Here is a 237382-nt window from a genome sequence, read left to right on the forward strand (position 1 = left end):
ATAATCATGCCATTACCAGAGAGAGGGCAAAGTCAGGGCAGAAGTTGGGGGGGGGCAGATGGTGAGGAGGTTGGGCTACGAATTAAGAGCCACTCAGCGTCTGTGTCCCTTTCTCCTTTTTATTACTCTGTCTTGTCTTAATGGTTATCCTTCTGAACCATCCCCTTTGTTTTCAAGTTAATCACTGTTTTTGACTCTCCAGGAGCCATGCGCCAGCCCAGGCTGTGGTGAAGCAGCCTGACCGTGGAGGCCCTGGCAGGACCACCATCGCAGCGATCGTCCAGACTGGGGGAGACTGGAGCACTGGCCTCTTCAGTGTCTGCCGAGACAGGAGAATCTGTATGTGTTCCCTCTTCACTCAAGTCCTTGAGTATTTTCTTTCCCAAGTCATCCCTGGGTGCAGGAGCTACGTCAGGCACAAGGACAGAAATATAATGGCTTTAGAATAAGCGGACCAATCTTCTAGTGGCTCACGTGCACTCCTTGGCAGGAAAAAATCTTGCTTTTCAGGGATGCGGATGCTTTTATAGATTAAGTGGTAACTTCAAAGATTTTTTAAATGACGAACTCCACTGTTGGCAAAGATGCATAAAATGGGCTCCCCCATCTGCTGCTGGTGGGAGGAGACGTTGGTATAACCTTCCTGCCGGATGGCTTAGCGATACATATGACAAGAACCTCAAGTGTTATATAGCTTTGACCCAGTCTTTACATTTTTAGGCATTTTAGTCTAAGGAAGTAAATCACATGCAAAGATTTAGCAATGTTAAAATCTGCAGCGTTGGTTATTGTGGCAACAATCTGGAATGACCTGAAACGTTTGATGGGGCATGCACACAATGAGTTATTATACAGCCATGAAAAGTCATGTTGTAGAATAACAGTCAACGGGATGAAAGATGTTTTGGTACATTTTTAAGTTAAAGAAGCAGACTGTAAAACTAAGCACATTAGACACCATTTTGGGGGGGGAATATTTTTAAAAAATATCTGGAAGGATACAAATGTTTATGACATACTCCAGATGGTAAGCTAATGAGTAATTTTATTTTCTTTTTTGCTTATCTCCTTCTAGTATTTCTAGGAGGAATATGCAGTACTCTGATAAGAACAGGAATAAACACAAAAAGCCCCCTATGTTGACTGAAATATTTTCAGATACTATTTTAGCTCTAGAGAGGTACCAATAACACTCCCCTAGCTGTATAATTGTCCCCTGGGAATGGAGTTCAAGGTACATCGATTCCATTTTTATCTTAGGATATTCTGACTCATCTCTGGTACCATGTCAGCATCCCTTTCCGGATCCTGCCTTTGCCCTAGGATGCAGCTCGGCCAAAGATTTTCTGGGGGATGCTGTGTGGCTGGGGGGGAGGTCTCTGTTAGATATGCATTTGTCACTAACATTCAAAATCCAGCAGACTCTGGGTCTATTATTTTTGAAGAATATGGCTTTCTCTGCCCTTTGCTGGTTTTTGGAAAGATCTGGATTCATTCCTAAAGCCTCATAGTATTGATCAGAGACCCATCTGAGCCGTTATATGGTCCTAGTCCCTACTCAGCTGACAGTCTTGCTGAGGCTAAAGCTCTCCCACCAAGTTTTGGTGTTCTGGTCCTCTACGCTTGAGCCCCTCACTGTTTGCCTGGGCCCCATAGAGAAGAGATTGTCTCATAGAAAACCTTACCCTCCATCCCTTTCCGTCTGCCCATCTGACGCAGAGCTCAACAGGTTTCTTCCTGCCGCTGCTACCCATGTGGACTTCTGATCAGATAATGATGGCAACCATTCTCTGATTCTCTCAGCTTCTTCCTCGTTCTCTTCCAGATACTTTGACTTTGGTTGTCCCCCGTACTGAGGTCCAGAGAAGGCAGAATAGCCATGTGGAGATCTAGCATCAAATTAGGAAGTAGACATTTTCCTTTCGTAGTTTGTAGTTGGGGGTTGAAGAGTCATCAGTACATTTTCAAGTATGGCAAAGCTTAGAATATAGTGTAGTGGTGAGGAGAACATGTTTGTATCAGATGAGACCTTGCCTTGTATCATAGCTTGTCTCTTACTGGCTATTTGACCTCGAATAAATTCTCTGGGTCTTCACTTTGCCCCCTCTAAGGGGAGGATAATAAAAGTGCTCACCTCAGGGGTTGTTGTTAGGATTAAAATGTAATACCTAGAGACAAACCATAAGAGACTCATAATCTCACTAAACAAACAGGGTGGCCAGGGGTAGGGGGTTAGGGAGAGGGTGGTTGGGTTATGGACAGTGGGGAGGGTATGTGCTGTGGTGAGTGCTGTGAATTGTATAAGCCTGACGATTCACAGACCTGTACCCCTGGGGCTAATAATACATTATATGTTAATTTAAAAAAAGAATACAAAAAAACAAAACAAAAACGTAATACCTAGAACCCATTCTTAACACTGGCTTGGAACTTAACTGGATCAATTTTTTTGGTTGCATGCTCTACTGGATTGAATAGTCCTTTCAAAGTTCATGTCCACCTGTACGTTCTGAATGTGACCTTATTTGGAAATAGGGTTTCTGCTGTGTAGTCAAGTTAAAAAAGAGGTTCTACTACATTAGGGTAGATCCTAATCCAATGGCTGGTGTTTCTCATAAGAAACAGAAAATTTAAGTACAAACACTAAGAAGAGAAGCCATGGGCAGACAGAGGCAGAGATTAGAATAACGCCTCCATAAGCCAAAGAATGCTAAGGATTGCCAGCATCCACCAAAAGCTTGGAGAGAGGCATGGAATAGACTTTTCCTCAGAACTTCTGGAAGGAATGAACCCTGCTAACTTCTTAAGTTCATACTTCTAGCCTCCAGAATTCTGCATTGAGAGAATATCTTTTCTTTTTTAAGATTTTATTTAAATTCGTTACCACCATATATTGGAATATTAGTTTCAGGTGTACAATTTGGTGATTTAACACGTCCATACAACACATGGTGCTCATCACAACGTGTATCCTCCTTAATCCCCATCACCTGTTTCACCCATTTCCCCCCCCCCCCCCCGGTAATTGTCAGTTTGTGAGAAAATAATTTCCATCACGTAAAGATGCACAGTTTGTGGTATTTGCTATGGCAGCTCTAGGAAACTAATACACAAATAAACATTGGATTTCATTTGGAGGCGTTGGGGTAGCTCAGAGAATCAAAAAATCAACTAAAAACTAAGCTCAGAAGGGACAAGCTGTATTTTTATACCGTATTTATTTAAAGATTTTATTTATTTATTTGACAGAGAAAGAGATCACAAGTAGGCAGAGAGGCAGGCAGAGAGAGAGGGGAAAGCAGGCTCCCCACTGAGCAGAGCACCCAAAACAGGACTCAATCCCAGGACCCAGAGATCATGACCTGAGCCGAAGGCAGAGGCTCAACCCACTGAGCCACCCAGGGGCCCCTGGGACAAGCTGTATTATCAGGAGCTAGTTGATACCCTGATCAGCTGCAAACATTTTTGTCATTTTGTTTTTCCTTCTGAGTTGATGGAGCAGATGGAGTCCATTTTGCCGGGCTTAGGTCATTCCGAAGGACAGTCCTATCAGCATTGCCCCCAGTGGTGAAGAGATATTTTTCCCAAATTACTGTTGGGGTGTTGATATCAGGAAAAGCCCAATAAATACAGAATAATGCCCTTAGTGAATCTGAGATATATTATTGTTACTATAAGTTGTTAAGAGCCAAGAGTAGAGTCAGGAGGCATAGACGTGCTGCTGCACAGTGATTTCTACTCCTTCCCAAGGGCACTGAAAAAGTTGGCTAAAGAAACAACCATCCTCACCACGCCCCTACCTTAAATGCTGCTTCACCACTTAGCTTTGTCCCCCAGCACCATCAATGTGAAGACCGACCGTACTCGGCCTTCTAAGGATTCCATGTTGGTCCATTTGAGAGCCCATTCTGGGGACAAGGTGAGAAGGGAGGATGAGTGGAGAAATAGAACATTCTTTTTTTTTTTTTTTAAGATTTTATTTATTTATTTGACAGACAGAGATCACAAGTAGGCAGAGAGGCAGGCACACAGAGAGGAGGAAGCAGGCTTCCTGCAGAGCAGAGGCTCGATCCCAGGACCCTGGGATCATGACCTGAGCCGAAGGCAGAGGTTTTAACCCACTGAGCCACCCAGGCACCCCGAAATAGAACATTCTTTACATTTTGGCATGATCCGTGGAGAAGGAGCCATGGATACACAGTACAAGATGATCTGGAATGTTCTCTGTTCCGGTTGTTATTTCCTGGATGTACCTCCATTTTATGACTGCTCATAGTGTCTCGATGCTGACTGTCTCAGAAGAAAATTTCGAGGAGATATGCTTTAAACGCTCATTCTCTGCACTGTCATCAACCCAGTAATGCTATGGAGCCTGGGCTTCTTTCCTTATTTAAAAGGCTACTTTATCCACAGAATTTCTATTCAAGCCGACCACTGTGTAAATAGTTGTGACAAACTTGGGAACAAAAAAGGAGAGCCGCTTTCTATGACTTTTTCCAAGCCAGAGTCCCATCATGGGACAGCTTTCCATTCCATGTTGAGAATTACTGCTATAATTTGTCATCCATTAAACAAAGGGTATGTCAGGAACAGCAGTGATTTCCATTTCTTTTTGACATTTTGCTTTGTCATTTTATTGCAATTGCATTTTACATTTATTTTTATTTATTTTAAAGATTTTATTTATCTGAGAGGGAGCGAGTGAGAGAGAGCACAAACAGTGAGGCGGCAGAGGGAGAAGCAGGCTCCCCGCTGAGCAGGAAGCCCAGTGTGGGGCTCAGTTCCAGAGCCATGAGATCATGACCTGAGCCTGCCTCCCTCTTCCCACCTGGGCACTTTTATCTGCATTCACTGTGTGCTTGGGTTGGCAAATGGATATTTCTGAGTCCTTTGGAGATGGGGTTGCTGCAAGCTCAGGTGTGAAAATAAAGCCACAGGGAAATGAGTGGCTGCTAAATGTTGTCGAGGGTGAGAGGCGAGATAGCCCGGCTTCGGGAATGTTTGTGATGTTGCCCCAGAGAAGGTTTATATGGCAGGTTTAATGCACATTGGTTTGTAATTCAGTATTTACTGAGTTCCTATGCATGTGCCGACAGGTGATGGGTGTTACAGTCGCAGTAGTGAGTAAGACAGAGAAGGTTTCATAGAGGAGGTAGACATTAAGCAAATGAATCCATAAACAATAATAGCAGTTGTGGAAAGTGCCCTGAAGGAAAGAAAGAGGGTGTTATGGAAGGAAACTATAGGGGAGTGGCGTCAGAGATGGCTTTGAGAAACCGACTAAGAGCTGATACTGAAAGCTGGGAGGAAACGACGCTCAGACCACCTGCCTCCGTGTGGAGGGCGCCGTAAGCATGTGGGGGTGAAGAGCTTGGTGGGACTAGTACTTACCAGATGCCCAAGATGTGTTGAATGAGGCGGGCCAGGATTCTCTTTGGTTTTCTGGAAGAGGAAGGCTTGAAAAGGCCTCCGATTGAGGTCTGTGTCCCTGAACTCTATCTTGGGTAAAGTGTACCTCTCTAGAAGCAGGCAGCGCTGCTTCTTGCTCACCCAGCAGGGTGCCTGGCCCGCAGGAGGCACTGAAAAACATTTGCTGAACAACCCATCAGTGAATGAATTTGAACCTATATTCTCACTGGATTCTTTCTTTCTTGCCCTTCATTGAAAGAATCATAAATCTTCTGAGTTGGAAGGGGTACTGGGGTCGCTGGTCTGGCCCCTCACCTGCTTGTCAAAATCTCCTCTGCACTGCGCCTGGCAAGAACCTGACAGCCTTGGCTTTCTGAGCATTTCTAGGAAGGAGGGCTTTTCTCCTTGGGAGCCAGTCTGTGCGTTAAAAAAAAAAAAAAAAGAAAGAAAGAAAGAAAGAAAGAAAAAGAAAAAGAAAAAAAGTGTCCCTGGGTGGCTCAGTCAGTTAAGCGTCTGCCTTTGGCTCAGGTCATAATCCTGGGTATGGAGCCCGGCAATGGGCTCCCTGCTCAGTGGGGAGTGTTTTTCTCCTTCTCCTCTGCTGCTCTCCCTGCTTGTGCAAGCTCCCTGTCAAATAAATAAATAAAATCTTTTTAAAAAAGAGATTTTGTAGGGGCACCTGGGTGGCTCAGTGGGTTAAAGCCTCTGCCTTTGGCTCAGGTCATGATCCCAGGGTCCTGGGATCGAGCCCCACATCGGGCTCTCTGCTCTGCATGGAACCTACTTCCTCCTCTCTCTCTGCCTGCCTCTCTGCCTAGTTGTGATTTCTCTCTGTCAAATAAATAAAGTATTAAAAAAATTAAAAAAAATAAAAAGATTTTGTAAAGTTTAGCATGCACACGATGCAAAATTAAAAATTACCTACCCCTTCGATACATTTGCCGTCTGTCCACCCAGTTTCCCCAGAGACGACAGCTCTTACCTGAGTCCACATACAGTCTGTATGCTTGTGAAGGTGTAAAATAATTTTAAAACAAAGGAGATTATTCTTTCTATTATAACATTATTGTGGAATCATCATAAAAAAGAAAAATACGGAGACTTATGAAAAAACAAAAACCAGTATCCTGTAATCCCAGTTGTTGGAGATAATCATTGTTGATATTCTAGTACCTCTCCTTCCAGATTTTTTGCTGTATGTGTATTTATGCAATTTCCACAAATAGTAGAACTATAAACACACGCTGTTCTGCACCAAATATCTTACATTGCTGCATAGATTCCATTTTATGAGTGTACCATAATTTATTTATCCAGAAATCCATTGGGGACCTTAATGTGGTTTCCAGACTTCTTGCTGTTCAAACTCACACTCCCTGAATGTCTTCGTACAGACGGCACTTTGCATGTGTGTGAGTTTACCTGTCAGACAATGGCTGAGGAAAAAATGTATTGGTCAAATAGTAGGTACCATTTTAAATCTTGATAGATGCTGCCAACTGGATCTCTGTTTGGAAGTTGTACTAACTTACACGCCCACCCACAATGTATGGGGGTGCCCCATTTCTTTCTTGACCATCTCTTACTGTTCAACGGTTCTGCCTTTTTGTAATAATTGATCTAAACTGTGCCTCACTGCGGTTTCCACCCACCCATCCTACTTCTGCTCTCTGGGGCTTCACCCTCTGGTTCTGTGTAGGCTTTTTCTTTCTCAACTCCCCTGTGAGTGAGAAGGATGAATAATAAATCACTTCCATGCATGAGGGTGGAGCCCATCTCAGAGGACAGGCCAGGAACACTGAGGGAGTGGGTGCTTATATAACCACCAGGCCTATGGGTGCCGTGTAAGAGGAAGAGGCTGAATTTTTGGCTCAAATCCCTTTTGAGCCTGAGGCCCTAAAAACAAACAAATAAAATATAATAATATATATTTGCATATATGTATATATACAAATAACACATGTATATGTTCACCTTGTAAGAAATGAAACATTACAGAAAAGGAAATCATGAATGTTTTTTATTAAATCAGTTTGGGGTGTTTCCTTCCAGATCTGTTTTTCCGTGTTTATATATGTAGCCACTAGAAATATATGCTATTCTTTTGTAACACTTTAAAAAAATGATAAATAGTATTATGCTGTATGTATCATTATGCAATTTGATTTTTTTAAGGATTTAAAAGAAAAAGATTTATTTATTTGAGAGAGTGAGAGCAGGAGTGGGAGGGGCAGAGGAACAGGGAAAGAGAATCTCCAGCGGACTCCTTGCTGAGCATAGAACCTGATGTGGGGCTCGATCTCATGACCCTGAGATCACAACCTGAGTAGAAACCAAGAGTTGGCCATCCAACTGACTTTGCCACCCAGGTGCCCCTTAAGGTTTTATTTATTTATTTATTTGAGAAATGGGGGCAGGACCAGGGGAGGGGCTGAGGGAGAGAAGCTCCAGCAGACTCTGTGTTGAGTGTGGAGCCCAATGCGGGGCTTGATCTCATGACCCTGAAGTCATGACCTGAGCCACAATCAAGAGTCAGAAACTTTATTGACTGAGTCACCTAAGTGCCCTTGCAATCTGATTTTTTTTTTTTAACTCAAAATATGTCTTAGAGATTTAATTCTCTTGGTACTTAATCTTTCACTGCATTCTTCTTCTTCTTCTTCTTCTTTTAGATTTTATTTATTTGACAGAAAGAGAGCAGAAGCAGGAGTAGCAGCAGGCAGAGGGAGGGGGAGAAGCAGGATCTCCACTAAGCAGAGAGCCTGATGAGGGGCTTGAACCCATGACGCTGGGATTGTGCCCTGAGCTGAGACCTTTTTTTTTTTAATTAACATATATTATTTGCTTCAGGGGTACAGGTCTGTGAATCGTCAGTCTTGTACCATTCACAGCACTCACCATAGCACATACCCTCCCCAGTGTCCATCACCCAGCCACTCTTTCCCTCACCCCCCACCCCCCAGCAGCCCTCAGTTTGTTTCCTGAGATTAAGAGTCTCTTATGCTTTGTATCCTTCCCCAGTTCCATTTTGTTTCATTTTTCCCTCCCTGCCCCCCACCACCCCCCACTCGGACTCTCAAATTCCTCATATCGGAGAGATCATATGATGATTGTCTTTCTCTGATTGACTTATTTCGCTTAGCATAATACCCTCTAGTTCCATCCATGTCATTGCAAATGTGAGCTGAGATGTTTAACCAACAGAGCCACCCAGGTGCCCCTCTTTCACTGCATTCTTAATTATTCCACAGTAGGATTTATACCATCATGGCTTATTTATGCTTTCATCTATTAGTGCGCACTGAAGTTTTAAATTTCAAGCTACAAATAATTCTACAGTGGACATCCCTGTACTGCTTCTTACTCTAGGGTAGATGCTCACACGTGGAGTTACTAGATCCTAGTGTACTTAAAGTTTTACTAGATTCACCCAAGTTGCTTTCAAAAGGATTGTGGAGCTATTTCTCTCTGGTTTCCCCACAATGTAAATATTGAAAAACTTGGCATGCTTATGGCATTTCTGAAGGTCTCAATTGCATTTCCCTGATTACTAATGACTGGCTTTTCACGGTTGCTATTGGCCATTTGTGTTTCCTTTTTGCTAAATTACCTGTTCATGTCCTATCCCCATTTTCTTCTTTCGCTTTATCCTTTATATATTGATTTGTAGGAGTTAGCAACTATGCTGTAAAAATTTCTCCTAGAGACTCTTTAAGAGAGCGTGCCATGGTCCCACTCTTGCCCATTCCTTTTGAGGTATGAGCCAGGAATTTTTATCTCACTCACTCCACCGTGTAGAGCTGTAATATCTGACAAAAAGGAACTTTCCTAAAGTTGCATGATGTGAGAACGTCACACAGGAATAAATACAAATTAGTGGTAGTAAGGATACTGTCTTGGAACACACAGGTCCACAGCCATTGTAACATAAATACATAAAACATGAGAACATACAGGATTGTGTGTAGTAGTTCAGACTTTGGGTTTGGGGCCAGACTACCTGAGTTCAAATCTGGCCTCTTCTCCTTCCTAATAAACGTATCCCTTATCATCCATTAAAATGGACACAATAAGAATATCTGTATTATAGGATTGTTGTAAGAATTAAGTGAGCTAATGAATACAATATATTTTTAGCAGGGATTGGTACACGGTGAACTCTAATGTTAGCTATTACATTAATAAGAATTCGACTTTCATGTGATTTTTTGAAAAATCCAATCTGACTTCTGTCCCAAGGTAACTGAAGGTGTGTTTTGGTGTGTTGCCTTCAGCATCTAGTAACTACATCCTAATGAATGCTTAGATAACATGGTTATCTGATGGAAAGGATTAAAAATAAAAATAACAGCATGTGTTTTTTAAAAAGACATACCAGCCGTAAAGCTGAGATGCAGGAGTTCCAATGCACAAAGCAACATTTTTACAGTATACTTATGAGGATGGTGGGCATTTCTCCTTGCCAGTGATAGTGGTGCAGCTCAGGCAATTGTGTAAACACAATTTATTATTTACTTAGCTTGTCAGCTTTATAATTATGCAATTTTTTTAAAGATTTTATTTATTTATTTGACAGAGAGAGAGAGATCACAAGTATGCAGAGCAGCAGGCAGAGAGAGGAGGAAGCAGGCTCCCCGCTGAGCAGAGAGCCCAATGCAGGGCTCGATCCCAGGACCCTGAGATCATGACCCGAGCCAAAGGCAGAGGCTCAACCCACTGAGCCACCCAGGTGCCCCTAATTATGCAATTTTTGATTAATTTTTTATTTGCAGGCATTTGCACTATTTCATAATCCATGCCTTAAATGAGAGTTGATTGGTTGTTTTCTCCTGTGCCATGATTTCCACATCTAATTCAGGGTTGCCTGAATTGACCCTGTCAACTCATTGACCCTGTAAACTTGCAGGAAGTTGACTGGGCCATGTGTCCTCTGAGCTGTTCATCCCAGTGGTCGGTGCAGGGTGGGACCTTCTGATCCGGCTGGGAGTAATGATTTTTTTTTTTTTTAAGTGTGGGGCAAAACATCTCAGATTCACTCAAGGCTGAATTCAGAATTTGCTTTGGGGCAAGGGATGCCTACAGTATGTGATTTAGTGGATTATCTCACGACTCCCGAACGGATGGAATAGATGTTCTGGTCTTCAAAGATAGGCTGCTGCTTGTCCTCCTCCCCTCAGAGTCCTCACTCTCTGTATGCACGTGTGCCACCTCAGCCCCTCAGAGCCAGGGTGAAGTCCACAATCCTGGAACACCTTTCGGAGCTTCTAAGATATAACAGCATTCCTCGCATTTTGCTTGTCATTGAATCTGGGAGTGGGACTTTGCACACCCCACTGTTTGGGGAGGGAGGGAAGGACAGGTAACAGAGACAGGCTCTTGACAGGAAGTTCTCATGCTAGTGACGCTGGTATGTGAGCCTTTTTGTCAGGTGCACTTAAAAGGCTGGGATCATAACCACTCCAAACTCACTAAAATGGCTAACGTCAGAAGGAACGACAGTAGCCAATGCTGGTGAGGACGAGGAATAACTAGAACTCTCATCTGTTGCTGGTGGGATTGTTCAATGGTGCAAATAATTTGGAGAACTGTTTATATCTTGTCAAGTTCAACATAAATCTACCTCATGACCTAGCAATTCCACTTCCAGGAATCCACCTATAGGGAATGAAAATGTATGTCCGCATGAAGGTCTGTCCAGGAGTGTTCGCAGTACGTATTCACAATAGCAGAGGATGGACTAGCCAGCGAGAGTCTGGAGAAGTGGTCTGTGCAACAGTCCTGTGTTGGATACTGCTCAGGGCCAATGAAGAACGTACTACAGAGTCACATAACATCAAAGGTGAACCTCAGGAAACATGATGTTGAATAAAAGAAGGTGGATATAACAATAAAAATGGTTCCCTGTATATGAAGTCCAAGAGGAGGCAAAACTTATCAATGGGAAGAGAAATCAGAGCAGTGGTTGCCTCTGGAGCGGGGATGGTAGGACTGGGATTATCTGGGAAGGGGCACAACGGAACTCTGAGGCCAGTGTTCTACTTGTTACTTGGATGAGAATGTGATTATCACAAGTCACCCAACATAACATTTATGGTCTGTTCATTTTCTTGTATATAAATTACGTCTGAATACCATTTATTGCATACGTGCATTTAAGGTCACGGTTAGCTTTTTGGTATTTATTTAATTTTTTTGCTGTTTTAAAGTCCTAATTATTTGTGTTCTCCAAGGTCATCCTCATTTGCGATGCTATATGACATAACATCTTAACTGTATATGAGGAAGTCTTAATCTGCCGTCTGTTGATAGCTTTCAGTGGATCCTTGGACCCCACAAAATTGAACGCAAAATTTTGCCTGTCTTTTTCTTTTCCCTTGAGGAGTGACCTCATAGCTATCACCATATCCTCAAAAGGGTCTGCGACCCAAAACATATTTAAAACAGAACTTCTGCGTTAGATGGTTCATGCAGAATGTGTAGGAAACAGTATCTGGAGTTAAAGATCAATGAATAAATAAATGACACACTGTTTCCAGTTGATGTTCAAGGAACCAAGCCTCTAATAGTTTACAGATTAAAACTGGCAGATGTCAGTGGCTCCATGAAACTAGCAAAAATGAGAGTAACCTTCTGGCCAGGGAAATAGAATACAGTCCTGATGAGAATAGCAGGCAGAATCAGTGCACTATAAAAGAGCTTTCAATCACATTTACAGAGAAAGATGCCTGCTATTCACAAATATCATATACTGGGTCTATTTTAAATATCAAAAATAGATGAACATCATAGAAGCAACAGCCACGATTCAACTGTAAAGGATTATTTAATGTTCTTCTCTTGACAGGAAAAAACAATTACCATAGTGAACGCTAACAGGATTGTATCAGGTGCAGCTTTGCCAGTGTTTAACAAAAGAAGACAATTTTGATGTGGCTCAGTTATGGCAATTTTCATCCACTGAGTTTTGACAATTGGTTATTCATTCTCAGTCCCTGATTGCAGGGAGACAGTGCAGCATTCAATGGATGGCATCAGGTTGTAAATGCTCTTTGAGACGTGAAGTTGTTCTGAGCACATCTAAGAACAGTGGCTTTATTTTATGTGGTTATTGACAGGTTTCTGTGGTCTGTTTTGTCCAATGTGCCTTGAGTGTGACATCGCCAGGCATCATGGAGAGTGCCTTTGTTGGCCATTGTTACCCGGGTCCACCTTTGCACTGAGAATTGGCACCAGAGAGAGACATAAAATACGGGTAAGTGTGTTTGAACTGGTATGTGAACTTGGATCTATATAAGAACCTAAATGTCTTTCAAAGCTGTGGTTTAAAAAAAAAAAAAAAGTCTGAGTGAGAATGCTTAAAAAACACCACACTTAGCAGAAGAGTTTGGGAAAGGAAAGGGAGGAAATTTCTGACTTCATTCATATGGACCAAAATGGTCAGGATGAAGGGCATCTCCAAGGGGGTACCTATTATAATGCTGATGATAGGTCAATGGGCCGCTTCTGTTTCTCTCTGTCTACAAGAGAAGATGACAGGTAGAGTGGCACCAAATTTGGAGGATTTACTTGGGATGGTCTAAGTGAAAAGGAAGAATATGGGGCATACGCAGAATCCACTTTGAGGGTTCCCTGGGGATGCCTCAAAGAGCCAGTGTCACTTTCCAGGGCAGCTGAGCCTAGGTACAACGAGAGACGGAGCACAGACAAGTCATACACATCAGGATGTGGACAGTTAAAAATAAAAAAGACATCTCCTTATATACTCTTATGGAATGGTCCCTAAAATATATTTCAAGTGAATAAAAGGTAAAAGACACAGAAGTACGCAACTGTTTACATGTAAGGACTATATACGTACCTGTGCAGACACAGAATTTATCTGGAAGTGTACATAAAAACCTGCCAACAACAGCTGCCCCCAGATAAGGGGGCGGCTGGGGACAGCCGTGGAAGAGGGATGTACTTTGTACTTCCTGTGCCGCCTTACTGCGAGAATGTTGGACCACAGGCCTTTATTACCCACTCCAAGGAAAGAAATAAATTAATTCCAAGTATTAAGTCCTTTTAATTAGTATTAAATCCTATTAATTAAATATTAAGTATTAAGGAAAAAAAAAAGATGCTGACAGAGAAACCAGTGGTTTCAAGTGTGAAGTCTGTGTCAGAAGCCCTAAGTGAGGCCAGGTCTCTGAGCTGCAAGGATTGATAAGCGGTTGAGCTGCTTGGCCCTTGGGGGTCCTGGTGGAGCCGTGTTGCCGGGTGTCCCTGTAGGGCATTGACTTGGTGGAACTCTGAAGCAGTGGACGGGATAGGCTCCTGGGGGATGGCACGGAGCCTGCGTGACCGCTCCAGGACAGAGGCGTGGGTCTCACCCTAGGGTACACTGTGTGAGGACTGGCTCGCCGTGCACTGCTGTTGGCCCTTCTCCATCTGCCAGGTGGCCCGGGAGCTCAAGATGAGGGCCTCCCGACTCTACGAAATCTACACGGCTCCTTCAACCAAGGACAACCTTATCTGACAGAGCGAGGAAAGTCCTCCTTACCCGCTCCCCAAGCCCCTCCTAGAAGAGAGATTGTTCTTAAGTTTTCATGGAAATAGTACGAAAATAAATGATTTCTCCGCTATTGTCTTTACTCTCATTCGTTCTTCACACACACCTCCGATGAAGTCTCTCTGGCATTCCAGCCTTGCCACATAAGGCAGGTTCTAGAAATGAGCTTGTGCCTTCCACACCTGCCTAGAGTTGGAGAAGGTTGCATTTCCCCCATCTTCCTACCACCATCCTTCCCTGGGAAGCTTTCTTCCCTACCCCCTTTTGCCCACAGAGCCAGTAGTGGGGCAGGAGATGGTTGATCTTAGTTAGCACCTGGACTGGACACGAAGCAGCACTAAATCAGAGAGGTATTGTCCTTCCCTTGTGCTGACTCCTTCAGTCTGCGCCACATGAAGGAGACGGTCCCGGGTGGCTGCAGATCTTGAACACCTCTGGACACTGGCGGATCTCGGCCCCGAGCTTGAAGCCCTATAGGTGGGCAGCTGAATTGCGTCTGACCCCCGCCTGCACCGAAGCGATACCCTCAAGTCCTAACTCCTGGCATCTGCGAATGTGGCCTTATGTGGAAACAGGGTCTTGCAGATGTAATTAAGACGAAGTCATTAGGGTGGGCCCTAATCCAGTGTGCCTGCTGTCCCCACGAAAAGGGGAGAAGAGACACAAAGATAGACACACAGAGGGAAGACAGCCGTGTGAAGACGGGGATCGGAGAGATGCAGCCACAAACCGAGGCATGCCTGGGGTGACCAGAAGCTGGAAGAGGCAAGGGAGGAACCTCCTCTGGAGGTCTTAGAGGGAGTCTCGCCCTGCCTACATCTTGATTTTGGATTTGGAGCCTCCAGAACCGCGAGAGATTGAGTTTCAATTGCTATGAGCCAGCCAGTTTGCGGCACTCAGTTACCACTGTCCTGGGAAGCGGGTCCAGCCGCCGTCAGCCCTGGGAATGCAACACTCTTGATTTTGTTCGGGCGGCAGCACAGAACAGGGCTGAGGAGCCTGGGTCCTGAAGCCGGACCACCTCTCGCCTTTGCTGAGTGTATAACGGTGGGCGAATGTTCTGATGCCTCTGTGCCTCTGTTCCTTCATCTGTAAAAGGATGATGCTGACCTCAGAGAGCTGTGAGGATTCTCAGAAGTCAAGACTCTTAGCCCACTGCCTGGCAAGTAGCAAGGACTCAGTAAACAGGAGTTATTATGACTCTTTAACTGCTTCTTTATGTTCACAGCGAATTATGTTAGTTTCCCATTTATACCTGGGATGTAAAGTTTTCAGTGAAATTTTAGATGAAAATGGAGTCCATTCAAATAATGTTAAGTAAACAACAGTATGGGTGGTTGGTGGTTGGTCAGGGTGACAAACACTGTGAAGGCGGGGAAACCCATTTTAGTGGCTACCCGTGTGTGCCAGCCACTGTCCGAAGTGCTCTACTTCGTGTTTTGACATCTACTCCTTTCACCCCTCAAGGAGATGCTATTACGGCTCCTTTTTCCAGAAAAGGACCCGAGCCACAGAGTAGCTAAGTGGTTTGGCCATGGCCGCATAGCTGTTAGGTGACAGGCAGTTAGGTGCTTGAGGCTGTGCTCTTTACCGTCTGCACTAATAAGCAAGCGGAGAAGGCTTCTGGCCAAGAGGTCTTCCTGGGCCCGCGGGGTTGTCCCAGCTGGAAGTTTGCTCTCCAGAGATGAACCCAGCCTGCGGAACTCTGAGAGGTTGTGGCAGCCATCCCCACAGATACTCAGCCATTCCCGTCTGACAAAATGATTCCTCTCCTCCTGGCCCTCCTTGTTGGAGGACAGTCCTGAGCAGCTGCCAGGAACCAACATCCTCTGGGAAAATCAAGTGCTCAATGTTGATATTTAATCTGTGATAACATGTTCCCCCTCCAAGCCAGCTACTGAAAAAACCAGGCCCGACGGACAACTAAACCGGTTTTATTGTTCCATGCTAAAACACACATCGGGCTTCACAGGCTTCCAGCTGGGAACAGTACGAAGTTCTGACAAAGGGGACTTGGGTAATGTCCCCACTTTGGCATGATGGGCCCCTCCCTGTGGAGAGCAGACAGTACTGCGGGCCCTGGTCTCTGGCGTGGGCCTCCTGTGCTGGTGGGAGCTGCAGGAGGACCTGTCCAGCAAGGGGACCCCTGTTTCCCTTGACTTCTTCTCTTTAGTCTGGCTGGTAAAAAGCAAACTCATTGGGCTCCAAAAAGCAGTGGTTCTACCACGGAATCATGGAACAGAAAACAGAAATATGATGTGGACAGTTCTTTGAAAGCTGATGGTGGAGAGTGGTCCCAAAGCAAGGCAACTTAAGGCCCTGACTTCTGGTTTCCTCCACTTGTCAGGTGGAGGAAAAAGGGACCCAGAATACATGCTTTCTTCCCAGAAGAAAAGTGAACCAACACCCAATACTGACGTGAGAGACGACGACTCTGGTATAAAACTTCCCTTTCCTCAGACCTGCAAAGAGCTGTCAGTGGTACAGATCCAAGGGTTTCCCAACACTGAAGTCATGTCCTATGTATTTTTCTTTTCACTAGAAAATTTCTTTTGGTTTTCCAAGATGCAAAGTGTGGAACAAATTTCTGATGTCTCCCTGTGGGCAAACAACATGAACACACAAGCAACAGACATTTCAAAGTAGTCCATACAGATTGTTATAAATTATAAAACTAGAAAACACATAAAACCCCACCAAACTCCTTGCCTTTACAGTGGAATATACTAAGGAAATAAGCTGCCAGCCTTGGAACTTTCTAGTTTTTGAAACAAAGATATGAAAACTTTCAAAGTCCTTAAGTGTCCCCTGCTCTATAAAATAACTTTTTATAAGTTTCTATATTTTATATACCTAAGCTTTATTTATACAACAGTCCATAATGATTAAGATTTTACATCTTATTTTATAAACATCACTTACATACATATTACCTCAGCAAGATTCTCTTTTGGTCTACTAAAAACACTGTACTTAAAAAAACAGGACACAACAGTCTATAGGTTCTCTGCTTGCATTTCTGGGGGGGGGGGTGAATTTTTCTCCCCTTCCATTTTGTCTTTCCGCCTTTTCCCCTAAACGACACCTTCTCCCCGAGCCCCATGGAATAAGCAGCAGCAACAATTCCAGAGGATGAAACCCAGACTCTGTGGTTAGCAACTATCCTTGGGTACTCTAGGGTAAATTTCTGGGCCGACCTCATCCTGGCCATTCTAATTTATCCTCACCCACTTCCCCGCTCTCCCACCACTTTCTGGCCCATGTCTTCTTGGAATCTCTATGGTGGTCTATATGGTGGAACCGACAGTCCAAAGATGGATCAGAAAACTTTAGGAAACAGGGAGAGTGGGGTGCTTTTCTCAAGCCTCTGTTCGGCTGGCAACAAATCAGATTCTTCATTTAATGTTTTAAAAAAATATTTTGGTCTATTGCCTAAGCAGATTCTAAATCTCCACGAAACCCTCCACTTGATAAGGCATGGAAAATTCCTGGAGACTTAAAAAACAGCAAGTGTACAAATTAGGAGTGGTGATTTCCTGTTGCTGTGAACAAGAGAGAAGAAGAAAGAAAATGTGAGAAGAAGCAAAGGGGAATGAGAGGCCCTTGAACACAAGGCTGTAATTAGCCCATGTGGTCTGATGGGTTCTGGGGACTTGAAGTTGTTGTGGTCCACCCACCACCCCATTTCATACAACTTGCTTTTGTGTGGGCAGCCTGCCTGTCCCTCACCTTTCCAAGCATCATCTGTAAAAGTAAAATTCCTTCCACCTCTGACATTTGAATGGCTTTTCTCTGGAAAATGAAGTCACCAAAACCTATTTATAGGTGTGCTCTAAGGCCTCACGGTAGTAACAAGGAGATCCGGAATCTGAAGGCAGCATCTCTGAATCCTTTGCTGCTGGGGCAAAAGAGGAGCCAACCAAACCTGAACTCATCCCAGAGGAAAGGGAACAAACACTGAATCAGAGTAGTTAAGAGAGAAGGGATGACAGACAACTGGCAACGCATCCCTGACCATGTGTGAGAGGCACTGTCATCCCTGAATTATCCTTTCTGTGGTCTCTCCATACCTCTTAGCTTCTCACTCACCACCTGGCAGATAAAGCCAATACGCTTGGGTCGTTGTTGCTTATTATCACTTTCCCCTGGGGTTAACTGAGAGGAGGTTGTGGCTAAAAAGCCCCAGTTATTCATTTAACCAAGAGATGGGGCTAGTCTGAGTCCTGCACATGGCAGCTTCACCTAGAAGAAAGCATTCCTGCAAACACAAAATACAGTCCTCACTCGGCTCATGGTCTGGCTCCTGCTTGCTCCTGCTTACAAGGCTTACAAGACTGCGTGAAAGGCTGAGGAGGTTTCAGTGCAAAATTATAATCCTGAACTTTAAAACAACCAATGCCTCCAAATACTGCTGTGTTCTTGTCCATTGTCTTTAATAATCAGGGCAGCGAGTGCTTTTAAAGATGAAATTCTCACTGATGTCTCAAGATGGGGAGAAGATGAGAATATATTGGCTCGAAGAGTCTCAGGGTACTTCTGAATTGCATTTATCAGTACTGTGGCTCTCTCTAGTTGACACAGGTAATTTAAAATTTGTATTTTAGGGTAGGGGTGCCGGCTGGCTCAGTCGGGAGAGCACGTGACTCTTGATCTTGGGGTTGTGAGTTTGAGCCCCACGCTGAGTGTAAAATTTGTATTTTAGAGTTTTAAAAACCAGGCATAGAAGATCATCCAATGACTTGCTCTTTAAAATGACTTGTTTCTGAACAAAAGAAGAATACAATAGCCTCTCTGTGGTCTGTGGTAGCTCTCTTATTACATCATGGATTTTTCTTTTTCTTTTTCTTTTTTCTTCTGAAATCCTTTATGTACCAAGTCCTCATTTCTTTAATCAGTATGTTGTAACAGAAACCCTCTCAATCAGACAATTTCGGGGGAAAGATAGCATGGAATCGGAATGGAAAAGAACACAGATGTGGTGGGAGGACTCAGGATGCTTGGGTGGGAGTCAGGAGATGGGGTGAAAGCTAGGGGCTTTGTGAAGAGGCACTGGCCTCTCTGGCTTGAATATCCAAGAGGAGAGTATCAGGCCGCCACTGCTCCAAAGGTGAGCTGCGCAGACTGGCCAGTCACAGAGCTGGAAGGAATGTGATGTCTGGTCTTTTCATTTGTCAGTTAGGTGCCAAGGTGTGAGAAACTGGCAAGATAAAGTTTGGCTCTGGCAAAAGGACAGAATAACAGGAGGGGTGGGAATTTGCTGGAACCTGGAACAGCCCGTGAGTCACCAGTTCCCTGGGTCACCACCCATGTATGCTCTAGTTGAGGACAGACGTGTTCCTTCTCCTATTGCCCTTCTGTCCCAGAGCCGGGCCTGGTGGTATTCCAGTACCATCCCTGATGTCTGAGGACTATCACATGGTCCACACACTCCCCATTGAGCAGTTTCCATCCAAGCAGATCATGTGTTCTCTTCCATATCCCAGTTGTCCTAGCTCCTTCTGGGAAGATGACCAAGGCAGGGTCTGCGAAGGTGAAAAAGATTTCAGATTCTATTCTGTGTGAGCACACCCTGGAAAGAACTATAGTTCTTTAAAATTATCAAGCCTTTTGGACAGAAGCCTTTCTTCTCATTTCACAGAAGAGGTGTTCATCCTATTGGGAGGTACACGGCCTCTAGCTCCCTGCTCCTGGTGATGCTAACTGTGGTCTTTTGGTGAAGGTGGTTCTCTACTGGGCTTCTCTGCTCTCAAGTTGCTCTTTTCCCCTTTGTGATTAATCAGTGTCATGAGAGGAAATACTCTGAGCCCTTCAAGCTTTCATCCACTAATTTTAATATCTACTGATGATTCTTGTATGAACCAAGTATGAGCCTAGTGGCCACCAAATGGTAATTTTTAAAAATTCTATAATTCCTTCTACATTTAGTAGTTGGCACTCTACTATAAGGAAAAGCTTTTCCTTATATTTATATAGCATGGACTTGGGGACTTCTATCTGATGCTAAAGATTATTATCTGTTACTGCCAAAAATGAGTGGGCTGAGTCCAATGATGGAGAAATATCAGACAAACCCCAGTGGAGAGAGAGTCTACAAAATAAAAGGCCTATATTCTTCAAAATGTGAAGGTCACGGAAGACAGTGAATCTTGAGGAACTGCTCCAGATTGAAAGAAATTAAAGAGAGATGGTAATTAAATGCATTATTTGGTCCTGGATGGGATCCTAGATAACACATTACATTTTTTTGTTTCCTGTGAAGGAAAAAGAGTAGACAACAGAAAACATAGCAGGGTAATTCAATCAGACTAGTTAACAGTTCTTTATCAGTGTTACCTTCCTGGCTTTGGTCGTTGTGTTGTGGTTATATAAGAGCACATCTTGCTTAGGGGACAGGCTGAAACGTTTAGTGACAGATGGGCATTTGATTTTCAGCTTATTCTCAAATGGTTCAGAAAAATTATATATATATAAAATTTACATTAAATACTTAGGTAATGTTAACATATATTATATAAGATCATACATGAGGAAAAAAACAAACTTGGTAAGATGTTAGTATCTAGGGTATCTTGCTTTGAAGGGTATTTAGGAATTCTTTTGTACTATTTCAGCAGTATTTTTGTAAGTCTGAAATCCTTTCAAAAACAAAGTTAAAATCCATGAGCCCCCAGAATTTCTCCAAGGCCTCAAATACTCTACTTGGATGACCAAACTCAACGTGTATCCCCACCATCCCCACGTATATAACCAGAGTTGTCCTTGCCCTGTCCAGCCTGCAGTCCCTTTTTTCTCCCTGAGGCTGAGAATGTTCAGAAGGGCGGGCAGCAACAACTCGGGCTGCCCCTGACCAGGTGAGGGCAGGCCGTCTGAACACAAACCCCCAGAGCTGGCTGCTCCCAGGACTTTGCTGCTTGGCTCCGGGCCCTCCTCAGTGCAAGTGAAATCCCAGCTGCTCATGCTGAAGGGGGACAGAAGGATGCCTAAAGGCTGATGGGAAACTGGTCCAGGAGTGCTTAGCAAGACTTGCCTTCTCAAAGTCTCAGCCCCAGAGCCTGTCCATGAGCAAGTTCCCATGCAAACCCAGTAAAACCAGAAGTGAGCAGAGAGGGAGCTGGCCATCTGTTGCCCAACTGCTTTCACCTGAGCCTGATTTCTTTGCCCTCCGAGCACTCCTGGCTGATTTAACAGATCAGTTTTCTCTTTGGGGAAACTTCAGTGATGTTCACAGTCTCATTCTTTCCAGGATGGCATGGGAACCCATCTTGCCAGCAATTTATGGGAAACACTGGGGCTCCCCCAAACCCCCACTCTCCAAAGGCAGAGTCAATCCTGAAGAAGCCTTGAGTTTTCCAGCAGGCAGCTGCGTTTGGACTCAAAACTGAGCTTTCCTGAGCTCGCGGGGCCTGCAAATGCAGTGCAGCGTTTACTCATTTGCGGACGTGCTCCATTCCGCGCAATAGCAAGGAAGAGCGGTCCGAGTCTCCAGGTGGCTGTTTACGTTCAGCGGGCGAAGCAGGCATGAATACAACGTCTGAGATTACTGCGACGCATTCTGCGTCCCGCCGTGTCAGTAAGTTAGGATTTGCAATTACGCTCTCTTCCCTGTATACGCCCCAACATGGGCTGGAGTTCTATGCTGCTGTTCATGACTTTTAGCCCTTAAAAGGGAAGCCACCGGTGTTGGATATACCCCGCTTCTCTTCCGTCTACCGAAACTGGTATTCGTGCTGGTCCTGGGCACACGCCTTTGGAGCTGGGTTCATACCACTTGGGCCCAGAAAATGGCTGCTTTTATCTGCAGATTGGGCCTGGTGTCAGCAGCTGGGAGCATGTCCCTCTGAGAGCAGAAGCAAGGCGATCTGAGATGATGGTGTCTGGATCTCAAGGAAATGGTGCTGCTTTGTTTGCTCTTTGAACTGCATTTATTGTGATGTAGCATTTCTGAGAGGGAGTGCAGGGGCAGGAAAGTAGTAAGTGACTGCTAAGGGAAATCTGGCCTTCTGGGTTGTGCTAAATGATGTAGAAAGAACTTCAACTCCAAAATCGACTGACATTTCAATAGGCACCCGAAAATCCCATCCGTGATGGGAGGTGTGAATTTACCTATGGCTGGCTGGCTGTAGTTGGGGGACGCAGCCCTTGTGAGTGCTAGGGCTACAGGCCAGGGGTTTTGGGATGAGGCAGGTAGTAACTCTTTGTTTACTGGCTGCTCAGAAGACAAGTCTATCTGAAGTAGAAAAACCTGATGTTGGCAGGAAAGCTTTCGTGTTTCATTGTAGATGAGGTGGTCAGCAGTCAGCAGCCTAGACTGGAGTCAGATTGCCCGGGTTTATTTCCGAACTCCACCAGTTCCCAGCTGTATGGCCCTGCAGAAGTTATTTACTTGCTCTAGGTCCGAGTTTCTTTATCCGTAAAAGGGGGATAGTAATAGTACTTACTTTGTATGGTTGTGGTGAGAAGTTTAAATAAGTAAACATAAGACATAGGACAGTGTCTGGCACATAGAAGGGATCTGTAATTGTTGGCACAAAAGTATCATGATAAATTGAGAGATGTCTTTAAGACTGTTTCTGTGATCCTGCTTCTTGATTATCTCCAAGAATGGAAAACGCTACAGGTGGAGACAGATCATTAAATGGGCTTATTGTCACACTCACTGCTGCAGCTTCCTTTGCCTTAAAGACCTAAATCTCTGTTCCGTTGAGTTCTGACAATTTCACACACTAATCTGAAAATAAGGATCATCATAACTCTAGGGGCAGCTGGGTGGCTCAGATGGTTAAGTGTCTGCCTTTAGCTCGGATCATGATCCTGGGGTTCTGGGATTGAGCCCCTTGTTGGGCTTCCTGATCAGTGGGGAGCCTCCTTCTCCCTCTCCCTCTGCTGCTCCCCCTGCTTGTGCTTACTCTGTCAAATAAATAAAATCTTAAAAAATTAAAAAAAAAAAAAACTTTAGATGGTTGCTGTGAGATGGTCTCTTTTATTCACCCCATTATGTGGATGAGAAAATTGAGACTCAGAGAAGTGAAGTGATTTGCTCAAAGTCACATAGTGAGTCACCCCTGGGCTACAAGTGTTTCAGTTCTGTAGCCTGGACTTGACTCTACTCTGCCAGAGAAAGCTTGGGGCTGGAGGTGGGGAGGAGAGAGGGAGGAGGCAGGAGACCCCCAAGCAACAGTGTTATCAGAGTGAGTGAGTGAGCGCACATGGAAATGCAATACATATATCCTAATGATAATTAAGCAGATGACATGCCTTGACTACACAATTCCAAACAGCCATCCTGACTGCTTTTTAAAAATGACCGATTGCTTTTTGCTTGTTGCACAGTCTTTGCTCAAAGAGCTGTGCGGGCCAGTCCCCTTGTTTTCCAGAGAGGGAGTGGGGCTGGAGAAAGGGCAGCCACTTGCCTCTATGCATGTGGCATCTCCCCAGATCTCCTCCTACCTGTGCGAGGGTCCTTCTTGGCAGGAACAAAGAGGATGAACCTATTCTTCAATTGTTGGTTCAACACATATTTATTTATGATTAAAAATGTTGGATAAATGAATGAATCTCCTTGACATTTGAGCTTGTTTGCCTGCGACACTGCCTGACTGGTTCCTTCTCGGTCTTCAGTCTCAGTGCACACGCCACCATCTTGGAGAAACCATTCCTGCTCACTCTCCCTAATGTGGCTCGTCCCGCTCAGCCATTCTTTGTCTGGTCGCTTTGCTTCCTTCCTAACTCCTGTCATATAGAAGCTGTCCTGTGTGTGTGTTGATCATTTACTTCCCTTTACGAAGGCAGGAACTGTCCTTGCACAGTTCACTGCTGTGTCCCAGGTCTATGGGACAAAAGGTTTTGTCACACGCTTGGTGCTCAAGCAGTTTGTTGGGTGGAAACAGACAAATGAGTGGTCTACCCAGGAGGAAAATATTCTGTGACTTTAAATGGGAGCAGGGCAAGAGCTAGGACGCTGGCCTGAAGCCCCTTGGTCATCAGGACGTGTCCAGCAGGAGAGGGACTCATCGGCACATGCATTTTCTGAATTACAAAGTGTGCCAGGGGCATGTAATTCTATTACCTGGCGCCTAGGAGGAGGGATTTTCATTGAAATCTCGGCCAGCTGGAAGTCTGTGTCTGTCAGACCCATCTGCAAGGCAGAATGGACATGTCGTCAGCACCGTCAGCCTTGAGAAGTTGCAAGTCCCCAAAGACGCTGCACCCGTGTGCTCAGCAGCTGGGCTCCGGCGCACCGACAAGCCTGCACTTCACACCTCCAACAGGTGAGGGAGGGGACGAGGTGGGGGCAATCAGAAGAGGAAAGACTCATGGGCATTAGGATAACCGATACGTTGGAAATAACTGTCATTAGTACCTCAGCTGTGGGCCGTTTCCCAGCTTATGTGACGAGTGAAGAGAACAAAAATCTGAGATTTCTAGTCTTACAGAGCCAGCCCCGCTGCTTGCTTACCGTGACCTTAGATGAGTGATGTGTCCTGTGAGCCTCAGTTGTTTGATCTAGTAACTAGGGGCTCCTAACACTTAACTCATGGAATTGTTGTGAGGATTCACTGGGAAACATGCCTGTGAGTAATCATGGTAGCTGATGCCACAGAGCGTTTTCTATGTGCCGGGCACGGTGCTCATGACTTTACGTTCATTCCCTCGTTTCCTCCCCACCACACCACTCCAAGAACAACGACTACTACCTGCATCTTACAAGCCAGGGGACTAAAAGGCTGGGGAGATAAATGACTTGCCCAGAGGGGCACAGGGAAGAAACACAGAACCTGGATTTGAACTTGGGCTATCTGGCTGGCTGTGCTCTTCCCTCCCTGTAAGTTAGCGCAGTATCTGCATGGAGCAAACGGCTAACGAATGGCAGCTAGTAAGAGTCTGTTCTACTCAGTGTCTCCGCAGCTCACCTGCCTTAGGGCCTCTGTCACTCCCGCAGACTCCTCCGGCAGCTATCACTTCTAGACTCCTTGTGCACACCAGCATCTGGCCTCCCTGCTCCCTTCACGTTCCCTCTGACCCTATGAAGGACTGAGTTGTTGTTGCCACTCTTCAGAGTCAAGAAAGTCTCAGAGAGGGTAGTTGGTCCAAGGTCAGAGAGCCAAGAAGACCAGGATTTGAACCCAGGGACTTGTGATTCCAGAGCCCAGGTGCTCTCTCTCCACATGGCTAACAACGTTTTTCCATGTTAACGTCTTTCGGAACATGTTTCTCCTCCCTGAAGCCCCCTGACAACTGAAACACTCCCTCACTGCTCTCTCCCCTTCTTATTTCTGTTTGTATGACAGAACTGCGTTTTTACAGTACTCTCTGATTTTGAATTGTGCCTCCATATCCGTTTACTGGTAATAACTACCATTTATTGAACCCTTTAATGTACCCATACAACAATCAGAGCTGAACAAGCATGATTTCACTTAATCCTACCGAGAGCCCAATGAGGTAGAGGTTCTGATACCCATTTTACTGAGGGGAAAACGTTTAGGCAGGTGTTGTAACTTATCCAAGTTTGTTATTTGCCAAGGGAAACATAACTAGGGAGTGACAAAGCTGGGACAGAAACCCAGATGACTTGGTTCCAAAACCCTTTATTATTATATTCCTCCTCTGTATCTTATAATGTTCTAGTGGATGGCTACCTAGCTGGTGTAGCTATCCCCAAATCCTTGCTGACCAGAACTTTAAAGTCTAGTCCTTTGGTGGAGGTCTCCATGATGAGGACGCCTTAGGCTCTCAGAATTGCCAACATCTAAAAAGAGCTTAAGCTTAAAAAAGAATTGAGCTCATAAATAGAATGTGCAGAATGGGATATTTGGAAACATGGTTCTGATATCTAAAATTCCCTTCCAACCGGTGTTGCTATCTCACTAGAGCTATGACTGACATGTCCTCTTCAGAGAGTGAAGTCTTTTCCAGCTCTCTCTTTGACAGAGCTGTAAAACTATCTTCCCAAAGAACTGGGAGCGGGGAAGGGGTGGGTACCACCCTTGGACGACGCTATTGACTTGAATTCCTCCTTAGTCCTCCAGGGGTTTTGTTGCCTCCTTACTTTCAGATGTCAACTTGCTTTTGCTTTCTTTGTGACAGTCTGCTGAATGCCACCAGCTCTCACGGTCCTCTTGGGTGGTCCAGGGGTCGCTGTATTCATTGTGGAGGGCATCAGGATGGCTCTGGCCTCCGGAATACATGTGACCTACAGCAGTCAAACTCTGATGTCACAAATGCCCTTCATCCGGTCTGTCGGTCACGCTAGCACTGATTCTAATACATTAACTGAAGATTCACAAAATGGCTTTTGTAGATGCGTTTTGCCTTTCTCCTCAGGTCTTGGCTAGCATCCTTTTTAGTCTTTAGTAGCTCTTGTCCATCCAGCAGTGACCCTATCTGCATAATTAGCTTGCATCTGTGGGTGTGTGTTTACCCCTGAAAGCAGTCGCCTTTGAACTTCGGATAAATACCAGCATGGAAGGCTGGAAGATGTTCTTGCTCTGAGTCCTCCTGTTCCCACAGAGAAGATGAAGTGGAGGGTCATTTTGGAAATCATACCCCCCATCTTCTGGGTCTCTGTTCTGTATCATTTAGAGTGAGGACAGGCAAAACCAGAAATAAACTCATGAAGAGGGAGAGATCTAGGGAATGCAAAATAATTATCGTGCTTTGATGTCAATGATCCAGAACCACACCACAAGCTTTGGTTCTTTTTCAAGTTGCTTGGTTGTGTCTGGCTGCCCTTGGAGCCGGGGTACCTTTGCTTTTTGGATATCTCGGTAGAGAACACTCTCGGTGACCTTCCTTCCCACCACTACTTCTTGATGACAGTTTTAATCTGGGTGGGCTGGCCCCTCGGAATTAAACCATCCTCTGACCCTGCCCCCACCCGCATCCCTGTGATTTCAGAAGCACATACTCAATTTGTGTATCCTCTCCAGCCTCAACCATGTTCTGTGTTGACAGTCGCAACAGAGGGACCCGGTGATTTAAGATTAAGGTCTGGGCTTACAGTTCTGGATTCTAGTCCTTGTTGCCTTGGGCTGGTCATTTGACCTCTGAGCCTTAACTGTAATCTCTAAAATAGGATAATGCAAAACCTCTCCTCATAGGGTTGGATAGGATTAGATGGCATAATGCAAGTGAAGTTCTTGGTACATAGTAGGTGCTTAATAAATGGTGACAATTACTGCTGGATGGTGAGTTAGGGACAAATTTTTTTTTTTTTTTTTTTTTTTTTTGTATTCTCCCTACCATCTCAAACTGGTTGTGAAACCTTAAATAAGGCATTGACACATTCTGAGTCTCAGTTTCCTGATCTGTAGTCAGGGGACAAGAACACCTTTTGCCTGCAGACTTCACAAGGTTCTTGGGGAACTTTCTAGCAGTGGCAGCCAGATCTGTTTTGGTTTCAGAGTCTAAGGAGCTGCTTCTGGTTTCTGTAGTTGGCTCCCCAAGGTGGGCAGGCAAGGCCCAGAGGAGAGCTGCCTGGAAAGCCGTGTACTCAAAAGGTTCGGGCACAGCCGCAAACCGTATCTTACCTATTTGGGAGCAGCAAGGTCTCTCTAAGCAGCGATACTGGGAAGGATGCATACAAAAATCCCTCTAAACTAGAACTTCTTAAAACAAGATATGCTGTACATCAAAACCTCAATTCCCAGCAATGACTCAAAGCCTTAGAATCCCAGTGACAGAGGCCAGATGGGAGTTCAAATATTCAGCGGGTTTCTGTGGCCTCAGGTTGCGATAGCTGCTTTGACTGGTGTTTATTGAGCAGATCTATGGGCCGCACTGAAAATTCCATATGGTACATGTGCGGAAAACGTACAGGGGAATGGTAAGCATGGAGTTCACGATAGTGGTTGTGAGGGAAGGTGGGGAGGGAAACAAAGAGATTGGATGAAGCACATGGCAGGCTTCAATGGGATGGATACTGATGACTTTTTAAAAAGCTAGATAGTGGGGGCACCTGGGTGGCTCAGTAGGTTAAAGCCTCTGCCTCTGGCTCAGGTCATGATCCCAGGGTCCTGGGATCGAGCCCCGCATCAGGCTCTCTGCTCAGCGGGGAGCCTGCTTCCCCCCCACCCCGCCTGGTTCTCTGCCTACTTGTGATCTCTGTCAAATAAATAAATTTTTTAAAAAATCTTAAAAAAAAAAGCTAGATGGTAGGTATATGGTTGTTTTGTGATCATATATATATATATATATGTGATATAATTTAATTTAAATAAGGGAGGAAGGCAGAAAGGAGCTCCCAGGTCCAGTAGAATTCCTAAGAAACACCACTCTGAGAGGCCCATATGTGTTTTCTCTCTCCTGTGAACCACTGAGCCCCCACAGTCTCTCATGGAGCCTGATCCAGAGTGGGTGAGGTATAACTGGTATTGAATGGATGGATGAATGGATGGATGGATGGATGGATGTGGAAGGCTCCTCCATGCCCCCTGCCCCATCACCTTTGATCCCAGCTTGGCTGCATTCTGTTTGTTGAAGTGACGGTCAGCAGGCAGAAGGGCTTCCAAAGAACATTTTGTTTCTGCTCTGGTCTAGGACACAACACTATGGCCTGGCAAACAGATGGCTTGATCATTTAACATCGTTCTATTTCAAGCAATATGTCCTTGCAAGATTTATTCGCAGGGACACTGAGCTGCTGCTGCAAGGATCTTTGGAGTTAACTCTTCTAGTCTGGACTTGCCTGCCCAACACACTCCCCGAGTGACTGTCATTCATGGTCACCTGAGAGGTTGCTGGAAGTGCTCACACTCCCTATGCTCAGCCCAGGGCAGACCTGGGGTCTTTACCGTCCAGACGCAAACAAGAGAAGCACCCGTGGTAGCAGCTGCTGGCCCCAGCTTAGCCGAGCTCGCTCAGCACTTGCTGCCAGCAGACAGCCTTGATAGGACGTCCCTCTGCCGCTGGTCCCAGTGGTGTGCATCCCAGGAAGGATGTCCAGGGGCTGGGAGGCTGGTCTGTGTGGGCAGAGGCGGGTGAGGGGGCGAGGATCATGCCTGCTCATCTTACTGAAAGAAGCAACTTCCATACCTGCTTACTTGATGCTAAAGATCTGGGAAGCTAAGGGCATTGCGTGAACCTGTGAAAATGTTTGCTAAAAAACCACAGAGACCAGTGAGCAAGGAACTGCCCACCCTCTAAGTCCTCTCCTTTCCTAAGCCAAGGGCCCGATGGAAGTGATTATCAAGGGCTGGACAGTGGCTGGGATATGGGCTGGGAGAGTGCTGGGCTTGACAGCAAAGCTCTTCATCTCTGAGGGACCTCTCTGGGCCTCATTCTCTATTACAGGGTAACAGTCAAGATATTCAGCCACTGCCATGGTGCAGGCACTAGCCAGTGAGAACAAAGGAGAGCTTTACCGCTGAAGGTCTCAGCTGCACCGGGCCTGAGCTCTCAGGCTGCTGGAGGGTAGAGTGATGGGGAGAATGTGGAGAAAGGGCCAGGGGGTGGGAGTGGGAGCTCTGAGCACTCACTGTTCGCCTATCACTACAGGCATTGTTCATATATCGGCACCCAGCGTGGCTACGTTCCCGGCCTATTGTACGAGACGAGAAAGTTAGATTTGTTCTTAGACATCAGAATCACTTGGGGAGTATGCTGGCAACACAAGATGCCTAGACCCCACCTCAAGACTGTTGACTGACACCCTGTTAGGCCCAGACTAAGCTTGCTATACTCGTGAGACCTGAGTGCCTGGACGAGCTGATCTCTCAGGGTCTAGCTCTAACTTTCAAGGCATCCCTGGAGACAGAAATGATGTCCAGCACACAGACTCCAGAAGATGCTTCATTCACATGGTGGTTATATGAGTGAGCAAAGCAGGCTTGGGGGGGATGGTGTGGCAAATGGAAGAACGCATGTCCACCTAACCACAGCTTGCCCCTGACCCAGCCCTGCTGGATCGCTGCTGTTCTGAAACGGCAGGCCTGGGATGGACGGACCTTCTGCATTTTCACCGGAAGTTGGAAGTCAGGGAGCCCTGCATTTACTGGGTCAGTCCTGCATCTCACCAACTGCAGGCGGGGCACTGCTTTAAACTCTTGCTGCTCCAAAAGCCCTGTCTGTGGGTGGTGGAGGGCAAAGGAGGTGGTGCTGGTCCCACGCGAGAAAGGAAGCTCTAGGTGAGGGTCCTGATGCTGCTTAAAGAGACCATTTCCTTCAAGTAGGCCGTAGCCTGGGTGCCTGGGTGGCTTGGTTGGCTAAGCATCTGCTTTCGGCTCAGGTCATGATCCCAGGGTCCTGGGATCGAGCCCCACATTGGACTCCCTGCTCAGCAGGGAGCCTGCTTCAACCTCTCCCTATGCCCCCCTGCTGCCTATGTTCTCTCTCACTCTCAAATAAATAAAATCTTTAAAAAAACAACAGAAATGTATGGCCCATGCTGTGCCCCTCCACCACCTCTCAGATGTCCCCCTGACCCCAGCCCCAATCAGAGCCTGCCCTCAGCACCTTTCGTAGTGCTCAGATGCCAGGGTCTGATCACAAGGTGAAGGGGGCACCTTCCTAATGACTCTGAGTCTTGGCTGAGGGATGGTGTTCTCGCAGCTTGACTTGTCTTCAAACATGAGGTACTCAGTCTACCTGGGATCCCTTGAATGCTCCACAAAGGAGTGGATTCCTCTACATATAGGAGAACTTGGCTTGATTACTGCAAGTGCTAAGTGCTGCTTTCTTTGCTTGGAATGCCTCCCCCCACCCCTTTTTCTCTCTGACTCCTATTTCATCCTTCAGGACTCAGCCTACCCTGTGCTCTGACCTCTATGACAGGGCCATACTCAGTTCACTTTAGCACCGCCACCCCGGACATGGCCTTGCTTGCTTTAGACTTCCTCACCCAGAATTTCAGTGACCTGCTCCCTTAAAATCATTCAAGTCTGACATGTGTGAGGTGTGTACTATGTCACTTGATAATACTGTGACAGTTAATCCTCACGCTAGCCCAATGAGACTGGCACTAGTATCACTCCGCTGCTATCAGTGAGACTGGCTCAGAGAGGTTAAGTAACTTGTCCAACACCACACGGCTAGCACGCAGTAAATGGGGATCTGAACTCAGTCCGCGTGTGGCCGAGGCTGCATCGGCATCCATTTCACTATTCCTTGCGGTTGGGAACCAGTGGCCTAGGTCAAGGTTGCTCTCTTCATTCATAAAGCACAGTCCCATGTTGGGCTTTGAAGTCAGAGAGCTTGAACTTGGGGTGTGGGCAGCTGTCAAACCCACTCTGCTACCATCTGCAGCTACCCTTTGCGCCTCAGTTTCCCTGGCTTTGTTCTGGGGACAATTACAGTTGCCTTAGGATGTAATAGCAGACATTATAGGAGAGGACGCATCTGTTGTCCTCATCGTGGTGCCCAGCACATGGGGACTGTCCGAAACATGGTGGTGGAAGCAATGACTGGAAGGGCCAGTGAGTTCAGAAATAACACTCTCTTCTCCTTTCCAAGCCTCATACGGCTCCGCAGAGATGGGCTTTGGTTTGGGAAGGAGTATGTGTGATGCTGGGCATTAGTGAAGAGTCTGGAATGGGGGTGGCAAGCCTGTCGGATTGTTGACACTTCTCAGAAAGGTTACGCTATAAAGACAGTGGACAACTGGAAGACTATTCCGTTCCACGTGGAAGGCAAGGACTGTGTCTCCATTACTCCCTCCATAACCTATTTGTCAGCCGCAATACTTAGCACTAACTGGACCCGCTGCTACTGGGTGGGAGCTACTGAGGTGGGAGCTGTGCTGGTTTCCCTGGGACTCGACTCCTGCTGTTTCTCAACACTGAGGCAGAGTCTAAATATTTGCATGGCTGGTGGTATCATGTATCTGCACTCTGGGGGGTAGAGCAGAATGACTAAACTCGTGGCTAAACTCACCGAGGGTGTTCTTCTGACAAATCGAGGATGCCTTCCTCTCGGGGGTGCCCCTGGAACCCTATTCACGAGACGCTTACTTCGGCAGCACCTCGGTGGGGTCACCTGGTTTTGCAGGCTCCATCCTTCAGTCCCCACTTGTCAGGAGTGTCAAAGCCACCCTCCCTTTCTTCTTCTTCCCTGACATTCTCCTCTGCCTCCCCCATCTTGGTCCTTCTCTCTCACACCCACTCCCCACTTTCTCTATACCTCCCTCTTCTCCTCCTCCTTCCTTCCCTCTCCATCCTTCTTTGCCCCATCTCTGTCCTAGCAGCTGTCCTCCATGAAGTGTCCCCACTGCAGCCTTGCACCAGCATCTTCTTCCTGACCTTGCTGCCTTATACCATGACCCAGTGAAACAGCTAGAGTGCCCCAAATGAAGAGAAATCAGAGAAAGTAAAGAAGGCTGTAATGCAAATGCAATATATGTCTAACATCAACCCCCTTACACAGCTGTCCTGAAGCATGCTGTGTTTCCAGGGGACATCAGACTGGAGCCAGGATGAATGAAATAGCCAGAATTCCATGCAGGACCCTATCCACAGCCCTGTGCTTCCTGCTCAGCTATCGTGTAGGAATGTAGGTGGGAAAACAGATTCAGAAGTTTAAAGTATGATCAATGCTTTCTCTCTGACCTTCTCGTTTGGACCAAGTCTAGTAAGCTGACTCCCTTTGGTTTTCGAGGATTCTCAGAATGATCAAAGTATCCATTGCACACCTTCCCCAAATTCCCCCTTCACAGTCCGGATTATGACCCAGTGGAGGGAACAATATGGCAGCCACTAGCGGCCAGTGTCCAGGCCCCAGAAGCTGTTCCGATGCTTGTTGAGAACACGGTGATGAGGTCAAAGAAACAATGCCAACATTCCCCCCACTGTGACACTCCTGGCTGAAGTCCCTTTTAGGGCACCGTAGAAATTCTACACAGAACACGGGATGAGGCTACCCACTCCATTCAGGGAAGAGGGTGGGCAGGTCTGTCTCCCACTCCTTGGTCTGAGTAGTGGCCTTGCTGTCTCAAATTGTTATGTTTGCAAGGCCACATGCTTCATCTGCCCTCCCAGGGCAGGACTCCCTGTGCCCACCTTTCCTTTCCCAGAGGTAACATGGGCAGAACAAGGACCCAGGCTTGAGTAGCCAAAGAATGGCAGGGCGCTATCAGTGGAGGCAGACTGTATTTAAATGCAATTCACCTCTCTGGGGTCTGGGAAAAGCCACCCGTAGATTCATTTGCTGGGAAACACGGTCTGTGTGGCCGAAGTGGCGGACACCGGGGTCAGGGTCTTGCCCAAACTGGACTTCCTTCGGAGGTCTGTCTGCTGTCCGGAATGGCAGCCGCTTCGGTGGGCGAATAGGATGTTCATCTCCGGGCCCGAGGGGGCTGCTTCTGGCTGGGAACCCTTCAGGGTGGTGGGCTGTTCAGGCTTTCCTGCGGTGGGATGGGAGGTGTACTGTTTGGCGGGAGGAGGGCTGTAGTTCTGAAATCTCACGGTTTTGACTTGCTGCAAGAGAAAGCAGAGCGAAGGGAGCCCGGTGAGGTGGGAGCTGTGTTGGTTTCCCTGGGACTCGACTCCTGCTGTTTCTCAACACTTGTCCCTCCTTAAAATGCCTCATTCCTGTGCTCATTCAGTAAATACTTGTGTCCGCTATGAGGGTCTACTCTGCGTCATGCTGTGGTGGTTAGATGCTAGGTGACAGATGCTAGGGGAGGTATGGAGCCCTCTCGCACTGCAGCTGGGATGGGGTGGCCACGGAAGGCTTCCTGGAGGCAGAGCTGTTTAAACTGAGAGCTGAAGAATGATGAGAAATTACCTAAGGGAAACAGGAGAGGCAACCCCTTGAGCAAAGGGCTGAGGCAAGAAGCTGTGGTCCCTTCCAGAAAGCACAAGAGGTTCACTTTTCCTCTGTCCTCTCCAGCTGCCAATAATGCCTTTCTCAGGCCACCCCCCTTCTTTGGGGCACCCCCCATGCCCCCACCGACTCCAACTCCTAAGTTTCATAAGGGCCTTATATCCATGGAGCAAAGTTCGCAACCTGGACACCTGCTGGCTGACTTTTGTCTGCAGAATGTCTGAGAGTTTGATTTAGGGGCCAACACATAAAAATGGGGTGATGGTATTTAAAAATTTAAATTTCATATGTCTCTTAAAAAAATCAAAGATCTGGTGCACTGAGGCCTGTCTCCTATTCTGACAGTAGCTGCCTGGAGCTGATTAGCAGGCCCCATATCCATGGGAGCCCCGGTCTCCTGTCACCCAAGCCCCTTCTCTCCCTCTCTGGTTCACCTCTCCATGCCTGTTCTGTCTCCACCTTGTACCCACAGGTATTTGCTCCAGCACATCCCTGATTTAAGGCTTCTCAGTGTTCTCTGCTACTGCTTAGGAATAAGTTGTTTTCCATGAAATTGGGCCTAGTGTCCCCCATGAGAATGCCAGTTTCTTCATACTTTTGACCCTCACCACATCTTGCAGAGGTCTGAGCACTTCTTAAATGCTGATAGTCTGAGGGCCGTATCAAACAGCCTGGGGTAAAGGGCAACTGGGGCCTGCAAAATGGAATTATCTGAATAGTAAAATTCTGAAAAGGAGCTCCCAACATTCGCATCCGTCAACACTAACGTTTTCCAAATGCCTTTCCTTACAGGCTGATAGCTTAGCATGAAGAGCTTGAGTTTTTCTATGAGATCTGGAATCTACCCCAGACACCCCCATGTGTCAGCTGTGTGCCTTTGGGTAACGTCCTCTAACTCCTTAACCCTCCGTGTCTTCATTTTAAAATGAGGATGACGATAATAATACCTACTACAGAGCGTTGTTGAGAATAATATCTACTGCAGAGGGCTACTGTCGGGATTAAAGGAGATGAGACACGTCAAGTCCTCAGCACAGGGCCTACTAGGTTGTTAGCATTCAGTAAACGCTTAACAAAGAGAAGGAGACCAAATCCTCTTTCCTCTTGGAGGGGAATGGGGAGTGGTGCTGGTGTTGACGGTGACGGTGAGGACAGTGGTGACGGCCACTAAACTAAAAGGTAACAATCACCTAATTTTCTCACCGTCACCTCCTGTATCTCACTGTTCCTCCCGACTCAAGGATATTCTATTGAGAACAGAATACAAAAACTCACGTCTCTAGTGGGAAAAGCCCTCGACCAGAAGTTAAAAGATCTGACCCTCTGTCATAGAGGTCACAGTCAAAGTTAGTTGTTGGGAGTCATGATCATTTGCTGTGACCTTGATAAATCACTTGAATTCTCCTGTGTCTCCGTTGCCTCTTCCATACCATGAACGCCTGTGTAAGCACTTAACCCGTCTCCTCTCGTCTCATCTCCACACCAATCCTATGAGGTTGTTCCTATTCTCAACTGCTATTTCACAGATTAGGTAAAGAGAGTCTCGGAAAGGTGCCGTGTTTTGGCTAAGTCACCAGATAGCAAGCAGCTGACCTGGAATTCAAATCAAGATGTGTCTGATGCCAAAGTCGTGTTTTTTCCAACTCATTTGTGGGCCTCGAAAGGACTATGGAAGAAATATTCGGGAAACATAAAGGAGATCCAGTAGGACATCTGCAGAGGGTCCAAGTGGGCTGAGGGGGTGTGCCTGTGTGTGTGGGGGGGTTACTGTGTGAAGATTGTTCTGAAGCTGCGATTTTGATTCCTTGTCCACTAAAACAAAATTCAGGAGCTGGGACACCTATATATCCCTATATATAGGTTATATAAGTCCCCCCCGCCCCCCATGTCACTTCACTCCTACCTTTTCAGTGCCATTTCTTGGGTTTTCTGGTTTCACCAGGATCGATGGTGGCGCAGACGCAGGTGGTTTAGGTAGAGGCTCACTCTTGATGGGGATTTCCTTGCCTTCCATGATGAGGGAACTGGCTGCGGAGCGGATCCTGGTGTCACTACCCCTGCTGACGCATGTGAGGGCAGGCTCCCCAGTGGGAGTGGGCTTAGGTCCCACTTCTGCCACCACTGTCGAGGGGGAGGAGGGGACCCCCTGCGGCTGGTAGAACTGGAACTGCTGAGGCCGTACAACCATGGTGGGATTGCGTCTGAGGGAGCCCACCACGAGGGCGGGGATCCCTGACTGGACGGGTCTCTGCAGGGATCCATCTGAGGAATGATATGACACAGATATCAGCATCAGGGGCCGCTGACAGCAGGTTGGGTTGGGGTTGTGTAAGCCATGTGTCCTGATATCCCAGAATAGTTAAGTGCTTTCCCCGTTTGAGTGTGCTCACATTCTCTCAGGGTCTTTCAAAGGTGACCTTATTCTTTTTTTAGTGCTGTTGGCTGATGCTGGCAGGAAGTAACTGGCTAGCCCAATGTTGGGCGGTGGGGGGGGGCACCGTCAGAAGGTACATTACTTCCATTTGCCTCCTCTCTCCCTCACACACACGCACACACATGCACTCCCACTCTCTCGCTTCAGGCCTAGCAGTTGGAAAGTGAAGAAGACAAACCTAAAGAGACAGCTTCACAGTGAGAAGCAACAGAGGCATGCAAACCAAAGAGGAAAGGGAAGACAGAGACACCAAAAAAGGGACAGAAAGAGTCAGTCAATTGGGAGGGATGTGAGGGAGGGAGACAGGGAAGCAGAGAGGATGGGAGGGGTCTCTGACTAGCTACTTGAAGAAGCTGTAGGCATGTGGTGGTGGAATGGCTTCTGTTGGGGTGGGGGTGGGGGTGCAGGGAGGAAGGGTAAGTAGAATTCAAGGAGGGTGTGTGCAGGCAAATGTTGACACCACACAGAAGCAAATTCGGAAAGGTTCGGGCTGTGTGTGGATGAGCTTTACAAAGTGCCACGACAAGACGTTCTAGAATCAGACTTACTCCCAGGAAGCCTGGGACACCTCAGGTGTAAACCGGAGGTGACAGCAGGGTCTCATGGGGCTGCGGGGAGGCTTACATCATGTGATGTGTGCAGAGTGTTACCACAGTGCCTGGAACATAATTAATGCCTCATGTTTGTTAGCTTTCGTTATTGTTGGGTAAACGATAGCAAACCCTAAAAATGCAAAGTCCAGGAGTGTGATTTTATCCCTTCCTTGAGCTTTATTTTGTTTTGTTTCATGAACTGAGATGATCCTCCCTCAGAGGAAGTCATTCCTTTATGCTCTGGAAGACCAGAGACCTCCATCCCTTGGGCTTATGTCCTGTATGTGACCAGGGAACAATCAGGACTTCAGTGCACCCCGGGGGTTGGGGGACAGGAGACACACCCCTGAGTAGCATTGCCGTCCACTTCTCCATAAGGGTCTCCCAGCATTTAGTGTGCCATAGGGGACATCCAGTCAGAGATCTGAGTCCTTTGTGATAGCCTGTGGACATGTGTATGAATCAGAGTCATCTGTGTCTAGCACAGAGGGCCTGAGCCAAGGCCATGTTCTGCATTGTGACTCTTTGTCAGGCAGGATGTGAACATGAAAAGCAGAACGCTCACTCAAAACAGCCAGTGCTCTCAGCTGCGGTGAGCAGGCCGGGCGCCATTTACACAAGTTTGCCCTTTCAATGCAGACATTTATTTTTCCACTGACAGCCCTATGAGGCACAGTCAATTCTCCTGTCATTTCTCTTTGCTGTGGGGAGACTGATAGCTTGACCAGCCTCACCTTGGGAAAGGGGAGACAGAAAGCCTCCCGGACCTGAGAAAGTCAAAGCAGCCCTTGGGCAGACATGTCCTTAGGCTCCTGGAAATGTGTGAAAAATGGGGTTTATGCCTCATCTATTTATCTTGTTGGCTCCTGATTTCCAAGAGATTCAGTGCTTTCTTATCACATGTGCATACAAGGCAAGCAGTCAAAACTCCAAGCCAGTCAAGATCTCTGCCAAGGCAGAGGAGGAGTGTCTGAAGGGAAATGTGAGCAACTGCCAGCAGGACACAATTCCTGTGTCCACCTCCTAAGTGGTCTGGACTGAGTGTGAACACATCAACACTGTGTCAGTTCACACAATGGATGGACCAAAGTTGACCTGTGTCGTCGTAGTAGCAATAATGGTACTGAGAAGATGACCATCTTATACAAACAGATTTCCTGAGACTCACTATGTGACAGGGACCGTGCCATCAGTCTTACATGAATTATTTGATTAAATCTGCACGATAACCCTGATGAGGTAGGTACTATTTTTATTTCCATTTGACAAATGGGAGAACTGAAGACTGAAGAGGTCCAGTCACTTGCCCAAGGCTTCTGTGGCGGGATTCTTGAGTATGGGTTTGTGTGGGGGAGGGGAGATGCTGGAGGAAGGGGGAGGAAGGAGGTACGTGGTAGAGGTGGCAGAGTGGGAGCGGTGGTCAAGCAGGTGGCCAGGTGAAAGCACTGGGAGAGGGCGGGGGCTGAGACATTTGTTTGAATTTTCCCGGCACGTTCTCCTGGGTGGCGTACTGTTCCACACGTTACCTTCTTGCTCTGACTCGTCATCCTGCACTTTCATATTTAATCATCTTTGTCTTTTAAGATAGCCAGAGATTGCAGAGCCCAGTTTAAATCAGAGGCCGCAGAATAAATCCAATTTACTCTGTGTGGCTCGTGATCTTCCAGCAAGATATGCAAATTACAGAACCTTCATGTTTTGTAGAACAATGGGTTTCAAACACTTTTTAAAATCCCTGAAAATGAAGTCTTCTGCAGAAGTTCAAAATGTTGGGAGATAAAAGTATTGCCATGTGAGCAACGTGCATGTTATACAGCGAAAATCAAAAGCGCAGAACGGCGCAGCAGGTATGAGTAGAAGCTACTATTTATGTACATGCAAGAGCACTTGGGACAGGGGTGAAGGATAGGAAGGCTTATTTTTATACAATATATATATTTTTAAACCTTGTATATATATTAGTTAAATAAGAAAGCAAGATTTAGGGGCTTTGAGAACTGCCTCCTTCATCCTCTTTGCCTCCCCCCCACCTCTTCCATGTTTCCCTTTTGGCACCCCAAGGGGTTCCCTGGAACATCATTTGAGAAGCTTGATCCAGCAAGTATTTTGCTTGTTCTGTCTTAACTAGAGCCAGCCTCCACCTTGGCCGTGTTCTAGTTCTATGTTGGCACTCAGGGTCGCTATCATCCCAGCCATTCAGTACATAGGTGTGGAGTGACCCAGGGCAGTGACCTTAAGTCGGTCTGGCTTCATCCAGGAACACCAGTCACTATTTGGGAATGAAAAGCACCCTTTACAGAGGCCCGTTTTATAGCCAAGATCTTGTTTTTGCAAAAGGCGCTCTGCCTACCCCAGAGTCCAGTACGCCCCGTCACTTAGCTCTAGACACGTACCTCTCTGCCACCACTTACTCTTTCTCATGCTGCTCCGCCCGGATTTCCGAAGAGAGCCCTGTCCCACAGTCCCCGGGCTGGCCGTGCTCCTCACAGGGCTGACTATGGCGGTGGGCACAAAGACGGACTTGAAGGGCCGGTTCTGCCGGGGATCACCTTCTGAAATGCTGCCTTGGGAGGACACAGAGGAGTTGGATAATGTCCATGTGGTGTAGAGACCAGGACTCCGAGAATCTGGAAAACTAGATGTCTTTCTGGTTGGTGCAAGCATTTCAAAAAGAAGAAATAAAGAAAATGCTCAGTCAAGGGTCCTATTTCAAAAACCTCTCAGCTCTCAACCATAGACTAAATGTGGCCTCTCTCCACCCTCTTCTGACCCATAAATACTCCCTTTATCAACCACATAGGCCTAACTACGTTAGGCCTCACCTCCTACAGCTGGGGTCCCCATGTGGGAGTGCTGAGGCCAGGGACAGGGTCTCACATTGAGGCCCTGATGGAACAGGAAGACTTGAATTTTGTCCTCCTCCACTCCAGCTCTGATCACTCCTGACCCCATGAGTTCAGAGCACAAGATCTAGTATGTGTTCAACTTTGTAGTTCTGATTTCTGATTTATTTACTTGACAGCTGGGGGGGGGGGCGGCTGGAGAGCAGAGGGAGAGGGGTTGCCCTGAGTGAAGAACCCAACATGGGGTTCGATCCCAGGATCCTGAGATTATGACCCGAGCAGAAACCAAGAGTTGGATGCTTAACCAACTGAGCTACTCAGGTGCCCCACAGTTCTGGTTTCTTATTCGTTCAGTGACTTTCCCACTGGGTGCTAAACTCCTTGAAGGCAGAGATTTTATAGGAATTATTTTATGTCCTCTGTGTTCTGCATACATTGCTTATTAACAAATGTTTGTTGAATGGCTTCCATGATGCTTTCGGCACTGATGCCAGTCATTTGGGCTGACACATGTTGAGCACTTACTGTACGCTGGGCATTGGGCAGTGCTTTGCCCACATTAGCCCATGGTTCTTCACAACAGCCATCTGAGGTAGGTACTATTAGTGCCACTACGTTCTAGGTGGGAAAACAGAGACTTCTAGTTACTTGGCCAAGCAGCTACTAGACCCGAGATCCGAACCCACTGGCCCTCTGCTCTACCACTGAACTGTACCACTGTCTACCACTGAGCATGCCCCGTCCTGGCTGGTTGGAGCCTTCATTGTTTAGGTAGCAAGGGGGTACCTCATACTTTAGAACCCTGGCTCTTTTAGGGTTAACCCTGACCTTAACCAAGGGGGCTGGCGGCAGTGAGAAGCATCACCGCAAACAGAGAAACAAAGGTGGGGGGAAAGCCTTACACGTACACAGAGCCAAGGAGCAGAAAGGGGCCTTGTCCATGCAGTTCAACCCCTTAGTCCTAACACAACCTGCCAAAAGTAGTGGAGACTAAGTTGACAAAGGACAACATCATTCAGCCCTGAGAGGCAGAAGGAGCTAAACCTACCACAATGGAAAGGATGGTCACAGACAAGGATGAGCCGCTTCTAGGTAGACAAATTGGGCGTATGTCACCCACGTCTAAGATCAGTGATGACGGGACCTTTCTTTGCATCAGGGAGCCGTCAAAGAGAACTTCACTCCAGAAAGCACTGATCCTCTGTCACCTAAGAGCCCTCCAGAGAATATACTCTGACTGGGACTTGCTCTTCTTAGAAATGCTGGTTCCCTAGAAGCAAACACCCCCTTCCATGTAAGTAGCACCTCTGTACACACATGTTCAGGATTCTATGAACTCGAGATGGGAGACAGACTCAATGGCAACCTATGGCTGACATTTCATCCACTGTCTGACATGCCGCCGCCATCTTGGAGCGGGCGAGTCTAGATGCTCAAGACTTGCCTAAGGACACAATATATGTACTTAGGAGAAAAGCCAAGGAGGAAGGAAAGGGAAGCTGGAGTCTTGGAATCCACTGGAATGGAATTCTACATGCATTCTAGTTACGGTAACTATTTGTTCAGCTTCTCCTAGGATAGTCTCAGTCTACACCTGCTCTCCTGGTGTATTAAAAGTGTGTCTCTTTTTTTTCTTAAATGTGTCCTAGTTTGGGTGACAAATTATATGGTCACTGTGATTCTAAAGGATTTTTTTTCCAGTAGAATTACCAGGACTTTGGGCTAAGGCCTGACGCATAAGCAAACCCCCTAGTAGTAGACATGGTCCCTACAGAATTCATGTCGTGGAGGAAACAGTCATAAGTTAGGGTGGGTATCCTCCTTGCTCTTCATTGGCTCCTCTAGACCACTCCCCACTCCCACCCTGCCAGCTTTGCCTGGTAGTATCAGACTCTATCACCTGCTACTCTACCTTGTCACCCTTTCCTCTCTCAACCTCTCCCCTCATTTCACGAAGATTTTAGTTTCTGGCTCACCATCATTCTCTCCAATGCAACTGATCCTACCATGATGATTTCATCTAGTCCCAGGGCTTTAAATACTATCTCAGGCCCGGATCTTCTTCCTTAAAATGCTGGGCTTATGTACTCAACCATTTGCCAACACCTCTACTGGGATTACTAACAGGAATCTAAGACTTAATCTGCTGCCGGCTGAGCTTCTGCTGCCCACCCCCACCTCTCAGAACCAGTTCCTCTCAGTTTTCCGGAATATCGCAATAAAAAGCAACTCCATTTTCCAGTTACTCAGGACAAAAAAACGAGGACTCACGTTGACTCCTCTATTCTTTCACACCCAGTATTTCATTTGTCAGAAAATCCTGCTGTGACTACCTTCAAAGTGTACCCAGAATTTAACCACTTCTCCCTGCCTCCATGGCTGACACCTTGGTTCAATTCACCCTCACCTTTCCCCCACATTATAATAATATCCTTTTAATTAGTCTCTGTGCTTCCATGTTTCCTTTCTACAGTTTACTCTCAAGCCTGCAACCAGAGGGATTCTGGTTAGAATGCAAGTTAGATCATGTCACTTTCATGCTCAAAACCCTGTGATAGCATGAAAGCCAAATTCCTCATTATGACTTTGGACATTCTAGATGATCTGGCCCAACTGTTACCATTCTGACCTCATCTACTACTAATGTCCCCCTTACTTGTTCTGATCTAGTCCTACTGGCCTTCAGATCAGGCATACTCCTACTTCGGAGCAATTGTCCTTGCTATTCCCGTGGTGTGGAATATACCTGCCTCATTTTCTTCTTCTTCCTTCTCAGTAAGGCCATTCCTGACCAACATATTAAAATTTTAATCACTGCCCCCATCCCCACCACAAATTCCATCCTGCTTTTCTGATTTTTCTTCTTAGCCCTTACTGTTAACACACTGTATATGTTACATTTATATCTTATTTATTGTCTGTCTGTCCCACTAGAATGTAAGCTCCAGTGGGCAGAGATTTTGTGTATTTTGTTCACTGGTGTTTCTCCAGTGCCTAGAAAGGTGCCTGACATATCGTTTGTTCTCATTAATATTTGAATGAATGAACTAAAGCATCAGTTAAAGACACACTTAGTTTGCCAATGGAGATTTTGTAACTTTCTAAAAAATTCCAAGAACCTTCCATTGAAGGAAATGACTTCTCCTCCAACCTTCTGCTATGTGAAGAAATCATTTTATATAAACCTGGATCTAAGGAAACCCAGAGTTTCCCCATGTTCTTCCTTGAAAGGGTCTCCCACCTCACCAGCCAACCTTATCGAAAAAAATCTACGCCTTAGAAAGTGTAGCGTTTTACGGAACCGAAACCTTCTAAGTTGCATCCACTGGTTCACTGCCCCCTCAGGAAACAGATTTCCTATCTACACAGCCTGTTATGGTCCCTCTGACCCTTGTCTTCTACAGCTTAACCCTAGTTTCTCTATCAGTTTCTCCTGTGGTGTACTTTTCTATCTCCTCACCATCCTTGTTGCCCTCCTCCGGACACCGGGCCCCACCTACATGAAGTTCCCCCAAACTGGATATATGACTCCAGGTCTGACCGCCAGAGAGTACAATGGGTTATCACTTTGCTCGGAGGTATGTCATAAAGCCAGCATTTGGTGTGTGGTGATGGCCTCACTGCCTTGTGACACGCTGTGCCTGGACTGGTGTGGGGTGGAGGGAGGAGGAACCATGGGCAGTGCTGGGACCGGGTGCATCTGTAGTCGTGGTCCGAGCAGCTAGACAAAGCAGAAGTGTCAGGTGTGCCGAGAATGGAAAAGGTCGGGAAGACTGTGAGGGACTCAGACCTCGAGGGTAACCCGCCTGTGGCCTGGGGTGTGGATGGACAGGTGTTGGACCGAGTCACAGAAACTTGCCTACTGGCCTAGTGTCCTAGCAAGTTTCCCGAGATGCTCTGAGGGTCTTCTGATGGTTGCAGGTTCCCATTATTCGATTAGATGTGAGTATCAGGGGGTGGGATGTGAATGGGATTTGGGGGGTTTGTACAGTAGAAAACCTGAAATCCTGTTCTTGAGCTTAACTATGTATATTGCTTTCCTCATCTGGAAAATACTATCTACCTTATGGGAAGGACTCTTAGGCACAGGCAATGAGGTAAATGTTGAGAAAGTGCTTGTAAAATGTGAAGAGCTATAAAAAAGATAACTTGTTACTATTAAAGAAAATAAAGTGTTAGGGGGTTTCTAGGGCTACTTCTTGGCCCACACTCTGAAGGAGCACTGCGCCCTTCAGCGATGCAGCCCACAGATGGCCCCTGGCCTTGGTGACCCGACCTGTGTTGCCTGAGAATAGAGGGGACGCACCTGAAAATGGGGATGACATAGTTGTTGGGGAAGATGCCGACCCTGCCAGTGACCAAGGAGACGCCCCTGAGCCAGCCGTCTGGGTACTTGCCCAGGACCCTGATGCCTTCTCCCTTCTGCAGGTCCAGCTCGTCCGGGCCGTGGGCTGAGTAGGAGTGCAGGGCTACAAACCTGGGAAGACAAAGGAACTGGTGAGGAAGACGAGCATGCCTGGCAGAGGGCCACGGAACCAGGAGAGGGCAAAGGGAAACGGAACCTCAGGGACCCCGTCCCCTGCATCAGTGATAACAAACTTCTTCTCCGGGACAGAAACATGGTGGGGAAGCAGCCATGGAAGCAGCACCACCAGGCCCACGTCCCTGCCCTCCCCGACTCCCGCGTCCTCCACAGAGTGCCACACGGCTGGGAATCACTAAGCTAGGCTACCGAAGCATTTTGACTATGGGAGGCCAGCCTAAGAAAGAGATAGGAGTTGGTGACCAGCAATTAGTGGCAGAGCCGGGTCTGCCTAGAAGTGATGGCTCTGCTCAGCGTACTTTTTCATACCGCTCAGAGTTACCATCCAAGAAAATGACTGCAGCCACAAATTAAGGGAAAGGAGAGGGCACAAGCCTCTCTGATCCACTCCTTCTCCTAAGAGTGAGAACATGTTGGGCCCCCAGGAATGGCCCAAGGAGCTAGCTTAATGGAGACAGGGACGTGGATGGACATTGGGAATTAGAAGGTAGGAGGTGATTTTGTTTGTGAGCACACGGTGGAATCCTGACTGCATGGTGGGCTGGAGAGGAAAGGGCTAAGGATATTGCAAGATGTCCCCAGGATAGAGCAGTGACTTTCACTCTACAGTCTGCACAGGAGTCAGGCAGCTAAATAACGCCCAGGTATGAGTTGGGAGGTGAAGACACCAGCGAGGCTGTGAAAGTGAGAGTATCTGCCGAGTAAAAGCATTAAAAAGAAGCCGTATTGGCTTGCCAGATTCAGGTTACTAGAGTATGGCCTCAAGCTGGACATCAAGAATTCCTTCTAGACTCCAAGGGGTATGAGACACTGGAAGGTTTTATCAAAGGTGCTGGGGGCGTGTTCTCATCCTCAAGATTGTCCCCCTCTAAAATGCTGTATTTTCCGCTGATCCTAAAGCAATATCTAATTATGACCCAACATTCCGAGTCTAAAGGAAGTCAGTAGAAATTGTTCACTATCCAACCTCCCAGCAGTGTTTTTGTGTATGCGCTTCTGGTATCTTTCTACTCTTATAAAATAATGAGCTAGGTAGACGGAGTTTGCCAGTTTGGGTTTTTCAGCATTATTCCCATTGAAGGATATGAAGGAAGGGGAACTCTTGTCTCTCTGGATGGGCTGGTTTGGGAGTGGTTATGCTTGGCGGCACGGGGATGGTCAAGAGGCCCCCTCCGGCCAGGACCTGGAGGTGGAGGGCTGAGCTCGTTACTCACATGTTCGCTGAGAGGTGTTGCTGGGAGCCAGGCACACTGACGATGGCTGTGGAATGTCCCGGGGAGGCAGGTACAGGGTGGTAAGTGCTGACCTACATAGACAGAAAAGACAGCCAAGCAGAACCAGTGAATGCCACAAGCCAGGCCCACAGCAGAGCTGCTGCCGAAAGGCCTGACACAGCTGAAAACCAACAGCCATGCCCAGCGCCGCCCAGAGCGCATCTTCGTTGTGGTTTGGGGCTGTGGGCAGAGCGGGGTGGGGCTAGACTGGTTTATGGCCTGCCGGGCTGGCACGCCAGGGCTGCTTTCCAAAAGACTGCTTAGATATGGCAGAAGATGAAGACTCATCCAACTTCCAGTCAATGGGGCACTGCCAGGCTCCTTGATCTCCCCCCTCCCACCACCACCACCCCACGCCCCCGCTTCTTCCCACCCCTTCCCAGTACACTCAGCCACTCTACGGAAACGTACTCTCAGAAGTCATGATGGCTGCTAATGAGAACGTAACTCTGGCCAGGCACTTTTAAGTGCTTTACAAGTACCAGCTAATTTAATCCTTACTGAAGGTACTGTTATCATCCCTAATTTTGGATGAGAAAGTGAGGGAAAGATCACCCAATTAGTAAGAAATCAAATTTTACACCAGGGTAATCTAGGTCCTGAGTCCACACTCTTACTAGTGCTAGTATTAACACACACACAGACACACCAGTTTATCCAGTGATTTACGGAAGGTGAATCCGAATAGTGTTCACTTGGTCAGGATGAAAGAGGGAGCGACAGTGCTAGACACACCCAGAAACTACCCTCTTGGCACCCTGCCTGTGTGACCTATGTCCTTGCTTGCTTCCTTCTTGGCACCTCTCACAGAGGTGACTGCCCCCGCCACCAGACTGTAAGTTCCACGAAGGCAGGGACTTGATCTCTTTCATCCTTGTCTTTTCTATGTGTTCAGTATGTACTTGTAGTTAAAGTACAACTAAATGAATGAGAAGGTTTTCTTACCCAGTAAACCAAGGACTGATGTAATCTCAACCATCTCCACGTCACCCAGAGTAAATACATTCAGTCTACCTTTGGTTAGCCCCCCTGAGTGAGGGTAACTATGTATGTGTGCCTTTTTGAGACCATGCTTTTCAGGTACAACTCTTGTTTGTGTATGTGTGTTTGGGCAAGAGGGAAAGCATTATTGAGTGCATGTGTCTCTGGTTCTGCGTGGATGTTTGTTCACAACCCATGACAACTGTACGTACTTGCGCGACAGCACTGGTCTGTTGCGTGTCTGACTGTGTTCACACATGTGAGCCTGTGGGTGGATATGCACGTGTACTATGTGTGGCGATACAGGAGCCTGCGATTGTAAATGTCGTGTGGAGGTCTATGTGTATGTGCATGAGCTCCAGAGGTATGCACCAGTACGCACGACTTGGTAGTTTGATGTGTGTTCTTTGTTGACGATTGTCTAAATATATGTGTGCTATGTATGTATGTTTGACAGTTTGAGGATATAGTTATAGGATCAGAAAAACATTCCAGTCAGATAAGAACAAGGGTTGGAGAGAACATCTCATATAGTTGTTGGTGGGAAGGAATGTAATATGGTCTTGCTCCTTTAGAAAATAGTCCAGTGGTTCCTCAAATGATTAAACATAATTAGCATTAGACCCAGAAAGTCCACACCTAGTACATACCCAGGAGACATGAAACTGTACCATATAAAAACTTATACATTAATGTTCAGAGCAGCATCACTCACAGTAACCAAAAGGTGGAAATAACCCAAATGTCCACCGACCAATGAACGGATATGGTGTATCTGCACGATGGAATATTATTCAGCCATAAAAGGAATGAAGTATTGATACATGTTAGGAACATGGATAAACCTCAAAAACTTTATGCTAAGGGGAAAAATCCAGATACCAAAGATCATATTATATAATTCTACTTACATATAATATCCAGCATAGACAAAATCTATAGAGACAGAGAGTAGATGAGGGCTGGGGACAAGAAGGGTTGTGAGAGTGGTAGTTAATGAGTACACGGTTTCTCTGGAGGTGATGAAGTGTTGTAAAGTTGTAATGGTTGTACGTATCCACGAATATATTAAAAAAACACTAAATTGTACACTTTAAAATGGGTGAATTGTATGGCAGGTGAAGTATATCTAAGTAAGCTCTTAAAAGAAAAATTCCATAGTCACTCCTATCCAGTGCTAATACTGCGTAAAGTGCTCTGAGCTTTGCAATCAAATACTGTCACACCAGTTCTCTTAAACAGAGAAGACAAGTTGCCAGCTTTGGGCTAGGCTGCTCCTTCCCTGTGACAAGGCAAGATAAATCCCTGCTGGGCTTGGGAGATGTGCCAAGGGAGAGCCTTGTTATGCGAACAATTAATCTTATGTTCTTGGAGATGGCTGGACCACTGATTAATAAGCAGGATGCACTTCACTTCACACCCGTGACTTTCCAGTGTTGTGTTTGAGTAAAAAGCCCTTCTATCTGTAAACATGATTAATCATTTAGGGAGGAGGAAGATGCCAGAATCCAAAACCATCCCTCCATGACTTTTTACTTCCCTAAGTCTTCATCTGGGGGGGGGGGTGGTTCTTCCCCCTTTTTGGAACTCTAAACTGAGATCAGAACTGAGATCAGCGGACTTGGTGATGGAATGCTTTCTGATATGGAATGGGAACTGAGGCCAGATTCTCAGGTTTTGAGGTGTCCTGGCGGAGAAGGGAGAACATGTGCGGACGAGGAGGAAAGAGGCAAAGGAGGAGGGAGGGAGGGAAGGGGAGCTCATGGACAACTCTGGGGGCAGGGGTGTGTTTCTCAGGAACTGGGACAGGGACCCAGTGGGAGAAAGAAGTAGAGCCAGAAGGCTAGAGGAAGAAAGGAAGGAAGAAGAAAAGGCAGATGAAAAAATATCAGAAAAACTCTTACAACACATTAAGACAGCAAACAACCCAATCTAAAAATGTGTAAAGACACCACAAAAGAAGATATATGGAGTGGCCAAGAAGGACTTGAAAAGATGCTCAACATCAGCAATTATGAGGAAAATGTGAGGTAAAACTACCATGAGATACCACTATACACCTATGAGAATGTCTAGAATTAAAAAGACTGACTATACCAAGGGTTGGTGAGAATGTGGAGAGCTTTAACTCATATACTGCTGGTGGGAATGTAAAATGGCGCCACCGCATTGGAAAACAAGTTAGCCATTTGTTTTAAAGTTAAATATACATTTATCACACTGCTCAGCAATCCTACTCACAAGTAGTTATCAAAGTAAAATGAAAACATATGTTTGTACAAAGACTTGTACTTGAATGTTCTCAGTGACTTTATTCATTTTAGCCCCAGACTGGAAACAACCCAAATGCCAATCAACTGGTAAACAAAAGAACGAACTGTGTTACAATCACAATGGAATATGCCTGGGCCACACATGCAATGGCGTGGGTAAATCTTAATATCATCTTAAGTAAAAGAAGCAGGACACATAAGACTACATATTGACATTCTTAAAAATGCCCAAATTATAGTCATGGAAAATGGAGCGTTGCCAGTGGTCGGGGTGAGGGGAGAGGACTGACTGCAAAAGGAAACAAGAAAACTTTCCGGGGTGATCGAACTGTTTTGTATTTTGATTTTGGTAATCATCACATGCCTTTATACCTTTGCCCAAAGTCACTGAACTGTATCCTTAAAATAGTTGAACTTTATTGTATGTGACTATAGCTTGATAAAGCTGATAAAACATAAGAAATATTGTCTAGCTGGCAGGAAAATCCAAGTAGCCTGAGCTTGATCCAGCCTAAGCCCTGGGGCTGGTCAGAGAAGGGGACAGGGATGCTCAGCTTATTGATGAACCGTTAGCAAGTGACCCTCATGGCAGAGGGCCACCTGAATAGGGGAGAAATCTAGAATGGAAACCTAGGGATCAGATACATTCTCAATAAATAAGGGCCACAGAAAAATGAATGAATGAATGAACGAATGAACAAACGAATGAACGAACAAATGAAGTGACAGGAAAAGAGAGCAACATAGAAACAGAGAAGAGAGAAACTGGCTAGGAAGGAGAATGGAGAGAATAAGAAATGAAGGTCCCACCAGGTAAATCGTGACAACCAGGCAGATGGCCAACCACTAAGGAGGCAAGTGTGTTCCTGTCACAAGACTGAGTGAACGGGCCTCTGTGGGGTGGTTGCCTGGGGTCAGTTGTGACCTCAGGTCCCTATGCCACAGGGGACCTGAGGCCGGACGCAAGGTCTTCCAGCAACTGGGGCTTCCTGGCATAGTGTTTGTGGGCTTGAGCAGGGTCAGACAGAGGGTGCATATTTGAGGGTGTGGTGGATATTTCTGCTACAATCTAAAAACATTTTTTCCTTTTTTTTTCTTTTTTGAAGGAAATGACTCATTTAGAAGAAGCCTTTATCAGTAGCAGAAGAATGCATAGCTGTGTGCTTCTGGCTTTGCTGGGTCTTGAGGTTTTACATGAGGGAGGAAGCAGGCACGGAGTCTGGCACAGAGTTCCCGCAACATTTTGTGGGCCTGGTGCCTGCACCAGCGGCCACACAAGGTGCGCAGAATGTGGCTCCATCTCAGGAGTCTGGAGCGCGGGTCTAGCTTAGTATTCAGGCATGTGATTCTAGCATTTGCCAGGGTTTGTGATTGGGGCAAGTGACGCAATTCTGTGGGTCATCCATGTCCTCATCTGTAAAATGGGAGCAATAATGGCAGTTGTCTCAGAGTTGTTATGAGGATTAACAAAAGTAATCCTATAAATTATTGAGCACACTGTAAGAGCTCAATAAATGCCACTTATTTCAATCAGGAAGGAGATTAGCTGCGGCGGGGGTGGGGATCGGATGGGTGGAGCATTGATCTCCTTTTATGTGACAGCTCTGCCAGGTTTGAACTGAAAGCAGGACCCAGGCATGTGGTGGGGGGATGGGAAGAAGCAACCCTATTCCTCTGGAGGAGAATGTCCCCATTCTCCAAAATGTCTGTTTGCTGTCCTCCTCCAACCCACACTGTGGTGCTCAGCTATTTCCTGCAGGGCTCATGCCTTTCGGTAACTTAGTGGGCATGGGGTGACTGTCTACCTCAAGAGCAGGACTACTCTGGAGCCCGTTGTGTCCTGCATCTCTGTATGCCTAGGAGCTAACTAGGGCTTCAAACCCACGGAGTTCACTCAGGGTTAGGAGAAGGCTGCATTTTAGAGACAGAAAATTAGGTATTATATGACAGTGTCTGTACCCACCACTATGGATGATCTGGAGTCGACTATCCAACTTTATGAAGTTAAAAACCCATTCCCTTGTATAGATTAAAAAAGTCTTAAGAACTGCATTCAGCAATTGCAACGTTTGGACCTTATTTGGTCCTAGCACTGGGGTTAATGCAGCAAACAAGGCAGTGAAATCCATAATTATATGAGCATGAGGTGTGCTGGGGTTGGGGTGGAGCTTCAAGGGAGGTCTGGGTGCTGCCAGGAGAACCTTGCTTTGAGCTCCAAAGGTATCTCACTCTCATGCTGTGAAATTCCAGTGCTAACTTCTACACCATCCTCATGGTCATTCTCCCCATTTGTACCAATGAGAAACAGAGATAAGAAGTTTACATGATTCTGCGGTCAGATTGGTGGTCAGGTGGGGACACTGGAAGCAAGAACCCCAGGGTCAGAGCCCTTTCTGTAGGACACCAATGTTAATATATATATTTTTTAAGATTTATTTATGTAGTTTAGAGAGAGAGAGAGAGAGTGAGACAGACCATGAGTGGGAGGGAGAGAAAATCTCAAGCAGACTCTGTACTGAGTGTGGTGCCCAAGGTGGGGCTTGATCTCATGACTCTGAGATCATGACCTGAGCTGAAACCAAGAGTCAGACACTTCACCAACTGCGTCACTCAGGTGCCCCAACATTACCATTTCTATATTTCAATATGGCTAAAGGCGTCCTATATAGGTGGTAGGGAAAAACCATCCTGCCATAATCAGCATTCTGTTTCTATGCCCACAGATATGTTACATTCATGATGACTACCATCCGGTCCAGTGCCGCAGGTAATGTGGAACAGATCTGAAGGCCGGCAGAATAGCGTTATTTTTTATTTTTCCTCTTCCTTCTCTGGCAGAACCAAGGTCCCAACAGAATCAGGGCCCCTTCTGCCAAACTGCTGTTCCTTTCCATCTCGGTCTCTGTCAGAGCCAGCTCAGCCTGATGAGCAAGGAGTGGGCTCCCAGTGCTGTTTATTTGTCCTGTGAGTAAAAACACTGTCTGAGAAAGAGAACTCATTTATGAGTTGGCAGCAGGTCCCTTTAGGTGTACCTCAAAAAAACCCCCAAAAAACCCAACTTCTCAAGTACAGATAGGTCAGCAAAGTACCTGTGAAGACTACTGAGTTTATGTCTCCCAGGTAGTCATCAAAGCCTCGAATATTCCCTGGGATCGGGCTCCTGCTTCACCTTCCTATGTTCCCTCTCACTTCCTCACCTCCTTCAGCCTTGGGTCTTTTCTCAGCTCTCTGAGCAGGTCACACTCACTTTCTGCCTCCCCTGATCTTTGCAGACCCCCCCAGCCTCAATCTCTGCTCTGCTATTTTCCTTTGTTAGGGAAATTTTAAATGATAAATGTATTCTGCATATAAATAAGTGTATATAATTTTATGTATCACTGAAAGAATAATAAAACTAACACCTGTATACATACCATCCAACGTAAGAGACAATAAAAATAGAAATTGAATATTGTACTGAGAGGCCTCCTGCATATTTCTCCATAATCAGATCCCTGCCCCCCGCCCCCCATAACTACAGTGCTGAAATGGGTGTTCATCATTCCAGGGCTTTTCTATGTCATTTTACCACCGTGGTGTACGTCCCTAAACAACACGTTGTTTGAATTTGCCTGTTTTTGAACATGGTATGAATGAGATTCACGCTGAGCATATTCTGAGAGTTGCACCTTTGGCTCAATACTACGTGTTTTTCACTGCCTGTGCGTATTTCACTGCACGCGTATACCAGCATTTAGCCATCCTATCTTTTATGTGTCATTTGGGTGATTTTCAGTTTGCGGCTGTTATGAACTAAGTTGTTATGAACAATCTTGTCTATTTCCCTTGTGCCCCGCCCCCCATGCAAGAGCTCCTCCACGATACAAACTGATAAGTAGAATTGATGGGCCACAGGGCACGAGCCTGCTCAGTTTTATTAGGTAATAACAAATTGTTTCCCAGTGTGGCTGTAACAATTTACACTTCCACCAGCAGCTAATGGCAATTCCTCTTACCCCATAATCTCGCCAGCATGTGGTAATGCCCAGCCTTTTAATACCTGTCTATAGTGGGTGTGAAAAGGTATCTCATTGTGGTTTCAAATTAATTTCTCTGAGTACTAATGAGCTTGAGTTTCTTTTCAGATGTGTATGGGCCATTCTTGTGTCTTGTATGAAATGCCTGTTCATGCCCTTTGTCTATTTTTTCTCCTCAGGTTATTTATCATTTTTTTTTCAAGATTTTATTTATTTATTTGACAGAGAGAAATCACAAGAGAGGCAGGCAGAGAGAGAGGAAGGGAAGCAAGCAGGCTCTCCGCTGAGCAGAGAGCCCGATGTGGGACTCGATCCCAGGACCCTGAGATCATGACCTGAGCTGAAGGCAGAGGCTTTAACCCACTGAGCCACCCAGGTGCCCCGGGTTATTTATCATTTTCTTAAGTTATGGAGTTCTAATATTTTGGACACGAATATTTTGTAATTTACATGTTAATGGTGTCTTAGGATAAACTGAAGTTCTTATTTTTAACACAGTCAAATTTGTAACATATTTCCTTGTGGATTATATTTTTTAAAAATCTGGAATATGATTTTTTTTATCCCAAGGTCATAAAGATGTACTTCTCTATAATCTTCTAAAAGTTTTATAGTTTTGCCTTTCATATTTAAGTCTTTAGTCCACCTGGAATTGATTTTTGACAAGGGAGGAATCCAATTTCATCTTTTTCCACATGGATACCCAATTAGCCCAATGCCATAGTTCATCCTTCCCTTCTCATCTGCAAAGCCTTCTCTGCCATAAATCAAGTCTCCATGCTATGTCTATTTCTGGGCTCTCCAGTGTGTTCCATTGGTTTAATAGAATGCCTATGCTAAATCCATGCCATCTTAATAACTACACCTTTGAAATAAAATTTGATATCTGACAGGGTAGTTCCTCACCTCAACCAGATTCCATCTTCTTCTTTAGAAATATCTTGGCTATTGTCTTTTCTTCCATTACAATTTTAGAATCACCTCTCGAGTTCCAAACAAATAATCTACTGGGATTTGAATTTATAAAATCAGAGGGGAATTGTGTTTAAGATTATTGAATCTTCCTATTCAAGAGCATGGAAAAAGTCTTCATTTATTTTAGGTGTAATGTCTTTCATTAAAGTATTACAAATTCTTTCCCAAAAGGGCTTGCATATCTTTTGTTGGATTTACTCCTAGACATCTAAGAAATCTAGTTGCTTCTGTAAATGGTGTCTTTTTTTTTTTTAATAAAGAGTCTATTTATTTATTTGAGAGAGAGATAGGGAGAGGGAAGAGCAGAGGGAGAGTTCAGACAAGTGGACTCCTCACTGAGCACGGAGCCTGACAAATGGCTCAGTCCCACCACCGTGAGATCATGACCTGAGCAGATCAAGAGTTGGATGCTTAACCAACTGAGCCACCCAAGCACCCCTATAAATGTTATCTTTTTAAGAAAATATTTTCTATTTGTTTTCTTTTTAGAGTACAGATGTAATTAACTTTCTTGTATTGATTTGTTACCAGGACTGTTGCTAAAGTCCTATTTATTCCTAATATATTTTTTTCAGGTTGTTCTGACTTTTCTGTATAGACAATAATATCATCCATAATGACGGTTACATTTCTTCCTTTCAAATACTTAATGTTTTACTTCTTTCTCTTGCCTTACTATACTGGACAGGTACTCTGGGAGGGACAGTGTTGAGCAGAAACGTACTAAGCATTCATTCTGTTCTTTTTCCTAAGCTTAAGGGGAATGCCTTTAACACTGAACCATTAGGTATGATGTTTGCTGTAGATTTTTATACATTCCGTTTATCCTGTTAAGAAAGTTCCCTTTTATTCCTAGTTTCTTAAATTTTTTAAAAATATATGTATAGTGAATGGATATAGATTTTTTTCAAACTTTTTTTCCTATAGGTATAGAAAAGGTCACATGGTTTTTCTCCTTTAATCTGTTAATATGATAAATCACATCAATTAATTTTGGAAGGTTAAACCAACCTTTCAGTCTTGAGAAAAACCTACATTAATCATGATGTATCCTATTTTCATATGTTCCTGGGTTTGGTTTGCTAATATGCATCTATGTTTAAGAGTGAGGTACAGTTCAGATTTTCCTTTCTTATATCGTTTTCTGGTTTTGATATTAGGGATATCTTAGCTCATGAAATGAGTTGGGGGATGTCTTCTTTTCTTCCTTTCTTTGGAAGAGTTTGCAAAGGGTGAAAGAATTCACCTGTAAACCTGTCAGGATCTGGGTTTTCTTTGTGGGAAGATTTTTTAAGAAGATTTATTTATTTATTTATGAGAGAGAGAGAGAGAGAGAGGTGCGCACAAGGATGGAGGAACAGAGAGGGAGAGAGAGAGAGAGAAAGAATCTTCAGCAGACTCCATGCTGAGCATGGAGCCCAACATGGGGCTGGATCCCAGGACCCTGAGATCGTGACCTGAGCTGAAACCAAGAATCAGATACTTAACTGACTGGGCCACCTTGGTGCCCCTCTTTGTGGGAAGATTTTAATTTTTTTTAATGGTTATAATACTATTGTAAAGGGTTGCCAATAGTAGTTTACCAGATGTAAAGTGTTTTCATTAATCCTGTTTGCTGAAAACACATTCCTGATTAATTTATTTTCCTGATTGCTTCTGTTGGGAGAAATGGTGATGCTTGGAATATCTGCATAGAAGCTTGGAAATCCCAGCAAACATGATGCCGTAATGTCAGTTCAAGCCCTTAGTCTCCGGAGTCCGACTCCCTTAGTCTGGAAGAGCCCTATGAGACAGTCACTGGATTTCTGTAACTCCATGAGACTCTGTGCAGCCACGGCTAACCGGATGAACTTGCAGACTGTTTGAAGTGAGTTTGAATTTTGGCATTGTGACCTATTGGCTGTGTGAAGCTTAGATTTAATTCTTCTGAGTCATAGTTTCCTTATCTCTAAAAGGGGGCTGTAGTCAGTCATGGCTACCTCCTAGAATTCAATCAGAACATGCATGCAAAGTACTTCGCACAATATCTGGCTGATACAAAGTTCCCAGTAAACCCTACCGTCGTAACTATGATGAGATGGGAGACATACAGGACAGATTTATGACAAGAGGATGGTGACGAGCCTTTCTCTGGGAACTGGATTTAAGAAGGAAATATTCATTCTCTAGGACACAAGGGGCCCCCACAATAGTGCAGATTCCTTTTGAGGAAGACTCAGTAATGGGAGACTGACCATGTGTATGGGATGGTAACTCAGGAGTCTGTTTCCTGACACTGGATAGTGCTAATCTCATGCATCCTAAGGCTTCTAGAGAAGGGTAAGGTCTAGCACCTCTCTGTAGCTGTGCTCTGCATTGGCTTCTTGGGACAAAGATGAAAATGCAACTGTGCCTCAGACTACAGACAAAAATCCTCTTCTTTAAGCTGGGTCCCTTGGCTGGGCACAGTAACCCTGGCCCCACCACTCCCCTTCCATTTTCTTCCTCATGCTTTCCTGAGCCTAGCAGCCTGCTGCCTTGCAGGCAAGTTTTATTTATTTATTAATTTATTTATTTTTAGAGATTCTATTTATTTTATTTGAAAGACAGTGACAGAGATAGCAGAGAGGGAGAGAGCACAAGGGGAAGCAGAGGGAGAAGCAGCCTCCTCCTGAGCAGAGATCCTGATGTGGGGCTCGAACCTAGGACCCTGAGATCATGACCCAAGCTGAAGGCAGACGCTTAACCCACTGAGCCACCCAGGCACCCCGCAGGCAGGTTTTCGTACTAAAGCAGAATCTGATGGGGTGCATACTATTAGGGCTTGTTTAAAGGCCAGGGTTTACCCAAACCTTAATTATAACCCTTGTCCTCCTAGTCGTAACAGTCCACTTGAGAAGTAAGTGCATGGCAATAATTATAATTAAATCCTCTCACTGGGCTTCATTAAAGGCCATAAAAATTTGAACAAGTCCCTCCTAAGTTTTCTGTGGGTCCTCTCATGGCATTTATTCACAGAAGATGCTTTGTTTTGCATCTACTACAGCACCAAGTGCCAGGCTAGGTCTTAAGGCTTGGTGACCAAGGCCAGTGCTCACCCACGATGATGTAGACTGTATGTATAAGAAATCTGTCTGTCCGGGGTGCCTGGGTGGCTCAGTGGGTTAAATCCTCTGCCTTCGGCTCAGGTCATAATCCCAGGGTCCTGGGATAGAGCCCCGCATTGGGCTCTCTGCTCAGCGGGGAGCCTGCTTTCTCCCCACTCTCCGCCTGCCTCTCTGTCTACTTGTGAGCTCTATCTGATAAATAAATTCCTAAAAAAAAAAAAATCTGTCTGTCCTATACCAGGGTCCTGTCCTCACATTTGCCAGACAAGAGCATCCTATAAGAGAGCAGTGTTGGAATATTTAGAAATTTAGAAATACCATACTCACTTCTCATAGACTGCACGAAGTTCTCAGAAAGTGTCTTTCTACAGTGAAGAGGGAAGGACTTAAAGTTCCTTCCTGAGCTATGGAAAAGAGACCCACAGAGAGAACTGGATGGGGAGAGCAGCAGACCAAAATCAGTCAGGAGATAAGACAGCATACTTATGAGGAACTCGGGGTCTGCATTCAGATTTTCCCAGGTATGTCTCCCCACTTTGTTACTCTTTCACAGAGTAAACCTGGGCAAGCTATTGAACCTGTGCGTTCGTGAATTCCTTCATCTGATTTAGGTGAGGTCTGGTAGCTTTTTCTTTAAGGACTTGGCAATTTTTATGGGTCTGACTTTGGGGGAGGTAGCTGGAAGACAACTTGAAGTAGGACTGCAAATTAATTATAAAAATCCCTTCTAAAGAATTTAGTGAGTCCAGAAATCATTGGACAACATCAAATTCACTTGGCATCTGGTGAAAGTTCACTTCTTGCCATTTGTTTGTTGTCTTTTAACATTTTTTTTAACTTTCTCAAAGGATACCGCCGCAACCATGATGGACATTTTAATTTTCCTTTTTATTTTTAAAGATTTATTCGAGAGACCGAGTGCTTGCTTATGAGTGGGGGGAGGGGCAGAAGGAGAGGGAGACAGAGAGAATCTTAAGCAGGCTTCCTGCTGAGCACAGAGCGAGACTCTATCTTATGATCCTGAGATCATGACCTGAGCTGAAATCAAGAGCTTAAGCAACTGAGCCACCCAGACACCCCTCAATGGCATTTTAAAAAAGAGTAAAAAGGTAATTGCTAACTGCTCTACCACATTATCAAAGCAGTTGCCTTTACTTACCTTGGAGTAAGTCCGTCCCCTCAATAAATGAAGGATTTAGGATCTTAGAAACGGTAGGATCTAGAGCCCTCCTAGACTGATAGCTTTTTCTGGGGGCAAGTCTGCCTTTCTCACCCACATGCTATCAGAGGAGACACTTGAGAAAACACCCTGGGCAGAGGGTGATGTGGTTGGTCATGTAACACTTTTTCCTTCTCATGGGATGGACAGGATGTGGCCGCAGAATCCTTTCTAAAGACAGGCTCAAGGATGTACAGTGAGTGAGACGCACTTGTAACATTTCCCAAGCCAGTGCTTCAGGCCCCCTTCTGGAGAGCATGTTTGTTGTCTTTGTGATTCTCCAGAAACTGGGAGAAGCTTGTCCTCTCCTGTCTCAAATTAAATTTAAATAGTTTTGATTGGCTGCCACCACAGACCACCCTCCCTGCCAGAAAGGCCAGCCTGTGGTTCTCAAGAGGCTAAATGCCCTTAGAGGGAGCGCTCTGCTGTCTTCTCCCTTCGAGGAGTGAACCACACACACCTGTTCGTAGAACTGATGCGTCTCTTCCAGGGCAGGGCATTTGACAGCAAACAGAGAGTAAAGCCTTTCCAGGCGTCACGATACCCACTAAAAAGGGATGAAGACACAGACTTGCTTTCGGGATGGGATCCCTAATTTTGGCTTGTCCTTAGAACAACTGTGAAAGTATTATTTGTAACCCCAGGCTTTAGAACAATACCTCAGTACTCAATAAAGAAGGTTGGTGTCTAAACCCTCCGGGGAAGCTGTGAAGAAACCATCCTCCCAGTTCTCTCTTCTGTCGTGTTAAGAATTTGCTAACACCAAACCATCAAGGTGTATTTTTTTTTAAAGATTTTTTTTATTTATTTATTTGACAGAGAGAGACCACAAGTAGACAGAGAGGCAGGCAGAGAGAGAGAGAGAGGGAAGCAGGCTTGCCGCCGAGCAGAGAGCCCGATGCGGGACTCGATCCCAGGACCCTGAGATCATGACCTGAGCCGAAGGCAGCGGCTTAACCCACTGAGCCACCCAGGCGCCCCCATCAAGGTGTATTTTTGGGAGAAGTTTTCCTTCTTGTTCTTGACCTTCCCAGACGTTTCCTAACTCAGCCTCTTCTCCCGACAATGGTTTTCCACAAAGGGTGGGGGGTCATTTCTCTCAAAAGGAGGCTATGTGCCATGCCTGTGGATTTGGACTAGCAGGCCTCCATTCACAACTGGAGAGCAACAATTTGGGAATGTGTGGTGACTTCCACTCCCAAGTGTTCTGAGTGTTCGATCCCTAGGTGAGGCAACGTGAGCATGAGGTCAGAAAGAAGGCGCAGTCCCTGCCCTTATGGGGTGTATAATCTCATGGAGGTAAAATGGGGAATACCCAACCAGATTTTGGAAATCACACAACCACAAGGCACTAGTCTTTAGAGAATGCTTGCTAGGGCCGCCCATTCCCACGCACTCTGTTATCTCATACAATCCTCACAACACACCAAAAGGCTAAATTCTATTATTATCATCGCCATTCCCACTTTACAGATGAGAAAGTCAAGGGGAAAATGTATTAAAGTAAGGGGCCAACGCCACAGACGCAGCAAGGAGGCTGAGCGGAGATTCAAACCTAAAAATCCTGATCTTGGGGGCACCTGCCTGGCTCAGTCAGAGGAGCATGTAACTCTTGATCTCTGGGTTTTGAGTTCAGGCCCCCATGTTGGGTGCAGAGATTAGTTATATAAATTAACTTAATAAAAATAAAATTAAAAATCCTGACTTGAGAGCTGGCGCTCTTAGAGCTCCCTTCAGCACGCAAAGCAGTGTGCGTATTTTGGAGGTTGGACCAAGTGGCGCTGGTGGTAAAGGCAGGAGAGTTCTCAGGGTGCAGGAGTCAGTGAGCCCTGGACAAGCCCTCATTAGCTCCCTGTACCTCATTTGCCAGGCTGAGCCAGGAAGGGTTTTTTTGTGGTTTCTGGGGACTCATCGAAGACGTCTGAGAAGAGACTTCCCAGCCATGGAGGTTTTATGGCATACTTTTCTGACTTTCATGAGATGCAAGGCAGCAGGATGTCAGGCTGGGTTTCAGCTCTGAGATGAGAGGACTGACCGTACTGGGACAGTCACACGTGAGGCTCAGATGGCCACTGGCCGAAACAACGATGTCGCCACACCCAGTGTCACTTTACCCCACCACAGGCCAGATAAAATGGCTGTCCCTTATGTAATAATTACACTTTGGGTTTTTTTTAAGCGCTATGGCGAGGCACTTGGGTTCATACTAATCATGTGACTCTAAAACAATCTGAAGGCCCCTCCCCTTGGCTTTATAACCTTAGTATGGGGGAGCTGGAAAGGAGCATGAAGATAATCTCCTTTCATCGCCTGAGCCTTAGAGAGGGGAAATGGTGTGCCAGGCGGTGGGACAGTCAGTTCAGGCCCACCACTGGGAGAGGGGATCATGTCTCGGTAGCCAGTTTAAGTGGTCGGTTTACTTGTTTTCCACATGGTCTTTCACTCTTTTCAACAAAGTGTGATTTCCATGTGCCTGTCTCTGTCCTCATGGAGCTTACCTTCTAGCGGGGGAACAGGTAAAGCAACAAAAACACACGAAACAAAAAGCAAGAAAGCAGACAAAGTATGCACTCCAGAGGAATCAGAGTAACTGTGGGGACCTGATTTAGATAGGCTGCTTTCGATTCCATTTTCCTCCCCGGCAAGGATGACCTTGGGCATGAACTTCACCCCAAACCAACATGTTGCCCCTCCCTTGCACCTGGAATTGTGCCTCTGGGATAGGTCCATCTCTCCTGTAGCACGTGGAAGAGATGGGGCTGAGGATACATCAGGGGAAGGGGAAGCATGTTTTTTCCATATATGGGAGGGAAGCCACAGTCTCAGACACATGGCTGTCTGGCTCCAAGCCCAAGGGTGCAGGTGTTTTTGTCCTTCTGACAGAAGCCCCAGACGCTCAAGCACGAAAGTGTGGGCACACCCTCAGCAAGGAAGGGCATCGATGAAGTTCAAAATCCCATGGCTGGAAGGATGTGAGCCAGCAAGGCAAAGTGCCGAGATCAGCAGAACGCTGATCTCAAGTGGCAGTGACGCCTGTATCCTCTTTATGTGGCGTTCGTAGAGACCCCGTAGCCTGCACTCACTGGCTCACTCACAGATCCCTCCTTCCTACGTTCACTTATATTCTTATTTCTTTGTTTAATCTCTCATTTTTATTTTTATTTATTTTTTTTAAAGATTTTATTTATTCACCTGACAGAGAGAGATCACAAGTAGGCAGAGAGGCAGAGAGAGAGAGAGAGAGAGAGAGAGAGAAGGACGCAGGCTCCCTGCTGAGCAGAGAGCCCAATGAGGGACTCGATCCCAGGACCCTGGGATCATGACCTGAGCCGAAGGCAGAGGCTTTAACCCACTGAGCCACCCAGGCGCCCCTAATCTCTCATTTTTAGAAGGATTCCCTCAGTCATACACTCATTTAGGTCTTCTTTCCTCCAGCCCCTCAAGCACTTAATCATTCATTAACTCATACATTTATTTATTCGGTCTCTTGCTTACGCTTATTGACTCATACGGACTGGCACACACGCATTGGCTGGGTTTCACTCGCTTCCTCTCTCACGCATTCTACAAACATTTACCAAACACATCGCATGTCAAGTTCAACCGGACTTAACCTGGGGGGGTTAGAGGGAACCGGGTACCCTATCCTTAGGAGCAATTGGCCATAAGGCAGCTTTTAGGTAAACTCCAGAACAAGGCGTGAAGTAACAGATGGGTGCCTGGAGGTACAGATCAGTTACTGCAGGGGTTCAGGTGGCGACCTCTCAGGGATCCTTCCTCCCTGCAGCACCAGAGGTGACCAGATACACTTGATCTCACAAAAGCATTAAGGACCTCAGAAGTTGCTAGACCAGTGGGTATTTGCCATTTAGTGGAGGAGAGTGGGAGCAGTGCTTTACCCAGGGGTCGGTAAACATTCTCTGGTGAGGGGTCAGACAGTAAATACCTAAGGCTTTGTGGGTCTCTGTCATAGCTGCTCAGTGCTGCCGCAAAGTATAAAGAGCACAGCTATGTGCCAACGACACTTCAGTTTGGGACACTGAACATAGAATTTCATAGAAGTTTTACATGTCACCGAGCATAATTCTTCTGTTGATTCCCCCCATTTAAAACTATAAATACTGGGGCATCTGGCTGGCTCGGTTGGTGGAGCGTTTGACTCTTATCTTGGGGTTGCGGGTTTGAGCCCCATGTTGGGTGTAGAGATTACTTAAAGAACAAAATCCTAACAAAAAAATAAAACTGTACATAGCATTCTTAGATTATGGGCTGTATAAAACCAGGCTATGCGCTGCATTTGAATTGCGGGCTGTAGCTGGCCGATCTCATGATTGAACAGTGGCTGGGTGCCAGCTGGTGCAAATGGTTTGGAGTGGACAGTCCTTCTCCCCGTGGCTGCTTTCTCTCCTTATGTAGAGCGATGAGAGCCCAGGAGGCATGTCATCCCGGGTAGAGTGAATGTGACTTTGAAAATAAAGGATAGGCATTCTCTGACCTTGTTAATGTCCTGTGTACCTGAAACAGACGCAGGAGAAGGACTGAAACAATGAGCTCTCTCCCTGACCCAGTAAGTGCTAGTTCACAAGTTTAGGGTTTGCCTCCCAGTGCTTGCCTCGGACATAAGAGGGACTCAGTAAATCTTTGATGAATGAATGCCTGGCAATGTGGCAGACACGCCATGCTTGTGAACAGGACCACGAAGGCAGTGAGCCTTCTGTAGTCGGGGCCAGCTCAGGTCAAGACAAAAGTCGCGGGGAAGGGCCTAAGAGCTCTCAGTTAGGGAGCCTGATCAGAGCCTAGCTGGTGGGAATGATTTGTTCAAGTTTTTGACACTGTACCCTGTGTCTCTGTGTCCTCAGGGCTGCCCCAGACTCAGCCATGAGAAAGCACATCTTCCCTAGCCAAGGTGTCTGGAAACAGACAAACTGGTGTTTGCAATATTCTTTGCATAAGTAAGCAGGTTTCATTATGCATCTAGTTGTGCAATTTTCCACCAGGGCTTGATTGTTTTGGAGTGGGAAGAGAGGATGAAGGATGGATATTGTATCTCCCAAAGTTTGTGCTTTGAAATATATATATATATTTTTTTTCTCTAAAAGAAAATGGCCTATTACCTGGTAAGTCCCCCCCCCCCTTTTTTTTTTCAAGAACACTGTTCCTCATCAAAAATAAAATTCATGAAGCATTAACAAAGGCTTTCAATAGGGGCCCATACCTTGCTTTTCCATGGGAATCATCTAAAAATATGCCCCTTCTATAGAAATCTTCACCTATGAAGACTTGTTTTTGCTTTTCAACTCATGCCTTGAGAAAGGATATAAGACAGGATAAGCACAGTTGCTTATTTGCTGAATAAAACCAGATGTACCCCTAGCCTAGCATAGTCCCCAGATAATGCCAGAGAGGAAGACAGAGAATCACTGACTCTTGGATTATGGCCTTGTACATGGGTGGCAAACTCATGGCTCATTTCCTATTCCTGGGTCCATAGCAGATACTGCTAATCAGTCCCATCCTTCTTCCCAGCTGAGTCTGATTCCTGCCCCAGAATCACTTCTAAACTAAGTCAGCATGTGACAAGCCCCACTCTAGCTGCCTGGGTGGGCAAAGAGCGTGGGTTTGGAGGAGAGTCAGACCCAGGTTCTGACCCAACCCCGAAACGTGACTGCTGAGTAACTTCGAATTAGTTCCTTAGCCTCTCTGAGTCTCAGTTCTTCCATCTAAAATGGAAATAATAACATCTCTTCACAATACCCAGAGGCCAAGATGTATGTGAAGACCCTGGCACCATGCCGTAAAATGAACTTCTCTCCTTTTCAGTTGAGCAGCCTGGCAAGCGGACCTGTTCCAACAGTCTACTCAATATACAGATCCCCTCCATTGCTCCAGCCAGGGACACCGTGATCTCTTTGCACATTCCAGTGACGACACTGCCAACCCATCCCACGTTTGGCAAGTTCTAGATTTCTCCAAGGCCCTTATATTCTTGGCATGTGTTTGGAAAGAGGGGTCTGCCGTGGTAACCCAGAAAGGGCATTTGCCTCACACACGTCTGATGTTAGCTGTCATTTACTGTGCACTGACTCTATGCCAGGTCTCAGGCTGTGTCCTTTACTGCACTTGCTGCCAACTAGGGATGATCTCAACCCTGGGGAACATTTGACAATGTCTGGAAACGTTCTTATGGCCACAGCTGAGTGGTGGGCGCTGCTGGCACCCAGCGGGTAGAGCGCAGGCACGCTGCTCCACACCTGACAACGCACAGGTGCCCCCACAGCAGGGAATTACCTGGTGCCAAATGCCCACCGTGCTGAGGCCGAGAACTCCCAGCTGTGACTACCTCAGTCAGCGCTCTAACAGTTCTATGTGAAAGGAGCTAATAGTTTCACCACTTCAAGATGAAGAAACTTGAGGCGTTGCAATGTTGAGCCACACGGCCAACGTCATTGTGCCCTGAAGGGATATCGGTGCCCTACGCTGCTCTCCGCTGTCCAACTGCTGCCCTGCACACCTCACTTTCTCTTGTGCTTCTACTGTATTCTGCTGGTTATATGAGGGGGTGAGAGCTCGAGGAGCATACCTGCACATGTATTGGCCACTGCCTCTGGCATCCAGAGCTAGAGTCTGTGCTTGGATGTCTGAGGTGCAAGCCTGGCTGCTCCCCCTTTCACCTGGGCAGGGCTGGGCCTCCCGAGGGCCTCACCTGCCAGGATTAATTGGGCAAAGTGATGATGTCAAGTTTAAGTTCTCGCTGGAGAAATGCTGAATCAAAGAAGCAAGCAGAGCAGCAGGGTTAATTAGAGAACCTGCTGTGGTCACCAGAAACCAGAGAGGCTTCTCCCCAGAGGACCTCAGGGAGCTTGGGCCGGGCAGGGAGCCGAGGAGTACGGGTGTGGCCACACACCAGGAGTGCTGGCATTTGCTGCACTGACTTCTGGAGAAGGAAGTGGGCTGCGAGCACCCAGAAAGGTGCTCGTGGGGCTTCATTTCACCTGTTTGGTTTTTAGTGTGCTCCATGCCCACTACGGGGCTTGAACTCATGACTCCGAGATCAAGAGTCACACCCTCTACTGGCTGAGCCAGCCACGTGCCCCGCTTCACCTGCTATTTTAACCCGGCAGCCTCCGTCATCCTTCCGTCTCCCCCTGACGATCACTTTGTCAGGTGGCTTTCTCTGACCTCACAGAGGAGGTGGGCCCTCCCTCACAAACGCCCTTCGTTTCCCATCCCGAACTCACAGCACTTCACACATCGCAGTCTTGTAATCAAGTATGTATCTCCTTGGTTCCCTGCTTGTCTTCCCTGCTAGCTTGCAGGTTCGTAAGAATAGGGACCGTGTCTGTCTTGTTCACCGCGTCGCGTGTGCCTGTGCATGGGAGGCACCCAGAAATTCCTTGTTGGCTGCTTCACTGATGGGCTGCGAGCAGCTTGGGCAACAACCCAGGTGAGGACGGGGCTCACAGAAGCAGCTGAAAGGTATGGGCAGAAGATGGCAGAGAGATGGCCCTGCCTCAGCCTCCACTCTGATCTCTTTTGTCCAGAGCCTTTCCTCCTGGTGTCATTTTTGCTTTCCCTCCCATGGGTTCCCTTTGGGATAACAGGGTCAGAACTGAGTATGTCCCAGGGGCCCCCTAGATATAAGCCAAAAGTCACTCCCTTCCCTTCTTCTGAAATTGTCACTGCCTATCAAGGGAGCAAAGGGCCTTCTAGAAGCCTCTGGGCTGCAAGGCAGGCTCCGACAGATCATCCTCTGAAGTACGTGGGTTGTGAATACCATTCTCAGTGAGGCCTGGGGATGGGGGATGGTTACAGCTTCCTGACTTGACCCAGCATTAATAACAGAGTGAACGTTTATTGAGCTATTTACCACCACCAAACCCTGGCCAGTATCTCATTTACATGAACTGCCTTGTCTTCTCCTCATAGCAGTCTTGCGAGGTTAGAAAAAAATTACCATGAGTTCCATTTCACGAATGGAACAACTGAGGCCCAGAGAGATTACATAACTTGCCCGATGTTATACTGCTCAGTAGGAGGCAGAGTGAGAGTTTCATCCTGGATCTGGAGGTTCCCAAAGCCCACATTTTCTCACCACAGTGCCTGTGCCGAGAAATGTTGCTAGAAAGCTCTGCCTCCAAGAAGTCTACCTGACACCTGCTGGGGCTGAGAAAACTTTTGCAATGGGCAGAAAGGACGTGGGTCTCTAGTGTGATGGCGGGCTGGAGCATGGGGCGGGATCACAGTGATGACCGTCATGAACTAAATACAGGAAGAGGTTTTCAAGGTGTTATCTAGCCTCCAAATGCACTCTCAACGAATCAAGCAACGTAACACTCTGCCAGATGAGTTTTATTATTCCACCGAGAAAACGAGGAAGCTGGGGTCTGGAGAGGCAAAAATGCTTTCTTTACCCAAGGCCACGCAGCTGCTGGGTGGGAGCACTTCGATCCGATTCTCTGTGGCCTAACTGGGCTGTGATGGTTCATGCAGCAATGACGGCACCTGTCTTATGCTAATCATGGCTACGGCCACCTGGGACCGTAGGACCCAAGCATGAGACATTAAATGATAAATCATAAGGACTACGAATTCTGTCATAAATTGCAATTATTTCACTTAAGTTTTTTTTTTTGGAAGACCTTGAATCTGTCATAGAAGCATACTTTTCTGCCAGTTCTCTTATGTACGAAATGAGACAAGATCACCCCAATATCTGCTAGTAGTTGTGAAAAATATACCTTGGGAAATTCAGCTCAAGAGGGCTATCTAAATTTTTGAATATGTCTGGCTCACTGCCTGCTTTAAGACAGGGGTTCTCCTCAGTCACACAAATGATGATGTATTCTCAAAGCTCTGCTTGGAGCAAAGAGGGTAGTAGCAATGGCTATAGGGCGCAGCAATGACTCTGCATGGAAGGACCTATCCATTTTGCAGATGAGGACACCAAGGCTCAATGGGGTAAGGTACTCAGTTCAATGTCACTTAGGTATTCTATGGCATGAAGCTTTGGCTGACTCAAAGCCTTCTTGTTTATGCTAAGCTGCCTTCCTCTACAGGGAAGAATAGAAACCAAACCAAAACCCAACAGCAATAGGTTCCATAGGCTCCTTCAGCATTTTCAGTATTCATTTTCTCACAGTCTGTGTGTTGGGAGAGACTTCTCCTTGGACCTCATGAAATCCTTCATGTTCTGATTTATGTTCTGTTCCTCTTCTGGACCCAGGAGTATAAACCCAAGTTCAGGAAAATAAAATCAACACTCATTCCTATATTAACCATTTCTTTTCCAGGCTGAACAGACCTAGGTCATTTCTCCTGGTCTTAGCCCAGGAGTGGGGCAGACCTCAGGAGGGGCAGAAGGGTGAGACCGTGGCTGAAGAGACCAGGCTGCTGAGGCAGGCCTGAAGGCAGTGATAAGGATGTAAACAAGAAGACTGGCACAGGCAGGCAGGCAGGGGGAGAGTAGCCCAGCTGGCAGTGGCCAGTGGAAAAAGGGTAGTAGCAGTTCAGTGATGGCAACACGCCGAGAGAGAAGGTGGTGAGAAATAAGTCCTGTCTTTGAGCTACGGAAACTCCCAGGAACAAACAAGGAAGAGAGAGAGAGAGAGAGACAGAGAGAGAAATAGAGACAGAAGGGATATAGTGGTTGAGGCATGAACTTTGGATTGCTCAATACATGCTGAGCACCTATGATGTATAGGTTTGGAAATCTGTGAAAAAATGTAGATACTCACAGCATAGCATCTTACCCACATTCAGCCCTTAGAAAGAAGTAGTCAGTCTTGTAGAAGAATTGCAGCTTAAAACAATTTAGGAAGAATGAAAGATTTGGAATGTCACCATTCGCAACCCCAAGTGAATGTTCATGAATGGCACCTCAAATCATTAGGTGAAATGCTGATAGGAATCAATTTTAATGCAAAATGAGAGACATTCTTTTTACATGTAAATGAATGAATTTGGACCCCCTACCTCACAGCATATACAAAAATTAACTCCAAATGCATCATATCCAAGTGTAAGCCTAGAAAACTTTTAGATGAAAATGCAGGGTCAATCCTAGGGAACCTGGATTAGGCAATGGATTCTTAGCAATGACACCAAAAGTACAGGCAACGAAAGAAAAGAACAGATGAACTGGACATCATCGTTAATTAAAACTTTTGTGCTTCAAAGGATGCCACCAGGAATACGGAAAGGCAGCCAACGAACAGGAAAAAATTTTGCAAGTCTTATATCTGATAAGGGACATGCACCTGGCATATATGTACGTAAGTACAGAATTCTTAAACTCAGTAATAAGATAAATGACCCAATTAAAAGATACGGCAAAGAATATAAATAGACAGTTCTCTGAAGAATACACACACCCAATAAACACACGAACAGATGCTGAGCCATCAAGGAAATGCAAATCAAAACCACAACGATACCACCTCACACCTATTAAGATGGCTAAAATAAAAAAGACATTGAAAACAAGTGCTGGTGAAGACGTGGAGAAATTGGAACCCCCATAAACCGCAGGTGAGAATATAAAATGGTGCAATCATCTGGGAAAATAGTTGGCAGTTCCTCAAACAGTTAGACATAAAGTTACCATATGATCTAGTAATTCCACTCCAGTTATGTATCGTAGAAAACCAAGTGCCCACACAAAAACCTGTACACAAATGTCCACAGCAGGATTATCTATAATACTAAAAAGTGGAAAAAAAAAAACAAAACCCAGATGTCCATCAACTGATGAATGGCTGAACAAAATGTGGTGTATCCACACAATATTCTACACAATGGAAAGTTGTCAACCATAAAAAGGAATGAAGTATTGACACCTGCTAAAACAGAGGAGCTTTGAAACATAATGCCAAGTGAAAGACAAAATACTGGGTGATTCTGCTGATATAATATGAGCAGAATAGGCAAATCTGTAGACAGAAAGTGAGTGAGTGTTGTCTACGGCTGAGCTGGGGGGTGGAGGGAAATGGGGGACTAAGGGCTGAGAGCTAAGAGGTGTGGGGTTTCTTTTTGGAGCAATGAAAATGTTTTAAATTATGGTAACAGATGCACAACTCTATGAATATATTATTAAAAGCCAATGAATTGTGCACTTAAACAAAACAAGACAAAACCCCAAAAAGAAAAGCACGTAGCACAATCTATGAGGTATTCTTGCCAGAGTCAAGCCTGAAGCTGGTTAAGCCTCTAGACCTAAATAGCAGTTTACAGAAAGCACGGGGGAGAGAAGAATGTGTTGAACACTGTGGCAAAGATGCCACCGGCAATACCCAGAATGCAAAAACCCAGTAAGACAAACTGCGTGGCTTCTTTAGCATATGCACGGCTAAGGACAAAACAAGGAGAGAGAGGAAACTTGCGGAATAAAAGAAATCTAAGAGATGTATCAACCCAGTGCAAAGTGTTTCCCTCATTTGGATGCCATTTAAACAAATCAACTTAAAAATACTTGTAAGGTTGGGGAGCCTGGGTGGCTCAGTGGGTTAAAGCCTCTGCCTTTGGCTCAGGTCATGATCCCAGGGTCCTGGGATCAAGCCCCACATCGGGCTCTCTGCTCAGCAGGGAGCCTGCTTCCTCCTCTCTCTCTGCCTGCTTCTCTGCCTACTTGAGGCCTCTATTAAATAAAAAAAAAAAATACTTGTAAGGCAAATATGGACATCTGAACAGTGGCTGAATATTTAATGTTTTTAAGAGATCACTGCCAACACAACGTGATTTAACAAGCACTGGGTCTTATACAAGACAGATGAACTCTACCTCTGAAACCAATAATACACTATATGTTAATTAATTGAATTTAAATTAAAAACACTGCGCATTTTCTAATGTGTGATAACAGCATTCTGGTGATGTTAAACTCTTAGACAAAAATACTAAAACTCGTAAAGGAATACTGAGATACATGGTGGATGAAATGATAGAATAGATGAACTTTGCTTCAAAATAACCGATTGTGAGTGGGGCTAAAACTGAAATCAGACTGGCCCATGAGTGGATAATTGCTGAGACTTGGTGTTGTGTGCATGAGGCTTCATTATATTCTTCTTTCTACTTTTACATATGTTTATAATTTCCATTATAACATATACAGTGTAGTGATTGAAGAGAAATCAAGCAACTGACATCTAAGAAATTCCAGTACCTGCTTTACCTCTTCTGATTTTCCCAACGATCTTCTGAGGTAGAGGTACTCATATGCCTAATGGAACCCTAAGCTCAGAGTGGCTACTGACTCACCCCAAGTCTCACCACTGAGATAAGGAAGGGGTGTGTGGGTCCAAGGCCAGAGGGCTTTCTCCTGTATGAAACACCTTCTCTAGGTGGCTTGTGATAGTTCTTGACTCGGGGGGATCTGGCATTGCAGAGGGAGGCAGAGGCACTGTGGTCCTACCCTGCACCCTTTCTTGCTGTCAGGTGTCCACCAGGGAACTCCTGCTCAGGCCTGACTGGTAATTTATGAGAACAGTTTAAGGGGCTGTGTCCAGCCAGGGTACATGCTTGAAAATTTAACAAACACATTTCAAGCAACTGTCAGGGTCCACAGAAGGCACAGTGCCTTTGGGGCAGATGAAGGTGACATGGAACAAAACGGTTTGAGCAGACAGCTATCCACTGAATGGAGCCTTCCCACTTTTCTAGCCACAACTCTTTGGGACCACCCCAGTCAGTTCAAGAATGCTTTGCTATGGGGGGGGGGGGGGGGGGGACAGGGAGAGGGTGGTTGAGTTATGGACATTGGGAGGGTATGTGCTATGGGGAGTGCTGTGAAGTGTATAAGCCTGACGATTCACAGACCTGTACCCCTGGGGCAAATAATACATTATATGTTAATTTAAAAAATTTAATAAAATCAGGGGTGAAAATAAAAAAAATGCTCTGATATCTTCATTTATGAGGAGGGATTTGCTGAGTGAAAATTGGAAAGATGGAAAATTTATACTGGAAGATATTAACATAAGACTATAAGCATAGGGTAGATCTATTTCTGTAAATTACTTTAGAAGGAGGGTTAGCCAGAATCTTAAGCATAAATTAGCACAGACTCTAAAGGAAAGAAATTACCCTTCTTTTTCCTTGAAGATTTTATTTATTTGAGAGAGAGAGAGATAGCGAGAGAGAAAGCAAGAGCGGGGGGAGAGGGAGAAGCAGACTCCCTGCTGAGCAGGGAGCCTCACATAGGGCTTGCTCCCAGAACCCTGAGATCACGGCCTTGAGCCGAAGGCAGAGGCTCAACCAACTGAGCCACCCAGGTGCCCCAGGAAAAAAAATTATCTTAATACTCAGTAAAAAGCATATCTCATGGCAGTCCTGAGTACCAAAAAGTCAGTCTGAGAAACTCCCATGAAAGAGAAAAAGGGAAAGGATCTGGACTTAGAGCTCAAGCTCTTAAGAGTTACTTTATTCAGATATAGGACCCAAATATAGGATTGAAAGGAAAGTCAGCCTTACAGACTTCAGAATTCCCCAAGGTCCATAATAGCTCATCTTCCCAGGAGCCCAGGAAGGGTGCTTGGACTTGTCATTGTCATCCTAGGATGGGATGGAGGCGGCATGGGGGAGGGAATCACATTCCTACTCTGACTTCAGGGCCCTGCCGTTTTCCTCTCTGTCTTACCTTTTCTGTTTTCTGACTAATCAGTAGAAGGGGCAGGGATTGGTAATTATTTTAAAAAGTCAGGGGTCTCTGACTTTGTTTTTAATTCTTGCAGCAAAATGTGTTATTAGAAATCTTTACTGGGGTTTTGGAAAGTCAACAGTAACATAAATGAACAAAACACCATCCCCGCCCTTAAGAAGTATGCATTCTTGGTGAGCATGGTGATAAGATATATGTGTAGTATTGACAGTGCCAAGAAGAAAGTTATAACTTGAGTATAAACAATATGCTGTGAACACAGGGGAGATATTAATTCTGCCAGGAGAACTGGCAAGAAGTTCCTTGAAGGAAATGGTAATGCAGTATGGGCCTTTGGGATGTGGATATGATTGTGACTGGTGAGTGCACCAAAAATAAATTCCTAGAGAAACAGCCTTTAATTTAATCAACAAACATTTGTTCTTTGCCTGTAAAAATACAGGCAGTATGCCGGGTACAAGGACAAAAAGCAGAGAGGTGGTCTGGTGTACACATACTGTGCTTGAGGGTGTCAAGTAAATCACTACAACTTTTGTGTGTGTGCACGCTGGTGTGTGTGTATGCACACACATACATTTGCATGTGGGGGTGTGTGTGTACGCCATGGGTATGGGGATCTGGGAGTGCTGGAAGGGGGACTGTAGCCAGATCACGGAGGGTCTAGAATGCCTACTTATCTAGGGGAGAGAACACAGGTCTGCCCTCAAATCCTGCCTCTGTTTCTCACTTTGAGACTTCAGGCAAGCTACTTCATCTTCTGTCCCCCACATTTTCCTGTTTGGTAAAATGGGCATACCAGTGCCTACTCTAAACAGCTGTGGGCCAAGTCAGCATGTCTGCAAATCATCATTATGGTTTCTGGCGTTTAGTGGCCACTCAATAAGTGGCAGGTATTAATGACTTCTTTTGTGGTCTGTAGGGAACGACGGGCATTTTGGGTAAGAAAAGTGGCTGAAATGGATTTGGGTTTTCAAGAAGTTGTGATAGAGGCCTTGACTGTACAAATGGGCAGGGGTGAAGGGGTGGGTGGGGTGAAGGGTGGTGACTGAGCCTGACGTCTGGGACACCACGGTGGAGGCTGAAGCGATGGTCGAGGCAAGAGCTGAGGACCCAGACGAAGGCACTGGGATGGAACGGACAGAAGTTATGCAACTACTCAGGTGGCCAAATGAGCTTGCTGACTGACCGGATGTAAGAGGTGAGGGAAGGAGAAAACTCTGGAATGATGGCAGGCTTTCTAGTTGTCCAGCAGCTCCACTCACCTGGATGTGTGGGACAGGAAAAGGGGCAGGCTGAAGGAGAGGGGGTGGGAGCCAGGCAGTAGGTAGGGTGTGGGGGAGGGGAGGATGTGGAGGGTGTACTGAAGGACCAGAAAAGAAGAATTCCTCATTGTTCTGTGAGTGCGGGAGAAACGGGGCAAGCAGCCTGCACATCGTGAACAAGTGAGTTTCAGAATCTCTAGGGTGGGCCTGGCAATTGTGGCTTCCACTTCTTCCTAACTGGCATCTGGTGCAGTTGACTTTCTCTCCCTAAGGCATCCCTTCTCACTGCAGACTTAGAGATCATCTTCAGAACTCTTCCAAAGGCCAACTCCATGGGTTCCAATCCTCCCGCTTAACCTCCTCCATCACAGCTTCCCAGAGAACCCACTCAGCCTCTTCAGGTCTGATCCTGAACTGTTTTCAAGTACAGCTGTATTTAGTGCAAAGTTCATCTGTGAGGTCATTTCCTGACCTTCTAGCCAAATGTGTCAGGTGGTTTCCCACAGGTGAGAAGACTCAACAACAGCAACAGGAAAACAAAATTCCTTGCTCTGGCCTGTTTTCATACACGTCTGTGAACATAAAGCCGGTAGCACTTACCACATATGGAAGATAACCCATCAGACAATATGATAAAAATGCTCAGTGTTATTCAGTTCAGAGACGGGCAACAGCTTTGCCTCAAGCCCTGCTCTTCAGGCCTTGCTCTTTCCTCCTTCCAGAGGCAGATTATTAGCAAACTCAGCACCAAACTGGGACCTTCCTAGTATCATCCAGGGGCTTGGGGAAAATTGGAAAGGGAATAGCTTTCTTGGTCTGTAGGTCTGTGTTATTAAACTCTGCGTCTCTGAACTGCTAAAGCCAATGTGGGTGCCAGGAGGCTCTTGTCTCACGTCAGGAAGTCCTAACCCCACTAGAGTCAGTCATTCATTTTTTGTGTCCCCACTAGATTGGGAGTTCCTGGACGGCAAGAACTTACTCGTGGTGCCGAGAGCAGCGTATGCGATGGCCGCACACAGTTGATAGTTCATAAAGGAACAAAGTGATAGTAAATGAAAACATTTAGGTGTGAAGGAGTCAAGGCAAATTCTTTACTGGAGAATGGGGTGGGCAGGGAAGACAATGCTGGAGGGCCTGGGAGTCTAAGGGAAGTCTGGTGAAGGGTCTGAGAGGAGGGAGGCTACAGACACCCAAGCTGAACTACACTAACATCGTAATAGCATTGCCGGATGACATCTCTGTTGATGGCATCGTGTAGTGACAAGAGTGTACGTTCGAGAATCAGACAATTCTAGGGTTAATCCAGACTCTCACTGTTTACTAATCACATGGACTGTGACCATAACATTTTGAGGGGGGACTTAATTACCTTGCTGTAAAGTGTTGATAGTATCTCCCCTACAAAGGCTCTTATCACCTTTTAGGACAGAGAGCAGGCCTTAGGAGACAAGCAGCAAATAAAAGACTTTGCTGTCAGAGGATATCAACCTATCGATTTCTCCATCCATCATATTAGTCTCAGTAAGTGGTCAGGAATATTGCTGCTGTTCTTGTTGTTTTGGTATTAGAATCCCCAGTACTCACTATGGTTACTAGCAAAATGGAAGCACCCAACAGATGTTTATTGGTTGAAAGAGTTACACTGACCTGTCTGAGCTTTCTAGAAGAAACCATTCCTCTTCCAGTCTTCTCTGTCTGAGTATCTGTCACTAGCAGCTGCCCAGATTTTTAAGTCAAATGTCTTAATTCCTTGATTTGGAGTGCCTACTAGGGACTAGGCACTGGGCAGGGTGGTGGGATGGGGAAGGTGGGGGGGCTTGAAAGGATTTAGAGAAAAAAGCAAAAGAACTTGTCATTTGCTCAATTTTTTACCCTTCTTTAGATGTAGCTTATTCAGTGAAGTCTTTTAAGAGTGTTTTTGACAACACCCGGGCAAACCTGTAGAAATACTTACAATCCACAGCCATCTGAATTGAGAAAGGCTATCAATACTGTGCATAGATTCCCTGGGACTAGCATATGCAAATGCCCTACTTTGGAAGTCTCACCATCTGTGAAAACTAGAAAAAAATATTATTTATTTTATCTTTTTTATTACAACTTTTTTTGTGGGGGGATACTATTTATTTTCAATCCTACTAGGATTCTCCACTCTGGTCCAACCTCTCTGTAGATGAGACAAATGACTGGAAAGAAGAATTACAAAGGCACATGAAAAGTGACTCTTGGCTCAATCTTTTGGGAAACCAACTTAGAGCTGAGTGAGCTTGCTTGTATCTACTGAGTGTGGGCTGTACTTCCTATATCCAGCTCTCTCTGAATTTCAGAAAAATTCAGTTATAATTATAAGTCACTGGGCCCCTCATTATAGTGTGTGTGTATGTGCGCGCGCGTGCACGCGTGCGCGTGTGTGTATCTGTGGTAGAGGGAGAACTTTGGGCACAAAGCATGTATGTACTTGTAAAAAAGCATCTGGAATGTGTGTGTAGGAAGGGAACTTTTTGGTTCTTTATGTCAGGAGAGAATATGTGGAGGGGAAGATGTATGTGTGTGCACGTGTGTACGTGTGTGTGTGTGTGTGTGTATGTCGTGCAGCTGGGGGGCTGAAGCACATGAGCAGTCAGCCTCTTCGAGATCCAGACAGTGGTGTACAACAGAAAATGTCACAGACGGAGATTGTTTTTGTTTCAGACCAGCACACTGGTCTTTGAGAAGCCCTTGACTTTCTCCTCCTCCTTGTCTTGTTAAAAAGGGATTAGAGTCCAATTAAGTCCTTTAATCCCAAGGTAGAGATTCATGTTTTAAAACAAGATTTACAGCTTCAAAAAAACACATCAGTGCAAGTTGAAGTTTGTCCTTTCAAGTTGCCACCTGCATCGTTCCAAAGAGTGTTTTCAGCAGAATCCCCAACATGTAGTTGTTCTTAATTACCTTGCCTCCTACCTCCAGTCCTTCATCTTTCCAAGTACCCTTCAACCTAAATAGCCACATGCTGTTAGAAGCACTTCTGCTTCTGGGTTGCCACACTCTCTGCTCCCTTTAGTTGGCAATTCATTGTTTGGGCTTAATAATAATAGTAGGAAGAGCTCGTGCTCACTGGGTGTTTCGTAACGTGCCAGGCATTGTGCTAAGCACTTTCCACATATTACCTTGTTTTCACTTTGCACTGGGCCCTGCAGATTATGTAGCCAGTCCTGAAAACACCTAGTAACCCACAGTTCCCTTTCTCTTTTCCTTTCTTTCCACATGATGCCATGGGACAGAAAAGTCAACCTCTAACCGTGATACCAAAACCCTCTTGGGAAAACGGGTGCCATTTTTTAGAGGGAAGTTCTTTAAGGGACAGGAACCATGTTGTGGCTTTTGGCATGGGAAAGCAAAGTATCTGTGAGGCTCTGGCGAGTTGTTTGACTCCTCATGGCCTCAGTTTTCTCACCCGTAAATTGGGGATAACAGTAATGACACCTAACTCAAGAGGCTGTTTCAAGGACAACAGGAGATCATGCGTCTGCAGCTCTGACATGTAATACACACGGCAGTAGTTACTATTAATGCATTATGGATGCTCAGCAGGTACTAAATATCCAGTATTGCTTGTGATACAGTGTGCATGACCCGCCTAATACCAATATGCCCTGATCTCAATGGTGTGTTTCCTACCTGCCCCACAGAGCTGGGAGGAAGGTCTGCTTTCTCCATGTGCTGGGTGATCACAGAGGGGTTGCTGGAGCTGATGAGCACTGGGGTGCTGATCTCCACCATATGGCGCCCCGAGGGAGAATGAACCATCCTGTTGAGAGTGTTCAAGGCTGTTGTGATGGAGAACTGCCCAGGCCCCTTCCTCCTGGACCCAGGGCCCCTTCGCAGGGTGGGTGTGTTGGCTGCTTTGCCTCGGGAGGATGAGGGCACCAGGGACAGGCTCTTTGTGTGGGCTGACTGCCGGCCTTTGCTCTTCTCTAGGAGGTGTCTTGCAGTGAGGTTGGGCTGGAAACACAGAAAGTCCATGACAAGTTAGCTTCCTGATCTAGTGTGAGCAGCTAAGTCCTACCCAGGTTAGTCTGAACCGAGTTCAGGTGCCACAGTCATCTTTGGTCAACTTTCATCTTTTAGCGATATGTCCCAGTTACTTTGCTGTATCAGGACACCCTGACGACTCCCTTGCGAAGCACGTATTGCTTTTATTCTTTACTGTGGTCTGTGGGGGTTAAAAATAAGCCGTGATACTCTTCACCAACTGGGAGCAGTCTTCCTTCCCCCATTTCTCCCAGGCACACCCCTACCCTTTTCCTCTTTGAGTCTCTCCTGAATGTCCCTGGGTGGGCTGCGGCCCCTGTGCTTTCCCACTGGGGCACTTTACATACTGCCCTGCAATCATTTCCCTTCCACTCCGGCCTCCCACGGCCTGACTGGTAGTCCATCTCCACTCTACTCCCCAGAGGTGCACAGTGAGTGTTTGTGCAATCATGTGTACGTGAAAGTTGCTCAGGTTTATACATTTGAGAAGCATCTGCACCAGAATGTAAATCTGTCCGGAACTTTGAATCTTTAAGCTAAGACCAGCTTTCACTACTTCCTTTGAACACTTTCATCTCCCCACCATTCTTTCCTATTCCATACCTCTTAGTCTGTGACACGCTGGTAAATCAGGAAAAGAGAAGAGGAAAGAAAAAGAAAAGAACGAGCCCTATTTTGTAGAGTTTACTAATTTCTATGGTATAAATATCTACCAATGGCTTACAACTAGCTAGCAAAATTCCTGAAAATAAAAAAGCCAGCTCTTGCAATCTAGTCCTAGCTCTGGGACAACCACCAACTGTGCTGTATTTTGAGCTCAGTTCCTTCGGAAGGCTGAAATACGCTGATAAAGTTGCCCTCCAATGCCACAAGTCTCATTCTAATGTAGAGATTCAACTATAAAGGTAAAAGGGAATTGACCCATTTTAGAACTTTTTATGACAATGGGCAAAAGACTAAAATAGCCAATATCAAAAAGTTTAAAGATTTTTTTTTTTTTTTTTGGGTCAGAGAGAGAGAGGGAGCATAGGTAGGCAGAGTGGCAGGCAGAGGCAGCGGGAGAAGCAGGCTCCCCGATGAGCAAGGAGCCCCATGTGGGACTCGATCCCAGGATGCTGGGATCATGATCCGAGCCAAAGGCAGCCGCTTAGCTGACTGAGCCACCCAGGTGTCCCACCAATAACGAAAATTTTAAAGAGGAGGTAGTTCCTACCTCAAGAAGCTTGTAATATTGTGAAAGAGGAAATCATCAGGTAGGGAAGTGGCATTATTATGTCTACTTTACAGATGAGAGAGCTGTGGCCCAGAAGGGGTGATGTATGAATGGCACAGCCAGTAAACAAAACAAGAGAATATCAGATAGAAGTAAGAGCTTTGTGGGACGCCTGGGTGGCTCAATCAGTTAAGCGGTTGCCTTCGGCTCAGGTCATGGTCCCAGTGTCCTAGGATCGAGTCCCGCATCAGGCTTCTTGCTCCATGGGGGGCCTGCTTCTCCCTCTGATAAATAAATAAAATCTTTAATAAAAAAGAAAGAAAGAAAGAAGGGCTTTGAAGTGACAGAGAGTGGCAGGGGGAGGTGCCTACTTGGGCAGGGTGTCAAGGAAATCCCACTGAGGAGAAGACACTTAACCAAGACACAGATGACACAAAGGAACTAGCCATGTGAATACGGGGGTTAAGAATACTCCAGACAGAGGGGCCATATCCTAGTGGAATGATCCTAAGTAGGTAAAAAAACAGTCTATTTGAGAAAAAGTCAGGAAAGAAACAAAAGTTGGACCAGAGAGAGTGAGGAGCAGGAAGTCAAAGAGACAGGCAAGGGCTGGGTCCCAGAGGTCCTGGGAGGCTCAAGTTTATTCTAAGTGTAATAGGAAGCCTCTGGCAGGATTAGGTAGAGGAAAGACATGATCTGATTTATGCTTTTAAAAGCTCATGCTACGGTTTGGCAGTTTCTTACCAAGTTAAACCCACACTTAGCATCTGACCCAGCCAGCCCACTCCCACGTAATTACTGAAGAGACATGAAAACTTAGGCCCACTCAGAAATTGGTATGCAAATGTTTATAGTACTTTACTCATAGTTGCTAACAACTGGAAATAACTGCATTGTCTTTGAACTGGTCCACGGACAAACAAACTCTAGCACACCCGTACAGTAGATCATGGCTGGTCAATAGAGAGGGACAAGCTGCGGATCCACCTAACAACACGGATGAGTCCAGAATGCTCTGTGCTAAGTGAAAGAAGCCAGACTCAGAGGTTACATTCCATCTGATTCCACTGATAGAACATTCTGGAAAAGGGAAATCACAGGAGCAGGAATGAGATCAGCACTGCCAGCAGTTGGGAGTCAGGGAAGGGGCTTGCTACAGAGAGTCCACATGCTGTTGTATCTTGGGGGGAGGTGTTGGGATTACTCTATTATCTTGATGGTGGTGTATGTATTTACCAAAATTTGTAGAAGTGGACACCAAAAAGAGTAAATTCTACCGTATGCAAATAAAACACATAAAATCTCATTCTGGATGTTATTTGGAAGTGCCAGCCCATAAGCAGGGAGACCAGCTAGGAAGTTCTGGAAATTGTCTAGGCAAGCTCTGACGGCATCCTGGAAGAGGGGACAAGGTCTTACATTCCCTAGAGCACCGATCCCTCCATTGTTCACCGAGTAAGAGGACAATATATACTCTCTGAGTTGAATGAGTAAAGTTCTTTCTGGTCATTCACAGGTACAATGAAATAGGCTGATTTTTTAATTTTTTTTGCATCTACCTAATTGTTCTGTCCCCAGGTGAGCAACACCTTCATTGTTTTCATCAGAAACATTGACAAAGGGCTCAGTGTGACTCTTGGTCTGCCCTGTGCTCTGCCAATATGATTAATAGCTCAGTTGAGGGAGGACTGCACAGCTCTTAAATTTGTACCCACTCATTTGAAACAATATCCTTAGGTTCATTGGGCTGAGCAAGGTTCACATAACCCAGGCAGGGCTCACTGGAGAAGTCCTGACAGGAATGGGTCTAAGCTCAGCGTTTGTTTTACCACCTTTTTATCCAGGTGCTATTCAATAAATCAAATGATACATTAACAAGAAAAATCCTGTTTGTGCAGAAAAAACAAAACAAAACCAACAACCCCAAAACCCACGTCACTCTTACAAGAAAGCTTTCCTTCTTTCCTATTGCTTTGCTTGGCACTAGTAATTCAAAACTTATTTAAAGAGTTCTCAGCAAGTGCTAGTCTTAATGAAATGACTGGAGTCAAAATTTAAGTACTGCTTTAAAAAGCTCAATTAAGATTTCAAGTAATTTTTGAAAATCAGGTTCCCAGATTAGAGCAACCACTTGATTATCTTTTTCCCCTCCTCGCAATTAGGAGAACAAATGAAGCAATGGCTAGTTTGATGATAATCTTGAGGGTTCTTGTAATCACTAATTTTAGAGGTGAAGTAGTGGGAAGAATGTCCAAATGAATAATCATTAAACGTACAAGTTTTGGAAAAAAGGGTATCAGAGATGGGTAATAAAACCAATGGTCCTTTTTCCCCCCAGAGCTATGGAGAAGCATCTTGAAATAATGCAGGGGACCGTGCAAACTCTAAAATGCAAAAACTGAACCACCTCCTATGTATCCAGCTAGGTATTAACTGTAGCTGATCTCTGTCCTTGGAGACTTAACCACTGTCTCCCCATGTTAACTGTTAACTGTCCTCTTCAGCAAATGCTACCTGACCCAGCAAATGCCTCCACCACTAACCTAAGCAGATATAAAGCAGAAAGTGAGGCATGCATTCTTGACCCAGTCTTCTTTTTTTTTTTTTTTTAAGATTTTATTTATTTATTTGACAGAGACACACAGAGAGAGAGGGAACAGAAGGGGGGGGGGGTGGGGAATGGGAGAGGGAGAACCAGGCTTCCTGCCAAGCATGGAGCCCAATGCGGGGCTCGATCCCAGGAGGCTGGGATCATGACCTGAGCAGAAGGCAGACGCTTAATGACTGAGCCACCCAGGTGCCCCATTGACCCATTCTTCTGCCGTGTTCCTCACTTCCGTCAACATTCAAGTCCTGTGGATCTACCTCCTAAGCGGTGTTTGAATCCATCCACTTATTTCCCATCTCCTGGTCCAGCCCACTGTCATCCTGTAACTGGGCCATGCACACACTGGCCTCCTAACTGGTATTTCTGCTTTTTCTCCTCTGCTCTTCAAATTATTCTTCCCACTGTAGCCAGAATAGCAGTCTTTAATAAACCCACATCTGATAGAGTTCCTGGGTCCCTTAAAATCTTTCAATGGTGTCTACTGACTTCTGGATCAAGTCCAAACTTTTTATGATACGGCAGAGATCATAATATTGACTATACAGTCCCTGTGCTCCCCGGTAATTCTCAGCTACCTTAAAGACAGATGGGGCTAGGGGAACTAGCTAATTTTTTTTTACATAGTACTTGTTCTGTGTTACTCTAGCCTGTGCAGTATAAGGAACACAGCCATTAGGTATTAAAAGAAGACAGAGACAACTGAGTGGTCAATCAGTGGTGAAATTTTATGGAAGAAGCCAAGCTTCTAGTTGAGCCTTGTAACCCGAGTGAGATTTGAACAGGTGGAGAGAATTGGGTGTGTGTGCCTCAAAGGGGCCTCAGCAAGAGGAAAAGCACTGATAATGAGAATATTGTTTACTAGAGACTGTAGGAAGACCAGCCTCTCGGGACTCATCCTCTTTCCTTCCCTTCCATTTTTCATCCCTTCGATATTAACTGAGTGGAAAGAGTTGTGGAGAACCTTGCAAGCTGGATAGTGTTCTGGGCACACCATTTGCTTCAGAACCTGTTTTGGTTCTTAAGAATGAAAGAACTGGTCCCTGTATCTATAATTAGGCCTTTGTTTTCACCCAACCTCCCTAGAGGGTGGAAAGCATGCCTCTTACTGCATTTGTAGCTCCCCACTGCTCACTTTTAATGCTTTGTGCCTGGTAAGCATCCAGTTAATGCAGTTAAACAATGGAACCTCTTTTAAATTTGTAATGACCTGCCTCAAGCCAGGGTGAGGCTCGAGGACACAGAGGTTAGGAACTCCAGGTTATAGTATTACATATGAGAAGTAGGTAGAGGGAGTCTAGCATGTGTTCTTCCTTTGTTTTCTTTTTAAAGTAGCTTAAAAAAACCCAGAAAGAATATATCAATATGATCCTATCAGAAGATTTATAGGATACAAATTACAGAAGAATAGGAAAATTATCTAGCATTTCACTATCTGGTGATCACCACTGTTAATACTTTAGTACATATTCCTCCAGGCCTCTATTTATATACACACACACATATTTATAAACCTAGTTTCATACAGTTCCACTTATTTATTGTGATAAAAAGCACATTACATAAATTTACCCTAATAACTGTTTTATTTTTATTTTTTTATTTTTCTAATAACCGTTTTAAAGTATATGATTCAGTAGTGTTGAGTATAATTCATATTATTGTGAAACAGATGTTCAGGACTTTCTGATCTCCTAATCCAAAACTCCACACCCATTAAACTTAGTTTACTTACCAAGAAATCATAAGCCTCTTTCCATAATACCAAATACTTAATGATATTGAATATTCTTCTTTAACATTATTTTTCATGGGTATGTATCTTTTCATCACCATAATTTTTAAGTATGAAATCCTTATTGCCGGATATTTAGATGATTTCTGTATTTTCACTATTACACACAAGGCTATGGTGAATACTCTGTACATATACCTTTGCACACTTGTTTGAACATTACTTTACAATTAATTCTCAGATGTGGAATTGCTGAATCAAAGGAGATGGAGGTTTTTAATGTTACTGATACAGGTTTATTTGAGTGTGAGCATGAGAAATCGCACAATTTATACTCCTATCAGCAGAATAGAAAGGTCCCAGAAATGGGATACCTTCTGGCATCTTTTCTTTGGAGACCTTAATTAACTTCTAGAATAAGCCTCCTTTCAAAAAGGCATTTTTGTCAGGCATCCCTGTGGCATGTGTGTATTTTGGTGAGCGTGCATCTGATGTAGACTTGATGTTCACGTACCTCTACGAACAATATCGGGAAGATGCCCACTTGATCCCCTAATTTGCCTTCTGCCCAGTTCTCATCCACTCGGCTGATCACAGTGATGATATCGTCCTGAAAGAGACAAAGTCTCAAGGTCAGCATCTGCTCTTGGTCTTCAGATGGTGAAGGCTTTCACTGGAGACTAGCATGGAATTCCGGATGGTGTAAAGTGTAAGAAATGTAACTCTTTCATAATTTATTGATAAAATCTTCCTCTATAAAGGGCATCATTTAAATCACCAAGACTGCAAGAGGAATAGAAATAATCTGGAGGACCAGTGGAATCCAACAGAAAATTTGGAAATGTTTCTAATTTTCAATCACCAGCAGAATCTGGGCTTTAGTTTATATTAATCTGATGCAAAAATCAATGTGGGAGCCATAGGGAGAGAGTTTTTTAACTTAGCAAAAGGAAGAATAAATTTCATTCTAATTTTGAAGACTTTTCAGAACCTATTGAACTTTAGAAAATTTTTTTTATTTTTAAGTAATCTCTACATCCAACATAGGGCTCGGGTTCACAACCCTGAGATCAAGAGTTGCATGTTCCACAGACTGAGCCAGCCAGGTGCCCCATTCAATTTTTAATGTATCAAATGTAAGGTGGCTTTTTTATTCAAAACTTTCTTATTATAAAAGATTACATGTAGGGGCTCCTGGGTGGCTCAGTGGGTTAAGCCTCTGCCTTCAGCTCAGGTCATGATCTCAGGGTCCTGGGATCAAGCTCTGTGTCAGGCTTTCTGCTTGGTGGAAAGCCTGCTTCCCCCTCTCCCTCTGCCTGCCTCTCTGCCTGCTTGTGATCTCTCTCTGTAAAAAATAAATAAAATCTTTTTAAAAAAAAAGATTACATGTAGATTTCTAGAGACATGAGAAAATATAGTAAACAAAACAAGTAATTCTATCACAATATAGATACAGCCATTGTTAACACCCCCCCCTCCAGATTCTGCTCTACGAAGATAAAACGTATATACATATAAATACACTGATTCCTAAAAACTCTGCTGGAAATAAACACACATACAATAAAAGTTCATAAAGTTTGGATGTAAAGGTTGATGAATGTTAACACCAACTATATCTGTGAAACCCCTTCCGGATTAAGAGATACAGAACATTTTCAGCACCCACAAGCCTCCTTTGTGCCCTTACCCATCATCTAGCAAGAGGTACCCGCTGTTATGACTCCTAGTATATGCGTATGTATACATTCATTTGCTTAGCCTTATATTTCATACAAAAGAAGTCCTAGAGGATATACTGATTTTTCACTGTATACCATATCAGGAATGCCTTTCCACTTCCATACCTGTTCGTCAGTCCAAATCTGAATATCTATCCACCAATCACTCTCAAGTTCTTATTCATGTCTCTCAGGAATTTAGATGAATCCAAATCTGAGTTCATTATTGCATTATACCTTTTCTTAGCTTTCTCTACCCCATCACAATTTATAATGACACATTTATAGGTTATAATATTTTTAAGGCCTATGTACCCCAACAGACTATAGACTCCATGTGTTCAGGGCCTCTGTCTGCTCTGCTCATTTCTATGTCCCCAGCACCCAATACAGTGGTTCCCATTTAGTAATCATTCAGTAAATATTTCTCAATGAATGTGTCCATGCATGAATAAGTGAATGTGTGAGTAAATTGTACAGACTAGGGGCACCTGAGTGGCTCAGTTGGTTAGTAACTGCCTTTGGCTCAGGTCATTATCCTGGGATCCTGGGGTCCTGGGATCGAGCCCCACGTTGGGCTCCTTGTTCAGCGAGGAGCCTGCCCTTTCCCTCTATCTGCTGCTCTGCCTACTTGTGCTCTCTCTCTCTCTGTAAATAAATAAATAAAATTTATTTTAAAAAATTGTACAATCTACTGATATAGAAAACACTAGGACAAGAGCAGCTTTGGGGAGGGAAGATCTTGGGTTTAATTTGGACTTGCTGAGTTTAGGAAGACCATGAAATTTCCTAGTGTAGTTGCAGCCTTCCATAGCTTCCAGAAGATCAAATCTTCTCTTCTGTTTCCTTTGTCATAATTTCCCATTCATCTGTCTGTTCCTTCCACTAGTCTGCCAGATCCGTGAGGGTAGGGACAATGGTACATCATTTTACCCCCAGTGGGCAGCTTGGTACATGGATGGGCTCAGTGAATGAATGGGCAGGTAGAGTAAGTTTTTACAAATTTTGCAAATTCCCAGAGAGCGGCAAAAATACAAATAATGATTCCTGCCTCTGCTTTCTTCCAGCGGTGTCTCCAGAGCTCAGTGCTTAATGCCTGGCACAAAGTAAATACTCAGTAAATATCTGTGGGATTGAACTGCCCTTCCTCTAAGTGTCACTGAAGCACAGACGTTGCAGTTTGGGTCACGGAATGACCTTCCTTGAGGGACTCACTCTGAGGTGCCATGACAATAATGATCAATATTTCAAAATATGGAGGACAGTGATGTTATCTAGTTTGAGGCAATGTGAAATAAATCTCATTTCTGATGGTGGTGGAATAAAAATAGAAGACCTTTCCTGATCTACTGCACCACAGCCACTTCTATATTTGATGCACTTATTGCAAGCAGCAAAGAGTGAGAATCACCCCAACTTTGGCTTCTGTGAGGGAATTTAAATGTTTAAGGAATAATAAATACTGAATACAGGAATTAAAGTAGTGCAGACTTTAGTAAAAGTGTTACTTGCACACGGTGAGGAATTATCTGATTTAAAAAAAAGAGGCAAGAAAATATTAGGGTAATTAATACGCTTGGAAAATATTATCTCGTAAGAGGTTATTCATATATAAAAGTACAATTATCTTACTGTGTGTTTGGAGGGCTTTGAATACAATGTTTATAATAAGATAGAATGTTGTAAAGAGTGGAATGAGAGCCTCAGAAGTTGGCCACCAAGAATGCCCTTAGCGATACATAAAGAGGTAAGAGCTGTATTTTTCCCAGCACATTGTCAAAATGTATTTGTAAAGGGGCGCCTGGGTGGCTCAGTGGGTTAAAGCCTCTGCCTTCGGCTCAGGTCATGATCTCAGGGTCCTGGGATCGAGCCCCGTATCGGGCTCTCTGCTCCGCAGGGAGCCTGCCTCCCCCTCTCTCTGTGCCTGCCCCTCTGCCTACTTGTGATTTCTGTCTGTCAAATAAATAAAATCTTTAAAAAAAATAAATAAATAAAAGTTCTTATTTAAAAAAAAAATGTATTTGTAAATTTTTGTCCGCTTATCTGTCTCTCCCACCACTCTGCCTGAGGGCAGAAACTGTGACTTTTTCATACTGCATCCCCAGTGCCTGCAAAGAATAATGACTATAGAATGAATGATGGGGTGCCTGGGTGGCTCAGTGGGTTAAAGCCTCTGCCTTCAGCTCAGGTCATGATCCCAGGGTTCTGGGATCGAGCCCCACATCGGGCTCTCTGCTCAGCAGGGAGCCTGCTTCCTCCTCTCTCTCTCTGCCTGCCTCTCTGCCTACTTGTGATCTCTGTCTGTCAAATAAATAAATAAAATCTTTAAAAAAAAAAAAAAGAATGACTATAGAATGAATGAGTGAGTGAATGAGTGAATACTTACTTTTGTCATTGCAAGAGGTAAGGTTTAAGGATTTCCATCAAATTCTCATTTAATTTCTCTGACAACTTCCATTTAGTTTTGAATTATACACACACACACGTTACATACATGTGCACACATATCTACATATAAACATGCATGTGAAAATATGTATACTTTTCAAAAATCAGCAAGTATTATACAACTCTAGGTTCTGCCACAGTCTCTCTGTACTCTCTCGTGATCTCCATGGGTGCCCAGAATCTTACCTTGAGGAAGGTCAGGCAGTCCTGGTTCTCACTCTTGTCTTTGTCTCGTAGGTCGAAGTTATAGAGAGCTCGGCAGAGTGGGGGTGGCTGGGGCAGCTGCTTGATGACTTCCACGGAGCTGGCTGGGAAGATCCCACTGACTCCATTGATCTCCCCCTGGTACCAGTTCTCATCCAGCTGCCTCCGGAGAAGGATGACATCTCCCTTATTAAACTTCAGGTCACCAGGATTCTGCCCTCGGTAGTTACATAAGGCCTTTGCTCGTGGCACCTGCAATGGCAAAGACCAATGAAATGTATCCTTAGCTTACAGGCGAGGGGGACAGAAGGAGTAACAGTAAAACTGACCACTGAGCACTTCCCATGTGCTAAGTGCTGGATGTGGATCATCTTCTTGAACTTTTGAGATAGACATTTTTATTACCCCCTCTTAGTAGGGCAACTGAGGCACAGAGTGCATTAGTACCTTGCCTAAGGGGACCCGGCTGGGAAATGAAAGATACGGGGTCTGAACTCAGGCTACAGGATTTCAGAGTCCCTGTTCTTTTTTCTTTTCTTTTTTTTTCTTATTAATACAGTGTTTATTTGTCTTCCCTCTGTCAAACCCTGAATCAACCACTTTCTATAGGCTGCCTGGGGAGGTATAGGGAAAGGAACATTCAGGGCAGATGAGACACTGGGGGAAAACCTAAGAGAGGTGGAGACAGCTCCTTCACATGGTGAGGAGGATGAGAAAGGCCACCAGCAGGGAAAAGAGCCCTATGGCCTCGGAGAGGGCAAAGCCCAGAATGGCACAGGAGAAGAGCTGTTGCTTCAGAGAGGAATTCCTGCCATAACAACGATGAGGCTCCCAAACAGTCCCAAGGTCAGCCCCAGGGCCAGCCCCCCCTACCATGGCAGCCCCAGCCCCAATGAACTTGGCTGCTGTGTTGATGTCACTTGCAATGGCGCTGGTTGGGAAGCTGTGGCTAGGAATGAGTGAGGTCAGGGGACGTGGGGCTGTCAAGCTGCTGAGGGTCTTATAAGGTGTCTCCAGGGGTTTTAGCACCACTGTAGCTGGTGACCAGCTCAATGCTGAGAGGTGCTCCTTACCAAGAAGTGGGTGGAGACGAACTTTGTACCGGTGTACATTTTCAGGGGATGAGGGGCCATTGGCAGGAGAGTTGCTCCCAGCGCAGAGAAGACAGAGAGGGGCGGGGGCTAGAGCCCCTGTTATTAATCACTATGCAGGGAACAGGATTTTGGACTTCCACAACTATGTGGACTTGAATGAGTCAGTGACTCTTTTTGGGGCCTGAATACTGACTGGGAATTCTGGCTCTACCTCTTTCCTTTCATGGGACCGCAGTCCCGTCATTTAATCTGTCATAAATCATATCCATTTATAAAACGGTGTAATAACAGAATATGTACTTCATTAGGGTAGTCATGAAGACTAAATATTTATTATGCATTTTCTAAAGATTTTATTTATTTGAGAGAGAAAGAGAGAAGTAGAGAATACAAGCAGGGAGGAGGGGCAGAGGGAGAGGGAGAAGCAAACTCTCTGATGAGCGGGGAGCCTGATGCTGGTCTTGATCTCAGGACCCTGGGATCATGACCTGAGCCAAAGGCAGATGTTTAACCAACTGAGCCACCCAGGTGCCCTAAATATTTATAATGCATTTAGCATATTGCTTGATACATAGTACAGGCCCATTAAATGGCATCTCTTACAGGATGGTTATAATAAGGAAAGGCTAATGATATCAGTTCTACCTATTCCTCAGTGTTGATGCAAAGTAAATTGAGGTGAAAAGTCCCTGAAAATACAAAGTACTATAGGAGGGGCATCTGGATGAGCATGCGACTATTGATCCCGGCGTTGTGAGTTCAAGTCCACACTGGGTGTAGAGGTTACTAAAATAAAAAATATATATTAAGTAAGGTAATTTAAAAAAAAAAAGGAAGAAAGTGCTATACGGGAGTAATGCAACATAATTTGTCCTCAGCCGCCTCCAAAAAGCTCCAAAAAGTGTAAACGTCATTAGAGTGTTTGGATCATTAGGAAGCACTGAGACAAAGAATTAGTCAGAAATCAATCATCACTTTTAAAAAAAATCAGCTAAAGAACTGTCATTTGTTAAATTAGTTGTCTCTCTAAATAATTGTTTCAGTAAAGTGCATTTTTTTTTTCTAATTGGAACTGGTTTCTACATGCAGAAACAGCCTCACTTTGGTTTTGCTTGAAGTCAAGAGTGGCAGACTGCAAGTTCTTTCTTTCTTTTTTTTTTTTTTTTAAGATTTTACTTATTTATTTGACAGAGAGCACAAGTAGGCAGAGAGGCAGGCAGGGGGCAGGGGTGGGAGTGGGGGTGGGGAAACCGGATCCCTGCTGAGCAGAGAGCCCGATGTGGGGCTCAATCCCAAGACCTTGAGATCATGACCTGAGCCAAAGGCAGAGGCTTTAACACACTGAGCCACCCAGGCACCCCAGACTGTAAGTTCTAATAACTTACGTTTATTAGCCCTTCATGTTACCTAGGATTGTATTGTATATTGTGCTTCCCTCAGCAGTGGGGGAAAGTAGCCCCCTCTCTCGGGGGCAATCTTGCTATTCATAAGGGGATGTAAGCAGGCATTATTTCAGTTCTCTGGGAACCTTCTGAGTCTGCAATGTTCATTTGAAAAGGAATTTCAAGCATTTCAGAGGTAGAGACAAGACCTGAGCAGTCCCTTGCTGATGGGATGTTAGAGCAGTGTTTTTTTTCCGCTATACCCTGGACACAGTAAGGAGAGCCCAGGGAAATAGAAAACCACAGGAACGCAGCTCATCCTTGGGAAACTAGTGGACAAGTGAGTGAAGACGTGTGCACTATGGGTTTAGCACAGTGCTGTGGATATTATAAATGGAATTGGTTGAATAAATTATGGAAAACCCTAGCCATTAAAATTGATGATGTGGATCTATAATTAATAATATCGACAATTATTCATGATATATACTAAGTATAATAGAAGAGGTTAAAAACAGTTATTTTCATTATAAATAAGTAGGCTTTCATTGTAAATACATATGTATATTTTTACCTGGGATGGCTATATCAGCATTTTTAAAAAATATTTTATTTATTTATTCGACAGACAGAGATCACAAGTAGGCAGAGAGGCAGGCAAAGGGAGAGGGAGAAGCAGACTCCCTGCTGAGCAGAGAGCCCGATGTGGGGCTCGATCCCAGGACCCTGGGATCACGACCTGAGCTGAAGGCAAAGGTTTTAACCCACTGAGCCACCCAGGTGCCCCTATATCAGCATTTTAAGAGTGGTTATTTCTAAGTGTTGATATTTTTGAATATTTAAAAAAATGGTTTCCCTAACTGCTTAGCCATATTTTCTAACTCTTCTACAATGAAATAATTATATTGTCTATTAAAATTGGACAGTAGAGGAGTGCTTGGCTAGCTCAGTCAATAGACCATCCAACTCTTGATCTCTGGGTCATGAGTTTGAGCCCCATGTTGGGTGTGCAAAACTACTTTAAAAAATTTGAAAAAATAAGTGGACAGTAGAAATAAGATGAATGAAACTGGGGAATGAGAAATGAAAGATATGGGAGCAATTTAGGAAGAAAATAAGCCAAGCTGAGTAGGATCAACAAACCATGCAACTACCTTCTTGGAGAAGTTTCTTTTGTGAGAAATAAGCAAGTAGAAACAGAATGAGAGCACAGGATTTCTGAAGAATGAACCTGAATCTGTTAATAATAGCTGTCCCCTCTTCTTCCAGTTTTCCATCGTAATATAAATCACATTTTTGGGGGGTACATGGCCATGTGGAACACTGGTTGCATTTGGAATTGTGCCTCCTCCAGGCAGCTAAGTTTTTGGCCAGTGGGGTATAAGCAACTTTTAGGACATGTCGTTCCCGAGAGAGACTGATTTTCTCTTCCCTTTCCTGCATTTTGCTATGTGGAATGCAGACATGATTGCTGGAGTTTTAGCTGCCATCTTGAACAATGAGGATGAGGGTCACAGGGAAAGAGGGAAGGAAGTAGTCTGGATTGCAGAGCTGCCAGACAATTCCTGGACTACTTTTACTTCTAGACTTTTGTCTGGAACCTAAATAAATATCCATCTTACCTAAGACATGGTTATTTTGCATTTGTTTTTTTATTTTTTTTAAAGATTTTATTTATTTGACAGACAGAGATCACAGACAGCAGACTCCCCGCTGAGCAGAGAGCCCAATGCGGGGCTCGATACCAGGACCCTGGAATCATGACCTGAGCTGAAGTCAGAGGTTTTAACCCACTGAGCCACCCAGGCGCCCCTGGTTATTTTCCATTTGTAAAAGGAAGGAAGAATGAAAAAAATTAAGGAAAAAAAACACGGAAGCCCCTTAACTTTGCATAATAATGATAGTATCAGTAGCTAATATTAGTGAGTGTTCCTTCCCATATGCCAGGCATTGTGCTAGGTACTCCACAATAGATCTTATTTAATCTCATGACAAACTGTGATTAGAAAACTGAAAGTAGACAGTGGTGGGTTTAGAATTTGAGGCGGGATTTGTCTATCCTGAGGAGCTCAAGCTCTTAACCACTCAGCCAGTGTTTTTCAAATTCAAGTCTGTGGTTGACCTATATCAGAATCCTTGAAGATGTTCAATGTGCAGATTCCTGGACCTCATCTCTAAACCTCTATGACCAGAATCTCTTGGTTGTATTTTTACCAAGCTCCCTTAGCATCCAAGTTTGATGCCCCTGGTCTGAGTTACATCTTATTCTAACTAAAATGGGAGCAATGGAATTTCGCTGTAGGCTTTGTGAATGGCTAACCTGCCTTTTTTCTCTCTTTTCTGGAAGACATTCCAGTGCAAGTGGCAGTGTACTTTAATGACTACTAAGCAAGTATATTAAAACTGAAATTGCGTACAGTGCTTAAATCTCTGTGCAGACGCATGAACTTTGAAACCCTGAGACAGTACTAAGTGCTAGACCATCTTCGTCTTTCCTCTATCTCCCCTCAGTACAGGTAAGTAATGTGGAAGCACACTGTCAGTCCACTTTTAACACCTTCTTTCTCCTCTGTCTGCCCTGGTATTCTCAGCTCTGCATTCATACTTACAGGAACCACTGGCTTCCTGTTGTAAACTGGGTTGGGCGGGGTCAGGTGCAGAGAGCGGGAGAGAATCTGAAGAGAGGAAGGCAATTAACGTTTACTGTGGTACTGATGGGCCACAGAAATTTATCTCACATTATAGCTTTACTTCACTTTCTATATATTATGTCATTCATATGATCTCAACCTCCTCTAAAGTAGGTGGCATCACCCCATTGTATTGAGGAAGAAACAAAAGTTCTGAGATGTTCAACGTTATCATGCAAGGTCACATAGCCAATGTGTGGCATCCCTGAGACTGACTTGGCTCTTTTGACCTCAAGGCCTGGTGCTCCTCTCACCCTCATCCTCTTTCATCCAGCTGAAGTCACCAAGTATGTTTTTCCATCATAAAACTCATTTGGGGCTCTGTTTCAAAATCAAAATCTGAATAGAGTGTGAATGCAATTTGCTTGCTGCCGGATGCATTAGCATGAATTATTGAACTCCAGAGCCCTCACATAAAAGTTAAGCACCTGAAGAGACTCAGCTGGTTGATTCTATCCAGTTCTCAACTGTTCTCTCAGGGGGAAGTGACTCTGAGTTCCACATCAGCTATCACCCGTGACATTGTTAGTAATAGCTTTTATCACCCACAATTGTTTTCTGTATCTATAGGTGTATGTGCGAGGGAGGAATGGGGATAAAGTGGGTGTGGAGGTCTCAAAGCTGGGTCATTCCCAAACTCTTTTCCCGGTGTTTTTCTGAAAGCCAGAGAATCCAATGAAAGCCTGTATGTGCCTAAAGAGCTTTCCTTTTCTATAATCCAAAAGACTTAAGACTTCTATGTCTATCCATTTGTCACCGCAGTAGGGTCTGAAAGCCACGAGGGCCATGCTTTTGATGGAGGGATAATGCATGGAACCAAGAGACATGGGAATGAGGTCATGCAGAGACATTAGCAGCCATAGCATTTTGTAGTAATGAACGTTTGTAGTGAACTTCTGGCAAGCGTTCCCTCTCTGAGGAACCACATGTTTTCTCTCCATTTTCTGATAGGCCTGTCATTCACTCTGGTCATACCACACACACACAGGGGTTTGTGGCCCGGGCTAGCCAGGGGACCCAAATGCCCCTCACATAGTGCTTTGTGCAGTGCAGTCAACTGCCCCCTACAGGGCTAACTGGAATGTTCTCTGAGGTTTGATATATAGACGCTCTCTTGGACTACTAGTGGTGGTATTTCCCAACCAACAGACACATCTTCCTGAATGAAGCTGCAGAAGGCAGAGGAAAGAGACAGAGATAGTAAGAGAACTAGACAGATAAGTCTTGACAATAAAATTTCAACGCCGGGATCCAGATGTGCTTGAAGGATGCTTTGTTAAATAAGACCGTATCTGCAATGTTTTGCTTATTACTTAAACTACTTCAGAGTTATTTTCTGACACTTGAATAAGTCCTGACTAGCACATATTAAGAACCTGGAAACAAGAAGACTATCTAACAATGAAATCTCCAAATAGTAGAATCCAGAAACAGCAGGAGGTATAGCTGCCAATGAGCTCTGAGCTTATTTCCAGTTTGAAAGCAGGGAGGCATGTGGACTGATAACAGCATAGGAGAAAAGGAGCCCAAGTGCAACAGAACCACCACAGTATAAAAGAAAAGGCCGAGCCGGGATGAGAACTTCATTTATTACCACGTAATGAGCTCTTCACCAGGACTGGTGATACTTCCCACTGCTTTAGAAAGGATCTGGCCTGGTTCTCTCTACTCCTGGCATCAGGTGGGGCCAAAATCAACATGCTGAGCTAACAGCTTCCCTCCCTGAGCTGATCACGAGATCGTCCATCTCTAGAGAATGGAGCCAAGAAAAAACACCCTGGCCTTTGGCTCAAGTTATTATACACTAGGCTATGAATTCTCTTTGGAGAGTTCAGGATGTGTATCTAAAGCTCCTCTCTATCTGTTTCTGAGAACTGAAGACCAGACGGTGTTTGATAAATGCTTAAAGAATGAATGAATTAATCAAGAAATATCCAGAAATTGCCATTCCTGGAGGGGAGGGATACATTCAAGGTTAATAAATATAACTGATAATAGTAATTTGAAAGCAGGTTTATTGGCATAAGCTGGAGAATAAAAAAGAGTTTTGGCGATATTTTCCAAATTGTCCTGATTTTTAATAATTTGGTCCTACACACATTCGAAAAAATGTTCCATATTCAAGTTCAGGAAACGTTGCGTTAAACAAAGTCACATAGCTTTCTTCACTGACTGGCTTCTCAGGAGCTTTAACTGCCCATGTGGTTTTGTATTTGCATCTGGATCACTTTGCAGGATTAGCAGAACAGGCTTGGGAAATGCTGGGTAAGATAAATGGATTTTACCCTACTGGTGAGACAAAGGATCAACAAACTGTCCTAGATCCCAACTTCCTACTCGCTGCTTAGCCAATTGGGCCATGCTGCCTTCCTCCCTCACCATGATAATCCTTTTGGAACAGATTTTGGGCAATGGAGTGTACATTAGAAAGTGCTGGCTGGCCCTTGTGCACACATTTTGTCTTCTCTGGTGAGAAGGAAGAACCCCCACAGTGTTCAACAGGATCGTGACCATCTGCTAGTTGGGGGCTTGAGATCACCAGAGGTTCACAGTACTATGTTCTTCCTCAATGGAAATCCTGAATCTGGACATTTACATTTGAGGCCAGGTTTATGACATACTCTGTGTGAATTTCTTTTCTTCGGAGAGAATTGTACTTGTTTAAGGGAGATACAAGGGTGTAACAGAACACAGTATGTTAGCGTCAAGGAGGATGTTTGCATTCTGGCATTTGTAACTTTGACCAAATTACTTAGCCTTCATGATCCTTAGTTCAGGTCATCCACAAATTGGGACCAGTATCCTACCTCTCTGTGCATTACCCTCAGCAAGTCTGGGTTATTCAGATGCTCCCTGTTCCAATGGAATGTTTGGCAGCTGACCTGGTAGATAATCTCTAAGCCCTTGGAATATCCTGCCTGTTCAGAGACTTGGTTTACTTGGGGCTTTGGGGCATACCAGAGAGTCTAAGCTAACATTGTGATTTATGGTGGGAAGCGTGAGTCACGTAGTAGAACCTCGATCTCTCAAGGAGTTGGATGGAGACTAAAGTCAACCACATGCCTACCTGACCGACCTCCAATAAAAACCCTGGACATCTGGTCTTGGGTGAGTGTCCTTGGTTGGCAGTACTTCATGGGTGTTGTCATGCATTGTTGCTGAGTCAAATAAATGTCTGTATAACTCCTCTAGGAGAGAACAACTGAAAGCTTGTGACTGGTCTTTTCTGGACTTTGCCCTATGTGTTTTTTTCTGATTCTGACTTTAATTTGTGTCCTTTCACTGTAATAAATTGTAACTGTGAGTGTAACAGCTTTGCTGAGTTCTGTGAGCCTTTCCACTGAATCACTGAATCTGAGGTGGGTCTTGGGGACCTATGAACACACTTCCTCATGGGTTTGCTGGGAGGACTAATGAGATACATCACAGAGTACTTGTAGAATGTTTGGCAAGTAATACGTGTTCAATAAATAAGGATGCTTCGAGATTTTGCCCAAAGGAGTCAAGAGGAGATGAATTCACTATTCCATCTTCTGGCCTTATTTTTCCAGCCCTACTTGTCATTCATTCATTCTTTCAATAAATACACCTTGGAGGGCCAGCTATGCCAGGCATTGCCTAGTTGTGGAAACCAAGATTAAACTTGTAACTAAATATCAATTAAAATTTGCAGTAAGTGTTATGAAGGATAGGATGATGAAGCCTGGGAAGGAAACCAATGTAAGGAAGGTTCTTACTATTGGCCCTATTGTCTACATCTAAAACTTTATTCTGCTTGGCGACTTTTGTCATGTATGTCTCTCTCTATGTATCACCTTCCCTCAGTCTTTTGTCTCAGACTTCTCTTCTTCCAGAAAGAGGTGAGACACCACAGCTTTGCATTATATTTAAATATCAATCTCCTGCCACTTTTAATCAGTGGGCATGGCATTCCTGCCTTCCTCTCTTAATCAAATATCAGTCAAAGACCCAGGATATGGCATGCTTCTTGGCCTTGGTTCCTCCTGCCTCATTCCTTGGTTTTCAAGGCTCTCATAGCAGGGAAAAAGTAAAAGAAGCAGGATTTATATGGGGGGGGTGGCGCAGAGAAAGAACCATTCACTGTCCTCATCCCCTTTTTAGGGTGACCCTTAGCATGCTTTCATTTTTTTCTTGCAAACATTTCTCTGATATTGCTTTGGGGTGATCTCATTCCCCATCACAGGAGGTAATTCCAGACATGTTCATAGCCATATCCCTGGCTGCTAACATAAGCTAGTTCTTAATGAATAGCCTGGGATTGCTTTTGAAATGGGCTGGGTGCCAGGTCCCAGAGCTGTTCAATGGGACAGCACTGAATTCTCCAGGGAACCAAAGTGTTTCCATTGTCATCTCTTCTGCTGGGAGGGCAAAGGCACCTGTGAGGGAGGGCCAGAGGAGCACGGGAGCCTGAGGGATAAGGGGAGGACCTTGCTCACTTATCCCAGGAGGTGACTCTGCTCCCTTCCATTATCCTCATTTCCAGAGTGAGCCTTTCCAGTAGGTGTGGCACCTGGTGAATGAATCTCTTTCCACATGGTTTGAGAGCCTGAGCCAAATCCCACAAGCAGTGGGAGGGAAGATGAGTCAAATGACTCTCCCACCACCACCACCACCACCACCACCTTCCCTGGCTAAGGGAAAAAGAAAAAAAGCTTGGTTACATGTACACTGAGTTTCTCCCTCAAAATTTTTCTCTCTTTCACACCCACGTGAAGATTTCTGCAGCAGAAGGAGGAATGTCTAGGGGCAAGATGATCAGGCAAACAGCGGCCGTTTCTGATAAGCAGCCCTTACCTCCATACCACTGGGGGATGGAGGGAGCCCCTAGACGGGGGATACAACTTACATATCTGTGTCCAAGAGTGATGCCCTGAGACTCTCTGAGCCTCAGTTTCTTCAGTGTCAAAGCAAAGATGGTAATTCTTACCATTCCTTCCTACTCTAAACACAACAGAGGCTGAGGTGAAGGTCCAAGAATATCTCCAGAAAGAAAGATAACGGAAGAGATAAAACCAAATGAATGATATGTTTGTAACGGTTTGCTATCTGGCCCTGGATAACAGGGGATTGATGATACTACTGTTCTCTCGATGTTTGTGTACATGGTCCTCCTTACAATGGCCGGTGGAGTACACGTGCCTCTAGCAGGCCATTGTGGTGAGGCATGAAGCAACTGAGACTCCAGAACCTTGGGGAAAATACTTTTGAAGAGGAACACGAAGGTGGCTGAGCTCATCTTCTCCTGTTAAAAGTTACATCTTGATTTCAAACAGTTTGCTTCTTAACTCCTCTCAATCCTTTAAAACTTGCATGTTGTGTATGTGCATATTTATACCTATTTGCACTTTAATTTATTGATACAACACGAAAAAGCCTGCATGACCTTTGCTGGAAACAGCAAGCTCTGGGAAGTTAAAATTCTTCTCTTTCAGTTCCACTGTCCTTGAAGCCAAGATGTTCATCATAAGGACCTTCTGCAAATCTACAGTGTGTCTGCCTCTGTCATATGAAAATTTAGAGCATTCCTCTCATTTATACCAAATGGGACAGACATGACCTTGGAGAACAAGTACCTGCCTGCCTATAGAGCTGGTCCCCATGTTAGGAATGAGTGATGCTAAAGACATGCCATCTGTCCCACTGGGCACGGGGTGACTTAAGTACACAGCCTGAATCTAGGAAAACCTTCTAAAAGTCCCCGAGAAATGGAAAATGTCTGTGATTAAGCTATAGAAGTATTCCAGAAACTATCTGCAATCATTTTTCACTCTAAGATAGATTCAGTCGTCCTCCTAGGAATACAAGATACTGGGGCACCTGGGTGGCTCAGTTGGTGGAGTGTCTGACTCCTGGTTTCAGCTCAGGTCATGATCTCAGAGTTGTGAGATTGAGTCCTGTTTTGGGCTCTGCACTGGGCATGGAACCTGCTTGAGATGTTCTCTCCCTGCCCCCCCCCCAAAGGAATACAAGATACTGCAAATTATGTGAACAGTTTTTTCTTTTCCCTCCATAAGTCATTCCCAGATAGGCGCCAGTAGTTTGCCACTGCCTCTCTGTCTTCAGAAAGTCTTTACTATTTCCCAGCCCCCAAGGCTGAGCTGGGTCTCCCCTCCAGACTTGAACTCAGTAGCAGTAGGGCCTATGGCTTATTCATCTTTATACCCCTCACAGTTGGCAAAGTGGTGCCACTCCACGCATTCATTCAACAAAAATGTACTGACATTCCTATAATAAGAGAGGCACAATCTCTGCCTTTATGGGACTTACATTCTAGCAGCACCTAGAAAGCTCAATAAGTATTTGTTGAATATATGAATGGATGAATGAATGAATGAATCAATGAATATTACACCACACCGTGCCATTTGAACTGAACTCCGACTTGGATATTTTGCATTCTCTGGTCTTGGCATAAATTTCTAACATGCCCAGCTGGTTATTTCTCCAGGATTGGGAGCATGCAAGCTTGCTAAACACAGATATCCACAGATAAGTATAGTATTTTCCTGGGTCACCCTTTATAAAACCCCATTATTTCAAATGTGCTTTAAGCTATCTCCAATATCCCAGTTTTTCCAATGGACACCTGCCTTAGAGACTCCTACTGTTGAAGACTCTGTTTTTCCCACATGTCCTCTTCACCAAGTGTATAATCTCCACTGCAGGCAGCCATGATGAGTGACAAAAAATGCCAGCTGGCAGGTCCAGGAAAGGGAGCATAAGGGAGCAAGGAGATATCTTTTTCCGCCTATTCAGAACATTGAAATCCAATTTACTGCTGGCCACATGAGCCAAAGAAAGCAGCTCTTAGCAGCTGTTGATCTGAGAGGCTCCAATCTCATTTCCGTGCCCTGGCTGTCACTGACACTCCTTGGGCACCTCTGGGAGTGGACTGGCATGAGGAGAGGCTCTCCTGTTCTCTTCCCTAAGGGCTGGCTTTGGGTAGGCCTGTTTCACGTGTTAGAAAAAAATGGTTAAGAGTCACTCTTCAAAAATCTCTGTTGTTGTGGATGGACATTCCTTGATAATTGCTGCCCAATTATTACTCATTTCATGACTTTCACCCTCACTTAGTGGTGTGCTGATAAATCAGCTTTCAAAAACAAACAAACAAACAAACAAACGGCTCTGATTTGCAGTGTTTGCCAGTTTTCGTGGTATAAATACTCCTACCTTGGCTACCAAACTGACATCACTGACTTGGAAGCTGGGAAGACATAAGACATGTGCACTATGGTCTTTTGTGAACCAGCAAGTAGCTTGTTCCAACACCACTACCCAGCTCCCTAATCCACACATGTTCCAGAGCTAAAACTGGTCCAGACTAGAACCACTGTCTTTCTACAACTGGGATTTTAGAATATAGTTTGGAAAATACTTTTGCAATCTGCTACATCATTGGGCTCTACTCACAGCATTGCATAGTGAGTACTATGCCTGTTCGGTGGAGAGGAAACCGAGGCATAGGAAGAAAAAACTTGCCCCAGCTTATATCATGGGATTTACTTAGTTCTTATCTCTGTACTTTTTTTTAAGTCTTATTTTGATTACATTTAGTTAACATACAGTGTTATATTAGTTTTTGGTGTACAATATAGTGATTGAACACTTTCATAATCACCTGGTTGCTCATTGCGACAAGCATACTCCTTAATCCCCATCGCCTGTTTCCCCCATTCTCCCCTCCCAACCCCCACCCCGGCCATTAACCCATCAGTTTGTTCTCTATACTCAAGAGTCCATTTTTTGCTTTGGCTCTCTTGCTCTTCTGTTTTTGTTCTGCTTGATTGTTATGTTTCTTTAAATCTATGTATAAGTGAAATCATATGGTATTTGTCTTTCTCTGACTTATGTCACTTAGCATTATACTCTAGCTCCATCCATGACATTGCAAATGGCAAGATTTCATTCCTTTTTATGATTGAATAATATTCCATTGTGTGTGTATATATATGGCACATCTTTTTTTTCCATTCCTCAACCGATGGGCTCTCTACGCTTGACTCTGGCCATTCTCTTTTCATACTTCCTGCTGCAGTCAAACCATACATCTTTGTGTACTGTCAGTGCCCCATGCATGCCCGCCTGCTAAGTTCTTCCCAGAATATTCTTTCTGCACTCCACTCTTTCTTTCTGTCCAACTGCTACTTGTCTTCTAGGTCTCAGCTTAAACATATGTCCCTCCACATCCATGTTCGGCTCAGGGATCTCTCCCATGTGCTTTTTACCCCCGTCCTGTCATCTGTCAGATGGTATTAAAGTATTGATCTGTCTTCTGGACCAGACTGTAAATTTTGTGAGGGCAGAAACCTCAATCTAGTTCACCACTGATCCTAGTGGTGAGCTCAGTGTCTGGCTCTATGAGTATTTCTGGAATGAATGAATCCATGAAGGATGGTCTCCTCACCCTCCCTGACTGCTTTGTTTTCTATACTATCTCCTAGCAAAGCATCCATGTCCTCATAGCTTCGTTAAGGTTTTATCAGGAATCTGTGGAGGTTCCTGCTAAAATGCCCAGCCAGCCAGCCAGAATTCTCCATTATTGGCTGTAGCTGCTCACCTCCCTACGTCCTTATGGCCCCTCTGGACTTTGCAAAATGTCACAGAAGAGAGTTGAGGAACCTGTTTGGTGTACTATGAAATATGCTCATTAGCCACATGCCAAGACAAAGACACAATCAGAAAGAAGGCTCCAGCCAGAAGCACCTGCACCTCTGAGAAAGGAGAAATATTTGGGAATATTCTGGAACCAGTATGTCCTACAATAATTGCAGGACTGAGTCCTATGGATTCGCATTGATTCTCTCAATTTCCCTCTGAGAAGGCAGAACAGGATCAGGGTCGCCTGCATGCTGGGGAGCTGCTGACCTTTGGCACCACAAAAGCTCTTACATACCTGAGGTACTCATTACAAACATCTAATCATCTTCCGAAAACACAGGCAGCTGCCACTTAAAACAGGCAGAGTAGAGTCTGGCACCGGTTAGCTACTTCCCTTGTATTACCTGAGACTGCCTAGTAATGCAGACTTCTGGGTGTTCACCTTTGCTCTTAAGCCTATATGAGAAAAAAATAATTTATCAGTCATCAGAGGATCCACTGATGCTACTAGAAGCATTTTGTCTAATAGAAGTTTCTGTGATGATAGAAACAGGCCATTCTGTACTAACACAGTAGCCACTAGCTAAATGTGGTTACTGAACACTGGCTGTGTGGCTAATGTGACTGGAAAACTGGACATGAGGTTTTATTTAATTTTAATCCATTTAAAGCTAAAGTTAAATGGCCACGTGTGGCTTGTGGCTTCCCTCTGGACAACATAGCTCTAGATCTAATTATCAACTTCAGGAAATACAAAGGACTGAAGAACATAGTAAATGATGCCTCAGGGATATAATAAGAAAAATTCACAAAATGGGAAACTACTACACAAATGACCCAATTCCTCTTATATATGAGAAGGAAAAAAAGAGGAAGAGTGTGTGTGTGTGTGTGTGTGTGTGTGTGTGTGTGTGTGTGTGTTTGAAACCTAGAGATTAAAAGAGACTTTAAAGGCACATCAACCAAATGCAACATGTGGACCTTGGTGGATCTTGACTCGAGCAAACCAATTACTAAAAAATGAAACACCTTGATAAATCTGAAAACCGACCTGATATTTGATGGTATCAAGGACTTTTGAGATGTGATAATGGTATTGAGGCGTTTAAAAAAAAAATTGTGTCTTTACCTTTTAAAGGTGTCTATTGATTTGTTTATAGATGAAACAGCCTGGCTCTGTCTCACTTGAATATAGCAGGGGGAGAAGGTGAGTGAGGTTCAGGTGAACTAAGATTGGCCTCGTGGTGATGGCTGTGGAAGACACATGATGGTTACACAGTGGTTCATTACTACTGATTTCTCTACTTTTTATGTTTAGAAATTTTCATAATGAAAAATTTTTAAAAATCATCTGAGGAATGCCAGTATCACTGAGAATATGGACAGACACTCCCCTTCTTGAATGTTGGCAGCTTAAAATTTCACACGGAGAATGCAATTTGGGTACATTCTTAAGATTTAAACTTGTATTTTCTTTTTGATTCAGGAATTAGAGTTTTAGAAATTTCTCCTACAGTTATATGTAGGAGTCTATATACAGCCTATGTACTGTATATATATATGTAGGAGTCTATATACAGGAGTCTATGTAGAAGATGGTAATGTGTAGGATTGTTTTTAGGCAAATGCCGGTGCGTTCCTACTGTGGAACACTAAGCATATTTAAGAGAATGAGATCTATCAGTGTGGACTGCCTCAGAAAGATGTCCGTGCTGTATTCTTAGGCTAAAAAGAAAAGCAAATTGTAAAAAAACCAAATGCGTTACTATGACCCAATAAGGAACGACATGTTGTATGTACGCATATATTGGTATACAAGACAGATAAAGTCTGGAAAAAACACGAGGGAAGGAGAAGCTTACAGCTCCATGAAAAGGAGCCTGAGTCGCTGTGTTCTCTGTGGCTGTGTATTATCTATAGGCACTCATCCTGTTTTATGAGCAATCAACAGTTAGCCGTCCCAGGAGGCAAACTGGCTGTTATGCTCAGAATGCTGTGTGTCCCCCACATCGATATGTTCAAATCCTAACCCCTCAAAGGCAATGGTCTTAGGGGGCGGGGACTTAGGAGCTGCTTAGGTCATGGGGATGGAGGCTTCATGAATGGGATTAGGGCTTTTATAAGAGAGACTCCACAGAGATGCCTTGCCCTTCCATCTGTGAGGACACAGTGAGAAGACACCGTTTTTAAGCCAAGAAGAGGGCTCTCACCAGAACGCAACCCTGCTGGTGACTTGATCTTGAACTTCCCAGCATTCGTAACTGTGAGAAGCACACCGCTGCTGTTTAGAGGCCACCTAGTCTGTGGCATTTGTTATAGTAGCCCAAATGGACTGAGACACTGGCCCTTCCAGAAGAAATTGAATGTAGCTTCTGTGGCTGAGAAGTTATATTTAGTATGAACTCTTGATCCCTCCTTCCAAAGTGGAGGGGCATTTAGGAAGCTCATGTCTGTCATAAGAGCTACGGGTTACAGGGTGACACTCTGTGCCAATCACCGTGCTGAGAAGCCAACGCACAAGCCTCTCCCCCACGGGCTCTGGAATCCCACTCAGACTCTCCCCCTTGCTAGCTGGGTGTGTGAGGGTGGACGAGCTACTTCAGCTCTTTCCTCAGATACACAATGTTAGGAATAACAGCAGCTATCTCACGGGTGTGAGAATTCAATGAGATAATGCTCACTAAGCGCCTGGCATACAGAAGTGCTCAAGGAAAACCACTCTCGTTATTCTTTCACTTCCGCATTCCAACAATCCTATGGGGCAAATACGATAATTTACCAATATGACAGACGAGGAAACTGAGTCTCAGAGACAGTGGTGGGCTGATACCAGCTCACATGGGTAGAGCTAACGGCTCGATTTTCGTGAATTTTTCAAGATGGCTGGCCATCATGTGGGTAGCCTGAAATTAGGTAAGATGGGAGTATTCACACCACGGCAATGGGCAAACACGACAGTTCCCACAGACAGCTGCGTGTTGAACACTTGCCAGCACGCTGCTGCTTGGAACAGTCAAACAACTCGTCTCAGGCTCCATGGCTGGTGAGTGTTGGAGCCTGAATTTACAACGTGCTCTGTTCAACTCCAAAGGGCTTCATGTTTAGATAGGCGTCGTTGGAATATATCTGTAAAAGTTAGGACTCTCACCCAAACAAAAGCAAAATAGGATAATGTTCTTCAACATCTAGTCCCCAGAAGTGGTTCTAAAATTTTAGGGTGCGTGAGATTCACCTAGAGATCTTGTTGCAACATGGGTCGCTAGGCCTTACCCCCAGAATTAGGTTTTTTTTGGAGTGGGTTTCAATAACTTGCATTTCCAGCCAGTTTCCAGGTGGGGCCCATACTGCCGGTCAGGGACCCTACTTGAAGAACTACTGTCTAGTAGAAAATCTGAGGCTTTCTGCTGTACATCTTGCCAGAAGCTTATTAAGACCGTGGCTTTATCAATTCTCTGATCTAAAGATGAGAGGATTTAGACAGGAGTTCTAGGCCCTGAGCTTTCCACAGGAGACCGTTTTGGTAAGATATTTGTGCTCCCAGCAGTATGAGCACAGGAAAACAGGAACCAAAGCTTGGTGCCTCCCTCTCCAGTTGGCCCCCATTTAGCTCTGGCCTGTATCCCAGGAGCCTGAGCCGCTCCCCACACACAGCAGGAGGCAAATGAAAAAAGAAACATTTCAAAGTCTATCTTTAAAGCCTGGCAGAAAGCTGCCCTATAATTACATGAAGTGAACTAGTTACAACTTCTCTCGTATTGATGTAGGATTATTAAGAGATTGCTCACACAGTCCTGTGGAGTTCAACTAATGAATTTAGAGATTTTTTTTTAAACCCCTCATCTCTTCGAACTACCTCCTGCCTCCTAAATATTATAGAAAACAAAACCAGGAAGGAAAATGAGGTAAACCCTGAATTAATGTTCCTGATCAGAATATGACTGCTGCTTTTAGAAGCGCCACTTTCCCATTCTAGTCTTCGAAGGTAAGTTTCTCACTTATTGTAAACCCTTAGATGGGTGAGAAAGTAGGAAGACAAAGGAGGTCCATATAAAAATGGACCTGTGGGGAGGGTATGTGCTATGGTGAGTGCTGTGAAATGTGTAAGACTGATGAATCACAGACCTGTACCCCTGAAACGAATAATACATTGTATGTTAATAAAAATAATTTAAAAATAAACAGGGGGAAAAAAACCGGATCTGTGGCCATCACTTCAGAGGAATCTAGAGAAGCTAGGAAGGGGATTGGCTATCCCAAGTTTGTACAAATTTAACTTAATCTCCCTACAGCAATGTTCCAGGAACACACCCAGCCAATGGTGTATGTAAGGAATTAAATGAGGCCAGTGGACCTTGGTGGGCCACTTCTATAATCCTGAGTTTGGGAGATAGGAGAGGCACTCTTGGCTTAAAATGTACTGTGGGTTTATATCATTTAGGCTTACTTTGTTTGAAGAAATAAGGGACTGATTCCAGGAATATTCAGGAATATGAATTCTTGCAGACAATTACAATCCCCCCCCCTTTTTTTTATAAGAGAGGTAGAGTGTGTGAGTGAGTGGTGGGGGGAAGGAGGGAAAGTGGGAGAAGGAGAGAGAGAATGACTTAAACAGGCTCCAGGCCCAGCATAGAACCTGAGAGGGGACTCAATCTCACAACCCTGAGATCACGACCTGGGCCAAAATCAAGAATCGGACGCTTAACTGACTGAGCTACCCAGGCGCCCCACAATCCCATTTTTTTTTGGGAGGACAAACTAAATCTTACCCATCTTTGTAGCCCCAGATTCCCGAGTACCACTTTCCCAGTTTAGAGATCAATAAAATCATAATTAGAGATCATAATGAGAGATAAACTCAACCCAGAAGGACAGATCGTAACTGGGGAAAGAAGGGCTTTCAAGTCAGAGCGATCTGCATTCAAATCCCAGCTCAATCTACTATCAGCGTGACCTTAAGCCATTTACCGGGTCAGTCAACCAAATTTACTGAGTGCCTCTGTGCACTGACACTGTTTTAGACAATGGGACTATGTCAGTGAATAAGGCAGTCAGAATTTGTCCTCAAGGTATATGTAATTTTAGAGCTTATCTCAAGCTGCTCTCAGGAAGGCCATTGATAGAATAAGAGTCGGAATACCTGGGTTCAAATCCTGTCTCTACCACTATCTAGCTATGCCACTTAAGCAATGAATGGTAATAGGACCAGCTGCGTGCGGATGGTGGCAAGACTTCCACCACGCACCCGTGCATGACTTTGTGTCATGTGTCATGTGGAAAGGACAGCTCTTTGGACAGATGAGTCATGTGCACATCCTTGGCTGGGCACCTTGGACAAATACACATAAAGCCTCTAGAACAGTGCCTAGCACATAGTAAGTGTTCAGTAAACAGTAGCTTTTTTATTGTAGGTGTGTAATGAGAATATAACGTAAGCAAGATTCGGACAGTATATAGTTGATGTTCAATAGCTGTTAGTTCCCTTCCTCTTAGACCATGGAGAAATAGTAAACATAGGTCACAACAAAGCGTAGGTGATAGGCAATCATTAGCACCTTGTCTCTCCTTCTGCATATGCAGGAAATAATCTGACCTTTAAAAAAAAAAAAAAAAGAATTAAAAAAAAGTAAAGAACCCCAGGGTGGCAATCAGAAGACTTGGGTTCTCGCCCCAGCTTACCCATCACTTGTTTGCCTCTAATTGCCCAGCCGACCTTCATCAAACCTCATTTCTCTCGAGTGTAAATGAGATGAGGGTGTGGGCTGGCCTAGGTCATGTGCTGGTTGTTATCACATGAATGTATTTCATTGTAACAAGTCCTTACTTTGCCTAGTGTGTGTATAGACATATAGGGGTATGAGCCAGACTCTGGCAAGTGGTGAGTGGGTGAGCAAGTCTTAGAGGGACTTTCTGTTCCAACGTGCTTGATTATAAAGCGCTAATTGAGATGACAGGACTTGCCCAGGATCACATAGTGGGGTCAGCTCTGGATGGCCTCAAATGACCTTTAACTTAAGAGAACCATGGGGAGCACCAGCTAGAGAGCCTGGGGTTAAGCAGATGGCTTGGACTTGTGAGATTCTGTTTCATATTCTAGGCATGCTTGGGCCAACTGGGTGACAGTGGCTTTATCACTTCTGGCTAATTTGGTCTAAGATTCCATGCAGCTCAGATATTCTATCAGTCAATGAGAAATAGCTTCTATTTCTCATCGCCTTTGCCAGTTAGAACAAGACTATTCAAATTCCCATTCAGGCACATGAAAGAGGCATTCTTTCTCTCAATTTGGGGAAGGCAAAGTGGTTTCTAAGCAGTTGGTGATTTTGGCCCTTCCGCAAGCGCATTTCAGAAAATCCTTTTTTGTTTTCCCTCCTTAACGCTATCTGTCTATAAAACAGCTAATAAAAATCACCACTTATTAAATGTTTGCTGTGGGTCAGGAAATGGGCTGAAATATACTTAGATTGAATATCTCGCTCAATCCTTACAACCAGCCCATGAGGCAGGTATTACTGTTATTTTATAGGCAAAGAAATTTGAAATTCAGAGAGGCAGAGTAACCTGCTGGCGGTCACGCAGCTGTTAAGTAGGTGATGGAGTCTGAGGATCAACTCTGGCCTCTTTCCTCTGCAGAGTCCTGCATGTATTAATGAGCCCTTGCCATGTGGCCTTACATGAGTGGCTTCTCTGTTGTTGTTGCTTAATATTCTGGGTCAATTAATGTTCCAAATATTTACTAAAAATCCACCATGTGCAAAGGAAGGCTCTTTACTGGTGTATATGTGATCTGTTACTATGTTACTGGAGCTGCATAATTATGTATTTATGGGTGCTGTTCAGGCAGCATTTAAAAAAGTCAATACCATTTATTCCTTATTGAGGGCCTGTGTAAGTTACATTTATCGGTCAAATAGTCCTGTGTTCTACTGCAGGATCTCGTGGAAGCCTCACAATAGTCTAGGAGATTGGTCCTTTTGTTTTCGCCACCTCCGGAGAAGGGATGTGAGGCACAGAGCAGGGACTGGTGTTCAGCCCACAGCTGGCAAGTGGGAGAGCCAGGCACTGTCCCAGGTGAGAATGCATGTCCTCTGTTTCCTCTGATTGCCCCGAAAGGGCCCAGTGCTCTGCATAAGGTCTGAACTTAATATAAGCGTATGGCTTGATTAGACTCTGGCAGGGTTGACTGTGAACCGCAGGATGGGTGGTTTTCTTCCTCTTGCCCCGGGCAGGTGGGAACCAGCTGGAGGGCTCTGTCAAGTCAAATAGTGCAGGTGGCTGGGGTGGGGGGCTGGGATTCACCTATCTGCCTGCCCCGAACTGGTGCAAGAGGGATCCAATTTCTAAACCCTTCCTTTCCCCCACATGGCTGTGAGTCACTCTGTGTCGCATGAGGGTTCCCACGGTGTCTGCGTCTGCTGCCCCTTTAAGACACTAAGAGGTGAGCCAGGGGCGTACCCTGTTCAGCCCTCCTTTTGAGAGCCAGTGTTGGAAAACCACTCGTTTCTGAGGGCTTGACGACTGGATGCGGAGCACTACGTCCTGGACCGTTTCGGGGCAGTCAGAGGAAACAGAGGACATGCATTCTTCTGGAGCCATCTAGTTCAAGTGGCTATTGGGAAACTGAGCTCCAGCGTGAGCTGGGAAGCAGGGAGTGTCCAGGAATAGAATGGGACATTGCAAATGAGCCGTGAAAAACAAGCCCAGGCCCCGCTCAGCCGCCTGGGCCCAGATGTGCTCCCGCAGACATTTGGCAGAACATGGGTATAGATGCCGCCTGGATAAGCCGGGCGTCTCCAAGGTCCTGGGTACAGCTTGGCTGTAGTGTTTAGCTTTAGATTCTGAAAAACTCAGCCGGGATAGCAAAGGGTGCAGAAGCTTGAGGCTCATCTATAGCCCCACTGGCTTCAACTCAAGAGAATATTTTTCCAATTGGCTGCTTCCTGCCGAAACCTAGCACAGTATTGTAGACCTACAGGTTTCCTTGTTGATTGCCAATTCTTTTAGGAACAAATTTGCATTTATTTGGAAACTACGTTCTCTCTTATTTCTCCATCCTGTCTTGTCCCCTCTTTTTTTCTCTCCTCTCCTGCTCTCCTAAGTACGACACAGTAGTTATAAGCTCGGGCTGTGGAACCTAAGAGAAATGAGTATGAATTCTGGCTCTCCTTTTTAGAGTATGTGAACTCGAGAAACTTACTTCTCTGAACGTTGGCTTTCTCTTTTGTAAAACAGGGATAATAGTAACACCTACCACACAGGGTTCAGAGGAAGATTCAGTTAGAAAATGCACAAAGATAACCGGCACAGTACTGAGTTACATAATACATAGGTAATAAATTACATAAACATAGATATATTTTTCTTATCCTTCCGTTTTCTTTTCTTCTCCTTTGCTCTCTTCTTTCCCTTCCTTATCCATCTGTGGCAGATTCCAAGGTCATCCCACCATCCCCCACATGAATGGGGTGCTCATGCCTTTGTGTAATATTCTTCCCTTGAGTGATTTATTTCTCAGAGAACATGGCAAAGGTGATGAGAAGTGACTACACAACTCTCTCATCTTGTTACAGATTCTGTCTTTTGCTGGCTGTGTTAATAGGTCCACACGGCAAGGAGCCGGGATAGTCACTGTTTAGGAGCTGAAGGCAGTATTTGGCCAATAGCTAGCAAGAAGCCTGGGCCCTTATTCTTAGAGCCACAGGAAATGAATTCCAACAACTTCAGTGAGCTTGGAAGTGGATCCTTCCTCAGTCAAACCTCCAGATGAGAACCCAGGCCTGGATGACCCGTTGGTTGCAAAGGATCCAGCTGGTTTTGCTGGGAGTGCTGACTTGCTGAAATGGTGAGGTAAGTGTGTATTTTTTTAAAAATATTTTATTTATTTATTTGAGAGAGAGGCATTGAGAGAGAGCATGAGCGAGGAGAAGGTCAGAGGGAGAAGCAGACTCCCCGTGGAGCTGGGAACCTGATGTGGGACTCAATCTGGGGACTCCAGGATCATGACCTGAGCGGAAGGCAGTTGCTTAACCAACAGAGCCACCCAGGCACCCCAGTAAGTGTATATTTTTATGCCTCTAAGTTGTGGGAATTTGTTAGCACAGAAATACATATTCTTCTGCAATTATTTCTCTCTTTACTACTTTACACCCTTCATAATTGCTATGTATTATGTCTTAAGTAGAAAATGTACTAGAACCACCTCGCTGAAATATTTAGGGTAAGACAATTTTGTCTTCAGATCAGAAGCAAAGACAAACAACAAACAAACCAAAAACAAAGAACAAATTGAATTGGGTTGAAAGGGCTCAAGTATCCTTAGAGAAAGACCTAAAGAAGCTGCACTTACGTTTATGGCATAATAAAAGTAGCAACTCTTTCCTTCTATATGGCTCTGCAGAGATTTCAGCAACTTCTCATCTTTCCTAAAATGATGCACCTATTTTTGGATATTTCAACAACTACTACATACAGAATGAAAAGTTTGAAAGAGACTCAAAAGACTTATTTTGGAGAGAATCTCAGTTGCTTTCAGATCCACTGTCTTTCTTGGATGGTGTGGAAGATAATGTTGGAAATGTCCAATTCCTAAATGATCTTATCACTTGTTTTTGCTCAGATTCTTTTTTCTTTTCTTTTTTTTTTTTTTTTTTTTTTTTTGAGAGAGAGCACAAGCAAGGGGAGTGGCAGGGAGAAGGAGAAGCAGACTCCTCACTGAGCAAAGATCCTGAAGCAGGCCTTAATCCCAGGACCTCGGGATCATGACTTGAGCTGAAGGCACATGCTTAACTGACTGAGCCACCCAGTTATTCCCTTTGCTCAAAATTCTTTAGCAGTCTCTCAATTACCTCCAAGACAGAGTTGTTACTCCTTAGCATGGCTTAAAGGCTGTGGTTAACTTCTTCAGCTTCACTGGTCCTCTTTCTTCTTCTGATGTTCTGACTTTCCTCACTTCAGAACCTTTGCACATGCTGTCCGTTGCTCTGCTCTCACCCATCTTTCAGGTGCCAGCTGACATGTCATTCATTCTGAAAAGGCTCTCTTGACTTCTAAGCACAAGTCAGCTGCCTCCCCATGTGGCCTTTTACTTGTCAAATCGCAGCCCTTATTACAATGTCTCTCTCCCTCCAGCAGACCATGAGATCCTTAAGGGCAGGGTTCTGACTTGGTACCTCTTATACCCCACATGTCTAACTGTGTGCCTGGCAATATGAACAAAGCAGCAAACAGGACAAAGTCCCACCCCCATGGAGCTCAAACTAGGACTAGAGTACCAACCCCAACTCTACTTTGGCCTGACTTACCCTCAGCATCCCCCTACTAAGTAGACCAAATGACTTCCAGGATGCCAGACCATGAGTGGTAAAGATGATAGATGCGGCCTCTGTATATCCTGGGAAGGTACAAAAAATGTAGGAGCAACTGCAGAGAAGATGACTTTCTCTGGGGTGATGTGGCCTGCAGGTAATGGTGCTTCCTATGACGCTCGCTCCCTGAGGCTCCGGTTGGGAGAGGACTTCATGTGCAGTCCATTGCCCCTCCAATGGCTCTGGGTGGTCACTATTGATTGCTATGGGAATGGAACCTGGGAGCCTAATTTACAGGGAGCAGGTCAAGTATCATGGTGGGCAGTGGTGGTGGAGGGGGCGGTCTGCATCCTTCTAATGCCTTGCTTCTGCACTCCCTCCTTCAGGAGGCAGCAAACCAGTTTGTCCTGAAGAGTAGAAACAAAGTCTCTGCTATTCTTTTTTTTTTTTAATTAGAGAGAGAGAGAGATCGAGAGATCACAAGTAGGCAGAGAGGCAGGCAGAGAGAGAGGGGGAAGCAGCCTCCCCACTGAGCAGAGAGCCCAATGCAGGGCTTGATCCCAGGACCCCGAGATCATTACCTGAGCTGAAGGCAGAGGCTCAACCCACTGAGCCATGCAGGTGCCCCGAGCCTCTGCTATTCTGATGGGATGCTGAAATATACTTTGCCCTCTCCACCTACTACATATAGTTAAGAACATGACTGTTCTTTTTTCTCTTCTTTCTTTCACCTCTCTCTTTCTCTCTCCCTCCTTCCCTCTTCTTTTTTTATTATTAGGTTTATTTTATTTTTTTGCAGATGGACTGATACAAGATTAAGTTAAACAGCATTCTCAGGGTCATCAGATAATGAGCGGTACAGTAAGGACTTGAATGAAATTTATCTGGTTCTAAATCCAAAATAATACAGTCTGTAAGGACAGATCTTTTCCACTCCTCTCTGGGTCACCTTGGCCCTATCTCCTCCTCTTTAAAATGAGAATGATATCACATCAACCTCATCAACCTAATGAAATGAGCTAGTCCATATATAATGCTCAGAGCTCAGTAAATATTTAAAATTGTTAGGTGTTATCATTATTACTTCCTGACTATTCCAAACCTCATGTTTCATCTTAAGTCTTCACCTTCAGGATTGATCTTAGTCTGGCCGTTCCAGAGTTGATGGTCTTGTTATCAACACTCTGCAGGGGTCAGCTAGGACCATGCAATTTGTGCTCACCTTAACACCTAGCACATAGCTGGCCACAGCAGGCCTTGCCGACAGACAGAACGAACTGAACTCCCTTCCTTCTGATTTTGGCTTGGATGCCTTATATTCCTGCTTGGCTTCCCTTGCCCTAGAAAACAACACAGTATTGAGGAATAAGCACAGGTTCTACGGACATCTGCCAGCTAAGAGACTTGGGAAAAATAACCTACCTCTTCTAAGCTCGACTTTCTACACCAGTCAAGTGGAAATAATAACCCCCACCTTGTACGGTCACTGTGAAGGTGAAATGACATATGCGAGGAGAACTGCCTGTGCTGATCCTTTCTCCTCTTCCCTCAACCATCTCCTGCGACTAAGCAGTCACCTTCCAATGCCTGGATCCAGGGTGAAGGAGAGAAGCAGACTATTGTTTATTGGCTTGTTGCTTCATTTACTTCCAAACCAATAAAGCCTGCTCATCAGCTTTTGGCAGGTAGGAAAAGTTTCCAAGCCCAAGGGCTCGGTTTGTAAATGGAACAAATATGGCTTCTTGCAGAGCTGTCAAGTTCAGACGCAGCCATGCAGGTAATATTCATACATTGTGTAGGGCTGGATTTCTAAGATCTTACAAGAGAAAATAGCCCCGGTGTAAGGAGAACCAGCCCAATGCAGAGGAAACCTCAAGGGTAGAGACTGGGTTTAGAAATCCTTGGAACCATGTTCCCATTAATATTCCTTATGACTCAAAAATGACTCAAAGTTTCATAAAGAGGTTGCTTTTCTCCCCTTCTTTTCTAACACTCTGAGAAGAGTATGGAGATTAAAATTGTATTGTAATCATGTCAGTAAAAACTGCATGTTCATTAATTATCGGAACATCTTCTGATATACACCACATCTATAAAGTTCACTTCCCTCTTTTTTTTAAGAAAGATTTTATTTATAGATTTGACAGAGATCACAAGTAGGCAGAGAGGCAGGCAGAGAGAGAGGGGAAGCAGGCTCCCTGCTGAGCAGAGAGCCTGATGTGGGGCTTGATCCCAGGATCCTAAGATCATGACCTGAGCCGAAGGCAGAGGCTTAAACAACTGAGCCACCCAGGCGCCCCAAATTCACTTCCCTCTTTAAAAAAAAATGCTCGAAGCTCTAAACTCATGTAGTTCCCAGTGGGCTGGGAAAACTGAAAGGATATTTGTCTTTTTTATATCTTTTATCTTTTCAGTTTACTAGGGTAAGATGGGGCCCAGTCAACACCTAGTAGGAAAGGAAAGCAGATACAGCATTGTGGTCAAAAGTACTGGTTTGGGTCCAGATTTTTACCAAGTACCAGCGCCAGCTCTTACTGGCAGCAGGAATCTGGGCAACCAAGGCCATTGAATGTTCCTGAGTCTCGGTTTCCTAGAATCTAAAATGCAGCGATGATGGTACATCTGCCAAAGGTTTCTGTGAGGATTAAATGGTTTAATGCATGTAAAGGCAGTATGAGTAAGGGCGTGGTTACAATGAGCCATTATTATTACATGGCAATATGAACAGATTTCTTTGGCACCCGAATCTCTTCTTTCTTGGTCAAGCCGAAAATGTTCGGATTACAGGGGGTGGGGAGAGAATAACAGAGTATGTGTTCATGACATGCAATGCCACTGCCTAACCTTGGTCATCCAGAATTCTAGGAAACACACACCCATGTTAGACTATACAGTGACACCCCAGCCTGACATACTTGGTCTACTTTGCTGACTCATGCTTGGGGTCCCCCTTATTTTAGCCTGCTTTGCCCTCTCACTTCTGTAGCTGTTTCATCCATAGGTAGAGAACCAGAGGTATTGGATTCTGCCCTTTGTGCCTTTTCTATCACCACTCAGTGACACAGGGGAACCTGGAGTCTGCCTATCCCAACATGGCCACAGTGAAGATCTTCTGTTTCTCCCCTCCCTTTCTTCATCTCCTCCCACTTCCCACCAATTCCCCTTTGAATTCCCATTGCACTGTCAGCCCTACTTGATGGTGACATTCAACCCTGAGTGTTTTTCTCTAATTTTTCCATAAATAAGCCTTTCTTCTATCAGAATTTTAAATTCAAAAGCACGAGTTCTAACTTCTACATCTTCATAACCTCCATGGGGTCTAGCCCTCACTGTGATTCTTTTCACATTGTAAATTTTTAATAAACACTTGATGGCTTGATTTATTTTCTTGGAGAGAGATATATATACACAAGTGCAAATATTTACATTTATATGTATATATATACAATACATATATGTATGTATACAATATGTATGTGTATATGTATATATTTACACACCCTTGCTAATGAGTCCTTGAAATTAAGTATGTTCTAGCCTGGGTAGGTTATTTGGCTAGACCTGAGAAGCAAATTCAGGTACCTGTATGTTGCTTCTAACAGTACTTTAAAATGTGTCATTAAAATGTAAAAGAGAAATATATCTTCTCTATAAACAATCTAGGGACTCCTGGGTGGCTCGTTGGTTAAGTGTCTGCCTTTGGCTCAGGTCATGATCCCCGGGTCCTGGGATGGAGCCCCGCATCAGGCTGTCTGCTCAGCAGAGAGACGGTTTCTCTCTCTCTCTCTCTCTCTCTCTTCCCCTCTCTCCCACTTGTGTGTGCACTCTCTCTCTCTCTCTCTGGTTACAGCATTAGGGGGGAAAAAAAAGAAATCTAGGTACTATAAAATGTATAAAGAAAACATAGCTCCCCTTTTTCTCTCTCCTCATTCCTACTTCCTGGTCAAGACAACTTCTATCTGCAGTCTGATGTTTAAGATTCTAGACTTTCCCTACCCAATACGGTAGCCACTAGCTACACGTGAGTATAAAGCACTTAAAATGTGCCTAGTCAAATTATAATGTGCTGTAAGTGAAAAATACACACTGGATTTCAGAAACTTAGTATGAAGAAAGAATGTAAAATATCTCAATAACTCTTATTTCGATTTACATGTTGAAATGAGAATATTTTGATGTATTGGGCCAAATAAAAATACATATATATTTTTTATTTTAGAGACAGAGTGTGTACACGTGCAGAGGGTAGGGGCAGAGGGAGAGGGAGAAAAAGTCTTAAGAAGATTCTGTGCTCAGCGCAGGGTCCAACATGGGACTAGATCTCACTAGGGCTGAGACCATGGCCTGAGCTGAAACCAGGAGTCAGATGCTTAACGGGTGTGCCACTGAAGTGCTCCCAAATAAAAAAATATTTTTAAGATACATTTCACCTTTCTCTTGACTTATATAATGTGGCTACTAAAAATTTTAAATTACATATGTAGCTCACGTGACATTTATACTGGAAAATGATGTTCTAGATTTATTGCTGTGCATATACAAACTTGCATATATGCACAAACACATACAAAACATAATTTTTAACAAAAAAGCACACATAAATATGTTTGGCAAGTTGCTTTTTTCATTTCATGGTACTTTATGGACATGTTTTATTAGCATACATAGAGCTTCCTTGCTTTTAAAAATGGGTATAATAATCTTTTATATATATATATATATATCTTTGTTTATTTAATTAATGAGGTTTGGTGTTGTTTCCATTGTTTTATTTTTTTTTAAGATTATTTTGTTTACTTATGTGTGAGAGAGTGAGCAAGCAAGCAGGGGGAGGAACAGACTCTGTGCTGAGCACAGAGCCCAACACAGGGTTCAATCCCATGACCTGAGATCATGACCTGAGCTAAAATCAAGAGTCGGATGCTCAACTGACTGAGGCATCCAGGCACCCCTCCAAGTGTTTTCTTTTATAAACAATGATGCAATGTTTAAGAATCTGTGCACGAATACTGTTAAGCACTATGTTAGTATTTCCCAAGTGAGATTATTAAATTAGTAAGTACATGCATCTTAAATGTTGATAGATTAGGCCAAATTTTATCATTTTGGAGGGTCATAGACTTTTTGACAATCTGAGGAAGGCTATGGGCTTTCTCCTCAGGAAATATCACAGAGGCAAACATTCATACTGTTTTTTATACAGTGTCAGGAATTCATGGATTCCCTGAAATCAGAGTTAAAAGGTACATTTCTAGGGAAATAATCCACCATAAATTCAGCTTCCAAATGTCCTCATTGTTGACTACAAAAGAGAGAGAGAGAGAGAAAGAGAGAGAGCCACAAAGTTGTCTACAGATAATTCTACATAGTGCTCAAGACTCTGCATCTGGCATTAGACCGACCTGAATTCAAATCCCCCCTCTACCACTTATAATCTCTGTAACCACAGGAACATTCCACAAACTCAATGGGGGTCAGCTTCTTCCTCCACAAAGCAGTGGAATAATGCCTACCTATGGGGTCTGGCACTTGGCGTGTACTAAATAAATATTACTCTGTTTTGAGCACTTCTGCTCAATGACTTGATCTTGTGGCATCTTCGTTCCTCTGACAGAGCCAACAGACTGCTGTCAGTGCCCAGCCGCTGATCAGTGACTGACTTGGCCGTAAGTCCTCAAAGGGCAAATCCAGAGAGTCAACAGATACCAAGCCGAGTCTCCAAGGTGGATCTCAAATATGTCCCTTCTCTCTACCTCACTTCCACTACCATCTCCCTCGGCCACGTTCTCCTAATAGGTCTTCCTGTTGCCACTTTGCCCTCGCCCAATGGTTCTCACCAAGGCAGCCAGAATGATCTTTAGAAAATGTAAACTGTATTATCCTGTTTTCATCTAAAACACCAGTGGCTTCCCATTGTCCTTAAAATCTGACTGGGTCCCTGCCTCCCCCTTCCCTCCCCTATGATTCCTTTCTCCTTCTTTCCAAGGCCTGTGTCTTGTCCTCTAGCAGTTCATTCTGCCCTCCTCAGGACTTTTGCACAAGCCATTGCCTTTGTCTCAAATACCCTTGCTCACCTCTTCATTGGCTCATCCTGACTTACCCTTTACTTTCTCAGGAAGTACCTTTTTGGTCACTGATACTCATTTTAACTTTGTCTCCCTTCTCAAATATCACCCAAAATATCCTTCCTCACGAGGAAGCCACAGCTTTCAAGGCTTTTCCTTGTTAGGACCAACTGCACTTTAAGTCACACCTTAAAATTATGTAATTATTTGTGTTTCACTACCTAACACTAGACTGAATGCTCCATAAGAGGAAACTGCATGTACACTTTTCTCCACTGTGTCTCCCCCTGAGCCTGGCAATCTGTCTGCCATATGGTGGTGGCTCATAAATAAATATTTGTTGAAAGGATGAATGATACTTAGAGTAGTTCATGTAAATACTGACGATATTAGTTCTTTTCAGCTTTAAAAACCCCACAGTGCCCAGTCTAATAATGCTCTCTGGGCAAAAGACAATGTTTGTTGAAATGATTACAGTTGAAATTCAACTTTTTCTTCTCTTAATTTAACAGAAGACTGCCATCACTCTTGTCCAAAATGATGATGGCCTGGGGTCTCCAGGCTCAGCTGGTTGGGCATCTGCCTTCAGCTCAGGTCATGATCCCGGGGTTTTGGGATCGAGCCCCACAACGGGCTCCCTCCTCAGCGGGAAGTCTGCTTCTCCCTCTGCCCCAAGCCCTGCTCATGCTCTCTCTTTCTCTAGTGAATAAAATCTCTTAAAAAATGATGGTGGCTCTAGATAGTAAAATGAAGATTGCTCAGAACAGTTTTTCAGTGATTTTTAACACAGCGTGTCAACTGACTATTGACTGTGGGGCTAATATAACCCCAGATGAACAAGTGAGCACACATCAGTTTTCACTTGATGACTACTTACAGAATCAGACATGGCCTGAGGGTAAACACCACCCATAAAACTGGGCAGTGCCATTTCTCGGAGAAAAACTGACAACTACAAATAGCTGAGCTAGGGTTCTTGCAGTTTTGGCTTTCTGAACAGCTCTGTCAGAAAGAACAAGTCCTCCAAAAGGAGTCTACTATTTCATGTTAACTATCCTCAGAACACACAAGAGAATGTTTTTCAATGGGAGCATTTTGCATGAAAACTAAGCGGAGCCCTGAGATGGATCACTGAAGGATCCACAGCCCAAAGGGACAAGGGCAAGTCCACAGTCTGCTTACTTCTTTCTCTGTGAGCAGAACTTAATTAAAACTGCAGTTTTTTGGGATGTTCTGGTGATATGGAGATGCTACAGCACAAAACCCAGGGGGAACTCCAAGGAATCCGAGAGCTGGGGAGTGAGTGACAGGGTTGAGGATCACCTGACAACATTTAATCCAGCTCCCCGTCTTCAGAAACCTAGGAAGAAGTTACAAGGGATGGTAGGAGGGGTTCTGGTACTTAATCAGCCTGAGAGGAGGGTAGGTTTTCAGTACATTAGAACAAATTCTCTTCGGCAGAAATGTAAATGTATTATGTACTATCTGTTCTCAGGGTGGTTATGACACCTTGTAGTATTACACTCTTGGTTGCTCACTCAGCTCATCTTAATGCCTTCATTCTTTAGAGTTCTTCCTTATTGGGATAAGGGGAAGGTTCTTGCCAGCCTACAACCAACTCTCAGCTGTAATGACACAGTCATTCATGTATCCATCTACCCATCCGTCCATGCATCCAGTATTTATTTTGTGCAAGACATAGAAAAAGGAAGAGTTGAACATTGCAGACTCCCTGCCCACTAGGAACTGAGTCCTGGAGGAGAAAGAGACAAGGAATACTCAGCCTCTTTTCTTCCTCCTTCTCTTGCCCCCCAGTCTGTTTCTTTTTAAAGTATTTTCTGAGTTTTATTTTTTTAGATTTATTTATTTATTTATTTATTTATTTGACAGACAGAGATCACAAGTAGGCAGAGAGGCAGGCAGAAGGAGAGGGGGGAAGCAGGCTCCCTGCTGAGCAGAGAGCCTGATGCGGGGCTCGATCCCAGGACCCTGAGACCATGACCTGAGCTGAAGGCAGAGGCTTAACCCACTGAGCCACCCAGGCGCCCATTTTCTGAGTTTTAATCTGGTGGTGCGGGAGGCAGTGGGCCTAAGGCAAAACCACGCATATATAATACACATAGTATAAATACACATAAAGGTGGGGCAAGGTAGTGCCAGCTGGGTCAGGATACAGGAGCAGAAGAGGGAGACAGAATCTCATGGGGACCAACCAAGAAGATTTTCCAAAGAGGCAGCATTTGAACAGGACCTTAAAAAGTTTGAGCAGGATTTTAATAGGTTATTTTGTGTGGTGGTGAAAAGATTAGATGGAAAATGATAGGGTTCAGGGAAATAATAAGGTGTTGAGCGGGGTACTTTGAATTTTAGCTCCCTTTTGCTTTTAACTGCTGTGCATGAAAGTTAATAATCCTAAAAACATACCCAGGATTTAAATGTGTTCTTACTGAGACATTCGTCTGCACAGACTCTCTTCCTCTTGTGAACCACCTCACCTTTATTCCCTAGTAATTCTGCTCAGTCCCTGTGTTGCCAGAGGGCTGACACTGTCTGCCCTCTGGCTTCAGGGTTGGCTGTGGGACCTCGTCCTGACCAGTCAGAGTATTCTTTCTATCCTCTTCACTGTAATTGCTCAGAAAGACACATGGGACCCAAGGTGAGCTAATTGGAATCTTCCTGGTAGAGCTGTCATGGAAGAAGATACCCTCCATTTCTCTAAGATTAAGAGCTTTAGCAATGATGAGAGTTGCCTGCCAGTATTTTCCTCCTGAAAAGAACTTCCCTGAGAATAAAGAAAGCAGTAGCAGGCAGAGGTGAGAGGGAGAGAGAGAGAGAATTCAGATCACTGTGAACTTATATACCCTACCATGCTGGAGAGCCACTCATCAGATCTCCATGAAACCACCAATCCTCCAGTCACCCTCTCCCATTTTTTATTCAAGTCAGTTTGGCAAGGAATTTTGCAAATTACAACTGAAAAAGTCCTCACATATAGAGCTGATAAACTGTGTTGATGCAAAGGAAATTTCCTTGGAGACACTGGTCTAAACAGTATCAATAAAAATCAACATCAGGTTAACACCTCTGGTTTGGCCAACTTCACTTTCTTGCTGAACTGACAGCTGCAGTCAGCAACTTCAGTTTAAAAAGACAACACCAGGGGTACCTGGGTGGCTCAGTGGGTTAAGCCTCTGCTTTCGGCTCAGGTCATGATCTCAGGGTCCTGGGATCGAGCCCCACATTGGGCTCTCTGCTTAGCAGGGAGCCTGCTTCCCCCCACCCCCGCCTGCCTCTCTGCCTACTTATGATCTCTGTCAAATAAATAAATAAAATCTTAAAAAAAAAAGAAGCTTCCCATCTAAAAAAAAAAAAAAAGAAGAAGAAGAAGTCAACACCACTGTGGTTACAGTACATGCCCCCAACTGGATGCCCAGACCCCTTTTTTAGACCAGAGCTAAAAAAATCCTTTTAACCATTCGTCACAATGATTATTTACTATATTTTATGTATTTCAGTCCTTTCATTCCAAAGAATCTTGCTGCGTTGGTGGTATAGTGGTGAGCATAGCTGCCTTCCAAAGAATCTTGCAGTAGTTCCCTATCTGCACCCAGAATACTGAATGTTACTCCATCCACTATGGCCATATTCTCTCTCTGTGAATCTCTCCCTTCCCCCAGGCCAGAAAGAGGCAGGAGTAGTCTTGAGATGAGTCGAATAATGTGCTTTCCAGAGAAATGAGTAAACTCTTCGACTCAACACATCCTTAATTTTACTACCAAATTAGGGAGACTGTCACAAATGATATCTAAAGATGACCCCCTCGGGATTTTTCCCCACTACAAACTCTTTTGTTAAAAAAGAAAAGAAAAGGATGTTTGCAGGAGAGTAATGGCTCCTAAAAAAATCCTCCTGTCTTCAAAAATGATACCAGTTTGCCCTCTTCATTTTATCTCCCCGGGCAACTTTGCAAGAGTCAAGGCTGGGTGGTGCTCACCCTAGGAGTATGTGTTAGCAAAGCTAATTTCAGCATCTGTATAAAAATTTCCATCAGCTTCTTGCTGCTATCAAATATCACACTACCTGTGAAAGCTCTTTGAGGGATTGCATTTTAACTTCCTGCCCTGTTTTCAATGAAACTGAGAATTGTATTTGCCATCTGCCTTGCCTACTGGGTTCCTTTTGATCCCGCTTGTTGACCCTGCTATGTACCTTTAAGTGCCAATGGCAATTTTACATCCTGTTAATATTCTTCCTAGGTAAGAATCTCATTTTCTGTTTCAGCAGACTTGCATTGGTAAAACTGCCAGACTTCCATTTATCAGAAGTACTATGTCCCTTCCCCCTAGTCCGAGGAAGAAATTAGACAGCCATAAATGTTAGACCAAGTGAGGTAGGTCCACGTGGCCATCTTAAACAAAAACTCAGGGAACAAATCTTTCGGATGGAGGGAAATGAAGAGGACACATGATTCCATCTTAGCCTTGTCAGGATCAGACACAAAGGAGCCTTAAGATTTAGAATCAGGCCTTACTTTTCAAAGTTTCTGGGTCCTTTTTCAGTCTGACAGGTACGTACAGAACTAGGTGATGCAAAGACTTTGCTTCTCTCCTGGAGTTGTGGAGATGGAATAGTTGTAAATCTGAGCTGTTGTGGTGTTTCTTACCGCACATACTCAGGATTCCTTCAAATGCCCTGCATCTGAACCCCCTTTCCATGTTTGGGAACTCACCTACATTGTACATCTTCGTGGGGGGCAGGAAGTGCCTCAAAATTAACAAGTTCAGATGCCAGCTTTATCAGGATGGCTTGCAGTCAGGGATTAGGTCTTGTCAACTGGAGAGACCTGACTTGAATTTCAGACTGGGAGCTAGTGACACAAAGAGGGGACCAAGGCAGACTCTCCTCCACTTGGTGGGAAGGTGGCAGAGTTGGCTAATGCTAGGGTGACCTCCACTTACAGCAGTCGGAGGAGGGGCCAGGGCAAGGTGGCCTCAAATCAGGCTCTGCGGCCCTCCTAGGAGTTCTGGGAACTACCTCACATTCTTTTTTATGAATCCTGTCTCTTCAATCTTGTTTTTGCAGTAGAGTCTATTGTTTGTAACTAAGAACCCAGGAGGACGCACCTTCTTTGACACGCATCATGGAAAATGTCATTTACAATCGGAGTGAATGATGCCAATACACAGAAAAAACTGGAGTCAAGACATGGGAAAGTGATCTGACAGGACAATCTGGGTCCTTAAGAGGCCCCAAGGTTGCCGCTTTTGGAGCTGACCAAGTCCCACTTTTGTCTGGGGTAGCCCGACGTGGGTTTCTGTGCCTTGAAATTGAAAGAGTTCTGCAAACACAGATGATAGCAAATTAATATTATATATGGGAGGCTCAAACATAGTCCTCTCCTGTGACCCAGGAATCACTTTTCTATTCTTTGGAGGTAATTTAAAATGTTGAAAAGCAACACCAAAATCGCTGGAGTGAGGCCAATGGCTGCCTACAAAAGTGCTTGTGGATAACAATATCCATGATGTTGAAAGCACTTGTGGCTAATTCCATGCTCAGCGTTTTCAGACCTTTTGCTCTTCATTTGAAACACAGTTTCATTGCCACTTAGTTTTAGTCTATGTCTCTCCGTTTAGCTCCTCCCTGTGCTGTCCTCTGAGTCTTTGGAAACTGCCTTTTGAGGCTCAAAACTGGCATAAGCTGTGAGACTGTGTAAATGGCTATTTGCCTCTCAGACCAAATTGCAGTTGGGCGCCGGAGGTCTGAAAGTGCCCTGAAGAGGCCACGTTGCAAAACACTACACGTGATCTGTGAATGTGTTCATGCTTCTAAAAATATTCTTTACGCCGAAATCTGCTTTGGAGGCCTCCGACCGAAGTCCAGCAAACTAATTACAATGGTCTGCGGAAGGTTCAAGGCTCTTTGGCGACACACCAAGCGCTCAGATTGAGATTCGCAAGACCTGGAGTTTGGTCCGTGTCGTCTATTCACCGTGGCCTTGGAAAGCCTGTTCTCACTAAGCCTTAGACTGCACGTGTGTGGAAGACATTGGGGAGATGTTTTTTTAGCCCTCTGTGGCTCTCAGCACCTATGCTTTATGATTCCTTATAAGGTAGCAGTTTTCAAAAAAGCCTGAGATGAACTCGGTTTAGGAGTGCCTTTACGCAGTACCCAGAGTCATGGGAGGAATTTGCCTGCATGAGTTCCGCTTAGAAGGAACCTGTCCCAGAGTCCTCGGAGTCGAGTCTCCTGAACCAGCTCCCAAGGCTGGGAGCCTGATTTGGCCCCAGTTCTTCTTCCAGCCGGAGGCACCTCGGGAGGTGGGCTGAAGTGATGCTGGACCTTGCTGACCCAGCTTTACAGCCTACTGTTTAATCTCAAGACCAAGCGCTGGATGTTGGTGTTATACGACTTCACTAGGAAGGAAACTGAGGCCCAGAAAGTCATAATGATAGTCAATAAATGAGAGGGCTGGGATTCAAACCCATGGCTTTTGGTTTTAATGCCTGTGATTCTTCTTTTTAAAGGTTTTTATTTATTTATTGGAGAGAGAGAGAGAGATCGAGAGAGCAGGAGTAGGGGACGGGGAGGGGGAGAAACAGACTCCCCGATGAGTAGGAAGCTTAACACAGGGCTTGATCCCAGGACCCTGGAATCATGACCTGAGCTGAAAGCAGATGCCCAACCAGCTGAGCCACCCAGGCGTCCCTAATGCCTGTGATTTTCTCTCTGCCTCACGGACATCCTACAAGTGAATACTGTTGAAATAAACAGTGACGTACACATTCAGAGAGCCATGTGGCCAAACCCCACCTCTCGGTTTTAATGCTACAATAGAGCTCCTTAAGATCACTTTGGCCAAATCCATCTTTGTCTCTTATTCTTGGTGTGACCTTCGGCAAGTTAATCTCCCGAACCTCAGTCTTCCCACTTGTAAAATGGGGAGGAAGGTAATACCTCATAAAGAGGTTGTAAGAGTTAAATGGAAGTGCTTAGCACAGCGAAGGTGAGTGACACAGAAAGAGGCCAAACTGCCGCAGGTTCTCCTGTTTCTGCTTCCAGATTTGCTCACATATCCATCCACTTGTCTCTATCACTGCCACCATCTTAGTCCAGGCACCCCAGACAGAAGACTAGAATTGATCTACTTCCATCCCTGTCCCCCAGATATTAACTTCCCACACAGCAGCCAAAGTATATATTAAACTGAGTATCAGGTCAGCTCTCATCCTGGATCTTTCTCATTCGAAGTAGGATCCAATCTCCCTTCATCACCATGGCACCTTGGTCCCTCTAGACCCTCCCCTGCAGCCGTTTTTCATACTGCTCACCTTACTGCTCCCCCCCAACTCTCCCCGACTCCCCACAGCTGTCTGGGTCTCTAGTCAGTTCCCCAGATTCTAAGCGCCCTCTGCCGTCTGGGCTCAGGGCTCAGGATGCTCTCCAGAGCTGCAATCCAGTTCTGTGCTCTTCACTCAGCTGGCTTCCTCTCATCCTTCTGGTCTCAGCAAAAATGCCTCCTCTTAGCAAGGTGTTCTCGGACTACTCTGGTCAGAAACCTTCCCTTTTACCCTCTATTTCAAACCTTTGTGTAGAGTTAGTTTATAGAGCAAATTTATCATGATTTGTGATTTTGGTAATTCAGTGTGTAAGTGTGATGCAGATGGTACTCAACCCACCTTTTTTCAGATACTTTTACCATTTCAATGCAATCCAGCCTGACTTCCAATAGCCGGCACCTGCAATTTTGTAGGAAGCCTCCCTTGAGCTTCTAGAATCTACTTCACTCCTTGGGGCATCTCTTAACCAATGACTAACAGGCACATGGGTATAAATACCCAAGATCTTTCACTTCTTGGCCAGGGTAATTCTGAGCTGCTTCCCAGAGCTTTTTTCCTAAAGGATGAAGTTCCAGTCACCCCCTGTGGTAACCAGCTTCATAACAACACCTTTACTAGCCACCATCCCTCCTTTGTATATCTCCACTCTCCTGCCAATGTCATTACACCTCCCAAATAATCTGTAAGCACTCAATCTTCGTGACAGGGTCTGATTCTGGGGGTACCAACTAAGACCACGGAGTTCTTGGTTCTTTTTATCTATCCCGGGAGAGTGTACATTATATGTCTATCTTGTTTATGGTCATACTGTAGTGCCTGGCTTAGTATCTGGCACCTAGCAAACACCCAATATATGTTTAGGTCATGAGTGCATACTAGGGGTATTATTACTGCAGTGCAGAATATCTTCCTTTTATGAGTTTATGCCAGCAGCCTACCATACACCCACAGAAATGTTAAATGTGCCTCCAAAACTTAGGGCCAAAGAAAAGGTACGTTCTCTGGTGTTTGCAAGAATAACGTTTCTGTTAAAGTGTTGCTTTAGCAATACTTGTTATACCTAGAGGTTCTTTACCGGGAAGAGATCCCAAGACAGATTCTCTAGGAGTCTGGCAATTCTTTCTGAAGCCACCCGAAACCCAGTGTATAAATACTTCAGAGATCTTTCAGAGGACAAAACTCTGTTATGCTTATTTGTGCATGGTTTAAACCGAAAGCAAGTGGACCCTGGACCGGGTGCTCTCAGAGAAATAAGATGAATACCGATGCAGAGAGACTGGCAACTATAATAGGGAAGAATAACAAAAATCATTCCCATGTATTCAGCAGGCATTCACGGACCAGTCCTTGAGCGTGTCATGTGTAGTATCTCATTTAATCCTCAGAGCCAACATACGTGGCTGGTAATGTTACTCCATTCTCAGAGGGAGAGATCAGGGCTCAGGGAGATTAAATGACTTGCGTAAGGTCTCACAGCTAACAAGAGGTAGAACTGGGATTTCTAATCAACTATTATGACTTCATGCTCCTGCTCTTTTTCTTCAATCTCACTCCCTGGATTAAGAATACTGAAAAACCGGGGCGCTTGGGTGGTTCAGTGGGTTAGAGCCTCTGCCTTTGGCTCCGGTCATGATCCCAGAGTCCTGGGATCCAACCGCGCGTCGGGCTCTCTGCTCCGCAGGGAGCCTGCTTCCCTTCCTCTCTCTGCCTACTTGTGATCTCTGTCTGTCAAATAAATAAATAAAATCTTAAAAAAAAAAAAGAATATTGAAAAACCAGCTCACTAGATGAACTAAGTGAAGTATTTCAGCCTGGAGAAGATAAGAAATAAGAATAAAATACACCTCTTCTAGCTGCCTTCACCAACCTGTAGTCCCTCATGGAAAGAAAGGACAGGTATGTTTTGTCGGCTCAGTTTCGGGAAGACTTTTCTAATACTGTTGTCAGAGGTGGAGGGAACAGAGTGCGTTCAGGCACAGAAGACTCCCCCATGCTGGAGATTTGAATGCACCAGTTCTGTGGCAAGTCTGAGAGGACTGAAGTGCAGGAGAGGTGGGTGGCTGGCTTGGAGGACATTGAAGATCTCTTTTAGACATGTGATTCTAGAATACAAAGGAATTAGAAGCCTCACTCAATCCCTGCACATATGGTTGGTATTATGTAGTTCTGGAATGACAAGTTTTACAAAGGTCACATGACCTGAGAGAAATTTACAAATGCCACATTAATACATTAAAGAAGGTATACGTTGTTTATACTCTTTGCATAAGAGAGGCAGAGCTAGTGTTGCTGCAAGGGTAACCAGCATAATGTCAAGAGTGGTCAAGAATGTGGGCTTGGAGTCAGTCTACATGAGTAACTTTGGGCAAGCTACTCAGTATTCCTGAACTTCCGTTTCCTTGTCTGTAAAACAGTGTTGCTCTGTGGATTTGAAATTTTGCAGGTCACGTATTTAGCATAGTCCCTTGAAGACTCTAAGGGCTCAAAACTGGTGGTACCTATTTTTCCAGAAACCTTTATTTCCGAAAAAACATTAAATCCAAATTCTTGTACATCCTTTTTATACTCTGTAAAATAAAAAAAGGACAAGTTTTACATTTGAGATGCTAGAATCTGGAGGTTCAGAGAATCTGGGACTTTCCTGTAACTGCAGTAGCTGTGAACATCTAATAAGGACTCGGATACATTTCATGTCACATGGCTGGTTTTTCGGCTAAGGTAGGATTAGAAGCTGACTTTCCTGAATTTCAGGCTCTTTTTGTCCGCACGTATAATGGACCACTTTGCCTATCCAGATGACAGGTTTCCAAGAGGAATGGAACCTAAATATTTTGTTCTGACTCTGTTTACATTTCTAGGCAAAGGAGAGCAGTTCTGGATCAGAGCTTGTTATAACTCCTGATAACGTTATCTTCCCAAATTCTGCCCCTTGTGGACTTGGCCCCTTGATTAGTTTGCTTCCCTTTCCTCTTTGTCCCTCCCTGGTTTCTGTTACCCCAGTGTAGATCACAGAGGCAAACTTTCCTGCCTTTCTCTTCTCTAACCTCCTCTTTTCTCTGACTCCATTCCCCCTGTCTCATTTCCCTATTCATCTAAACTCATTGCTACTACTTAAAACCTTAAGTTTCTGACCAAGTGGCACCCAGTCAAGACAGGGCATGTCATTAGTGTGGAACTGGGCTGGCCACAGATGACATTATACTCTGGAAGCTTATCAGCAACATTAGAATGGTACTCTTGGTGCCAACAGTTCCCACCCAGCAATGGTAGTTACTGCAGTGCTCCGTGGAACTCCAAGGGAACTACCATGCTTATCTTGGTCCCCTGGACTGATCTGGTTAAGAGCCCAGTCCTTGGAAGCAGGTAGACCCGGTTCCCATCCTGGTTCTGACACTTCCTAGCCACTTTTCTAAAGTGAGAAAATATCACAGACCTCCACGGGTTATTTGGAGGATTTAAGGAAAACCATGGTTATCTCGCACAGTGTCTGGCACCCGGTGTGAACTACGTGATGGCCGTTGGCTAAGGTGCTGACTGATAACCACGTCCCCGTCCTGTCTGGCTTCTCTCCTTCCTGGTCCCTCCCTCCTTGCCCAAGCAATCGGGTCAAACAATGCGCAGGATGAGGTCTACTTGCTTTGCTGGGCCTTGGCATAACCACTAGAATGGCGAAGATAGGATACCCAGAACGTATCTCAACCACAAAATTTTACAACGATGAAAATGAAATCCTAGTGTTTCAAAATCTTCAGAAAAGAAGAAGATGGGAAATGTCCTTTCTGTTCAAAGGCAGGTTTCTGTGTCCCAGGTCTTTCTATGATCTCTCAGGAGGAAGAGAACACGGCCACCTCCCTCCACTCTTCACTCACCCTATTCCCCCTGCCTTCAAGCATGGAACCAGTCCACATGGATTTCCCTGATGTGCGGGAATTTACCACTCCGAGGGGAAATCTGAGAGCCAGGAAAGGAGTTTTCTCTTCTGCCCCTCCTTTTCTCACCATTCCTGTTTATTAAGCAGAAGTCCCAAATGAGATTTAGGGCAGCCTTGCCTTTCTCAGATCCATGCAGCTTGTTAGTATCAGCAACAGCCCTCCTGAACACAGCTCTGCAGAGTTCTATTCTTGCCCCATGCCCACTGATTCTGCTGCATTGCCTTGGCAACCAATTAAAATACTTCTATGTGTGCATCGATATCATCCTTCATTCTGCAGATCCAGGGCACCCTGCTCAGAGGGTTGTGGCATGTCAGGCAGTTGGTGTTCTCTCTGGCTCCATCCTGGTCTGACTTCTTTTTCACCTCCCAATTACCTCTGAATCCCCTGTAAGCACCTACGTGCCATTCCTAACACACCTGGCTTGATATCAAGAAACACCCTTGTCAACAAGACAGGGGCTGGAAGGGATCCTGGAAACAAAATGGCTGGTATATCCCCTTTCCCTCTAGCCTCAGGGGAAGATATCAGGAGCTCCGGAGCCATGAAGCTGCTGAGTCTAAATGCAGTTTCTTACAACAAGGCAAGCAGCACGCGTTCAGTCATTAAATATTTACTGAAAGCTGTTTGCATTTCAGCCAGTCTGCTAGGGACAGAGTAGACCAGACACCTCCTTAACCTTATGGAGCTTATAGTTCAGTAGGAGAGAGAAGTGAGTGGAAAATGCTACACCGTCTGATGCGTGCTGTGGAAGCCAGAGGAACTGGGGCCTCTGGGAACTTGAGGAGGAACCTATGGCCAGATTAGGATTTGGAAAGAGGGCTGACTTCCCAGAGGAGTGAAGGTTACACTGAGACCTAAGCATGGGCTGCAGTGCCCACGTGGGCCAGTTTCCTGACTGGTGGAGAGTTTCATTCTTGCCCGGCTGAACCTCTGGTTCTGGGCTGCGGTGATCTGTTTGAGGCACCCCAGGAGTATATGCCTTGATCCTTCTGCTCTCCAGGCTAAAGTTTTCCCATGAGCCTCTCAAGGGAGAGTAACAGTGAATAGTCCAAGTTCTCTCATTTCTTCTCTTGGCTTTCCATGCTGCACATGTGCACGGTGTCTGAAAGGCACAGGGTCCAAAACCAGCAGCAGCAGGACTATGGTTTCAGGACTCACCACCCAAAGTATGTGCCTCTCAGTTATGCTGAGGATTGCAGTCCTCAGTATCGCAAGTTTCTGTGAATGCCTGGGTGATTAGGAATCAGACCATCTGCAACCTCCCTAACTGCCCCAAACACAGATAGAGGATGCTATAAATTTTTATCTGTATCAGTTTTCTCATATGTTATCTCATATGAATGTAAACTGAGCACAAATCTCTTACATGAAGGTAGAGACAATAGGAGCACCCATCTCAGGGGCCTGTAGAAAGCATTAAGTGAGACTCCACTAAGTAAAAGTGCTTCACCCAGGGTCTGACCCACAGTGAGTCCTTTAAGATTTATTAACTGCATCATAATTTTTAGTGCACATGGCTCTCTCGAAAGACCGTAAGCTCTTTGAGAGCAAGGATCATATCTTGCTTATTTTTGTTCGTCACTAGAGCCCAGAAAAGGGTCTTATTCATAGAAAGCATTCTATACATATCTGTTGAATGAATGGGAAGTAACAGCAACCATGCCTCACATTGTCACTGGGCTTACTGTGTGTCATGGCCGTGCTAAGAACATTACAAGAAGTATCTCGATTTATTCTCCGAAGGAGGCCCTGATCACTGTTACTCCATGTCTACAACGTGGTAAAACAGCAGTCCCGATGCAGTAAGTGTGCTGATACTTTAGAAGGGAGTGCAAGTGGACAGTTAACCTTCACTAGGACCTTACTCTGTCCAGACCTTGGCTGAGCACTTTACAGGTATCAATTTGTTAAATCTTCCCAATAACCCGAGGAGCTGAGCTTTCTGTTTCCATTTTATAGCAATGATGCTCAGAGTCGCTTACTAACTTAATCCAGAAGCACAGTCGGTACATGAGTTGAGAGCCATTGTTTTGAATCACAATGTACTTATTTACTTAGTTTATTGGAAGACTAAGCTCAGAAGCAGCAGAAAATTAGAATATATATTTTAAAAATAATACTAAAATGCCTTTTCCTCTTATTCAGAAAGAAGTTGGAAAACACACACATGCGCGCACATACACACACACAGACACGTACTTAGGGCAATGGAGAGTTATTACTTAATGGGTACAGTTTCAGTATGGAAAGCTGAAAAAGTTCTGGAGATGAACAGTGGTGATGGCTGCACACCACTGTAAGTGAATTAATGCCCCTGAACTGCACACCTAAAATGACTGAAGTGGTAAATCTGTATATTTTATAATAATGTGTAATGTCGGTTTGACAGCGCCAAAGGTACAGGGCCATGTTCCTACTTGAAATGCTGTCTTCCCTTCCTACTGGAGGCCAGGTCAATTCAGCTAACAACTCTAGCAGCAAATTCTTTCACAGCCTCTTCCTTTCTGTCATTGGTATCCCTGTGACTAAGTGTTAATTAACTCAAGATAATGTTTCTCCCAAGAGCAAAGGAGCACACAAAATTTTTGGTATCTGATGCAAAGTTTAGCCATACGTGGAGTGGCATTTCCTATGTTCCAAGGGTTAGCGATTCATGAGCTAAAGTGGTTTTGAACTTGGCCCACTGTGTCTTTCAGAGAGTGCTGTCACCCAAAAAGGTATTTAATAAGGTGATTCACATCTAGGAGATTTGAGTCACTGCATGACTTTACACCAAAAATAACGTGCTGCTCATTCCTCCCATAGCTCTCTAATGGCTTGATTCATGAAGAGTTCATTCTTGCATCATCAAGAGTTATTCCATGATTCCATGAAGTCAACCACAGACATGAAGGTATTCATTTATTTATTCATTCGTTTATAAAATATTTGGGGGTTCCTAATATGGGCCAGGCTGTGGGCTGGGTGCTCTGAGCACAGTACTTAGAAACCAAAAAAGTTGCTTGTTCCCCGTGGGCTTGGATAAAAGACTGGAGAAATGACGGAGATCAGAGGCGAACTCAGCTAATAATTGAGTCCTCGGGTCTGAGGCCAGGAGCATCTGTGGTACGGTGTGGGCTTTCAAGATGGAGCCTGGTACAAAGCAGGTGCTTAGAAGTATTCTGTTGAACGCCTTGGCTTCTGAGCGCCTTGGCTTCTGAGCTGGGGTCTGGAGCTGTATGCCCCTGGGGCAGACACACAGACCCAAGTTGCAGGAAGCTGCTCATGACAAATGGACTTTTCTTTCCCTGCCTGTGTTCTACCACTTACTTTGTACGCACTGGCTGCCGTTCCTACGTGCTAGGGTTATTGGATATCCCAGCCATTTCAATGAGGGAAAATGGCTGTGTCTGCCAGGGGGTGCAGGCTTACTTGCCCGGTAAGCTCAGCCAGCCGCTTGGAGCAGTGTTTGGCTGTACTGAATCCATTAGGCAGATACAGCCCGTGGGCCACGAGATGACACAGAACCAGTATGGCTGTGGAGAGACTTGACCATACAGAGTACCCAACATGTGTCTTCCCAGTGGTGGTCTGAGGCTAGGTATCCAGGCCCCTGGTCTCAACTGCATCTGTTTCCTTCTCCCTCTCCTCCAACTCTGATTCTACTCCAGCTATTCCTGTCCTGTCTTACCTAGCACCCATGTGCCCAGAACAGATGCTGCCTTTTCACCCCCTGACCATGTCCTTCCTGACCATTAAAACACCTGTTTTTTTCTAGGAAATTTCTTTTGGTTGGCCAAGCTTCATTTCTCTCAAACTGAATCACCTCACTCACATTTTAGTAAATGTCATTTATTAATCATTATTTTAATAAATCATCATTTCTTGAGTCTAAGACTTCCCTGTCTTAATTGACCTTACTGAGTTATAATTTGTAGAGGAAAAAAATGCAACTATTCTTAAGTGTACAGTTTGATAAATTTAGACAAACCTATACACCATCACATAAAACATTTGCATTATCCTTCACCAAATAACTATGTGGTTTGTCATTTCTAGAATTTTATATAAATGGAATCAGACAATAAGTAAGCTACCCCTTTCTTTATATCTTAACATTTCTAAAATTGGATGTATCTTACAGCGAATATCAAACAGGTACTATTTCCTTTTTCCCTTAAATGCTATAAAGAAAATCGTAACACATCTAATGGTTTGACAGCGCCAAAGGTACAGGGCCATGTTCCTACTTGAAATGCTGCCTTCCCTTCCTACTGGAGCCAGGTCTAATGGGTAATATCTCTGAGTCAGGGGTGTGTGTGTGTGTGTGTGTATCACACACGTTTATGTGTGTGTGTGTGTGTGTGTGTGTGTGTGTATTGACTAGTTGGTTTTGCCACTAGAAAGTAAGCACTGGAAAGGTGAAAATCCTAAGTTTGCTGTCTTTCCCTAGTGCTTACACAGCTGGACACTGATAGAAGCTAAAGAAACACTACGGAAGGTGGTGATAGTGAGTTTCAATTCCAAAAATATCTTCTAATAGCAAGAACTTGCCTGAAACTCTTCTTGGAATGAGTCCATAGTTTCTAATTACAACACAGGTTCTCTTTGTGGGCTCAGCTGCCTTTGTATTAGTAGGAGACATTTTCCCAAATTTGTCGCATGTACAATTAATACTATTCAAGGTATTAATAAAAGGGAGGAGAGGGGCATGCCATTGTCAAAGAAATTTGGGAAACATTTCTTATTATAATTTATGACTTAGAGATTCCTACTTCATCAGCATGCTAAAAGTTCTGACAAGTGCTGCTGCAAAGAAAAAAAATGTTTAGTTCTTTTTGTATGTGTGTGAAGGTTTTATATATTTGTTTGAGGGAGAAAGTGAGAAAGAAAGAAAATGAGTTGGGGGCGGGGAGCAGGAGAAGGAAAAGCAGACTCCTTCCTCGCTTGAGCAGGGAGCCCAATGCGGAGCTCAATCCCAGAGCCCTGGGATCATGACCTGAGCCGAAGGCCGACACTTAACTGACTGAGCCACTCAGGTGCTCCTGTGTAGCTCTGTTTTAAGCTTGAGTTTGTTTGACGCTGAGCTTGAAAGAACATCCATCTGTGGCATGTAGATTAAGCCTTGTGAAAGACTGCTCTAATATATATGCATGATTTAAGAAAGAAATGAGAAAGAAAATGAGAAGGAAAGTGAGGAGAGCTGTATCTGAACAGGTCCCAGCTCAGCCCAAAGTTATGTAGTGGCGTCGGCAACCGGAGAGATGAAGATGCTTTTTGTGAGTAAAATGGCTGAACAAACGTTCTCCCTCCTGCTTGCGTAATCTCTCTATCCTATGAAGGACTGTATGGGCAGGCAACCTTTTCTAAGAAGAAAGGAAAACAAAACAAAATATGTGTTGCCTAATCCCTTAGGTGACCTGCCCTGGGTGGTAGGTAATTGAGGTTGCGTCTGGAGAGCCCGCTGCCCCACCCCTCTACCTTGGCCACCCTCTGGGAGCGGAGCTGCTGTGTTTGTCCCACCCTTCGGCCAGACAGCCTTAACTGATGAGAAAACTGAAACAGGTAATAGGATGGCTCGCTAAAACAGAGAGGAACGCACCTGCAGGAACCACCCTGGCCATTCAAATGATGGCAAAGTCCTCAAAAACAGAACTGATCCAGTCCACGAAGAGATGAAAGGAAATCAGACTAGGCCAGGAGATACCAGGCAGAAACTATAAGATGTGTATAAGAACTCTCTTCCCATCTTAAAAAATAGTTTAAACATCATCAGGCAGTAAAACAGACTTTTTTTTTTCTCCTGGTAAACATGCCTGTGAATTTTAACAGATACCTGGACTCCTATAACCACCACCATTGTCAGGGTACAGAAGAGTTGCCTCACTGAAGAAAACTCCCTCATGATCCTTTCTGGTCCACTGTCTCTCGAAACACCATAGTGTCTCCAGCAACCACTCAGAACCATTATTTTCCATCACTATGGTCTTGTCTTTTTAAAACTCCCTTTCCTTTCCCTATCCCCTCTGCTTCATTTTTAAAGGGAAGTCTCTGGATGGTTATTTGAGGCTGAACTCCAAATCTCATGCCAGCAGACTCTCTCCTCTACTGTTACTGTTTTGTGATTTTCTGTTGCTAACATTTATCAGCATCTGTGATGTGCCAGGCATTTGTACTCATTTTACATACATTATCTCATTTTAATCTTACAATAGGCTCATGATAGATGCACACCATTATTATCTCCATTATACAAATATGGAAACTGGGGGTAAGAGAGGTTAAGTGACCTACCTAAGGCAAATAATTGAATCCAAGCACAAACCCAGCTCTATCTGATGTCCTATCCCTAACATTATGGTAAATAATAAAAGGGAAGGGATTGTAACTAGGAAAGATGTACACAGAGAGAGGCTGGGAGCAGAGCCAATTTGGCACCATATGGTTTTTAAAAAGATGCCCCAATGTGTGTGAAGGTGGAGAACCATCTGGGTCTCCTGACTTCTCCACCTTAGCTCCTGCCTTTGTGTCTTCCTCCACCTGTCGCATGCGGTCCTTGCTGACCCAGGTGGCCCCTGCTTGCTGTTTTCAGGGGCTGGGGATAGTTTTAGTCTCCTTGCCAATTTTGCAGAAAGCACTGTCTGTGTCACAGCACACGGCAGCTGAGACCCACAAAAGAAGCTGGAGACCTTCTGGTTTCTACTTAGCCTCAATTCCCTTGTGTGTTTTCTGACCTGATTTCCCCCCCTCAGGTGCTTGCAACACCAGCTAAAGAAGTTTCTAGGACACAGCCACCTGGTTTGTGCGCTGGAGGTGGCAGGTGTGTTCTCGCTGAGCTGGGGCAAGTGAGATAGAAATGTGTGTGGTTGGCATGATGTGTAATAAAGAAGGGAGAAAGTCCAGCCCTGCAAGACCTGGGGCAGAGACATTTGTGCTGGGGATAGAGAGGCAGGAGAAAGGAAACTAGAGAAGTTACGGAAGAATCAGAGATGCTGGGAATGGAAGGTTCTTCACCTACATGAGGTGTTCATTTGAGCTTTTTATTTGGGGAAGAGAAGGCTGCTAGCGTGTTTTCTCCGGAATCAGTTCCTAGCTCCTTTAGGGTCTTGGACTTGGGCTGCCAAGCCAGTGCAAGTTGGAAAGAATCACACATCTGAATCACAGCCGTGGGTCATGTGGAGAAAAATCAAACAGGCCAGAAATCAGGATACCAGGGACCATCTCTGGATGACACTCTATTAACAAGCGGGTGAAAGAGGACGCGCAATTCAGAGCGAAAAGTCCTGAGTCACTTCAATAACAATACCAGCTAACATTTGCCGAGTATGAGCCGGTCCCCGTGCTAAGAGCTAATTGACGTGAATCACCTCATTTATTTCTCCCAGCAACCCTCTGAAGTAGGCGCTACTATTATCTTCAATTCACAGATGGGGAATTGAGGCCCTGAGGTTCAAGGGACTCACCCAAAGTAGAGCAGCAGCAGGAGGATCTGAATTCTTATACTTTTCAAATCTAAGCTTGCAAGCTTCACTGCTTTCCTGTCTGTCTTAATTCAGAAATATTTCTAAAAATTCACACAGTAAGGAGGAAGACAGATCAGCTATTCAGGAGGCTGTAATCTTCTCGAAGGCATGCAAAGTTCCTTCCGCCTAACTGCTGTTAGGGAAGGAGGGAAGCAGTAAGAACTGGTAGGGTTTGCGCGGCGGGGGGGCTCTCCAAGGGTCTGTTGATCTCACCTGGTGGTTTGAAGTAACTGCATGCTGTAGGAACCGACAGCCATGTCTCAGGTTTTCTTTTTACCCAGTAGGCTTGGAAGGGTTTTGGACAGGTAGGCACAATGACTGTTTCTTCTCTCTTCGGCTGGCACCAGGAAGTGGGACTACTGGTTCCATCTGGCATGCTGGCTGGCACGAGAAGCACCAGGCCTCTTTGAGCCAACAGAAAATGCCGATGAGCTCGTCTATTAGCTGAGCCTGGGTGAGCAGAACAGACTTTGGGCTTCACGAACTCCCGGACAGGGAGTTAAGGGAACTCTTAGGGAACGTCAGGTTAACATGGTGGCCCTTGGAAGAGGTGTTTTACAAAATGGTACCCTGCGACAACAGGTTATTGATGCCCTCTTCGGGGAGTACTTTATACTTAGTATTATCCTGGGCTGGACTCGTCCCAGACTTATGTTCAGTAATAATACCCATTTCACTGTCCTGCCGAGTGCTATCACTCCTTCTGTGTCTTATGGAATTCCTCATGCCCGGCAGGGCACAATAAACAGTCGATAATAATGTTTACTATGATACTGATCTTTCAAATGCCTTTCATCTAAGGATCTCAACGTGCTATGTAAACACTAATTAGTTAAGCCTCACAATGGCTCTCTGTCTTTACAATATATTTTCCAATTTTATAGAATGTTAAATTGAGACCCAGCAAACTTAAGTGGCTTGTCCAAAGTCATACAGCAGGTTTAAATTAATGATGGTGATGATACTCTGCATTTACGGGGCATGTGTTTTCGAAGGCGCCGAGAGTGTGCTGCAAAGATCATTTTCACACTGTCCTGGAGGAAGGTGGGGAGCAAGTATTATTAGGGGCTGACCGAACTAGGTAAACTGAGGAGGCAGGGAGGACGAGGATCTGACTGAGGATGCCAGTGCCTCCTCTGCCTCTCAGGACATCGTGGCATCCCAGACAAGACTCAGTTCTCTTCACGGAGGGAGGCGTGCCTGCTTGTGCCCTCACAGGAAAGACAGCTACATTCTTGGAAGCAGAGACAGGCTGCAGAATGACAACCATATTTACATCCGGGAACAGGTCTCTTCACAGCCCCATTGAGAAAGGCGAAAGGGATGAGAGGAGCCACTTCAAGTAAGGATGGCTCAGAAAACGCAGGCCACGGGGGTGGCTGGGGGAGGCTGCCAGCTCTGCTCTCTTGCGGAGTATCTTGACTACGGCAGGGCCCGCCTGAAAGCAGCAGCCGCCCACAGCCTGCTTCTGGGCTGCTGCCTCCCAACAAGGACTCGTTCCAGTGCGGCTCAGATGATGGGCACGACCCCGTCACTGGCGCCTTTGTCTGATGTTACAACTTCTTGTGAAAGAGTTCCAGGGACATGCAGTATCTTACCGGCTGTCTCTTACATATCACCACCTTTCAGTCCCACAGCTCCCTATGCCAGGAGGGGCCTGGAATCTTCTATGGTTCAAAAACTTGGCAGCCCTGGATACATCTGTGGCTACCTTTTCTTAACGCAGCCACATCAAAAAAGATAAAAACCTGAACAAAAACATTCCAAGAGGTTAGGGACTTGCCTCCTCCCAGTCTGGCCACCCTTTCTTAGCAGTGAAGATACTCCACCAGGAGCCAAATCAGACCTTGCTGGTGGGGGAGGGGGTGGTTGCTGTGTCTTAGAAATTCAAAGGAGGATTTGTTGACCTCGGATGGAGCCCTATTCTCTACAAACAAGGCACTTAAGAGAAGTTTGCTGCCTACCCGCACCCTGCCTTTTGCAGGCCGGTGGATTCTGATTGATGAGTAGTCCTTGGGCTAACAGGAAGCCTGAAAGAAAGAAGGACGCCAAGCCCTTTTCTGGAATGTGGTCACACAGAGGAGCACAATGGCAATAAAAAGTCTGCAGTGAAGAAATCACACCAATGCCCGCTTCTTCCCGCTCTCGTTTTCGACCATTTCCACATTCCCCGACTGCAAGGGCAGCTTAGAGATGCACTGAACAGAAGGAAGGGGTGAGCCATTGAAAGGAACATTTTAGAAGTGTCCTGACAACACATCATAAGCCGATTCTCCCGTTCGGGAAGGAATCCGCGATGACCCTTCCACCCACTGTTACCCTTCACAACGGAGCTGAGGGACACTGTTGTTCACTTTAAAGTGGTTCGCTTTAGGTAAGACTTCACAGAAGCCAGCCTTGACTCTCTAAGTGTGCCGGCCACCCAGGTCACGGCTTTCTGTGTTTACTTTGACACAATGACTCCTGGGGTTACAGTGTGCATAATCCCACAGGACTCACAAGGACTGTGTCCTCCTCTTGAGATGTGCCCTTAACACAGTTTCCCACAAAAGGCTCGCAGCCACGTCAGATGGAGACCTCCGGATCCCTGTGCACAGCTGGCGGCGATTCGCACTATCGAAACATCAAACACACGACTAGGATCTCGCGTGCGCCACTCCTGGGCCCTTGCGATCATGGCAGCCGCTGAGGAGCATTTTCAGTACGTTTGATTCATTTTGTAAAAGAAGACATCTGCAGGGCTGCTGTGTACACGCGTTGTACTTCACAGCCCTGCCTTCCTATCAAGCAGTCCACCCACAGATACGCGTTCCTCCCGCACAGTTTTCGGGCGTTCAAGTTATCTTGATAGCTTCCTGAATGCATCATGAACGAGCACTGTCATGCTAGCACGTTAGGACTTGGGGTGGGAAGATGGAGTTGGGTAAAATTAAAACAAAACCTGACATTTAACTTCTCAAAGATCTCAAAAGCAAGAGGCAGTTGGATTTGTTTTTTTTTCTTTTTCCCCTCCTCTGTGTATTTCCCATGCACTGCTTTGGATGCAAATAGCAGAAGTGAAAGATGAAAAATAATCACGAAGGCTTTCTTTGTGCTACTACCTTCTAGACAAGAAGCAGGAGGAGCCTAGGAGACTTTAACAATTCTAAGAATTCCTGGGTGGATGAGACAGACTCAGGATTCCACCAGGTTTTGGTAAAATGATCACTGCCCACAGAAACTTATCCTGGGGAATCAGTGGCGGCACTCTTTGAAACCTAACTACAGGAAGATAATCCCTAGCTGCTGGTATACACAAATCCAACCTCTAAATGGACATGATATGAACAAATAAGATCTTTCTTACCCCATCCATGTGGATTCTGATATTAGGCACCAGGCGGAAAGGGCTGGACTGCAGACCTCTGGGGTTAGTCCTGCTTTTCCTGCTGTCCTGCGGGGTCAGCACACCGGGTCTGCGGAAGGAGCCCCCTCTTCCCAAGCTCTGCCCGGAGCGCACACCGTCTAGAAGACGCACGAGCAGCAGGTTGGCTGGCAGTGCCTCGATGCTGCAAAACACCAGGGTCCGGCATTCGGGGCACCGCAGCTCCTTGTGGGCCTTGAAAATCCTCTGGAGACATGGTTTGCAGAAGGTGTGCTGGCACGGGAGGACTTTGGCTGTGACATCGAGCTTTTCAAAGCACACAGGGCACTCCAGAAGATCAAGTAACGTCAGATCATCCATTTTATTTTAAAACTCCAGTCCTGACCTGGAGGGGCAAAGTCCGCATTGTAGGGCGAGCTGGGCCAGGGAGGTAAATCCGGTCTCTGGGGAGCGTCAGAATTCTTGCCTGTTTGAATGAGAAAGGAAGAGAGGAAAAGAATGTGACTGCTCTGGGAGGTATATCCCACCTACAAGGAGGCAGTGTCTCATAAGACAGTTTGCAAGTTACTTTGTTCCAGCACCCAAGTTTCAAATGACTCATTCTGATTCAGTGCTAGCAGGTAGAAGGCTCAACTCTTGCCTGCTGGATCTCGGAGGGAGCATTCAGCACAGTGACTGATGACTTACTCACTGCTTTTCTGTGTGCGAGCAAGAGCAAAGAGACAAGACTGGCGGGTTGAAGTGGCATATGTGCGCCTCTCTCCCACCTAGGGCTCAGAAGGAGCTCCTGTTCCCCACCAGACAATCGGTTTCGGTTCTCAAATCAAGGCCTCCTCAGAATGCAACTTCTATGAAGCTATCTAGGCCTTCCTCCCTCAGGTTTATTCTTCCCTCAGGTTATCTCCAGCACAAGCAGGCAAATTCACATTGATATGTTCATCTGAATAAACATGCAGATGTAGAATTATTTCCTTCACTATACATCCTCCCCCATTATGTTGTTCTAGCAATGTTCAAGAAAAATATCTATGAGAAACCTATTTTCAAAAATTGTTTGCCTTAACTACATGCCAGGATGCTTGGAAGCTTTTTCCCCCTCCCTCCTTCTCTCCCTCCCTCTCCCCTTCTTTTCTTCCTCCCTCCCTCCTTCCTTTCTTCCCTGATTATTCTAGCCTCCGAGACAATATTCCTCCCACAAGATGAAGTCACACGGCCTGTTTAGTTACTTTGACAAGTGTTCTCAGTTTCACCTGAAGGAGACAGGAATTCTGGATTGTGGTCACAGCCTGCAAAAATCAAGATGGAGCAGTGTATACAGGTGTGTGTGTGTTTGAGCTTGCCGCTTGCGAATGTATGTGTGTGGTCTGAAAACATCCTTATTCCAGAAACAGTTTCCTCTTAGACATCCAGAAAGAAGTCTCCAGTTGAGAGAAGTCTCCTGGGAAGGGGTCACTTGTCCCTCACAAGTGCCAAAATTGTGCACAGCAACCCGGAAGGTTTGGCGGGAGGGCGGGTGGCCCCACCAGTCAGCAAAGAGGACAGGACACACCAGGATGAGAGATGGCGCCTTGCCTTCCTGAGACAACTCTCCAAAGACGTTTGGTCTGGGAAGACGTGCGGGGGGCCACTAACCTTGAGCTTGTAACCCCAGCTGAGTTCAGCTCAGCGCGATCCTCTGCTTGGCCAGGCTCCCTCCAACTCGCTGCCTTTTCCCCCAGGAGCCGCCGCTGCTGCTGCGCTTTAAAAACTTTAACAACTCTGAGTCTTACTCATTTCAAGGATCGCCTTACTCAGCCCTGTTAACGCTTTCGCTGCCTAGCAGTCGGCAGCACTTTTCTCTGGGTTCACTCTCTGCTACTGATCTTCCCTTCATGTAACTGAGTTGATTTCTGGGAAAAGATTATAAGGGACAAGATGTAAGCCAACCCTTAAGGCTAAATATTTATAGTCTGTATTTTCACTTTTCTCATTTTGTCTCCTTTTCCAGAAGTTGAAACATGCTCAGTTATAAACATGCCAAGGTGACTGTGTTTATTTTAAACCTTTATAAGGATTTGCTGAAAAGGTCAAACATATTAACGGTAGCTATAACAAAGATAAGCCAGCCAGCCACCTAAAAAGTGCTGCTCCTTAAAAACATAGTCATTCTTTGGATTTGTAGATTTGAGACGGAGTTTTGTGATCTTTTTGCTCAAACTCTTTAAGCTAAAAAAAAAAAGTCATAGCATGGTAGTACATATACATTTTTGAAAAATCAAAGCACAGAAGGGCTTTGAAAAAGGAATGCTGGAACCTCTCTCCCTGCCTGGTGCCTGATGGAATCTTTTTATAGCCCAAATAATGCTTACACTTTTATGTCTTGATTTATCAATAATACATTTCATGTAAAGTTACATAGGTTTCAATAAAGTAAATAATCATGATAATATTACTCAACCCCAGAGTAGCCCTTATCTGCGCTAAGCACTGTTCTACTTTACTTATATTAACTCATTTAATCCTTTTAGCAAGCTGGTAATACACTACATTCTTCTTTTCCTCAGTTGCTGAGGAAACCGAGACCCAGGGAGGTCAAATAACTTACTCCAGGAGTCACAGCTAGCAAGCGACAAGTGTTCTGTGCTCCGCATTACCGTGTCTTATGGTGATATAGCTTTAAGGGGAGGAGAGACGGTTGAAGGGTGGTAAACCTCAGCAGGGACTGCAGGAAGTCAAAAGATAATGACCCAAGCTGACCAATCAACTTCTTTTGCAAATGAGGCAGCTATACTCTGAGAGATTAAGAGATTCCCAGTAAATTAGGGGCAGAACTGGGACTAGAAATTGATGTTCTTTTTTTTTTTTACTATATCTCCTCTCTCAACCTAAGGATGACAATTCTTTATGATGCAGAAAGTACTTCTCTACAACTCCATGGGAAAATCTTAAGAGGGGACCAAGAGGCCGCAGAACAGATGGTGGTGGGTGACATGTTTTACAAAGTTCTTCCACGTTATTTCTGAAAGAGCAAAGATGCATGGAGTTCACAACAGGGGAGAGCTTTGGGATGGAGCAGATGAAGTTATCTGTCCTGTGAGCAGAGACCTGATTTGAATACATGTCAATTTCGGAAACCATTTTCAACTCTTTTTTTTTTCTCTCTCTCTTTTATGAAAGGTTTTTGGGGCTTTAGCAACATCAAATCCACTCTGTTGCCTGTCTCCTTCAATTAATGTCTACTTTTATAAATTCTGTGCTCATCAGGAAGCCTCCTGTAGTCTGAGGCCCTTTGTTGTCCCTTAAGCTCTTTCCCACTTAGTAAAGCGGAGCGCGCTCCTCTGGGGACTGCCCTGCAGTCCCCTCAACCTCTACGAAGGTCTGCTCCAGTGCCAGAACTCTTGCTGCAGGGGTGGGCAACATTCTCTCTCCTCCCCTCTCTTGTTCTTAAACACACTGTCTCCCTTAAATACCCAAATCGGCACCAAATGCACACACACACATGCTTACATAAAGACAAACAAACACATAACCTTAAGAGTAATATTTATGACGTACTTGCTGTATGCCACAGACCAGTGCTAAGATTATCTCATTAAATCCTCCCAACCATCCAATAAGGTAGGTGCCATAACTTTCCTAGGATTACAAAGCTTCTGATCTGAACCCAGGCTGGCCCAGTCCCAGGGCCTGTGTTCCTTTCCATTATTGCTTCCCACATTATAAAGTCAGGTACATGCCATAAATATATCCATATATCTTTATTGTATAAACCCATACACATTTATACATATGTCCATATGTACACACCAGTTGATCTCAGAGCCAACCTAAAACAAAACAATAGAAACTGCCCAGTCTCATACACCTTCATGCCATGGCTCGGCCAGTGGTCTCAAGTAGCTTCAAACCCTCCCATCCCTGACAAAACTCAAAAACCCAGTTCCATTCCAGGAAGGCAGCAGAGATCCAGTAGGCTGCTCTGTACGATGTATCTGGCAGTTGAAGATTCAGCAGAATAGAAATGTGACGCTAGAATCTTAGAATCTTAAGCACCTGTGAAAGACAGTTTACACTGAGCAGGAGTGGTCTTTTAACACCTCCTAATTCACACCCTGTAGGTGGTCCCCAACACCACCAACACCTGAAGTTAGTCTTGGTAGAAACTTTTGAAGCTTTTGAAAAAAAGGGGGAGTTTTAAATGGGGATTTCATCCTCGCTTACCCAAATGCCACCTTGGCGTCAAATCAGATGAACAGGTAGTCCTCAAAAATAAACAAAAAGTTGAACTATGCATGCCTTGCCAGACTCCAGGCTCAGTCCACCACTTCCACCCCTCCCACCTCATCAACGCTCTTGTTTATATTACGTACTGGTACGTAATGATTACAGACTGTACTTTTTCCATACCTGTGTGATGTTTGAGTTTCTGTGGCTTGTATTTACCAGTTTATCTCCATTTATGTAAGACCAAAAAAAAAAAAACCCTAAGTCTGATGATATTGTTCCCCTTTTCACAACTCTTCAGTAGGTTCCTGTTGACCTTAGCTAAAACCCAAATCACTTTTCTTTTTTTTTTTTTAATTTTTTTTATTTATTTGACAGAGAGAAATCACAACTAGGCAGAGAGGCAGGCAGAGAGAGAGAAGGAAGCAGGTTCCCCGCGGAGCAGAGAGCCCGACGTGGGGCTCGATCCCAGGACTCTGGGATCATGACCTGAGCCGAAGGCAGAGGCTTTAACCCACTGAGCTACCCAGGCGCCCCCCAAATCCCTTTTCTGACTTACCAGGCTCAACATAATCTGGCTCCTACCTACCTCTCCTGCCTCAATTTACTGCACATCACCCCTTCACCCACCCACACCAGTCCCACTGGCTTTCTCTCTTGACTCAGGACAGCTTGTTTTTCTACCAGAATGTATTCGTTCATGCTCTTCTTTCTGTCTGCAACATTTTCCAGTTATATTCTTCCTCCTCTCTTCCTAGTTACTCTCCCCCACCCTTTGCTTTTTTTTTACCCCCCACCCCCGCAAGTTTTAGTTTAAATGCCACTTCCTCAGGGAAGCCTTCCTTGACTCTTATGAATGAAAAGTTTATCATCCTAAACTTATCCTTCATAGCAGTTATCACAACCATAACTCAGTAATTATGTTATAATGATTTAATGCCTGATTCCCCAAACAGACAAGCTCCAAGAAAAGCAAGGCTCTTACGTGTCTTGTCACTGCTCTTTCCCTTAAACCTAACCCAGTGACTGGCATGTGGTTGATGTTTAATGAGTGCCTTTGAATGGTTTACTAATGAATGAATGATGTTCTTAAAAAACTGTGTCTGGGCATAAGTACACCAAACTGTTCTTGTTTTTTTTGAGTAGACCTGCTGCCCAACATGGGACCTGAACTCACAACCCTGAGATCAAGAGTCCCATGCTCTGTGAACTGAGCCAGCCAGGTCCCCGCCCTCCCCCACCCCCTCCCACCCACGGGGCAACAAACTGTTGATAATGTTTTTACCTTGGATGTCTCTTGGGTGCTACTTCAAATGTTCTTAGCCTCATCTCCTAGGCTAAATTTCTTAGAAATTTTGCCAGATTCAGGTGTACGCTACGTGGTGGTATCTTTCCTCGGGACCCTGCCATGTATCTCTTGCCTCCTGCCCTGTAGCTTCTCTTATGCTGCAATACGGAATAATAGTGGGAGCTTGCTTCACAGTCATATGAGCCTGATCCACAACTGTGGATTCTTGACTAATGGGAAATCTATGGAAATCTACTTCCTCCTTTCATCTTTTGGAGTAGGCAGTCCTGAGATTTCATAAGGTTCTTCATAAGGTTCTGTGGGATGAGTACCATTTAGCTATTGAGTGGCTAATGCAGTAATGTATCCTTGTATTTTTTCTTCCTTATTGAATCATTCCTCCATCCTTCACCCTTGCTCGCACATAAATTACCTTCAAGCAAGCAAGCAAGCCTTTGTTTCAGGCTCACATAGTTTCTTCCAAATTTAAAATTGGGTCACAAAACAAGTGTGCAATTTTTGTCAATCAAATTTACCTGCATTTTGGAATTATAATTTTAGAATTGTGCTATTTGTTTTGACTGGCTCTTAACACTTTGGTGGTCTCAGGATCTTTGCCCTAAAACTGATCATTTGTAAAGTAATTCATAAACCCACCAAAGGGGTTAAAGTAATTGGAAATCTAAAGCATTGTAACATGAAGACTTTCTTGACCGCTACTGGACTCTTGTTGGCAGAAGCCAAGTTTTATACTCCTTTGCTCTCTTTCCTCAGTATCTAGCATAAATTTGGAAATGTTTTAAATACTTAAATGAAACTTCACTTTAATGTTTCCCTAATGCTAAATTTGCTTCTTTGATTTGGTTTTCTAATGATACTGGAAAACCTTTGGAATATTCAAGGAGAGGAATGATTGCAGGAAAGTGGGAAACTTTCCAATAGTGGAAAAATGAAGGAAAGTGGAATGGCAGGAGTTGAATGGCTATGAGACATTCTTTCCTTCTTTGAAAGATGCAGGTCCGAAATGAAGTTGACTGTGAAATTTCCTCTCCAATCAGGAAGACGTCTATAGGTGAAGGGTGTACTTTAGGGTACTGGTATGCAATCACTAGACCCACAGTAAAGTGACCCAAACTCCTAGCAAGGATAACTCCACCCCGCATTTTCTAGAAAAGACTTACAGTCCTTAAGTTTAATGAGAAACCAGTACTCAAGTGCATGGTTTCAAACTCCAATAGGCCTGATTTGAATCTCAGCTCTGCCAGAGAATGGAAAACTTGGGCAAATTCCTTATGTATAAAATGAGGTTATAATAGGATCTATTTCATTGATTTGTTCTGAGGAGTCAATGAAATGATGCACATAATAAATGCTTAATAGATGTAGGATTCTTCTTATGTTTCTTCTTTCTTGCAAGCAGATCCCATAAGAGAACCAAGAGCTATCTTCTCTAACCCAAACTAAAGCCAAAGAAGAACATAGTAGACCGTATGATTGGTCAGTTCTTTATGGACCAAGATGCTTTAACACAATGTATCCCTAACTTCAGTCATTTGAATCCTATCTTCATGCTACGTGCCATAGACATGTACGGAGGCTTTCTCCTTGAAGTAATCAGAGGAGTAAAGGAAAAAGTGGTAACTTTCTCACTGTACAAGCCTGTGATAACCATTTTGTATTCCCAGGTTTTGGGAAACCCTGTTCTAGTTTGTCACAAAGGAATTAAAATGACTGTGAAGAACCTAAAGAAGGGCAGAACCCTACCATTTCCTGTGCCATAAATGGTGGTTTACCACCTGTGCATCTGTGTGACGGGCTCTTACTTGGATTTCCTCCTCTTCATTTTCTTTTTCTTTTTTTTTTTTTTAAAGATTTTATTTATTTATTTGGCAGAGAGAGAGATCACAAGTAGGCAGAGAGGCAGGCAGAGAGAAAGGAGGAAGCAGGCTCTCCGATGTAGAGAGCCCAATGTGGGGCTCCATCCCAGGACCCTGAGATCATGACCTGAGCCGAAGGCAGCGGCTCAATCCACTGAGCCACCCAGGCGCCCCCCTCCTCTTCATTTTCAACAGAAGAAATAATCTACTAAACATAGTTTTATCCTTTACAAGATTAGAAAGAAATTCTTTTTTTTTTTTTTAAGATTTTATTTATCAGAAAGAGAGCGAGAGTGAGCACAGACAGACAGAGTGGCAGGCAGAGACAGAGAGAAGCAGGCTCCCCGCCGAGCACGGAGCCCGATGTGGGACTCGATCCGAGGACGCTGGGATCATGACCTGAGCCGAAGGCAGCCGCTTAACCAACTGAGCCACCCAGGCGTCCCTAGAAAGAAATTCTAAAGGCAGTTGTGCAAGGAGAGAAAGTAGGAAGTAAGAATGCTTCTTACCATTCTATTAATATTAAAAACATAATTCAGCTTAAAAAATAATTCAGCAGGTCAAATCAAGTAAAGTCTGTGGTAACTTATTGTATTGTGCCAATGTCAATTTCCTTGTGTTTATACTGTAATATATATAAGATGTTGGGGGAAGCTGGTTGTAGGATGTAAGAGACTTCTCTGTACCATTTTTGCAACTGCTTGTGTTTATAATTATTTTAAAATAAAAAGTTAAAAAATAAAAAAGGCAGAAAAGAAAGCCAGTAAAAACTATATATTCAAACCTTACAAATATATCCCTACCCACTGGCCCTGAAATATTACTTCCAGAAATTTATACTAATGTAATAGATATATACCGGACCATGTTCCTCATATAATTACTTATAATAGTAAAATGTTAAAAAATTCTTAATATTCTACAACAACAGAGTGGGTAAATAAACAGTGAGATAGATACACACACACACACACACACACACACACACACATACTATACAACTATCAAAAATGATAGTGGAGATGTATATTTAATGATATGAAGGGCATTCACAATTAACCGAATACAGAAACTTATAAGGTGTATGAGCCCAAGTTATTTAATAATAATACAAAGTATTTAATACTATTGAGACTAGAAGAATATATGCCAAAATGTCAGCAAATGTTAATTTCTGGCCTCTGGACTTATTCGGTTGATTTTATTTAATTTTTTTCATTTTGCTCATGTGTTTTTCTAATTTTTTTTTACAATGGACATGTTACTGGTATAAAATTTTCGAAGATAAAGAAGATGGCTTAAATCACTATAGATTTCCTAAAACGTTTACAATGGGGGAGTTAAATTCTGTAACACTAAGACCCTATACATTACCATTGATAAGACAGCCATTTAAAAAGAAAAACAAATTGCAAAGCTCCGAAACTGCTGTACATAGATGTTAATCCACACCAGATACTGTGCCTTACAAAAGAAAAGGGCTGTGATCACTTCACTCCTAACCAGTCCTCTTTCTCTTCCTTTACTGTTTCCCTTCTGATGAAATCAGTAAATGTTTTGATTCAAAACCATGAGCAGGATGCAACCTTAATTCTTTTTAAACTCAGGGCAAGTCTGTGCAAAAGCTGATGGTTTGCCTAGGCTATTACGTAACCACAATCTTATACTTTTGATCACAGGTGGGAAAGTTGCAAAACTCAGTAATTCCCTAAATACCCTGATTAGTCCTAGCTCTCTCTCTCTTTTTTTTTTCTAAATGTCAGTAATTCCCTAAATACCCTGATTAGTCCTAGCTCTTTTTTTTTTTTTAAAGATTTTATTTATTTATTTGACAGAGAGAGAGATCACAAGTAGGCAGAGAGGCAGGCAGAGAGAGGAGGAAGCAGGCTCCCTGCAGAGCAGAGAGCCGGATGTGGGGATCGATCCCAGGACCCTGAGATCATGACCTGAGCCGAGGGTAGCGGCTTAATCCACTGAGCCACCCAGGCGCCCCCTAGCTGTCTCTTAATAGGTAGGTCTTCTAGGGTATGAAATACATGAGAAGCAAATGTCTCCCCCCACCCATTTTTTTTTTAAAGAATTAGAATTATTTTCCTATAACTTACTATAAACATTTGTCAAATCAATTAGACATTTCTTGGGCCCTGTAATGGTGCTAATTATACATTAATTATATAATATTATGTTATTTACTCATTTGGCCTTATAAATTATCTCTCTCTTCCACATAATCTCTGTTCCCTGGTGCAGGAACCATTCCTGTATTATTCATTTGTGCCTGACACCAGTAAGTGCTTAATAAATATTTGCTGAGTGAGAAGGATGACTCACTTGTGTTTGGAATTCTTACTGCATTCCTAGGGAGAAAGTCTGGGAATGCTTTGGAAACTCACCTCTATCACTAATAGTTCTGTGACCCTGGGTACTTAACAGCTTAAGCCTATCCATGAAAGTGCTATCAGTAATATGTACTTCCCAGGTTTGCTGTAAGGAATAAACTTCCTAATATATGTTGGTAGCACTTAGAATAGTGTCTACTGCATACAAGTTGCTTGAAAGATACCAGTCCACAGCATCTGAATTCCTCTTTTTTGTTCTACCTGTGATTTATCTCTTTCTGCAACTGTTTCTAACTTATTCTAATGGTTAAGAGCATACATTCTGGAGTCAGAAGGTCTGTGCCATCTTATTAAGCAAGACTGTGACCTTCAGCAAGTTGATTAAACACTCTATACTTGGTTTTCTCATCTGGAAAACAGCGATGGTTGTAACACCACTGGCTGCATAGGATTATTGTGAGCATAGAGTGAGAAAATGCTCATAAAATGCTTCAAAGAGTGTGACAGAGAATAAGTGCTCAGTAAAGGTCAGCTATTAGTCTCTTACTAGGCCTCTTATTATCTAGCATGTTGCATCTAAAGTATAGTTTAAAACTGAGCCCAACTCCTGGTGTATTTCCCTGAAGGAGTTATTCATTCCGACTTGGCCATGGCATGACTGTCAACTCACAGAGCAGCTGCCCAGAGGCTTATTTGGTGGTGGGCACTGCAGCACCCTGTAGAACTTTAAGAGGGGTGGGGTTGGCTATTATGTTGGAATAAATAATAACAATTAACATTATTTTGTGCCAGATTCTGTGCAAGGAACTATAACCCTATTATCACTCTCATCTTAATAGATGAGGAGACAGAGGTATAGAGAGTGGTTATGCTTTGCCCCAGCCAGTATTTGGGGAAGTCAGGCCTTATACCCAAGGAGTCTGCACTGTTAACCATCAAGTCATCCCATTTGCTCATTTATCATTAAAAAAAAGAAACTAATTTAATCAACGCTTCATTGCACTTTTTTTTTTAAACAAGAAGTTTATTTAAACAACAAGACACTTGACTTGAAGGGAAAACTATCTAGGATTCATTTCTTTTAGAGTAATTTATCCCTACTTAAAGACAGATTGCCCTACATGTAACAGCTACATACAAAAAAGTTATAAAATTGTCCTTGGTTTTATAATGATAAATGAAAAACATTAAAATTCTCCAATCGAACAAAGTATGCAAGGATTTTTATGTTGTTCTTTTTTTTTTGTTAAACAGTGAGAGCAAAATAACTTACTGGAATATAAAGATAAGAGCTGACTGAGCATGCCACTAATGGAGAGAGGGGGATTTTCACAGAAGCAGTATTTTTCCCTCATCCCATCTCCATTTGATGTCGATCAAAACATACCATTGGCCATTTAGTTAAAAAAAAATGCAATATGCTTGTGCACATACAGTTACTTTATATACAATAAAGGAATGGGGAAGGAGAAAATGAAAGAATAGAGAAAACTATACTGTAGTAGTCAGGATGTGGTGGAACCAAATTGCAGCTTTCTAACTGAGAATGTCTTCTTGGTCTGGAGGAAGAGTTCTGGCATAAAGCAGCAGGTTCCCTTTTTAGTAGACACCTCCTGTCTGCTGCTGGAGCACATCAGTTGTATCTTCATCCTCCATTTCCAACTGTGTAGGTGTGTCTGTTTCGTTGATTGGCTGCCCATCAAATCGGAATCTGATCTGCCTCATTGACAAACCCTGTCGTTCACAATAGGCTTTTCATTAGTTTACTAAGTGGTGTATGCCTCTTAATCTTAAACTGCACCACAGAACCATCCTGCCCCGCCACCTTCAAATTAATATGATCGTTGTTCTCAGTCTTGACTCCTTCCTTGGGCTTTTCGTCCGCCATGGCGAGCGCCGGAGTCTCCTCAGCTGCCGCTTCACAAAAGAGGTACCAGGTCCGCACCGAACTAGCCTTCATTGAACTTTTGATTGGAAATTTTTATCTTTATTTCCACACAAGAAAGCCCAAGCCTTGGAAACATAAGCAGCCTTCACAGAGTAACATCAGGTTAATCTATTACAAACAGAAAGGGAAATAAACCTGAAACACAAAAGGAGGGAATATAGGTGGCAGTTCCTTTTTAGACAATAAAAATGCCAAAAAACTAAAAACTCATTAACACATTTGGATAAAAAAATCCTTTGGTTCTTAATAAGAATTGAAGAATGTCATAAATATAACCAGACTTGTTACTTCATTTTGTTTTTCATGCCCAGTTTATGACTGAATTAACTTTTCAGCTAGAATTATATATATATATTTATCCTGCTAGGTCCATTTGCAGTATCATCTTTGTAGCCATTAGCTAGGGATAGGAGTACTGGAGTATGGAGTATGGTAGACAGTTCTTCTCTTGATGCTAGTCTCCCAAGTTCAACCACTCCTTGTCCCTTGCTTGGGACTAAAAAAAAAAGGCTTAGATTCTAAACCTACTGCCCCATTCTGATAGAAATTTTAAATATGTGTTCCTTTTACTTAATAATTCCCCATTTAGAATTTTATTCAAGAGAAATGCCCACAAAATATGCAAAGATATAAACAAGGGTATTTACTGTTCTGTTGCTTGTAACTGAAGATAAATGGAGCTAACTGAAATATCCAGCAGGATAGGACTGGTTATATGTATCATAATATAGTCACACAGTGGAATAAATAGGTAGAGTTGTATACACTGACATAGACATAATGGAAAAGAAGACTGTAGGCAGTGTTCATAACACTCATAATGTTACAGAAGGGCTTTGTAAGGACTGACATCAACGACTGCAAACTCAGATGCATAAGGGGGCCAGACTGGTTTTAGAAATGGGTCAGGTAGGGACTGTGACAACCTTGAGAATGCACCCTACATGAAAGCAACTGATCAGCTTCGGCTAATCTTTGCTAATGAGTTGGCAGATCTTTGGATTTTGCTTGATAACCTATAAATCATAGTACTTTTCATGCTACTTTGTGACACTCTATTTACTTCTCTGCCACCCTGAAAGCTCCATGAAAATATTTCAGTTACATGAATCTCCTGATTTTCACTTTGGGGCAACCACTAGAAATATTAAAAAATATATATAAGTGGTCATCTGTGAACTGGATTTGTCTTGCAGTCTCACTACCTATCAACCTCTAAAATATTCTTACAATGGTTATCTTTGGCGAATCATATTTTGGGACAATATCGCAGTATGGTCGGTCTTCCCTGTACTATCTGTACATTGCTTTATATTTGAGGGTGTTTTTCTTTTTTTTTTTTCTTTTTTTTTTTTTAAGATTTTATTTATTTATTTGACAGAGATCACAAGTAGGCAGGGAGGCAGGCAGAGAGAGAGAGGAGGAAGTAGGCTCCCCGCCAAGCAGAGAGCCCGATGCGGGGCTCGATCCCAGGACCCTGGGACCATGACCTGAGCGAAAGGCAGAGGCTTTAACCCACTGAGCCACCCAGGTGCCCCTGAGGGTGTTTTTCTTTGTCTGCCCATGGCAAGAACCAGTTTATTGGTCCAGGTGAGGGGCAAGGGATCTATACAATGAGGAGTGAGGGCTCAGGCCTCCCCAGTGACTTAGAAATTCATTCCTCCACCAGGTTCTGTAGGTAGGCCTTGTACTGGTGGAGGGAAGGGAGAGTGGGTGGCTGTTGGAAACATGCAGGTCGACAGTGATCTCCAGTAAGGAGGCATCCCCTAATAGGGCTGTATCTAACAGAGCCCTTGAGCCACGTGGGAACAACCTTGAACATCATAAGCCTCTCGATCCACAGCTGGCCCTGGGATCATGACTCCCCCACCAAGAAACAGAAGGTGTAGCTTGGGGAGTGTCTACTTCCTTCAGTGAAGACCATCAGATATGCCAGGAAAGGGCCCTGGTCAAACATGCCTCCTTTCCTGATACTGGAGACCTCGCCATTGATGGGTGACCACTGCCAGGAAGTAGCTTCTGGCTCACAGCCCAGTAGATCTGGCACTGCCCCAACCTTCAGGCCTAGAGAACTGATCTACTCTCTAGAGAACTAGCTCCTCCTCCCCAGCCTGCCTTCAGGCAGCTCACCACAAGCCTCACATAGCTGGTCATGGCCCTGTCAAGGGCAATCCTAGTCTAGCAGTCTTATTAGCTGCCCAGGCCATGTCCTATCCCCTGCTGCTGACCCCACTAGCCATGGGTCCCTAAAGCAGAAGACAATCAGCTGGAAGACCTGGCAGTCCTGGGAAAAGGTGGTGAAAGGTGGAACCTTGAACTTCCACTCCGAGCAGTTGCACCAGCAACCTGGAGGGAGAGACTGAGAAGTGTATGGGGGTCCATAACCCTGGCCCCAGCCCCTCCCAGCCTCCCACTGGCACTCACCTTCCTCTGGCACCAACAGCCGCCTCAGCGGGTTTTCAGTGGGTTCCGAATTTGAGCAGACAGCAGAGATGCCCAAGCAGGGACCCAGAAAGAACTGAGAGGGATGCTCAGGGGCCACAGCGAGGCTTGAGGACCCCCAACCTGGGAATGGGGCCAAGACCCATGTCACTCACTAACTCCTCCAGAGTGTGCTCCGGGTATCAGGTACGGCTCTGCCCTTGTTGTCGGGAAAGGTATTCAGCTCAGAAAGTCCTCAACTCCTAAGGTGACAGATCTGTAGATGCTGCACACAGGTCGCGGGGATCCTTGGTGGGTCCTCCGCTAAGCGCTACACTCACTTCCGGTGGGTGGACCGGAAATTCCCCTTCCGGGGCAGCGGGTCAGAGTGCCGGCGCCGTCTGTCTCGGCCGGTCTTGGCCCAGGTCTGGAAGGGTTGTCCTTTTGCCAGGGACCCTGCGGCCGGCGGTGTGTCCAAGACCTGAGGATGAGGAGTGCGTGCGGCCCTGGCCCCACTCCTAGGCCAGGTAGGATCCCAGGCCTTCCCGCATGGGGGCGTCGGGGTGGGGGTGGGGGACAGCCCCCTCAACCCGCCAGCCCTGAAAACGCATTTATGCTGGCGTTAATGCTAAGAAGTTCTGAACCAGTGAGTTTCCAGATTAGTTCAGACAAGAACCAGTTCCAGGAGTTGCCTGCCTTTGGTTCTGTCACCGATCTCAAGAATCTTGAATTTGGTGAATACCCCTGGGCTCATCTAGATACATCTAGATCATGATAACGGGCTTATTTAGATAATGTTTTGGACTAGGGCCTTGAGATATTTCTGACCATGTTGGACTAGATGAGTCTCTGGGAGTGGAAACATAATCTTAAAGATATAGGGAGAGAATAATCATATCTCTCCTGGTGTATCTGGAGCTCATGGGAAAATTCATAAGAGATCATCATTAGTTAATTTACTCATTCACTTCTTCATTCAACAAAAATGTTTGGAGTGTTTGCTATGTGCCTGCTTGGTTTTTGGGCCACAGGAACCTTCACTGGAGCTTGCGACTTGGAAGGTGATACCAAAGTAAATAGATGATCACAAAATAGGGTGAGAAGTAGTGTGATGAGGGTCAGCACGTGGAGCTGTGGGAGACGGCCCTGGAAATTGGGAACACTTCTCTGAAGAGGTGGCACCTGGCCTGAGTGGGGAATTCCAGGCTGAGAGACCCACAGGTGTGAGGGCCTGAAGGCAGGAGAGAACCTGGGACCTTCTGGGAACAATCTGTATTCTCTATAGCCTGAGCACTGTGTTTGGGGCAGGGGCATGTCAGGTTTCAGGGCTGGAGTGTGGGCAGCCCCCTGATCACAAGGGCTTGATGAAGCAGTCTGGGATGCCTGGGCTCCATCCTAAAAACAGCTGAGAGCCATGAACAGGTTTTAGGCTATGGAGGTTTTAGAACTGTTTTATATATTTATGTCAAATATTTTCACCCAGAGTTTTCATTTTATGTTTCCTTGATTTTATGAACCAAGGGGGAAATACTGTGTATTTAAGTGAAAAGGGAAAGTAACTTTCTGTTTCTTAAAAACAAAAAGCCTCTAAGGGTACCTAGCTGATTTAGTTAGTAGAGCATGTGACTCTTGATCTCTGGGTGGTGAGGTCCAGCTCCATGTTGGGTGCAGAGATTACTTAAAGATAAATGAACTTAAAAACTAACAAACAAACCACTACGGAATGATGGCTGAGAAACTGTAGTTTCTAAATTTTATATGTTCCTGTGCTCTTAGATTTTAGAGACATTTCATGACATGGCATACAGAGCCTGCAAGTTAATTAAGCCATCAGCTTAGAAGGTTGATGGTAGATTCCACGCCAGTTTCGAGGGTGTGTATGTATTCTGTATGGGGAGCTGGTTAAAAGCATCCATAACATTATGATAATCCTCCCTGAATATCGCTAGGGTTTCAACTGGTATTTCATCTCATTCTTGGAGTCCTTGCCCATGAAGGCCCTTGCTTCCCTGGAAAGGTAGGTGAATGTGCAATTAATAGGAAGAGCAGAAACATGTTCAGTTTGGTGAGAACTGACTTCCTTGTCTCAGAAGGTGAAAGGAAAAAGTTTGTGGCTTTGTGAGCAGAAGAAGGGAGGGGAGGAGCAGCCGGGGTGATTGATGACGCTGTGAAAGTCACACAATTGCTGTCAAGGTGGTTATTTCACCCCTGGAGCAGGGTGATCTCATTTGCTGCTGCATATGCATTAAGCCTTGGTTTTCTGGTCTCCTGGTCATGAGGACATGGTGAATATGCTGAATGTGTATGTGTGCTCCCGGAAGACTGGGAGGATTTTAGAGACAGACTAAGCGGGATTCAGATTCTGCTCTGCACCTTGCTTTGTGAGAGCCTGGCACAGTTGCTTACCTGACCTGATCTGATTTCAGGATGCTCACCTGGCATGGGCTTTTGTGAGAATTAAATGAAATGAGATATTTATGTATCGTGACTGGCACATAACTGCTGTTTCATAGATGTTAATTTTTTTTCCTAACCCTGGGCTGAAGCTGTCTTTAATTGGTTTCCAGGGGACTGGCCATTTGTCTCCTTGACTCCCTGTCGTGCTTCCTTTTCACCAGTAGGGAAGCATATTTAGGGTAGCAGAATGACCTGCATTCCAGTCCTCGTGTTACTACTTACTTTGGGCAGGTGGCACAGTACTTTTGAGACTTAGATTCCTCAATATTCCCATACCTTCTACAGTGTTTGTGAGGACTCTGTAAAGTAAGGCAGAGTTCTCAAACTTTAGAATGCGCCAGAATCATTCGTTTAAAACTTGTTAAAACAGATTGCAGGCCTCTGTCGTCCTCAGGGGTTCTGATTCAGTAAGTCTGGGGTGGGGCCTGAAAATTTGCATTTCAAACCAATTCCCAGGCCACACTTGGAGAACAGTGCCTGGCACACATTGAACACCAGATGGATGTGAGCTACTATCATCCGTTGTCTTGTGGGGCAGGGGCAATATGATAGACACCGCAAGCTGGCTAGAATTCTAATTTTAGGATCCTTATTTTGACTATGTGAAATAATTACTTAATTTTCAATTTATGTAGAACTGATAAAAGTAGGGAGGAGGGCAGCTCCTGGGTGTCTCAGTCGGTTAAACATGGGACTCTTGATCTCGGCTCAGGTCAGAGTAGTGAGATCAGCCCTGTGTTGTGTTCGGCACTCAGCATGGAATCTGCTTGTCCCTCTCCCTCTACCCGCTCCTCCCCGAATAAATAAATGAATAAAATCTTAAAAAAAAAAAAAAAAAAGCGAGGAGGAGGAATTTAGTGTTTTAGGGGGTAAGAGTTTACAAGTCATTTCTGCTAAGGGCTTCTATATGACCCAGACCACAGGAATGAGGCACCCAGACTGACCAGATCCCACTGGCAGTTTTATCAGTCTGGGCCCCTCGAGGCATGACAGGCTCAAAAAACAAATTTCTGAGATATTCTCCTATTGCTTTTTACTAGGTGTTGAGGACATGTTTGGGGAAAACTGGGGAAAATGACAGGAGACTTCCACATGCCAGAATCTCCAAAGAGATTTTTTTTATAGAAAGTCTTATCATCCCCAGGGTTTTTAAGTATGTCAAGGAAGGATTTTCCCACTGAGGAAATCATAGGCCCTGACTCTTTTATTTTAGAAGGTGGATGGCAAAGATAAGGGGCGCGGTGACACCTCTGCCACCTAATGAGCAGTCTGAATTACAGATCTAAAATTAACAGCTTCTCCTCCTCCCTCCCACCCACCCAATACTTAAACTCTCCTTTGTCATTGCTTCTCAGAGCACTTGAAATGCAAGAAATTCAAAATGCTACCTGGATCTGCAAACCTTTACAAACAGCCGGGCCTGGGGCTGAGCGTTGAATTAGGGTTCAGAGTCTAGGTTCTGTAGTCAGGTAGATGGGACGCATCTCCTGATTTTGTAGCTTGGAGTATGACCTCATCACATGACCATCTGAACTCCATTTTCTTATCTAAGTTGAAGGCAATAATCGTACTCATTTCAAAGGGTGCTTATGAGGGATAATTAGGTAAGCATGTGAGGACTCAGGGACTGACAGCTATTGTTTCTGTGGTGGTGGGGGGTTTGCTTTTAACAATTCTGGGCTGGCACCACTCCTGCATACCTCCCCAAGCTGTCTCTTTTACAGAATTCTCCAGCAAGTTTCGTTTGATTTGTGGGGCCTAGATTCTCAGCTTTTCCCAATTTCTTTATATAGCTTTGGACTACGAGAGAAGGGAGGAGCCCTCTGCATGGGGCCTGGGCAAAAAAATGGGGTCACAGGGACTGTGGAAGATACTATGAGGAATCCCACCCTGCCTGACTCCAAGAACTTCTCACCCCCTGTGAGGCAGGGGTTAGAGCCATGAGCCGAAGGATCTCTTCTCACCTGGTGATGTGGGACACTCAGTGGCTCAGAGGCCAAGGTGGCAGAGGTGGGTCAAGGGGTGCAGTGAGGATCTAAGGGACCCCAAGTCTGTTAGCCTTCCCAAGAGGCTACAGCAGTGTTTTAATACAGGCCACAGTGTTCATGGGATGACAGGTGTGGGTGGGTAGTAGATGGTAATGTACATGAGGGGATTGTTCCTGGGGTTTTCCCTCTTGATGAGGAGAAGTCCCTAAATAACGGCAGTGGCAGGGGCTGTGGTTGCACAGGTGGCAGCAGGTGAGGCAGGGGACTTGGAGTGATACAGTTGAAACATGCTGCCCAGTGCTGGCCTCATGGTAAGCTTCCAGGAACCAGTCACTATTATTAGCTGTTCCCCGATAATCTGACCTCTTCCCGGTGCCTGCGGGACTGGGCAGTCTCTGCTGTGAGCATCAAAGGATGAGCAAACTCTCAGCGCCCCCTTCCTTGGAGCTCTTAGAAGAATGCAGAATGGGATGTTAACTCTATTTCAAGTTTATTTCCTCCATCACAGGTATGATGTATCTACTTTTGAGAGGAAAGAGTACCTTCACATTAGGTGCTAGGAAGTAGTGATGATCCTGGCTGGCTTTGAGGAGCCCTAGATTGGAATCAGAAGACCTGGGTTCAAGTCCCAGCTCGGTTACCTTTGAGATGTGAGGCCATAGGGGAAAGGGAAAAGAGAGAAAGAGAGAGAGAGAGGGAGGGAAATAAGCCATAAGAGACCCTTAATGATAGAGAACAGACTGGGGGTTGATGGAGGGAGGTGGGCAGGGGGTGGGCTAGATGAGGGATGGCCATTAAGGAGGGCGGTTGCAATGATGAGTACTGGGGCTCAGATGTAAGTGATGAGTCACTGAATTCTGCTCCTGAATCCAATACTACACTACATGTTAAGTAAGTAGAATTTAAATAAAAACTTGACACACTAATAAAAAGAAATGTGAGGCCACAGGCTAATTATTTAACTTTCTCATTTGTAAAATGGGGACAAAACTGCCTGTCTTACCAACAGATAATAAACATAGAAATGTTTTGTGAACTGTTAAGTTCTGTTAAGGGAATTAAGGAAAATGGTTTTGGTGTGGCTGATGATGAAGTCCTCTAGACCTACTGGCATTCAGCATGAAGACTAATGAGGGAGTTGAGGCATGGAGCCAGGTGAGGGACACAGAGGTACTTTGGGATATTCCTGGGTGTTCACTACCTACTCCTGAGGCAGTTCACAGGACACGAGTCCCATAATCTTACCAGAGGCATCACTGGGCCAAACCTGAGGACGCGACAGGTGCCCCTCCCTCTCTACTGCTATCATTGTTTATTGCTACCTAACTTCCAGGCTGGGAACTTCTAGGCTCTTAGCACGGGGCCTGCCATACAGTGGGGATTCCATGAGGGTTCACAGAATGATTCGATGCGTATGTGAGTGAGAGGATGTGTTTTCTTTTTTTTTGGATCATGGTCCTTGACTATTTTCTGCACATTTACTCTCATTCTCACACCTCTTCTCTTTCTAAAATACCTTCAAAGCAGTCCACAAACTGGAACATGGAAACAGCCATACTTGGGGCTAAAAAACCAGGAACACCTAAGAAAGAACAATATGAATTATTCCTTCCTGAGCTGTTTGGGCCTTGGGGCCAACTTTGGGGAACAAAGGAGACTCAGGAATTAGTTGCTGGTGATGGGATGGGATGAGGGCAACAGGCAAAATCTGTGCAGAATCGGTCTGTCTTGACACAACAGTACCGTTCCTTGACTTAAAGGTGGCTAACATAACACCACACACACACACACAAAAGAGAGAGATGTGAACTTTTCCAGCCCTGGGAATAATTGCTTTCTCAAAAAAGACAAGGAACTTACAAAATAAATCTGGTGATGGCTTGCCTTGTTATTAGGGTTGAAACAGGTGATCTGTGTGTTTTCTCAGGGCTTCAGTGATTCTAAGCCAGGAAACAGCTTAATTATTTGCCAGGCTCCTTTGTTGCTCCCATAACCTGTTAGGAGTGGTAACAACAATGACATAGATGAGGAGAGTGCCCTTTCTGTTAGACCTTGCTCTGTACCTCCCCATGCTTACTTTGACTCATTTTTCACAACAACCCTATAAGGTCGGTTATAACCTCCACTCCATTTTATAGCTGAGGAAACTGAGGTTCAAGGGGTTAAGTAATTTTCCCAAGGTAACACAGTCAGTCACCTTCATTTGAACTATGTTTAAATCCTGACATCCTGTTAACATCCACGCCCTTCTCCTGAACCGTCTCCTTCAAAAAGTATAAGGTGTAAGGTCTCCTCTGATGTATTTTCCAAGCAGTTCCAATGAAACCCTTCAAAATACAGATTGTGTGTATTTCCTGGACCAGAAATCCTCCCCCCTCCCCAGTCCCTCCCTTCAAGAGTTTTTTCATACACTCCTCACTACCCCAAGGTTCAGCCTGGAGCCTGGGGGAGAAAATGGGACAAGAGAACAATAAAACAAAAGACCCCAAGGCTTCTAATGGATCATGATTGAAATGCACTTTCCCAGCTACACAAAATGTCAGTCTGGTTCTCTTTGTTCTAAAAGTTCTGCTTTCACAAAGCATCAATTTCCTCTAATAATAAGCCTTTTTATTCTTCATCTAATGATGCAGCCTCGTCTTGAGAATTCTTATGATCTCTATTGCGCATCCAGGATGACAGACGCACAATGAATTTCTCACTTCCCTCCTTTACCTTTTGCATCATATATGATTCCTGCCCAGTGCAAGCAGGGTCTCTGAGCAGTGTCCCCCCATTTCCTCTACCCCGTCACTCCCTCCCAGCCATGCACAGCTCCTTGAATTCTCCACACAGCATCATCCGTTCTCTGTGAATAAGCTCATCTTCCCCCCCCCCCCCAACAGTGACTCTTCTGTCAGAGTGTGCTATGGGTGTGCTATGGGCACTTCCCCATGGTGGGGGACAGTATTTTTGACTGGTTGTATATTTGAAGTAACATTTATCACACGTGAGCTGGGATAAATAGACACACTCTGAGAGTTTGAGCAGATGACCTCATTTGCTGCTCACAACATTCTGGTAGTGAACCCACTGTACAGAGGAGGAAGCTGAGGGACAAGATGTTCAAAGACAAAGCCCTCTAAGTGTCTAGATTCTAGAGCCTCTCTTAACCAGTGGATTGGCTTGAGGTTGTCTGGAAACTTCTCCGTGAAAGTTGGACAGTGTTGAGAGTAATACCTGGCTTTGAAGTTTTTAGCCCAAAGGACTCTAGAGAATCAAGGTGGACAACAACCTTGGAAGGGTCAAGCTATGCAATAACAAAAACTATAGGGTTTACAGAACAGCCACAGACCATAAGAGATTACCGAAAAAGGACACAAAGCGGGGCACAGTAATGGTAGTGGGAAATGCCCCTGCTCTTTCTTGCCTCTACCTGTCCTAACCTACAAGACCTTCTCCCAGTCATCTGCATTGTCCCTTCACTTCTCTCTGGTGGCCATCCAAAGATTGGTAGTGGGCCCTCAGGACATCATTTCTCAGAGTTTCAGGTAGTGCAGATTCTGGACATTCTGATTCAAGAGGCCTGAGACAGGGGCTCACTGTTTTTCATTCTTAACTAAGCACCTCTGAATATCCTAATGCAAGAAGCTTCCAAGCTGCTATTTAAAGTAACCACTGCTTCTCAGATTACAGCATTAGGAAAAGGAAGCAAGAAGCCTAGTTTTCAGTGGCCTAGCTTTGCCTTGAGCATACTCTCATGGATGGCTGTGAGCTCAACTCATCTCGTGACCCCAGCACCACTTGGTTGTTGTTGCCCTTGGCCTTTACCTCTGCTGCTGGGGATGAGGCAGCTGAGTAGCTCTTCGTCTGATCTGCTGTGCTTATTGCAGGAGCTCAGTAGTATTTGTTACTATTTTTTTAATCTTGAATCAAGATTTTTATCTTCTGGTCTGAGATCTCCTACCAGGAGGTTTTCTAACCTTTGAATCTCCATTTAGACCTACTGAAATGATCAAGAAAGAGTAGGGAAAAGATACTGCGCTCAAGAAAGACGGCTGCTTGTTTAGGTGTGGACACAACTGAAGTTGCCTCAAAACTCATTTCCTCTGATTATATTACGCTGGAAACCTCACCTCTCACAGGAGGCTTTTTTTTTCCCAAGAAGAGGAGTGGCCACCCTTCCCATCCCAGATATGATCTCCTGCGAGGCACTCCCAGCTGTTGTGCTCATTTTGCACCCAACACATCAGTGTCTCGTTGCCTGTAATCACCATCTCCATCGGGTCAGCAATAAATCTCTGAACAGGTTCTGCAATTCATTATGTGGCTTTTCTCAGTCCATAGCATGCTTCTAAAACCAGGACTCTTCTGATGTCCACATAGGACTATAGGCTTGAGCAGGTCAGGGGATATCTCTCTCGAGAGGCTAGCATAGTGCCTGAAATACACAGGGCGTTCAGTGAGTGTTTGTTGATTAAGTGATTATAATTTTATAAATCCACAGGTTTGGTTGTTATTTTTCTATGCTTTTTCCTTCAAAAATTTTTTTTTAAATTCTAGTTAGTTAACATACAGTGTAATGTTGGATTTAGGACTAGAATTCAGTGATTCATCATTTACATGTAACACCCAGTGGTCAACAGGACAAGTGCCCTCCTTGATAACCATCTACCCCATCCCCTACCCACCTCCTTCTGTCACCCTTCAGTTTGTTCTCTTATTGTTAAGAGTCTCTTATGGTTTGGTTCTTCCCTCTCTCTTTTCCCCCCTTTCTCATAGGTTCATCTGTTTTGTTTCTTTCTCTGACTTATTTCACTTAACATAATATACTCTAGCTCCACCCACGTCAGTGCAAATAGCTAGATTTCATTCTTTTTGATGACTGAATAATATTCCTCTTTGTGTGTGTGTGTGTGTGTGTGTGTGTGTACCCCATATCTTCGTTTTCCATTCCTCAGTTGATGGACATTTGGCCTCTTCCCATGGTTTGGCTATTGTAGGTAATGGTGGTATAAACATCAGGGAGTGTGTACCCCTTCAAATCTGTATTTTTATATCCTGTGGGTAAATACCTAGTAGTGCAATTGCTGGATTGTAGAGCAGTTCTATTTTTAACTTTTTGAAAAACCTCCATATCGTTTTCCAGAGTGACTGTACCAGTTTGCATTCCCACATAGGTTTTTGGCTTTTTGGGTTTTTTTTTTTTTTGAGGCCGCTGTCCCAAGATGAGACTCTGTGGGGCTGGATAGGTATATGTCTACCTAAAGTGTCATTCTTCTCAGATAAAAATGAGAAAATTTAAAATATTGTTTTAGTTTTGTCATAAAGCTACATTTATTCAGTGTAGAAATAATGCCTGTTCTGAGCCTGTGTTCTTCCTAATTTGGAGGTATTAAAATTACCATTATTTTGTGAGGTGACAGTAAGAGATGTGTCTATATTGAGTAAACTGACTCCTACCCGGTTCTTTTGAGGAGGCTCCTACATCCCTTGCCTAGATGACTTGCCTAAGTGACTCCAGATAACTCCAGAAGCAGCCTGCCTGAGCCTGCTCTTCCCCCTTATCTATCATGACAAACCAGGGAAGCTGATTCTGGCTTTTGCTAGTTTGAGGTATTTCCTCTACAGAAAGAATATTTAAAAGATGATGGGTCTAAATGCAGTGTACTCTCCTCAGTTGGATCCTGGAACAGAAAAAGAGCACTGGTCAAAAAACTGTTAAAATTCGAACAAAGTGGGGTGCCTGGGTGGCTCAGTGGGTTAAGCTTCTGCTTTCAGCTCAGGTCATGATCTCAGAGTCCTAGGATCAAGCCCCACATTGGGCTCTCTGCTTAGTGGGGAGCCTGCTTCTCCCTCTCTCTCTCTGCCTGCCTCTCTGCTTACTTGTGATCTCTGTCAAATAAATAAATAAAAGCTTTGAAAAAGAATGTTTAAGAAAAAAATTTGAACAAAGTTTGTAGTTTAGTTAATGGCAATCCGCCGGTATAAATGTCTTCATTGTGCTGGCTGTACCATGGTTATGTAAGATGTTAACAGGAGAAACTGGGTGAAGAGTATAAGAAGTCTTTGTACTATTTTTGTGACTTTTCTAAGAATTTAAAATTTTTCCAAAATAAAAGGTTTATTTAAAAAAAAAAAAAAGAGAGAGAGAGACATGCTCACAATCTTGGGTGGTGAACAATTCAGTTGACCAGAGTTACCTTTTAAAAATGTAAATCAGGGGCGCCTGGGTGGCTCAGTGGGTTAAAGCCTCTGCCTTCGGCTCAGGTCATGATCCCAGGGTCCTGGGATCGAGCCCCACATCGGGCTCTCTGCTCCGCAGGGAGCCTGCTTCCTCCTCTCTCTCTGCCTGCCTCTCTGCCCAATTGTGATTTCTCTCTGTCAAATAAATAAAATATAAAAAAATAAAAAAATAAAAAAAAATAAAAATGTAAATCAGAGCACAACAAGATCTTTCTTAAACTCTTTCAGTGGCTTCCCATTGCTCTATGGATAAAATCCCAAGTCTGTACCAGGCCCTTGGGAATTGGCCCTGCTTATTTCTCCTCCCTCATTTCCTCTCTGTCTACTCTTTAACCACTTTCTTCTACTCATGCTGGCCTTCCTCCAGTTTCTGGATGAGGCCGTGCTTGTCCCCACTTTAGACCTTTGCCCTGGCTTCTGTCTTGGATGCTCTTCCTCCAGGTCTTCACATGGCTGGCTTGTCTTGATAGTTGGGTGCTTTTGCTGCCCACCCACTATAAAGTAGCTTCCCTGCCTATCCTCTCCTTCATTTCATTCTGCTCTGTGTACTTCACAACACTTAACACCATTTGTCAAATTATTTAAATTATTTATTTGCTTCTTGTTTGTTTACTGTCTTCTCCTCCCCCTGGGATATCAGAGGTTTATTGTTCATCACTATATCTTGTCACCTAGAGCAATGTCTGGCACATAACAGAAGTTCCGGAATTACTTGCCAAATGAACAAATGAAGGGGCATTTCATCTATGAAGCCTTCCTGACTCCTGGTCAGGGGCAAGAACCCTCGGTTCAGCTTCCATGGCCTCTGGCACTTCTCTTCCCCGTAGCTCTTGCCCCACTGGGTTGTAACTGTCCACTGACCTATTTGTCTCCTTACTAGACCCTGAGCTCTGGTGGGTAGAATGATGTTACTCACTTTTTTACTTTTAGAGAGGTCATAATGCCTGAGACAACACTGACACCCAAAAGTGGTAAAACTCATTAGGGCTCCTGGCTTGGACACTTGCTGGCCAACTTTGGGAGTCAAAAGTGAACCCTATTTTATTATTGATTTATGTATTTATTTATTTTTGGGAGAGAGGTGAGGGAAGGGGCAAAGGAAGAGAGATAATTTTGAGTAGGCTCCACACTCAGCACGGAGCCTGATGTGGGGCTTGATCTCACAACCCTGAGTTCACCGTCTGAGCTAAAATCAAGAGTCAAATGCTTAGCTGACTGAGCCACCCAAGCACCCCAGAAGTGAACCCTTAGCTAAGACCAGTCACCGATCACTTCACTTATTTTTGTGTTGTCAGGGCCTTGCATTGGAATAACAGTCTATGCATTTTAAATAAATAAAGGAGAGAATGGGACAAAATAGGCTGGTTATGGGATTGGAGGGGGAGTTTGGAAATGGACTTTGAAATTTAGTCAATATCTAAGTACTGCCCAGAGTGTACTCTTAAGGGGGGGAGTGAATTGGCTGTCTCAACATTCGTTCTGTCTTCCTATGTTTTATCTCTTATCTATTTCTTAATGTCTCTTGTCAGTCACATTTTCTCCAGGTGGAGTTTTTCTTGACCATAATGTCTTCATCTCATTTCCATCTTCCTTTCTTCCTACCTCCTTTCTGTTACTAAGCCAGGTCTTTTCCAAACTGTAAACCCACAGTGGCTACTTTGGCTTCCCTAGCAACCTCACTCAGCGATCACCACAAGGTGCAGGGGACACCCATGGAAAGAAACAGCCTCTTCCCCTGATGAAGTGTCAGCCTTTCATCTTTCTCTGATTTAAGCAAGGAATGCCAGAGAACCTTGGGAAAAAAATGTATAATTTGGAGCTAGACTGAATGGCTTTCGAAACCCTTTCTTAGACATATAGGTGGCCAATAGACAGATGAAAAGATGCTGAACATCACTTATCATCAGGGAAATGCAAATCAAAACCACAGTAAGATGTTATCTTATATTTGTCAAATGGCTACAATCAAAAACACAAGAATTGACAGGTGTTGGTAAAGATACGGAGAAAAAGGAGCCCTCATGCCCTGTTGGAGGGAATGCAATCTGGTGCAACCACTGTGGAAAACAGTATAGTTTCCTTTAAAAAAAAATTGCAAGTAGAATTATTGTGTGATCCAGTAATTCCACTACTGGGTATTTACCCAAAGAAAACAAAAACTCTAATTCAAAAAGATAGTTGCACCCCTATGTTTATTGCATTATTATTTACAGTAGCCAAATTATAGCAGCTTAAGTGTCCACTGACAGATTATGGATAAAAAACATTAAACACACACACACACACTCTGGAATGTTATTTGGCCATAAAAAGAATGAAATCTTGCCATTTACAACAACTTGCATGGGTAGACCCAGAGTGTATAATGCTAAGTGAGTAAGTCAGAGCAAGACAAATACCAGATGATTTCATTCATATATGGAATTTAAGAAACAAATGAACCGGGGCGCCTGGGTGGCTCAGTGGGTTAAGCCTCTGCCTTCAGCTCAGGTCATGATCTCAGGGTCTCTGGGATCGAGCCCCGTATCGGGCTCTCTGCTTGGCAGGGAGCCTGCTTCCTCCCCTCTCTGGCTGCTGCTCTGCCTACTTGTAATCTCTCTCTCTCTCTCTCTCTCTCTCTCTATCTGTAAAAAAGAAAAAAAAAATTAAAAAAAAAAAAAAAAAAGAAACAAATGAACCAAAAAGAAAAAAGGATAGAAGAAAACAAACTCTTAAATACAGAGAACACAGTGGTAATTACCAGAGGGGAGGTGGGTGGGCAGATAGGCAAAACAGATAAAGCGGAGTAAGCATATACTTATCTTGATGAGCACTCAGAAATGTCTGGAATTTTGAATCATTATATTGTACACGTGAAACTAATATAACACTGTACATTAATTATACTTCAATAATAAAAAAAAAAAAAAGCTGTTTTGTAATAAGTGAGTGATTTAGGGCAGGCAGTTTAATCTCCCAGAGCCTTGGTTTCCTCATTCACAGAATGGGAATATGGTTGTTGATAGACACATGTGTGTACATGCATACACCCCCCCCCCCACCCCCCATGCCACAGACGTACCACATGGCTTACCTTCTTGTCCTTTCAATATTAGTTTAAAGCTTATCTGCTTTCTCTAAAGTAGATGCCTTGGTCTCAGCCATGGCACTTCTTAAAATTTATAATGAATTGATTTATATGTATTTCATGTCATTTCCCCCCTTAGAGTATAGATAAGAAGTATAGTTATCGTCAGCATTGTACGCAAGGCTTTGCAACAGAGGTTAGAATAGAGGTGGTAAATTATTACGTCATTATTAATCCACTGTTTTTATGGGCAGTGGAGAAGTTATTGCCAAGAAGGAAAATACACATCTCTGGGCAACAAGATCCTCTTTGCTTGGTTAATGGAGAGACTAGATTCACAAAGGTCAAGCCATGGTCTGGGGGTGCTGACCAAGAGGATCTTATCTTTCAATGAGTGCATGTGTTTCAGTGGCTGTCAATTTATGATCAGCCCCCGAGTTTGAGAAGATAAAGTTTCTTGGATGTCTCTTGCCCTCCAGTCTGCCTGTGTAGTTTTGATTTATTTTAGTAATGCATTCAGTTGGCATTTTCCCTCTGGAACCCTGTTATTAAAACAAACTTGACAGAGACTCTGCTTGCAGGTACAGCAGCGTAGGAATGAAATGAACTCCTATGTACAATATGAGTCTCAATATTGGTTCAGCCTTGGTATGACACTTAGAATGAGTGAGAGCAGTGGGAATCTCATTAATCCTCACAATTTAGCACCAGCCTCCAGGAGAGGATAAAATCTTGTCTGATTGTAGTGTCCTGTTAGCCTTATAAATTCACAGGAAAGGGCAATAAAAGGAGCAGGAGTATTTTTCCCAACTCTTTGGTCATTTGCACATGAATTTAAGACAGAAGACTAACTGAAAAGGATTTATACATAAAATGAAATTGTAGTGAGAAGACTCAGTTAGCTGGAGAGAATTGTTATCACTTATTCATTTTTCCTTTACTAAGCATCTACTATGTGCTCGGCACTATTCCAGGCACTACACGTGGAAACCTTAAGCCATTCAAGGGGCGCCTGGTTGGCTCAGTGGGTTAAGCCTCTGCCTTTGGCTCAGGTCATGATCTCAGGGTCCTGGGATAGAGCCCCGCATCCGGCTCTCTGCTTAGTAGGGAGCCTGCTTCCCCCTCTCCCTCTGCCTGCCTTTCTGCTTACTTGTGATCTCTCTCTCTCTGTCAAATAAATTTTTAAAAATCTTAAAAAAAAAAATTAAAAAAAAAAAAAAAGAAGCCATTCAAAATCCTTGCCCCCAAGGAGCTTACATTCTGGTAGGAAGAGATAGACAACAACCGAATGAGAGAGTTAATTCGTAACTTCTGTAAAGAAAATAAATCAGGGTAATGTCAATAGGACTCTCAGATGGGAATAGTGGGAACTTTTAGGTTAATAGGGAAAAATTCTCTAGAAATGTGACATGGAAATGAAAAATGGATTTTTGGATGGAAGCAGCTGCAGAGATGGAAGTTAATAGCATGCCTGCTAAGGAACAGAATGGGAGGAAGCCTTGTGCCTGGAATGAGTTCAACATTAGGGAGAAAAAAACCCCCACAATCCTTTCTAAATGTTAAAATACAAATAATTACACTTCCCCATTCTTAACTACTTATTAGTGATGTTTATTACTTAACAGCAACATAATCCTGGACATGTTGTTCATTCACTCTAATCTGACAGCTATTACATGATAGTCATAAAGTCTGTACACCTCCATGGCCTTCTTACAAGAATTATACATGATAGCGATAAAGGTTAGTAACTATTGAGTTCTTATTGTGTGCTGGGCACTGTGCTAAGTGCTTCACCTATAATACAGCATTTACTCTTCTGGATAACTTTCTTAATAAAATAAGGAGCGCTATAATCTCTGTTTTGCAGATGAGGAAACTGAGTGCAGAAATGGTGAGTAGTTTGCTTGCGGTCATTCAGAGTTGGGATTTGAATCCATGCTCTTTTTTTTTTTTTTTAAGATTTTATTTATTTATTTGACAGAGATCACAAATAGGCAGAGAGACAGGTAGAGAGAGAGAGGAGGAAGCAGGCTCCCTGCTGAGCAGAAAGCAGATGAGGGGCTTGATCCCAGGACGCTGGGATCATGACCTGAGCTGAAGGCAAAGCCTTTAACCCACTGAGCCCCCCACCCCACCCCAGTACCCCCATGCTCTTTTCTGTCAAATCTCTCAGCCTTACCGTGGATATCTTCCGAATGTGGAAGCCTTACAACAGTGCCCATCGGGTGCCTAGCCCAGTGTTTGCAAGTAGCTCTCAGTGCTTCTAGTTCCTTTGTTACTACACACATTGTCTTTCTTCCATTTTACAACAGAATGAATGACTTTAGATACTGCATTTTAGAACGTGCCTTTCAGAAGTCGGGGATTTCCCATAGAGCTGGCGCTGGAAGCCAGATCTTGTGATTCCTAATCCCTAGGTCCTTTCTCTGTAGTGTGCCTCCCCGGAGTTTTTGCTTATTATAATTAAGCCTATTTTGAAAGGAACCCTCAGAAATACACACTGAATTTGCTTTAGTAGATCCAGCTGTTTGCAAAACAATAGGTTCAATTTTCTTCTTTAATACTGCTTCTATTAACATTTAAAAGATCCCTCCATATTCATTGTTCCTATTTTAAGCTGAAAAATCATCAGAGCATTTCAGTATTCATCAGCTGATAAAACCCACCAGGTTTCTGAACCAACACCTACTCTGCCACCTGTTGCCCAGGCGCTACTCTCTGTGCCTGTCTTGCTCCTCCTTGTGTACGGTCCCAGGAATTTCAGGTTTCCCTGAGACTTCTCTGCTAGGAAAGTTTGTTCCTGGTAAGTAAGTTTGTTTCTCGTTTTTGGCATGTGGTCATTCGTATTCTCTTGGATTTTTAGACTGGAATTTTAAATTTGAAATATTTTCTTCAAAAACATATTCTTGGATAGGATTGTTGGAATATAGAATCTACCTCTGAGGCTTGAAGCAAAGACATCTGAGCTCTCTGCCTTGCCAGGCAATTACAGTTATAAATGGAAAGAGGACATGACAGAGGAAAAGTAAGGCAGAAGGGGTGTCTCTCCCCTTGTTAACCATGAGGCTAAAGCTTCTTCTGATCTGTCTTTGAGATTGGTGCTGATGTATATAGCTCCAAATCAGATGTTGTCTTTGGACTTGAGATGTCTTCTCCATGTCTACACTTAGAAGTCAAACAGGCAACTCAGATTTAATGTGATGAAGACAGACTCCTGACTTTCATCCCCAGACTTGCTCTTCTCTCAGTATCTCCATATCTGTTAATAGCAAATCTGTGCTCAAGTAAAAATGTTGGCGTCTTCTCCATTTTTCCTTCTCTTATATGACCCTGTGTCCAATTTATCAGCAACACCTGTTGGCCTTCACCTTCAAAATAGATTCAGAAGCTGACCATGTTTCACCACCTTCACAGCTGCCACCAGGGACCAAGCAACCGTCCTCTTTCCTGATTTCCGTGGTCTCTTCACTGGCCTTTTGCTTTCACTCATGCCCTCCTTCTGCATACTTGGTGTGATAGCCACAGGGATCCTTTTAAATCTGCATTGGTGTATGCCCCACCTTTGCTCAAAACAAATGGCTTCCTGTCTCTTAGAATGGAAAGTTAATGGGCGCCTGGTTGGCTCAGTTGGTTAAGCATCTGCCTTCAACTCAGATCATGAACCTAGGATCCTGGGATCCAGGCCATGTGTTGGGCTCTCCATTGAGCCAGGAGTCTGCTTCTCCCTCTCCTTCTGTGATCTCTCTCACTTTCACTCTCTCTCAAATAAATAAATAAAATTTTTAAAAGAAAAAAAAAAAAGGAACGAAAGTTAAATCCTTAAAATGGCCTATGAAGCCCGCCCAGGTTGAATCAGATGCTTCTTTCTGAACTGGTCACTGTGATCCAGGGTGATGAAATGCTTCTATTGGCCAAGCTGATTCATCTAACCACTCCTCGAGTAGAACATGAGAGTAGGGGTGTCAGGCCCCAGAGTACTCCACAGATTGAGAGAGAGAGAGAGGGCTGTTCTGTAAAAGAAGTACAGTTATCATTGTCAGGTTCATCCTATATTCATCCATACATACACATACATGATACTTCGGTATATCCCAGCCTTTGTTCATTTAGTGACCACTCTCCTGAATGCCTTCTACCTTCTCCGTGCATATAAAAGCCAGCAAATTCTTAATGGCACAGGTTAAGTACCATATTTTCTAAAATGTCCTCATTTTTCTCTCTAATCCCCATGCAGCTCAAAATGATTTATTCCTTTCATCCCTCTCCATAGTACTTTATTTATTCTTCTCTTAAGGCAGCATTTTTTTTTTTTTTTTTTTGCCTTGGGTGGATGTTATATTGTACATACCTATATTCCTTACTAGACTCTAAAATTTTTCAGAGCTTGGACATGTTTTTCCCCCTACACAGCCAGCCAGCTATAGTAGTACTCTACACCTAAGAAGTATCTAAGAACTGTTTGTGAAATGAATGAACAACAAACTGAATTGAATTAAACTTTCAGTTTGTCATTTTTCATCATCACCATGATATGTTTATTTGAACAGCATATCTATTTGTAGAGTATGTTTGGATTTATAAAATATTCTGAGGCCTTTCATCTTACTTACTTTTCATAATGGTATTCTGAACTGGATATTATCTCTGTTTTAAGAATAAAGATGCTAAATCTCAGGCAGGGAACTTTTTGGTCATGCAGTGGTAAGGATAAGAATTCAATGTAGGGCAGCCACTCTGGAAAACAGTATGGAGTTCCTCCAAAAGTTAAAAATAGAGCTACCCTATGACCCAGCAATTGCACTACTAGGTATTTATCCAAAGGATACAAAAGTAGTGATTTGAAGGGGCACATGCGCCCCAATGTTTATAGCAGCAATGTCCACAATAGTCAAACTATGGAAAGAACCTAGATGTCCAATGGCAGATGAACAGATAGAGAAAATGTGGTGTGTGTATATGTGTATGTATGTATATATAATAAAAGGAAGGAAAAATAAAGTAAGATAAAAACAGAGACGTACCATAGAGGCTCTTAACCACAGGAAGCAAACTGAGGGTGGCTGGAGGGGAAGGATTTAAGGGATGGGGTAGCTAGGCGATGGACATTAAGGAGGACATGTGATGTGATGAGCACTGGGTGTTATATGCAACTGACGATTTACTAAATTCTACCCTTGAAACTTAAAAATATGCCATATGTTAACTAAATTGAATTTAAATAAAATTTTTTTTTAAAATTGTGCTAAGATTTGTTTATTTTTAATTGAAGTATGGTTGACATTAGTTTCAGGGGTACAACATAGTGATTTGACAATTATATACATTATGAAATGTTAAATGCAAGTTCAGTCACCATACAAGTTTATTATAATATTATTGACTATATTCCCTATGCTGCACTTTTCATGAAATCAGATGTTTTAACTCTGTATTAATCACGACAGACTCATGAGTCTTTTGGCAACAAGTGGCAGTAACTCGAACCAGCATAACTACAGAAGGAAATTTATTGGTTAATTGGTGATCTCCCAAAGAACTATGTGTTTTGGTATTCATTTTGTTGTATCATGCCAACTCTCCGTGACTGGGCTTGGATGTGTGGTGGGACTTTAGCAAGCATGATGTAAACAGAAGCTTGATTAGTTGCTGGCTAATTGGAACTTGTCTGCTTGGAATGCTCCCTTTTGGAACACAGCTGGCATGCCCTAGGAAGCCCAGGCCACATGGAGAGACCATGGGGAAGGAGTGAGATGCTCAGTCAGCAGTCACAGGGCTGCCTTCAGCTTGGACCCGGCACCAGCAACCAGCGTGAGTGAGCATGCCAGGTATGATCCTGGATGCTCCAGCTCAGTCCAGCCTCCTCATGACTGAAAGCCATACTTATAGAACCATGACAGAGAATAAAGTGGTTGTCATTTAAAGGTATTAAATTTCAGGGCATTTTGGTCTTTAGCAATAGGTAACAGAAAGAATGACACGAGTATCTTCGTGTTCACACGAAGGTGAACATGAGTTCACCTGCTCAGCCTTGAACAAATCATTGTGGCCAGAGTGGTGGGGTCTTGTACCTCCTGCAAGGACCACATGGAGCAGGGGGAGGAGATGCTCAAAAATCCTTCCGCCATTGGGAAACTGTGCAGAACAGACAAAAATTGTAGCTACCAGAGCCAGGTAGAGCCTGGGAAAAGCCAACATAGCTCCCCAGGGGGTCAGGCAAGAATCAAAGATTGTCAGAGTTAACAAGTTCAAGTCCAGCTGTTTCATTTTACAAATAGTGCAGTTAAGGCCCAAAGACCATTTCCAGGGTCAAGATCCATCAGTTGTCAGGCCAGAACCACAATGTCCTGGCTCCTACCCTAGGTCTCCTTCTTTTACCCTGTTTGCTCAGCAGTGATGGTTCTTGGAGTGGGGTGATTGTGGGGTTTGTGTGTGTGAGTGTGTTTTTGTTTCTGGGAGTTTGACCTGCGTGGGATAGAGGGGCCTTGGGCTGGGTGGGGGTGGGGGGAATTGATGTAATCCTTCCAGAGTTCTGTTTTCAGCACCTAATGCCCCTCTGGGTAGAGACCCATGTTCACATACAAATCAGCTCTCTGGATTTGGAGTTAGTCAGACCTAACTCAGCTCCAGCCACACGTGCTCTTTGGCCTTTGACACAACTGATTGTTAAACCAAGCAGCCCAGAACACATCTCTGAAGTGTTGTAGAAATTTTCATTGGGGAAGAATACTTACAGGGAACATTTGAGATCTTGGGCTTCATGTAATGCCCTGCTTGATGAGAATTTGTAGCTCTTTAGACAATTTAAGAGCAATTTTTGTGAAATTTCCCAGGACATTTTGTTTCCTCAGGCAAAAAATGGCTTTTGCTGCATGAACAACAGTTGTGCATCTACTCCAGAGAGAGGCAATCAACTGTAGCCTCTGACAAATCGATAAATATGGGTAGGAAACCAGATTCTTCATGTTTGCTATATCCACCATTCTCTTCTTCCCATCTTGTCATCACTGCTAGAGAGAGAATTGTAGGATGTTCATTCTGAGAGAGAATTTAGAGTTTATTTAGGCAACTGACATTTTTAGAGATGAAGAAATCGAAACCAGAGAGTACTAAGAGCTTGTACCAGTCACACAGTAATTCCATGGATTGAGTTGGGGTAAGAGTTCTCATCTTTTGACTCTAAGGCAAACCTCCTGTGGCTCTGAAATCTTTCATTGCCTTCAGGGATAGCTCTAACACTGGGTAGGGAGGAGGTTTTGAGAAAGGGAGATAGGGAGGGTGCTGAATGTCAAAGGAAACTGATTTATAACGGTGGGACCTCAAGGAGTGACCAGAGTGCTCTAGAATTCACGAGTAGAGACTCTGGACTTTACTGCCAGTCTTTAGCCACAAACGATACCTGGATCTAAAATCCTTAAGAGCAGGGCGCCTGGGTGGCTCAGTGGTTTAAGCCTCTGCCTTCGGCTCAGGTCCTGATCTCAGGGTCCTGGGATCGAGCCCCACATCAAGCTCTCTGCTCAGTGAGGAACCTGTTTCTCCCTCTCTCTCTGCCTGCCTCTCTGCCTACTTGTGACCTCTCTCTCTGTCAAATAAATAAATAAAATATTAAAAAAAAATAAAATCCTTAAGAGCTTGCTTTCTCTTTTTTATTTTTATTATTTTTTTAAAGATTTTTAAAAATTTTATTTGACAGACAGTGATCACAAGTAGGCAGAGAGGCAGGCAGAGAGAGAGGAGGAAGCAGGCTCCCTGCTGAGCAGAGAGCCTGATGTGGGGCTTGATCCTAGGACCCTGGGATCATGACCTGAGCTGAAAGCAGAGATTTAAACCACTGAGCCACCCAGGTGCCCCTGCTTTCTCTTTTTAAAAAAATTGAAGTATATTTAATATACAGTATTATATTTAATCTGTAAGAGGTTTTTATATTCATAAATCCCTCTAGAAAATTAGTCAAGCCATGTCTCATTTTCTCAGGGTCCTGACCCACTTGTCTGAGATTCAGAGAGGTTAAGCAATTTGCCCAAGATCACACAACGAGATGGAGTTAACTCTAAAGCCTGTGTCATTTGCATTATCCTGCACTGCCTTTTTGAGGGCTAGACATAATCTTTACTGTAAAGGGAATTGCTTGTGCTAGGAAAAAAATCACAGGAATAATATAGGAGCTTATTTATATTTAAATGATGCGTAGTATAGTTCCTTGAGGATGTGGGCTCCAGGGTCAGACAATCCAGGTAAAATCTAAGTTCCATCACTTACTGTGTGATCATGGGGGAACATCCAGTCCCTCCAAGGAATATTTTACTATAAATGGAGTTATATACACATATGTGTTTGTATACATGTGCCTGTATGTGTAATAATTTCATTTTGTTTAAAAAGCACCAAAGCAGGACATCTGGGTGGCTCACTCGGTTAAGCTTCTGTCTTTGACTCAGCTCATCCGAGGGTCCAGGGATCCAGCCCCATGCTGGGCTCCCTGCTCAGCGGGAGCGTGTTTCTCCCTCTTCTTGCAGCTCCCCCTGCTTGTACCCTCTCTCTCTGTGTGTCAAATAATGAATAAAATCTTAAAAAAGAAAAAATAAAAACACACCAAAGCCATCTATTTGTATTTGAGCACATATGTATATAAATGCATAAAATGTTGGGAAGGCCATATTCTAGACTTATAGCGATAGTTACTTATTCTGGAAGAGCAAAGCAGACCCTTTGTTTTATTATTTATACCTCACTAATTTTTTTTTTAAAGATCTTATTTATTTGAGAGAGAGAGACGGTGAGAGAGAGCATGAACAAGGAGAAGGTGAGAGGGAGAAGCAGACTCCTCATGGAGTTGGGAGCCCGATGTGGGACTCGATCCCAGGACTCTGGGATCATGATCCGAGCTGAAGGCAGTCGCTTAATGGACTGAGCCACCCAGGCGCCCCATATATCTCACTAATTTTTAAATTTTATCCTACAAGAGGCTGTTTTCATGCATCCCCTGTGTTAAGTGTTTATATAGATTTTCTAAGTTGTTGTAAATTTTGAAAAAAATATATATGTGCAGAAAGTATGGCACTCTTGTTACATTTTCCTAGATCAACTAAACCAGAACAAGTTACCAGCAGAGAGGTCCGAAGCTGGTGGGGAGTTTCTCTGACCAGCCACTCATTCTTGTCCACTTGACCTGATTTTTACCCCAAGACCCACATCCAGTACTTTCCCATAAAGACAGCGAACAGCTTGGGAGCAGAGCCATGGTTGTTTGGTCACTTCCATAGCCTTATCTCCTAGAAGCACAGGACTTTCAATCTTGGCGGTGCAAAATACCTATTTCTTCAATTGAAGCAGCCCTTTCCTGACCCACATTCTTTCCTCCTGGCCTCACGGGTGCAGCCTCAGTTTGCTTCCCTTCCTGCAGGTGGCAGTCCTGGTCGGCTGGAACTAGCCACACTTCCTGGAGCAGTGATTGTGAGGCCTGTGCTTTCACTAACACTTGTTTTCTGACAGCCCTTTACTCTTCTGGAATGAAACTAGTCTATTAAATAATCCACCTAGAAATAGAATTTCAAAAAACCAACACAACACCCTTGTTCTTGAAAAACCTTGAGTATAAATAGGAAGAACGGGAAAGTAATTGACAAGGAAATACTATGTATTGTCATAGCGAATGCTTGGGTGTGATTTCCCTAGGAGACGTGATGAAGTGTCAGTTACTCTGCCTCTGCCTAGGACCTCTGGGAATGCGACAGCTCCGCATGTTGTCTGAGGGAGGACCAGCCTTTCAGCCTTCGAAGTGATTTTCTAAAATGGTAGACTATGCTTGGCAGAGCTCTAATTAAAATAACATACAAACTTCCCTTAGTTTATAGGAATTTTTGATCCCCAAAATGTATTGTGTATTAAAGCCAAGCTCCCCGCTCACACCAACAAACACACAAACAAACAGTTCTAGATTCAGATGATTATCGACAGGTGTTTTACCCATGTGAGCTGCTGGGGTGTGGGACAGTTTTCTTTTGGCCAGGACTGCCCTTCATATTGCAGAATGTTCTGAATCCCCAGCCTCCCACCCACTAAATATCTGTGGTGTTTATTCATTGTGAGTGCAGTACTAGGAAATAAATGTTTCCATCTATTTCCAGAATGCCCCTAAGGGGGCACTCCTGGTCCCCTTAAGAACTGCAGCACTAGCTGTGCTACCTAATAGGGTAGCTGCGAGTCACACGTTTCTACTCAGTCCTGAAATGGGGCTAGTGCGACTAAAGAACGAAGTTTTAATTTAATTTCATTTACGCAGTTCAAAACTAAGGCTCCATCCAGTTACTGGGAAACTTTTAAGTATGATTGGACTAGCTTGGTTGGGTATGGGAATCTACTTGTCTACTGTAAATTTCCTGAGATCTGAATACAGATCAGATATTTATAATAGAAAGTTATAGGAGTAATTGAGATGCTCTGAGTATAAAATATTAGAAGGATCTGAAGATTTAGTAAGGCAAAAGAATATAGACTATGTTATGAACAGCCATTCTTAGATTATGTGTGTGAATGATAGAAGTTTAGATTTCTTGAATTTGAGGTTATTAAAATGAATTTTGTTTCTTTTTACTCTTTTTTTTAAATAAAGATTTTATTTATTTATTTGACAGACAGAGATCACAAGTAGGCAGAGAGGCAGGCAGAGAGAGGAAGGGAAGCAGTCTCCCCGCTGAGCAGAGAGCCCAGTGGGAGGCATGATCCCAGGACCCTGGGATCATGACCTGAGCCGAAGGCAGAGGCATTAAGAGCCACCCAGGCGCCCCTGTTTCTTTTTACTCTTAATGTTGCTGCTGGAAAACTTAGAACTACATATGCAGATCACATTAAATTTCTGTTGGAAAGTTTTGGGATAGAGAAAAGTCAGGGCCATTTTGCTGCCTCTGAGATCCCTTTTGCTTTTTGTCCGGTAGCAATGCATAATGAGTCAGAAGTGAGAGAGGAGTTAGAAATACTAGTACCTGATTCTCTAGCTGGCAAACCAGGGGCTGCAGAGACAGGGTCTTTGCAGTGGTAGGATAACCCCAGGTGATTATTATTATTATTATTATTTTTTAAGATTTTATTTATTTGATAGACAGAGATCACAAGTAGGCAGAGAGGCAGGCAGAGAGAGAGGAGGAAGCAGGCTCTCTGCGGAACAGAGAGCCCAACTCGGGACTCAATCCCAGGACCCTGGGATCATGACCTGAGCCGAAGGCAGAGGCTTTAACCCACTGAGCCACCCAGCACCCCTGATTATTATTTTTTAATGAAGCTCCAGATTTTGGCTTGTGGTTTCTGGCAGGGTTGATGTTGTTCCATTACACGCACCCTCCATTTGGTCCTCTGGGAACCTTCCCTTGACGTTCTGATGTGGGGGTTTTGGCTTGTGATGCAAAGCCTGGTGCCAGCTCTACTCAGAGGCAATGAGGAAAAAGCATTTCAAAGTACACTGAAGATGGCCTCTCGCTCCCTTCCAGAGATTTACAGATAATACAGGTGGTTAAATTTCAAAGCACACCGTGGGGTCTCCTCTGAGGCAAACCTAGAGAAGCCGCACATGGGCAGCTCCATTCCATTCCAGTCACAGAGAGGCCTCGCTTATCATATATGCAGATGTCTGTTAAGCGTTTTAGATTACGACTACACTAGACAAAATAATTTTCTGTTCCACTTTTAAGGAACTGACTTCTCCCCCCCCCCCCCCCCCCCAGTGGTCAGTTTGGTGAGGTGAGAGAAGCCAAAATCCCAGCACTTCGGGTCAGACTGAGCTGAGAATAACAACTGTCAGATTTCACGGCTGTGGAACTGTGGACAGATAACCTAACCTCTTTGAGCTTCAGTTTCCAGTTTTCCTACCTGAAATACCTCTTTCATATACAGCAAATACTCAGTAAGCAGTAATTGTTGTTCACTACAAAGAAGTGAGAGTGGGAGATGAGAATTTTTAAGCAGAAAAGCATCTTAGGACAGCATCTCCGAGACTATATTCCTCAGAACACTGGTCCCATGAAGTAGAATTCCAACAAGAAAGAGTTTTGTGGCCACTGCATTTTGGAAATGGTATATCTCTCAGTGGAGACTGATAAAGTACATTAGCATAGTTAACATTCTGAGAGGTCCTGCAGTAATGCAATCAGTTTAACTTGGCTGAACCCAGACTCTCCTAAACTTATTTTATTAGGTTTTTTGTTCCCCTCCAAGGAATAACTGTTAGTTCTGTAAAGCATACTTTGGGAAATAATGGCATAAGAGAAAATGTCTGGCTTCATCAGAACTTCTTGATCCTGCACTTTGGATGCAGGATGTGGATGCAATCTTTGTCAGATTGTCCTGTGACATGGAGGGTTGGGTGGGACAAATGGGACAAGCCATCAGACTCTATCCCATGTCACCTAGGTCCATAATGAAAAAACCCATCCCTGAGGAAGCTTGGATCACCTTAGGGGGGAAAATAGTGATGTGAAATACAGTCGCTTGAAGCATTGCCTTAAAAATTTCTATTTTGGTTGGTGGTGGAGCAGAGGGAACTATAAGCTAGATATAAAGTCCTATGAACACTCACAGTTCTCTGCAAATGACCAATAGCTTTCATAATCTTCTGCCATAACAGTATTTCAGAAGAGTTTCAAAATGCCAGACTGGGGTTTAAATACATACACACACACACACACACACACAAACACTCTGAGTAGTTATGTAGGAACAGATTAAAAGGATATGTTTAATTTATAAGTGCTACTCTGATTAGAAATGATAGATGTGGAAAGATTGCTAAAGGATAATGTTCATACTCAATTTGCAATAATTACACATGTCTTTCATCAAGACACATATCTAATGTAATCTCCCAAATCCCAAACTACACATAAAAATAAAGTCCGGTAAATGACATCAGACAGGAGAGGATAAAAATTATACTCCTAGGAAGACTCAGAATACACTGGGGTCTAAATCAGAATGGATAGAAGTAGACCTAGATATTTTTGAATATTTTTGTAAGAGCATTATTGCCCCCTAATTTTATTTTAAATCAGTGTTAGAGTAGTACAATAAGCAACCACCAAGACAAGAATTGTCGACATTTTTTCAATTTTGTTTTACTTCACATACATGCATTGTATATTTAAGTATAAATATGTATTGGGGGATAAACTTGTTCACAATAAACTGCAGACATTGTGACACCTCTCCTTAAATATTTCAGCATATGTCTCTTACAGAAAGGACATTTTCCCACATAATCACATGGCATTATTCTGCCAACAATTCTCTAGTTCCATGTGATATCAACTCTAGAGTTAGATTTTTTTAGGAACAATCATAGCTCATATATTACATTTGGTTATATCTCCTTAAATCTGGAATAATCCTCTCATCCCCAACATTTTTTCCTCGTGTATTTATTTTGTGGTAAGACTAGTAATCTTGTAGGATGTCCCACATACATGGCTTTGTTATCTCTTGGGGTCATTTAGCTCATTCTATTTCCTGTGCTTCTTGGAAACTAATAGCTAGGTTGAAATTCAGGATTAGTAAACTTTTAACTATACCTCATCAGTGGGGTGATTATTTATTCCCATTTTCCTTCTGTACCATTGTAATCCTAAATAGTGCCTTTCACCATCAAGAATGTCCTGGTTTGGACACCTCATCGATAAATGAAGCATCACATTAGGAGGCACAGAATATCGGTCTGTCCTGCCAGTAGGGACACCAAGTCTAATCACTTGGTTAGGTCTCCATCACTTAGCTTTTTTTTTTTTTTTTAAAGATTTTATTTATTTATTTGACAGAGAGAGATCACAAGTAGACAGAGAGGCAGGCAGAGAGAGAGAGAGGGAAGCAGGCTCGCTGCTGAGCAGAGAGACCGATGTGGGACTCGATCCCAGGACCCTGAGATGATGACCTGAGCCGAAGGCAGCGGCTTAACCCACTGAGCCACCCAGGCGCCCCACCATCACTTAGCTTTTAAGAAGTAATGATCCCCATTATAAGATTGTAAATTGATTGATTTTATTATGTAAGTCATGTCTCCTTTCAATAACCAATCAGAATTTTCTGCCAAATGGGCACAATCCTGAGTAAATGATTCTACCTTAAATTGGACTTCAAGTCACTCCTTTTTTATACTAATGTTATGGAAATATACTTTTTATTAAAAATTTTTTCTGTTGTTTGAATTCAACTAGAGGGAAAATGGCAGAAGGTTGAAGATTTAGTTTTTTCCAGTCATTTGCATAAAGTCTTCTGTATTTGAAGAGTCCAAACTAAAGTCAGCTCTCCCAGGTCTCTCTTTGGTGCCTGGTTGAGAGAGGGAGGTAAATTTCACATTGTTCTTTCTTTCCAAATTTGGATTGGTGGAAAGAAAAAAAAGTTATCAATTTTTTTTCTCTCCCAGGGATAGGTTATGTCTCTTGTTTTTCTTATTTTGTGTCCTGAGAACTTGGCTTGGCAACTGTCAGGTTGTAGCTCCCAGAGATATGGTTGGTGTGGTCAACAGAAATATGGTTGTACTCTTTTTAGAGCTAGAGTCCTACTGACTTTTTCCAGCTCTCAGGGAAATTGTCTCAGTCTCTCTTTTGGTTATCTTTGCCAGTGGCTCTGGCTTTTTGGGAGGGTAGTTTCTTTTGCACACTTTTTGGGGAGGGACCCCTTTTGTGTCAATGGAATTGTTAAATACTGCAGGGAATATTTACTGTTTGTCTTGGCTAAAACCTGACAAGATATTTGAAAGGTGGTTTGTTGTTGTCATTGTTTTTGTTGTTTTTAAGTAGCTATATGGTCAGAAGTTCAGAGGTTGGCCAAATCGGAAGCTGATATTCAGAGCCTGAAAAGAACTTTTTTTTTAAAAAGATTTTATTTATTTATTTAATAGAGATCACAAGTAGGCAGAGAGGCAGACAGGGAGAGGGGAAGCAGGCGCCCCGCTGAGTAGAGAGCCCAATACGGGGCTCCATCCCAGGACCCTGGGATCATGACCTGAGCCGAAGGCAGAGGCTTTAACCCACTGAGCCACCCAGGTGCCCCTGATAGGAACTTATTTTTTTTTATTTTTTATTTTTTATTTTTATTTGTTTCTTTACAGTATAACAGTGTTCATTGTTTTGGCATCACACCCAGTGCTCCATGCAGTACGTGCCCTCCCTATTACCCACCACCTGGTTCCTCAACCTCCCACCCCACCCCCCCACCCCACCCCCGCCACCCCTTCAAAACCCTCTGGTTGTTTTTCAGAGTCCATAGTCTCTCATGGTTCATCTCCCCTTCCAGTTTCCCTCAACTCCCTCTCCTCTCCATCTCCCCATGTCCTCCATGTTATTTGTTATGCTCCACAAATAAGTGAGACCATATGATACTTGACTCTCTCTGCTTGACTTATTTCGCTCAGCATAATTTCTTCCAGTCCCGTCCATGTTGCTACAAAAGTTGGGTATTCGTCCTTTTTGATGGAGGCATAATACTCCATTGTGTATATGGACCACATCTTCCTTATCCATTCATCCGTTGAAGGGCATCTTGGTTCTTTCCACAGTTTGGCGACCGTAGCCATTGCTGCAAAACATTGGGGTACAAATGGCCCTTCTTTTCACTACATCTGTATCTTTGGGGTAAATACCCAGCAGTGCAATTGCAGGGTCATAGGGAAGTTCTATTTTTAATTTCGTAAGGAATCTCCACACTGTTCTCCAAAGTGGCTGCACTAACTTGCATTCCCACCAACAGTGTAAGAGGGTTCCCCTTTCTCCACATCCTCTCCAACACACGTTGTTTCCTGTCTTGCTAATTTTGGCCATTCTAACTGGTGTTAGGTGGTATCTGAATGTTGTTTTAATTTGAATCTCCCTGATGGCTAGTGATGATGAACATTTTTTCATGTGTCTGATAGCCATTTGTATGTCTTCGTTGGAGAAGTGTCTGTTCATATCTTCTGCCCATTTTTTGATATGATTATCTGTTTTGTGTGTGTTGAGTTTGAGAAGTTCTTTATAGATCCTGGATATCAACCTTTTGTCTGTACTGTCATTTGCAAATATCTTCTCCCATTCCATGGGTTGCCTCTTTGTTTTGTTGACTGTTTCCTTTGCTGTGCAGAAGCTTTTGATCTTGATGAAGTCCCAAAAGTTCATTTTTGCTTTTGTTTCCTTGGCCTTTGGAGACATATCTTGAAAGAAGTTGCTGTGGCTGATATCGAAGAGGTTACTGCCTATGTTCTCCTCTAGGATTCTGATAGATTCCTGTCTCACGTTGAGGTCTTTCTGATAGGAACTTTTGAAAAGACCTTCCCCCCCTAAGCTCAAATGAAACTGTGTATCCAGGGAGAAAGTGCAACATTCTGAAGCCATTATGGAAGGAGTTACTAAAACATTCTAAAGAAACACAGCTCTAAATCTACAACAGGGGAATCTTGATTTCTATCCTAGTTGAAGATCTGCCTGATAAAAAGCAGCAAATTGAGGATAAGGTAGTCAGATGGCTGGGTCAGCCTCTTGAAGTGATGCACGTTGCAACCCAATTCTTTGAGGAGTCAGGAACAACTGTATTTATCTTACAAATTGAGTCATTACAAGAACAGAAATTTGGCTCTAGAAACGAGGCAAAGCTCATCTATCCTTTTTATTAACACCAGAACCTCCCCTGTTTATCTCAAATGTCTCGCAGATATTATAGAAGATATGGATTTAGGAGGAAAAAACCCCACCGTTCTTGAAGAAACTTACATCCTTTTCTTTGCCTTTGGGTTGTAAATGTTCTACCTGTCTCCTCCAGGAACTCAGAGTCCTCTCTTGAAATGTGACAACCAGAGGGTTTTGAAGGGGCGGGGGAGTGGGAGGTTGAGGAACCAGGTGGTGGGTACTTTCATTTTTTTATTATAGATTTTATTTATTTATTTGACAGACAGAGATCACAAGTAGGCAGAGAGGCAGGCAGAGAGAGAGGGAGGAAGCAGGCTCCCTGCCGAGCAGAGAGCCCAACGTGGGGCTCGATCCCAGGATGCCGGGATCATGACCTGAGCCGAAGGCAGAGGCTTTAACCCACTGAGCCATCCAGGTGCCCCCAGGTGGTGGGTAATAGGGAGGGCACCTACTGCATGGAGCACTGAGTGTGGTGCAAAAACAATGAACACTGTTACGCTGAAAATAAATTAAAAAAAAAAGAAATTTAAAAAAAAAGTGAACTTCAGGGAGGTGAATCTGATCAGGAGGGAAAAAAAGACAGTAATTTGGAAATTAGGTAAATAAAAAAATCTTAAAAGTCTTTTCCACAAGTATTAGTAAAGTTTCAGCTGCCCAAGAGATAAAACCTTTACTTATTCTATCTGCTAAAGACACAATTTGGACCCAGCTGTTCTTTTATAAACTAGTGAATTTTGCATGATCGTATCTGTCTTATGCTAATGTTTTAAAATGAAAGCTGTAAGATCTCTGCATCTGTATGCTTGTGTATGTTTATGTATGTATGTTACGGATGTGTGATATTTTTGTACCTCTGGATGGTATTGCTCTAATTTGTAAAGAACTCTATTTAAATGGCGTAAAGACAGACATTTATATTAACCAACTATACTCTCAGAAATACAGAAACTAACACAGATGTTTTTTTCAAGTTCATGTGGTATGGGATAATCTTTGGTATATAAAAGTTTAAGCTGGTTGGTTTAATTAAAACACATGTCTTTAGAATTAGCAACATCAATGATAATCTTTTTTATTCTACCTAGATTTACTAAAAGTCAACTAAATTTATGTTAACTTTGTTGTAGAATCTGTCAGTAAGAAAGATAACTTAAAGTGACAGTTAGCTGTTGAACGTCTCATGAAATTTTCATAATTTCAAATTTCATAATTGTTAAGAACAAGTAAATTAAATAGGTCTAAGTAAGATAAAAGTTTATAAACTCTTCAGGGTGCCTGGGTGGCTCAGTGGGTTAAAGCCTCTGCCTTCGGCTCAGGTCATGATCCCAGGGTCCTGTGATCGGCCCCGCATCAGGCTCTCTGCTCAGTGGGGAGCCTGCTTCCTCCTCCTCTCTCTCTCTCTCTCTCTCTGCCTGCCTCTCTGCCTACTTGTGATCTCTCTCTCTGTGTCAAATAAATAAATAAAATCTTAAAAAAAAAAGTTTATAAACTCTTCAACAACAATTATGCTTTTTGGTATGTCCATTTAAAAATAGTTTCCGGAATCTTTTTGGTAACTTAAAACTTCAAAGATATAGTGAGATAAATTAAATGATGACTATTCATTGAATATCTAGATCATTCCCAAATAAGATAAAAGACTGAAACATTAATTACTGAACACAAGCCACTTTGGCTTCCTTTTAAAGATATTTAGGTCTTTTGGTAAAAATGTTTTGTGCCACACTAAAAATTTGCCTGAGGAAACATATACTTCTAGAAATTATGAGAAGGATTTTAAATTTGCAGATGCACAAAGTAGTAGCATGACAGACAATCCAGAATTCTCATTTCTTCCTTTTCACTAGGAATAAAGGATTCTAAAGTTTAAGAATTCTAATGAACACATGTAACTAAAACCACTTAGAAATTATAGGATAAAAGGAAACAGCTGTGTATGAAAAGTAGGTAGAGAAAGTAGAATGACCAATGATTCCAGAATGAGAAAGAGAAAAACAGGCCAAAACCTAAATGAATATAAAAAGAGTTTTCTTTAGAAGGTTTGTGGAAAGGAATCTTGGAAAAGGAATTTTGTATGTGCTTAAGCTGATTAAAATGGGAATGGATTTCTTTAAGGTTTTTTGTTGTTGTTGTTGTTTGTTTTTTTAAGATTTTATTTATTTATTTGACAGAGATCACAAGTAGGCAGAGCAGCAGGTAGGGAGAGGAAGGGAAGCAGGCTTCCTGCTGAGCAGAGAGCCCAATGCAGGGCTTGATCCCAGGACCCTGGGACCATGACCCGGGCCGAAGGCAGAGGTTTTAATCCACTGAGCCACCCAGGCACCCCTTTCTTTAAGTTTTTAAAGAAACGAGTTTCTGTATAAAAAGTACAGTGCTATATATATATATATATATTTTTTTTTTTTTTCCCCTTTTGGGTAATCAACCTGAAAAGCAAAGAGTTTGTGTTTTATCAAAATAATGTAATGTTTTCATCACCGTTTTTTTTTAAGGTTTTTGTTTTTGTTTTTGTTTTTGAGAGAGAGAGATCGAAAAAGAGAGCATGAGCATGGAAGTAAGGGAGAAACAAGCTCCCTGCTGAGCCCAGTCCTGGGACCCCGGGATCATGACTTGAGCTGAAAGCAGACGCTTGACCAACTGAGCCACCCAGGTTCCCCCTCTTCATTTGTTTTTTTAAGATCGTTGATTACATAAGAAAACCCAGTGTCCTTGGTGTGCGTGGGTGGCACAGTCATGATTGAGCTCAGGTGATGATAGCAGGGTCTTGGGGTTCAGCCCCATGTTGAGCTCCCTGCACAGCAGGGGAGTCTGCTTCTCCCTCTCCTTCTGCCCCTGCTCCTGTGCTCTCTCTCTAGGTCACACTCTCTCTCAATAAAATAAAATAAAATAAAATAAAAAAGAAGAAAAAAAGAAAAGTCCATTTTTCTCAATATTAAAAAAGCTAAGTTTTGTTCACAACTATGTAACCTTCTGTATTGGTCTTTAAACTCTTCTGTGTTTAATCGACAATTTAGTGTTTCATAACAATTTGAGATCCTGTTTAGTCAGATGTTCACACCTTTTGACATTTTTGACAGTTTCCCCAAATCAAATTGCAAATGCAGCCTTTTTGACCTTAGAGTAACTTTGAGATGTCCCAGAGGATTGTTAGAAGCTCTCTCATCTTGTTAAAGAGAGATGTTAAACTAAATAGGGTTATCTGGTCTGTTAAATTATGTGGGAAGCACTGTCAAATAATAAGTGATGATAAACCTTCTTAGGTTATATGTATATGAATGTCTGTTACTAATATCTGTATTCCAGAAATTGTTTAAAGTTGTTAGATATTTGTCAGTATTCTCATATTGTCCAACTATTAGCCTACATTATTGTGTGCAACAGAAATAACTACATTTCCTTATCAGATGAACTCTCGTCCGATCTATAACCATGGCTGTTTGGTTAAGTCTTTTTGTCATTTACAGACAATTACTACTTTACTTTGATGTTTTTGCAAAGGTGCTTCATCTTCAGAGAGATTCATAGAGAGGACTCTGGTAAGTACTCTTGAATATAGGTTTCTGATCACTTTAAGATCATAAAACTGAACTGGGAAAGAATTTCCAGAACTAAAGGAAAAACTGGATTCAAGTGGAACAAAAATTAATAACATGGAATTGAATGAATTGATGAGGATCATTGTAATTTTTTTTTACAACTGTTTCTTTGAAACACTGCTGCTTCCTTAGTTTTGTTTTCTTCCAGATTTAAGGAAAACTTTTTTTTTCTCTTAAGCTATCTATGACTTACAGTAATTTTGTAAAGTATACCTTTGTAAACAGAAATGAAACCTTTACTTTTTCTTCCTATCTGATCCCTCCAGAATTCCCTCCAGAAATTTTTTGAGCATTCTTATTTTTTTTTTAAGATTTTATTTATTTATTTGACAGAGAGAGAGATCACAAGTAGGCAGACAGAGAGAGAGGAGGAAGCAGGCTCCCTGTGGAGCAGAGAGCCCGATGCGGGGCTCGATCCCAGGACCCTGAGATCATGACCTGAGCCGAAGGCAGCGGCTTAATCCACTGAGCCACCCAGGCGCCCCTCGAGCATTCTTATTTTTATGGCAGTCTAGTTGTTTGCATAAGTTCAATAGAATCTGTTCTCCTTATAACAGGACACAATTGCAAACATTGGTTATATTAACAAAGCTTTGACTGGAATATCATGTTTGAGAATATGTATATAGTCAAATAAAACTAGACACGGGCTCCCTGCTCAGCAGGGAATCTCTTTGTCCCCCTCTCTCTCTCCCTCTGCCCCTCCCTCCCCCAAATTGTGCTCTCTCTCTCTCTCCTTTCAAATAAATAAATAAAATCTTAAAAAAAAAAAAAAAAAGAAAAACAAATATGACCAGACAGTTTGAAGGAGCTAAGGTTGACTTCATGCAACCAATAAAAGCCCCTAAACTAGCCTGATACCTTGCTTCAGGGTTCCCTTTAAACTTACCAGGTGGGTTAATGGAGGCTTCCTGGCAGCTCCTCAGAAACCCTCAGGATACCTTCAAAAGGGAGAATTCATGCAGATCTGTAGGTATGCCAGGTGAAGTCTGATGGTGAGTTCTTGGCTTGTTTTCTTAGTCTGGAGAGTCTTTTAACAGTCCAGTCTAAGAGTCCTTATGAAAAGGTTCCACAAAGAAGATTTAAAAAGAGCCTATCTGTCTAACCAAGTTGAAATCAAAAAAGCTATTAATGAGGTGCAATCAAAAATGGAGGCTCTCACTGCTAGGATAAATGAGGCAGAAGAAAGAATTAGTGATATAGAAGACCAAATGACAGAGAATAAGGAAGCTGAGCAAAAGAGGGACAAACAGCTACTGGACCATGAGGGGAGAATTCGAGAGATAAGTGACACCATAAGACGAAACAACATTAGAATAATTGGGATTCCAGAAGAAGAAGAAAGAGAGAGGGGAGCAGAAGGTCTATTGGAGAGACTCATTGGAGAGAATTTCCCTAATATGGCAAAGGGAACAAGCATCAAAATCCAGGAGATGCAGAGAACCCCCCTCAAAGTCAACAAGAATAGGTCCACACCCCGTCACCTAATAGTAAAATTTACAAGTCTTAGTGACGAAGAGAAAATCCTGAAAGCAGCCCGAGAAAAGAAGTCTGTAACATACAATGGTAAAAATATTAGATTGGCGGCAGACTTATCCACAGAGACCTGGCAGGCCAGAAAGAGCTGGCATGATATATTCAGAGCACTCAACGAGAAAAACATGCAGCCAAGAATACTCTATCCAGCTAGGCTATCATTGAAAATAGAAGGAGAGATCAAAAGCTTCCAGGACAAACAAAAACTGAAAGAATTTGCAAACACCAAACCAGCTCTCCAGGAAATATTGAAAGGGGTCCTCTAAGCAAAGAGAGAGCCTAAAAGTAGTAGATCAGAAAGGTACAGAGACAATATACAGTAACAGTCACCTTACAGGCTAATAATGGCACTAAATTCATATCTCTCAATAGTTACCCTGAATGTTAATGGGCTAAATGCCCCAATCAAAAGACACAGGGTATCAGAATGGATAAAAAAACAAAACCCATCAGTATGTTGCCTACAAGAAACTCATTTTAGACGCGAAGACACCTCCAGATTTAAAGTGAGGGGGTGGAAAACAATTTACCATGCTAATGGGCATCAGAAGAAAGCTGGGGTGGCAATCCTTACATCAGGTCAATTAGATTTTAAGCCAAAGACTATAATAAGAGATGAGGAAGGACACTATATCCTACTCAAAGGGTCTGTCCAACAAGAAGATCTAACCATTTTAAATATCTATGCCCCTAATGTGGGACCAGCCAACTATATAAACCAATTAATAACAAAATTAAAGAAACACATCAATAATAATACAATAATAGTAGGGGACTTGAACACTCCCCTCAATGAAATGGACAGATCATCCAAGCCAAAGATCAACAAGGAAATAAAGGCCTTAAATGACACACTGGACCAGATGGACATCACAGATATATTCAGAACATTTCATCCCAAAGCAACAGAATACACATTCTTCTCTAGTGCACATGGAACCTTCTCCAGAATAGATCACATCCTGGGTCACAAATCAGGTCTCAACCGGTATCAAAAGATTAGGATTATTCCCTGCATATTTTCAGACCACAATGCTCTGAAGCTAGAACTCAATCACAAGAGGAAAGCTGGAAAGAACCCAAATACATGGAGACTAAACAGCATCCTTCTAAAGAATGAATGGGTTAACCAGGAAATTAAAGAAGAATTGAAAAAATTGATGGAAACAAATGATAATGAAAACACAACAGTTCAAAATCTGTGGGACACAGCAAAGGCAGTTCTGAGAGGCAAATATATAGCGGTACAAGCCTTTCTCAAGAAACAAGAAAGGTCTCAAGTACACAATCTAACCCTACGCGTAAAGGAGCTGGAGAAAGAACAAGAAAGAAACCCTAAACCCAGCAGGAGAAGAGAAATCATAAAGATCAGAGCAGAAATCAATGAAATAGAAACCAAAAAAACAATAGAAAAAATCAATGAAACTAGGAGCTGGTTCTTTGAAAGAATCAATAAGATTGATAAACCCCTGGCCAGACTCATCCAAAAGAAAAGAGAAAGGACCCAAATAAATAAAATCATGAATGAAAGAGGAGAGATCACAACTAACACCAAAGAAATACAGACAATTATAAGAACATACTATGAGCAACTCTACGCCAACAAATTGGACAATCTGGAAGAAATGGATGCATTCCTAGAGACATATAAACTACCACAACTGAACCAGGAAGAAATAGAAAACCTGAACAGGCCCATAACCAGTAAGGAGATTGAAACAGTCATCAAAAATCTCCAAACCAACAAAAGCCCAGGGCCAGACGGCTTCCCAGGGGAATTCTACCAAACATTTAAAGAAGAACTAATTCCTATTCTCCTGAAACTGTTCCAAAAAATAGAAATGGAAGGAAAACTTCCAAACTCATTCTATGAGGCCAGCATCACCTTGATCCCAAAACCAGACAAGGATCCCACCAAAAAAGAGAACTACAGACCAATATCCTTGATGAACACAGACGCAAAAATTCTCGCCAAAATACTAGCCAATAGGATTCAACAGTACATTAAAAGGATTATTCACCACGATCAAGTGGGATTTATTCCAGGGCTGCAGGGTTGGTTCAACATCCGCAAATCAATCAATGTGATAGAACACATTAATAAAAGAAAGAACAAGAACCATATGATACTCTCCATAGATGCTGAAAAAGCATTTGACAAAGTACAGCATCCCTTCCTGATCAAAACTCTTCAAAGTGTAGGGATAGAGGGCACATACCTCAATATTATCAAAGCCATCTATGAAAAACCCACCGCAAATATCATTCTCAATGGAGAAAAATTGAAAGCTTTTCCGTTAAGGTCAGGAACACGGCAGGGATGTCCATTATCACCACTGCTATTCAACATAGTACTAGAAGTCCTAGCCTCAGCAATCAGACAACAAAAAGAAATTAAAGGCATCCAAATTGGTAAAGAAGAAGTCAAACTATCACTCTTCGCAGATGATATGATACTATATGTGGAAAACCCAAAAGACTCCACTCCAAAACTGCTAGAACTTATACAGGAATTCAGCAAAGTGTCAGGATATAAAATCAATGCACAGAAATCAGTTGCATTTCTGTACACCAACAACAAGACTGAAGAAAGAGAAATTAAGGAGTCAATCCCATTTACAATTGTACCCAAAACTATAAGATACCTAGGAATAAACCTAACCAAAGAGACTAAGAATCTATACACAGAAAATTATAAAGTACTCATGAAAGAAATTGAGGAAGACACAAAAAAATGGAAAAATGTTCCATGCTCCTGGATTGGAAGAATAAATATTGTGAAAATGTCTATGCTACCTAAAGCAATCTACACATTTAATGCAATCCCTATCAAAATACCATCCATTTTTTTCAAAGAAATGGAACAAATAATCCTAAAATTTATATGGAACCAGAAAAGACCTCGAATAGCCAAAGGAATATTGAAGAACAAAGCCAAAGTTGGTGGCATCACAATTCCGGACTTCAAGCTCTATTACAAAGCTGTCATCATCAAGACAGCATGGTACTGGCACAAAAACAGACACATAGATGAGTGGAACAGAATAGAGAGCCCAGAAATCGACCCTCAACTCTATGGTCAACTCATCTTCGACAAAGCAGGAAAGAATGTCCAATGGAAAAAAGACAGCCTCTTCAATAAATGGTGCTGGGAAAATTGGACAGCCACATGCAGAAAAATGAAATTGGACCACTTCCTTACACCACACACGAAAATAGACTCCAAATGGATGAAGGACCTCAATGTGAGAAAGGAATCCATCAAAATCCTTGAGGAGAATGCAGGCAGCAACCTCTTCGACCTCAGCCGTAGCAACATCTTCCTAGGAACAACGGCAAAGGCAAGGGAAGCAAGGGCAAAAATGAACTATTGGGATTTCATCAAGATCAAAAGCTTTTGCACAGCAAAGGAAACAGTTAAAACCAAAAGACAACTGACAGAATGGGAGAAGATATTTGCAAACGACATATCAGATAAAGGGCTAGTATCCAAAATCTATAAGGAACTTAGCAAACTCAACACCCAAAGAACAAACAATCCAATCAAGAAATGGGCAGAGGACATGAACAGACATTTCTGCAAAGAAGACATCCAGATGGCCAACAGACACATGAAAAAGTGCTCCACGTCACTCGGCATCAGGGAAATACAAATCAAAACCACAATGAGATATCACCTCACACCAGTCAGAATGGCTAAAATTAACAAGTCAGGAAATGACAGATGCTGGAGAGGATGTGGAGAAAGGGGAACCCTCCTCCACTGTTGGTGGGAATGCAAGCTGGTGCAACCACTCTGGAAAACAGCATGGAGGTTCCTCAAAATGTTGAAAATAGAACTACCCTATGACCCAGCAATTGCACTACTGGGTATTTACCCTAAAGATACAAACATAGTGATCCGAAGGGGCACGTGTACCCGAATGTTTATAGTAGCAATGTCTACAATAGCCAAACTATGGAAAGAACCTAGATGTCCATCAACAGATGAATGGATAAAGAAGAGGTGGTATATATACACAATGGAATACTATGCAGCCATCAAAAGAAATGAAATCATGCCATTTGCGATGACGTGGATGGAACTAGAGCGTATCATGCTTAGTGAAATAAGTCAATCGGAGAAAGACAACTATCATATGATCTCCCTGATATGAGGACATGGAGAAGCAACATGGGGGGTTAGGGGGATAGGAGAAGAATAAATGAAACAAGATGGGATTGGGAGGGAGACAAACCATAAATGACTCTTAATCTCACAAAACAAACTGGGGGTTGCTGGGGGGAGGTGGGATTGGGAGAGGGGGAGGGGGCTATGGACATTGGGGAGGGGAGGCGAACCATAAGAGACTATGGACTCTGAAAAACAACCTGAGGATTTTGAAGGGTCAGGGGTGGGAGGTTGGGGCAACCTGAGGGTTTTGAAGGGTCAGGGGTGGAAGGTTGGGGGAACAGGTGGTGGGTAATGGGGAGGGCACGTTTTGCATGGAGCACTGGGTGTTGTGCAAAAAGAATGAATACTGTTACGCTGAAAAAATAAATAAAATGGAAAAAAAAAAAGAGCCTATCTGGTTGATCACTATGCTTGCTGCACTTATATGAATAATCAGGCCGAATCTAATGAGACTAGACTTATTTTGCAAACAAATTAGTCTTACTGTGATGATCTTTGATAGATGAGAGTGTTTGTAGAGGAAAAAAATTTTGTTTTTAGGATTTTTTTTTAAAGATTTTATTTATTTGACAGGCAGAGATCATAAGTAGGCAGAGAGGCAGGCAGAGGGGCGGGGGGAAGCAGGCTCCCCACTGAGCAGAGAGCCTGACGCGGGGCTCGATCCCAGGACCCCAGGATCATGACCTGAGCTGAAGGCAGAGGCTTTAACCCACTGAGCCACCCAGGCACCCCTTGTTTTTAGGATATTATACACAAACGTGTAGACATCAGATTCTAATCCTGTTTATTGTCTTGAGAATTTTGTTATATACCTATAAGCTGAAATGGATCTTGAATTCTAGTGCCTACAACTGTCCATACTAAAGTTTCCAATTTTCTCTCATCCCTCTGATTTGGAATCACTGAGAAGAAAGAGTGCCTTACCCCTTTCTTGGAAGAGACTATACCAGGTCGTCCTCTCTACCATACATAAGTCAAACTTCAGGAATTTGAATCTTGGATCCATATCTCCCAGTTAAAAAGACTTAAGACTCTTGGAATTGCACATCTGCTAGAGATCTAAAATTAAAACTGACTAGGGAGGTTACTCCTCAGAAGCAGATGGCATCTCGAGCGGACAGCTCTTCCAAGTTCACAGACGAAGATCTTCATCTCCAGCATGTTTTTGCCTTTTTGCTGTTTGTTTTTTCTGTTAATGTACAGGAGGGTAGTGCTTCTTAATTCTGGCAACTCTCACTGAATGTACCAGTAAGGCCATAGCTGCACAGTAGAAGTCCCTTGACTTTCCTGCGAAGGTGGTTTTAGATAATAGAATTGCTTTAGATTACTTACTGGCTGAACAAAGAAGAGTCTGTGCCATAGCAAATAACTCCTGCTGTACCTGAATCAATACTTCTGGTATTGTAGCAAATATAAGAAACAAATATGTTGCCTGGGAAAATAGGTTGATGCCCTTTTAGGTGCATTTTTAAAAATTTGTTTGATACCAACTGGCATGGTTCATGGGTGACCTGGCTAATGAATATACTTAAGTTTCTTAGTGTTACCCTCCTAATAATAGTCTCCCTTGTGTGGTCTCACTGCCCTTGGAGAAACAGAAGCAAGATGAACAATGAGAGGAACACAGAGACAATTCTTCCATGGATCTGATGTCATTCCCTATGAGTTCCATAACGAGACAAGAGCGACTTAGTATTGATGGTGACTGAGAATCACACCAATACCAGGCATTTGGTCAATCTTTTGAGTATCAGAGGATGACCAAAATGGGGGAACTGTTAAATTAATTAAACAAGGAGGCCTTTAAACTTATGTGGCTCTAATGCTGTGGCAGCCTGTATAATCCGTATAACCCAAAATCTAAGCCCGTGCACACCTCATGGTTATGAAGTCAAAACACTCAGGGCAGCTGGTCACTAATAGCCAATCAATAATTTCCTGACTTTTCTCTTTAAAAAGTCTCTCTGTGCTCCTGTTGGTGGAGTACTCCTGAACACTTCTGATTTGGTGCTGCTTGATTCAAATCAAATTTTTCCTCAAATGCTATAAGATAATGATACTCGTTCTGTATGCTGGAGTAAATGAATGAGGCTAATGTAGTCGGGGATGGCCACTTGGAAGCCTGGCCCTACCTGGTTGTCCTGAGGGCAGAAGGAGCCATGTGTCAGCCTCCTGTAATGCATTCAAGGTACATCAGGGCCAGCTCTGCACCCTAGGAAGCCTAGAAGAATGTATATTCTGATGTTATGATGAGTGCGTCTTTCTTTTCAAAAAATGCAATTTCTCTGTGTGTGTGTGTGTAACGTATTCCTTATGTTGATTATGTAGGAACTTGTAATTGTGAAACTGCTCCTTAGTGGACATACAAATGTTTTTCTTGACCACTTTCTGATCCTACCTGTTCTCCATAAAATATGCTCAACCCTATTCCAAAAGTTTGATTTATTTGATTTTTCTTACCCGGAGTCATTCACTCAGCAGTTATTAACTGAGTTATTTTATGCAGGTACTTTGATAAGCAATGGGGATAGAGAAATGGTAAAGACAGTTTCTGAGTCTAAAGTGTTTATAGTTTAGTGGAGGGAAACCCAGTAATGGTCAGAGAAAGCAAGAAGTGCTTAATGGTCGTTAATCCAAAGTTCTATGGCCTTTGACTTGGGGCAAGTGGGAAGACTTTCCAGAAGCAGTGACATTTGAGGTGTAGCTTGGAGGAGGAGTGAAGGCTTGACATTTCGGTCAGGAAACACAGCATTGGATAAGAGACAGAAACCTGTGGTTGTAAGAAACAGGTGAGTTGGTTACTGTGCCTGGAATACCAGTTTCAGGCAGCACCTAGAAGAGTGACAGAGGATGAGGGTGGAAATGACGGTACCGTTAGTTTCGGGAAACGTTGCCTGCTGCACAGAAAGGGTAGGACTTTTTATGAAGGAGATTGACATCTGCAGTTTTTAAAAACATGGCTCTGGCTTCACTGTGGAGAATGGTTGGATGGGGAGGTCATCAGGAGATTGTTGCAATCTTGAGAACAGAAGTGATGAGGGCTTGACCTGGGGTCAGGTTGGTGGGGGTGGATGAAAGAATGCAGTGGTCATAGATCCATAGCAGTGGCGACAAGAGTACAAGACAAGTCAGTCTGGGCAACGGAGTGAGTGATGAAATCATTAACAAAAACAGGGAGAAAGGCTCAACCCCACCATTTCAGCTCTTCAAATCCAATCTCTCCTTTTAGACTTTACTCATGTGCCCATACCTTTACAAGCCTTTTTGTATCCTTGTTCCCTTAGGGACCACTCTCTCCCCAGAATACATATTCTGGGAGTCAGCAGTGGACAGGTTGCTGCAAGCAGGAGGCTGTTACTTCGTATGTGTTAGGTGTGTTTCCTGAACCAGACTGCAGGACTGTCATTCACAAGCCCCCCATACTTCAGTGATACTCATCCCAGCAGCTAGTGCACACTGTCAGACCTTTACTCAGTATTGTCTACAGTAGGCAGCGGGGCCTAGTGCTGCGCTTGCAAATAAAATCTTACCTATAAAGTACAGAGGAAATGTAGCCTCTTTGATTCATACAGAGGTGGAGACCTGGAATCCAGGATCCGTGGTTCCCTCCTGTCTAGGGCTCCGGGAAACGTGGTTTGAAAACTTTTGGCTTAATGGACTGGCTGTGGGCTTGGGGGTTAGAACTGAGTTCTAACCCCTGCTCTGTCTCTTACCCTAGCTGCAATAGAATAGACAAATGGAGCAACTGCTCTGAGCCTCACTCTCCCCCCCTGTAAAGCAGGGCTCAGTACACTTCCAATGTAGGCTTATTGTGAGGACCAAGTAAGGCGATGCATGCAAAAATCTGTGGCACCTATTAAGTGGTCACTAGGTCATTGTTGTTGTAAGAATAAAAATAAGACATTTGTTAGCTGATGGAGTAACTGAGCCTTATTGAGTTGATACTTGTTCAGTCTAAATAAATCTACTCCTGCTCAAGTTAGGAAAAGCCAGCGTTGGGGGTGAAGTTATGGGGGAGTTTAGGATTCAAACGGGACCCAATCTTGTCTTACACTGCGCTCCGTCTGCTCTGTAAACCCACAATTGCCTACATTGGCATGAGGGTCTATCAATATTTAATGTGTGGGTGTCAGTTGCTGTAAACTGAGCACACCCCAGCACCAACTTGAATTAATTATATGCAAGAGGAGAGAAAATAAAATGCCTTTTCCTCAGAGCCCCAAATTTTACTGGCTACACTGAAGCTTGCAAACCACAGGGTGAAATTTCTACTGATGGAGGACCCTGAGAAGAAGCTAAACCAGAAGAGTGACGGCAAACCACGGAAAGTACGATTTAAAATTTCTTCCTCCTACAGTGGCAGAGTGTTGAAGCAGGTCTTTGAGGATGGGCAGGAATTAGAGTCGCCAAAGGAGGAATACCCTCACAGTTTTCTCCAAGAGTCCCTTGAACCAGTGGATGGTGTTTACGGGTCTGGGGAATCCCCCAAGCCCCAACCATACTCCCCTAAGCTGACTGCTCAAAGGATCAGCGTGTTTAGAGAGGGCAATTCCTACAGTTTGGCGGGCAGCCAGCCTTTCTTCAATGATTACAAGGCGAATGACCATAAGGTTGGTATTGTGCATGGTGTATGAACTTTAAGGACTAAAATGTATATAGGAAAACACCTAACTGATTCAAATTTCTGTCTTGCTCATGCTCCAGTACCAACCAGAGCTGTAGTTGCTCCAAATGGGAAGCCGCTATTGGAATAATATTTCTGGGACAAAAATAGCATGCTTGCTGCCTCCTTATTGGAAAGTGCAATGAGCATGTATAGTATTCAGTTCCATCCAGGGTAGTAAATTGTAATTGGGCCGTTGGCTGGGTTATCTTGGTAAGTAAATTAAATAGAGATGCAGTGGTTTTCAGCTTGCCAGACTACGTTTTAGAAAATTATGCGACAACTGGTTGTTTTGTTTCCTGAAAGAGCTGAGTGTTCGAAGGTGCTCATTTCACTCCATCCAGTTACTCAGCTTGTGGTTTCTCCATGTTTTACTTTATTTCCTATCCCCCTCCTGCTGCCTGCTTTTAAAAAATGTTTGGTTCTTTGTTTATTTTGCCTTCCCATTGCTCATTAGTGTGAACACTGAGTGGTTGGAATCCTGGGAAGAAATGGTGAAAAGCATGTCAAACAGAGGAAATGTTACTTGGGGAAGAAGTTTGAGCTAATAGCTCAGTTGAAATGTGTATTTTATCTCTTAATTTTGGTTCTCTTCCCCAGTACCACAGATAATGAAAAGCCCCTACATGATTTTCTTTGAAGCTAGAAGAACTTGGAAAATAGTCACTGATTTCTAAAAATGAAAAGGAGATGTGTGTATATGGCTGCCACTGGGACCATGAATGCCTTTTTTTCTTTTATATTAAATACAGTTATATAATGTGCCAGGTTATTAATGAATAGTACACCAGGATATGCTCTCATCTTTAAAGTGTGAAATTCAGATAATTACTCTCTAATCATTTTTATTGTTAGTTTCCTAAGGGAACAGATAATTCGTCTATACAGACAAATGCACTGGCCTTTCTGACATTGGTAAAAGTGTAATTATGGGAGTCCACATTGATCAGAGATAATACCAGGTTTCTTTTTGATTCTAAAAGGGGCTGGAGTGAACAACCCCTCATGTTAGTGGAGCGACTTATGCATTACAAAGCAGTTTCCCATAGTTTGTCCTTGGGTCTTTACTGCAGCCTGGAGGAGAAAGGCAAACTACGGTCATTCCCATCTTGCAGATGAGGAAAACCGAGTGCCAAGTTATTAAGGGATCCACCCAGTATTAGAGAGTCATTAGGTGCAAAATCAGAATAAGGACCCAGATATTCTGGTTCCTCATGCTTTTGGTTGTGTGGGATGTTCCTTTTTATTTTCTTTTCTTTTTTTTTTTTTAGATTTTTTTTTTTTATTTATACATTTGACAGACAGAGATCACAAGTAGGCAGAGAGGCAGGCAGAGAGAGAGAGAGAGAGAGAGAGAGAGAGAGCAGGAAGCAGGCTCCCTGCCAAGCAGAGAGCCCGATGTGGGGCTCGATCCCAGGACCCTGGGATCATGACCTGAGCGAAAGGCAGAGGCTTTAACCCACTGAGCCACCCAGGCGCCCCAATTCCTTTTTATTTTCAAAAATTATTCTTTTTATTCCAATTCTATTCTCACCATTAATATTAATGGTGATGTTAATAGTAATAGTTACCATTTACCAAGTGCTTATTATATCCTAGGTTCTTGGCTATATCGTGTACTTACAGTTTCTGTTTTAAACTAAATCTTACCTGTATGTTTAGACTTTACAAAGCTGTGGTTTATACAGACCTTGTGCAGGCTATGGTAGATAATTTGGCCACCTGACCTTTACAAGTCCTGTGTCCAACCTGGCACTTACGTATATGTATGACTTGGTAAGGACTTATAAAACCAGACAACTGAGTCTTCATAGCAGCACCACAACATTGTTTAAACACAGTACTCTGGAGACCGTGTTCAGAGTTTGATTCCTGCTTGATCAGGTTTCCTGTTTGATCCAGTTATCCTTGTTTTCTTTGCTGCCTGATCCAAACGCTACCTCCCCATCTTAGCCAGTCTCCCGGTAAGAGGGGGTCAGGATGGATTCTTGCAGCTCCGCCCACTGAAACCGGTTGTCAGTGTGGTATTTATGAAACATAAGGAAATGAGAGTTGGGAAGCCATGATTTTTCAGTAGCGAAGTCAACTGTAAAATAAACCCTATAAATACTGGTTATGAAGCAACACTGGGTAGCAGTTAAGCACAACAATTATAAGTAAAGGCTCTGAATTTGAAGAGGTGTTTGTATATCAGTGTTCATAACAGCTTTATTCACAGTTGCTCACGAGTGGAAGCAACCCAAATGTCCATCGGTAGATGAACGGACAAATAAAATGTATAAACACACAGTTGAATATTACTCAGCCTTAAAAAGGAAGGCTATGCTGACACATGCTATAGCACAGATGAAACTTGAGTACATTATGCTAAGTGAAATAAACCAGTCATAAAAAGATAATTATATGATTCCATCTATGTGAAGTGCCTAGAATAGTCAGATTTATAGAGACTGAAAATAGAGCAGTGGTTGCTAGGGGCTGGGGGAGGGGAGCTTAATAGGGATACAGTTTCAGTTTGAGAAGATGAAGAAGTTCTGGGGGTGACTGGTAGTAAGGGCTACACAACAGTGTGAACATAATAATGCCACTGACCTGTACACTGAGAAGTGGTTAAAGTGGTAAATTTCATGTACTATGTATTTACCACAGTAAAAATAATCATTTAAAAAAAGCAGGCGTGGGCACCTGGGTGGCTCAGTCAGTTAAGCGTCTGCCTTCGGGTCAGGTCTTGATCCCAGGGTCCTGGGATTGAGCCCTGCTTTGGGGACCCTGCTCGGCAGGGAGCCTGCTTCTCCTGCTCCCTCTGCCTTTATACCCTGCCTGTGCTCTCTTTTTCTCTCTCTTTTGATTTCTCTCAGATAAATAAGTAAAATCTTAAAAAAAAAAAAAAGGCAGGGGCTCTGATGTCTTTTAAACCTGGGCTTGCTGTCCACTTGCCTACTTACTGTTGGAGCTTGACAGACCACTTAATCTTGCCATGCTTCAATGTCATTTTCTATGAGATGAGAGTAAATAAAAGTATCTACTTATGAAGATTGTTGTGGTGATTAAAAAAAGATTATATGTAAGAAACACTCAGCATTGTGCCTGGAACATTGGATGTGCTTAGCAAGTAATCCTTACCTTTGTGATAATGACCAGGTTCTCATCAAAGAAATACTGAGTCTTTTAAAAAAAATTTTTATATGATAGAGAAAGTGGTTATAAACAAATAAATATTTTAAAGAATTGAAACCATTTGAAGTTTATAAGTTTCATTTAAAAAAATGGAAGGGAAGGAAGGGACATGGCATTCACTGAACACGTCTTTTGTATATATGTCATTGCATTTTCAAGGCAATTCTTTGAGAATTTTACAAATTGGAAAAATAGCACATGGGGTTTGGTAACTTGCAAATGTTGCACAGTAAAATTGACCTCAGGCCTACCTGCCTCCATAGCCCTTTGCATTTCTAGAACTCAGGAAGGCATCCCTGTTATTTTAAGCGGGAAGGTTTCATGGTGCCCGAATAGGAGTCTCCAGGCACGTGGCCACGGACGTCAGAGCACTTATGAAGCTCAGTCACCCAAGTTGCCATTCTGGGCACTATGGAAGGAAACACAAAAATTCCTGGCTTCATCCTGGCCCTCTGTAATGCAAGAATGTGTGTTCCTCACAGGCAACTGGATGTCACCAGATAATGTGAACTTTAGTTACACCTTGAGGATTTCCTTAGACACAAGGAAGAACTTGGCTGTCAGGGTGACTGAAACATAAACACACCTTACAGGTGATTTGGGACCCTCCTTCTTTCAAGTACATTAAAAATAAATGTACTATCTTGGGTGTCTCGGATACAGACCAGCTTAGAAGCAGGAGGTTGGACCAGATGACCACAATTTTTTTTTTTTTTTCAGTAGGTTAAGAGTTTCACCTTGAAAAAACCAATTCTACATGTGAAAAAAAAGTTCCCTAGTAACTAAACCTCTTTGGCTATTAGTGGAAGTGGAAATGGAACCTTCTAAAAGTGCCACCATCTTTATCTTCTGATGTTCAGAAACTGATAGTCCAGAGTGTGAAACAGGAACCCAGTGTGCATCAAACAATAGGAAAGGGAAGCTGCCACACGATCCCTTGAAGAGAGGGAGAGAAAACAGGGCCAAGCAGGAAGCTCATGGCTTCATAAATAATGTGATAGAAAACTCTCTGTGTGTTCCAAGGAAGGGGATCCCAGTACTGAAGTCCTGTTTCAGCCAGGTTGCAACTGAAAGTGTTACGGCTGTATATAGGAGACTGCTTGTTTGTGGCATCCCAATGAATTTGGTTTCCACACTTCCATAAATGCAGGCAGAGTATTTGGCCCTGACGTATTTAGCTGTGTAGCATGATTGTGCATGCAATACTAATGAACAGTTTTAAGTACCAGCAACAGCAACAACCCTGCATAGCACCTTTAGCTTTGAAAACCCTGCTTTATATATTCTTTTTTTTTTTTTTTTTCAAGATTTTATTTATTTGACAGAGAGAAATCACAAGAGAGGCAGGCAGAGAGAGAGGAAGGGAAGCAGGCTCTCCGCTGAGCAGAGAGCCCGATGCGGGACTCGATCCCAGGATCCCGAGATCATGACCCGAGCCAAAGGCAGCGGCTCAACCCACTGAGCCACCCAGGTGCCCCTGCTTTATATATTCTTCATTGCACTTCCACCACTAGAGATCGATACAGTTAGCCTCAGGGATGAGCACCAAGATCTTGCACCCCAGGAACATTGCCCTGTCAGCACAGAGGCCAACAGAGCTTCGGGACGGGGTCCTGAGACCTGGGCTCCTAAGCATTAACGGCTACATTACTGGGTTTGGGGACGGTAGAGGCTTCTAAAGAGAGCTGTGGGCGACAGGAGGGCACACAGAAGTCACAGGAAAGCACCTGCTTACCACTCAGTATCCAAGTATTCCTGTTTTTTGTTTTGTTTTCTTGATATTGTGTGCATGTGTGTGAAGGGGGCGAGGGGCAGAGGGAAAGGGAGAGAGGATCTTAAGCAGACCCTAGTTTGGACACAGAGTCCAACTCAGGGCTCGATTTTTCAACCCTGAAATCATGACCTGAACAGGGCTCAGCAGTTCCAATGCTCAACCAACTGAGCCTCCTAGGCGCCCCAAGGCATTCCTGGTTTCATAATGATTTTGTCTGTGGTGATGCCCACCAGTTAGATGTCACCCCATTTGGAATGAGCAAAGTGAGATTCTAAGAGGCCAGATGACTCTCCTATATCTTACAGTTGGTGAACAGCAGTATTAAGATTGGTGTTGTTTGTTGCCAAGCTTTCTTATCTCTGGGTTCTTAGTTAAGTAATCCCCAAACATTTACTCCTCCATGCTTCTCTGCTGCATTGTAATATTGCCTAAATTATTCCTCAGCAAATTACCAAGTTATACATAAAAAATCCACATGAACATAAGCTATTAGTAATGATGCTACAGAAATATATTTATTGACCTAAAAAGATTAACATATTATACAGATAATAAAAACATTACATGTATAAGATCATTACATATATGTAAGATCACTTCTCTCTCTCTCTCTCTCTCTATATATATATATATATATGAGATCATTGTATACATAATGATCTTACAGGTGTTTTGGGGGAAAATGCTTGTGAATAGTGCAGTGTAGGTGTTAAGAATATGGGCTTTAGAGTTAGACTCCGGTTCGAATCCCAGCCACTGATAACCTTGGGAGGCTTTTTTTTTTTTTAAAGATTTTTTATTTATTTATTTGACAGAGAGAGAGATCACAAGTAGGCAGAGAGGCAGGCAGAGAGAGAGGAGGAAGCAGGCCCCCTGCAGAGCAGAGAGCCCGATGCGGGGCTCGATCCCAGGACCCTGAGATCATGACCTGAGCCGAAGGCAGCGGCTTAATCCACTGAGCCACCCAGGCGCCCCCTTTGGGAGGCTTTTAATTCCACTGTGACTCAGTCTCCTTATCTGTAAAATGTAGAAATCATAACATCCACCTCAAGAGATGTTTGAGGGGAAAGTGAGGTAATGTTTGTAAAATGCTTAGCATGATGTCTGACACAAAAGAAATGTTATCCACTAGAGTAAAATAAATTCAGTAAATTTTATCTAATATTATCATTTATACATAAACATTTCAGAGAACTGTTTTTTTTTTTTTTTTTTTTTTTTAAGCACTCTTCTGTGTTTATAAAACACCCGCTGTGCCCAGCTCTGCCTCAGCTACTGTGATATGTAATGGAATAGAAGCTTCGGCTCCGGCCCTGTGGAGTCTTACAGCCCAGTTATAGGATTCGTTCAGCTATGGTTGGTTACCATCAGCAGGGAGAAGGAAGCTGGTTTTCAGGACTTTTAGAGAGAGCCAGCAAACCCGGGCGCAAATTGTAGCTTTAGGGTCTTTTGGAATTCTAAGTGCTAGACAAGTTCTTTGTCCCCTGTTTCCCGGGATGTTGAACAGTTTCTGCAGCCCTGTATGTCTTGATTGCTGGTAAGTTGCCATGCTCATTCTCCATTTCTCTAGTCTCCACCTATTATAGATTTTGGAAAGATCATCATCTACACAAATAACTTGAAAATCATTCGAACCCCAGTGGACAAGAGAGATTTCATGAGGAAAATTCTCCAGAAGGAAGAGGAGGCTGAGGAAGAGTCTCTGGTGAGCAAAGAAGAAATCTATGGAGACCGTGACCAGAACGACGGGCATTTGCCAGACGTGGAAAGCACTTTCCCCCATAGCCAGTACCCACAGGTGTGTCAGAGTGGTTCACTGTCCTCCTTGGAATTGGCCCTACAGCAGTGGTCTCCACATGGTTTTGACTGTGCACTACTTAAGTGAAAACGTCAATATAAATACTTTAGATGTCTAACTGTTAAAAATGTCAAGGAATTTAAGTTTATTACATTTTAATGGTATGTGATTAGCAATAATAGTTACATCTATATTTCAAATATGCATGATTTTAGTTGTTTTTGGTGACTTCTTCTGAGAGCTGATTAGGTATTTATTGTTTTCACTCTGCATATAGTGTGGCATAGAACAGCTTCCAGAGATGGAAAAAATCAGCTCTGTTCTTTTTCTTACGGGTTTGCTTGTGCTTCTATTATTGGGGTTATCTTCAATCCAATTTCCTTAATGAATCTTATCAAACCATGTGTCTGGGTTTTGTAGAGATTAGTTTACTTAAAACTAAGCACTATCCTCTGTACATCCACTGGACCAGGGACAGTGGAACTTCTGTATGCTGCAGTATGCTCGAAGCGAATGAATGAGCTGGGACACCACTGGCACTTCACGTGCAATGAGGTCAGTTTCCATCACGGTTGCTCCAGGGCCCCTTGGGTACTATATTTGTCTGCGGACTGCCTGACCCAGTGAAGAGGCCAGTAGCAACTAATTTATTAAAAATTAGCATACCAGTTTCTTTTGAAAGTATGATTGAAGCTTAATTTCTTGCCTTTTTAAGATAAAAAGTAAATAGAAATACTTAGAATGATTTTCTGCCTACACCTCTCAGAGGTGCTGACTCCTCACCTTGGAAACTGTTGCTCAGACATGCTCAGAGGCAGGGGTAGAGCGATGATATTCATTAGTTCACAGTGTAGGATTGGCAGTGGGAAAAGCAATTTTGATGGATTTAAGCTAAGAGGGTAAAAGCTTGGATAGCAGCGGAAATGAATTTTCTCTCTCTTTGGTTTCCATCCCTTGGGAGTTTCAGCTTTACTGTGGGACTCACTGTCACCTCCTCAGGGTTGGTGTGACAAAATGGGCAAGGGACTTCCTCATAGTGAGTGATGTCTCTACCCTGGTAGGATTTAGAGGGCAGAAACCAGAAGGTCATGACCAGACTCTAGCAGAAGATTCTTATTAAAGTTCTGCTCACAAGGACTCATATCTCTTTGCAACTTGATCTCACATTTGCTAAGATATTTTTGAAATGCAAATACGATCACATCTCCCCCCTTCATCACTCTTTTTCCCCACTGCAAACTTCAGTGACCTCTCACTGCTTGGAATAAAATAGTCGATAGCCTGTTTACCTCTTTAGCCTCCTCTTAAACATCTCTTCTCTTTCTCTGACCCAGACACACTGCCCATCTAGCTAACACTCATATAGTCTTTGCCCTTTCCTGCCAGAGGCAACTTCCCTGTGCCTAGAATGTTCTCCAGATTCCCCACTGCTTTGCCCTTAGCACCTGAAATCTCAATGGAGACATCACTTCTTTAAAGGGGCCTCCCCTCACTTCTAGGAGGATGAAATATCCAAGACTGGACCCCTCAGAACACCTCACCCCCCTTTTCAGTTGCAGTCGTATCTACGACTGTGTAAATCTTTGGTTAATGTTAACTTTCACCCGCTAGAATTTTTCTCCACAAGGGCAGGTGCCGTATTTATGTTGGGTGTGGCATAGTAGTTCCCATGCCAAAAAAATGAAAAATAAAAATAGAGCCTGGGGGCACCTGGGTGGCTCAGTGGGTTAAAGCCTCTGCTTTCACCTCGGGTCATGATCCCAGGGTCCTGGGATCGAGTCCTGCATTGGGCTCTCTGCTCAGCAGGAGGCCTGCTTCTCTTCCTCTCTCTCTCTGCCTACTTGTGATCTGCGTCTGTCAAATAAATAAATAAAATCTTTAAAAAAATAAAAAAATGAAAAAAAAAAAAGAGCCTGGCATAGAGTAGGTGTGCAGTAAAGATTAGTTAAATGTTTGTGGAAAGAGTATTAGAATTTGGAACCAGAGAGCCAGCTGGTAGGAAGTGTTGTGCTTCTACCTTCTCTTGCTGTTCAGCACCTAACAGAGCAGCAGGCAGACTACTAAACATTGTGATCCAAAGCATTACCTTCCCACTTTAAAATTCATTAATTCTACTCTTTTTCACACCATTCTGTAATTTGTTGGAGCATATATTTTCCGAAGAGAGCCAGACATGATAAAATGCAGGTCATGCTGCAGGCCTGAATAAAAAAGCAGCAACAGGCCTGACATGACAATTATCTTTAAATTCAGTTTGGAGAGATCCGTGTGTTTTCGCTCTACTACTATAAACTAGGACAGAAGTGTGCAGCAGAAAGTTGCTGTGAAAGGTTACTATACTTGCCTATCTTTTAAACTCTTTTAAATTGCTATTTGTTTGCCAAATCCCTTTTGCGATAAATGCCCAGACAGGTTTTATTCTATAAAAGAGGGTCGGAGAATATCAAGGAGCCCCTTCCGACCAGGAGACTCTTTGTTGTGTTAGATGGAACAGGGAAGCAGTGAGAACCTTGATGAAAGAGTGGGCCAAGGCTAAAAGCCAGACCATGCTGACCCTCTGTATTAACTGTAAAAGAAAAGGAGAGGAATGATTGAATTGAGCCACAGCAAAATATGGAAGGGGAAAATCTGGCTGTGTGTTCTATGGATCCAAGACCGTAAGTCATCTGGGCTTCTTTATGCTTTATAAAGATCTTGCCTTTGAAGTAATAATAATAAGAGCTGCCATTTATTGAGGGCCTGTGACTGCCGGGCACCATGCCCAGTGCTTTCCATGCGTTAGTCTCTTCCATTCTCACAAGGACTCTCTGAGGGAGGTGTTGTTAGCAGCCTTCTTCTGTAGCTAGGGAAATCAAGGCACAGAGAAGTTAAGTAACTTGTCAGAGGTCATCAGAGCCGGGGGTCAAAGCCCATCCACCTGACTACCAATCATATCGTCTTAACCTGCCTGCTGAGCAGCCTCCAGATTGGTGCTTCTTAGCTCCTTCAGGCTTACCCAAGACTTTGAGTCTGCCATGGAAGCCAAGCCCCTTTCCTTGCTTGTGGAGCTAGTAAGAGGTGGTTTGGGTTAGGTCTGTCGGTTCTAGAACCTAAGCTGTGCAGTACAGTGATGTTCTAAGTCCTCTTACTATTTTCTGAGAAGAATTTAAAAACCTGGGAATGGAAGACAGAAGCTTACATCTCGCATGCCATGGACAGAGTAGAGGCTCAGTAACACTTGATTTAATGACTCATTAAAAGATCCCATCAGCATGCTGAGGGCAAGGGTTGGAAGGAGGGTGGTATCCCAGGGTAAGAGTAGAAACTCCGGTGGTACCTCTAATACTTCATTGCATAACTACATGACAGTAGAGAAAACTTGATCAATGACTTGTTTCCTTCCCTGCAGCAGGCTCACCAGGTGGTTTCCTTAATCTTTTAATATCTGAGCCTGGCATTCTATGCAAATTAATTTTTGGTTGACATGGATGGCATTATGGTAGGATTTTACTATACTTCCTTTGGCAACATTAAAATCTCACTGGGATCCAGTACAAAACAAAAACATGTGGATATGGCAGAAAAAAATGGACCATGACAATTTGCTTAAAGAATATTTTGGCAAATATATCTCTTTTGAACATTTTAAGGGAAGAAAACAACTTTTCCCATTGTTAATATATCAAAATATGGCTGCAATCAATAAAATATTAACAAAAGGATGCATAGACATCATTTAGGTTTTTGTCAGTTGGGTAACCACTTCTGTTCCTTAAATCTAGAATAAATGAAATTTAATGCCTTCTTAGGCACTTTGTAGCACAGTGGAACCACTTTCAGAACTTATGCCACCCTTTTCAAGATTATTTTTATTCTTAAGTTCTAAAAGAGAGCTGTGTTGGCTGGGTGAAGCCACCCAGTGAACTCCAGCCATCTTGTGAGTTCCTAGAATTTAAGAATTGGAAGGATTCTGTAGATACCATATTTTTGTTCATTCATTCAGCAAACATGTGAATGACAGATACTGTGCCAGGCACTGCACTTTAAGGCTTGGGCTTGATGGTGACGGGGACTAGCACAGAGAGCTTCCCATGTGGTCAGCAGAAGCTTCCCGTAGATTATGAGACCTGCCATGCTTGGGGGCAGTACAGGCAGGTCAGGCCTCCTGGGCCAGGGGCGTAGGTACTGCTAAGCTGACATCTGAAACCAAATAGGAATCAACTGGGTTGGGAAGACAGGCCACAAGATGAGAGGCAGGGCTCCACCCTGGATACATGCCAGAATTGGTGGACGTCTGGACTGGGATTTTGGTCGGGGATGGAAAACCTGGGTGGATTTGAGAGATGTTTAGCAAGTAAAATAGATGCTTGATGCTGGATTCACCTGTTATCGATCTGGTGCCACCCCTTATTTCTTGGAAGGTTCGTGGTCTGTGCACAGTCTTTGCAGAGTATAAAGTCTGCCGGTTTCCTTGAGATGTCTTAGGAAAGGAGCATGGCAGTAGACGGGGCATTTTCTGTAAGATGCGAGTCAAGGACTAGTAAGTCCAGACTTACTGGCAAGGCTTAGAAGTGAACTGACTTTTATGGAGAATCTGTAATATGACAGATAACATATTGTGGTCTTTTCATACACTTTGTCATTTCATATTGCAGCCACTCTGAGTGGTGACATTACCAGTCCCATTTTGCAGAAAAACAAAGATTCAGAGGTCAAGGGAACTGTCCAAGGTGCCTATTTGCTGTCCCAGGCTTTATCACAGTTCTCAAAGAAAAGAAAGTACTGCAAGAATTCAGAGCTAAGCTTTAGAGGATTGTAACCTTGAGTCTCTCACAGTTCTTGACCTCAGTCCCTCAGTCAGTCACACAAGAACAGTCTTTCTTGAATGCCGGCTGTTGGAACAGCTACAGGGAGGGACTGTGTACATAATCCTGAGGAGCAGTAACTCTGGTGCTCCATCGCCTGGGATCAAAACCTGCCTCCTCTCTTCCAGGCTGTGTGACCACAGCCAGATAACTGAACTTCTCAGTCTCTCATTTTCCTATCTGCAGGAAGGATGCTAATACTTGCACTGTCTCACCAGAATATCATCTCGATTAGATAGGTGGATGTAGAGAAAGCTCTTAGAACTGTACCTGGCTCCTACTAAGCATGCTACAAGTGTTCGCTGTTAGTATTTGGCAACAAGGAAGAATAAGCCCTCATCCTTGTAGAGCATATGGAAATCACAGGTCAGATGGTGATAAGGGCGACGAGGAAGGGAAAGGTATAGAAGGCAAGGCAGGGGCTGCTGCCTTAGAGATTCCATTGGGGAAATCCTCTCTGATGAAATTCCAGTGAGTATTCTGTGCCTCTGGCCAGTTTCCGCACTGGCATTTTTGGGAAGCATTTTGTACTCTGCCTGTTGGGCAGCCCTGTGCTGCCTCACCCTGTTTTGGAACCGTGGTCTGGAACTGCTGTCACTAAACCCTGACCTGTCTCTTGCAGGAAGGGGAGCTTCCCGAGGACAACTGTTTTCACTGCCGAGGGTCGGGCAGTGCCACCTGCTCTCTGTGCCACGGCAGCAAGTTCTCCATGCTGGCCAACAGATTTAAGGAGTCCTATCGGGCCCTGCGCTGCCCTGCCTGCAATGAGAATGGCCTGCAGCCTTGCCAGATTTGCAATCAATAGCCCGTGGCTTTGTACGTCCGCTGTGATCGCATCCTTCCTGAAGCTATTTCTATTAAACTGCCCCCTCCTTCTCTTCCCTCTCCCAGCAAGGAAGCCACGGTGGCTTGCGACCACCTCCACCACTGGCAAAAACTCAATCGCTTGATAACATTCCATAAGGCTAGGAACATCTCCATGTGGTTCTAAGTGGCAGAGGCAATTTCGAATTAGAGTCCGCTTTGAAACAGGTTCTAAAATTATCCTTCCAGGAATGTATGCGTGCAACTTACTTGACTTAGCTCAGCTTTTCCCTTGCACTAGTGAGCAAATAAATGTACATTTCAGGCAGCAGGTTGAAATCATTTTCTGGTTGGGAGTTATTTTGCAAAATTATGCAGCGAGAAAGGAATAAAAAAGGCAGGTTTGTGATGAACTGAATTCCTGTAGCTTGTAGTGCATTTCAAATCATTATTGATCAGATTGAGTTTTTAATTAAGCAGAAGAGAAAGGGGATGCCCCTATGTGGAATGTATGAGCAGGCCACTGAAAACAAAACAACATGTATGTGCTTTATGCTGAAGATAGGCAAACTGAAAAGGCCTTTCTTTCAATGTCCTATCTCCTGTGTGAAGTGCTTGGGTAGTGTTCATGCAGGCAATGAATAATGCTACTTCTTAAGACCAGATGAGATAAGATATTTCTGCGTGCCTCTAAACTCCTGGGGTTATAAGCCAAGTCAAAGCTATTTATGATAAATTTGGTGCTTAAGTATGTGTGTATGCTATGACTTCTTCCAGCCCCTGAATTATTGGTAAATAAATAAATGTATATTAAATCTAAGATAAAGCCACAATCTCTTCGGAAAAGCTTGGCTATTTTGTAGTTCTCTATTGGAACCGACTAAAAAAAAAAAAAACTATTACCAAGGCAGATTTTTTTTTTTTAAAGATTTTTTTTTATTTTACTTATTTGACAGAGAGAGATCACAAGTAGGCAGAGAGGCAGGCAGAGAGAGAGGGAAGCAGGCTTGCCGCTGAGCAGAGAGCCCGATGCGGGACTCGATCCCAGGACCCCGAGATCATGACCTGAGCCGAAGGCAGCGGCTTTAACCACTGAGCCACCCAGGCGCCCCACCAAGGCAGATTTTTAAGAATTATCTTTCTGCTGCCTGTGAATACACGTGCTAAAGGTAATTCTTAAGGTTGGTTATAAAATTAGAGAAATTCTTTTGTTAATGAACTTTTGTAGCTCTAACACCCACTGTCCTTACCCCTTGAGAGTAACACTGTAAAATCTGTTATCTATTGAGACACATGGCTTTTCTATGATAATTTTGGTTTTCATAACTTAATTTTTTTCAAGATTTGTTTGTTATCCTCTAATAGCTGTTAAAATAATTCAACAGTAGAACACTTTTCAGGAAATATGAACACTTCTAATAAAAAGATTAAAATATTTTTGGAAGCCGTGATAAATGTTGCCTGTTCTCTCTTAGCCAGAATGATAGAACGGTTGTTCACGGGCTTTCTTTGCTTCGACACTTAACTGTTCTCTGACTTGGTGTATGTTTTCTCGCAGCTTTGGGCACTTCTCTTCTTCCGGAGTACCAGAGGAAGGAATGATAACAGGAAACCTCGAAGTATATTCTTCTCTTTTTTGACAGGAACATTCGATGATAAATAATTTGAGCCCCGCCTGCTGCATGTGCACTGTTGCCCATATGGGCACCATCCCTTCGGTAGGGCATGGGGCTTACAGTTTCAGTGAAGGAGACAGATCTATGAACGGATAATTACAGTGTCATGTGACATGTTCTGGGATAGGGGAGTTACAAGGAGTGTTTGAAGCACAGAGAAGGGACATCTCATATAGCCTGAGTGGGGTTTGAGGGGCTTCCCAGAGGAAGAAGTGTAAGCAATGTTGGCTTCTTTTATTTCTTTCATGCTTTCCAGAACCTTTAATCCTTTTCATCCCACAATAAATATATCCACTAATAATTACATCTGTTTGTTCAGACAACAGGTATTTATTGAGCCCTGGGGATGTATCAGTAGACAAAACAGACAAAATCCTCACCCCCATAGAGCTTCCATTTTGGTGGGGAGATGCTGACAACTGAAAACATGTATTTAATATATGATGTATGTATTCAGAGACAACTGAAAAGTATGCACCAGAGAATTAAAATATATAATTGTATGCACATATATAATGTATAGGTGTTTGGAGTGTTAGAAGAAGATAAAGGCTTTCATGAAAAATAATAAGGGGGATATAGAGTTGGGAGGTTTGCAATCTTAGATTAGTTTTCAGGGAAGCATCACTGAGAGATTTCCTTTAAATAAAGGCCTAAAGGAGATGAGGAGTGAGTTGTGAAAGTATGTGGGGTAAGATTATTCCAGACAGCAGAAAGAGCAAGTGCTAGCCTCATAGGAAGGAGAGCCTGATGTGTTTGGAGAGCAGCAAAGAAACCATGGTGGCTGGAGCGCAGTGAACAAGATGACAGGAAATGAGGTCAGAAAGGAAGGCGCGGGTATGTTGGCATGAGAGGGCGGCTTCCTTCAGAACCTTTGTAAGAACTTGGGTTTTACTGAGTCAAGTGCTGCTCTGGATGGGGTCTGTTTTCCGTCAACTGCATACCCCCTCCTTCCATACCCTGCTCTTACCACTGGGGCAGGAGACCTGCAAACTCCACTTCCCAGAAATCTTGCCTGCTGGCTTCCTGTTAAGTTCTGCCAACAAGGTGGTACCAGCAGAGCTGGAAGACGATAGGAAGGAAGAGCCTCCCTTCTCTTTCTGAGGGGGATCCTGACAGCCGTTCCCACGAGCAGCTGGCATGTGGGAATGCTAGATCGGGAAGCTTGCTTCCAGCTGTAGTCACATCAGTGGCTCTGCCTATAGGTTCGGTGGAACGTTCCTCCAGCCTAGCGGTGGTGGTGGATTGCTGGAGTTACTAATCTTTGTAATCAATTCCCTCTGATACATATTCCCTCTCTTTGAAGAGTGGTTTCTGGCTTTCCCGATGGAATGCCGACTAATACAGATATTTTAAGCAGAGGAGGGTCACAGTGTGATTGTATTTTAACAACCTTCTCTGGCTGCTGTATTGAGAGAAGATACCATGGAGCTGAAGTGGAACTGGGAACCCAGTTAGGAGACCATGGCAGTAATTCTGATGACAGCGAACAGTGGCCTGGGGCAGTGTGGTGCTAGTGGAAATGGTTTAAGTGGTTGGATTGTGGATATATCTTGAAGGTAGAACCATAGAGTCTGTCTGCTGTCCTTTGAACCCAGAACTATTGCTTATGACCTACCGTATGCAAACCCTATCTGTGGAGATAAGTTTGCATTAAAATATCCACTTCTAGATTGGCGATAAATATTGCGGCTGGTTTGGGCAGAGCCATGGGTGAGTTTACTGTCATGAGCAAGGCCAATGGATACTCCTAAGACTACAAGAATTCCTTTGGAACTAGAGACAATTATGATGGTTAAAAAATATCCTAGTCATGCGAGGATAGAGTCTGACTTAGGTGTCAGTTAGGTGTCTGACTCTTGATTTTGGCTCAAGTCATGATCTGAGGGTTGTGAGATTGAACCCTGCATAGGGCTCCATGCTCAGCAAGGGCTCTGCTTGAGATTCTCTCTTCTTCCTCTGCGTTCCCCCCCCAGCCCCCCGCTCAAGTGCACACACTCTCTCTAAATAAAAAAAAATATTTTTTAAAAAAGATTTTCCTTTTTGTGAGAGAGAGAGACAGAGACAGAGAGTGTGCATGAGCCGGCGGAGAGGCAGAGGGAGAAGCAGGCTCCCTGAGAAGCAGGGAGCCCTATGCAGCACTCAATCCCAGGGCCCTGGGATCATGATCTGAGCTGAAGGCAGACACTTAAAAGTGACTGAGCCACCCAGGAGCACCAAAATAAGTAAAATCTTTTTAAAAAAATCTTAGCAGTGCTATAAATTAAAATAATTTAAATGCTCCCCAATATTTAATTTTGTCATCCAGACTCCAATTTAATTTTTTTAAATTAATATACAGGTTTTCAGAAGACAAAAGATCTATCCATCTACTTCTCAGCTTTGTTGAGGAATTTCTCACTGGATTTCTACTGTGTTCCAAGTATTTATACTAAATCATCTGATTGAAAGATGAAAGTACTCTTAGTCTTTATCATTAATGAGATGATAATCTTGGGCCTCTGAGTCGGCAATAAATGAATCTGGTTGTAGAACTCTGGACGACTTGCCCTGCCCTCGCTACTGACTCCGAGGATTCTGTTCCTCTGCTTGGCCAGGTTAGCTGAGCTCACCGCGGGGGCTTTATTACAGAATTTATTTATTTATTTACTTCTGTGAACAATCATGTATCAGCCATGATAAATGGGCAGGATGCTGTTCTAGGCACTTGACACTTACTCCACAAATTGTCCTGACAATCGAACGAGTCCCGTTTTTGGCCATCTCTTAGCCCCACGTGTGCTGTTCCTTTCCACGTCACGTCCACCCCGACCATAAACCCGCAAGCCCTTCTGCTAGTCTTCGCAAACGCCTTGCCTTACTAGGCTTTTGCAAAAGTAGCACTCTGTACTGAAAATGGGGGTGGTAACCAAGGGGCAGAGACGACCGTAGTAACAGCTCAGCTGAATTTCACAAGACCTGTTTGCCAGTGTACTGGCCACTTAACAACCATCCTTGCCGCTTCCAACTTTCTTTTTTACCTTTCCGTCGCAGGGTACCCTCTATTCTTCTAACTCTGTTAAAAGAGAAGAACTCATCTGTACAGCCCGTCTTCCTAAATGTGGCTTAGTCTCAAGACCTATCTACTCTTTCAAAGATCTGCAGGGCCAGAAGGTTTCCCTTCACATGCCCACCCTTCTAGAAAGACACCTGTGCTTTGCAAGGGCTCTTATCTTCCCCTCCCTGCCTATTGATTCTGTGGGGTAAGGAGTGGCAACCCATCTGCCCTAAACCTTTTCCATTAGAACAACTCGGCTTTTATCTCTTTGTGTTTTGGCTTCCAGGTAAGATTACTTTTTTTTTTTTTCAGGTAAGATTACTTTTAAAGAGAGAATTGCACATTGAAAATATTTTTTTGAAGTCCGCATTAAACATTAACTGTGTAACCCATAATTTAAATATCCAAATTAAACTGACCAAAGACATCAATTAAGCTTAAGTTTATAAGAAAGATGGTGTTGTTCTTATTCTAAGTCCACATGTATAATTCACTCTGGTAATAATGTTCATTTAGTCTGGTGCCAGTGGCATTTATACAAAGTTTCTATGGTTCACTAGGGCTTAATCTGAGTGAATTTTATGATAAAGGTAAATTTGAAAGAAATGTTCACAGTTGTTTTTATCACCTGTCCTAATTAGTTGCATCTCATTTTCTAATTAAACACAGTAATTATAGAGAGTTCACATTCATGCAATTATGTGAGAGAGATGGAATTCTGTCAGTGTTGGAATTATGGCATATAATTACTGCCTGTGTTAAAGAACATGTAAAACCCAGAGAAGAAAAGACCTGAAACCATAATACAGTATAACTTCTGCATTGTTTAGGGTTGGAGGAGTCGGGGAAGGTGGTAGCAATGGGGCAGTTAAATCAGGTCTTGAAAAAACTAGACTTAGCTTTTATCTTCTTTAATGGTTTGAACTTCCTCTTTGTTCAGTCCCTTAACATCACTTCTATCCAGTTCCCAAGTACTTCTTCCCCTGCTAATGGTGATTTCTCACAAGATTGGAGCCATTAATTCATACTAAGATGCGAATGGCTAATAGATTATTGACCATGTCTGCTTTATAGGTCCAAAGTGTTACATTAATGAAGGACTCCTGTGAGTAAGGCCATGTGAAAAAACAGGGAGACAGAAGATGAAACAGACATAGTATCTTCTCTTAGGGACATTATAGTCTCACAGGGAACCAGATAGTTATATGAATATTTGCAAAATAAAATTATAGGTATTATAGGAAGAGGCAGAGCATAGAGAGTGGCTAACTCACCTTTAGTTGTTGGTCTCCTTCATTCAGCTATGAGCTCCTTAAGGGCAGAAAGTGTGCCGCATCTATCATTGTATCCCCTGCATCTACCATAGTCCCTGGTGTACAGAAAGTGTTCAATACATATTTGGCGACTTGGTGTTTGCAGAAACATGGCATTTGGTTGCACACACGGGACCCTCAGTGTATTGTTTACTTCTAAGCCAATGTCTAAGGAAAATTTCATAGATAGCTTCGAAAATGACTCCCAATGATCCCTACCTTTTAGTATTCCTGCCTTTGTACAATTCCCTTCAGCGTAAACCAGACTTAATGACTTGCTTCTCACAATGAGATGTGGCAGAAATGATGGGATGTCACGTCTGAGATTAGGTTATAAAAAACTACGATTCTTTCTTTGGCTTTTCTTGCCCTCTGCTTGCTGAAACCAGCTGCCACATTGTGAGCTGCCTTATGCAGAGGTCCACAGGGCAAGGAACAGAGGTCCACACAGCACGGCAATAGCCAGGGAAGAAACTGAGGCCCTCATTCCAGCAACCTGCTGGGAACTGAATCCTGCCAATGAACACGTAAGTGAGCTTGGAAGGTGCCCCTTCCCTAGTTGAGCTCGAGACTCACGATGGATGACATGTTAATTCCAGCCTTGTGAGAGACCCGGTGCCAGAAGTAGGCAGCTGAGCCCTGCCGGATCCCTGACCTGCGAGATGATAAACGTGAGATAATAAATGTTGTTTTAAGCTGGTGAGTTTGGGGACCATTTGTAACACAGGGAGAGATAAGTGACTTAAGGTAAGACGACAGATCCTTTTATCTCCAAAGGGTTTTCCCACAGAGAGAAATACAATCATTTATTCCTTTACTACTCCATTTGTTAAGTTCATGAATAGAATTCTCCAAACTGAAAACCAGTTTTTCTGGAGGCCTTTAAACATTGGTTACAAATGTATTAATCATATAAATTTAAACATGTAAGTTTAAACAATTTAACCACAAGCATATATTTCGAATGGCTGGTCCTTTTAAACACTTCAAAACCTTAATTCATAAACATGTAAAACAAAGATGACAGAATTTATTGCCGTAGTTCACTTAAATCTACTCTAAAAGCATCAGTATCATGGGTTTCATACCTTTCTTATTTCTGTTCTTATTTTTTTCCAGCTAGTTGTGATACACCCTGAGGGCTACAGCATTATTATTTTTACTGCTTTCCTTGGGTCACAAAATTCTTAGCACGTCTCAAAGAAAAGATTACCTTATCAGAACCACCTAGATTATAGGACTTGGTTTATTGACTGATTAATTCTTGGTCAGGCTTGCTTGTTTTTCCCAAGGTGATTCTAACCCAAACCACCTTTTTTATAGTAAGCTTTTCTCTGGATAAATGATCTCTGTTATGTCAATGAGACTATTTCAGGCCTTATCTTATGCCTAAGGTTTAACTTTCCATCCTAGTGTGTATCTCTGAAATTGTTTTTTTAATTATCATTTCATCATTGTTATATACCTGTCATAATCAAAAATTGATTTTCTCTCTTAGCATTAAAAACGTGTATCTCCCTTATTAGCCTTGAGATTTAATCTCTTAAGAGTTGAGAGGTTGAGTCTGTGTAGTTAGTGTTCCTTTGTAGGTCATCTGGCTAATACATTTTACTGATAAATATTGTGGAGTCCCCTTTCTGGTTGGTTATTGTGGGCGCCCACCCAAGCTAAATAGTCCTTCCTGTTCTTGGCATCTCCTTTTTCTGGGACTACTTGGCTTACAATTTCTAACGTTTATTCTCCTTAAGTGGATAGAGTAGGCATGTGACTGTGCTTTATAAACATCCAGGATTAACAGAAGCAATGTCAAACTCTCCTGATGATTAAAACCAATAAAAATAGTGTGTGTTTTTTTTTATATACACCATTTTCTATTACAGTGACTTCTGGGACACACTTCAAATTAGCTTTTCTGTTTTGAGTCATTTTGAATTCATGGCTTTCCCAAGCCTATCCTATTTCCTGTAAGCCATGCTGACGTTGTAATCGTGGTGGTGGGGAAGATGGTGACAGCAATTTTGATGCCCAGATTGTAACTTTGTCTTAGGAGACAGATCTTTTTTATTATTATTTTTTTAATGGACAAGACTATAGTGTCTAGGGTTATACATTTGGGTGATAAAACATTAAAAAATACAACCAAGTCTTTATTATAAAAGTGAGGATATACAGGAAGGAAAGGGGGTGTGATCAGAATGAGGCTCATAGCAAAAGTTTGTGGGATGAGTGGTGAAGTTCTACTTTTTAACCTGGGGATACGTGTGTGTGTGTGTGTGTTATTAGCACCTTATTCTTTCTTTATTTATTTATTTTTCAGTGTTCCAAGACTCATTGTTTATGCACCACACCCAATGCTCCGTGCAATACGTGCCCTCCTTAATACCCACCACCAGGCTCACCCAACCCTCCACCCCGCTCCCCTCCAAAACCTTAAGTTTGTTTCTCAGAGTCCATAGTCTCTCATGGTTTGTCTCCCACTCTGATTCCCCCCCACTCACCTTATTCTTAACAATAAAGATTTTACTTAAAAAATGTTCCCCTTATAGTCACGGTGGGGGTTGTTCTTTCTGTTGGCTTCTTTATCCTTTATACAATTCTCCTAACATTCTTAAACACATTCTTGCTTTTTGGCAACAATAGGATATTGGAGAAATGTTCTTAATTTTTTTTTTCTGTCCAAATCATGGACATGCTAGCTTCCAAGGGATTCTATTTCTTTGAATAGGCAACAATTCTAAAGACCAGCAGCTGGGCTCTGGAGGTGCACTTAAGAATGTGTGATGAGGGGCACTTGGGTGGCTCACTGGGTTAAAGCCTCTGCCTTTGGCTCAGGTCGTGATCCCAGGGTCCTGGGATTGAGCCCCGAATCAGAATCAGGCTCTCTGCTCAGCAGGGAGCCTGCTTCCTCCTCTCTCTCTGCCTGCTTCTCTGCCTACTTGTGATCTCCTTCTGTCAAATAAATAAAATCTAAAAAAAAAAAAAAAGAATGTGTGATGAGCAGGAATGTACTGATGTGGCTGCTGGGCCCCTGAGATTGGAAAACATACTTATTAAGGTTATTCTTTTACACTGATAATTACCAACTTAACTTACTATATTGCTATTCTATATGTTTCTTATATAAGGTTTCATCAACTATAAGCCTTTCTTCTGAATTGACCATCTTTTTGGTATGATGAAACTCGATGGAGCCAAGACACGCCTTGTATCACATTTTCCTTTTGGGTAGAGTAATCTTTAAACTTCTGTTACTTAGATAATTCATAATTATTTTATATATTTGCCAAATTCATAATTTCGTATCACCTGTATTACTGTTTTTTAAAATATTTTTTGTTTAATCAACATCAAACTGCCCCCCTTAAAAGAATTAGATTCATATTAAGCGAATCATGGAATCATAGGGTTTAATTAACTGGTCATGTGTTTTTCCAGTATCCATTAAGATGGATACATAGATGTTGAAATTCGAGAAGACTCAATAAATGTCATTTTCCCTCACTCAAATTTAGGACCACCTGAAAGATAAGAAAAGAATCAGGAAAATAGAGCTCAAAACATCAGGTTCATTACTAATAAAAGCTGTACTGGGATATGTTGCTTCGATTCTGGATAATTATGGGTTCCCTAGGGGTGGACCTCAGGTTTGGAGTGATACATCCATTTGCAGGCCTTCCCGGCAGGTGGCCCTATTTACCTCACAGCCCAGGATGGCACAGAAGTTGTCTTCCCTGAAGGAAACAGAATCAGAAAGGACAGAGAAGAAAAGACTGAGCTACCATACTTAGTTTTTCCTCTAAACCCACTAATTGGGCAGTAATGAGTAAGGAAACAGAGAGGGGCAGGAACATTAAGGTAATCGATATTTCTGTAAAGAAAACACAACACCAAAGAAATAACCATTAAAATACATATTAGAGGGTACCTGGCTAGCTCAGTAGGTAGAAGGTGTGACTCTTGATCTTGGGGTTGTAAGTTTGAGTCCCATGTCGGGTATAGCGGTTATTTAAAAAATAAGTCTTGGAGCGCCTGGGGGGCTCAGTCAGATAAGCATCTGCCTTCGGCTCAGGTCATGATCATAGGATCCTGGGATTGAGACCCGCGTTGGGCTCCCTGCTCAGTGGGGAGCCTGCTTCTCCCTCTCGCTGTGCTCCTCCTCCCTGCTCATGAGCTCTCTTTCTCTCTCTTAGAAATAAATAAATCTTAAAAAAATAGGAAAATAAAATGCATATTTGTCCATTTAAAAGCATGTAAGTACACCTTTTGGGAAATCCTGCTATAGTGAATAGGTTACAATAAAAGTGCCTGTGAAGTTAGCTGTGTCCAGTACTGCTCATGTACCTTTTCTGCATCTCAGTCTGTTTATTATATTTGGAGGAACAGATTTTTTTAAAAAGATTTTATTTATTTATTTGAGAGAGAGAGAGAGAGAGCACATGCACACTCCGGAGAGGGAGAGGGACAAGTAGACTCGCTGCTGAGTGCAGAGCCTAATGTGAGGCTCACTCTCAGGACCCTGAGATCACAACCGGAGCTGAAATCAAGAGTTGACGGCTTAACTGACTGAGCCACCCAGGTGCCCCTGGAGGATCAGATTTAATGTAGCAGAATCTGAATCCAGATCAGCGTGGGTTATGTTGACAGTGTGCCACATATATGATCTTGGCCATTTTGCAAACAGTGCATAGATTAAACTATCACTACAAAATCAGAATCAAAAGCTTCTACCTCTTCTTATGCCATTGGGGGTTATTTTACCCTCACTGTTCGTAAAATGACTATACTCTGGCAGTCTTGTGAGCTTTCATTCTTTATTTCCTTAAGTCAGGTACACTTATCTCTTTCAAATATTTTGATGTGGTAGCTTCCTGTGATCAGGCTTAATATGTCAGCACTTAAAGGAAAAAAGTAAAGGCACTTTCACTCCCCCTTGTTTTTATAGAGATGCAGTGAAGGTCCGAGAAGGCAAAGGACTTGTCACATCCTACTTAACTGACTTAACCCCAGAAATGCTGTCTGGTTCTCAGCTTAATAATTTTTCCATGCCACCCTTAGGCCTCTGAAACACAAAGTCAAAATAAGAAAGCAATGGGTCTGGGCAGAGATAAATTATTTCTGATCGTTCTCTAGCTCTAAAGTATATTTGGAATGTCTCCATTTTCCATGTTCCACACCATCTCCATAGTCCAATGCACACTACCTCTGGTGGGTATCATTTAAATACCTCAAAACAAGTCTTCCCCATTTCAAGGCCATCTCCTCAGTGCCCTGGGTGAGGCCGGCTTCAACCAAAGCCCCCAGATGGGGCTTGCTGCTGTGATTGGCTTCAGGGGGGCCCTGTGCTCATCTGCACTTGCTTGGCTTACACTGATTGGCTTAGCTTAATTTTGGCCCCACCCCAGCAGCCAGGGGCTGCTGATCTGTCACCAGCCCGGTGTGTGGGGGAAGGGTGTGCAAGTCCAGAAAGGCTCTGACTGTGGTTTTAGAAGACTGTCAGTTGATGCTGGGTAAGAAAATAATAAAAGATATCTACTGCTCTTTTCTTCATGTTTGATATCACTTCTTCAGAAGGGCTTTCTTTGGCTCACAGACTAAATGAGATACACCTTTTCTCTCTCAGCAGTCCCCTTTTCTTTCAAGGCAAAATATGTGATTTCATATTTATTTGTGTGATGATTTGTATTACATCCCTTTCCCCCACTGTAAGTTAAGCTCCTTGAGGGCAACAGTTATATTTGTTTTGTTGAGTGATATTTCTTTAGCATCTAGAAAGCTGCCTTCCATGTAGTAGGTTCCCCAAAATTGCTTAATGAAAGAATTAACAGCATGTAGTACACATTGGATATTTATTGATTTAAAAATTTTTTTAAATCTGGGGCACCTGGGTGGCTCAGTGGGTTAAGCCGCTGCCTTCGGCTCAGGTCATAGTCTCAGGGTCCTGGGATCGAGCCCCACATCGGGCTCTCTGCTCCGCGGGGAGCCTGCTTCCCCCTCTTTCTCTGTCTGCTGCTCTACTTGTGATCTCTCTCTCTCTCTGTGTCAAATAAATACATTTAAAAAAATATTAAAAATTTTTTTAAAATCTAAATTCAATTTAGTTGACATAGAATGTATTATTAGTTTCAGGGGTAGAATTTAGTGATTCATCAGTTGCCTATAACACCTAGTGCTCCCTCCATCAAGCACCCTCCTTAGGATCTTTATTGATTTTAAAGACATGGAGGAGAGTCTCAGACATGTCAGTAACCTTTAGACTGCGGCAAAATGAAAAAACAGGCTTCCAAGAATTTGTAAATGAACATAGCACGTTAAGTGTCATAAACAAACTAAACAAATCTGCATTCTTTACCCCTTCATCCTGCCTGGAAGATGAAACTCAATCTTGCTATGAACTGACTTAAGGTAAGTCTTACTGGTTGAAACATGGAGTCTGAAAATTGTATTTTTTTTTAAGATTTTATTTATTTATTTGACAGAACACAAGTAGGCAGAGAGGCAGGCAGAGAGAGAGGGGGAAGCAGGCCCCCCGCTGAGCAGAGAACCTGATGCGGGGCTCGATCCCAGGACCCTGGGATCATGACCTGAGCTAAAGGCAGAGGCTTTAACCCACTGAGCCACCCAGGTGCCCCTGAAAATTTTATTTTTATTAGTCATTAGTAATTCAACTACCAAGAAGTGTCCTCTTAAATAAGCAGACTTTTTTTTTTTTTTTAAGATTTATTTATTTATTTTAGAGAGAGTGGGAGCATGGGGATGGGTAGACAGGGAGAAGTAAGCTCCCCACCGAACAGGGAGCCTAATGTGGGGCTCTATCCCATGACACTGAGACTATGATCTGAGCAGAAACCAAGAGTCCAACTTAACCACCTGAGCCACACAGGCGGCAAACTTTTTAATAGGAATCTGAGTAAATGTGTGTGCCTCAACTTCTTCACCAATCAACTGTGGATAGTAACAGTGCCTATTATGGTGAAGATTAAATTAGTTAACACATGCAAATTACTCAAAGCAATTACACAAAGAACAGTGCCTGGCACATATTAGGGACCTAAGAAATGTTACCTATTTTTATGAAAATCTTGTATTAGTGACTATTTACTATTTAATTTGAAAAGAATTTCCTCTCCCAGAGAATTTATTTATACATTATCTTATCTGAATTCCATGAGAGATTAAGCATTTGGTATTTGTAAAGATGCCAGAAATAGGAAGAAATATTAGACCCAGGCCCATCTCTGAGAAGTGTACTATCTAAGGCTTTTTTTTCTATGGCTTGGGATTCCAGAAAATACCTCTTTGGGGGAGCTAAGTTCAAATTCTTAGCTTTTTACCCATTAGGATTCTCTAGGTTGCAAGTAATAGAATCCAACTTAAGCTGTCTTTAAACTATAAAGTGAATTTGTTAGCTCATGTATGGGGCAATGAAAGTAGTGTGCTATGTAGTGGTGATGGGTCTGGGGCTCCAGAGTGTTCACTGAACACCCAAATTTTCCCGTCTGATGGATTCTTCCATCACAGGGATGGTGTCAGACCAGGGCTATCTGCCCATAGGGTATTCGCTAGCTGGAGTTGGGGACACTTCCTTGTTAGGAATGGAAGAGAATGGAAGCTAATTAGCAGATGGCCCCAGTAAACCTCTCCTCAGTGTCTCATTGGTCCAAAGTGGGCCATATGCTCATTCTGTTGCCAGTCACTGGCATTGGAGATCACTCCTAGAGCCATAAGGCCCAGTCCCAGAGCCGGGGGTGGGGTGAAATGTTGAAGGAAAACGGGGCTCTATTTTGAAGACAGAAGGGCAGAATGAATGCAGAGTAAACAATCAGCAATTCCCAGTCTGCCCTTTGAAGGAAGAACCATATCTTACTTTTCTTCATGTTCTCATATATTCTGTGCCAGGTGCTAAGTACTAGTAGAAAAAATGGATAAATAGACTTACCGAAGAATTATTTTTTCCCCTTACATAAGCCTCTAAAGTCCTAGAAATGCTTGTCCCTGGAACTAGCATAACCATTTTTTTCTGGTTTAATTGCCTTCTCTCTTAGTAACATGACCATGAACTCCAGCTATGCCCAGGAGTAGCAGAGGGGCAGTCTGGATTGGCCCTTTCTTCTGGAGTCCCCTCTTTGATTCATTATAAACTATGATATTCATCATTCATTCCCAGGTCATGGGGCTTCTTTGGCTGGTCGGTATCATATATCCTGTTAGATGAGTCAATCTTTTAAGATTTGTGCCCAGAGAAATTAGCATTTAAGCTTCCTCTTTATTCCAACTCTGATGTTAGGGAAGCAGCTGTTGATGGACTAATTAGTATCTTAGGAGGACTAAGAATGATCTCCCCATCCTTCAACAGTTGCTTAATCATTTGTCCCAGGGAGAGTCTGAGAGCATCATTGAAATGACATTTTATGCAAAAACTGCAGGTTGGCCCGGCTTCCTGGTCACCATATGTAACACAAATGGTAGCAACTGTAGTGAAAAACCAAGTCTGTTATGCCTGGTCATAGGTAAGGATAATGTTAGGGTTTATGTGAATTTGTTACAATTCCTGGAATTAACTCTTTAACTTGCGTGTGTGGCCGCTGTATCATCTCATCTGTAAGATGTCTTAGAGGTAGACATGGGGTGACCAAGTATACACAACCACTGTAAAATCATCTGCAGTGGTCGTTTAAGCTAATGGGAAGCTAAAATCAGGAACCCCTTTATTTATTCTGAGATATCATTACCACACCAATTAGAAATGCTCTTATTGGTGAGGTCGGCCTGCTCTGTGAGCAAAGATGGGAGGCACTCACTTGATGGCTTAGGTTAATCTTGATGTAACTATTTTAGGAAAAGAATATTCTTTTCTCTTGACAGAAGAATTCTTCAAAGTCCTTACACGAATCAACTTTTTCAAGGGGCAATTTCTTCAATATCTATGTTTACTTCTTGGATTTTATTTTCTCATGCTTACTTTCATAAGCCACCGTACCTCTTTTGAGATCAGATATGTTCAGGGTGGTATGGCTATAGGCACCAATACCTCTTTTGGTTGGCTTATTCATTTTTCGGAAACATCAGTGCCTTTATTGTGGACACTCCTGTGCGTTCTGCCTTCATACCATTCCAGTTTCCTTCAGTGATTTTGTCTACTAGTTTATGCCTTTTTAGATAAACATTTGGAGGGATTGGATTTTACTCCCTGTACATGAGTTAATTAGCCTCTCTGAGTTTTAGTTTATTCATCTGTAAACTGTGGCTAATGGTGATAATCAACGTGGTAGTAGCGTTCCACCAAGTTCCCCTCTTCAGAGTTTTCCCCTACCACCCCCATCCCAAAGCTGTGCTCCTTACTGGAAATTGTCCTCCACTGCAAGGGAACTGGCTCACCCAGCCCCCTTACCTCAGTGGGTGGGGGGCATCCAGCACCAGAGCTTCCTATAGGATTGGCTAAACCCTTTGCTGGAACCAGATTTTGGAACACTGCCTTCTGCACTTCAGAAGCATCCTCAGTCTTCTTGTATTTAAGTTCTTGCCTCAGTCTGTTTCAGGGAACCCAGTCTAAGATAAATGCCACTTCTTCAGACCGTTTCCAAGATTGAATATATAAAGCCCTTTGGGAAGCAATCCCTTTGGAGTGGGGAATGGATTCAGTATTTGAGAGCTGACATTATTCTTGAGTGGTATGTCATGGACTGATAACATTCTCATTTCTTTTTGATCTCATCAATCAGATAGTACTTTGAGAAAAATAATGTAATAACTAGCTCAAGGCAAAGTTATGTAGTGTTTGTTTGTTGTCCCTCCACTCATTCTTCCTTTGCCCTGGGGACATTCATGGTTGCCTCCTTCTCTACCACCTGTCTTGTCCCTGCTTGCTCTCATTACAACAAAATTCAACCAATCTGAAGATCTAATCGGCTTTATTAAACGCTTCATGAATCAGGCGGCATCTTGTCTAGCAAGTAGATGTGAGCTCTGAGTTGTACAAAGTAGAAGAGTTTTTTTTTAAAGGACTTTAATTTATTTATTTGACAGAGATCACAAGTAGGCAGAGAGGCAGGCAGAGAGAGAGAGGGAGAAGCTGATGTGGGGCTCGATCCCAGGACCCTGGGATCATGACCTGAGATGAAGGCAGAGACTTAACCCACTGAGCCACCCAGGCGCCCCAAAAGTAGAAGAGTTTTATAGGAAGAAAGGTGTGGTAAGGAAGTTACAAACAAAACAAAACAAAAAACAAGAGAAAGGATTGTTCCAGGCCAGGTCACTTTCCCGTAGGAGAAGAGTAACAGCTGGTCTTTCTTTCTTTTTTTTTTTTCTTTAAGTATAAGGGTTTATTTTACTTTTCTTTTTTAAATTAATTTTTTAAAATTTAAATTGGTATTTAACATATAATGTATCTTTAGTTTCAGAGGTGGAGTTCAGTGATTCATCAGTCTTATATAATACCCAGAGCTCATTACATCATGTGCCCTCCTTAATGTCCATCACCCAGTTATTCCATCCCTCCCCCACTCGGCTTGAGCAACCCTCAGTTTGTTTCCTAGGAATAAGAGTCTCTTATGGTTTGTCTCTCTCTCTCTGGTTTTGTCTTGTTTTATTTTTCCCTCCTTTCCACTATAATCCTCTGTTTGGTTTCTTAAATTCCACATACGAGTGAAACCATATGATAATGGTCTTTCTCTGATTGACTTATTTTACTTAGCATAATATCCTGTAGTTCCATTGACATTCTTGCAAATGGTAAGATTTCAATTTTGATGGCTGAGTAGTATTCCATTGTATATATACACCACATCTTCTTTATCCATTCGCCTGTTGATGGACCTCCGGGCTCTTTCCACAGTTTGGCTATTGTGGACATGCTGCTATAAACATTGGGATGCAGGTGCCCTTTCAGATCACAACGTTTGTATCTTTAGGGTAAATACCCAGTAGTGAGACTTCTGGATCATAGGGTAGCTCTATTTTCAACATTTTGAGGAACCTCCATGCTGTTTTCCAGAGTGGCTGCACCAGCTTGCACTCCCACCAGCAGTATAAGAGGGTCTTTCTTTCTCCACATCCTTGCCAACATTTGTTGTTTCCTGGTTTGTTAATTTTAGCCATTCTGACTCATGTGAGGTGGTATCTCACTGTGGCTTTGATTTGTATTTCCCTAATGCCTAGTGATGTTGAGCATTTTTTCATGTGTCTATTGGCCATTTGTATGTCTTTGCAGCTGCTCCTGTTATCCAAATCATCTTATCTTCCGTTGGGGCTAAGAGAGGCTCCATGGACAGATTACCTAACTGTGCTTCTCAGAAAATTCTGACTGACCCTTTAAAATTCACATTTCCAAGGGGAGGTTGAAAGGCAATCAGGTTCGGTATTGAGCTCTGGTTTGGTGATTTGGCCTAAGTGATGCCCTTTTTGGCTTGTGGTTTTTCTTTTTAACACCCTCCACCCATTCCAACTCTTCTGTACCTTACTGCGCATACCTCCTTTTTCCCCTGGAAAATTTGTGGGAAGGAGAAGGATTTGGTAAACTTACACCGAGCTGCAGTATGTTACCCCTTAGCTGTCTAAGTTGTACTTCATCTGAAATTCTTTCTGCGTGCCTTTGGTTTTAGTTTTTATTTTTTAAAGATTTTATTTATATATTTGACAGAGAGACACAGCGAGAGCAGGAACACAAACCCGGGAAGTGGGAGAGGGAGAAGAAGGCTTCCCGCTGAGCAGGGAGCCCAATATGGGGCTCCATCCCAGGACCCTGGGATCATGACCTGAGCTGAAGGCAGGCGTTTAATGACTGAGCCACCCAGGCGCCCCATGCCTTTGGTTTTATTATCATCATTCTCTGTATTATGACTACAGCTTCCCTTCAGTAATTTCTGGTCTTCAGTCTGGCAAGAGATCAGTCTTTTATTTATTTATTTTTTAAAGGTTTTATCTATCTATTTGACAGACAGAGACCACAAAGTAGGCAGAGAGGCAGAGAGAGAGAGGGGGAAGCAGGCTCCCTGCCGAGCAGGGAGCTTGATGTGGGGCTTGATCCCAGGACCCTGAGATCATGACCCCCGAGCCAAAGGCAGAAGCTTTAACCCACTGAGCCACCCAGGCACCCCAAGAGATCAGTCTTTTAAAGTTGGTCTTCTCAGACAGGAAATATCTTAAATAGACTATTTTAAAATGTGTGCCATTAGGTGGTGGGTAATAGGGAGGGCACGTACTGCATGGAGCACTGGGTGTGATGCCAAAACAATGAACACTGTTATGCTGTAAATAAGCAAATAAAAATAAATAAATTAATTTAAAAAAAATGTGTGCCATTAATTGCTACTGCAGTTACAGAGAAGATTTCCCCTTTTGTAGTAACACTGTAAGGTGAATTGCCCTTTAAGGATACAATTTTGCCAAACAAACAAAATGAATAAAAATCTTACTGGATTTCTAAACAATGAAGATAAGAAGTGTAAAAATAGAAATTGAAATTATAAATATCTTAGGCAGCTAACCTTTCAGAGGTCTGAGAGTTGGGTTGATTTGAAGATAGAAAAAGACGTGACAGTAAAGGGTTCCTTTTTCTTCTCATTTTTTCTTTTTCTTTTTCTCTTTTCTCTTCTCTTCTCCTTTCTTTTCTCTTCCCTGTCCCCTTCCCTTCCCCGTCCCCCGTCCCTTTTCCCTTTTCTCTTTTCCTTCCTTTCCCTTCCCTTCCCTTCCCTTTCTCTTTTCCTTCTGGTATATCAACTTATAATGGCTAAATTTGTCTTCCAAATCAGATTAGTCAGCAGTCTGTGTTGAAGGTGATAGAAAGCTCAACTGAAATAAAGTTAAGCACAAAAGGAGGTTGACTGGAAGGATCCTGGAGAAGCTCAGAAAATTCCAGAAGTAGCTGCAGGAACCAAGGCATCTGGCAGTGCTCCCAGGCCAGAACTGGAGATCTGGTGCCACCAGACTTTGTCTTCATCTTTCATCTCTGCTTGTTTTGCATCTGGTGCTGTGAGGTGAAGTATGTCCTCCAGAAGATGTTCAAGTCCTGACCCCCAGGACCTGGGAATGTGACCTCATTTGTAAGAGGATTTTAGCAGATGCTTAAATTAACATGGTGTATTAGTTCATTAGGGCTGCCATAACAAAGTGAGTAAGGAGGACATGTGGGGCTAGGTAGGGAGAGATAGATAGAGGGCTTTAGGATCAGGCTCACAGAAATTCCCAAAATATGGACTTGTAAGGAAACTAGAGATAAGGGGGCATACCCTGCCCTAGGTATCTGAGGGAGAAATCTTATTTATGACAGTCTCCTGTGGTCAACAGAAAATAACTAGACCCTATAAAGAAGTAAGCCATTAAAAATGTTATCACTAGTCCTTAATCAATGGTGCAACCAGTGGAGAAGTCAAAAAGATTTAAGTTCTCTGGTTAGCTTCCTATAAAAGACCAGCCCTAAAAGCCCTCAGTGGCAACCCTGTCAAGACCCCTCTCACTCCTGAGAGCCTTTTTTCTGTATAAAACTCTATTGGTTTGCTCACTCACCTTTGTCTGAGAGGTTCATTCTTCAACTCCATGAGATAAGAACCTAGCTCTCCTGCTTGAAAAGTACCACAGGCTGGGTGGCTTATACAACCAAAATTCATTTGCAAAATGTTCTGTGCCTAGTAGTGTAAAATCAAGGTGTTGACAGGTTTGAAATGGTCCTTCAAAATGGTCCTTTCTTTTTACCCAGGAACTACCTTTCTAGGACTCTATTTTTAAGAGCAATAAAATACTTGGGGCGCCTGGGTGGCTCAGTGGGTTAAAGCCTCTGCCTTCGGCTCAGGTCATGATCCCAGGGTCCTGGGATCGAGCCCCGCATCGGGCTCTCTACTCCGTGGGGAGCCTGCTTCCTCCTCTCTCTCTGCCTGCCTCTCTGCCTAGTTGTGATTTCTCTCTGTCAAATTAATAAAATATTAAAAAAAAAAGAGCAATAAAATACAGTGGTAAAAATTTATCTGTAAGGATTTCCATGAGCAGTAGTTATAAAAAACAATAGAAAAACATAATTTAAGATGATGGTTCATTCATATAATTGAATATGATTAGTATCATTAAAATCATATTTTTGACACTAATGCTTTCAATTTGTTAGAGAAGAAGACAAAGGGATACAAAATCATATATACTACATCTCCCAATGTTAAAAGGGAGTAGGTGTGTATCTTCTGAGGCCTCTCTGTTTGGCTTACAGATAGGTGTCTTTTCTCTATCTTCACATGGTCTTCTATCCGTTCAGGTCTATGTCCTCATCTTCTCTTCTTATAGGGACCCGAGTCATACTAGATGAGGGCCCACCCATATGACCTCATTTTACATTATTTATCTCTTTAAAGGCTCATCTCCAAATATACTCACATTCTGAGGTATGGGGGTTAGGGCTTAACATATACATTTTGACGGGGTCATAATTCAGTGCATAACAGATGGGGTCATTAGGGTGGGTCTCAATCCACTGATTGGTGTCCTTATAAGAAGGGGAAATTTGGACACAGAGACAGACAAGCATAGAGCACTGATGACGTGAAGACAGGCAGCACACCATCTATAAGCAGAGGGATGCCGGAGGCCATCAGAAGCCAGGAGAGAGGCCTGGAACAGATTCCCCCTCAGCCCTCAGAAAGAACAACTCTGCTGACCCCTTGATTTCAGACTTCTGGCCTCCAGAACCTCCAGAGATGACAAATTTCTGCATAAGCCTCCCAGTTTCTGGTACTTTGTTTGGACAGTCCTGGGAAGCGAATACATCTGGCTTTATTTCCTTTTCCAGTCTGGCGGTGTTCCATATGGCACTGAGACTTCCTTGGCTCTTCTCTCACACCCAGCTTCTCATCTTTCAGCATACTTTGCCATCTCTACCTTCACAAAAGATCCAGAATCTAAACACTGCTCCCTTAGCACCTCCACAATCACTTGTAACCCCTGGTCTACCTTATTACAATGGTTAGTTTCTTTCTGCCCCTTGCCTTCTTCCCGAGGTCACTTCACTATTACTAGCCAGAGTGGTTCTGTGGAAGCAGAGTTCTAATCATGTTTCTGCCCAGCTCAAAGTTCTCAGTATGTCATTACAGAGATAAAGCTGACATCTTCCCAGGGACCTAGAAAACTGTGTGCCTAGATTCTTGTTGCTTTTCTATCCTTATCTTCCAGGACTCTGCTCCAGCCGCACTGGCCTCCTCCCATTTCTCAAACACTCCTGGCAAAGAACCGTTGTCTCAGGGCCTTGTAACTGGGCACTCCCTCTGCCTGGAATGATAGTCCCCTAAACACAGGCCTGACTTGCTCTCTCTCTTCTTAAACTCTTTTTCTTCAATGGCAGCTTGCCAGGGAGGTCTTCCCCTCTGCGCCAACTCCACTTATCATCCTTCTTCCCTACTTTACTTTTCCTCTTTGGCATCCTTACTGCTGTAGTACTCCATGTTTTACGCATTTCTCTCACCAGGCACTGGCATGTGAGAGACCTTCTAAGTCCTCTCTAACATGTGGAATGATGGGATGATGACCTAGGAGGAGCTGCTTGCCCTGAAATATTTCCTCTCCAGCTGATTAAAGTTCTTGAACTTCTTAAAACTGTCTGATCATTCTCATCTTTAACCGAGGGAAGAAAAGTCTGGCTTAGTGATGCCACACAAGCTATTTACCCTGATAGTGAGCTTGTCCTGAGATTTTGCCTTGTTCTCCCAGCAAATTCCTGCTTCATACCCTAGTTCCAATAACTCTAACCGTGTTGCCTGCCTTGAGTCTCTAGCTCACATCTGAAATCTTGGGGAGCTATAAGGGAATTTAGAGATAATCTTGGCCCTCTTGGTCACTTTGTTGAGGTGCAGGTACAGGAAAGATCTTGCTCACGGTCATGTTCTCTGTGAAGTATATTCATGAATTTAGTCAACATATACTATGTGCCAGATGTTTTGCTGGGCACTTATGAGATAATAGAAAATATTGATTTCTGCTTCCTCTCCTCCTCTACCCACTCTCTACTCTCCCCTTCACTCTTTTCCTTTCGCAGAGTTCCTGAAACCCTTGTAGTGTCCTAAATGATAAAAGTACTAGGAGCATCTTCTGTTCTAATATTTGGGTTTTGACCTGGGCTTCTAAGATTTTGAAATTTCCTGGGTCATAGGAGTGTCTTTTGTCCTAATGAAGTGACTTTGGGGGGCTCCTGTGTGGGGGTTGGTCACCAGAAAGATCAAGCCATGATTAGAAGCTTGGAATATTAAGCTCCCTACCCCATTCTCCAGAGAGTGGAAAAGGATTGGAAATGGAGTTAATGATCAGTCGTACCTACACTATGCCTCCATAGAAATCCCAAAAGTGTGCGTTGGGGAGAGCTTCCAGGTTGGTGAACACACGCAAGTGCTGGAGAGTGGCACACCTAGAGAGGGCCCGGAAGCTCTATGTTCCTTCCCATCTTGCATCTCCCCCATCTGCATGTGCATCTGTATCCTTTATCATATCCTCTTGCAGTAAAGAGGTAAGCTGTAGGTAAATGGTTTCCCTGAGTTCCGTGAGCTGCTCTAACAAGGAAATCAAACTGAGGAAGAGGTCATGGGAACCTTTGATTTATAGCCCATCAGTCAGAAGCACAGGTAGCAACCTGGACTTGTGACTGGCATCTGAAGTGATGTGGGGGAGGGGCAGTCTTGTAGGACCGAGCCCTGAAGGTGTGGGATCTGGCACTATGTCCAGATAGAGCTGAATTGTAGGACACTCAGCTGGTATCAAGCGTTACATGGTGTGGGAAAAACCTCCACAGCTGGTGTGAAAAGTATTTTGAGTGTGGTCACAGCAATAGAATCAAGGAGGCACACAGGAGCAGGACTGGGGGTTTCCTCCTCAGCACTGGAGAGGCAAGAGTGAATAGCACACAGTTCTTTCCAGTCTGGAGACCTGACAGTCCAGTGGATAATTTCCATAAACAGACAGTCATTAAGATTGGGTGAAAAAGATCAGCGATAGAGAGATGGTCAGGGTGGTCAGAAGAGTGTAGTGAATCAGCATGAAGAGGGAGAGAAAAGCAAAGAGGGGAGAGAGTGAGGAGAGAGGGTCAGAGCTGTGAAGCCCCCGTTCGCTTCAGCCTCATGGCATTTATGAAGAGCTGGTCACCATCCGTTCCCTCAAAGTGAACTGGGTATCTACTATGTTCAACCTCTGTGCCTTGCCTTGAAGACACAAGATGGGTGTCTCAAAGACCAAACAAGGAACTTGAGAGGTTTGCAGATTTCCAAACTTGAATCCCCGGCTAGTTAAGCCACCCAGTTTCAGAGCAATGGGAATTTGTTTGCAGTTCCTTCTCTCTTCCTTGGGGACACAGCAGGTGAGACTGTTGTGCAAACTGGCTGGGATTCTGAGCCACAAGATTCCTTGGCTTCCCTTGTCAAGCCCGGCACATGTTTCCACCTTCAGAGTACCCCGATGTCCTTGGAGTAGGCAGGTGGCCTGTGTTCTTACAGCCAACCCGCCCAGCTAAAGCCAACAGGTTCTGGGCCCTTTAATCTTTCAGGACACAATCTTGGCCTTTTGTGGGCAGCTAATCAGGAGTCGGCAAGCAGTTGCCCAAGGATACATTCTAGAAGAAAGCGGATGTCAGAGTGGAGTGGGGGGACAACAGCACCCAGCCTGGCAGGGGTCTCCTGTTTCACACCCAGTGTCCAGCTGTTTTCTGGTAGCAGAGGCAGATGAGGGTCCCCATCAACTCCACAAGTCAGTTCTCTCTCCTTTGTGGGTCTCTGTAGCCCCCAGGGGAGGCTGGGGTTTGTTTTTTTCTGTATAGTTGTATAGTACAGTTGCTCTCTACATACAGTTGACTTTTAAGGGCTTTAACATCCAACTCTCTATTCCACTCCTCGTAAGTATTTCAAGAAAATGCTGCTATTAGGTGTAATAAGGTGAAGGTTAAGAATTAACTAGTGAATTTAGCCACTTTGTCATTGATGACCTTGACAATAGTAGTTTCAGTGAATTGGCAGGGACCCAAATTGATTGGAATGTGTTCAAGAGATTACAGGCAACTCTTTTGAGGAGCAAAAATGGAGCAGAGAATTAGACTACAGCTGGAGGGTGGTATGGAGTTAAGAGTGGCTTTTTTTTTTTAAGATGGAAGAAATCAGAGCATATCCAATAGTGTGTGTGGGTTGGAATGATCCAGTAGAGGCACAACTGATGAGGGAAGAAAGGTCAGGTGTGGACAGAGAGATGTCCTTGGATGAGAAAGAGGACAAGGAACTTTTTAGCAATGCAGTACAGCTGTGTAGGGCAGGTAAAAGTTTTCCTTGACTGTCTCAGGGTCCCTAGTTAAGTTTAAAAATTAAACTGACAAAAGATGAGAGAAGCATACATATTTACCTACTCTAAGTTTTGTGGCACATGGGCTCCTTTATACAGAAACAAGGACCTGAAGAAATGGTTGTACATTAGGGTCTTTATATAAGGTTTGAGGACGAGCAGACGGTAGTGTAGAAATCTAATAGGACAAAAGTATAAGGTAAGTGTAATCAATGTTGGGAAACTTGGCAAGGCATGTTTGTTTGGATTGTTCTGGAAAACTTCAATCTTGGAGATAAGGATGCTACTTTCCTTCTGGTTTGCAGAGAGCACTCCTTAGAAGACAGCTTAGGACCTTCTTGAGGCAAGGGGAGGGGAAGGTCAGAGAACTTCCTGCTTCTGCCATTTTCTCAAACTCCTTCAGTGTAAAATATTCAATATGCCCTGGTACCATATTTTGGACTACTGTATTATGAATCCTGTTGGTGGGTTATTAAATAGACATTATTAAATACTAAATTACATAAATTTACTATTAAATAAACTATATTTAGGTTGGGGCGCCTGGGTGGCTTAGTTAAGTGCCTACCTTCGGCTCAGGTCACAATGCCAGGACCCTGGGATCCAGCCGCAGGTAAGGCTCTCTGCTCAGTGAGGAGTCTGCTTCTCCCTCTCCCCGCTGCTCCGCCTGCATGTACTCTCTCTGTTAAATAAATAAATAAAATCTAAAAAAAAAAGTAATAGGTATTCAAAACTTATCCCTTCTTAATTGTATTACTACATTTACCATTAACTGTTCTCCCCTCCCCCCCGTTTTTTTTTTTTTTTTTTTTTGAGATTTATTTCTTTATTTTAGAGAGAGAGAGAAAAAACAAGTGGGAAGAGGGGCAGAGGGAGAGAATCTCCAAGCTGACTCCCAGATGACTGTGAAACCCTATGTGGGGCTCGGATCTCATGTCGCTTAAACAACTGCTGCACCACCCAGGCACCCCTGTATTCTTTTAAACAAAGACTTTTTTTTTTTTAATTGTGTATAGTTGACACACAGTGTTACATTAGTTTCTTGTCTACAACATTGTGATTCAACTTCTCCATGTGTTATGCTCTGCTCGCAAGTGTAGCTATCCTCTGTCACCATACATGGCTGTTCCAGTATCTTTGATGGTATTCTCTGTGCTGTACCTTTTGTTACTGCGTAAGGGACAGATGGGGCTAGGTAGGGAGAGACAGGTAAGGGGCTATGTGATCAGGCTCACAGAAATCCCCAAAATATGGGGGGGGGGTGGAGAACCAGAGATAAGGGGACACATCTGACTATCCTGCCCTAGGTGGGTGGGGTGGGTGTCTTTTTATGATAATCACCTGTGAGCAATGAAGAATAACCAGATCCAAAAAAGGAAATAAGCCCTGGAAGATGTTATCACTAGTCCTTGCTCAGTGATGTTATCAATAAAAATGTTAAAAGGATTTAAGTCCGGTGGTTAGTTTTCTATAGAAGACCATCCCTAAAGGCCTCAGGGGCAACTCTCACTCCTGAGAGCTGGTTCTGTGTCTTCACTTAAATTTCTATCGCTCTACTCTCTGTTCCTTGTGAGATTCATTCTTTGACTCTGTGATTTAAGAACCTAGCTCTCCTGGTTCATTCCTGGGACTTATTCACTGGAAGCCTATTACCTCCCATTCCATCTCACCCATTTTGCTCATCCAACCACCCATGTTTGTTCTGGCAATCATCAATTGTTTTTCTGTATTATAGGTCTGCTTCTGCTTTTTTGTTTATTCATTGTAGTTTTTTTTTTTTCTAGATTCTACATATGAGTAAAATCATATGGTATCTGTCTTTTTTGACCTATTTAACTTAGCATAATACTCTCTACTTCCATCCATGTTGTTTCAAATGCCCCAATCTCATCTTTTTTATGATTGTGGAATATTCCATTATATATATGTTGCAGGATTTCTTTTCCTTTAGTGCCTGTGGTTCTTGGTCTTGCCACTTTGAAGAATGAACAGGTAGACCAACGAGTGATGGGCAGCAAAGCAAAGTTTATTGAGCGATAGTACAAAGCTCTGGAAGAGGGAGGGGACCCAAGAGGGTTGCTGGTTTGACATTTAAATCTACGGGTTTTATGGGCTCTTGGGTTTCGACTGTTTTAATCTGATTAACCCTCCACATGCCTGTCATCCAATCAGGTTTTTGTCCACAGGCTCATCTATCAGATAGTTGTTCCCATGGGAAAGGGTGAAGGGCTTCTTTTAGGGTGGTATTTTGTAGCGGCTGGGACCAATAGGGTGGTGGCCCTCACTGCCTTAAACCATGCCGGCTAGCTGCAGGCTGCCACATGAAGCTCTTGGTTTAAATTCCCTATTGGCTGGGTTGACTGGGTGTCTCATTTGGTTAATAGTGTCTGCTTTGGCTCAGATCACGATCCCGGAGTCCTGGGATCTAGCCCCACATCAGGCTTTCCTCTTCGCCCACCTCAAATAAATAAGTAAAATCTTTCTTTCTTTTTTTTTTTTTTTAAAGCTTTTATTTATTTGACAGAGAGAGAGAGATCACAAGTAGGCAGAGAAGCAGGCAGAGAGAGAGGGAGAAGCAGGCTCCCCGCTGAGCAGAGAGCCCGATTCAGGACTCGATCCCAGGACCCTGAGATCATGACCTGAGCCAAAGGCAGAGGCTTAACCCACTGAGGCACCCATGCGCCCCAAATAAGTAAAATCTTAAAAAAAAAAAAATCCTACTGGCTTTTGAGCTGGCTCCCTGGGCCGGGGTTAGGATACCCAAGGCCATTCTCTTTCTTTCTGTTACAGACAAGTTGTAAGTTCTCCTTAAAGCTGGGGCATTGAATAGAGCCTTGAATAACAGGCTGGAGCTTTTTTCCTAAGGCTAGTTTCCTCTTAGGACAGGGGTAGGAGTGCCCTTGTCCCTGCTTGCTTTTCTTCCAACTATCCTTTGTTATATATGTTATGCCCCAATAATGGGTCCGTGATTAAAGGAGCGAGACTGATACAAAGCGGAGGTCAAGCAAAGCTTTATTTTGTGCCAAGCATCAAGAATCAAACTGGCCTTTATTTCCCACCAAGCATCAAGAATCAAACTGGCCGGCCAGGGCCGCACCTCTTACAGAGAGGGCGACCCCGATCTCCTTTACAGACTGGCTTTTAAGGGCAAA

General features: G+C 43.7%; 3 protein-coding genes and 2 pseudogenes across 8 annotated transcripts in view; 2 read left to right on the top strand and 3 right to left on the bottom strand.

Annotated features, from left to right (window-relative positions):
• Positions 1-13928, top strand: part of PLAC8L1 (PLAC8 like 1) — an 18032-nt gene extending 4104 nt beyond the window's left edge. Inside the window, exons 2-4 of the mRNA XM_045999348.1 lie at positions 203-339; positions 12525-12661; positions 13787-13928. Of these exons, the coding sequence (XP_045855304.1) occupies positions 203-339; positions 12525-12661; positions 13787-13927 (415 nt within the window). The 3' untranslated portion in view covers position 13928. The remainder of the gene's footprint in view (positions 1-202; positions 340-12524; positions 12662-13786) is intronic.
• A 1949-nt stretch (positions 13929-15877) lies between these two features.
• On the bottom strand, positions 15878-140872 carry SH3RF2 (SH3 domain containing ring finger 2). 6 transcript variants are annotated; one of them, XM_045999346.1, is made up of 11 exons: positions 140736-140872; positions 139086-139569; positions 86791-87060; positions 82950-83045; positions 76529-76852; positions 45343-45434; positions 43892-44062; positions 39136-39389; positions 35619-35977; positions 33058-33366; positions 15878-16558 (listed from the first exon to the last, which is right to left on the bottom strand). In XM_045999346.1, the coding sequence occupies exons 2-10, from the start codon at positions 139461-139463 to the stop codon at positions 33091-33093; spliced, it is 2220 nt and encodes a 739-aa protein (XP_045855302.1). In that variant the 5' UTR covers positions 139464-139569; positions 140736-140872; the 3' UTR covers positions 15878-16558; positions 33058-33090. The 6 variants fall into 6 exon arrangements, 5 of the variants coding, with proteins under 5 accessions (XP_045855302.1, XP_045855300.1, XP_045855301.1 ...); XR_006817686.1 differs by lacking the exon at positions 15878-16558 and adding an exon at positions 18611-19482 and having other exon boundaries at positions 32500-33366; XM_045999344.1 differs by lacking the exon at positions 15878-16558 and adding an exon at positions 18611-19482.
• On the bottom strand, positions 87502-87978 carry LOC123938200 (annotated as a pseudogene).
• Positions 140873-150351: 9479 nt separating the features above from the next.
• Positions 150352-150758, bottom strand: LOC123938658 (annotated as a pseudogene).
• Positions 150759-197136: 46378 nt separating this feature from the next.
• GRXCR2 (glutaredoxin and cysteine rich domain containing 2) lies at positions 197137-209937 on the top strand. The gene is made up of 3 exons (XM_045998957.1): positions 197137-197472; positions 204047-204274; positions 209741-209937. The coding sequence occupies exons 1-3, from the start codon at positions 197137-197139 to the stop codon at positions 209921-209923; spliced, it is 747 nt and encodes a 248-aa protein (XP_045854913.1). The 3' UTR covers positions 209924-209937.
• The last annotated feature ends 27445 nt before the right edge of the window (positions 209938-237382 follow it).

Source organism: Meles meles, chromosome 3 (genome assembly GCF_922984935.1).
Source record: "Meles meles chromosome 3, mMelMel3.1 paternal haplotype, whole genome shotgun sequence".
Taxonomy (NCBI): domain Eukaryota; kingdom Metazoa; phylum Chordata; class Mammalia; order Carnivora; family Mustelidae; genus Meles; species Meles meles.

Coding starts and splice junctions, on each gene's coding strand:
- SH3RF2 (XM_045999346.1), bottom strand. CDS start 139,463: ATGGATGATCTGACGTTACTTGATCTTCTGGAGTGCCCTGTGTGCTTT. Junction 35,978..39,135: donor GAGTAAGTGGTGGCAGAGAG/GTACGTGTCTAG, acceptor ATCATTCCTCAG/ATGGATCCCTGCAGAGACCC. Junction 33,367..35,618: donor CAAGAAATGGCACTGAAAAG/GTAGGAGTGAAG, acceptor TTTCTCTTGCAG/CAAGTCAAAACCGTGAGATT.
- GRXCR2 (XM_045998957.1), top strand. CDS start 197,137: ATGGAGGACCCTGAGAAGAAGCTAAACCAGAAGAGTGACGGCAAACCA. Junction 197,473..204,046: donor ACAAGGCGAATGACCATAAG/GTTGGTATTGTG, acceptor CCATTTCTCTAG/TCTCCACCTATTATAGATTT. Junction 204,275..209,740: donor CCCATAGCCAGTACCCACAG/GTGTGTCAGAGT, acceptor TGTCTCTTGCAG/GAAGGGGAGCTTCCCGAGGA.